The 288358-nt window shown below is 47.4% G+C and overlaps 3 protein-coding genes and 2 pseudogenes across 7 annotated transcripts in view; 3 read left to right on the top strand and 2 right to left on the bottom strand.

Annotated features, from left to right (window-relative positions):
* Positions 1-14228, top strand: part of ZSWIM7 (zinc finger SWIM-type containing 7) — an 18153-nt gene extending 3925 nt beyond the window's left edge. The window contains exons 4-6 of the mRNA XM_045572358.1: positions 11177-11281; positions 12791-12907; positions 13770-14228. Coding sequence (XP_045428314.1) covers positions 11177-11281; positions 12791-12904 — 219 coding nt within the window. The 3' untranslated portion in view covers positions 12905-12907; positions 13770-14228. The remainder of the gene's footprint in view (positions 1-11176; positions 11282-12790; positions 12908-13769) is intronic.
* Positions 14229-14347: 119 nt separating this feature from the next.
* ADORA2B (adenosine A2b receptor) lies at positions 14348-28681 on the bottom strand. The gene is made up of 2 exons (XM_036412599.2): positions 28268-28681; positions 14348-15337 (listed from the first exon to the last, which is right to left on the bottom strand). Exons 1-2 carry the CDS (start codon positions 28600-28602, stop codon positions 14674-14676), a joined length of 999 nt encoding a protein of 332 aa, XP_036268492.1. The 5' UTR covers positions 28603-28681; the 3' UTR covers positions 14348-14673.
* Positions 28682-52081: 23400 nt separating this feature from the next.
* Positions 52082-53043, top strand: LOC118704685 (annotated as a pseudogene).
* Positions 53044-81331: 28288 nt separating this feature from the next.
* Positions 81332-246691, bottom strand: SPECC1 (sperm antigen with calponin homology and coiled-coil domains 1). Of its 5 annotated transcripts, XM_036412564.2 has the most exons (15): positions 246678-246691; positions 233035-233207; positions 228407-228542; positions 168610-170189; positions 156850-157057; positions 149946-150019; positions 149394-149572; positions 132541-132683; positions 131161-131261; positions 125721-125802; positions 122418-122574; positions 115486-115588; positions 89893-90009; positions 86552-86611; positions 81332-84281 (listed from the first exon to the last, which is right to left on the bottom strand). In XM_036412564.2, exons 2-15 carry the CDS (start codon positions 233179-233181, stop codon positions 84192-84194), a joined length of 3177 nt encoding a protein of 1058 aa, XP_036268457.1. In that variant the 5' UTR covers positions 233182-233207; positions 246678-246691; the 3' UTR covers positions 81332-84191. The 5 variants fall into 5 exon arrangements, with proteins under 5 accessions (XP_036268457.1, XP_036268458.1, XP_045428304.1 ...); XM_036412565.2 differs by lacking the exons at positions 228407-228542; positions 233035-233207; positions 246678-246691 and adding an exon at positions 207835-208025; XM_045572348.1 differs by lacking the exons at positions 168610-170189; positions 228407-228542; positions 233035-233207; positions 246678-246691 and adding an exon at positions 207835-208023.
* On the top strand, positions 119744-119862 carry LOC118704709 (annotated as a pseudogene).
* Positions 246692-288358: the final 41667 nt, after the last annotated feature.

Here is a 288358-nt window from a genome sequence, read left to right as displayed (position 1 = left end):
AATGCAGACCATCTGCTTGGACTTTAGTTTTGCCTCTAGACTTTAACAGGTAGATTTCTAAAGTAACAGCCTCTTATCAGGCTCCGAGTTACTTTCACATGGTGATAATTCTCATCAAAAACCCTGTATTTTTTCAGGAAACTAAGATGCAGAAAATAAAACTAATAGTCATGGCTGGCAGCTGGGATTTGTAACTGCTATCCCACACTGCCTGTTTTCACATAAAGAGTGAACCAGACTCCAGCCAACCTCCAGTTTTCCAGGTTAGCTGTATGAGACAATGCTGCTAGTAAGTGCAGCTGGTATTGAAGGAAGGGAATACTGAGTGAAATGAAAATATTGGCAGTGATCTCTAAAATTTTGTGTCTGACTTGGAAGGCAATAAAGAAGCTGTCAGTTCTTATAAATGAACTAGAGGCCCAGTGCATGAAATTTGTGCATGGAGCAGGGGGTGAAGGAGGTACCCTCAGGGGATGTCCAACGTCTGGTTTAGTCCTGGCCTTCTGGCCTGTATCGGCCGTCGGACATACCTCTCACAATCCGGGATGCTGCATCCACCAGTGACCATGCTTTTCATACAGGTGAAAGGCATCTTGCTGCTGTATGGGCAGCTACATTCTTTTGCCCTGATTATAAAAAGTAGTACGTAACATGATCCTTCTGAGGCAGTAGTAACATTTTCCCCATCTTATGGGTGAAAAAACTGAAGCAGAGAGAAGTTAAGTAATTGGCTTTGTCACACAGTTTTAAGTGTCAGAATCAGGGCTGACCACAAAAGGTGCAAGCCAGAGTCCATGCATGTCATCATCAACCTGTTTTTCAGTGTCAGAGCAGCCTCGCCAGGTTTTAATTTTTAAATCTAAGAGACTGTTCCCAATACAGGCAGTCCTCAGCTTACGTCGTTTCGTGGTTACGTCGCCATCTCCCATTCACAGTCTTAAAAAAAAGTTCCATCGTTTCAACATGTGCTATGTTTTTTATTATTTATTTACCACAAGTAAAGGTCAGAAATTATCTTTCTTTTAAATTTTTTTACTGTTTTACTTCATTTCTGCTGTGTATGTGCTCCATGTGAGTGATGTAGGTGCTTATGTGGGTGGGTTCCAACTTATAGCACATCGAACCATAGGAAGGGATCTCCGCTGTAACCCAAGGACTGCCTGAATATAGGGCAGGGTCCCTAGGCCTGGTCAGCAATCAGTGTCTATCTGTGGGGCAACTGGCAGTGGAACTATCAGGGGTGAGGGGCAGGGAGGCCCACTGGCCTGCCTTGGCTGGTGGCCTGGCACCACACCCCCCCCCCCCCCCCCAGACGCCACCATCAGTCACCTCCCTCTCAAGGGGCAGATGCTCAACAAGGAACTGCCTCCCAACTGGGGGCAGCTCCTGCATGCAGCATCTGCCCCCTGGTGGTCAGTATGCATCATAGCAACCAGTTGTTCCCCAGGTCAGTTAATTTGCATATTAGGGTTTTATTATATAGGAGGATTTCAGGCCCTACTGAAGACCAGGAATGGGGGAATATATCAGTGTTTGTATTCTGGTTAATTTGTAATTAACTTCTCAGAGCTGAGACTATGTCAATTAATTCTGAGTGAGTGAATGACCTGCTGGGCCAATAGGTGCCTTTGCTTAGTGAATTACTAACTTGCCGTTCCAAACAGTAATATAACATAGCCGACCTGGCAAAATCTTCATACATTTATTCCTAAGGAAAATGGGGTAATTAGTGTTGAATGTTGTGGTTAAAACTTTTGGATTGTGTTTTCTTAAAAGAGGCTGCCTATTAGAATTTTCTCCTGGTGAATTTATTATTATTTTTTTTAATTTATTTATAAATCTTTATTGTTCATATTATTACAAAAGTTCCTCATTTTTCCCCCTCCACCAGGTTCCCACCCCACCCTCTGCCCTTTCCCCACCCCCCATTGTCCTCATCCATAGGTGCAGTTTATGTTCAGTCTCTTCCTACCTCCCCCTCTCCCCCTTTCCCTAAGAATTGTCAGTCCACTCCCCTTCTATACCTCTGATTCTGTTATATTCACCAGTTAATATTGTTCATAAGATTTTTTAAAAAATTCCCTTGGTTTTTAGATTCACTTGTTGATAGTTACATATTTGTTGTTCATAGTTTTTATCTTTATTTACTTTCTCTTCTGAAAGAAACCCCTTCAGCAATTCATATAATTCTGGTTTGGCGGTGATGAACTCCTTTAGCTTTTTTTTTTATTAGTGAAGCTCTTTATCTGGCCTTCAATTCTGAGTGATAGCTTTGCTGGGTAAATTATTTTTGGCTGTAGGTTCTTGCTATTCATTAACTTGAATATTTCTTGCCATTCTTGTCTGGCCTGCATGGTTTCTGTTGAGAAATCAGCTGACAATCGTATGGGTGCTCCTTTATAGGTAACTACCTGCTTTGCTCTTGCTGCTTTTAATATTCTCTTTGTCTTTTGCTCTTGGAATTTTAATTATGATTTGTCTTGGTGTGGTCCTCTTTGGATTCCTTTTGTTTGGAGTTCTGTGTGCTTCCTGGACTTGTAGGTCTAATTCTTTCACCAGGTGGGGGAAGTTTTCTATCACTATTTCTTTCAGTATGTTTTCGATATCTTGCTCTCTCTCATCTCTGGGACCCCCATAATTCTGATGTTGGTTCGTTTGAAGTTGTCCCAGGGGTTTCTTAAATCATCTTCAACTTTCTGGATTCTCTTTTCTTCTTGCTCCTATGGAGGAGTGTCTTCTGGCTCTTTATATTCCAAATCTTTGACTTGATTCTTTCGATCTTCCATTTTGTTTTTATTAGGTCTAGTAATAATTATTGTCGTTTTCTAATACTTTTTTTAAAATAGAATTTATTTAAACAATACAACAAAATTTAATCAACAATATAGTTGCCGTTGTTTTCTACTACTTGTGCCCAACACTCAGGAAGCATTTTAATCCCTCTGTTGTAAAATTCTTGTGATTTTGATGCAAAAAATTCGGTCAATGCATTTTTGAGGCATTCTTCATTATTAAATTTTTTTCCAAGAAGAAAGTTTTGCAAAGAACGAAACAAATGGTAATCGGAAGGGGCAATATCAGGAGAATATGCAGGTTGAGGGAGAACTTCCCATTCCAACTGGCGCAGTTTTTCAGCAGTGATTCTTGCAGTATGCGGTCATGCATTATCGTGGTGAAGAATTACGCCCTTCCGATTAATCAGCGCGGGTTCTTTTTCCCTTAAAGCTTGGGCTAACCTTTCCAATTGGGCACTATACACTGCACTTGTAATGGTTTGGTTAGATTAGGGGTGTCAAACTCAATCAGAGAAGGTTCCAAAATCTAAAATCCAGCCTAAATTGCGGGCCGAATGGTTTACTGAACAGTCATAAACTGTCATTGTGATGGAAACGCAGCGGAGTGCAGTGATGACAGCGCGGTGTGGACCACATTTCAAGGCCTGGCGGGACGGATTTAGCCCGCGGGCCTTGTGTTTGACACATGTGGGTTAGATGGTAAAAGTTCATAATGATGAATTCCTTTAAAATTCCACCACACAACATCACTTTTTTCGCATGCAAGTCAGGTTTTGGCGTGGGCTGCAAAGCCTTATTTTTGTCCAACCATTGAGGCCGCCTTTTCAAATTAACATACAGCACCCATTCTTCATCTCCGGTAACAATTTGCTCTAAAAACGGCAAACGGTTTTGACGAGAGAGGAGCGAACTGCAAATTGTGACTCTTTGATTACGGTTGTTGTCGGTCAACTCAGGAGGAACCCATTTTCCAAACTTTTGGACTTTTCCAAGTGCACGCAATTGATTGGAAATTGTTTTTTGTGAACAATTTAAAGTTGTAGCAAGCTCTTGTTGGGTAATTTGAGGATTTTGCACCAAAAGAGCTTGAAGAGCTTCTTGATCAAAATTGGACACAAGGCCTCGACCACTCTTATCATCTAACGAAAAATTTCCCTCGCGAAATTTCTCAAACCAACGCTGGCATTTTCTGGCGCTAACTGCATCTTGACCAAGAGCACTACAGATGTTTTTTGCAGCCTCACTTGCTTTTCTTCCTAATTGGAACTCGTAAAGCATGCAGTGCCGAATATGCTCTTCATCTGCCATCTTCTTAGCCCTAGTTTTGCAACAAAAACCAAACCAAACACAAACTTTTTCAAGCAAAACTTGTTAGTTGCACTTCACACGTTCTGTAGATATCACGTGTTTGAAGGTTATGTCAATACAAGAAAATGCCAAGCAAGATTTTAAACGAATGTTTTAAAACGACATTAATTATTACTAGACCCGATAGGACTCTGTATAATTTTTATTTCAGACAATGTATTCTTTATTTCTTGTTGATTCCTTATTAGTTCTTGTTGATCCCTTTTCATCTCCTCATAGGTCTTATCGACCTTTTCAAGGAAATTCTTAAAAAACCTTATAAGTGTGGTTTTGAACTCTATATCCAGTCTCTTCTTTTCCTCCATTTCTTTTGTTTGTGATCTATTTCCTTGTCTCAGCATTTTCACAGCTTCCCTGAGTTGGTAGGGTGGCTTTGTGTGCTAAGGTGTCCTATATGGTTCAGTGAGTCAGCCTCCCAGTTACCTGAGGAGGACAGTCTTGGTGTAGCCCTTTGTGGGCTGTGTGTGCACTCTTGTTGTTAAAGCCTTGCTTGTTGTTGGTATCACTGGGAAGCGTTGATCTCCAAGCCAATTGGCTATGAGGATCAGAAGTGTCTCAGCTAGGAGGGTTTCTGTATTCTGCTTGGATGGGCGCGCGCACCTCTTTGGTATAGGTGCAGACAAGCTTTAGATTCCTGTCTGCCCCTCCCAAGGAGAGTCCTATTGGCAGCGAACGAGGAAGCTAGCTACTGGAAGGGCTTCTGTGCTCTGCATGGATGGGGCGTAGTCTCGGGTGGTGCAGACAAGCTTTATTCAGCCCCTCCCTACGAGGGTCTGGTTTCTGAGTCCCGCAGTAATGGCCGCTGGCTTCACACACCTCCGAGAGATCCCAGCCCACTGCCTGACAGTCTGGCCTCTCCCTGCCTGGGGCCGTCTATCAGAGCAATAGGGTGGTTCTGTTTTCCTCCCGAACAAGAAAGCCAGCCGCTGGCTAATGCTGTCCGCCCTCTCCGCGCTGGGAGTAAGCCTGTAGCAAACTCAGCCCGCCCTCTCCGCAAGCAAGCCTGCAGCGAACTCTGCTGCCGCTTTTTCGCTCGCCCCGTTTTCCGTACCTTCACAGTTCCTGAGGTTCAGCGCGCCTTCTCTCTCCTTCCCAGATGGTAGAGCCTCCCTTCAGCCAGCCGTCCGGCGCTTCAGGGTGATGTTTCCCCTGTTTTTCAGTTCTAAATTCAAACTCGTGGTAGGCTGCATTCGGGTGTCTGCCCTAGGCCGCCATCTTGGGTGTCTATTGGTGAACTTATAGATTAATAATCAAAGCTACTAAATAATGTTTGTAACTGAGAAGATATTTTTTTTATTTTGTTTCTTTTTTGTTGTTGTTGTTGTTGTTGTTGTTGTGATGAAAAGAAGACTAAAATGCTAATGACCTACTGCTAAGTGACCACACTGCTGTGTAAAATAATAAGGACCTTTCCAAGTGATATGATAAATTAACCAAGTACAGGTCCCCCAGCCAGCACTCCTCCGAGCAGAGCTCCAGATGAATAACTGCTAAGATGTGTTCAGTGTAGGGGGCTCTGAAGCGATCGATCGGAGCAAAGAAAGCAAAGTCATTTTGATGATTTCCAAAGTTCTTTGGTAGAAGTTTCTGTTTTGTTCCATTTTAACTAATGTAGTCTAGATCAGTGTTTTTCAACCTTTTTTGGGCAAAGGCACACTTGTTTCATGAAAAAAATCACGAGGCACACCACCATTAGAAAATGTTAAAAAATTTAACTCTGTGCCTATATTGACTATATATAAAGTAATTCTCTTGAATAGGAATCAAATAAACACAAAGAAAATATTTTATAATTACTTTATTATGAAATATTAAGTAAACAAAATAGTGAAAAATTATAAAATTCTTGTCTTGTCTGCACCTACGGCACACCAGGCAACATCTATGCCGCGGAACAGCGGTTGAAAAACGCTGGTCTAGATAGCTACTCAAAATTGATAGATTTTTTATTTAATTTTTGTGACAAAAACTCTCTAGAAAAATAACAACCCCACATCACCTTTGGAAATCTCTATTGATTTCCAATTTAAAAACTGTAAGTATAAAGCTAATTCTAAAATATGACCTATACAAGTTCACCATTTATTTTTGTCTGCTGACTAGATGTGAATCAGTGATTCCTTGGTAAAAGATGTCATAACTACAAACTGTTGTGTCTCAAAAGCCTCACCTTCCACCCAGAGAAGCAGCTAATGGATATTAGTTCTAGAATTTTCTTTATCCATGTATCTCAGATTATCGAGAGTTCCTCAGAATACCAGAAAACAGTACATCACAGTCTTTCTCCAGAGCGAACTTAGCCACGTCAGCAATGTTCAAAACATTGTTTTAATCTGGGCCCTTATCATTCATATCCCAATTGTCCCACTGCCTCTGCCTGTGAAAAAGGAAAACAAAATATACCTTTGTACTAGCTGTGGCTGGATGGCTAATGGAGTGTCATCCCATACACCGCATGGTTCCATTCCCCGTCAGGGCACTGGTTTTGTCTTTTTGTTTTTTGTTTTTTCATATATTTTATTGATATTTTACAGAGAGGAGGAAGGGAGAGAGATAGAGAGCTAGAAATGTCAATGAGAGCGAAACATCGACTAGCTGCCTCTTCCACACCCCCTACTGGGGATGTGCCTGCAACCAATGTACATGCCCTTGACTGGAATCGAACCTGGGACTTTTCAGTCCGCAGACTGACGCTCTACTGAGCCAAGCTGGTTTCGGCTGTTTTTTTTTGTTTTGTTTTGTTTTAATATATATATATATATAGAGAGAGAGAGAGAGAGAGAGAGAGAGAGAGAGCGCGCGCGCACGCGCAAGCGCGCGCGCTCGAGCCAAGGATCTTTTGAGTTTTTCCCATGACTTTTAGTTTCAGATTTTTGTGTGTCAGTTCCAGTATCTGCATACACTTGACTTGCCCAAGTAGACTTCTAAGTGTCTTCTGGTTCTTCAGTCTAGTTATTAGTTAAAATCTTTTTTTTTAATTTTTTATTGGTTTTAGAGAGAAATGAATGGAGAGGGATGGAGTGAAACATTGATAAGAGAGAAACATCAATTAGCTAACACCTGCACTGCCTCCTATGAGGGTCAATCAAACCCACAACCAAGGCATGTACCCTGACCTGGAATCAAACTGGTGATCTCTTGGTTCATGGGTTGACACTCAACCTTTGAGCCACACTGTCCAGTCTAAAATCTTAAAGATTTTGTTTGAAATATTGCAGTTATTGTTGACTTTTTGTTCCTCCTAAAACTACCATGACTTGTTTAATTTTCGTCATTTACATCCTGTATATTACACTAGAGACTGGGAGCACGGATTCGTGCACCGGTGGGGTCCCTCGGCCCAGCCTGTGGGATCGGGCCTAAACTGGCTCTCCGGCATCCCTCGAGGGGTCCTGGGGAACTGCACCCCGGAATTGGGCTCCCTCCTCTTTGGTTCCGGGTGTGCCACCCAAGGACTGCAGCTGCCAAGTCATGGCAGCTCTGCAGCTCTTTTGTTGAGTGTCTGCCCTCTGATGGTCAGTGTGCGTCATAGCTACTGGTCAGACAGACAGTTAGGCTTTTATATATATAGATAGATTGCTTTATTAGTCAGGAAAATGATAACTTCCTAGAATTATGGCTGTCAGCCTGGACTTTGAATCTTATATATACCCTCAAGTTAACCTTACTGGTTTCATTGCATTGTACTATAGTAAGAATTTGGCTTACTGAAATGATAGAAGTTGAATCAGACATTGCCTTGATACCTGCTAGTAATTTTCCCATAGTTCAACCTTCTAATATCTTCCTGTCCTCCAGGTATAATTATAATTATGCTAAAGTGGCCATTAAGTTCTGGTCACTTGAGTTGTTTTTTTTATAAATGTTCTTGGTTCACCTAGGAAGGGGGATGCATGTCAGGAAAGGCTAAGTTATGCTGTGCTAACAATGACCCCAAAATTCCAAGGGCTTACAGTTTTATATGTCATTCATGCTGCAGGTCCTTTAAGAGTCAGTGCAGCTCCGCTCTAACATATTTCCTCAGGTCCCAGGTGGTGGAACAGCCTTCCCTATGTAGCCTGGGTCTCACAGCAGAGGGAGGGAGGGCATGGCACGCATCTGCTTGACTACTCAGTTTACTGGTTGAAGCAGGTCACATAGCCAGGCTGTACTTAATGGGCAGGAATGTATAATCCTCTTTCAGAGAGAGGCCCCAAACCCGGAGAACAATAAACACACAGTTCCCGCTGCCGTGGATCCTAAGAGGCTTGGAGCCTGTGCGTGCCGGCCCCTGAGGGGGGCACCCTCCTTAGAATCTCACTGAAGCCACAGCAGACTTCCTCCAAGGGCCGTCCTGCACGTCCGGCCACACGTCTGAGTGACCTCTTCTGCATGTTTCTCTTTTTAAAGCTATCTCCTTCTCGGGGTCAATTCCAAACTCTGAGTGGGAGGGCTGGGACAGTTCCCATAGAAGTCATGCTTCTATTGAAGGAAAGGAAGTAGATGATCCCTAACATTTCTAACTCAGATTTCTGCCTGAATATTGGGTTCATTAGTTGTTCACTGCTAGATAAGGGAGGAGCAAATTCATAATTTGCTGCCTCTTTATAGTATTTACTGCCTCAGGTGGTTAAACATTTTATTTTAGTCTTAGCCAATCTTTGAAAGGACCAGACAAGTGAAACCAGAATTCCTCCCCCTCTGTAAATCACCAAGCATTTATTTATTCAGCATAGTCCAGAGTATTCTGATAGTGGACCAGTCAAGTCAATGTGGAATTCCAGGGGGTTTTGCTGAACTTTATATCTAGAGAGAAGAGGTAACAGCTGTAACTAAGGCTGAAGAGATCTAATGTTTTAATCATTGGTAATACTTTGCAGACCCAAGAATTATCATATCGCTGCTGGGTGTGGATGGGTTTTCTTTCGGGAAAAGAGTCTACTTTAATGCTTTCCAAGACAGGCCCAGCTGGTGTTGCTCAGTGGATAGAGCATCGACCTGGGGACTGAAGGGTCCTGGGTTCAATTCCAGTCAAGGGCCCAAGTTGTGGGCTCGTTCCCCAGTTGGGGGCATGCATGAGGCAGCCGATCAGTGATTCTTATCATTGATGTTTCTATCTCCCTTTCCCTTCCTCTCAAGTTTTCCAAGATACACTAGGGAAATTCCTCCACTGATACTCAGTGATATAGGTTAAAAACATCTCAGTGCCTCAAGGGAAAGGATGTGATTTTTTTAATACCTAAGTTGTCACTGGAGCTGAAATCTTGAATGGGAGAGTAGGTATCTTCTTATCCAGGCATTGGCCCTTTCTGGCAAGTCTAGCAATCCCTGAGGAATTCTGCTGATTTGCTCAGAAAACTGCAGTGACATGGCCACAGTGAATCACTAGACAGAGCACAGCCCGTGAACACTGCTGTTCTTTGGCAGAGCCTTCCCTGTTGTGTTATTTTTTGTGGGGAGAAGAGGAAAGAATCCTGGGAAGGCTGGCATTCTTTTTCAAAATAAAAGTCCTGGCCTTTTCATTTAGATTGGTATCTTGAGCCTAAAACTCTTTTAAAGCCCTGTGGCAGATTCCTCAGTGGCACTTCATGGTGAAATCACCCTCGGCATGTTTCAGCTTCCCTTGGGTGCTGATCTCACAGTTCCAGTTTGGAAATTCACTGGAGGGGTGAAGCTCTCCACGACTTTGTTCTCGGGGCTGTTTGCGATGGACTTGACTAAGGAGGTGATTTCTCCAGTAAGTTGGTCACAGATGCTTCATAGTTTCCCTGTGCGTCTCCCTGTTGGTCTCCTGACTGCCGGCAAGGCTGCTTGCTTTGGACAGGGCCCCTTAATACCCCTCCCGTCGGTGCTTCCCTTCCAAACTGCTGGGTGGTCTGGGCTTGCCTCTTTCGGAGACTCCATCCTGAGCAGCGAGGCATCCCTTTTGCAAATTCTTTATTTTCTTTGCTCACAGATGCTTTTCAAAAACCTTTACCCACTACTTTTTGAAACCATTTTTGCCTCACTGCTTTTATTCAGTGTAATCCAGAGTATTTTGATAGTGGACCAGTCAAATCAATGTGGAATTCCAATGGTTTATGTTGAACTTTATGTCTAGAGAGAAGAGGTAACAGGTGACAACTAAGGCTGAAGGAATCTAATGTTTTAGTCATTGGTAATAGTACTGTGGAAACCCAATAATATTCATACTCTCCTTTAAAAAAAAATTTTTATTGATTTTTTAATAGAGAGAAAGGAAGAGGGAGAGTGCTAGAAACATTGATCAGCTGCCTCCTGCACACCCCCACTGGGGATGTGCCCGCAACCAAGGAACATGCCCTTGACTGGAATCGAACCCGGAACCTTTCAGTCTGCAGACCCACACTCTATCCACTGAGCTAAACCAGTTCGGGTTCATACTCTCCTTTTTAAAATATATTTTTATTGATTTCAGAGAGGAAGGCGGGGGGGGGGGGGGGGGAGGGAGAGAGAGAAAGAAAGTGAAATCAGGTGAGGGAGAATCATGGATCAGCTGCCTCCTGCACGCCCCCTACTGGGGATTGATTCCAAAACCCTGGCATGTGCCCTTGACTGGAATCGAACCTGGGACCCTTCAGTCTGCAGGCCGATGCTCAATTCACTGAGCCACAACAGCCAGGGCTTATCATACTTTCTTAAGGTTGTGGTAGAAGCTTTAGAAATTCACAAACATGCTGTGAAACACCATCGGGTAAGTAAGAAACACCCCAATAAGAGGTAGATGAAGGAGAGCCCCCCCCTTTGTAGTCGTCCTCTGGAGTTGGCTACATAGAGGAAAAGTGGCTTTGTGTGGACGGTTCAGCTAGCCCGCAAGTCCTCAGTTTCATTGCAAACAGGCCTCCAGGGAAGAGGAGGGAAGAGTGTGCCCACAGGGAAACTGAGATTCCACAAACGTAACTGCAGTTCCTCCAGTGCAATTTGCAGAATAACTAAGTCATCAAATAAAGTCAAGGGAAGGAAGCAGTTTCCAGCACACCGTTCGAAGTTTGATCCATCTGTCCTTCTCTTTCTAGGTACTTGGAAGTTCTGGTAAAACATACACATGTTTGGCTTCATGTCATTACTGTTCATGTCCTGCATTTGCCTTCTCCGTGCTCCGGAAGAGTGACAGCCTACTGGTGAGGACGGTGCAGTCTCCTCCCACTGCCACTGAATTAGGAAAGAAACCGGTGGCCCTTACTTCATGGCTTAAAAGTTGTACAATGTGGGAATTTTTTACTACATGTTGAAACAACTTGTTTATTATCTTTGATTTCAATTAGTCATCTCTCTTGGGTTTAACCTCCCAAAATGCTGTGTCATTTTTAGAAATATGACCAGATTTTTACTGAAAGGGTCATAGACAAAGTGTTGGGGAGGACAAGACAGTCCTGAATACTTGGCACTGAAAACGACTGGGGAATTAGGTAACCCAGTGGATGTATGAATCAGACTGGAGCCAAGTTGGCAACTTTCCATGTCCCAACTCCAGCCACGAGGTGTCTCTTCCCACTGCCCACAAACCAGCCTGGCACTGGCCCCGGATTCCACCTGAGGCGGGAGAGCACATTGGTGCCTCTGCCTGTTTCACAGGAGTCCAGAGCCTCGAGCAAGGAAAAGGCATACAGCTCTTTACTCCAAGGAGAAAGCACCACTCATCTAAGAGTAGGTAGCTATGTTTTAAGTCTTGCCAAAGAAGAAAAGTATAGCATCCATTCCATTCTTACCCTTTGTTATACACTCTTAAAAAAATTTTTTATATAAACGAGAGGAAGGGTAAAGATAGAAACATCGATGAGAAAGAAACATCGATCAGCTGCCTCCTACACATTCTCTACTGGGTATGTGCCCACAAGCAAGGTACATGCCCTTGTCCAGAATCGAATCTGGGATGCTTGAGTCTGCAGGTGATGCTCTATTCACTGAGCCAAACCAGTTAGGGCTGTTTTACACTCTTAACTTCATTAAACATCTTGGGTTTCATTGTACGAGAGGTTACATTCATAGCTGATGTGCCATAGGCTTATTTCACTGTAAAGTGTCATGATTAAATGGGGCCCCTTCAATCTCTAAAGCTGCATTGTGGGTTCAGTGATATATGGTCCAACATAGATCATCTCTCAAGAGGTGGGTATAGGCTGGTATATGTGAGGGTCCTGCCAGCCCATCTTTACCCTCCACCCCCACTTCATCCCCCAGAAATGTAACTGGTTGAAGAAGTAGACTAGATTCTGAGCACATGGTTAAAATGGGGACAAGAACTGTTCTCAGGAAGAGCTGTCAGGTTTAAATGAAACCATCTGAAGCACCCAGTAACACTGCTTCCGGAAGGCTGCTCGTTGCTGTTAACAGCTTCTGAAGGAAAGGTGGGAGAAGCATGACTTAGGGCTCAGATGAGGAGCCTGTTGTGGTGATATACCTGTGCCAGCCTGTTTCCCACAACAGCAGGCTGAGTAAAGCTTCCTTTGTGCTCTCTGACTTCTAGAAAGAATACATCTGTCTCGGCTGTCTCTGCAGTTTTTAAAGCAGTGTGTTAAAGGCGCGTAGTCTGTGTGCCCCACCCCTTTCCTGCTAACGGTAATGATAGTGAGAGGCCTCAGTTAGCCTGGCCATCCCAGTTTCTAACCGGTCTGTGTTTTGTATTCCAGTGCAAGCATCTCTTAGCAGTTTATCTTAGTCAGGTTATGGGGAACTGCCAGCAGCTAAGTGTCTCGGATAAGCAATTGACCGACATGTTATTGATGAAGAAACAGGAAGCATAAAAGGTACAGACTATCGTTATCTTTCAAAATAGGAATCCAAACAATAAGTCCCTTTAACCTATGGTTCATAGGGAAGAGAGCTGGTGCAGATCCCTTTTTCTTTGGGTCTGTAGGAGGCGCTGTGGTTGGAACCCAGGGTGTGTGATGGTTTGGAGCCTGTACAAGTCTCCTCATGAAAAATCTGAGCCAGTTTCTCAGCCCCATGGCACAAAGTTTCCTAGATGGAATCAAGTATTTTAGACTTAAATGAAGCATCATACCATGTCTTTTAAGTAACTGAGGTACAAGTAATTTTTAAGAGGTTGAAATGCTGGACAAAACTGAGTAGGATGAAATGTCGGTGAATAGTGTTCATTCTTTACCTTGGGTTCGGAAAATTATTCTGCAGCAATGAAAGATCAGAACAGAGATGTGGCCAACCAGCAGCAAGTACAAAAAGATTTACTGGGGTTCTGGTTCCGGGAGCTTCAGGTACCTGTGGTGCTGGTGCCAGAACAGCTTCAGTGGCTGTATTGTTAGAATGGTAATATCTAGACCTACAGAAGTACTGGTTTTGTCCTACCTGCATTTCTGAGCTTTATAACCAGCCAGATGAAGGGACTAAATTCATGTTCTGAAGGAAGCTAAGGATACTGCTATGGATTTCTAGCCTGAAAAAGAAAAGGCAAAAGAGAGACCAAGAAAAGTGTTAGGAGAGAGGAAGTGGGACTATCTGGTCCCCAGGAGAGTGCAGATGAATTATGATGGGTGGAAATGAGACAGATTCAGTACTTTACAGGCACAGCTGTCTGTCCACAGCCAAAGTGCGATCCTTGAAGGACGGGAGTTTGCTGTAGGGGTTTGTAAACCTGCATTGTCTTTACAGGATATTGCAGAAGCCATGAAGCGTGAACAAGCAGATGAAAAGATTTTACAGCCCTGGAAACCTCAGCCCAATGCCCCAAAGCGTGAGGTGCTGGTGAGGAGCCGCTTTGTTGCAGTGTTCTGTGGCTGGGCGAGCCTTGGTTACAGTGAGGTGTGGCAGTAAACTGAAGATTTTCGTGCTCCTTGGGAAACTTCAAGTGGATATAAGCTTCTATTTGTATAATTTTACTTAGTAAAAATTTCACACGATGAGATCCAGCAAGTTGGCAAAGCTTGAAGTTGGTAGAGAAGTAAAATTCAGAAAGGGAATCTGATAGAAGGAGGATCCCATTTCTTTAGTTTCTTTCTCTAGGGTTGTTTGCTATCTATGGAAAAGAATGCTTTCAAAATGTTATCTGATGATGTTCTACTTAAGAGTGTCATTTCCCAAAATTAATAAAGTAGTTTCTTGATCAAAGAATTATACTTTTAACTTTCCTGGTCTTCCTAGAAATGAGTATACATTTTTAGTATGTCCAACTTTTATTTTTCTATTGCCTCTAAGTTTAAAAAATATTTGTATTATAATAATTCACAGTGTTTCACAGAAAAAATAGTTTTACTCATTTTCTACCATGAAAAAGGCAGACTTTAAAAAAACAAAACATTATTTTACAATCCATTCAAGCTGTCAGCATCATCCACACAAGGGAGGTCATCCAGACAGAACCATATGTGTTTGTCAACCCTTGGAACCTACTAATATCATGTACATATTAGATATGTGGTAACTCCAGGGAGATGCTCAAAAGAGGCAACTTACATATTTGTGAGGCATACCTATCTTTCACGTGAGGATCATCCAGTCATGTCCAGTCCCTTTGTTTATTGTGGATTTGTGCCTTTTGAAGAGGACAGAGTCCAGGTCATAGGCCCATGTTGAGAGCAGGCTGTGCCCCCGCCTGCCCATTCCCACTCTTAAAGACATCTGTCTGGCAGAGAACATACCTGGAGATGAGTTTGTGAAAAGTATAGCGGAAGTCTTGGTTCCTGTAGGCATAAACAATGGGATTGACAACTGAGTTGGCATGTGACAGGAGAATAGCCATATTCATTGCCCACTTGGGCTTATCCTTAGCATGAGCTGGCTGAAAAAGGGTGACGCAGTTGATGGCATGCACTGGTAGCCAGCACAAAGCAAAAATTCCTACGATCATGGCCAGGGACTTAGCAGCGTGAATCTCTCGCTGGAGGATGGTCCTTGAGTGGTCCATCAGCTCGGTACGCTGCAGCTGCTTGCAGGCCACCATGAAGATCTTGATGTAGATCACCAGCATGATGAGCAGTGGGGGCAGGACACACCCAAAGAAGTTGAAATATACCATGTAGCTCATGGGGACCACATTCTCAAAAAGACACTTCACAAGGCAGCAGCTTTCATTCCTGGCTCCGTCCCTGGGCTCTGTGCAGTTGGTGGCACTGTCTTTACTGTTCCAGCCCAGAAAAGGGGTCAGTCCGATGCCAAAGGCAAGCACCCAGAGGACAGCAATGACTCTTCTCGCTCGGCTCCCAGTGACCAAACTCTTATATCTGTTCAAAAGAACATCATCTGTTACTGTCATTTTATAGTTCTCTGCAACCAAAGTCCGGAATCCCACCTCTGCTATTGTTCCATGGCCTTGACTGCTAATGCTGCTGAGGTTCACCCTCAAAGGGCACCATGGCCTGTACTCTCAGCACTAAAGGCACAAACAAGTTCAAAATGGATGCTTAGGTGACAAGGTGACACCTGAACAAAAGCCTGGAGCAGTGAAGGTTGGCCCTTGGAGTCAGCACTACCTGGTGGCTCTGGTCAAGAATCCTGGTCTCTCAAATACTCAAGAGGTTTGCCTTGAACTAGGGCAGGAATCATCCCGAATACCTCTGCTGGAGAACACGAGTCTGGCAAAGTCCCATCTCTACTAGCAGCAAAGTTTATAGGGAAATATCAAATACTAACTTTTAAGTTTAACCCATTAAATCTTATTTAAAAATCACTAGAAATCAGAATATACATTTTAGATATTTTGCTATAAAGTAGTCCATATGTGGCTTATAGCAAAGCTATACATTTAGCCATTAATAAATGCTCCATAAGTATGCATTCAATGTAATGTATTGAGTAAGTGAAATATATTTCCTTAACTTCTGGGAAGGAAATTTGGAAAGTTAGATACACATTACCTTTAGACTTGGCTGTGGAAAATGCCCCGTTCTCTTTGCTGCGTACTTTTCAGCATAGCCCACAGAGCCCTCCAGGCCTCAGCACATAGCCGGGCCTTTCATTCCTTAGCAGGGGCTCATCTGGCTCAGGCTGCTCTCAATATCAGACAAAACGTGTTCTGATACAAGAACACGTTTTATCTGATTTTTTTTTTTATCACTTCTCAGGTAGTGATGGCCTGTTCCACTCTGGCCTTATACACACACCAGTTACAGAACTTGTTTTATCTGTTACATTTGTCCTCTCAATTAGAATGCCAACCCCTGAGGGACTAGGGCCTTGTACCATTATATTGATACTAGAGGCCTGGTGCATGAAATTGGTGCACTTGGGGGAGGTGGTCCCCTCAGCCCAACCTGCGCCTTCTCCAATCTGGGACCCCTTGGGGGATGACATCCCTGTCACAATCCAGGACTGCTGGCTCCCAACTGCTCACCTGCCTGCCTGATTGCCCCTAACCATTTCTGCCTGCCAGCTTGATCACCCCCTAACCACTCCTCTGCCAGTCTGATTGACAATGAAAACAAGTTCATTTTTTCCTCACTGGCAGATAGTTTCCCATTCTAGCAGCCTTTGAATCACATGACCAAATGCCAAGTTTTAGAGACCACAACTGCAGGCCTTTGCCCAGAGGGTCTACTGCCTGGGCACTAAGCTTCTGGCTCAGACCATGTCTCCTGAGATCAAAACCAACCATGTCTCCTGAGATCAAAACCACGATCCCAGTTTATAGATGTGAAAACAGGCTCAGCGAGGCTAAATTATGGCCTGATGGCCCTACACTGCAGTCAGGACACAAACCCAGTCTAATCTGACTCAGATTTTGCCAAAAGGAGCCATTTACAGCTCTTCTCTCAAATCCCAGCTCTGACCCAGTCGCAGGTCAGCAGCTCCACTTCTGCCTCAGATACACTGGCTCCTGCCCACGCTGCCTGTGGGTCCATGGAGCGGCCGCTGGGAACTGCGCTCACAGGAACAGGCGTCTGCTACTTCAGTGGACAGTCCTTAAATGGCGACAAAGAGCCCTGCCTGCATGGCTCAGTGGGTGGGTGTCAACCTTTGAACCAGAAGGTTATGGTTTGACACGGTTGGGGCACATGCCTGGATTGTGGGCTTGATCCCCCCACTGGGATGTGCAGGAGGAGCTGATCAATGACTCTCATCATTGATGTTTCTCTCCCTCTCCCTCTCTAAATTTAAATAAAAAGTTTTAAAGACAACAAAGAGACTCGCTATTCTGTTGGAGGACACACCTAGATCGGAGGAGAGGTGTGGGCTCCAAAGACAATACTTCAGCATCAGAGCGCCAGCTCCTTGGTGCAGAACAGTGCCCTGAGGCCCTGCCTGGGACAGTGCAAGACGGTCAGCCGTGCTGTGGGAAGCAGCAGGCGTCCCTGCCCTGGGCAGGATGCTGGAAGGGGGCCCTCCATCTCTGGCACAGTGTGCAGGCTCTCATGACCTCCTGCCGTTCCTCTCCCATCCCATTCACGCTGTGCTTCCCCGGAGGCCCCTCTCCCGCCCGGCCCCATGCCTGTGCTCCTGGTGCCCGGCTCTCAGAACATGCGCGCACGTGTGTGTGTGTGTGTGTGTGTGTGTGTCCAAAGCATTCCTGAAAGGTGGGCCCACCTTCCTGCAGCTGCCCCTGCCAGCCAGCACTCTCCCGTGGCGGCACAGCACAGCAGTGCCGGCAGGAAGCAGACATGGTCCCAGGTGTAGGAAGCAAATGAAAGGCCGTGTGCAAGTGAAGGCAGCGTGGGCAGCCTTGTCATTCCTAACAGGCAGGCCGGTTCCGGCCCGCCAAAGGGCGTTCTGTGAAAGCCCACTACAGGGCACAGCGCACGGGGACGCCCGGCTCCAGGGAGGAGCTCATTAGCCAGAGACAGAACAGCACCCATGGGGGGGACTCGCCAAAGGGACAGCGGACACTGAGGCCGCGCAGTCAGAGGGCGCGGGTCCTGCCTAACGATCGCCGACCTACTTCTGGGGCAGGGTCTCCCGGCTCGGCCGCCCACGGGGCCAGCCAGCTCCTCCTGGGGCTCACACACCGCGGGACCACACGGAGCGCTGTGGCCGCCGAGGCCGTGGATCCGGGGCTTCATGTTCTGTCCAGCTCACAGCGGCATTCCTCTCTACCACAACACTTCTGCTATAAAGCATCGTGTGTTCTTAGAAAACCTCATATTCTCTAAAACTGCACATGAATATCAGGACTTGTGTGGAAGTGGGGTTAGGATAGGCCACTCAACGCCTACCGATTCTGTAACCGGAGCGCTAGGAAAGGACCTCGGACTGTCCAGGCGCCAGCGGCGGGGCTGGGGGGGCTGCCTCAGGGAGGGAGTACGTCCCGGAAAGTCTAATGCAAAACTACCGTACGGCCAGCGCAGGCCGACGGTGCCACGCAGGCACTCCGAGGAACTCCGAGCCAAGCGCCCATCACTGGGCACCCGGGCCCGTCCTGAGCAGGGCGGCTGGGACTGGCGTCCTGGGGAGCGAGCCCCAGGGGGACAATGCCTTCGCCCCCTGGGTCCCGAGTGCCCAGCGGCTCCTGCCGCCCCGCCGCCGCCCGGGCCCAGCCGCCTCCTGCGCGTCTGTCCGCTGAAGGTGGCAGAGCCCTCCCATCCCGCTCCCTCTGCCTGCAGAGCCCAGGGGAACCGGGCAGCGTCCCAGCGCACACGCGCTGCGGCCCGTCCTGTCCGGAAACGCCCTGCTGCACGGCCGGTTCCTGCTCACCTTCCTCCAGCCTGCACCTCTGTCCCCGCTCTGCTCCCTCCCGACTGCGCCCCACGAGCGTGTTTAACGTCCACTTGGTGGCTCTGAACAAAACGAGACGTGTGTGTGCGCGCGCGCGCGCCTTGTGCTTCAGCTTCTAGTTCAGACGAGGAGTCTGTATAAGAGCTTGAAGGTTCATCTATTGAGTAGTCGTTTCCCATTTTTCAGGTTTCTTTGGAACCAATCGGGGTTCTTTCTTTTTCTTTTAAAAAAAAATATATTTCATTGGTTTTTTTACAGAGCAGAAGGGAGGGGGGAGATAGTTAGAAATATCAATGAGGAGAAACATCAATCAGCTGCCAAGGCACGTGCCCTTAACCAGAATCCTACATGGGACCCTTGAGTCCACAGGCTGACACTCTATCCACTGAGTCAAACCAGTTAGGGCAAAACAGGGTTTCTTAAAAGTTGTCATGGACAGAAGAAGCAATAGAAAATTTGAACAGCACTGCATCTAGTAAAGAAATAGAATACACAACCAAGAATCTTCCCACACAGAAAAGTTACAGTGTTTCCCCGAAAATAAGACATCCTCCGAAAGGTTTCCTTCTGAGTGAAATATACGGCATCCCCCCAAAATAAGCCCCCCCCCCTAGGCTAAACATGAGAGATTTGGTCCACTGATTCTGAAAGAAATGGAGTCACTAGAAATTCACCAGGAAATTCAGGAATTGGATTGTTATGATGATGTTCCAGAAGATGATGACATGATTGTCATTGAATAAATGAGTGAATTATTGATACTGTAGGATTCTCAGTTTGTCTGGTTTGTGTTGACAACTACCGTACTAGCCCGTACCATATACAGGTAACAAATTTCCTTTGTTTTCGTTTAACAATAAATGTGCACTGTATTCTTCTTCATGGAAAAATAAGACATCTCCTGAAAATAAGACCTAGCGCATCTTTGGGAGCAAAAATTAATATAAGACACTGTCTTATCTTCGGGGAAACAGGGTAAGGCCCACGTGACTTCTCTAATGAATTCTATCAAACATGTAAGGAACAAATAAAACCATTCTTACACAAAGTGAGCAGATACCGTTTGGTTCTACTTATATGAAGTCCGGGTCTGGGAGTGGGGAGGTCTCGCACTTACTATTTGTGGGAACTCCGAGAGGCCACAGCTCGGGGCAGCCTGCGGGAAGGACAGTGCCCACCGGCCCGCCAGACAGCCCGGGTCCCAGGCTGTCACTCCGAGGAGGCGGGCCCGCCTCTCCCCTCCCTCGGGCCCCCCTCCTCCGACACGCCCCTGTGGGAACCGGCTGACCCAGCTGGGCCGGCCTGAGCCCACTGCCCCTGGGAAGGTGGGAAGAGATGCCATTGTCCTCAGTCACCCCAGGGCGATGGGCGAGGGTGCCGGCGCGCCCTCCAGCTCAGCACGCCAACCTGTGGCCCCGTGGCCCGTGAGGTCCGAAGGTCGGAGACCGCGGGCCCACCCAGCGCGCTCTGACAGTGACCCAACCCCGAGGCTGCGGAGGGGCCAGGACGAGGTCTCCCCCAGCTCCCGTGGAGGCTGTTCTTTTGGGGAGTCCCATATTTTGGTCTCATATCGGGAGGGACTCAGGGACAGCCCAAGGCTGCTGGTTCCAGACCCTGACCGCCGTCCCCTGGACAGGGCCTGGAGAGAAAGGGCGCTGCGGGCACCAGGCAGAGCAGGACGGACCGCCGTGCGGGCTGGCGCGCCTGTGCTGGCGAAAGCATCGGCTCTGCTGGCGGAGGACACAGGACGTGCCACGACGGGATGCTAACGATCACGTGGTTATAGTGGCGTCTCAGGTTCTCCCGGAACCACTTTTCCCTTCGTAACGAGTAGATACCGTGTGGGAGATCCGGGAGACTCTGTCAATACCCTGCTTGTCATCAAACTTTCACCACTGGGTTTCAACAGCTGCTGATCGTTCTCGCCCACGCCAGTTAGTAATGACAGGATGTCAAAGGATGCGCTGCTTAACCCTGTCACCCCACCCATTCCTGACGAGAGTCGGCGGGGTAAAGGACATTCCGGGCAGGGAGAACAGGGTGTGCAAAGGCCTGACCTCAGGAAGATCCAGGAACTAAGAGGCGGCCTGAGAAGCCAGAGCAGAGAAGCAAAGGCGAGAGGGAGCAGGATGAGCCGGGAGAAGGGAGGAGCCAGGCAGCTGAGGCCTCCTCCTAAGGCCTGGGAACACGGGGAAGAAAGGGGTACAATCAGGTGCGCGTTGTAGAAAGACTGCTGCTCTGAACCGCGTGGTGCGGACCTGGCGTCCTGGCCGGGAGGCAGAGATGGGCAGAGAAGCGCAACCGAAAGTCTCAGTAAAGCTTTGTCTTCTTTACCTTCTCTCTCTCAAAAGGCGATTTGGCAGCGGTGTCACAATCCGCATGGAAACAGAAGCACGGACTGAAAGCTTGTGGGCGCAAACCAGAGGAGCTCAGTGTGCTCAGCGGCTGCGGAGAGCCGTCAGCAGCCTGAGCAATGGCCGTGCAGGCTTCCCCCAGGCGGAGGGCCGGGGCAGAGTCCTGGGGTCCTGGTGGCTGCGAGGCCCCCCTGCTGCACACACCAGCCTGCCCTGGTGTCGGTGTCCAGAGTCACATCTCAAATATCTCTAGACTCAGCCTCCATCTCCACAGCCTCTGCCTGGCCGTGCTTCCCTCCCTCCCCCGCGAGGAACGGCCAGCCTACACACTCGTGTCCCCTCTGACCCCTCCTGCCACCAGAATGGCTGTCTTGTAATGCAAACCAGACCATATCAAACTCCTGATTAAAATCCTGCATCAGCCTGCCAGGTTCCACCTCGCTGGCACTTCTCAGAACGTTTCACTTAAATGACAGTAGAAAACACAAAAGGAAATAAATTCATAACCACCCTAAAATGGAAATGGAAGGTGACCTCAGCAAAACAGAGAGATGAATGAGTTTCTAGAAACCAGAGGCAGGCACGGTCATGAGGACAACGCCCGGAACCAGAAGCCAGGGTGGCGGGAAGAGAGGCCGCTCTCCCCAGGGCCAGCCTGCAGCCTGCAAGTGAGCCGAGGAGGGAGAGATGGTGTGGGCCACCCCACAGCCCCTCCCCACGGGGCGGGCATCTGTTCCCACCACCTGCCCTCCCAAAGCTGAATCTGGCACCCAGGGATGGCGATGGCACCAGGGATGGGGGATAGCACCCAGGGATGGCAATGGCACCAGGGATGGGGGATGGCACCAGGGATGGGGGATGGCACCAGGGATGGCAATGGCACCAGGGATGGGGGATGGCACCAGGGATGGGGGATGGCACCCAGGGATGGAGGATGGCACCAGGGATGGGGGATGGCACCAGGGATGGGGGATGGCACCAGGGATGGGGGATGACACCAGGGATGGGGGATGGCACCCAGGGATGGAGGATGGCACCAGGGATGGGGGATGGCACCAGGGATGGGGGATGGCACCAGGGATGGGGGATGGCACCAGGGATGGGGGATGGCACCAGGGATGGGGGATGACACCCAGGGATGGGGGATGGGGTGGGGGAGGGCTCTAACTGCCTACTCTCCACTCCCTGAAGCATGTGAGTCCAAAGAAGGTTTTTCAAAATTGTTTAAATTTTAATCTAAACCAAAAAAGTAAAAATGAATGCTAAATTTTAAAAAATAGAAAAATTGGAGGGAAAAGAAACTTTTCCAGAGGAGAATGAAAAGCTCAAGTATTAGAAAGTTATATATTGGAGAACATTTGAAAGACAAACGTGAAAGCAGCCAGGGAAGGGAAATATCCACCTCGCTCTGAAGACTCCCAGGAGGAAACAACAGAGAAAATGGAGACAAGGAAATAATCAAGAAAACATTATTTTTAAAAACCTCAGAGCCGAAGACAGACCTCAGTACTCAGCCTGGAAAAGTCCAGGCAATGCCGCCCCATGGGGGAGGGAGCTGGGGCCGGTGCGAAATCTCAGGACACCGTGGACGATGAGCCGGGCTCAGAACAGAACCACTGCACCCGACTTCCAGAGCAAGGCCCTCCGGCTTGGGGCCAGCTTCTGACCACTGAGCCCACCAGCCAGGCGGCGGCAGATGGGAAACCAGAGGTCAGAGACTGTGACTGCCTTCGCAGTTCGCCTTTTCTCTGGTTTCAATTCTTCAACGTGGGGCAGAGGGCTGCGAGGGGCCTTTGTGCCTTTCTGTGTTTTTGAATATTTACTCTGTGCAGACTGGTGGTTTCTGTCAAAACAAAAACAATGATACACATATCTTTTAAACCTGCCCTGGCCAGCGGCGCCCCATGCACCAAAAGGTCGCAGGTTTGATTCCCGGGTCAGGTCACGTACAGGAGGCGGTTGGTATCTCTGTCCCTCAAGCAATAAAAACAGTCTCCAGTGGGGATTAAAAAAATAAATTCATTCAAACAAACTTCATGGACTGACCAGTGCCCTGAGGACAACACCCAAACTCCTCAGCGAGCGTCTGGCCCCCTCCATCTGCCTGCTCTCAGCCCTCAACGCCCTCCCCCCACCCCCATGCTTCTGTGCACCTGCCCCCCTCAGCTCTAATGCCCCTTCCCCCCCACTCCCCAGTGCATCCCCCACCCCAGCATCAGCCCTCAGTCCCCACCCTGGGGCCTGTGCAGTCTGTTCTCAGCTTTAATTCCATGAAGAAGGCACACTTGCTATTTGCCATTACGTTTCTGCAGCCTGTTCACCTCAGAGACCAAGCGCCGCCTACTGATGCCAAGACGAGAAGCCCTGACCTGCTCCCTGAGACCAACGCCAAGACCAGCCCCCGAGACCAGCTCCTGAGACCAACGCCAAGACCAGGCCCCCAGACCAACACCAAGACCAGCTCCCGAGACCAGGCCCCCGAGACCAGCTCCCGAGACCAGCCCCCCGAGACCAGCCCCCCGAGACCAGCCCCCCTAGACCAGCTCCCGGGACCAGCTCTGTCTGAGGAAAGAGGCAGGAAGAAGGCCACGGGGGGCGGGGGGGAGGGGGGCTGCCAGGTGGTCAGACAGATGCCTCACGCCCACCGGCCAGGGCAGCCTTCTTCCCTCAGCTGGCCACATTCCTCTCGAGCAGCCTTCTCGGTCCTGGTAATGCTTAAAGGGCCCCATCCTAGTTTGCTGCTCACTCCCTTCCACCCACAGGGACCACTCCTCACTGGGCGTTTCCAGCTGACCACAGCGCCTGGAGGGTAGCGACCTGGCTGACCTCACTCCCGTCCGCGCCTGGTCTGCGGAGCCAGAGGGAGCTGCGGGGTGGACCTCACACTCCAGTGTCCAGAGCGGCCCTGGGCATAGCCCTCGTACCCGTGCCGGCAGCTGACAGAGCGAAGCCAGGGCTCCATGGAGTGGGCCCCGCCCTGCCGGCCGTGCGGAGCGCCACCCCCAGTGTTAACGTCTGTCCTCTGCACCTCACTCTCCGGACGGGACAGGTGGTCCCGCGGGGCTGTGGCGGCCGCCTGCCCTTCCGAGCGCGCAGAGCAGCGTGGGCAGCCCCGGGCAGCAGGGCGGGCGGGCCTCCTTCCACAGCCCCGGAGCCCAGGCTCCCCTCCCCTGCCGGCTCCGCCTCAGGGTTCCCCCCAGCACCAGACACGGCTCGGCCACGCCAGGCGGCACCTGCTGCTGGTTTCCGGGCAGTGGCTGGCAGGTGGGGCTGAGAGGCCTGTACGGGCCACGGGGGCAAACAGCACAGAGCACAGCCCTCTCTCCTACCGCCCGGACTTTCCAGCCCTGAGCCGGGACGGCCACGCCAGGCCTGGGAGCTGGGCAGGGCCCGCTGCGGCTCCGCCCACTCTCCTCAGGCCGTGGGGGCTCCCCTCTCCCCTCCCCTGCTGGGCTCAGAGGGCCATCCTCTTCTACAGCCGTTACCTCAGAGATCCCTCCTGTTCCTGGGATCTGCCATCTTGGCCTCCCTCCAGTCTGTCTGCATATTCTCCCCACACGTCCCCGAGGCGTCACACACACACACACACACACACACACACACACACATGCATTCACCCAAAGGTGGGTCCCTAGCTCACGCTTGGATGGTGCCCTCCCTCAGAGCTCACACTCCGCTGAGACCACAGCCTGGGAGGACGTGGGTGAAGGGCAGAGGCAGCGAGGGAAGCCTCGGGTGGGGAGGGAGGGAGGCGGCAGAGCCGGGCTGGCGCAGGGCCTGTGGTGGTGAGTGAGGTGCGGAGGGTGCGCTGGCTACAGAGCCTGAGCCTTCCGGCCTTGAGGCCAGAGTGGAGCCTGGGCCAGCGCACAGCTTAAGCAGGGGAGTGCCTGGCCTGGCAGCTTCCAGCCCCCTCTCCCGCAGCTGAGTAGAGAATGATTTAGGGGAGCGAGAGGCGTTGGGGGGCCCAGGGGAACTGATCGGGAGCTGCTAAAAGGACACACACACACACACACACACACACACACACACACGATGATATCCGAGATGCGGTCATTCAGATCCACCAAAAGGGGGCACTGCAGGGTGACCCCCGATTCCTGCCCTCAGTTGCACCCCCTGAACTAAACCCTCTGCCAGGAACATGTGGCCTTAACTGTTCTCGACGCCCTCGGGCTGAAGGCCAGGCAGACCCTCCTGGTGCAGCCGCAGCTGCCATCTGTGCCAGCACCACCTCGGCTCCTGCCCCTTCTCTGCCATCCTCCCGCTACAATGCTGTGCTCCGAGCGGGGCTCAGGGCCCAGGGACGGTGAGACGGGCACGGCCAAGGGCTGGCTTTGCCCCAGGGGCCTGGACCCGCCGCGCTGTTTTACAGGGAGACAGCTCCTCCCAAACTGCTCTGCGCCGGCCGCGTGCCCGGTCAGGGCTGGGCCCCGGCCCTGTCAACAGAGCGAGGGAGAGCCCCACGTCTTCCTGACTCCAAGAGGGTTCAGACTCGGGCCCGGAAGTCCCCTGTTAGAGGAACGGATCCAGGAGCAACCCCACCCGATTCCACAGGGCCTGGAATCGGCGTGTTAGCCCGCTCACAGGGCCTGGCTCTCGGAGCAGGAAGTGCAGACACTGCGGAGGGACACAGCCTGCCCTCGGCACCAGCCCACAGGGCCCAGGAGCCCTGGAACACGGAGCCCATTCCGACCACAGGTGGGTGGGCGCTGGGGACGGCCAGACGCCAGGCCTCCCGGGACCTCTTCCTCCCTAAACTCCTGCGGAGGCCAGCAGGGCGCAGTGCCTCCCCACTGAGCACTCTGCCCTGCCCAGCGCTGCCTGAGTGCATGCAAAGGAGGGAGGGCCAGTGATTCACGATCTTTCCCCCGAACACACCCATCCCATCTTCCAGGTCTGCGCCCGGACAAGAACCAGCAGATGGAACTTCCTGCTCCACGGGGCACAGGGGAATATCTTCCAGTCACTCCGGGACGGGAGCGGGCCTCTGTGGACCTCTGCCAGGGGCATGCCCAGGGGCTGCGGGCATGGGGGTGCGCCTGCTGGATGCCAACATGCTGACCGAGAGGCAGGAAGGCCCCGAGGGAACAGTGTGCCACCCGGGCGCTGGCGATCCGGGCTGTCACGGACGGGGCACAGGAGGCCTCTCGGCACCAGGTCAGGCTCCCGGCCGTGGAGCGGGCGGTTCCCGTCAGGCAGGGACCCAGGAACCACAGGGCAGGCTCCTCGTGCGGTGTTGGGAAGGCCGGGCAATCCCACAACACGCTTCTCCGCCAGCCACCCACGGTCCCTGCCTTCTGGGGTTCCGCAGCCAGAGGATGTAACCCGCCGCACACAGCTGACCTCACATTAAACCCTTCCCTCCCTTCCTGCTCCCGCGGCAGTTTCTTGTCTCGGCCCCAAACCCAAAGGGATCCCCAGCTCACCCAGCTCAGACCTGCCAACGGGCCCAAAGGCCGAGCAGAAAGAATTCCAAGGAGCCCTGAGCGCCCAGACACGCCCGCTCAGGAGCTCAACTCCCAATTTCCCGCCGGGCGGCGGCTCGTCCCCCCGGCTCGTCCCCCCGGCTCGTCCCCCCCGGCTCCGTCCCCCCGGCTCCGTCCCCCGGCGGCTCGTCCCCCCGGCTCGTCCCCGGCGGCTCCGTCCCCCGGCGGCTCCGTCCCCCGGCGGCTCCGTCCCCCCGGCTCCGTCCCCCCGGCTCCGTCCCCCCCGGCTCCGTCCCCCCGGCCCGTCCCCCGGCGGCTCCGTCCCCCCCGGCTCCGTCCCCCGGCGGCTCCGTCCCCCGGCGGCTCCGTCCCCGGCGGCTCCGTCCCCCCGGCTCGTCCCCCGGCGGCTCCGTCCCCCCGGCTCCGTCCCCCGGCGGCTCCGTCCCCCCGGCTCCGTCCCCCGGCGGCTCCGTCCCCCCGGCTCCGTCCCCCCCGGCTCCGTCCCCCCCGGCTCCGTCCCCCGGCGGCTCCGTCCCCCCGGCTCCGTCCCCCCGGCTCCGTCCCCCGGCGGCTCCGTCCCCCCGGCTCCGTCCCCCCGGCTCCGTCCCCCGGCGGCTCCGTCCCCCCGGCTCCGTCCCCCCGGCTCCGTCCCCCGGCGGCTCCGTCCCCCCGGCTCCGTCCCCCCCGGCTCCGTCCCCCCGGCCCGTCCCCCGGCGGCTCCGTCCCCCCCGGCTCCGTCCCCCGGCGGCTCCGTCCCCCCCGGCTCCGTCCCCCGGCGGCTCCGTCCCCCGGCGGCTCCGTCCCCCGGCGGCTCCGTCCCCCGGCGGCTCCGTCCCCCCGGCTCCGTCCCCCCCGGCTCCGTCCCCCCGGCCCGTCCCCCGGCGGCTCCGTTCCCCCCGGCTCCGTCCCCCCGGCCCGTCCCCCGGCGGCTCCGTCCCCCCCCCGGCTCCGTCCCCCGGCCCGTCCCCCGGCGGCTCCGTCCCCCCCCCCCCGGCTCCGTCCCCCGGCCCGTCCCCCGGCGGCTCCGTCCCCCCCCCCGGCTCCGTCCCCCGGCGGCTCCGTCCCCCCGGCTCCGTCCCCCCGGCCCGTCCCCCGGCGGCTCCGTCCCCCCGGCTCCGTCCCCCCGGCTCCGTCCCCCCGGCTCCGTCCCCCCGGCCCGTCCCCCGGCGGCTCGTCCCCCCCGGCTCCGTCCCCCGGCCCGTCCCCCGGCGGCTCCCACGCGTTCTCAGCAGGAGAAGGAGGCTCCTCTCTAAGAGCCTCGTGCGGGCGGGCGTGTGGCCGGCCCGGGCGGGCGGGGAGGAGGTCACAGGCCCGCACGAGGCTTTTAAAACGCGGGGGGACCCGCTCACCGCAGGGCGGAGGGACAGGCCCTGGCGCCCGCTAAGCCCACCCCGCCCGCGGCCTCGGCGCCCCCGGCGCATTCGGACCTGAAGCTGGTGGTGGGCAGTGTCCGCTCTGCCCGCGGGAGTCCCCGCGCCCCAAGCTGCCTGGACTCCGCCCGGGGTCCGACCCCCGGGACCCCCAGGGCCGCAAAGAGGGGGTGCGACCAGCGAACCCCCGCTGCGGGGCTCCCACCGCCCGCGGAAGTGGCGCCTTTCCCGGCGTTTCCACGACCGGCGGCTCCGGGGCACCCTCCCGGCACCTCCCAGCCGTCCCCACAGAGCTCGGCGCGGCCGGGACCCGGGGTCCGGGCGCCGCTGACCCGGGCGGGCGGGGGCGGGCTCACCGGAGCGGGACGCGGATGGCCAGGTAGCGGTCCACGGCCACGGCCAGCAGGCTGAAGATGGAGCTCTGCGTGAGCACCAGCACGAAGCAGGCGAGGAAGAGGCAGCTGTAGAAGTCGGTGCAGAAGCCCAGGCTGATGGTGACGGCGAAGGGGATGGCGAACAGCCCCACGGCCACGTCGGCCGCCGCCAGCGACGCCAGGAAGTAGTTGGTGGGCGTCTGCAGCGCGCTGGACGTGCCCACCGCGGCGCACACCAGCACGTTGCCCGCCACCGACAGCGCGGCCAGCGCCAGCTCCAGCGCCACGTACAGCGCGTCCTGCGCCTCCAGCGGCATCGCTGCCCGCGCCGCCGAGCGGGGACCGTGCGCCCCGCGGGCAGGGCCCGCCGGGACCCAGGCCGCCGCGCCTCTGGGGCGCCGGCGCCGGGCGCTCCGGACCGACCACAGGGCGGGGCGGGGAGGCGGGGCGCCCATTGGCCGGCGCGCCCGCCCGTCCCGGGCCCGCGGGCCCCGCCCCGCCCCGCCCCGCCGAGGTCCGCGCCCGCCGGAGAGCCACGGCCGGGGCCAGCATCTGACAGCCAAGTTCCCCGATTTCCCCGGTGCCCCTCCCGCCGGTGTGTCCCGCGCTGTCGCTCTGCCTCCGCCCGGGCGCTCGGGGCCGCCGCTCGGGGCGTGGAGAGAGCGGGGACCGCGCCCGCCGCTGCCGGCTGCCCCCAAACACTCCACCGACGGCGGGTGTCCGGGACCTGAAGCCTTTGGAGGCTCCCCATTGGACAGGCAGGGCTCGCCTTGCTGCCCGGATGAGATGCCTCAGGAAGGGCGCGGAGGTGCAGGCAGCGACGGGACCCCCGCTCGGCCCGACGGCGAGCGGACTCTGCGGCTGCAGCTCTGCGCGCACCACCTGCACCGGCGCCCGCCTTCCCCTCTGCCGGGCGCCTCCGGCTCCGCTTCTCCGCTGGCACATGATCCGCCCCCTCTCCCCACCCCCACCCCCACCCTTCCCTAGAGCGCCGGTGCTCCAGGCGCTCTCTGTGCCCTCCACACCCGCCCTGGGGACACTCCCACGCCTCACTCGTGGCCCTGAGCACCTCCTGAGTGAGGGCCAGACCCCAGCATCCCTCTGCCCACACCTTTCACTCCGCCAGGAGAGCCCGAGGCCCCCAAATCCAGTCCGTCCAAAACCAAGCTCGTTTTCAACTCTCCTCAGACCTGTGTGCTCTCGTGGTACACTCGGCTATTGATCTTACTTCCCACCCCGCCCCTGCACCCTTCCCCGCACTCCTAGGGCGGGTGCTGCCAATCGGCTTCCAGAGCGCGCTCCTCTCCGCCCCAAGGCAGGCTCAGGGGGTCCCTCCTCGCAGTCTGCCCCCACCGCCCCTCCCTCTGCTCTCCCTCTGTCTCCACTCTGCTCCATCCATCTGCCCCGTCCTCCCCAGCTCCATCCTTCCAGGGCACACGGGCTGTGCACCCCTCCATCGCTAGCATCACCGGACGAGGTGGCTGAGAAGGCTGTCGCACAGCCCGTAGGGATGCTTGCAAAGTTATGTGAAGCAAAAGGAAAGTGTGGAGGTAACTGTGAAGGACAGAGGGTTCATTTTGGGGGCGACAAGATATTCTAACTGTGATAGCTGCACAGCTCTGTAATCTAAGAAAGGACTTAACTACACACTGTGAACAGTGGGGTGTATGGCCCATGACTCCCATCTCAGGCTGTAACACAGCCTTCAGCCTCCAGCAGGCGGGACCAGGACCGTCTGTCTGTGTAACAAGTGTTTCGTGTGGTTTTTCACTTCTATCATAACAAAACCTGATTTTATGTGAAAATACTGAAAAGCCCACAGACTCCATGCTGTGTTCTGACCTCACCTTCTCCCCCACCCATGTTCCCACAGCACCTGACAGACTGTCACCGCGTGTGTGGTGAACTGGCGCCACTGAGGGACCATGAACACCAAACTCCTCTCTAGTTGGTGGCGGGTGAACAGATACAGGGCTTCCTGGGGAGGAGGCGGATGGGAAAGGCCTGGCAGAGGGGGGTATTGGGTAGGGATCATGCTGGGAAGGTTGTGAAGAGGCTTGGGCAGGCACAGCCACACCCTGGAGGGCAGAGAAGGGAAGAAAGTCTGCAGGGCCGGCTTCAACCACTAGGCGGGAGCGTTGTGTGGCTGCTGGAGGCGCAGGGCAAAGCCAGGGAGGTCACTGAGCAGGTGGTGATGGAGCCGAGCAGCACCTGGCAGTGCGGCTGCAGGTGGCAGAGGGAGAGGCGGCAGCAGGATGGAAGCCTGCAGGCTGCTGTGAGTGCTTCCCGCTTCCCTGCAGCCTCCAGGCCCTGGCTCAGCTCCACCATGTTCTGTGCCTGGAATTCCCGGTTTTCCTTACCAGAGCCCATCCTCCTTGATCATCTGAGTATTAAGGGTCCCCATTACGAACGCCCCCTCGTCCCCCATGCAGCCCACTGAGTCCCCTGTGACTAGTGTCCACCCCTGGACAGCCGTCAGCAGGGCCTCCCCTCCTCCTCCCCCAGCCCAGCCCACACCCAGCACTGGGCTCCTTTACTCACACGCCCACCTCCCCTCTCCATCAAGTTTTTGTGAAGCAAACTGCATTATTCTGACCTCATCTACCCCAAGTCTGGAACTCACACTGGGATTTAAACTGGACTCACGCAGCCACGGAGGTGGCAGTAATGGTAACAGGCAATTATTGTTGAGGAAACAAGAAGAAAAGGTGGAATCTGGAGGGAGTCATGAGCGTTAGGATTAAAAAGCAGCTGGGGTATGGACAGATCCCAGGTCTCAGGAACAGAGGACCCAGATTCCCGCCTCTGAGGTTTACCTGGGACAAGTTAATTAATCGTGCATAAGGCAGAACAACAATGCTAGCTGCACAGGGTCAGTACGAACCGGGACCGAGGAACCGTCTACCATGGAACCTCTGACAGTGATGAGAGCATTTGGATGAGTTAGGTTAGAGGCCTGGAAACCTGAGTGGGACTTCAATTGGTGAAAGTGGAAGGGAATATTTTGTGGCCCCTCTGAGGCCCCTCTGTGGACCTCTTGCCGATGGCTGGCACCACCCTGTCACTCCCACTCCTGCTCCATCTTGCCTCAGCTGCCAGAGCAGAATCCAGGTGGCAATGCAGTACTCAGAGACGTTGTCAAAGACCAAAGCTCTCTCTGTCTTTGGTTCTGTTTATTGTCTCCATGGTTACAGAAAGGTTGCCACAGATGCAATCATTACTTCCTCAAGCAACCACAGAGAACGCAGGAGTGGGTCAGCTCCTACCATCGTTTATCATCATTTGTCCTGGGTCACGTGCTGCTCTACTCTGAATGTGAGCATGGGGATGGAATTGTGCCTGGGTCAGACCAAACACGCCTGCCCAAATACGCTGTCATCTAAATAATCTTGTGGTGCTGCAAACTGAACAGCAAGGGAGGACAATGCACATTATCTTTCACTGTGCTACTGTCAGAGGGAATTTTCCACTTATAATCTGTGTCCCAGGCCCCACTGGCTTGTACATAAAAATTGGTTCTTGGGGTATTAAAAATAAGCTACACTGACACTCTCCCAGGACCAAACTGAAAATACAACTAAAATACAGAAAAAGCAACCTTGTAAGTTCAACTGAAGACTCGCTGGAGAGAACCCTGATAACCAAGACGGGAAGTGGAGGCCACATAGAGACTGGTAGGAGGGAGGAGGTGCGGAGGGCTGGCTGGGTGCCCACAGACAGCAGCTAAAGGTCCAGAGGAATATCTCAGCTGAGGGGTTCCCACTGAGAACTCTGAGGTCTAATCCCCAAGCTGGGCTCTGCAGCCCAGAGCACCAGAACTGAGAAAGGTGCCAGAGAACATCTGGCTGTGAAAAGCAGCAGGATTGCTGTCTGCCAGGAAAAGACAGCTGGAGATGCAGCTACTCTCTTAAAGGGCCAACACACAAAATTTCATATGCAGCCACTCACCTTGGACTCTGGCAAAGGGAGGGCAGAGTGGACCGGAGCTGAGTGAGAAGAGTCCAGGGTTGGGAGCTCTGGGATTGGGGCACCAAGGGCAGCCACCCGATTCCTGTGTTGAGTCATTTCCTCGTTCTGGAGAGAACATCTTTCTCCCATAGACCTCAGCTTTCCAGGTGTTTTCATCTGGGGGAAAGGCAGTCACCACACTCTGTTGGAAGAGCTCTCCCACGCTGTCATCCATAGCTCAGGGCCAACCATGTCTGATCACACTCACACTGCAGGCGGAGGAAGACCTCTGGAGGCTTTGTCTTTGTCTGATCTCCTTCTGGGCCTGGGGCTAGGAAAGGCAGATATCTTGTTCCTTTCCAAAAGTACCCGACCCCAGCAGAGGAAGCCACAAGCTGTGATTACTGATAGCCCCAAACAGGGTACTCAGTGCCAATCAGAAACAGCATCTGACAGTGTCCTGTACTAAAGATTGGGAGTCACAGCAGATCTACCTAATACACAGACACAAATCCAAACAGGCAGTCAAAATGGGAAGACAAAACAAACAAACAAACAAAAACAACCACCAACAAGGGAAAAAAATAAGAGAATTCTCCTGAAGAAAGATAAATTAAATGGAGATAATAAATTTATCTGATATAGAGATCTGAATAATGATGGTAAAGATGCTCAACAGCATGCTAAAAGATATAGTAACTGAAAAAAAAATCAGCTGAAATAAAGAATGATACGGCACTAATAAAGACCACATTGGAAGGAATACACAGAAAATTAGGGGAAGCTGAGGATCAGAACAGTGAATTAGAAGACAGGATAGGAAAATTCACTCAGTCAAAGAATCAGAAAGAAAAAAAAAATTAAAAACAGGATAGCTTAAGGGAACTGTGGGGCAAAATGAAATGTTACAATATTCACATAATAGGTATGCCAGAAGGGGAATAAAGTGAGCAAGGGATAGAGAATGTGTTTGAAGAAATAACTGCAGAAAACTTCCCTAACCTTGTGAAGAAAAACTTCATACAAGTTCAGGAGGCACAGAGAGTCCCAAGCAAGAAGAACTCAAACAGACACATCATAATTAAAATGCCAAAAGTGAAAGACAAAGAGAGAATCTTAAAGACAGCAAGAGAAAAGCAATTTGTTACGTATAAAGAAGCTCTCATAAGGCCTTCAGATGATTTCTCATCAGAAACTCTACAGGCCAGAAGGGAATGGCATGAAGTGTTCAGGTAATAAAACCAAGAATTGGAAACCAAGATTACTACATCCAGCAAGGCTATCATTCAAAATAGATCATTGGATTCAGTCTTGAGTAGCCTAAAGCAGTGGTCGGCAAACTGCAGCTTTCGAGCCACATGTGGCTGTTTGGCCCCTTGAGTGTGGCTCAGCGGTAGAACCACTTCTTCAAAGTAGACTCGGCCAGGCCGAAAACTGACTTCTGTGCCTGGGCCACGAAGTTTCAATCGCACTGTACACACGCATCTGCACGTGGTATTTTTGGAAGAGCCACACTCAAGGGGCCAAAGAGCCGCATGTAGCTTGAGAGCCACGGTTTGCTGACCACTGGCCTAAGGCAATCATCCACACATGGAGCAGGAAGGTTTTCCAACAGGGTGGTACAATTGCTTCTGACTGGAGGATAATTGGTCTTCTCAGTCTCTTAATGGACCTCAGAAACTTCACAGGGTGGGGCAAGGGGTTTTCCAATAGGGTGGCGTAACTGTCACCCTACCAGTCAAAAACTGCCTGGATGTCCTCCACAGTGTGAGGGAGTGACTAAGCATAGGAAACCAGTGTAACTACCCTTCGAATTCTAACCCCAGAGCCCCCAATCCTAGACTCTCTTCACACAGCTTCAGCCATTCTGCTGAAGTCCAAGGTGAATGGCTGCACATGATATTTTGTGTGCTGGCCCTTTAAAAAGGTATCTGCATTTCCAGCCATCTTTCCCTGACAGACAGCAACCCTGATGCTTTTCACAGCCAGATGTTCCGTGGGCACCTTTCTCAGTTCTGGTGCTCTCTGCTTGGCAGCCCAGCTTGGGGTTTAGACTTCAGAGTTCTCACTGGCACCCCCTCAGCTGAGACGTCTCTGGAACTTCAGCTGCTGACTGTGGGCACCCAGCCAGCCCTCCGCACCTCCTCCCTCCTACCAGTCTCTACGGGCCTCCACTTTCCGTCCTTGGTTATCGAGGTTCTCTCCAGCTAGGCTGCAGTTGAATTTTCAGGGTGGGTTTCTGTATTTTAGTTGTACTTGCAGTTGGTCCTGGGAGGGTGTCTGCGTAGCATCCACTTACTCCACCATCACTTTAAATCTCAATATAACTTCTTCCGTCTATAAATTGTTCTAACTTTTTCCTGACTCCCCATGTCATCAGGCAACAGAGAAAACCTCAATTTGCCAATTTTGTATGTTAGTGAAATAGCCAGGACGAAAGGAAGTCCAGACAACTGCCCCACAGCTTCCCTGGATAACCCATTCTAATTAGACAAGAAGACAGAAGAGATGTCTTCATTAGAGAGTGGACAGAGCCTGGTCAGTGTGACTCAGTGGTTGGGCATCGACCTATGAAGCTGGAGGTCACGGTTCGATTCCCAGTTGGGGCAATGCCCGGGTTGCAGGCTTGATCCCCAGTAGGGGATGTGCAGGAGGCATCCGATCAATAATTCTCTCTCATTATTGATATTTCTCTCTCTCTCTCTCTCTCCCTCTTCCTTCCTCTCTGGAATCAATAAAAATATATTTTTTAAAAAGAGTAGAAAGAAGCTATATTAGCTAGGTTTGCTTGAGGTTACTGAGAGAAGCTTTTTTTTACACTTGGAGAACTTAATCATCAGTGATAGGCACTTTAAAACTAAGCAAATAAAAGAGACAATGAGTAAGACTGGGGAAAAAGAGAAGTTAACAGGAAGACAGTGCAGTACGTGTCCCAGTGTCAATGTAGCACAGTCACAGGCTGTGAAGTGGAGGTTCTTAGCTAATGACACTGACTGTGAGCGCAGGCGGGCTTTAGAGACACTTGTGCATCTTTTCGGTTCCCATACTGGCACTTGAATGCCCTTTGAATGAAGAATTGTCCCATCAAAATGCCAATGTTGCCCTTCCAATACTCAAATTCAAGAAATTGAGTATTGATTAAATTAAAAAAGCGTGACTAACTCCTGAGGAAATGGCAGTGGGAGCTGGAGAAAGGTGGGTGCGTGTAAATGGGGTCTATCAGGCCAGTGCTGGAGGGGAAAACCAGCTGAGGCTAACAAGAGGCCGGCCAAACGTAAAAGGAAAAACCAGAAAGGGAGCTGTCCACAGGGACTTGGCGTGCTCTGACATGTTCTTTGGGATATGGAAGTCCACACACATGGGAAGACCTGAGCACGCCGGGCTGCCTCGGAGGCTCTGAGTGAGCAGAGATGGAAGCTAAGGCCGAGCTTTGAGCGTCTTCAGAGCACGGGAAGCCCACCGAGCCTTCTGCCAAGGCTGCAAGACCTGTGGGTTCAAAGCATTTAAGGACATCTCTGTCCAATCACCAGCTGACCACTGAGCTGCCACGCATGATAAAGACTATGGACGCTACAGAGCTAGTCCAGGGAATTCACTAAACACACAGCAACAGCAACTGAGGGAAGGAGGGAGAAGATCTCATATTATACAGCCCTAATGTTCCGTTTTCAACAACAACAAAAGTGAGACATACATTTAAACAGGAAAATAAGGTCTGCACGAAGCTTAAAACAGCCCATAGAAACTGCCCCGCAGGAGTCCCAAATGTAGACAATGCAGTCCTAGACAATGGTTTTAAATCAGCTATCATGAATATGTCAAAAACTGAAGAGAATTAAGGGAAAGTATGAGAATCATGTTTCATCAAATAGAGAATCTCAACAATTAGAAATTGTGAAAAAGAACCAAATAGAAATTCTAGAGTTGAAAAGTACAATAACTGAAATGAAACTTCAGTAGAGGGGCTCAGGAGTGGACTTGAACTGGTAGACGTAAGAACCAGAGAACTGGAAAAAGGTCAGTTGTAAGTAGCCCATGGGAAGAAGAGGCAAATAAGAGACTGAAGAAAACTGAACAGAGTCTCAGGAACCTGTCCACGCCCTCAGTGTACTGACATATGCAAATGAGAGTCCCTGAAGGAGAGACAGTGGGACAGGAAGAAAATTTAAAGAAAAAAATGGTGAAAAACTTCCATAATTTGTTAAAAAAAAAAAAAAAAAGTAATCTGCACATGCAAGAAGCTCAATGAACTGCAAATGGGATAAAAGCAAAGAGATATCAAATATACGATATTCAAAACTGTCAGTCCAAAGACAAAGAACTCCCAGTCGAGGGGACAATTTGCATACTACACTTTTATTAGGTAGGATATAATAAAAGAGTAATATGCAAATTAACAAAACTACAACATACCAAAATATATGGGATACAGTGAAGGCAGTGCGAAGAGGAAAATTTATAGTCGTAAATACCAAAATTTAAAAGGATTAGAGGGATCAAATCAGTCACCAAAACTCTCACCTCAAGAAACAAGAAAAAGAGGAGAAACTCAATCTAATGTAGGCAAAAGGAAGGAAAGAATAAAGACTAAATGGAAAAACAAATGGAATAGGAAATAAAAAAAATAATCAAAACCAAAACTTGTTTCTTGGAAAAGATCGATAAAATCAACAAACTTTTACCTGGACTGATCAAAAGGAGAGGGAGAGAGATGGTGATTTACTAAAATCAGGAATAAAACATTACAACAATAAAAAGGAGTATCCAGAAATACTATGAACAAATAAGATAACCTACATGAAATGGATAAAATCCTAGGAAAAAAAGTAAATTACCAAAACTAACTCAAGAAAAAATAAAAATATGAATTAATTGGTCATAAGTACAAATATTGAGTTAGTAATCAAAACTTTTTCAAAGAACACATCTTACAAAGAATGAGCGCTTCATAGGAGAGGAAAGAGATTCACAAAACTCTATCAGGCCAATATTATCCCAATACCCATACCAGGGAAAGATATAACGAGGAAACTACAGAACAATACTCCTTGTGAATGTAAATGCAAAAATCCTCAGCCCACAACTGAAACCAGTAACATGTCAAAACGATTATACACCATGACCAAGTGGAATTTATCTGAGGAATGCAGATTGGTTTGCTAGTAAAATACAAACATCAATTTATGTAATATACCTTGTTAACAGAATAAAGAACAAAAAGCATGTGATCATACCAATAGACACAAAGCATTTTAATAAAAACCTAATACCCTTTCATGATAATAAATAAATAAATAAATAAATAAACAAACAAACAAAGTAAAAGTGAAAGGAAACTTTTTCAATCTTCAAAAGCCATCTATGAAAAACTAACAGCTAAGCCTAACTGGTTTGGCTCAGTGGGTAGAGCGTTGGTCTGCAGACTCAAGGGTCCCGGGTTCGATTCTGGTTAAGGGCATGTACCCCCCAGTGGGGGCTGTGCAGGAGGCAGCTGATTGATGTTTCTCTCTCATCAGTGTTCCTAACTCTCTATCCCTCTCCCTTCCTCTCTGTAAAAAAAAATCAATAAAATATGTTTTAAAAAAACACCCAAAAACTAACATCTAATAGTATACTTAATGGTGAAAGCCTAAAAGCTTTCCCTCTAAGATCAGAAACAATACAAGGGGGTTAACTTTGGCATTTTCTAGTTAACACTGTTCTAGCGTTTCTAGTCAGGACAATGAAGCAAAGAGAAAAATAAAAAAAAGTTAAGGGGCATCCAGATTGGAAAGGAAAAAGTGAAACAGTCTTTATTTGTAAATGCCATTATCTTGTACATAAAAAAGTCTAAGGGATACACACACAAAACAAAACAACAACAAAAAACAACCAAACAAAAACCTATTAGGACTAATTAATGAGTTCATCAAGGTTTCAGGATATAAGATTGATATCTTATGCAAAATATAATATCAACTGAATTTAAAAAAGAATTTCATTTTAAATTTGTATTTATTGATTTGAGAAGAAGAGAAAGGGAGAGAGAGAAATATCAATCTGTAGTTTTACTTATTTATACAGTTAGTGGTTGGTGCATGTATGTGCCCTGATTCAGGGATTGAACCCACAGCCTTGGCATACCAAGACAATGCCCTAACCAACTGAGCTACCTGGCAAGAGCTTTAAAATAATTTATTTTTAATGGCAGCTGATGTACAATATTATGTTAGCTTCATGTATACACCCCAGGGATTAGACACTTGTATAACTCACAACATGATCACCCTAATAAAATCTAGTACCCATCTAACACCATACAGTTATTGGAATACTAGGGTCCCAGTGTATGAACTCGTGCACCTTGAAAGGAACTGTGGGCCATGAGGCAGGTCTCAGCCCATCCCCCACAACCCCTTCTGCCCCTCCTGATGTGGCCCCCAGGCCCTTGTCTGCCAGCCCCCCGCTCCCACTGCTGCTGCTCCCATGTGCTAATGGCACCGGCGCCACGCGCATCTGCTGATGGCGGGAATGATTGGGGCCGGCGCCAGCAGGAGGGGCTGCTGCTGCCCGATTGCCCCTCCGAGCAGAGGGAGGTGAAGAAGCCCTTGGGGACGCGGCGGGTTGGGCCAGCAGCCGCTGCTCACATCCACTGATGGAGCCAAGTGATCGGACTGGCGCTGGGCACCGGCAGTGGGTGCGAGCGGCGCTCCAGCGCCAGCCGTGAGTGGGAGCGGGGCTGGCAGCAGGTACAAGCACCAGGTAGGACCACGGGAGCAGCAAAGAATTTTCAGTAACCACCAGAGGCTCCCCCCCATGACAGCAACCTATGCCCCGCCTTGGTCTGGCACCTCACTCACCTGCTCCACCATCCCACCATGGCCAAGGCCTGCCATGTTCTACAATGCCCCCTGGTGGTCAGTGCACATCATAGCGACCAATTGCTTGTTTGTTTTGGTCGTTCCCAGTTAGTTGTTCCACCATTTGGTCTATTTGCATATTAGCCTCTAATTATATAGGATTATTGATTATATCCCCTATGTATATTATTTCCCCATGACTATTCAGTAAGTACCCTGTTTCCCCGAAAATAAGACAGTGTCTTATATTAATTTTTGCTCCCAAAGATGCGCTAGGTCTTATTTTCAGGGGAAGTCTTATTTTTCCATGTGCTAAGTCTTATTTTTGGAGGATGTCTTATTTTCGGGGAAACACGGGTACCAATTTGTACTTCTTAATCCCTTTACATTTTCCATCCATACCTCAGGTCCCCCTCCCATCTGGCTACTGTCAAAATGTTCTCCATCTGTGAGTCTGTTTCTATTCTGCTTATTCCTTTATTATTTTTAGATTCTACATATAAGGGAAATCATATGGCATATGTCTTTCTCTGTCCGATTTATTTCACTCAGCACAATAACCTCCAGGTACATCCAAGTTACTACAGATGTCAAGATTTCATTCTTTTTTTAAGGCTGGCTCATTTTCCATTGGATATACACACCACTTGTTTATTCATTTATTCATGGAGACTGAGGTTGCTTCCATATCTTGGCTATCTCTATCTATAAAGGCCTAAGCGACCATTATCACCGGTTGACCAAACAACTGGTTGACTGGTTGCTATGATGCACACTGACCACCAGGGGGCATATGCTCAATGCAGGAGCTGCCCCCTGGTTGTTAGTGTGCTGCCCCAGCCAACCTCCTATGCTCCCTCCCCCCAGCTGGCTGGCCCCAGGACTGGGCAGAGGGCCCTGATTGGCCCTGAGCTCAGGCCAGGCTGAGGGACTCCGCCCCTGCACAAATTTGTGCGCTGGGCCTCTAGTTGTAAATAATGCTGCAACAGACATGGATGCATGTCTTTTTGAGTTAATGTATTGGGCTGCTTTGGATAAATACACAGAAGAGGATTGCTGGCTCCTTCTTTGCCTCATTATAGTTTTGTGTTTTGTTTGTTTGTTAATCCTCACCTGAGGATATTTTTTCCATTGCTTTTCAGAGAGAGTACCATGTTTCCCCAAAAATAAAACATCCTCTGAAAATAAGACCTACTTACAGGTTTCCTTCTGAGTGAAATATAAGGCATCCCCCGGAAAATAATGCCCCCCATAGGATCTGTCTCAGAATGAAAATTAATTTACAGTAAACTGGTTGCTAGGACTGCCCTGACTGGCGTCTAGCAACCAGTGCCTTAAGCGGAGACCTGACGTCACTGCTGTGTGGAGGCGGAGCGGAGGAGGTCGGAGTGAGCAGTGAGGGCGGGCGGGAGAGAGGAGGAGACTTTCGCAGATGCCTGTAGAAGAACAGGAGGATTAGAGCAGACAGGATGCGGAGAAGGTGGAGAGTGCTGGTCTGTCTCTGGTGACACTACCTGATGCTCGCGGCCACCCTCATGATGACTGAAGGTTTTCAGTCAGTGGCAGACCCTGCTTCAGCCCAGATCCAGGCCCCAGGGGGTAAATGTCTGATAAAGGGGTAGGGGGGCTGTCTGGTGAAGGTGTTCAGTGGCACAGGGGTGGGGGGAGGAGATCACTTAAAATGACACAGGAGGATCAGAGGGGGCAATCAAAATGACACAGGAGGATCAAAAGGGGTTACTAAAATGGAATCCCCCCTCTGATTCTCCTGTGCCATTTTGATTCCCCCCTCTGATCCCCCCTGTGTCATTTTAAGTGATCCCCCTCCCCCCACCTTGATACCCCAATTCCTTTTTTTTTTACCCCTAGAAATGAGCGCAAAAAGAAAAAGCTACTCCATGGAGTACAAGAAAGGAATTGTGAAGACTCTTGGGGCCAAAATCTTACTGCTTTCTGCAAAGAGAAGATGTTGAGTATCCGATTGGTCCGAAAATGGCGAGCAGTATGGTAACCTCATTGAACAAGTGGACAAGGGAAATGCTAAAAAGCGCAAGTGTGGATCAAGTCAGCAACCATTATTTTCCGAGCTGGAAGACCTGATCTGTGAATGGGTTGTTGATAGGAGAGCAAAGGCTTTGGTTGTGAATAGGGCTCAGATTCAAGAATTTGCCCTTGCAATGGCACCACAGTTTGACATAGCCCCCGAAGACTTCAAAGCATCACAACGCTGGCTGCATAATTTCCTTCAGCGAAGTGAACTGTCTTTAAGAACATCTATCGGTACAACACTGTTTAGGTGGGAAGATACTCAAGTTATTAAGCGAGCACTTGCATTCAAGTCCTTTATTGATGATGCTGACTTCTCTAAATACAATCTTTCCAACATGATTGTTATGGGTGAAACTGCAGTGTTTATGGGCCAATCATCTCAAACAACAATTGAACAGCTGGTGCCTCCTTTGTGTACATTCCCTCCATTGCTTATGAAAGTGCGTGTGTTTCCTGTATTTGGAAATTCGTCTGGATGCAAGTAAAATCCCACCTTTAATAATTTCTAAGGGCAAGAAGGGAAAGATTGAACATGTTTTGGGCATTTTTATTCTTGAAACTGAAAAAGCCTGGGCCACACAAGCAGTTATAAGGAAATGGGTCGATTTAATGCTGCTGCTTGTTATGCGAGGGAGCCAAAGAGGTCTGCTAGTCTGGGATGCAGCCAGCACTCACTGCGCTAAAGACATGAGACATTTCTTCACGAAAGAAAAATAGATCAGATAATGATTCCCGCAGGAATGATGGCCTATCTCCAGACTCTTGATATTGCAATAAATAAGCCATTCAAAGACAATTTGCACATGGAAATTAATGACTACATTGAAAATAGAATGGAGAGAAACCCATTGGAAACTTTGTGAAACCTAAACTGTAAGAAGTTGTGACTTGGGTGAAGAATTCATGGGACAAAATCACTGACAGTTGCATTGCAAATGCACTGCGAGCAGGCTACCTTGACAAGAAGTACTGATTTAAAGATAGTGCTATTGCTAAACATTAGAGATTTGGTCCACTGATTCTGAAAGAAATGGAGTCACAAGAAATTCACCAGGAAATTCAGGAATTGGATTGTTATGATGATGTTCCAGAAGATGATGACATGATTGTCATTGAATAAATGAGTAAATTTTTGATACTGTAGGATTCACAGTTTGTCTAGTTTGTGTTGACAACTACCGTACTACTGTACTATATACAGGTAATAAATTTCCTTTATTTTCATTTAACAATAAATGTGTACCGTATTCTTCTTCATGGAAAAATAAGACATCCCCTGAAACTAAGACCTAGCGCATCTTTGGGAGCAAAAATTAATATAAGACACTGTCTTATTTGCTGGGAAACAGAGTAATAGCAAGCTCTGAGGCCATGCTGTGGGGAAGGGAAACCCCACTGGGTTGCAGGTTTCTGCTGTCTGCATACTGTGCCTGAGGACCTGGACAGGATATCTTGTGGGCTTCCAGCCCACTGGTCTGGGAGGATTGGCGGACCAGCACGTGGTCCTGGACTCCAGCACTGGCTTCCCACATTCCCCACAGAGAACCTCTCAGCCACAGTGTGCGGAGTGCCCTTCGGACCTGCTGCCTGCGGTGCCTCCCAGGCTGCGCTGGGAACAGAATGTGCCAAGTCCCTGTGGCAGGAGCAAGCTCGTTGTGCTGGGGTGAGGGCCCAGCTTGGGGTTCTCAGTGCCAGAGGGACATAGTTTTATGATGATGTGATGCACCATCCTGGCATGTTGATTTTACTCAAAGATTGTTTTTGGGAAGTCACATTTTTATGTTAAATTACCACTGATATGTTATGAGGAGATTATAGAATTCTAAACATTTTTAAGACTTCAAATAAACATTTTGAGCCTTCAAAATAAAAGAACTCAGACTTCTGGTCAAAATGGCTGCATAGGTAAGCACAGTGCTTGCTTCCTCCCACAAGCACATAAAAAAAAAAAAAATCACAACCGAACTACAGAACAACCATCATTTAGAACTGCTGAAAGGCATTTCTGTAACTAGGGAATTAAAGAAGAGGCCGCCTGGAGACTGACAGGAGGAGCAGAGCTGCGGAGTGGGCTGGCCCCACGCCCACATGTGGCAGATAAAAATTGGGAGAAATACCTTGGCTGTGGAGTGCCCCCCCCCCGGGGGAAAGGGAGTCCCAGCCCCACACCAGGCCCCAAGCACAGGGCTCCTGTCCCAGGAACAGAAATCCCCACAACTTCTGGCTGTTAAAATCAGGGGAGCATGTGGCTGAGGAAAAAAGATGCTGCAGGAGTCCCAGGCAATTCCTTCTTAAGGGCCAATGCATGGACTTACAGACAGAACCCACTCACTCTGAGCTCCATCCCTGAGGCAGCAGCTTGAAAGGCACCAGAGACATAGAGGGGGAACTGAATTCTCCAGCATTAGGGTGAGGAGCAGCTTTCTCCTAGACCCGTGGTCAGCAAACTGTGACTCAGAGCCACATGTGGCTCTTTGGCCCTTTGAGTGTGGCTCTTCCACAAAATACCACAGCCTGGGCGAGTCTATTTTGAAGAAATGACGTTAGAAGAGGTTTAAGTTTAAAAAATTTGGTTCTCAAAAGAAATTTCAATCGTTGTACTGTTGATATTTGGCTCTGTTGACTAATGAGTTTGCCGACCACTGCCCTAGACAGAAGTGCTGGCAAGGGCCATTGTTCCTTTGTTGAGCCCTCCTCCACTGCTCCAGCAGGCAGATGCCATATCTGAGTCTCCATCAACCTGGCTCACAATGCTTGCCTTGCCCTGGTGATTCCCTGTGACCTTGCCCTACCTAACTGTAGGCACACCCAAGCTATTTCCCATAGCTTTTTCATACAAATAGCCTATTTTGGCTCCTGCTTCAGATTTTCCTAAAATCTCTCAAACAAGTAGTATCTGGTCTTAAAAATCCTTATACCTCTCATAAGTGGTCCCATGACTTGGCTCACATCTTGGCCTCACCTAGGCATCTCCAAGACCAGCACAAGTAACTACCATCTGCAGATAACTTTTAGCTCATGCTGGGTAAACCCAGGGATAACACAGGTGGTGGCTGACCTTGGTCTGCACCTCCAGGGATGTCCCAGAGCCAGCACACCCAGGGATAGCTTTAGATCGTGTCAAATTACCACCACCCAACAACCTCCATAAGTGACACACTCAAGGGACAGACTCAGTGGGCACCAGAGCCCCACAGAAATGAAGCGTGCTCTGTTGAGTGGACCCCTGCACAGCTGTTCCTCCAGAGATCACTGGTCCGTGGTTATAGTCAGTTCTTGCAGCTGACAGGCCTGGAGGTAAAGCCCTCCCATTGACATGTCAATAGCAATCAAGGCTCACCTACAAGAGGGGAGTATACACAGCCACCTGGAGGCCCACCTGGAGTGCCCAGCTCAGGTGAGAGGGGAGGCTGTACATGGGACTCTACAGGACATGTATGACACTAGGCCACTCTACTAAGACTAACAGATATCACAGCTCTACCTAACACACAGCAACAAACACAGGAGGCTGCCAAATGAGGAGACAAAGAAATATGTCCCAAATGAAAACATGGAACAAAATGCCAGAAAAAAAATTAAACAAAATTAAACAAAATAGAGACAACCAGATGCAGAATTCAAAACACTGGTTATAAGGATGCTCAATAAACTTAGAACCTCAAAAGCATAAAAAAATAGACCATTTAATGAAAAATATACTAACTGAAATAAAGAATAGTTTTCATGGAATCAACAATAGAGTAGATGGAGCTGAGAATCAAATCAGTGATTTGGAATATAAGCAAAAAACACCCAAAGAAAAAAAGAGTCTAGAAAATGAAGATAGTGTGAGAAGCATTTGGGACAACTTAAAGCCAACATTTACATCATGGGAGTGCCAGAAAAAGAAGTCAGAGAGCAAGGGACTAAAAATCTATTTGAAAAAATAATGATAAAAGACTTCCCTAACCTGGTGAAGGAAATAAACATACAAGTCCAAGAAATGCAGAGTCTCAAACAAGAGGACCTTAAAAGAGGCCCACACCAAGACACATCATAATTAAAATGGAAAAAATTAAAGGCAAAGACAGAATCTTAAAGCAGCAAGGGAAAAGCAGTTACTCACAAAAGTCCATTAGCTAATTTCTCAACAGAAACTTTGCAGGTCAGAAGGGATTGGCACAAAATATTTACAGTGCTGAATCCAGATTACCAGGCAAAGCTTTCATTTAGAATCAAAGGACAGATAAAGATCTCAAAGACAAAAAGCTGAAGGAGTTCATCACGACAAAGCAGTATTACATGAAATGCTAAAGGGTTTTCTGTAAGACGAAGAAAAATATATATGAACAATAAAATGGTAATAAATATATATCTATCAACATTGAATCTAAAAGATAAAATAAGTAAGCAAGTTCAGGCTAATTAAAAATATCCCTGGAGCTGTACTACAGTCTTATTTAGACAAACTCACCCAATGCCTTCATGAAGGAAGGTGTTTACCGAAAGCGGCTGAAGAAAGGGGGTGGTCTTTCCCTTCCATGTATCCAACCACCTGCCAGCCAGTCTCCCCATTCCCCACTGAGCAGGCCACTTACTGACTGCGTGACTATCAGCTCTCCCATGTGCCCGCCAGCGAGTCCCCAGGCCCCCATTTCATGCTGAAAAGGTGGTGCCAGGACACAGGGGCAGACCAAAGAGAGAGGTCCCTGCCCTGGGACAGATTGTAGTCTGGGGGTGGGGAGGGTTGAGGATATACTGGAAAGTTATCCATCTGACAGTGCCCCGGAGGAAAGCGAAGACTGTGCTGGGAGGTTATTTCAGGGGGTGAGGGAGATGCAGGGCTGCTTCTCAAAGGTAGTCTTACTAACGGTGACCCTACAGGTGAGCAAGAGTCAGGCAGGTGGAGGGTGGAGGCAGAACAGACTCAACTGATTGGTGACTCTCTCAGGATTGTGTGTGTGTGTGTGTGTGTGTGTGTGTGTGTGTGTGCACCTTCAATGGCAATGGCTGGACAATTCAGGTTAAAACCCAAACTGGCTCTCAACGTAGCCAGACAGGCCACAGGGCACTTATAAGACATCTCCAGCCGAAACTGGTATCTTCAGTGGATAGAGCATTGGCCTGCGGACTGAGGATCCTGGGTTCGATTCCGGTCAAGGGCATATACCTTGGTTGCGGGCACATCCCTGGTGGAGGGTATGCAGGAGGCAGCTGATCAATGATTCTCTCATCAATGTTTCTAACTCTCTATCCCTCTCCCTTCCTCTCTGTAAAAAATCAATAAAATATATTAAAAAAAAAAAAAAAAAAAGACACTCCAGGCTCTGCTGTGGTTGCGTGCTGGGGTGTCTTCCTCCGAGGATGTGCAAACCACATCAGCTGCCCAGGGCGCCCAGGGAAAGCCGTCTTCCACCGGAGGTGGGAGGGGGCGGGAGGGGTGCAAACAGAGCCAGTGGTGGCCGGCCCGTCTGGTTTGAAACTCAGGTTTCCGAGTCGTTCAGGCCGGGCTCCTCCAGGCAGCACAAGGCCCTCAGCCGCCCGGACCTCAGCCAGCCGGACCCACATCCGGCTCACTGCAGCCGCCGGCCTGCCCGCCCATAGCTCCCTGCAGAAGCAGGGGTAAAGGCGAGCAGCCAGTACGGGTGAATTCCAGGTAAATGACTGATAGTTTGTTGCTGTATGCCCTCAATATTGCAGCAGGTGTACTTATGCTAAAAACCATCCATTGCTTACCTGAAATTCCAATTTTCCTGGACGTTCTGGTGTTTTATCTGGTGACCCCACGTGGTCCCCAGACCAGGCCCCTGCCCTTTGGCAAGGGCCTGGAGGAGAAGCTCTGGAAAGTCTCAGCCTGGTCTCTGGGCAGTGTCAGGAATGAGGCTCCATTCCACGGGCCCGCCTGAGGCAAGTCTTAAGCTGAGACTGTTAGGGACCTGAAGTAGCAGAGAAAGCACAGAGGGGCCTGAGGAGAGTGAGGCAGAGGGCAGGTGGGGCCTCAGGAGGGGAGCTGGAGCAGCGGGGATGCACAGAGGCAGAGCTGGCTGGGGCTGAGGACTGACTGCTGCCTCTGCAGTGGGGTGCCCGAAACAGGGGAAGCAGCAAAGAGGCTGCAGCAGCGACTCCTCCATCGCCCACACTGCTCTCCCTCACCTGCTCCTGGCCTGGGAGTGAGCACTCGCCCCGAGCCTGGGAGAGACAGGCTGGCTGGCCGCCACGGCCCACCCACATCCGCAAGGGCTGCTTCTTTCCAATTCTCTGGAAAAGGGCAAGTAATCACCAAATAAGGGCACGTGCTAGCCCTGGCTTCCGGGAAACGGAGATCCTTGATATGATATGCAGCCCGCGTGGGCCAGACTGGGCAACCACCCCAGACGGCCTCAGCTGGCTCCAGCTCAGGAATCCCCGTGGAAAGAGCCATCTTCCATCAGGGATCTCACCTCCACCGGCTGTGGTGTTTGGTGTGGCTTGGCCGGCAGGCCCAGCAGGAGATGCAGAGTGGGAGCACCCAGGGCTGGAGGTGCAGGCCAGGCATCCATGCTCCAGGCTGGCCAGGTGCAGCCTGGAGGAAGCAGGCTGCTCGGTGAGGGACTTGCCTGTGCAGGTTCAGCCGCACCCGGCTGGAGGCCGTCCCATGGCTGCTGTTCCTGTTGCTTGTACTTACTCCTTTCCAGGGAGTCTGCCCTGTGGAACCCCAGAAGGACACCAGGAATGCCCTCTTTTTTTTTATTATTTTATTTTTAAAATTAAATTTAATTAAATTTAATTTAATTTTTATTAAATTATTATCTGTGTATATATACCAATGCCCCCCCTCCCATGCATGCCCTTTCTCTCCAGAGTTTTGTGCCCATTGGTTGTACTTATATGCATGTAAGTCCTTCGGTTGATCTCTTATCTTCCCCAGATCTCCCCACCCTCCCCGCTGTAATTTGACAGTCTGCTTGTTGCTTTACTGTCTCTATATCTATCTTTTGGTTCATCAGGAATGCCCTCTTTTTGAGGAAAATACCTGCAGTGACTATGGCAGGCACCACGGACCACCTCCACCCTCCAATATTCTAGGCTAACAGAATCCAACTCTGTTCTGGGCCCCGCCCTCATCCCTGGGCCAGTCATGACAGATCCCCCTGTTCCCGTCAGTGACTGGTTGAGTGGGGAGATGTGACACCATGTTGGCCAGTGGGATGGAATCTGAGGGGTTGGGGGTGGGTTCTGAGAAAGGCTTTGGCCTGCCTTTGAGCACAGATATTCTGAACATAGATCTTGTGACCTTGGCTAGTTTGCTGTCAGGAAAAAGAACTTAGAAGTATTTTTGTTGATTTCTCACAGAGAGAGGAAGGGAGAGGGAGAGAGAGAACCATCGATGTGAGAGCAAAACATTGATCGATGCCAGCTGCACGCTTCTACTGGGGATCAAGGCTGCACCTGGTCATGTGCTCTGACCAGGAACCAATCCGTCAACATTTTGGTGCACAGGACGACGCCCAGCTAACTGAGCCACATCAGCCAGGGTTTTGATGCAGGGACTTATTTCTAACCTTCATCAGAAAGAAACATTTATTTTTCAAATAAGAAATCATAGCAAGTGCATTGAATAGTGTTCTTCCATCCAGCATGCTCTTTCTTCCCCATGGAGGGGCTGGATGGTTGAGTATTGAGTGGTGGCTGGAAGTGAAGGCTTTGCTGCCAGACTGCTTGGGTTCCAATTCTTGCCTTGCCTTCTCCAAGCTGAGCTATCTTGATCAAATAATAATAATAATAATAATAATTATAATTATTATTATTTTAATATATTTTATTGATTTTTTACAGAGATGAAGGGAGAGAGATAGAGAGCTTGAAACGTCGATGAGAGAGAAACATCGAACAGTTGCCTCTTGCACACCCCCTACCGGGGATGTGCCCGCAACCAAGGTACATGCCCTTGATCGGAATCGAACCCGGAACCTTTCAGTCCACAGACTGATGCTCTACCACTGAGCCAAACCGGTTTTGGCTTGATCAAATTATTGAACCTCTTGGAGACTTACAGTGGAGATGGTGGCATAGGTAAACACTGTGCTCTCCTCCTTCCACAACCACATCAAAATTACAACTAAACTATAGGACAACTATCATTCAAAACTGCCTTAAGTCTAGCTGAACACAAGTCCTATGACCAAGGATAGACAGAAGAAGCCACATCAAGACTGATAGATGGAGTGGAGACACAGAACCTATGATGATTAAAAATCAGGAGGAATGTCTCACCTTTGGAGGTTTCCTCTGAAGAGTAAGGGGTCCCAAGTCCCACACCAGGCTCCCCAGCCTGGGGTTCCAGGAGCCGATGTCCACATAACTTCTGGCTGTGAAAACCAGTGGGGATGGTGGCTAAGTGAGACAGAGGGCTTCTGGAGTCCCAGGTGTTCCTCTTAAAGGGCCCGTGCACAGACTTAGTAAGACATACTCTCTTTGAGCTCCAGCACTAGGGCAGCAGCTCAAAAGGTGCCACAGACATACAAAGAAGAAGTGAATCGCCTGGCTTCAGAGCAAGGGCTGTAGGGGTGACTTTCTCCCAGGCAGAAGTGCTGGTAGAACTAATGTTCCTTTGTTGAACGCTCCCGTACCCAGTCTGCACTTACGGGCAGATGCCATATCTGAGTCTCCATCAGCCTAGCTAATCACGCTTGCCCAGCCTGGTGAGTCCCTGAAATGCCCACCTCACTGCAGTTCGCATTTTCTCTGTTTTCCGAGTCCCGCACAGAAAAAGACAGGTTCCTGAGTGGAGGAGCTGGGGATTAAGAAATTAGAGAAAGAAAGAGACAAGAGGCAGAAATAGAGTCATAAAGCTGGGTACTAAGTGGGCGCCATCTTTCTAATGGAGAGACAGTCACACCCACCACAGACAACACAGCACATTTATAGGTTTCCAAAGGGGAGTTTAAGGTCAAAAGGAGTTTCAGGTGTGCCCAGATCCTATTCATCAAAATCTGGGTAAGTTCCTCATTTTTTGGTACAAGATTTAGCATATCAAGATGTGGGTAAGTCTAGGTCCTACCGTGTTTCCCCGAAAATAAGACATCCTCCAAAAATAAGATCTAGTGCATGGAAAGATAAAACATCCCCTGAAAATAAGACCTAGCGCAACTTTGGGAGAAAAAAATTAATATAAGACACTGTCTTATTTTAGGGGAAACAGGGTATTTGTTCCTCATTCCAAGCACATGGATAAAGATAAGAAATCAGTACTGATAACAAGACTCTGCCAGGACTCTGCCAGTGCCCTCGGGCTCAGCTGATAAGAATTAAAATAATATCCATGTGCGTTCCCAGATGGCTCTCTACACCTCACCTAACTTTTGGATTCACCCAAGCCACTTCCGGTGGCTTTTCTATATAAACCACCTGTTTTGGCTTGTGCTGTAGGCTTTTCTAAAATCTCTCAAAGGTTCACAAACCCCTAACAAGCATCATCTGCCCTCAACATGCCCTGTACCATTTGCTAAACACCCCCAAGCCCAGTGTTAGTGGCAGTTGCCTTAGTTTGCAGCTTAGCTTCTCCTAGGCACCTCTAAGCCCAGAACAAATGGCAACCATCTGAAGATCACTTTCTAGTCCATACCTAGAGGACCAGTTAGGACAGAGACAGGGACTGACCTTGGCCTGCTCCAGTGCCCTTCCCAAGGCCCCAGAACAAACATACCCAGCGGCCAGCTATAGACCACCCGAGCACCTCCACAAATGACACACCCAAAGGGTAGACTCTACAGACCAGAACCTCAATGAAGTGAGTCCTGATCCATAGTCAGCTCCTGCACAACAGCTTCACTGTAGTCACATCCAGTCCTCATAACCAATCAGTTTGAGCTTCAATCCCTCACATTGATGTGACAACAGAAATACAGGCTCAACTACAACTGGGATACACACACAAGGACACATCTGGAGCACTGGGCTCAAGTGACCAGGGAGACAGAACCACTGGGCCCTACAGGACACCTACTACATAAGTCACTATACTAAGACTGGGAGATATAAAAGCTCTACTCAACACATCGAAACAAACACAGTGAGGCAGCCAAAATGAGGAGAAACAAAAGCACATTCTCAATAAAAGAACAGAACAAAACTCAAGAAAAATAAGTAAACAAAATGGAGATAAGCCATTTACCTGATACAGAGTTCAAAACACAGGTTATAAGGCTGTTCCATGAATTTAGGGGAAAAATAGATGAACTTAATGAGAACTTCAAGAGATAGGAAACATAAAAATGGAGATAGAAAGCATAAAAAATAGTCAGAAATAAAGAATACAATTATTGAAATGAGAAATATATTAGATGAAGTCAACAGTAAATTAGAATAGCAAAAAACACCCAATCAGTACAGAAAATAAATAAATAAAAAGGATGATAGTTTAAGGGGCCCCTGGGACAACTTCAAATGTACCAACATTTGCATCATAGGGATTATCAGAAGGAGGAGACAGAGAACTAAGAATGGAAAATCTATTTGAAGAAATAATGATGGAAAACTTTTCTAATATGGTGAAGGAAAAAGACATACAAGTCTAAGAAGGATAGAGAGTCCAAAACAAGATGAACACAAAGAGGCCCACTCTAAAACACATTAAAATTAAAACGGTAAAGGTTAAAGAAAGACAAGAATAGATTCTTAAAAGCAGCAAGAGAAAAGCAGTTAGTTACCCACAAGGGAGCACCCATAAAACTGTCAGCTGATTTCTCAACAGAAACTTTGCAGGCCAGAAGGGATTGGCAAGAAATATTCAAAGGAATGAAAAGCAAAGACTTACCACCAAAATCACTCTACCCAGCATAGCTATCATTCAGAATTGAAAGACAGGTAAAGAACTCTGCAGGCAAAAAATACTCTCCTCTCTCCCCCACCCCCACCCCCCACACACAAAAACTAAAAGAATTCATCACCACCAACCCATATTGCAAGCAGTGTTCAAGAGATTTCTTTAAGAAGACAATACTGTTGGCCCCGCCTCAGTCATGATGGCCCACGGCTTCCAGAGCAGCCAACAAGACCTCTCCTTTGTGCTCCGGAAGCTGACAATGGCCAAGACCCACACCATGTGGTCAGTGGGCGTGGAGAAGTGAGCTGATGTATTTATTGAATAAGCCTTCTCTCCCAGAAATGATGTTTGGAGACAACATGGTTTAAGAATCCAGCATGGTTCTAGCTCCGAGATTGAGTTTAATGCTCCAGATGTATTCAGGGGAGTAACCACCTGCCAAGAGAAGCCTGTGTGGAGGGGTGGCAGAAAAGCAGGAAAGAGGGGGCCCTGCAGGGACGTTAATAAACCACACGATGGGACCTCTACAACCAATTAGAACTGAACATTATTTGGCAAATCACTTACGTTGAACGTTGTACCAACAACAGATCATATAGGTAGAAATTGAAAGCCAGAGAACAGATTAAGTTTTTAAAGAAGTTCTCCTGTTTGAGGATGAAGTTCATGATCATGGAGCTTTGAGCCTTAGTGTACAAATTAAAGTAATGCCTTCCGCTCCTTCGGCTGCTGCAGGCTTCTTGAGAATCGATGGAGTGATTTACAACACCATGAGGCCAACAAGACCTACACATTATAAGAATAGATATTGCAGGGGAGCTAAAACTGATAATTTAATACGTGTTTCACCTTCCTCTTCACAGAACCTCATGAAATATCACAGTATTTACTGATCACGAAGGCAGTTTGTGAGAAGCTAAAGTTTCCAGAAAGAAATGTTCATAACCCCACAGACTCACAAGAAAATGCAGCTATAGAATAGAGTGTGAATGTACACACACTCACTATGGAATGTGATGGAGACTTTGGCTCTGAGGATGGGGGCATTTTTATTATCATAATTATTGCCTTGTCTATGTGCAGATTTTCTGTAGCCTTAAAGAAAAAAAACTATAAGATTGTCGCAGGCAGGTTACACTCAAAATAAATTAGAAGAAAAAGAAAATATCTCTATATATAAAAGCATAAGCGACCAAACAACCAGTCGACCGGTCACTATGATGTGCACTGACCACTAGGGGACAGACGTGTAATGCACAGGATTGGGCTGTCTGAATCGGGCCTGCAGGGATCGGGCCAAAATCGGCTATCAGATATCCCTCGAGGGGTTCCATATCATGAGAGGGCACAGGCCAGGCCAAGGGACCTCAAATATGCATAATAAATTGGCAATAACTAAAAATCTATCAATATTTTAAATGTAAATGGAGTATATGCTCTAAACAAAAGACACAGGGTTACTGAATGGATAAGAAAATGAGACCCTTACATATGCTGCCTACAGGAGTCTCACCTCAGATTGAAAGACACACGCAGTCTAAAAATAAAGGGATTAAAAAGGCATTTTTTGAAATGGAAACAAACAAAAAACCTGGGGTAGCAATACTTACCAGACAAAATAGACTTCCAAACCAAGGCTATAGACATGGCCGGTTATCTCAGTGGTTAGAACTTCAGCCTGCACATCGAATGGTCTTGTGTTTGATTCCCAGCCAAGGGCACATACCTGGGTTTCAGTTTGCTCCCCACAAATCAGTGGATGTGTCTCTCTCTCATGATATTTTTCTCTTCCTCCTCCTTCTTCTTCTCCTCCTCACTCCCTCCCTCCATCCCTCCCTTCTATCCTGTTTCCTCGAAAATAAGACAGTGTCTTATATTAATTTTTGCTCCCAAAGATGCGCTAGGTCTTATTTTCAGGGGATGTCTTATTTTTCCATGAAGAAGAATACGGTACACATTTATTGTTAAATGAAAATAAAGGAAATTTATTACCTGTATATGGTACGGTAGTACGGTAGTTGTCAATACAAACCAGACAAACTGTGAATCCTACAGTATCAAAAATTTACTCATTTATTCAATGACAATCATGTCATCATCTTCTGGAACATCATCATAGCAATCCAATTCCTGAATTTCCTGGTGAATTTCTTGTGACTCCATTTCTTTCAGAATCAGTGGACCAAATCTCTCATGTTTAGCAATAGCACTGTCTTTAAATGAGTACTTCTTGTCAAGGTAGCCTGCTCGCAGTGCATTTGCAATGCAACTGTCAGTGAGTTTGTCCCATGAATTCTTCACCCAAGTCACAACTTCTTACAGTTTAGGTTTCACAAAGTTTCCAATGGGTTTCTCTCCATTCTATTTTCAATGTAGTCATTAATTTCCATGTGCAAATTGTCTTTGAATGGCTTGTTTATTGCAATATCAAGAGTCTGGAGATAGGCTGTCATTCCTGTGGGAATCATTATCTGATCTATTTTTCTTTCATGAAGAAATGTCTTCATGTCTTTAGCGCAGTGAGTGCTGGCTGCATCCCAGACTAGCAGACCTCTTTGGCTCCCTCGCATAACAAGCGGCAGCACTAAATCAACCCATTTCCTTATAACTGCTTGTGTGGCCCAGGCTTTTTCAGTTTCAAGAATAAAAACACCTAAAACACGTTCAATCTTTTCCTTCTTGCCCTTAGAAATTATTAAAGGTGGGATTTTAGTTGCATCCAGATGAATTGCCAAAATACAGGAAACACATGCACTTTCATAAGCAATGGAGGGAATGCACACTAAGGAGGCACCCCGCTGTTCAATTGTTGTTTGAGATGATTGGCCCATAAACACTGCAGTTACATCCATAGCAATCATGTTGGAAAGATTGTATTTAGAGAAGTCAGCATCATCAATAAAGGACTTGAATGCAAGTGCTCGCTTAATAACTTGAGTATCTTCCAACCTAAACAAGGTTGTAGATCTTCTTAAAGACAGTTCACTTCGCTGAAGGAAATTATGCAGCCAGCGTTGTGATGCTTTGAAGTCTTCGGGGGCTATGTCAAACTGTGGTGCCATTGCAAGGGCAAATTCTTGAATCTGAGCCCTATTCACAACCAAAGCCTTTGCTCTCCTATCAACAACCCATTCACAGATCAGGTCTTCCAGCTTTGAAAATAATGGTTGCTGACTTGATCCACACTTGCGCTTTTTAGCATTTCCCTTGTCCACTTGTTCAATGAGGTTACCATACTGCTCGCCATTTTCGGACCAATTGTATACTCAACATCTTCTCTTTGCAGAAAGCAGTAAGATTTTGGCCCCAAGAGTCTTCACAATTCCTTTCTTGTACTCCATGGAGTAGCTTTTTCTTTTTGCGCTCATTTCTAGGGGTAAAAAAAGGAATTGGGGTATCAAGGTGGGGGGAGGGGGATCACTTAAAATGACACAGGGGAGACCAGAGGGGGGAATCAACATGGCACAGGAGAATCAGAGGGGGGATTCCATTTTAGTAACCCCTTTTGATCCTCCTGTGTCATTTTGATTGCCCCCTCTGATCCTCCTGTGTCATTTTAAGTGACCCCCCCTCCCCCCACCCCTGTGCCACTGAACACCTTCACCAGACATCCCCCCTACCCCTTTATCAGACATTTACCCCCTGGGGCCTGGATCTGGGCTGAAGCAGGGTCTGCCACTGACTGAGAACCTTCAGTCATCATGAGGGAGGCCGCGAGCATCAGGTAGTGTCACCAGAGACAGACCAGCACTCTCCACCTTCTCCGCATCCTGTCTGCTCTAATCCTCCTGCTCTCTCCCGCCCGCCCTCACTGCTCACTCCGACCTCCGCTCCACCTCCACACAGCAGTGACGTCAGGTTTCCGCTTAAGGCACTGGTTGCTAGAAGCCAGTTGGGCATGGCCCTAGCGACCAGTTTACGGTAAATTAATTTTCATTCTGAGACAGATCCTATGGGGGCCATTATTTTCTGGGGGATGCCTTATATTTCACTCAGAAGGAAACCTGTAAGTAGGTCTTATTTTCAGAGGATGTTTTATTTTTGGGGAAACATGGTAGACCTTTGCGTTTTTGTTGACCTGATGGGTGAGAAGTATCTGAATTTAGTTTTACTTCACATTTTCTTATGAACAGGGCTAAATATGCTTTACAATCCGATTTGTGTTCCTTTTCCTGCGGATTGCCACAGCACGGGTCTGCCGCTCCTGGTCTCATTGCAATGCCAGGGGCTGGCTCTTCTGTGCCAGGCGCTGTGCCAGGCGCTGTGCCAGGCGCTGGGACAGAGTGAGAATGGGGACTCAGCCTGGGCCTGGCGGGGCCCACATTCTGGTGGGGGAGGGGCAGCAGAAACAGGAATATACAAAACAACAGGCACTGATGGGGCCAGGAAGAAGAGCGGAGCAGGGAGAGAAGAAGGTGCCAGTGAGGGCCGTCAGAGAAAGACTCTTTTTTTTTTTTTTTTTTTTTTTAATCAATCTTTATTGTTCATATTGTTACAAAGGTTCCTCATTTCTTCTCCCCTCCACCAGGTTCCCACCCCACCCTCCGCCCCCTCCCCATCCCCCATTGTCCTCATCCATAGGTGCAGTTTATGTTCAGTCTCTTCCTCCCTCCCTTTCCCCGATAGTAAATCCCTTTTCAGATAGTAAATCAGTTACTTAGCATTTTCTCATATCAATAATGCCACCACATGCCCAATGATACATTTCACACAAAAGACATTTCCAAATAGGTCAACCAGCCTCATCCAGGCCCCACCCAAGGCACTCACAGATCAACACCCCAGCACTATACTAACTCAACACATCCAGATCTAAGCCTTCATCACTTGATTCAGCAGACCCTCAAGTTCCCACAAAAGTTTCCAGCCATGTCTGAGAGGCAGCCATGGGGCAGGGGCAGGCGAGGAGCAAGCTGTTCCAGGCCTGGCTTCTCCGGGCCTGGCCTCTGTTGCTCTGGTTCGTTCCACAACCAGCTGCTCTGGGTCTGGTCACCGCTACTCCCGACCTAGTTGCTCTGGACCTGGCTGCTGCTGCTCCAGGCCTGGCCACACCTGACCCGGCTGCTCTGGGCCCGGCTGCTTCAGGCCCGGCCACTCCCAGCCTGGCAGCCGCTGCTCCGGGCCTGGCCGCACCAGACCCGCTGCTCTGGGCCCGGCTGCCCCGGGCCTGGCCGCTCCCGGCCTGGATGCTCCGGGCTTGGCTACTGCTGTTCTGGGCCTGGCTGCTCCCAACCCAACTGCTCTGGGCCCAGCCACTCCGGGTCTGGGTGTTTCTGGACTGGCCACCCTGGGCTTGGCCGCCTCCGCCTCAGGCCTGGCTGCCACTGCCCCAGGTCTGGCTGTTCCAGTGCTGTCTGTTGTTGCTCTGGTTCTGGCTGCTGCTGCTCTGGGGCCTGGCCGTTGCTGCTCCAGGCCCGGTTGCCACTGCTTTGTGCCTGGCCACTCTAGGCCTGGCCGCCGCTGTTCCAACATTCTGTCCTTTTTTTTTTTTTTTTTTTAAATGCATTTATGTTGCAATGTTGGCTGGTGAGTTGAGTTCTGACTTAGTCTTTGATTTTTCAAGATCTTCTTTGTATTCTTTCTTAAGTAATTTTACTATCTTTTGCTCTTACTTGATTTCTTCACATTGGGAACTTTGGTTTCTTCCTCCTTGTCCTGGGAGCTCAGCAGGTTGGCCTGTGGCACCCCTTTGTTCTCCGCGGGCTCCTGCGCTGCTTCAGCCTGTTGCCGGGGTTGGCGCCGCCCAGGAAGCAGCCCCCGGCCTTGGCTCCGTTGCCCGCGCTGAGAGGTCGAAGGCTCAGGGGCACCCCCCCCCCTGGGTGCCCCTTCGCCTGGTGCCCGGCTGGCTGGTGACCGGCAGGAGCTCCTGCTCCCTGTCACATTCCTCCAGTCTGAGCTTTTTTTTTTTCTCTCCTTCCCGCTAAGGGAGTCTAGGATCAGAGTCAACAGACTGTCCTCTGCGCGCAGTGCGCGCGACTCTGGGGACTCCGCTTTTTGCCACTCCTCTGGGATTCCGCCTCACAGCCCTGTTTCCCCCTGCCCGAGCCTGGGTCCCCACGGTCTGGTCCAGGACTGGGGTTCAGAGCAGTCCGGACTGAGGCTCAGCGCCGCCGGAGGCTTTGTTTCTTCCGGCTAGGGTAATCCAGCATCAGAGTCAACATTCAGTCCTCTGCACGCAATGTGCGCAACTCCGGGGGCCCCGCCTTTCGCTGCTCCCCTGGGATTCCGCCTCACAGCCCCGTCTCCCCCGCCGGAGCCTGGGTCCCCAGGGTCTGGCCCATAACTGGGGTTCAGCGCTGCCGGTTCGGGGGTTCAGCCCAGGCCGGGGGTTTTATTTCCTTCCTGCTAGGGAACGCCAGGCAGCACCCAGCCCTCTCCTCCTCTCCGGCTGCGTCCTCTCCGCGGGCGCACAGCATGTCTCCGTACCTTAGGCATTTTTCAGCTCCTCTGATTTTCCTTCTGGTTTTCTCTTTCCTTCTTGTTGTAGAATTTTCAGTCAGTCGACTACCTGTAGCTCTGGGTGATGTCCACTCTACATTTTAGTTGTATTCCATTGAAATTGTTGTGGGTTAGGTGTCTACCCAAGCAGCCATCTTGGATCCTCCCAGAGAAAGACTCTTTTGAGCAGGCGACCAAGTCAAACAGCTAACCTGAAAGCTGGGGAGGGAGCCCAGGAAGACGTGGGGAGACCTGGTGGGCTGGGAGCCGGCTGGCGCCCAGTGCGGGCAGGGCAGGTGCGGAGGGTGTTGGGGCAGTGGGAGGCAGTGTGAGCAGCAGGGGCTGCGGAAGGGTGGGTGAGACCCTCTGGGGTGAATTGGAGGGTCCTGCGCAGCGTCCCGTTTACATTCTTATCATTCAGCCTGGAAGTCAGTGGTGGAGGGACAAGGGTGCGCCCACAAATAATGAAAATAACAAGGCAGCGCGGGAAAGGCCCTGCGTCGCTCAGAGGCGCGGCGAGAAGTCAGACGGGCAGGAGAGGGGCAGGTTTGGAGCCGGCGGGGGCATCCCCGGAGGCCGGTCCCCCAGAAGCGGGGCCCCGGGCCCTGGGCTGGAGGGGGCGAGGGCGGAGCTGGGGGAGCGGGAAGCGAGGCGCGGGGACCCACCGCTCGCAGGAGTTGGTGTGAACGTGGACGTGGACGCAGAGGGAGGCCCCGGGACGCTGCGGGCGCGGGGCGCGGGGCGCGGGGCGCGGGGCGCGGGGGCTCCCCAGCCTCACTCTGCCTGCGGGTGGAGGACGCGGCCCAGGCGCCGGAACAGCGGACCTGCGGGTCCGGGCAGAGGGAGGCGGAGGCGGAGGGGGGACCCTGGGGCCGTGGGGGCAGCACCGGTGCCCACGTCTCATTTCCCATAAAATGAGGCGGCGCCCAGGGCCCCGGGAGAGGCATCCGCTGGGCGGGGGCTGGGGGTCCCAGAGGATCAGGCTGGCGGTAGGGACGGGGTGTGGGCGGGCCACTGGGGCGGAGTTCGGGTTAGGGTGAGGGTGAGGGTGAGGTTAGGGTTAGGATTAGGGTTGGGTGAGGTGGAGGTGAGGGTGAGGGTTGGGTTAGGGATAACGTTAGGGTGAGGGTGAGGTTAGGGTTAGGGTGAGGGTGAGGGTGAGGGTTAGGGTGAGGGTGAGGGTGAGGGTGAGGTTAGGGTTAGGGTGAGGGTGTGGGGTGGGTGAGGATGAGGTTAGGGTGAGGGTGAGGGTGAGGTGAGGGTGAGGTGAGGGTGAGGGTGAGGTGAGGGTGAGGGGGAGGGTGAGGTGTGAGGGTTAGGGTGAGGGTGAGGGTTAGGGTGAGGGTGAGGGGTGGGTGAGGGTTTGGGTTGAGGTGAGGTTAGGGTTGGTGTTAGGGTTGGGGGTGAGGGTTGAGGTTGAGGTTAGGTTGAGGGTGAGGGTGAGGGTGGGGGTTGAGTGTGAGGTTGAGGGTGAGGGTTGAGGGTGAGGGTGAGGGTGAGGGTGGTGTGGGGAGGGTGAGGTGAGGGTGAGGGTGAGGGTGAGGGTGAGGTGAGGGTGAGGTTAGGGTGAGGGTGAGGGTGAGGGTGAGGGGTGGGTGAGGGTGAGGTGAGGGTGAGGGTGAGGGTGAGGGTGAGGGTGAGGGTGAGGTTAGGGTGAGGGTGAGGTGAGGGTGAGGTGAGGGTGAGGGTGAGGGTGAGGTGAGGGTGAGGGTGAGGTTAGGGTGAGGGTGAGGGTGAGGGTGAAGGGTGGGTGAGGGTGAGGGTGAGGGTGAGGGTGAGGTTAGGGTTAGGGTTAGGGTTAGGGTGAGGGTGAGGGTAAGGGTGAGAGTGAGGTTAGGGTTAGGGTTAGGGTGAGGGTGAGGGTGAGGTTAGGGTTAGGGTGAGGGTGAGGGTGAGGGTGAGGGTGAGGGTGAGGGTGAGGGTGAGGTTAGGGTTAGGAGTGAGAGGGACCCTGGAACTAAGCTTAGTGAAGAGGCTGAGGGTTCGGGTCACTCTGGGGATCCCTTGAGCTCCCTGGGAGGTTTGCAGCACCCCACCCCTCTCTTACCAGGCGCCCAGCAGAGGGCTGGGGGTCAGGAGAGGTGGGTCAGATGAAGGAATGCTTTGAGCCCAATGGGCATAAGCATGGACTCTGAGGCGGAGGCCAGGAGGCCACCCGGGGCAGCCGGTGCTGGGAGCCCGTGAGCCTGGGCCCGGCCATCGCCATCACCATGGCCACCGTGGGTCACTGGCTGGACGCTGCTCCCGCCGTGCTCACCTCCTTCCGCCCGCCTCAAGCCGCAGGGCGGCCCCACAGCCTGCCGCACAGCCAGGCGGCCTGGCCACCGGCCCCGGGAAGGAAGTCCCTCACCGGCTCCAGCAGGCACCGATGGGGGGCCGCGCGGGAAACAGAGACAAGCACTGCCCGGCCCACGCCTGGGAGACACCGCGACAGCAGACCGCGGGCAGAGGCAGAGGCGGCTGCGTGTGCGCGTGTGTGTGTGTGTGTGTATGTGTGTATGTGTGAGTGTATGCGTGTATGTTTGTGTGTATTTGTGTGCGTGCCTGTGTGTGTGAGGGTGTGTGCGTGTGTATGTGTGTATGTATGTGTGTGAGTGCATATGTGTGTATTCATCTGTGTATGCATGTGTGTATGTGAGTGCATGTGTGTGAGGGTGTGTGTATGTGTGTGTATACGTGTGTGAGTGTGTGTATGTGTGAGTGTGTGTATGTGTGTGTGAGGGTTGTGTGTATGTGCATGTGTGCATGTGTGTGTGTGAGAGGGTGTGTGCATGTGCATGTGTGCGCGTGTATGTGTGTATGCGTGTGTGTATGCGTGCATGTGTGTGTATGCGTGTGTGAGTGTGTGTGTGTGTGTGAATGTGTGTATGTGTGAGTGTGTGTGTGTGTGTGAGAGAGAAAGGGGGAGGGTTTCAGTTTGGGAAGAGATGATGCTCTGGTGGTGATGGCAGCACAATGCAAATGTACGTAATGTCACCGAGCGAACACTTACTGGGGGGAATGGTGAAATGGTTTTTAACACGTCAGGCTGCCCTCGGCCTCGTGGCCACACGCTGGACCAGCACCTTCTCCGCCCGTAGGCCTGGGAGGGTGTCATGGAGGGGAGGACAGGTGTGTGTGCCTCACCCCCGGGCCCCGGCAGAGACGCGCCAGGCTGCGGTTCCCGGTGGAGCCGGTGCCTGTGCTGGCCGCCGTCGCTCAGGCTCTGCAACTGCTGCTCCCACAGGCCTGACGCATGGCTCCCTCCCCACCCCAACCTCAGCGCCAGCGCTCAGACTATCATTAAATGCCCAGGTTTCTTCGTTAAGAGGACCGTGTCTGCCCAACGCATGATGTTTACCTGGGCGTGTGCTCAGGGCTCCTCAGGCCGAGAACATTCTGAACAAGGAGCGTGAGGACGCTCGTGGCCAGATGGCAGGGCACCCCGGAAAGATGCCGAGCTCTCCAAGGCCCAGACAGAGGAGAGAACACAGCCTGGCAGAGAACAGAGCCGGACTGGGGCTGAGCAAGGTGTCCCCACCTCGGGAGGGGCGGGCGCGGGGCGCTGGCGGGGGCGGGAGGGCCAGGCCCTCACTGTCTAAGACAAAGCCCAGAAGCCACAATGGGAGCGACCAACACGCCTGACCACATGACGTGAAAAACTGCTGTTCGACAAGACACACAAGCAGAATCCAGAGATTAAAAACAGACTGGGAAAACATTTATGATACACAGTGGACAACGTGTAATGTTCGCTAAGAATAACTGGTTCACAAAGAGCTTCTAAAAATGGATAAGACAAACAGCCCAGTAAAAAAATGGGTTCCCAGCGATTCTTTGAGGGGAAAATAAAAAAAGTAAAATTGAAGAGAAGCTTGATTTCTCTAGAAAGTAATGTAAATTAAAGCAATGATGGTATACTTCATTTACTTAACAGATTGAAAGGCATAAAAAAGTATTGGTAATGTCTTATTTCGGCAAAATTATGCAGAAGTGGAATGCCCTCATGTACTGTTGGGGATGGATAAGTAAGTCTTAGAGGAGAGGGACCCAAACCCTCCCCCTCCCCCGCCCGCCCCGCCCGCCCAGTTGTTCCTGGGGCTGGAGTGCTTGTGATTTCCGGAGAAAAGGAATTTCCCAAGACTCCCATGGAGGACGGAGGATGCGATGTAGTTGAATGACACCCCTGGGGTTCCCTCCGTCCAGTCACACAAGAAGTGTAGCGGGTTTCAGGAGAGCTGCCATCAGAGCCAGTGCTGGAATTCGATCCATACTCGCAGAGCCCAACAGCGTCAGGCCCTGCAGTCCGTCAGCCGTGGTGCTGGAGCCCGCCTGGGTGCTGCAGGCGAATGCAAGAGACCGAGAGAGTGTGCCCAGGCCCCGGAGCATCAAGAGCCCAAGAGCAAGGAGCAGCACAGAGTGGACTTCTTTGTTTAGGGCAGGGGTCGGCAAACTGCGGCTCGAGAGCCACATGCAGCTCGTGAGCCGCAGTCTGCCGCTCTGTTGACTAATGAGTTTGCTGACCACTGACCTAGACTCTCGATTCCAATAATTACAGGCTGTTGTTGTTCCTTGAGTTTAAGCCGCTATCTCAGTGGTCGACAATCTCATTAGTCAACAGAGCGGCGAAGCACGGCACTCGAGCACCTGTGGCTTGCGAGCTGCAGTTTGCCGACCGCTGCACTTTAGGGGATTGTGTCTCAAACGGTCACTCACTTGCAGAAGCTATTCCTATTCCCGACAGCCACCTCTGTCCCCAGGTGTGACTGACATACATGCACCTCTAGCCACCCTGCTTCCCTGGGCATGTGTCTGTCTGCCCTCTGCTGGTCCTCCTGCCCCAGGAGCGGAAACTGCAGCTCCCTGGTGCAGCTGCTCACATGACATGCCTCTACTGTCCGGCCTCTCCTTTGCTTTGCTTCTGTCCTATTATCAATAACTAGCTCATTACAACCATATCAGAAGTAGTATTCTTCTGGAAGTGATATGATGCTAAAGGTTCACATTAAAATGTTAAACATTAAACCTTTGCTACCCATTCCCACTTCTGGGAATTTACCCCATGGATGTTCAGGAAGAGTGATGGACAAGAGTCACAACAAAAAATAATGGCCACAGCGTCCAGGACTAGAAGAACGGTAAGAAATAACGTGTACTTGGCCGGGGTGGCTCAGGAGTTGAGCAACGACCCATAAACCAGAAGGTCCAAGTTTGATTCCCTGTCAGGACACATGCCTGACTTGTGGCCTCGATCACCGGCAGGAGGCATGCAGGAGGCAGCCGATCCATGATTCTCTCTCATCATGATGTTTCTATCTCTCCCTGTCTCCCTTACTCTCTGAAAAATAAAATATATTTAAAAAATAAGTTGTGTGCATCCAATAGTATGGAACACTAGGCCGGGGAAATGTGTTCTTGGAGAGACGTCCACAGGACAGTGTTAAAAACAGGTCTCCTCACAGCAGGCGGAGTAAGTCTACTTTGCTTTTTAAACGTCTGTATTTGTAGCCGGGTCTCTGTTGGTTGGAATGTCGTCCTGTACACCACAAAGTGGTGGGTTTGATTCCTGCTCAGGGCATGTACCTGAGATGTGGATTCAATTCCCAGTCAAGGTACATGCTGGAGGCAGCAGATTTATGTTTCTCTCTCACATAAATGTCTCTCTTCCCCTCCCCCCAGCTCTCTCTCTCCCTTCATCTCTCTAAAATAAATTTTAAAAACTCTGTCTATGTATAAATCCATATGCTCTACTTCATTAATTCCAGGTTGCATACCTTTATCATGTTTTAATAGGATATGTCATCACTAACATCTTATTTCCTAATATATGGCATTATGTTTGTAGTGGCCTAGTGCACAAAATTCGTGCATGGGGGCGGGGGGTGGTCCCTCAGCCTGGTCTGCACCCTCTTCAATCTGGGACCCTTCGAAGGATGTCCTATTGCTGGTTTACAGGGAATGGGCCTAAACTGGCAGTTGGACAACCTTCTTGCAATCTGGGACTGCTGTCTCCTAAGTGCTCACCTGCCTGCCTGCCTGATTGCCCCTAACCCCTCTGCCTGCCAGCCTGCTCGCCCTCAACTGCCCCTTCCATCGTGATTGCTCCCAACTGGCCCCCCCTGCTAGTCTGCTCACCCCAAACGCCCCCCCCCCCCCCACCAGCCTGATCGCCCACAACTGCCCTCCCCTCGTGGCCTCTAACCGCCTCTACTCGACCCCACCACCACGGCTCTGTGCAGAAGAGTGTGTGGAAGGTCTCCCGTCTCATGAGCATATCGCCCTTTCATTGGTATGGAGGAGCTCAGAACAAATGTCTGGACTATCCAAAACCGGCTGTGGGAGGGGGGGACGGGAAGGCTGGGAGAGCACCTTTACTGTCTTAATCGCTGTGAGTCTGCCTTTGTGCTCTGAGCCCAGGTCACTCCTGCAAAACGTAAAAGCAAAATCCAAACAAAGACGAGGTCACATCATGGAGCGACAGCTCTCCTTTCCTAGTTCTTTTCATGTTTCCCAGAACCCACACTGACACGCCGCTGCCAGGAACAGCAGAGCCAGCTGGGCCCGGCCACCGCCGGCGCTGCGGCAGGTGTGGCCCGGCGGGGGTGTCTCTCCCAGGCTGGCCGCGGTCTGCACTTCTGTTCGCACACCTGCTGCGGGGAGGCTGCAGGGACCCCGCTTCCCACCATGGCGGAGGAGACAGAGGCTCAAAGAGGTGACGCCAAGGTCCCAGCCCCGCCCGGCCTCCCGGCGATGGGTCCCAGCGGTGAGTGGATGAACCAGGAACTAAGATTTCCTCCACCCTAACTCATTAGTCCACTGAGCCAAATATCAACAGAATGACGATTGAAATTTCTTTGGAGAGCCAAATTTTTTAAACTTAAACTTCTTCTAACACTACTTCCTCAAAATAGACTGGCCCAGGCCGTGGTATTTTGTGGAAGAGTCACACTCAAGGGGCCAAAGAGCCGCAGGTGGCTCTTGAGCCGTAGTTTGCCGACCATGGCACTAAGGGATGGGCAAGTGACTACTTCTGGCCCACAGGCTGTAAGGGGGATCATGTGCGAGCTTTGACCCCCTCCTCCCTTCCTGCTCGGACCGCTGCCATGTGAAAACACCGTGACTGACAAACCTGGGGAAGACGACACGCCGAGGGCGACACGCCGAGGGGCGGCAGAGATGGAGGGAAGAGCTGGTGCCCCTGACCCCAAGCCCAGGAACAGCTCAGCCTGCACTTCCTGTTCAGGGACTCTAACTGTCCTGCGGGGTAAACCACTGATGCACATGTCTTCTAGGACTTGCAGCAAAGCATCCTACAGAATCCAGAGCTACACACGTGTTTAGGTCAGTGGTCGGCAAACCACATGTGGCACATGAGCCACGGTTTGCCACTCTGTTGACTAATGAGTTTGCCAACCACTGCCTTAGACCAATCTCTGCCAAAGGGAATGGGTCACCTAATTGGCTTAGACCAGCTGTGATTCTGCCTCGGAGTCTCGGTGCATGCTGCTGCTCACCGAGCCTTCGGAGCACGTGGTCTGAGGGGCTGCCAGCCCCCTCCGGGAGTGCTGCAGTCACAGCTGTGTGCGGAACAAATGGCTCCCATTGTGGTGAAGAGCCGGATGGATCCTGAACTTTCCCAATGACTCCGCTCAGCCTCCTCAGATGAGGTTTTGCAAACCACACTGGCCACTGGCCACCTGAGGTCCCAGAAATGAGCTACAGAAACAGGTCTCATTGCAAACAAAGGGCCAGGCAACCTGGAGACAGCAGGCGACGTGGCGTGCAGGCGTAGGCTTTGCTGGGACAGGACAAGCTTCCCGGAGAAGAGGAGCTGTCCCCTGCAAGGGGGTTCGCTGTGCCTGGGTGCTGATCTGGGTGCTGATCTCAGTCTCTTCCCCCCTCTTCTCTTTCCCTCCCCCTCCCCGCCCCGGCCCCACTGAAGGAAGGGCAGCTGGGCTGCAGGCTTACTCTGGGCCAAACCCCGGGCCGAATGAGCAGAATTCTGCACAATCTTGGGGCCATACAGACAGGGAAGAGGAGGGAAGTCGTGTCCAGTTTGGACTTCCATGTCCCCTCCCCATGTGACTGCCCGGAGCCCAGTCTTCAGCCACCTGCCTGCCCTGGGCGGAGCTTACAGGCACCGGGCCATCTCCACCTGTTCCCAAGTCTTCCCAACGCCCGCATGTGCGACCTGGGCCTGACACCCTCAAAACACGCGGACACGAGAGAACCAGAACCTCAGGAAGGGAACTGGTGCCCTTTCCTTCCCGAGGGCCCGCAGGCAGGCCCGGGCCCGCACCGCCCGGTGGACCCCCAGAGGGCAGCGGCGGGCAAGGCGCGGGGGTGGCCACTTCCCTCTCTCACAGAATCAGGGTCCAGCTGCAACAGGTTCCTGTGTATCTTCTTCGGAGAAACACCCATTCAAATCTGGTGCCCACTAAAAAAGTTGGGTTATTTGTCTTTTTGTCGTTGAGTTATAAAGTTTATTTATATAGTCTGGACCCTACACTTATCAGATTTATGATGGTCTTTTGCAAACCACGAATATTTTCTCCCATTTGTCTTTTGTGGTTGTATTGTTAACATTTATAGAAGCTTTATTAGTATGGCCACACTGGAAACTCATGTTTATCAGCAGGGAATGAGAAACAAGGGTCTGTCTATACCACATGTGTCAAACACAAGGCCCTCGGGCCAAATCCGTCCCGCCAGGCCTTGCAATGTGGCCCGCACCGCGCTGTCATCACTGCACTCCATTGCGTTTCCATCACAATGACAGTTTATGACTGTTCAGTAAACCATTCGGCCCGCGACTTAGGCTGGATTTTAGATTTTGGCCCCTTCTCTGATTGAGTTCGACACCCCTAGTCTATACAATGGGCCACTGTCAGCAGCGGGAAAGGAACGCATTACTGGCGCACACAAACGGACAAACTTCCAAATGATGGCGAGCAAAAGACAGACAAAATGTGTAAATATGGCGGGAGCATTTCAGATTTGCTTCCCAGCAACTGTCACCAGTTTCGGCTCAAATAAACTCAGAAAAAAATCTTTAAGCATAAATATGATTCCATTTTTACATAATTCTAAAAAATTCAAAGTAATCTATAGTGGCAAAGCCAATCAGTGATTGCCTGGGGACAAGAAGAATCCTTAGAGCCGTGGTCGGCAAAGTGCGGCTGCTGCTGGCACCATCCTGTTGAGCTCCAGTCTTGCAGAAGAGGCTGCTGGCCACACCCAACAGGGCCCTTCAGTGCCTTCTTCTTTGGAGAAGCTCCTGGCAGGGACTCAGACAGACACTGAACTGTGCAGCCTTGGAAGGGGGGCCATTCTCCCTTCTTGCACACACAGCCAGCGACTCCCCCCAGCTGGATACTCAGTAGGCCTGTCCTTCCCCCCCACAGGGCCCTGCCTCGCTCAGCTCAGTCCCAGAGGGGGATGGAGTGCTGCTCAGAGCCGGACCTTCAGAGTGCTCCCCCAGGAGGCTCTTGTGGGGGACTCAGATGGGCACTGGGTTGTGCAGCTGTAATGTGGGGATGGCGGCATCCGTGCCCTATATGTGAGCACAGCTGGCACCATTCCCCAACAAGAGACTCACCTGACCTGGCCTCTGACTCCCAGGGCCCCTCCCTGCTGACCTAGCTCCCGTAGAAGGGCCAGATGGTTGCACCCAACCTGAAGCTGCATGAGCTCTTCTGGGGAAGCTAGGGTGGTAGACAGGCAGAAATTAACCCCCTCCCTCATTGAATGCCTGAGCGTGCTTCCCCCACACAGCAGACCCACTAGCCTCAGCCTCCTAAGCCCCAGGTGCGCTGCCCTGCTGAGCTCATGTCTTGTGGAAGACTGCAGGTTGCAGTCAGACTGGGCCCACTCTACAATCTTTCTTTGGAAGACTCTCCAGGAAAACCAGGCAACCTCAGGGGTGGTGGAGCAACTGACAGGTAGAGCCAGACCTTGGGGTGCACTGGGCCTTGATCTGCCCCCCACTCAGAGCTGGAGAAAGTGGACCTTGGCACACAGCTTGGCCCCTCCCATGCACACCCAGGCCCAGTAGAGGCAGCCACAAACAGCACGCCATGTGGTGGTTTCGGACAGGTAGCCCAAGGCAAGTTACAGGCAGCGTCTATCAACCTGCCCAGAAATCCTCCCAAGAGGACCCAGACCAACACAACCAGGCCTGGCCTTCAGATCACCCCAGAACTTGACCCAACTAACCATACAATTGGCACATCCAAAGGGAGATTTTCGCAGGCACCAGACCCTGCTGGGAACAGCTTGCCTCAGGGGGCAGTCCCTGCACAGTGGCCAATACATTGTGATTGAGGTAATCTTTATCATCAGCCAGCCTGAGGCTTAACCCAACCACAAACAGGCCAATAGCATTCAAGACTCAACCACAACAGGAGGTGCAAGTAACCCACAGGAGAGACATTCGGGGAGCACCTAGTTCAGGTGATCTGGAAGATGGTGCCACTGACCCCCATAAGACATCTACAACATAGAACCACCATAACACATTTGGGAGTCATAGCAGATCTACATAACACACAGAGACAAACACAAAAGAGCAGACAAATGGGGAGACAAGAAAAAAGGCCCAAATTAAAGAATAAGAGAAATCCCCAGAAAAAGAACCAAATTAAATGGAAGCAACCAAGATGTCAGATGCAGAGTTCAAAACAATGCTTATAAGGATGGTCAAGGCTCTTTGGGGAAGAATGAATGATCTCCGTGAGTACTTAGAGATAGTAAGCATTAAAAAGAGCATAGGAATAATGAAAAAGAACCACCCAGAAAGGCATACAATATCTGAAATGAAGAATGTATCAATACTTCAGACCTGGCTAATGTGGCTCAGTTGGTTGGAGCATAGTCCTGCGCACTGAAAAGTAGCGGGTTCAATTCCCAGTCAGGTCACACACCCAACCTGTGAGTTCGATCCCTAGTTGGGATACACGAGGGAGACAACTGATCAGTGTTTTTCTCTCACATTGATGTTTCTCTTGCTCACCCTCTAAAAATCAATAAAATTTAAAAAATACACAAGAAAAAATCAAATGCAGATTAGATGAAGCAGAGGATTGAGTCAGCAATTTAGAGAACAAGATAACAGGAAAGCTGAGCAATCAAAAGAAAAAATAGTTTAAAAAAATGAGGAGTCTAAGAGATAACTAGGACATCAAGCATAACATCTGCATCATATGGGTACCAGAAGGAGAAGATGGAAAGCAAAGGATCAAGAACCTGTTTGAAAAAATAATAACTGAAAACTTCCATAATCTGGCAAAGGAAGCCCAGAGAGTTCCAATGAAATGAACCCAAAGACGCCCACACCTAGATACATCAGAATAAAATGAGAAAGGTTAATGATAAGGAAAATCTTTCTTTCTTTTTCCCTTCCTTCCTTCCTTCCTTCCTTCCTTCCTTCCTTCCTTTCTTTTTTTTAATAAAGAAAATCTTAAGGAGAGAAACCAAGATGACGGCACAGGTAAACGCCTAACTGCAGCCTCACACAAGAATTTCAAAAAATACAACTAAAATATAAAGTGGACATTATCCAGAACTACAGGAAAGTTGACTGACTGAAAATTCTACAACTAGAAGGAAAGAGAAAACCAGAAGGAAAACCAGAGGAGCTGTAAAAGCCTAAGGTACGGAGACACGGTGCACACGTGGGGAGAGGACGGAGCCGGAGAGGAGGGGCGGCTGAGTGCCTGGCTGGCGTTCCCTAGCGGGAAGGAGATAAAAGCTCCGGACTGTGCTGACCCCAGTTCCGACAGCACTGAACCCCAGTTCTGGGTGAGACCCTGGGGTCCCAGGCTCATACGGAGGGATTCTAGGCTGTAAGGCGGAAACTCAGGGGAGCTGCGAAAGGCAGAGCCCCGGAGTCGCGCACATTGCACACAGAGGACGGACTGTTGACTGTGCCGCTGGATTGCCCTGGCAGGAAAGAGACAAAAGCTCCGGACTGTGCTGAGCCCCACTTCCAACTGCACTGAACCCCAGTTCCGGGCTCATTGGGGGAGAGACTAGACTGTCTGGTAGTGGGTGAAACTCGAGGGCACCTTTCTCTCAGAGGTGCTTGCAGCAAGTACCAAAGCAGCGAGTACCAAAGGATACTCAGGAACCTCATAGGGTGGGCTGACAGGAAGCCAAGGCCATAGGCTCCACCCTGAAACTCTGCCCCATCCAAGCTGAGCACAGAGGCTTTTGAATAGGCTGTCTCCCGGCATAGACACAGCTGATCCTCACAGCCAATCGAACTGGAGGTCAGTTCCTCCCAGGGATACCAACAACAATCAAGACTTAACAACAAAAGGCTGTACACACAGTCCACAAAGGGGAGCACCAAGAGTGTCCACCTCAGGTAACTGGGGAGGCTGACCCACTGGGCCATATAGGACACCAAGCACACAAAGCCACCCTACCAACTCAGGGAAGCAGCAAAAATACCAAGACAAGGAAACAGATCACAAATAAAAGAAATGGAGGACAAAAAGAGACTGGAGATAGAGTTCAAAACCACGGTTGTAAGGTTTTTCAAGAATTTTCTAGAAAAGGCCGATAAAATAAAAGAGACCTATGAGGATATGAAAAGGGATCAACTACAAATAAATAATACATCGTCTGAAATAAAAATATTATACAGAGTCCTAAAAACAGAATGGAAGATCGCAAGAATCAAGTCAAAGATTTGGAACACAAAGAGCCAGAGGACACTCCTCCACAGAAGCAAGAAGATAAGAGAATCCAGAAAGTTGAAGATAGTGTAAGAAACCTCTGGGACATCTTCAAGCAAACCAACATTAGAATTATGGGGGTCCCAGAAGATCAGAGAGAGCAAGATACCGAAAACATATTGAAAGAAATAGTGACAGAAAACTTCCCCCACCTGGTGGAAGAAATAGACTTACAAGTCCAGGAAGGGCACAGAACCCCAAACAAAAGGAATCCAAAGAGGACCACACCAAGACAAATCATCATTAAAGTTCCAAGAGCAAAAGACAAAGAGAGAATATTAAAAGCAGCAAGAGAGAAACAAGTAGTTACCTACAAGGGAGCACCCATATGATTATCAGCTGATTTCTCAACAGAAACCATACAGGCCAGATGGGAATGGCAAGAAATATTCAAGGTGATGAATAGCAAGAACCTACAGCCAAAAATACTCTACCCAGCAAAGCTATCACTCAGAATCGAAGGCCAGATAAAGAGCTTCAATAATAAAAAAAAAGCTAAAGGAGTTCATCACCACCAAACCAGAATTATATGAATTGCTGAAGGGGGTTCTTTCGGAAGAGAAAGAAAATAAAGATAAAAACTATGAACAACAAATACGTAACTATCAACAGGTGAATCTAAAAACCAAGGGGATTAAAAAACCTGATGAATGATATTAACTGTTGAATATAATAGAATCAGAGGTATGTTAGGGGAATGGATTGATGATTCTCAGGGAAAAGAGGAGTGGGGGGGTGCGGGAAGAGACTGAACATAAACTGTGCACCTGTGGATGAGGACAGTTGGGGGTGGGGAAAGGGCAGAGGGTGGGGTAGGAACCTGGTGGAGGGGAAAAAATATGAGGAACTTTTGTAATAATATGAACAATAAAGATTTATTTAAAAATAAATAAATAAATAAATAAATAAATAAATAAAGTGAGGAAACAAAAAAAAAAAGAAAGAAAAAAGAAAAGAGAGAAAGAGAGAGGAACATAAGCACAAAGAGCAAAATGAAAATAGATAAGTACCTATCAATAATTACTTTAAATGTAAACAGATTAAATATCCCAATCAAAAGATATAGGTTAGCTAAATAGATAAGAAAAAATATATATATATATGCTATCTACAAAAGATCTACATCAGAACAAAAGATACACACAGACTGAAAGTAGAGATGGGGAAATATTTAATGCAACTAGAAATGAAAAAAAAGCCGAGACTGGTTTGGCTCAATGGATAGAGCATTGGCTTGGGGACTGAAGGGTCCCGGGTTCAATTCCGGTCAAGGGCATGTACCTTGGTTGCGGGCATATCCCCAGTAGGGGGTGTGCAAGAGGCAGCTGATCGATGACTCTCTCTCATCGATGTTTCTAACTCTCTATCTCTCTCCCTTCCTCTCTGTACAAAATCAATTATATATATATATATATATATATATATATATATATATTAAAAATGCTTAAAAAATAAGAATATATTTAAAGAAAAGAAAAGAAAAGAAAAGCAATACTTATATCAGACAAATTAGACTTTAAAACAAAGGCCATAACAAGAGAGAAAGAAGGACATTGTAGTACACGAGAGGCCTGGTGCATGAAAATTTGTGCATTCTGGGGTCCCTCAGCTCAGCCTGCACTCTCTCGCAGCCCAGAACCCCTCGGGGGATGTCCACCTGCCAGCCTAGGCCTGCTCCCCTTTGGCTGCCTCTGTGGAAGGCTCGGTGCTGGGACTGGGACCGGCCCCGCACTGCAGCCTCTCCCGCCACCTCTGTGGAAGGGGGGATGATGGAACCATCATGGCTGGCCTGGCCGTGCAGGCTTCCTGGCCCCGCCCCCTGCCCACTGGTCATTCCAGCAGGTCAGTCCAGAAGGTCATTCCGCCATTCGGTCTAATTAGCATATTAGCTCTTTATTATATAGGATAATGTTAAAGGGATCAATCCAACGAGAGGATATAACCCTTATAAACATATATTCACCCAACACAGGAGCACCTAAACCTATAAAGCAAATCTTGATGAACATAAAGGGAGAGCCTAACAGTAATAGAGTCATAGGAGGAGATTTTAATACCCCATAAACATCAATGGATAGATCTTCTAGATAAAAAACAACAACAAAACAACAACAACAACAACAACCAGGAAAAATGGCTTTAAATAACACATTAGATCAGATGGGATTTAATTTTTATCTTCAGAATATTTCGCCCCAAAGCAGAATATACATTCTTTTCAAGTGCATAAGGAACATTTTCCTGTGTAAACCATGTTAGGACACAAAACATGTCTTCATAAATTTGAGAAGATTAGAATCATATCAAGCATGTTCTCGGACCACAATGATATAAAACTAGAAATCAATTACAAAGGAAAAAAACTGGTCCTGATTATTTTGGCTCAGTGAAGAGCATTGGCCTATGGACCAAAGGGTCCTGGGTTTGATTGTTGTCAAGGGTACATACCTCAACTGCAGGTTCCCTGGCCCTGGTTGGGGTGTGTGCAGGAGGCAACCAATTGATGTGTCTGTCTCACATTGATGTCTCTCCCTTTCCCTTCCACTCTCTCTAAAAATCAATGGAAAAATATCCTTGGGTGATATTTTAATTGCACAAAAAGAAAAAAAATTTGAAAAACACAAACTCATGGAGACTAAATAACATGTTACTAAACAATGCATGTATCACCAATGAGCTCAAGAAAGAACTCAAAAGTTACCTTGAAACAAATGAAAATGAACACACAACAACCCCACATTTATGGGGTACAGCAAAAACAATCCTAATAGGGAAATTCATAGCAATACTGAACTACCTCTAAAAGAAAGAAAAATCTTAAGTAATCAGACCTTATGCCCAAAAGAACTAGAAAAAGAACAACAAACAAAACCCAAAGTAAGGAAGGAAATAATAAAGATTAAAGTCATAGAGAGGTCAAAACCGGTTTGGCTCAGTGGATAGAGTGCTGGCCTGTGGACTGAAAGGTCCCAGGTTCGATTCCGGTCAAGGGCATGTACCTTGGTTGCGGGCACATCCCCAGTGGGGGGTGTGCAAGAGGCAGCTGATCAATGATTCTCTCTCATCGATGTTTCTAACTCTCTATCCCTCTCTGTGAAAAATCAATAAAATATATTTTTTAAATAAAAAAAGTCAGAGAGTAAAAAATAAAAAGTACAAGAAAAAAATGAAACCAACAGCTGATTCTTTGGAAAGACAAATCAGATTGAAAACTTTTAACTAGACTAATACAGGGGAAAAAAGAAAAAAGAAAAAAAAGAGGAGACCCAAATAAATAAAATAAATGAAAGAGGAGATGTAACAACTGACACCATAGAAATACAAAGGATTGTAAGAAAATACGCCAACAAATTGGACAATGTGGTTGAAATGAACAAATTCCTAGAAAGATAACATCTAAAATTAAATCTGGAAGAATCAGAAAATATAAATAGACCATATACAAGTACTGAAATAGAAGCAGCAGTCATAAAACTACCAGCAAAAGTCCTGGACTGGATGACTTCATGGGTAAGTTTTATTAAACATTCAAATAAGTTATAACAGGTTTCCTTTTCAAACTACTAAAAAAAAAAAAAAAAAAAAAAAAAAAAAAAAATACAAGAGGAGGGAAGACTCCAGAGCTCATTGTATGAGGCCAGCATGTTCCTAATTCCAAAACCAGATAAAGACACTACAAGAAAGACAATTGTAGGGCAATATCCCTGATGAACATCGATGTTAAAATCAACACAATATTAGCAAACCAGACCCAGGAATGCATTAAAAAAGATTAAGAGGAATTTATTCTGGTGATGCAAGGTTGCTACAATATCCACAAATCAGTAAATGTGATATACTAAAAAAATAAAATGAAACATAAAAAGCATATACATGCAGAAAAAAGCATTTGATAAAATCCAGTGCCCAATTATGACAGAAACTCTCGGGAAACAGAGAGAACATACCTCATTGTAATAAGGCCATACATGACAAACCCACTGCCAACATCATACTCAACGGGAAAAAACTATAAGCATTTCCCTTAAGATTGGGAATAAGACAGTGTGTCTGCCACACTCTCATTCAACATAGTAATGGATGCCTAGCCACAGCAATCAGACAAGAAGAAATAAAAGGCATCATTATTTGCAGATAATATGATATAGAAAACTCCACCAAAAAACCCTGCTAAAATGGATAAATTCAGTAAAATAGGATACAAAATTAATATTCAGAAATTATTGGCATTTTTTATACACTGATTATAAACTATCAGAAAGAGAAACTAAGAAAACCACCCCATGTTCAAGGATAGGAAGAATCATCATACAAATGTCCATTCTACATAAAGCAATCTGTAGATTCCGTGCAATTCCTAAAAGATACCAATGGCATATTTCACAGAACTAGAACTATTCCAAAACTTTATATGGAACTACAAAAGATCATACGAGCTTCAGTAACCTTGAGAAAGAACAAAGTTGCAGGTATCATGCCACCTAATAGCAAACTACACGATAGGCGTCAGCACAGCACTGACATAAAGTCAAACACACAGACCAATGGACAGAATAGCGCCCGGAAATAACCCTGCAGCCTCATGGTCAATTAAAATCTGACAAAGGAGGCAAGAACATACAGTGGGGTAAAGACAAAATGTTATTGAGGAAATTGGACAGATGTATGCAAAAAAATGAAACTAGATGCTCTTTTCACCTCGTATAAACTTAAAATGGATTAAAGATTTAAATGTTAGACTTGAAGCCATAAACATCCTAGAAGATGCCCTGGCAGCATGGCTCAGTGGTAGAATGCTGACCTATGAATCAGGAGGTCACAGTTCAATTCCCTGTCAGGGCACATGCTCAAGCTGTGGGTTCGATCCTCAGTGTGGGACATGCAGAAGGCAGCCAATCAATAATTCTTTCTCATCATTGCTGTTTCTATCCCTCTCTCCCTCTCCCTTCCTCTCTAAAATCAATTTTAAAAAGTAATTTTTAAAAATCCCAAAGAAAATAGGCAGTAAAATCTTGAACATTTCTTTCTTCTTCTTTTTTAATAATAAATCTTTATTGTTCAGATTATTATAGGTGTTCCTCTCCCCCCCCCCCCCATAGCTCCCCTCCACCTGATTCCTCACCACCCCATGTCCTTATCCCGACCACAGTCTTCATCCATAGGTGTAAGATTTTTGTCCAATCTCTTCCCACACCTCTCAGATCCCCTTCCCCCTGAGAATTGTCAGTCCACTCCCTTTCTATCTATTATATTCACCAGTCCATTCTGTTCTTCAGATTTTTTATTCTCTTGATTTTTAGATTCATTTGTTGGTAGGTATGTATTAAATGTCTTTTTGTTGTTCAAAATTTTTACCTTTACCTTTTTTTTTTTTCTTCTTTCTCTTCTTAAAGAATACCCTTCAGCATTTCATGTAATCCTGGTTTGGCGGTGATGAACTCCTTTAGCTTTTACTTGTCTGTGAAGCTCTTTATCTGACTTTCAATTCTGAATATCTTTGATGGGTAGAGTAATCTTGGTTGTAGATTCTTGCTGTTCATCACTTTGAATATTTCTTGCCACTCCCTTCTGGCCTGCATAGTTTCTGTTGAGAAATCAGCTGACAGTTATATGAATACTCTCTTGTAGGTAACTGTTTCCCTCTTGCTGCTTTCAAGATTCTTTGTCTTTTGCCCTTGGCATTTCAATTATGATGTGTCGTGGTGTGGTCTACTTTGGATTCCTCTTGTTTGGAGTTCTGTGCGCTTCCTGAATTTGTAAATCTATTTATTTCACAGGTAGGAAAAGTCTTTTGTCATTATTCCTTCCAATAGGCATTCAATATCCTGCTCTCTCTCTTCTTCTGACATCCAAAAAATCCAGATGTTGGTAAGCTTAAAGCTGTCCCAGAGGCTCCTTACACTTCCTCACACTTTTGGATTCTTCTTTCTGCCTCTCTGGTTGGGTGTTTTTTGCTTCCTCATATTCAAGGTCTTTGGTTTGACTCTTGGGATATGTTTATCTACAGTTGAGTTTCTGAATATTCTTTATTTCGGACAGTGTATGCTTAATTTCTGACTGGTCCTTTTCCATTTTTTTGGCATTCTCATTAAGGTCCTTGAAGGTCTCACTAAGCTCCTTGGAGGTCTCATCAATTATTTCCGAAGTGGTTTTTAGAAGATTCTTGAGTAACCTTATAAATGTGGTTCTGAACTCTGTGTCAACCAGTAGTTTTACTTTCCTCCATCTCTCCCATTTGTGACATGCTTCTGAGTCTCCGCATTTTGGCTTCCTCCCTGTGTTGATGGAGTGGCTTTGTGTGGTAGGTGACCTATAGGGGCCAGTAGCTCAGCTTCCCCAATCACCTGAGGTGGTCGCCCTTGGTACACCCCTTTGTGGGCTGAGTGCAAAGTCTTGGTGTAGTTAAGCCTTGATTGCTGTTGGTGCACTGGGAGGAATTGACCTCCAGGCCAATTGGCTTGTGAGGACCCGCTGTGAGGACCCGCTGTGTCTATCATGGAGAACTGCTGCACTGGAGACACTCTTATGATGCAGGCCTTGTTTCAGTGGGACTTTGGTGCTGAGTCTGCCTCCCAAATGTGTCACTTATGGATGTAGGAGTTGAAATCTGGTGTCTCACACTGACCACTATGTACTCTGGCTTCTGGATATCCAATGGGGTGCAGTTAGTTACTGTCTGAGGCCACCCTGCAGGAGCTACAGCAAGAACCACAGTCCTCTCCTCCCTGCTTGGAGCTTGGAGGCTTTGGATCTTCCTGCACCGGGTTGCAAGTTTGCTAGGTTAAACTGCAATAGAGAAGGCCATTCATATGCAAAAGCCGCTGCTTGGAGCTTGGGTGTGTTTGTAGATTGTGCGGTGAGTGGGTCTCAGGGCGTCAATAGGCTAGGGCATGGCAAATAGTGATGGCTGGCAGAGAGCCATTTCTGCCTCTCTGACTGTGTCCCCGTGTCTCGAGCCCCAGCACAGCAATTATTCTTGCATGCAGCTCTGCAAGCAAGCCATCCTCACTTTCCGACCTGCTGGCAGACAGGCCAGCTTCTCCCCAGAGATTGGATTTCAGAGAGATTAGGAGCTTGTCTCTCTTTGGGTTGAAGAAAGCAACGCCCGCCACCAGCCGGGATCCGCCACCGGCCCGTATTGCATGTGCCCCTGTACCTCAGTTTTTCAGCACTTGTGCCCTGAATGCTCTTTCCTTTTTCCTTCTAGTTGTAGAACTTTCACTCAGCCAGCTTTCCCGTGGTTCTGGGTGATATATGTTTTGTATTTTAGTTGTAGTTTTGAAATTGTTGTGCCCGGCAGCAGTTTAGATGTTTACTTATGCCACCATCTTGGATCTCTTTTGAACATTCTTGAAACAATATATATATATATATTTGACATATCTCCTCAAGCAAGGGCAATAAAAGAGAAAATAAACAAATGGGATTATATCAAATTAAAAAGTTTTGGGATAGCAAAAGAAACCATCAACAAAATGAGAAGATAACCTACTGAATGGGAGAATATATTTGTTAATGATACATCTGATACAGCACTGATATCCAAAATTTATAAAGAACTTAGATAGCCCAACTGAAAACACACACCAAATAATCCAATTAAAAAATGGGTAAAAGATCTGGATAGGCACTTCTCCAAGGAGGACATATAGATGGTCAATAGACGTATGAAATGATGCTTGTCACCACTAATCATCAGAGAGATATAAGTCAAAGCCACAATCCGGTATCTCACATTTGTCAGAATGGCTTTCACCAATAAAAGCCATTGGTGAAACAAAAAGAAGTGCAGGAGAGGCTGTGGATAAAAGGCACTGCTGGTGGGAATGCACATTGGTGCAGCCACTGTGGAAAGCAGCATGGAGTTTTCTCAAAAAATTGAAAATGGAACTGTATTATGACCCAGCAAACCCACTTCTGGGAATTTATGCTAAGAACCCTGGAACATGGATTTAAAAGTAAATATGCACCCGTGTGTCCATAGCAGTGTTATTGACAATAGATAAGGTTTGGAGGCAGCCAGGAAAAGCTGTGGCACATTTACACAAAGGAATACCACTCGCCATAAAAAGAAGGAAATCTTACCTTTTTGGATGGACTTAGAGAGCATTATGCTAAATGACATAGCCAGTCAGAGAAAGATAAGTACTGTGAGTGATTTTACTCATATGTGGACTCTAATGAACAAAATAAACAAAACAGAATCAGACTGACAGTTGTCAGAGGAGAGGGGTTTGGGGGCTGAGTGAAAAAGTGTAGAGATTAAAAAAAAAAGCCCCAACATCTCATAGATACGGACAACAGTGCAGTGATTACAAGAGGAAAAGGGGGAGGGGAGGTAGAAGAGGGTAAAGGGTGAAACCAGGGACAGGAGACTTGACTTTGGGTGGATACACATTACAAATACAGAGAATGTATCATAGACCTGCACATTTGAAACTTATATAACTTTATTAACCAACCAACTAGTGGCCTGGTGCATGAAGTTCGTGAACATTAAAAGGGGATTAATTAGAGGAAATAATATTGCTATTTTCCCTTTATCTATAATATAAGTGTCAGAGATGAAAGAAAGTTAGTAAAATGTATATGAAAACCTTCCTCCTGTCAGTCTGGGGCGCACTACGGGATCCAGAGTCAAGTCCTCGCCCACCCACATGCGCCTCAATATCGTGTGAGACCCAGACCCAGCCAGTCCCTGCCCCCATTGGAATAGATCCAGACCCGGCCAGCCCCACCCTTGTCAAGCCCTGTTGGGCAGGGGGCATAGTCTCAGGTCCCCTGGCCCAGTGCCAGGACAAGGGTGGGGGGGTAATGGGGGTAGGGGAGTGTGGCCTGAGGTCCCCCAGCCCAAACTGGGGCAGGGGGCATGCCTTGAGGTCCCCCATCCAGCCCCACTGTGTGGGGAGCGTGGCCTGAGGTTCCCTGTCAAGCCCACAGGGGGCGGGGGAGGGCATAGCCTCGGGTCCCTGCTGATTGCTCATTAAGGCTCCTATGGGAACTTGGCCTCAGCTGTGGGTGCAGCCATCTTTGTGACAGAGTGATGGCCACTTAGCACATTCCCTCTTTATTAGATAGGATGTCACTCCGATAAATTCAATAAACATTCTTTTTTTTGTTTTTTAAATATATTTTATTGATTTTGTACAGAGAAGAAGGGAGATAGTTAGAAACATCAATGAGAGAGAATCATCTACCAGCTGCCTCCTGCACACCCCTTACTGGGGATGTGCCCGCAACCAAGGTACATGCCCTTGATGGGAATTGAACCTGGGACCTTTCAGTCCCCAAGCCGATGCTCTATCCATTGAGCCAAACCGGTCCCGGCTCAATAAACATTCTTAAAGCAGAGGACAAACGAGGAGGATCTTCAGGCAGTTATTTCAAGTCTCTCCCCGTGGGCCTTCCACATCCGCCCTTCCAGGATGCTCCTCTCGCACTGGGCCGTGCCGGGAAGGCTGCTCTGGGCCGGCTGACGCTGAGCCGGCTGCTCCCCAGAGCTCCGTGGGAACTCCAAGCCGGGATGAGAGTTCACGGTCGCTGGGTGTTCCCAGCCATTAAGCAAGCTGGTGTGCCCACAGTGGTTAGAAGGCTGAGGGACGGCAGTGCGCCCAGAGCTGCAGAGGCAACCTCACCGAGCCGGCGTGGGGCCAGGGCCTGGGCTGCTGGGCCTCCGGGCGCAGAGCGCTCCGCACGGACCGTGGCCCCGCGCCCTGCCCCGGCAGCACGGGGTTTCCTGCCCGATGCCCAACTCAGCACCAGCCAGACAGCGCGTCGGACCCGTGTCCGGGACCTGCTGGGTCCGGGGTCAGGGCCGCCCCGATGGGCCCCAAACAGTGGGCGGTGGGAAGCAGGGGAGTGAAGATTCTAGAAGGGGCAGCTTCCTGTCTCCTCTTGTGTGGGCACGGCCCCGAGTGACACCTGAACAGCACACATCACCTGAGCAGTCGGCAGGCACCCTGGCCGGTGCAGACACCCGTCGCGGACCTTCCTCTGGGCACTGCCTCTCGGACCGCTCCTGTGCTCCAGGACCAGCGCTCCGCCCGGGGCCGCCCACCCCCGCACACTCCGGCCCGGTGCCCTTCCCAGGGAGAGGCTGGAGGGCGGAGGCGGAGGGCCGCGGGGACCGCCATCCTCTCTGCTGCTCCTGGTGGCATCACCGCCCAACAGGAACGAGGACATGGAGACACTCGTTGGGAAACAGTCTCACGTGCACCTGGGAGCTGGAGAAATACTAACAAATGTCACTGAGAAGAATTCAGTCAAACAGAAACAAAATATCTTTATTAGAAATATCACAGCCGTTCATCATACGCTCTCAGCTGATGGTGAACCAGCTCCGCTGGCTCGGCCGCCCTGAGGACCTGGGCCCCCTGCGGCTTGTGCAGCAGCCAGGGACAGGCGTGTCAGCCGCTAACAGCGAGCGTCGGCCCCCAGCAACGCGGACCGGCCAGAGAAGCGGGCTTACAGCAGCGCCGCCCCTGCTTAGTCAGCGGTGACACGCAGAGAACCCGGGCTCCGAGTGGAAACACGCTGAACACGCATGCCCTCACGGCCGCCTCAATGGCTGAGCTCCGGGATGGGAAGGACGGGGCTGGGTTTGGCTCATAGACCCGCCCTCCACCTCCGCACCCGCACCTGGGAATGCCCGCCGTCAGCTCAGTGCCAGGCGGCCGAGCACGGGGAAGTGCACTCGGTGGAACACCCGCCGCCAACAAAAGCTGTGACCACACCACATGGAGAAGGAATCCCCTCGCTGCCACCCTCTCCACAGCAAGGGTTCCAGGGCGGGAAGCGTGCGTGTGCGGTTCCCCAGGACGCTGTCCCGCGGCGAGGCTGGCCAGTGCCGAGAGCAACCACAGGTCAAGGCCACGACACCACCCGGTGCAGAAACCATGCGCTTCTGTCTGTTAAAAGCCCCGCCTGCTCCTATGGTCTTCATATTGCACGTCCTTTTACATAAAAATAGTGCATTGGAAAGAGGGTCTGCAGAATCACCAAGCACTTCTAACCACTGAGCAGTGGCTGGAGGAAGGTGGGAGAAACGTGGCTGTTGGAAACAAAATGACACAGCTTGCTGCCGCCGCCTTGGTTTCTATTTATCGATTTCCCACATTCCCCTGGTGCTCTGAGCTCTCCAAGTAAAAACAGATAAAAAACCCTGTTCTGTGGCCCCCCCCCCCCCCCCCCCCAGGCTGGGACAGCTTCTCCCCAGACCCTGCAGTGTGGCGGCCTGGCTCCCAGCTGCCTGCGGGCCCCTCCCACCCTGCAGGGCCAGACCTGCTCTAACCACTGTGCTGTCCGACAGGGCACAAGCTCCGCTCCACATGTGCCCACCAGCAACAAAGTGGTAGTACAGGAGCTTTGTTTTACTATAAAAATAAGTTGGCACATGGTCTTCCTCTTGTGTGACATTTCCCCTCTTCTTAACCTGAAGGTGAGGGCCCCGCCTGGAGGGGGGAAAGGCCAGTGCCTGAGCCTGTGCTGAATCCCGTGGGAGTCACCACCCCAGGCCTGAGGGTGCTGACGCCGCCCTCCCCGGCCTCAGGCTCTCCTGCACAGAGCCTCCGCCCGCCGGCGCTCTGCCCACAGCGGTGGGGACAGGCAGAGCCGTGCGAGACAAATGTCCGGCAGGAAGCGCCCAGCAAGGCTTTCACTTGCTCATTCCAGGAGGGGCCTCATTCAGACGGCACCTCTGCTTCCCCCAGAAAGCGAGGGCCAGGTGAGCAGGCAGAGCAGCACCAGCCGGAGCCCTCTCCTCCGGCTCGGGGCCTCGGACAACACGCAGGACCACCCCTGATGGGCCGGCCCGGCGCTCCCCGCGCCCAGGAGCCTCCAAAGAGGAACCTGCACAGTGCGGAGGGCGGTGGCCGCCGGTGGCCTGGAGGGAGGGCCGGACTGGCCTCTCCCAGGACGGGCTGGGCCTGAGCCTCCGGCCCGGCTGGGACAGGCCCCCATGAGGACTGACTTAGGCAGGGACGGCGCTGTTGTAACTCAGTGGCTGACAATGACCCCCGTCTAGGGCACCAACACAGCGATGGGCATCTTCGTTAGCAAGTGAAGGGCCTGATGAGCTCCCCCCATTTACCCCGTGTGCCATGCATGTGCCCCCGAGAGCACCAGAGAACCGCCGGGGCTCAGAGTCCTCCCAGGCGAATGGGCTGCCAAGGGGCTCTGCTGCGCTCAGTGACTGGACACAGAGGAGCTGCCTCCCGCCGCTGACCACCCTGCTGCCACGCAAACATGAAGGCCAGCTGATGTATTACACGCTGAACAAGTCTAACGTTGACACGTTTACATTTGCTGTCTGCCCAGTATCCCAAGAAACACACCTGCAGGCGGTTTCACGGCACAATTACCCCAACCCCCCGCAGACTTAGGGGTTTCACACGAGTGTCCTCTGTCTTTCGACTCTGCACGTGGGACGAGTGTGTGAGGCTGAGAATGGGAGCGGAGCAAATGGCAGGACAGATGGATGAGATGAAGTCACTGCAGTTTCCCTTCGGCAAGAGCACAGGCAGCTGTGAGTGAGCGGCTGCCCGGAGAGCCAGGCTCCCACCTGCCCCGCCGCCCGCTGGGAGAGCCAGGCCCACATGGAGGCCCGCAGGGGCAGTGAAGACATGACCTGGGGCTCCTTCCCCTCCTCCCACGTCCTGTTCCACCCTCCCAGCACGCACAGGGCAGCGCTCTCAGACGGCGACCGAGCTCTCGGGGAGCAGCAGCTACCGAGACCACAGCGAACCGCTGCTTGTGTTTTGGTGGGTGTTTTGGAGGGGGTGGGTGGTAGGAAGGGCAAGGCTTTTATAGAGGCCAAAGCCGGGACGCTGGCAGGAAGGGCTGCTGTCCCTGTGGCTGCCAGGGCGGCTCCAGCAGAGGCCACACGGCTGGGCATGCCCCCGGGGGTCTCCTGGGTCTGGAAGGAGGGGGCCCTGGAGAGCAAACTTCCCCGACTCACACCCCAAACGCATCTTGATTCAAGGTGGGTGCACGGTGGAGCCAGCTCTATCTCATTTGTCAGCTGGACCCCGGGCAGAACCTTCCTCTGACACCCAGCGGCCGGGCCGTGGACGTGAGAGCAGGCCTGCGGAGGGACCGGGCTTCCGGGGCCGCGGTGGCGGCCTGCGGGCTTAGGTCTCGAAGTACTTGTAGATCTGGGCGACGTACTGCATGACGCTCTGCCAGTCCGGCCGGTCCGTGTGCAGCATCTCGCTGAGCTCCTAGGGAGGAAGGAAGAGGTCATGGGCGCCACACACTCTCCCCACAAGGCGGCTCGGACCCAGGCCAGGGCCCCGCTGTCAGAACCCCCACCCTGGGAGACGCAGGTGCAGGCAGCACCCAGGCCGTGGGAAGTGTGGTCAGGGGAAATAAAATTCAGAAGACACCTTCCCTTCTAAAAACATGGGCGTGCCCTCCACCTGCGCCCCGGCTAACAGCCTGGCAGTGTTAAAAAGTGTGAAAAGAGGAAGTGACCTCATTCCGTGATCCTGAGGGCCTCCTTCTCTGGGTTCCCTGTGACTGCCACACCTGCTTCCCACTGACTCCCTGCTGCCGAGGGAACTGCTGACCACCTCCCGGGACCCGGCCACCTCCCAGCCCCCGGCCACCTCCCAGCCCAAGGCCACCTCCCAGCCCGGCCACCTCCCAGCCCCCCCCCCCCCCCCCCCCCCCCCCCCCCCCCCCCCCCCCCCCCCCCCCGCCACCCCCCCCCCCGGCCACCTCCCAGCCCGGCCACCTCCCAGCCCCCCCCCCCCCCCCCCCCCCCCCCCCCCCCCCCCCCCCCCCCCCCCCCCCCCCCCCCCCCCCCCCCCCCCCCCCCCCCCCCCGCCACCTCCCAGCCCCCGGCCACCTCCCAGCCCGGCCACCTCCCAGCCCCCCCCCCCCCTCCCAGCCCCCGGCCACCTCCCAGCCCGGCCACCTCCCAGCCCCCAGCCACCTCCCAGGACCCGGCCAGATGGGAGTGGCAAGAAATATTCAAAGTGATTTATAGTAAGAACCTACAACCAAGATTACTCTACCCAGCAAAGTTATCATTTAGAATTGAAAGTCAGATAAAGAGCTTCATAGATAAGAAGCTAAAGGAATTCATCACCACCAAACCAGTATTCTATGAAATGCTGAAAGGTATTCTTTAAGAAGAGGAAGAAGAAAAAAGTAAAAAAAGTTACTGCCAAAACTGGTTTGGCTCAGTGGATAGAGTGCCAGCTGCCTCCTGCACACCCCCCACTGGGGATGTGCCCACAACCAAGGTACATGCCCTGACCGGAATCCAACTGTGACCCTTCAGTGAGCAGGCCAATGCTCCAACCACTGAGCCAAACTGGCCAGACTACTTTCCATTTTTTAAAAAAGTTTCTGTTTTATGTCCTGGGTAATTTACATCTATTTTCCAGTTCTGTAGTTCTCTCTTCTTCCATATCTAATCAGTTTTTCAAGCCAACTGGTATTGCTAATTCCAAATTTTCATTTCTAGAAGTTTTGATTATTTCCCCAAATCTTTTTTTTTATAACATGCTCCTTCCTTATGACTGTATTCCTTTGATCTCTTTAACATGTTTAAACATAGTCTATTGTAGCCTCTTTCTGTCTTATTACCTAAGGTTCTAGTAGATGAACCTCTTGTTTGTTGTATCTGCTGGCAAGCTCAAATAGGTCAATCTCTTGAGTGTTTTTAAAGTTTGTCTTGTTAGCAGATTTCCAGCAGCCACAGTGCTACCAGCCAAGGAGCTTCCCGAAGCAGAGGGAGCCCGGACGAGGGCTTCTTGCAGCACAGGTGCTACGATTTGTGTTCTAACCTCATCCGCTGGTTCCTTTTCTCTCAGGAAGCACCCTCCCCCCCCATTTTTGGCCACAAAAATCTGATGGGAAGATCGCACTTCCTATCGCACCTCCCTGGGGGCAGGTGGAGTTTCACACCCGCTGTCACTAAGAGCGGCACTCGGGGCCTCGGTTCTGTGCAGGGCTCGGTGCTCAAGCTCTGCTCATGGGAGCGCAGCCCTCCCCACCCTGTGTGGGTGTGAAATAACACCCACAGGTACTCACCGTTCCAGGCCCGCTTCCACCGCCCAGCCCCAGCCCCGGCCCCGGCCCCGGCTGTCAGTGTCAGCTGTGCTCATGCCTTTGATTTACTTCATCTCACGCCCTGAGAGGTCGCGGGTTCAATTCCAAGTCAGGGCACAGGCCCAGGTTGCAGGCTCAGTCCCCAGTCAGGCACACACGTATGGGAGGCAACCAATTGATGTTTCCCTTTCTCGCTCCCTTCCTCTTTCTCTAGAAAGCCAATGCAAACATATTTACAAAAGGACTTACTACAAAAACCTAAATCATATGTGGTCTAACCAACTGGATAGCTTTATATTAGAGATCATGAGTAATACATCTTCAACGAATGTATTTCTATGTTCTGTCAGAAACTGTTAGTAGACGACAAAAAGTTCTTTATCTCATAATTAGACTAAAATATAACAAGAATACAAAATAGGATACTTACCAGGCTGGGCTTAATGCCTACACTTTCGGCTGCTTCAAATGCCAACAAGAGATTCCTTTTCTAAGGTGAAAAGACAGAGAGACTGGAATTACCTACTAAAAACATACAGCTTTGGCTAAGACCACCACTGACACTCCCAGATAGAAAACCTAAATGTGACTTAAAAATTTAAGCCAAATATAGAAACAATGGTCTCAGTATAAGAAAAAAAATAAAACTGATTGATTACAAATGCCACAAAAAATGACTTTACTGACTCCTGACTATCAGATACATTTTTATTAATTCTGTTATTCTTTATTTTGTCTAGATATATAGCATATATTTCTGCTGTATGACAGCAGTTGTTTGTTGAATTGTGGTGCTATATAGAAATTATTGAAGCAATGTGTACACACAGTTAAATATAATCAAGTGAGAACACTGTTCTTTCCCCAGTCCTAGAGCTTGGGAGCCATCTCGAATGTCTGTCTCTGGTCCTTTGGTGATACCGCCTTAGCATCCTCCCACACAGTTTCTTGACTTCTAAAATAATACCTTCTCACGCTACCTACCCATTTCCTCCCGGAATAAATGAGGACTCGGTATCACGCACCTCTCTCTTTTCTTCCTTATAGCCTTTTGGCTACTTTTCGTTCTTCTATTATGAATGATGTTCGTGACTTTAAATAATACCCTTATATCTCCATTTCTTATTCCATCAATTATGGACAGCACTTCCTCCACTTTACACAATGAGGATGTTCCTTCATCTTATCCGGTTTTACTTTTTAAATTATTAAAACCGAAAACACTCAGTTCCTTTTTCATAACCACATTTAAGTTTTATCTCCTCTCTTAATAGGATGATTCTGAAAACCAAAAACAATAACCAGCACTGACAAAGCAGTGCACCCCGACTGCACTGACTCCTCTCCAGTTCGTCACGACGCTGTCACCGAGACCTTTCTCACTGAGATCCTCCTCTTTCGGCCATGTCACCATCCCAGGCAGGTCTTCGGTCTGGACTCCTGCAGAGCCTCATGCCCGTTTCGCACAGAGCCGGTGGGGTACACTCGGGTGTCCTTGCAGGGTGTGGGACAGCACCTTTTCCGGAAGCATTCATGTGGGAACGTTTCTGTACCGTCACCCGGGCCAGGAACTAGGTGAAAATGATCTTGCTGGAATTTTAAAGTTACTGCTCCACAGTAATTTCCCCCTAATTTGTTGCTTCTTTGTGAGATCCTTTCTGGTTGTTCTTGATGTTTCTTCATATGGATACATTTAAGAATCACTGGGTCATGCGTCCTCCCTTCCATAATTTATTTGAAAGTCATTGGGATTACATTAAAATTTAATGAAGTTAGTAAATTAAGTGTAATTGGGAGACATGTGTTTCTGTCCATATTCATGTTTAAGTTCCAGTAGAATTTGAAATTTTACCCATTTAGACTTTGTAATGTCCCGAGGCCCCTAATCAAAATCGAACTTCTAAAGCTCTCTCAGCAGACAGCCCTGCCAGGAGGACACCTGGGGTCATCGCTGACTCTCCTCTCACCCTCCCTCAACCACGGTCCTAGGTCCAGTCACTACGACATCTAAGATACATTTAGGGTATCTTCCCACCTCCTGTCTACATTGCTGCACCCAGCTCAGGAGGAAGCCAGACACGGGTGAGACCGGGACTGCAGCAGCCTCCACCTGGCCCCCTGCTCATCCTCATTTCCTGTCGGCAAGCTCCTGGAAACATGAAGAGTGAGTCTCCATTGTTCAGGCTCCTTCCGACTTCCCATGGTGTTTGGAGCAGCTCACAAACTTCTACTCAGCATCCCTGGACACCCTGGGCTCAGCCAGTCTGCGGGCACATTCACAGCCAGGCCCCTCCTCACTGCACTCCAGCTGGGGGCACCCTCACTGCCAGGCCCCTCCTCACTGCACTCCAGCTGGGGGCACCCTCACCGCCAGGCCCCTCCCCACTGCACTCCAGCTGTGGGCACCCTCACAGCCAGGCCCCTCCTCACTGCACTCCAGCTGCGGGCACCCTCACCGCCAGGCCCCTCCTCACTGCACTCCAGCTGGGGGCACCCTCATAGCCAGGCCCCTCCTCACTGCACTCCAGCTGCGGACACCTTCATAGCCAGGCCCCTCCTCACTGCACTCCAGCTGGGGGCACCCTCACCGCCAGGCCCCTCCTCACTGCACTCCAGCTGCGGACACCCTTACAGTCAGGCCCCTCCTCACTGCACTCCAGCTGCGGACACCTTCATAGCCAGGCCCCTCCTCACTGCACTCCAGCTGGGGGCACCCTCACCGCCAGGCCCCTCCTCACTGCACTCCAGCTGTGGACACCTTCATAGCCAGGCCCCTCCTCACTGCACTCCAGCCGCCCCCCCTGCTGCCCAGAGTGCCCCAGGCTTTTTTTGCTCTGCACCCCCTGCCTTGGGATCTCTGCATGGCTGGCTCCTTCAGGTTCCGTCCTCAGCCTAGCACCTCCTCAGACAGACCTGAGCCTCCTTGTCCAGTGTTCCCACAGTCCACACCGCCTGCTTCTCCATCACCCTCCAAGCTCAGTTTCCTGCTTGTTATGTTACTCTCGGCTTCCTCACTTGCTGAGTCTCAGGGGGCCCAGCACACGCGTGCTCTCCCTGTGGTCTTGGTTATTGTGCTTGATGCCCGGCAAGAACCGCGTGCTGAACGGGCACGTGTGGACGCACAGCCTCTTCGGCCGGGCCGCCCGTGGGACGTGCCCCTGTGGGAGGTTTGGTCAGCGTTCGGCAGTTAGAGCCTGCGGGCTGCATCTGGTCTGCTGTCTTTTTTGTAAATAAAGTTTTATTGTAACAGCATGCCCACATGGCCCATGTCCCTCCAGTGGTAGAGTTTAGCTGTGACAGAGACCCTCAGCCCACAACGTCCACCATCTGGCCCTGAACAGGCAAAGTTTGCCAACTCTTGTTACAGGGACAGGACAGGCTCGGCGGCCTCCCTGGCGCTGGCTGACGGAGGCGGCGGGCTCTTTAACGAAGGAGGACGGAGGCTGGGCTGCCTAAGGAGCTCTGTGAGAACCTGAAGTGTGATACAATGGACCGTTTCCCACGCTTGTTTGAGTGAGAAACTCCTCTTGGTGCTGTTTGTTGGTTCTTTGGAAAAGACACACACACCTCACTCTGCCCCCCGCCCCTGCAAAGGTGAGAGTCGTTAGGCAAGGGGGTGACGGGAACTGTCAGCAGCAAGGGAATGGCCTTCACCGCGTTTCCCGGAAGCGCGTCTCGGAGGCCGCATGGGGGGTCCCGCGGCCCACACTCAGCAGCTTGCTGTTTCCCCTCCGCCCGCGTGTGCCCGAGAAGCACGGGCGGCGGCCTCACCTTCTCCTGGCTGCTCAGCTCCTGGTACGGGATGTGGGCCGGCAGGTAGGTGTGCAGGAGCGCGCAGAAGGCCAGGCCATCACTCCAGCTGCTGCTGAAGTTGGTGATGTCGATGTTCTGTGGGGAAAGAGGGACCGTCAAACCGTGTCACAGAACCGGAACCGCCGGGCTTGCTGTGGGCAAGACAAGAAAGGGCGCATCTGCTGGAGGGAGTGCGTCGGCTGTGGTGCCAGGAACAGCAAGCTTCTGCCCAAACCTGCTCCCAGAACAGCCGGGGAAGAGGCTGCGAGCTCCCACACTCGATTTCTGTCTGTCTGGCGGATGGGAGGCCGGCCACCTGGCTAGCTCTGCACGTCCAGTGTTGCCAGGGATGTTGCTGGGATGGCAACCCCGTTAACCATGGCTGGACCAGGACAAGCCCCTCAGGGCCGGCTCGGCCCTCCCCCGCCACACCCTCTCCTGCAGCCAGCGGCTTCCACAGGGCACACGCCAGCCTCAGCCTCCCCGCTGGCACACCCAGCACGATCCTGGGGCTCATGGGCAAGGGGCTCCCTGCGGGACAGGAGAAACCCGAGGCCAGCTCCACATGGCAGTCCTCAGGGGGACCGGTTCTGACAGTCCCCTGGGAGCCGGGGGACTCCACCTCTAAACCCTCACACCTGCCCCCACTGCTTCCTGCTGCCCGACCTGCTGATCCTAACAGGATTTCTCCCCTGCCTCCAAAGCTTGTCCCAACCGAACATCAGGTTCCAAAGCCCACGCCTCTCCCCCTGCAGGCCGAGGGTCTGGCTGCACAAACGCACGGAGGCAGCCTGCGCCAGGCAGGGGCGTCGTCCTGCGCTGAGCACTTCCGCTCCGATCTCATGGGGCTCCTTCCTGCCCGCTCCTGGGGGGGCAGCAGGCTCCTCCTCAGAACTGCAGGAGGCAGGCAGCCACGCAGCCACAGCGAGGAGAGCGGTGACAGCACTTTTCGGAGTGGCCCTGGCTACCTCTCCCCTCAGCTCGAGCCCAGCGCAAACTTGCCGTCCCGAGTCCCCACCGCCCTGGACGGCAACCGGGAATGCTCAGCGTGAGGACGGAATTGTGGGCCAGTGGCTCCGAGGCTGAGTGCTGGCCCACGAACCAGGAGGTCACGGTTCATTCCCAGTCTGGGCACATGTTGGGCTGTGGGCTCAATCCCCAGTGTGGGGCGTGCAGGAGGAGCCGCTCAATGGTTCTCTTTCATCATCGATGCTTCTCTCTCTCCCCCTCTCCCTTCCTTCCTCTCTTTAAAATACACTTTGAGATTTTACAATTTTCAGAGTTTCTGTTACACAAAGCAGAGGAACGGGTGGGGCTACAACCTGCCCCTCCCCTCGGCCTCAGCCCGGAAGCCGGGTGTGGGCTCAGGCCCGAGGGCGCCAAGGACAGGACCTGGGCTGCAGGAAGTGGGTGGCACAGCTCTCCAGGCCGCACCCTTCCTTCCTCCCCGCCACAGTGGTGCGGAGACCATCCCCACACTCGTCCAACTGCGGCGCTGTGGCCGTGGGGGACAGCCCGGCCGTATTCCTGGCGGCACTTGCTTGTGGCTTCTGCTCGTGGCGGAGGCCGAGGTACCTGCATCACCTCCTGAGGAGGGCGGGCGCGGTGTTTCCAACACAGAGGCCGCTCACTTACTTATTCACTTTAAAATGTACATTGCTATTGATTTCAGAGGAAGGGAGAGGGAGAGATAGAAGCATCAATGATGAGAGAGAATCAGTGATTGGCTGCCTCCTGCACACTCCATACTGGCATCAAGTCCACAGCCCGGGATGTGTCCTGACTGGGAAGCAAACCATGACCTCCTGGTTCATAGGCCGACACTCAGCCCCTGGGCCATGCCGGCCGGGTGGAAAGGCCCCATTTTAAACAGAAGTCCCTTAGGCGGTGCTGGTGGAAAGCAGAGACATGGCTGAGTGTCTGTGACATGTCTGTCCCCACCTCTCCTCTGACCTCCAACCTCCGACCTCAGGACCCGCTCACGGAGGGCCCTGCCTGCTGCAGAGGAGGAAGCTGAAGTCTTTGGTGGATGGAGTCAGGATGGAACCCAGTCCTGTCAAACTGCAAAGCACATGTCCTTCATTTTTTCTTTCTCTTCCTCCCGCTTCATCCACACTCCTTTACAATTTACACCAAAAGCCTCTAACGCTCGATAAACATGGAAACACTTTAGACACACACCTCTGGTACCATGCACGCCACAAAACATCTCTCTCCTTTAGTTTTATTGTTGACATTATTCAGATGCCTACCCCTCATTTTCCTTTATCTGCACACCTTTCAGGAGCATTCTGAGAGGCCAAATGGACCCCGAGGAGTACCTAGTACTTTAGTTAACTGCCATTAGAATACAGTTTTGACATGTAAGTGTAATAGTTTGAAATTATTCGCTAGACTATAAAACTGGGTGAGATGAAAGCCAGGGTTGAAAATCAACCAAAATGATGTCCAGCCTCAGGAGCCCACAGCCAGCTCCTGCCCCGGCCCCGCGCCCCCTGCCCCGCGCCCCCGCCCCGCGCCCCCGCCCCGCGCCCCGCAGCAAGGCCGCAGGGCCGTCCACAGGGAGACTGGCTGTCCCTCGAAGAAAGGGACACGGAGAGCCACTCAGCCATGAGCCAGCCCCGGGCCGGGGGAGGCCCCCTACACTCGCCACGTGAGGCCTGCGAACTGCTCTGACGCTGGCAGAGGGAGGGCAGCCATGACTGATGCTACATTCACCCCAGGAACATCATGCCATCAAGAGGAAACTCTCCCCTCCCACCCCTGGGGCAGCGGGAGAAACCTGCATCACTACCAACAATTAAACAAGCAAGCAAACCAACCAACCTCGCTCCCCCTCTCACTCTGAGTGCACACCCCAATTCGAATTTTCTTTCGTAGAGAGACGTGAAAATCTCTAATTCTAGCTGAGCACTAGAGTTTAACGATTCCCAAGTCAACACGGCTGGCTGACAATGCCAATGTGTGAGTCTGCAGCGCCTCAAACACTGGCGGCCCGCAGGGCACGGCGCCCGGTGGGGAGCCTGCAGGGCACCGCGCCCTCCAGGCGCTCGTGGCTGGCGCTGGGGGGACATGCTGTGCTGCTTACCGAGGGCACACGTGGCAACGCCAGGGCTCGCTTTGGTGAATGAGCAGCGAGCTGGCGCAGCAGCGCATTCTGTAAAGCTCAGAGAGAGGAGATGATTCATGCTTCACCAGATCTTTCTCTCACCGCATTGTGGGAAAGCCCCATCATCTGAATCACTCGTCACTGTGGACCCGTCTTGCCATGACCTGAGTGGGATTCTGGACTCCTCAGCACACGTGAGGGGACGCAGCGGGAGCTGACGCAGTGATGCCTCACCGAGCAGGGAGAAGGGCAGCGTGGACGGGTCATGCGGACAGCTGAGGGACGTGGTGGCAGTGCGGGCTGTCCACCAGCTCTGGGTGACGCTTCCCGGCATGGAAACCCGGCCAGGCGGGGTGGGGCCCAGAGGTGCCTAGATCCAGTCCCACCACAGCCGCCGGGCGGAAAGGACACCAGGCAGGAAGGGATGCACAGGTGGAGAGGGGACTGTGAGCCTTGCTGAGCTTGTGGGCAACAGTCCTCAGTGGTTCCAGATGCAGCCTCCGACCCAGGACAAAGGAAGGAGAACACAAACACCCCAAGGGCTTATCGCTGCCCTCCTTTCCCCAGTTACCACGCAGCTGAACCGCAGGGTTCAACAAACGAATAACTTAGAGGAAAATGAAAAACAGCCAACAAAGCCTTCGCCATAGGTATGTCTTCAATTATCTTCTTGAATAAAACCGACTGGATCATGTCCTCCTTGATGAGCAGGGTCTGGGTGCTGACAGTCCTGTGTCTCTAACCCTGACACTGGCGGTGCGGGCACACTCACCTCCTGAAAACCCACTGAGCTGCACACTGCCCCACACGGGCACTGGGGAGGGGCAGGAGGAGGGAGAGGAGGAGAGGGAGGAGGGGGAAAGAGAGGAGAAAGGAATGAAAAGAGAGGGAGGAAAAAAGGGGGGGAAAGAGAGGAAAGAAGGGAGGAGGGAAGCAGAAAAGAAAGGCGGCAGACGGGATCATCTGAAGGGACCCAGCTGGGCTGTGAAAGAGACGCTGCTGCCATGGAGCCTGTGTGCCGTGAGGGTCACTGGGAGGAAAAGCAAAGGGACGAGAAAAAGAAACTTGCTGATTCTTTCCCCAAGGGAGGTGGTAGCTACTGACTGAAAATCCTCTTTAACTTTCTCTAGGCTATAAATACTTCTGAGATATTTCCCAGTGAGAGAAGTTCTGGGGAAAGCAAGTCTCACGTATAAAAAGGGTAACTTTCCAAGCATCTCCAAACAGGCTGCGTCTCCGGAGCGCTGAGAAGGAAGAACCGTTGTGAGACACAGATGCTGCTCTCCTTGCAGCCAAAGCCACTCAGAACCTGACCTGACCTTGACCCTGACCACCCAGAGCCTTCCCTTAGGGAGCCTGAGGCGGGGGGCCAGAGCGCCAGAGGGTGGGAGCAGAGGCAGCGCGGGGACAGAAGCAGCAAAGCAAACCCAGCCGCCCACAAGCTCCTCTGATCTGCCCTTGTTGCCTGGAAACCAACCCTGGGTGGAAGCGGCCCGCCAGAACCGGTGGCCCATGCAAACGAGGTGACATTTAACCTTATTTCTTCATCTTCTTTTTGGGTATATTTTCCAATTGTTCCACAATGACCACATATTACTTTTAATTAGGAGAAATAATACATATTAAAAATATTAATGATATCACTTATTGTCCTGCAATTAATAAGAACCTTGATAATTGTACATGTTGGAACAAATCCTGGGGTTTTCTTTTTTCCAAAAAACATGTCTGAGGAAGAAGAGCAAAGTCTTGACAATAGAGGAGGGAAGGCAGCTGCAATTAAGAATGTGCTGGAAAGGCAGGCTGAGACCTTCTGAGGTCAGAGGTGGCTGGGTTCTCGGAAATCTCCCAGCTCCCCCGGGACCGAGCTGGCCCGAATGATCGCTGGAAGGCAGAGCAACTGGGGACTCTCAGAGGGAGGTAACAGGAATGACCCCCTTGGGGAGCCCGGGCTTCGTGTGTGTGTGTGTGTGTGTGTGTGTGTGTGTGTGTGTGTCCGCCAGCCAAGGGCAGGGCTTTCTGAAGAGAGCCTGGCCAGCGCCCCCCTCCTCCCCCCCCTCCCCGCCGTCCGTCTTTTGAGTCGCGTGAGGCCACACGGGGGGGGGGGGGGGGGGGGGGGGACGGGACACACACACACGCAGAGGGGGAGCCAGGCCTCAGCTGCAGATCTGGGAGCAAAAGAGGCACCGCTGCCCCTCCACTGCCGAGCTTGCGGTCGTTTGTTCACCAGCTACAGTTCACTTCTGGGCGAGGTTACTGCCTTCCCACTTCTCTTAACCTCTTGTCTTCGGCTGCAAATTACTTCTGTTCCTCAAGCCAATTACTTTGGAGTTTCCCTGAAATTCCTTTCCTCTTCTGACCCTACTCATATCATTGCTTTAGTCAGTTATTTCATCAATTTTAGAAACTTCTGCTTATTTATTAAGATTTTAAAAAATGTGGCCCTACTCAATTTCATTAATGAAATAATTGCTCTCCTCTTATGCATGAGCTACAGGCCCCGGGTTCAGGCAAGCGCATCCTGGAACCTGAAGGGGCGGGAGGGGAGGGCAGGCAGGAGGGGGTGGGCGGGAGTGGCCTTCCTCGTGCAGCTCCAGGCCACCTGGGGGTGCTCACCTTCACTGCTGCTCTGCCCCAGAATGGTCTTGCTGTGCTTACTGGTTTGTCTTTCCAGGTGAATTTTTAATTGTTTTTAAGTTCAAGAATAAAGACATCTTGAGGTTTTCATTGGAATTGCATTAAATTTAGAGATTAATTTAGAGTGATTTACTTTTAAAAAACGATTCTTCCTAGCTTTATCCCTGCTGAAGGAATTAGGGTTGAGGCCTGGGAAAGAGTGGGCCCACCCAGGCTGACCGCGGTGAGGACCAGCGGTGAGGACCAGTGAGCCGAGGGGGGCAGAAACAGCCTCTGCAGACTGCGCTTCTTATTGAAGGGCTGTGGCCTCAGGCCCCGGAGGCAGATGCTCACAGCCTCTCCCTGGAGGCAGGGCCTCGAGGGTGTTGACATCAGAGAAGTGGCTGCAGCTGTATCTCTCCGCTTCCTTCTTCTTCATGTAACCAGCTCTAGGCCCCCCACGTTTCCGCCTGGTCTAGTTTCACTGCCACGGCCCTGCTGCCTTCTAATGTCTAGTTAGGTCCACACCCAACCAGCGCGCCCTCGGCGCCCTGCCCAGCGGCCCAGCGGCCCCGCGAGCAGGGCTGGCCCCGCAGCCAGCGCTCCACAGAGGCTGAGTGCTCAGCCTGGGAGCGGGCCCTGCGCTGCGGCCCAGAGCAGCCTCGCCACCCCTCGCCTGGCCCCAGGTCAGACCCAGGCCGCGCCCAGATTTCTGGAGAAACCCTTCTCTGCAGTTTTCTCCGCCTCCTTCCCGCCACGCCTTTCCGTTAATTACCTCATTTTCACTCGTCATCTTGCCTAACTTTTTCTAAAAAAGGTCATGCAGATGTGCTGGTTCCACTCATCCTAGAATTATCCCTTCACCCACTCTCTAGGCTCAGTAATCTGTTAGCACTCCCAAACCCACCCTTCTCCTAGCCGAGGTGATCTATCCCTATGACCAGACCCCCAAGGAAACCTGAAAGAAACGCCCAGGCCAGCTCTCCAGGCTGAAGGGGACCCAACCATGGCTCTTAGTGGGGCTTACATCCCGCAGGCCTCTGCGCGTGTGAGGGGCAGACAGGGGGCAGACAGCCGCCAGGAAGTGGAGCCCTGGCCCGGGGGCACCACGCACAGCAGAGCAGGTGGGACCTGGCCCTGGGGCACCACACACAGTGCAAGACCAGACTGAGTGTGGAATGTGGAGGCCGGAAAACACTTGGAGACAACGTCTGTTTTTGTTGCCTCAGAGCTGATCATCTGATGGAACACAGCCTTGGCAGCTGAGACCAAATCCCTCTGGGGAGGGAGAGACGGAGTTGCCTAGGCCCCCCCCTCCCCCCGGAACCCTCCCTCCGCTGCCCCTGCAGTGGCTGCTGTGACATCAGGCAGGACCCCCTCTGGCTTTGTTTAAGGAAGCGGCTGGCAGAGGAGTGGTTTTGAAAGGAGCAGCGTGGAACCTGTCTTCCACCAACAGAGCCTGCGGAGGAGCTTTCGCTGGAGTTTGAAAACCACAAGATAAAATGATCTTTTGCATTCTTCCATATAAGCCTTATCCCGCATTGTCTGATACAACAGCCACTAGCCACACGTGGTTATTGGAATCAGCTTAAATTAAGTTTTAAAATTCAGTTAGCCACCTTATACGTGCTCAGGAGCCACATGTGGCTAGTGGCCACCACATGGGGCAGCACAGCTCTGCGCGCGCACCCACACCCACCCACACCCACACCCACACCCACTCACACACTCTTACTCTTTTTATGCAAATGGTAGCATGCCTCCTGCTTTCTGCCTCCACTTGTGAAGATCTAATGAGACGGGGCCTTCAGAACACACGGAAAGAGGAGGCTCAGAGCTAAGAGACGGCTTATGAAACCAGACAAGACAGACCCCGGCTCACTCACTCGCTGTCTAACCGTGATCATTTCCATGCCCTCTCCATGCTGTGATTTCCTCACCTCACAGCAGGCGTGGCGTAGGCACCTCACAGGCCGCACTGCATATTATACACACAATGGGAAGCCTCTGGAGAACAGCCAGGAAACACCAGCTCCTTTTCCACCACCAGAGCTATTCGTTCCTCCCCGGTGGCCACGCGCAGCCATCACAGAGCGGGTACAACGGCTGCGCAGGCTGTTTCCAGTCTTTTGTAACTACTCTGCACACACGTGGGACGAATTCCACTGGATTCTACCAAAGTGCCCTCGAAGAGGTCCCCCTCCTTGTACGTTGGACACCCCATCCCACAGCATGATGGCTGCTCACTCCCTACAATTCCCAAGAGGATCCAGAGTTCAGAGAACTGTATGATTTTTTCCATGCTCTGATGCTCCAGCATTCCAACTAGAATGTTTTTAGTAAGGGAAAGTCTGTTTTGAGGGAAACAGCACTTCCATACTAAGAAAATAATACTGGAAGGGGGCAGAAACAGAAGGCTGGGGAACCAGCCAGAATGTGAGAAACAGGCACCATGCTCTGTTGCCCGTGACTGTTTTGTTCTGATAAAGGAGGCACATTCCGCCCCGGCTGGAGCTGCCCCGGAGCTGCCTGCTCTCCGGAAACACGGACAGCTGTGCTGCGGAAACCAGACTCCCAGCCCTGCTGCGTCCCCGCAGGCCTTGCAGACCGCCGGCCTCTCACCTGTGAACTGCCCCCTGGCTCTTCCCTGGAACCCCAGCCCTTGCACATCACTCAGCCCTTTGAAGACCCCTAGTCCTTCTGCCTGTCTGTGCACAGCCCTTTGCTAAATGAGCAGCTGGCTGCAGAGCAGATGTCTGTGGCTGCCCCTGCCCCCCACTGCGGCAGCAGTGGGATAAAGGCTCATGTATGATTCAGCCCTGTCTCTGCTCCACTGACAGGCAGCAGGACCCCTTGTTTGTCCGGTTACAACACATGAAATAATTTGTTCTAAAGAATTTAGCTCCAAGACCAAGTTTAATTTCACTAGACAACCTTCACCTCACTTCCCAGAAAGACAGATTTAGTCTCTGAAGTCATAAGCGTCTGTGGCCAGATAACGTCTCTTCCCGATGAGCATTTCATGAATAAGAGAACAGCAAAAACACCCTGCAGATGTTCCCGGGATAAGAAGGCCTAAACAGCCCTCGCGCCGTCCCGGGGGACTGAGAGCACGGCAGCCAACGTCTGGCGCATGGCCCTGATGATGGCGAGAGTGGCTCGGTGCAGAGGCGCCACACTGCAGCCAGCCACTGGCACGGCCCTCGCCCCGGGGAGAAGACAAAGCTCTTCAATCAGCCTCAGGAGAAACACGCTCACACGGCTCCATGTGGAAACCCTGGTTTTACTTCCTGAAGCTGGCAGGACACCTATCCTCCTATATATAGGGAAAATGTGTGCACCGGCCACATCTGGATGCAGATGTCTTCGTTAAATAGTCCTCTAGAGGCAGAAGACTCTGCTAACTCGTGTCAAGACCTATAAGTGGAGTCTGTCTTTCCAAAAGCCCACCAGGTCCCACCCCCCTGTTCCCCAGCGTTTCCTCAGAATTCGGCAGGGAGTGAATCCCTGCACCCTCAGCGGCTGGGCTGAGCCCTCCTGTGGGATTCTGGTCTCCCCAGATGTGCCTGGAGCTGGGCCTCTGAGCAGCAGCCACTCCCTCAGGGCAGGGGTGGGGTCCCCGCTGTCCTGCTCAACCTGCCCAGCCTCCACCCCAGCCTGCTCCCTGCCTGCCCCCTCTTCCCTCTAGTTCTTCACCCCACTTCATGGCTGAAGGCTCTGCAGCCTGTCCTGGTGAGCAAACACTTCCCCTCCTCAGGGCATGGAGGGTCTGCTCCCCCAGGCCTTCAGTACGGGGTGGTGTGGGGCGGTGCTGGTGGAGGGGTCTGCCTTCCATCCTCGGAGACAGAGAAAACAGAGCAGCTCCTTCCCATGTTAGGGAGGGCCCTCCCACAGACACACGGTCTGAGTCAGTCTCTGGGAGGCTGGGGTTTGCTGTGCGTCCCCGGGGACCCACAGGATGGCCAACGGCACAGGGTGGCCAATGGCACAGGATGGCCAATGCTGAGAGCTGCCGCAGGGCGACCGCAGGGCGCTGTGCTAAGGGAAACGGGCTGGACACAGGAGCCAGATGCTGTGAGACTTCACTTAAGTGAGGCCCCTGGAGTCCGTACATTCACAGAAGCGGAGCAGAAGGGAGGGCTGGGGCGGGGCGGGGTGATGGGGGAATGGAGAGGGGGTGGGTATGCTGAATGGAGGTGGAGTTTCAGCCTGAGGAGATGGAAAGGTTCTGGGATACTAATGCCATGACATTAATTCCACTGGTTTCTTTAGCCCTACATTTTAAAACTTTGATTTTGATGGAAAATGACTATTTACTCCAATTTGTTAAGAACTGACTGTAGCTTTAAACTTCACGTGATCACCTATTTGCCACTCAGATTCTTAGGCAAGGATGTCTGAGCTTCCCCACCTTCAACCACATGCTCACCAGGGAGGTGAGGAAGTCAGGAAAAAGAAAGCCAGTTATAAAAGTATACTAAAACATAAAGTAAGGTAGCTGAAATAAGACAAAATACACACCAATAAGCTACAAGAAATGTGAATGGCTAAATTCTGTTAGAGGATTTTTTAGGTTACACATAAAGCTAAACTATAAAAAATACACCTACAGCAAGCAAGCAGGGAAGACTAAATAGAGTATGTCAGTGTATCATGTAGATAAAAACTGGACAGAAATGGGACAGTGATATTAGTCCAAACATGCACTCTTTTAGTCAAATGGTTTAACTGAAATAAAAGGTAAGAGCCACAAATCCTTAAGTCTGGTTCAAAATATTGAAAGCAAAAACTCTTAGAAATGAAATGTTTTGACAAAAACAATCAGAGGAAGAGACTTCAGTGCACCTCACTCGGATGTCAGTGATCAGCCGGCCACACACTGGAGTCCCCCACGGCCTGGTGGGCCTCACCGATACTGCGGCAGCTCTGTGCCATTCCTGCTGGCCCCGGGACACCAAGTGGGGCCGCGTTCCCTCCGTGTAACTGGGAGGTCCTTGCAAAGACTTATCCATACAAAGGGCACCAGGTTCAAAGAAAAGGTAAGCCTTCACTTCTAGGGAACGGGAAAATCGAAACTTCCATTTTTTAAAAATACGTTTGTGTTGATTTCAGACAGGAAGAGAAAGGGAGAGAGATGGAAACATCGATGATGAGAGAGAATCATTGATTGGCTGCCTCCTGCACGCCCCGCACTGGGGATCAAGCCCACAACACTGACATGTGCCCTGACTGGGAATCGAACTGTGACCTCCTGGTTCATGGGTCGATGCCAACCATTGAACCACACGGGCCGAGCAAAATAGAAACTTCTAAATGAGAGTTTTCCCAACTTCTCCCCAGCAAAATTTCAGAAAAGTCCAGGCTGTCATTTGTCAGAGGCAGCGTCAGAGTTTTGTGTCCCAGAGTGAGACAGGTTCCTCCTGGCAGAGAGCAGATACCCCAGGCGTGCTGAAGAAGGCAGCAAACACGACCGAACTTTTATTTTTAAGACTGAACTTTTTTTTACTATGTACATGTGATAGGGTTGGTTTGTTCTTGTTTGCTAACATTATAACTAAAATAATCAGGTCTTATCAAACACAAAACTTCATTCACCCCTAAACCAAGCAAAAGCCAAATCCCTTCATTACTAGCAGAGATTCCGCCACCCCCTCAGGAATAATATAATAGAGAGCGGATGCCATGACCAAGTTGGAATTCTGCCCCCAGGAATTAAGAATGGTTGCCAATGAGGAAATTAATGTATAATGTAATACATATTTATTTCATAAATGGGTTAAAAGAGAAAACACCTTATGGATTGCCCAATAAATGCCAAAAAGGAATTTGATACAACTGTCCTATTTCTGGATTAAAAAATGTATGTGTATCTATACATATCCTATATAATAAAAGGCTAATATGCCCTAGCTGCTTTGGCTTGCAGTCGATAGAATGCTCTCCTGAGCAATGAAGGGTCCTAGGTTCAATTCTGGTCATGAGCACATGCCTGGGTTGCAGGCTTGATCCCTGATGGGAGACATGCAGGAGGCAGTCAATCAATGATTCTCTCTCATCATTGATGTTTCTCTCTCTCCCTCTCCCTTCCTCTCTGAATCAATAAAAAAATGAAAAAAAAGCTAATATGCAAATAGTCCAACTGATGGAACAACTGAACAACCGGTTGCTATGACATGTGCTGACCACCAGGGGATGTTCATGGAACATGGCGGGCTTTGGCAGCAGAGCACGGAACATAGTGGGCATCGGCAGAGGCAGGGTAGTGGAGGAGGTGAACAGGGGCACCAGACCAAGGCTGGTGGCTGTCATCGGGACAAGCCTCTGGTGGTTACTTAAAATTCTTTGCTCCTGTATGCCATGGTGCAGCCTGGTGTTTGCAGCCTGCTCACAACCACTGCTGGCACTGGCCCCACTTGCACCCACTGCTGGTGCAGAGCCGATCTCAGTAGCTCAGAGCTGTCAATGGGTGTGAGCAGTGGCTACCAGCCCTGATTGCCCCTGAGGGCTTCTTCACTTCCCCCTGCTCCTGAGGGGTGATGAGGGCAGCTGCTGCTGCCTGCACCAGCCCCACTTGTACCCACTGCTTGTGCCAGCCGCAATCGCTCCATACCATTAGGAGGTGTGAGTGGGGCCAGCACCATCAGCATGTGGGAGAGGTGGCAGCGGGAGCAGGGCTGCCAGCAGACATGGGACTGGGGCCATGGTGGGAGGGGCTGGGTGGGGGCGTGGAGGATGGGCTAAGACCTGCCCCATATGCCCACCCCAGCCTTGCGGCCCACAGTTCCTTTAAAGGTAAAGGAGCCGAAACTGATTTGGCTCAGTGGTAGAGCATCAGTCTGCGGACTGAAAGGTCCCAGGTTCGATTCCGGTCAAGGGCATGTACATTGGTTGCGGGCACATCCCCGGTAGGGGGTGTGCAAGAGGCAGCTGGTCGATGTTTCTCTCTCATCGACATTTCTAGCTCTCTATCCCTCTCTCCTCCTCTCTGTAAAAAATCAATAAAATATATATTTAAAAAAAAATAAAATAAAGGTAAAGGAATTTGTCCACTGGGCCCCTAGTGTGTGTGTGTGTGTGTGTGTGTGTGTGTGTGTGTATGTGTATATATGTGTGCGCGCGTGTATGTGTGTGTACGTGTGTGTATGTGTGTATGTGTGTGTGTGCGTGTGTGTGTGTGTGTGTGTGTGTGTGTGTGTGTGTACTAGAGACCTGAAGCACGAAGATTTGTGCAAGAATGGTCCTTCCGAGAGAAACCAAGATGGTGGCAAAGGGTAGACACCGAATGCAGGCTACCAAAACAAATTTGAATTTAAATCTGAAAAACGGGAAATATCACCCTGAAGCACTGGACGGCTGGCTGAGAGAAGGCTCTATCATCTGGGAAGGAGAGAGAAGGCACGCTGAACCTCAGGAACTGTGAAGGTGCGGAGAACTGTGCGCGCAAAAAGGCAGCCGCAAAGTTGGCTGCCGGCTTGCTTGTGGAGCGCGGAGAGGGCGGGCCGAGTTCGCTGCTGGCTTACTCCCTGTGCGCGGAGAGGGCGGACAGCTAATGTGCGGCTGGCTTTCTTGTTCAGGAGGAAAACAGAACCACCCGATTGCTCTGATAGACGGCCCCAGACAGGGAGCGGCCAGACTGTCAGGCAGTGGGCAGAGATCTCTCAGAGGTGTATGAAGCCAGCAGCCATTACTGCGGGACTCAGAAACCAGACCCTCTAGGGAGGGGCTGACCAAAGCTTGTCTGTACCACCCGAGACTCCACCCCATCCAAGCGGAGCACAGAAGCCCTTCCAGTGGCTAGCTTTCTAGTTCGCAGTGAATGAAACTCTCCTAGGGAGGGACTGACAGGAATCTAAAGTTTGTCTGTTCCTATACCAAAGAGGTGTGTGCACCTGTAACCAATTGTGCGAGATTCAACAAAGCTTGTCTGTGCCACCCCGAGACTCTGCCCCATTCAAGCGGAATACAGACACTTCTGATCCTCATAGCCAATTGGCTTGGAGATAAACGCTTCCCAGTGATACCAACAACAAGCAAGGCTTTAACAACAAGAGTGCACACACAGCCCACAAAGAGCTACACCAAGACTGTCCACCTCAGGTAACTGGGAGGCTGACTCACTGAACCATATAGGACACCTTAGCACACAAAGCCACCCTACCAACTCAGGGAAGCTGTGAAAATGCTGAGACAAGGAAATAGATCACAAACAAAAGAAATGGAGGAAAAGAAGTGACTGGATACAGAGTTCAAAACCATGCTTATAAGGTTGTTCAAGAATTTCCTTGAAAAGGTCGATAAGACCTATGAAGATATAAAAAGGGATCAACAAGAACTAATAAGGGATCAACAAGAAATAATAAGGGATCAAAAAGAAATAAAGAATACATTGTCTGAAATAAAAAATATTATACAGAGTCCTAAAAACAGAATGGAAGATCACAAGAATCAAGTAAAAAAATTGGAACATAAAGAGCCAGAAGACATTCCTCTGCAGAAGCAAGAAGACAAGAGAATCCAGAAAGTTGAAGATAGTATAAGAAACCTCTGGAACAACTTCAAGCGAACCAACATCAGAATTATGGGGGTCCCAGAAGAAGAGAGAGAGCAAGATACTGAAAGAATACTGGAAGAAATAGTGACAGAAAAATTCCCCCACCTGGTGAAAGAATTAGACTTACACGTCCAGGAAGCGCACAGAACTCCAAACAAAAGGAATTTAAAGAAGACCATACCAAGACACATCATAATTAAAATTCCAAGAGCAAAAGACAAAGAGAGAATATTAAAATTAGCAAGAGAAAAGCAGGGAGTTACCTATAAAGGAGCATCCATACGATTGTCAGCTGATTTCTCAACAGAAACCATGCAGGCCAGATGGGAATGGCAAGAAATATTCAAGGTGATGAACAGCAAGAACCTACAGCCAAAAATAATCTACCCAGCAAAGCTATCACTCAGAATCGAAGGCCAGATAGAGCTTCACAAATAAAAAAAGCTAAAGGAGTTCATCACCACCAAACCAGAATTATATGAATTGCTGAAGGGGGTTCTTTCGGAAGAGAAAGTAAATAAAGATATAAACATGAACAACAAATACATAACTATCAACAAGTGAATCTAAAAACTAAGGGAATTAAAAAAAAAATCTGATGAACAATATTAACTGTTGAATATAATAGAATCAGAGGTATGGAAGGGGAGTGGACTGACGATTCTTGGGGAAAAGGGGAGAGGGGGAGGGGAGAGGGAGATGTGGGAAGAGACTGAACATAAACTGTGCACCTATGGATGAGGACAATGGGGGGTGGGAACCTGGTGGAGGGGAGCAATGGAGGGGGGGAATGAGGAACATTTGTAATAATATGAACATAAAGATTTATTTTTTAAAAAACGGGCCTTCCTTCCCCTGGCTGCTGGCACCACCTTTCTCCACCCGGAGCTGCCTTTCCACCTTCTCATGGTGCCCAGAGGCCCGGAGCTGCTGGGACAGTGCAGAACACCATGGCAACAACACAAGCATTCTGTTCCACCCCTAGCTGCTTGGCACCTGTGTATGCAAATTAAACTGACATCTTTTAAAAAAAATATATTTTATTGACTTTTTACAGAGAGGAAGGGAGAGAGATAGAGAGCTAGAAACGTCGATGAGAGAGAAACATCGACCAGCTGCTTCTTGCACACCTCCTACCGGGGATGTGCCCGCAACCAACCTACATGCCCGACTGGAATTGAACCTGGGACCTTTCAGTCCGCAGACTGACACTCTACCACTGAGCCAAACCGGTTTCGGCTAAACTGACATCTTTGTTGGGTTAATTTGCATACTCACTCCTGATTGGCTGGTGGGCATTGTCAAGGCAGGTCAATTTGCATCTTTCTCTTTTATTAGTCTAGAATAGTATATGTACATATGCATATGTATCTTAATATATAAAAATGCAGGGTCTGTAACATTAAAAATGACTGAAGGCTCTACCAACTGGAAGTCAGTGGCTGGGTTGCTGTGGTGAGATCAGGCCAGTGGGGGAGGGTATTTGGGGGCAACCAGGTTGGCAGGGGAGGGTAGCTGGGGGCGAGATCAAGCCAGCGGGGGAGGGCAGTTGGGGGTGAGATTAGGCTGGCAAGGTAAGACCATTGGGGGAAAGATCAGGCTGGCAGGGGAGAGTGGTTAGGGGGGCAAGATCAGTCCAGCAGGGGAGGGCCTTTGGGGGCGAGATCAGGCCTGCACAACCGGGCTGGCAGGGGAGGGCAGCTGCGGGAGAGATCAGGCCAACAGGGGAGAGCAGTTGGGAGCAAGATCAGGCCGGCAGGGGAGGGCAGTTAGGGGCAATCCGGTAGGGAGACAAAGAGGTTAGGGGCGATCAGGAAGACAGGCAGAGGGGTTAGAGACCATTAGGCGGGCAGGCAGGTGGGTGGTTAGGAGCCAGTGGTCCCAGATTTCGAGAGGGCCTAAACTGGCGGTGGGACATCCCCCCAGGAGTCCCCGATTAGAGAGGGTGCAGGGATACGTGTTTTTTTTTTTTGTTTTTTTTAATATTTATTGATTTCAGAGAGGAAGAGAAAGGGAGAGAGATAGAAACATCAATGATGAGAGAGAATAATTGATTAGCTGCCTCTTGCAGGTCCCACACTGCGGAGGAACCTAGGCATGTGCCCTTGACTGGGATCAAACCTAGGACCCTTCAGTCCACAGAACAATGCTCTATCCACTGAGCCAAACTGGCTAGGGCAAGGCTATGTTTCTTATTGTTTGTTTAAAGGGAGGGAGGGAGAGCGAGAGCGAGAGACACTGATGTGAGAGAGAAACATTGATTGGTTGCCTCCCATATGTGCCTCAACTGGGGATCAAACCTGCAATGGTATGTGCCCTGACCGGGAACTGAACCTGCCACCTTTAGGTGTGTGGGATGACACTCTACCTGGTCAGGGCTGAGAGTTAATATGTTTAAATCCTGAGACTTCCAGGTAAAGATGGCAGAATGGCTCAGTTGGTTTGAGTATCATCCTGTACACCAAACAGCTTGATTCCTGGTCAGGGCTAAAGGCAGGTTGTGGGTTTGATACTGTTGGGTGCACATGGGAGGCAATCAATTGATGTGTCTCTTTCACATTAATGTTTCTCTCTTACTCCCCCCCCCCCCCACACCCCTTCCTCTTTCTCTCTAAAAATAAAAAACATAGCCTTGGTGAGGATCAAAACAAAAAGATTTCGACATGCTATGACATGGATGAGCCTTGAGAAATAAGCAAGTCATCAAAGGACAAATACTGTGTGATTCCACTTATATGAGGTCCCTGAATAGTCAAATTCATAGGAAGAGAAAGTAGAATGGTGGTTTTCAAGTGAACGGAGCATTGTTGCTTAATGGGTACAGAGTTTCAGTTTTGCAAGATGAGGAAGTTCTAGAGAATGTTGCAAAGCAATGTGACTATACTTAGAACTAGTGCATTGTACACTTAAAAATGGTTAAAATAGTAAATTTTGCTATGCTTATTTTTACCACAATTAAAGATTTAAAAATTGAACTGATACAAGAACACGATGGCAGAAATAAAACATTTAATAGATTTGGGAAGATGAAGTTAAGGAAGTGTCTCAAACAAAACTGCAAAACAGAGAAATGGAAAAAAAAAAAAGTTGAAAAGAGAGATAGAGGACCAGGCTAGGAGGAGTTCTGGAGAAAGAAGAGTAGAAACCGCCAACAAACTCATTTAAAAAAACTATGTAATGAGTTATCTTGTTGAGGAGGTACAGTGAGGGCCAGGCAGGCTCTGGAGTTTTACAATGTGGACCAGCCAGGGTAGCCTGCAAGCCCCTGGGGACAACTCATTACACACGAAGGAATGGGACGATTCTGTTGTCTCTGCCACACCGGGAATTAAAAGGCACTGGGGCAATGGCTACAAAATTATAAAGGAAAGGACTTTATGGCCTAAAGCACTTTATCCAACGAATCCAAACAAAGATGCAAAGTCATAAAATTTTGTCTTCCATGAGCCCTTTCTCAGGAAGATACTAGAGGAACCAAAACAAGAAAGGAAAGAATAGAATATGGTACACAAGATCAAAGAGAGAAAGACACAGGCATACAGGGACATCCTAGCACCGGCCCAAGAGCATCTGAACTGGAGGAGAGACTCCCCCCGGGCAGACTGGTGCTCTGTGTAAACCACGCACGTGTGCCCCCCAGTCAGGCCCAATGTGCCTCTCTCATCTGTGCTGGGTGTGCTGGAAACCCTCCTGAAACCCAAGTTAGCAGATGCCAATCAAGGCTAATGCTGAACAGACTGTGAGGACAGCCATCTCAGGCCTGTCACTCACTCTCCTGCAGAAACAAGCTGCTGACAGCCTTTGAGTCCTGAGTTCTACAGCAAGTATGTCAAGGTCCATGACAAATATTTTTGCAGCCAAGCCAATAATGGTATGTAAGAAACATACTAATTAAAATGTTGTAACCTAATTTTTACGATAGTCCGTTATACATAATCTCTCTATATAAAAGCCTAATAATCAAACTGTCCTCTTGGGAGTTTGACCACACGTTTGATTGCTCACTATAATGTGTGCTGACCAGCAGGGGCAGCATAGAATGAAGGAAGGCCCTGCTGTCAGCTGGAAGGCTGTGATCAGCCCTGATCACCAGCCAATCGTAGGGACCCTACCCATGCACAAATTTCATTGCACCAGGCCTCTAGTTATTAATAATGAACTACAACGTTCGCTAATGACTGATGACTATAATCGTGTTGCATTAATTTTCCTTACGCACCTTATGTGCAGACGCACCATTTCTCTCCACTAATACTAGCAGCCAATATTTTAGCAGCCGATTCCCACATCATTAGTCTTGGACTGACTTGTTTGGTGTGTGCAACAGGAAATATTTCACTTTCAAGAAATATAGGTTTATTTGTGTTACGCTTATTAATTTGTGCAGGTATTCAGTGTCTGGTAAGTTACTGTTCAAGGAAAAAAATATTAATTTCTATTAAAATGTTCTATTATTTAAAAAAATATATTTTATTGATTTTTTTTCAGAGAGGAAGGGAGAGGGATAGAGAGTTAGAAACATTGATGAGAGAGAAACATCAATCAGCTGCCTCCTGCACATCCCTTTCCAGGGATGTGCCCTCAATCAGGTTTTTTTTTTTTTTTTTAAAATAAAACTTTATTGTTTATATTATTACAAATGTTCCTCATTTCTTCCCCCCCCTCCATTGCTCCCCTCCACCAGGTTCCCACCCCACCCTATGCCCTTTCCCCACCCCTCATTGTCCCCATCCATAGGTGCAGTTTTTGTTCAGTCTCATCCTGCACCCCCTCTCCCCTTTTCCCCAAGAATCGTCAGTCCACTCCCCTTCCATACCTCTGATTCTATTATATTCACTAGTTAATATTGTTCATCAGGTTTTTTAATTCCCTTGGCTTTTAGTTTCACTTGTTGACAGTTATGTATTTGTTGATCATAATTTTTATCTATATCTTCTTCCTCTTCCTAAAGAACCCCTTTCAGCAATTCATATAATACTGGTTTGGTGGTGATAAACTCCTTTAGCTTTTTTTATTTTTATTTATTTTTATTTTTATTTTATTAATGAAGCTCTTTATCTGGCCTTCGATTCTGAGTGATAGCTTTGCTGGATAGAGTATTTTTGGCTGTAGGTTCTTGCTATTCATCACCTTGAATATTTCTTGCCATTCCCGTCTAGCCTGCATGGTTTCTGTTGAGAAATCAGCTGACAATCGTATGGGTGCTCCTTTATAGGTAACTCCCTGCTTTTCTCTTGCTACTTTTAATATTCCCTCTTTGTCTTTTGCTCTTGGAATTTTAATTATGATGTGTCTTGGTGTGGTCCTCTTTGGAATCCTTTTGTTTGGGGTTCTGTGCGCTTCCTGGATGTGTAAGTCTAATTCTTTCACCAGGTGGGGGAAGTTTTCTGTCACTATTTCTTCCAGTATTCTTTTGGTATCTTGCTCTTTCTCTTCTCCTGGGACCCCCATAATTCTGATGTTTGTTCGCTTGAAATTGTCCAAGAGGTTTCTTACACTATCTTCAACTTTCTGGATTCTCTTATCTTCTTGCTTCTGTGGAGGAGTGTCCTCTGGCTCTTTGTGTTCCAAATCTTTGACTTTATTCTTGCGATCTTCCATTCTGTTTTTAGGACTCTGTATAATATTTTTTATTTCAGACAATGTATTCTTTATTTCTAGTTGATGCCTTTTCATATTCTCATAGATCTTGTTTATTTTATCAGCCTTTTCTAGGAAATTTTTGAAAAACCTTATAAGCGTGGTTTTGAACTCTATATCCAGTCGCTTCTTGTCCTCCATTTTTTTGTTTGTGATCTGTTTCCTTGTCTCGGTATTTTCGCTGCTTCCCTGAGTTGGTAGGGTGGCTTTGTGTGCTAAGGTGTCCTATATGGTTGAGTGGGTCAGCCTCCCAGTTACCTGAAGTGGACAGTCTTGGTGTAGCCCTTTGTGGGCTGTGTGTGCAGTCTTGTTGTTGGTATCACTGGGAAGCGTTGATCTCCAAGCCAATTGGCCATGAGGATCAGAAGTGTCTCAGCTAGGAGGGTTTCTGAATTCCACTTGGATGGGGCGGAGTCTCGGGATGGCACAGCCAAGCTTTGGTGAATCCTGCGAGATTGGTTCAGGCGCGTGCAACCTCTTTGGTATAGGTGCAGACAAGCTTTAGATTCCTGTCAGTCCCTCCCTAGGAGAGTCCTATTCGCGGCAAACGAGAAAGCTAGCCACTGGAAGGGCTTCTGTGCTCCGCTTGGATGGGGCGGAGTCTCGGGTGGTACAGACAAGCTTTGGTCAGCCCCTCCCTACGAGGGTCTGGTTCCTGAGTCCCGCAGTAATGGCCGCTGGCTTCACACACCTCCGAGAGATCTCTGCCCACTGCCTGACAGTCTGGCCTCTCCCATCTGTCAGAGCAATAGGGTGGTTCTATTTTCCTCCCGAACATAGAAGCTAGCTGCTGCGCATTAGCTGTCCACCCTCTCCACACACAGGGAGTAAGCCAGTAGCAAACTCAGCCTGCCCTCTTCACGCTCCGCAAGCAAGCCAGCAGCGAAGTCTGGCAGCCACCTTTTCGTGCATAGTTCACCGCACCTTCACAGTTCCTGAGGTTCAGCGTGCCTTCTCTCTCCTTCCCAGATGGTAGAGCCTCCCCTCAGCCAGTCGTCCGGCGGTTCAGGGTGATGTTTCCCCTGTTTTCCAGTTCTAAATTCAAATTTGTTTTGGTAGGCTGCATTTGGGTGTCTACCCTATGCCGCCATCTTGGTTTCTCTGCCCTCAACCAGGTTTGACCGGAATCAAACCTGGGACCCTTTAGTCTGTAGGCCGACGCTCTATCCACTAAGCCAAACCAGTCAGGACTAAAATGTTCTATTATTTTATGTTAACGATGATTCCTTTATTTCAGCTCTTTGTATTCAGCATGTCTCTATCAAAATAAACCTACGTTTCTATGGAAACTGAAGCTTTTGTGTTTTTTTTGCAGCCACATAAACTTAAACCTCGTCTATTTGGCCCGTGTTAGCCTTTGAGTTTCACATGCTTGCTCTAGACTCTAGAGTCTAGAGTAATCTTGCTCTCAGTTCTCCTTCCAAACTCTTGGGAAGAGGCAGGCTGGCCAGCTCAGGCAGTGCACGACATGAGGTCTGCTCCTCTGACCACGTACCACAGAGGAAGGTGGGAGAATCCCACCCCATCTGCTGTGCAAACAACCTCCCTGGTATTTCCACACCCTTTAACTCATATTTTTGTTAAAAAACAATTATTATTACTCACAGTTTCATACATGCACAAACAACTAAGAATGGGAAAGGGGCTTGTAAGCATGCGACTCAGGAGACAAAGCCGAGTGGGTTTATGGATTACCGAGAGCTGATTGTATGTCCACCACAGCTTGCGAAATAAAGCCTTTCAACTTCTTTCCAAATAAACTCTACTTGCCTTAGAATATAGAACAATACCTAGTGCCATTTAAAATGTCTACACAACCCGGCTGACATGGCTCGGTGGTTGAGCATTGACCTATGAACCAGGAGGCTATGGTTTGATTTCTGGTCAGGGCACATGCCCGGGGTTGTGGGCTGGATGCCCAGTGTGGGGTGTGCAAGAGGTAGCCAACCAATGATTTTCCCTCTCTTCCCTTCTCCCCTCTCCTTTCCTCTCTAAAGTCAATAAAAATATATTTAAAAAATGAAACGTCTACACAAATCACGATGTGCCATAAGCAGCTGCAGAAGCTGAGACACCGGGTGAAAAAAGGGCCTCAACAGAGTGGAGGCCAATAATGACAGTCATGTCTACTGAGAACCTATCTTTATGATGAGGCCAGAAAAGAACCACTTTAATGACAGTAAATAAAACAAAGCATTTCATATTCTTTGAATTGTGCCTGTGGCTCTCAAGGGTCCTGTCTCAAGAAGGAAAACAGCTGGAGCCCCAAACAGCCTGCACCGCGCAGGCTGCTGGCCCTGGACGCACACGTGCGAGTGCTGCCCGTGGGAATGCGGAGAGGAAAAACAGAACTTGGCCAGCTACAGGGTGCTCTTTCCAGATGCAAAATAAGGCTTGCTTGGAACAAGACAAAGGCTGCTTTTTCTCTAACAGGAAAGAATATGGAGCTCCTAGCTAATTGGCTAGAAGCAGGTTCAATGATACCTTATTTGTGCCTTTGTGAGTGTATCCCCTGCCAGGCGATTTCTTGCTACAGAAACCATAAATGTTTAAATCTTTTGCTATCTGAACACTTGCTTCTTACTACCATGCAAGGATCAAATGGGATGTGAACAGCAGGATACCGTGTACATATTTATCTAAGGGAGGGGCCGGCCAACTTCTGTTACAGGCCCAGGTACAGAAGAGTTTTGGTTTTAAAAGTCATATGTAGTTTTACATTCCTGTGCACTTTCCGTGTAAAAGCAGCTACAGGCAATAAGTGAGTGACCAGGTGACTGTGCTCCAATCAAGCTCATTTAGAAATGTTGAGGACCTAAATCAGAGTACCAGGACCATACCCACATTCCTCATGTCTCTACCTCAAATAGCAGAGCTCTAATGATAGAAACGTTCATTTTTACAGTCTCTAAAAAGGCCAGGCCAAAGTGAAAAAATTCTGAGTTACAGCAGGGAAAAGACATTATTTGGGAAAGTGTCACTTTTTCTAAAAAAGCTTTATCAGTCATTTATGTTTATATTTTAATTAAAAAGATGCTGTTATAAAAATCGGCTTGCCACATGGCTGTGAAGTGGCTGGCAGAGAAGTGGAGGGGCCTACCCTGCAGGCTCCCAAGCCTGTTCTGCACACTGTGATGCCTTAGGTGCCCTGTTCTTTCACTTTCAAAATTTCCTCAGAAAGACCTGGTTTAATTATTCTATACTAGAGGCCCAGTGCACGAAATTCCTGAACTTGGAGGGGAGGGTCCTTCAGCCTGGCCTGCGCTCCCTTGGAGTCCAGGAGCCCTCAGGGGATATCTGACTGATGGCTTAGGGAGGAGGGCCTAAGCTGGCAGTCGGCCATCCATAGACTCAACCAAATGGCAGAACAACCGGTTGCTATGACGTAGGAGCTGCCCCTTGGTGGTCAGTACGCTACCACACAGGAGCGCCACTTGGCCAGAATGTGGGCTCACGGCTGGTGAGCCAGTGGTGGTGGGAGCCTCTCCTGCCTCCACTTCAGGTGGGCAGTAAGGAGCCAGGGGTCCTGGCAGTTAGACATCCCAGAGGGATCCTGGACTGCGAAAGAATGCAGGCTGGGCTGAGGGATCCCCCTCCAGTGCACAAAATTTCATGCACTGGGCCTCCAGTTGATTATAACTGTTATGGCTGTTTCCTTCAAACTTTTGCCTCTAAATTATGTCATTATATAACATTTGATACAAAAAATATATTTGGGCTCTGAATCATAACAATGACACGATTACCTGTGGATCCCACCTACCAAATAAAAACCAACATACCTTGCATCTCTCTCATTTTGTTTTACTTCAATTCTTTTTTATTATACCAAGTAATACACAGGTATGTTTAAAGTTATTTTGATGAGATTTATAATTTAAATAGCAGTTTCTACCGCTCTGCCCTTATCCATCTCAGATCCCCCATATTAGCTTTCTAATTGCCCTTTAAAAATTAATAACAGGTTTACTAAGATATTTCACATATCATAAATTTTACCCTTTTATTTATGTATTTAAAAAATATTTTTTATTGGTTTCAGAGAGGAAAGGAGAGGGAGAGAGATAGAAACAACGATGAGAGAGAATCATTGATTGGCTGACGCCTGCATGCCCCACACTAGGGATTGAGCTCATAACCCAGGCATGTGCCATGACTGGGAATTGAATCGTGACCTCCTGGTTCATAGATCAAAGCTCAACCACTGAGAAATGCCAGCCAGGCGAGTTTACCCTTTAAAAATGTACAATTCAGTAGCTTTTAGTATAGTCACAGGTCATATAACCAACACCACTAATTCCAGCACAAGTGTATCATCACCAAAGAAACCTGTGTCCAGCCACTTCCTGGCCTCCCGCCCTCAGCCTCCAATCTACTTTCTGACTTGTGACTTTGCTCACACTGGACATTTCATACAAAGGAAACCATATAATATGCAGCCTTTTGGATCTGGCTTCTTTCCTTTAAAAAGATGCAATTAAAATATTTCTTTCTGTTAAAAACTTACATGCTCATTGCAGAAAATGAAAAATTCACAGGAAAGCATGAATAAAATTTAAGTACTCATCCAGTGATAACTGCTGTTAATGTTAATATAACATTTATATAAATAATTTTTACAGAACTGGAAGCATACTATATTGCTTTAGAACCTGTCCACCTAATATAGTGGGCACACTTTTTCTAGTTCCTTTAAATATATTTTCACAAAGCAAGATTCTTAAGCTTGATTCCCCTATTGTTAGAAATCTGTATTATTTCTAGTTCTTTAAAAATAACTTTAAATAATAAAACTGTAATCAACTTGTTCAAAATTGTATCCTCATAGTCTTCACAATTACTTTCTGGAAACACAATTCCTGAGCTAAAGGGCACTCATGTTTGAGATTCCTGGCACATATTTCCCTCCCCGGAGGCGGCATTTATGCACACCCCCACCCGTGGGGCAGCAGAAACTTCATTCTGATCATCTGATCATTAAAACACAAAATCTCCCCAAATGGCAGGTACAATATTACAGTTAAAATTTCATTCTATAAAGTTCAAATGCAGACAAAACTAAGTTAGCATGTGGGGTGCACACTTTAGCAGAAAGCTCTGAGGGAGATAACGGCAGCTGTCACCGGCGGGAGGGGCAGGGCTGGATTTCTGCAGTGAGTGCGGCTGTTCCTGAAACTGTCTGATGCACTTATCTCTGTGTGCCACGGTCCTGATGGAAAAGCTTACATCACATCAGGGTTACTTTGTCTAACTTCCACAGAAAACACTGCTCTGGTAAATGGAAATTCCTAAACTAAATGCAAACAACTCTTAAAGGAACAGAGAAATGCTGAAGGCCCAGCTAGGCGGGACCTAGAGGCAATTAGGAAAAGGGGCCCTTTCTGGGAAGATGATTCCGCAAAAGCCGAAGTGGCCTTACGCCTCCTCTGAGCAAAGAGGAGCCCTCCCGCAGGAGACGGTTCTGCACTTCGGGACAGGCGCGGGGCTGGAGTGCAGACTGGCTCCCAGCCCACCAGCCGCTGCTGGATACCTCTGGGCCACGCACAACTGCAACCAGCAGCCCCGAAAGATGGCCGCGCCATGCACCACAGGACACACGGCACACACTGGCTTGGACACCAGAGCCAGAGCGGCTTGGAAGCGGTGGACACCGTACCGCGTAGCCTTCTGTCTTCCTCTGGCACCATCTCAGCAGAGCGTTGCGCTTCGAGCCACCGTACTCCCGGGCCAGCGCGGCCAGAGGGTCTCTTCTTCCCACACTAGTTAGAAAGGGGAGCACACAGCAAAGAGAAGATGTGAGTTTTTAGAGCCCTCAAATATATAATAAATAAATAACTTCATTAGAAAAGCAGAAGTCTAGGTCATTCCAGTAAGACTCCAAAAAAAAAAAAAAAAAATCCACAAAAAAAACAACAACCATCAAATTTGTCAGATGAGCAATACATTTTAATGTCTCAGGATAAGAAAGAAAAATTAGATTGTCTTTCTTGACTATTAAAAGTATATATAATAGGTTTTTTTTAAAAAAATGTTAAGTCCACCTATTACTCTAGCCATCTAGCCTTTTATTTGTTTACTTAAGTACAGTATCATTTTAATTAAAGATACCTATAGAACTCACGTGTTAGGGTCCCACTTATGTCTGCATGTATATAAAAGGTAGGGTAGAAGGCAGTGGTCAGCAAACTACGGCAAATGCGAATCAAAAACACTAGATTGGCTGCTTGTGGGTGAGACGCTGGGAATGGAGGTTGAAGGCAAAAGTATGTAACAATTACTCAAAAGGCGGCTTTCAAACTCCAAAGGTGATACCAATGCTCTTCCATTCTTGGTACAGTAACTCAATTCTAAGCCCCATTTAGCCAAAGGAAGTGATTTTCCAGGAGCAAGGGTTCAAGTGCCCATCCTCAATCCTATCTAATAAAAGAGTAATATGCAAATTGGCCATCACTCCAACACACAAGATGGTTGCCCCCATGTGGACACAAGATGGCCGCCACAAGATGGGCAGCAGGGGAGAGAGTTGGGAAGGACCAGGCCTGCAAGGGAGGGCAGTTGTGGTGATCATGCCAGCAGGAGAGGGCAATTAGGGGTGACCAGGCCAGCAGAGGAAGGAAGTTGGGGGGACCAGACCTGCAGGGGAGAGCAGTTGGGGGGACCAGGCCTCCAGGGGAGGGCAATTAGGGGCAAACAGGCTGACAGGGGAGCAGTTTCAATTAGGCTGGCAGGGGAGTGGTTAGGGGTGATAAGGCTGTCAGGCAGAAGCACTTAGGGGCAATCAGAAAGGCAGGCAGGCAAGCAGTTGGGAGCCAACCATCTTGGATTGTGAGAGGGATGTCTGACTGCCCCTTTAGTCCCGATCCTACTGATCCCCCTAAGGGGGAGTCAGACATCCCTCGAGGGGTCCCAGATTGGAAAGGGTGCAGGCTAGGCTGAGGGACACACACTCCTGTGCACAGATTTCGTGCACCGGGCCTCTAGTTTTTCTGTAAATGTCTATGTTAATGTTATGCTGCCTAAAACTCCCAAATTCTGGAAAGGGACTTAAGATCACACGGTTTCTTCCATGAGGAAGCCAGGGAAGGAGGATTTATAGTCCCATCCCACTGGAATACCCTGTTTCCCCAAAAATAAGACAGTGTCTTATATTAATTTTTGCTCCCAAAGATGCGCTAGGTCTTATTTTCAGGGGATGTCTTATTTTTCCATGAAGAAGAATATGGTACACATTTATTGTTAAATGAAAATAAAGGACATTTATTACCTGTATACGGTACGATAGTACGGTAGTTGTCAACACAAACCAGACAAACTGTGAATCCTACAGTATCAAGAATTTACTCATTTATTCAATGTCAATCATGTCATTATCTTCTGGAACATCATCATAGCAATCCAATTCCTGAATTTCCTGGGGAATTTCTTGTGACTTCATTTCTTTCAGAATCAGTGGACCAAATCTCTCATGTTTAGCATAGGGGGGCCTTATTTTCGGGGGGATGCCTTATATTTCACTCAGAAGGAAACCTGTAAGTGGGTCTTATTTTCAGAGGATGTCTTATTTTCGGGGAAACATGGTAGTCCGCGATTTCCCGGACTGTGTGCAGGAGAGCAGGGAGAGAGCAGAACAGAGGGCAGGACATGTCTGGAGGGTCAACTGTAGTAGTGGCACATCAGAGAAGCAGGATTTACCCCTTGGCATGTACATCACCGTGACACAAGAGTGTTCACAGCAGTGTGGTGGGCAGGAGGACAGGCATGAGGACAGCAAAGACAATGGGCCAGGAACAGGTCACCAGGGCAGAGAGCTCCCAGTGCCTAGCAAAGGCAAAACTGGGAAAACAAGGACCTCAAACCCCACTGAGTTTCCTCCCAGCACACCCCTCGTCATGCAGCTCGGACCCTCCCTGACCTTTCCCCTCTTGGCACGTCATTAGTCATGTGGTAGACCCCCTGGAGGAGGAACAAGAGGCCGAAAAGTGGCTTCAAGTAACTCTGTGTGGGCCCTTGCGTGACAAATCCCTTAAGCCAGTGGTCAGCAAACTGTGGCTTGCAAGCCACATGCGGCTCTTCGGCCCCTTGAGTGTGGCTCTTCCACAAAATACCACGTGTGGGCGCACACGTACAGTGCGACTGAAACTTTGTAGCCCACGCGCAGACATCGGCTTTCGGCCTGGGCGAGTCTATTTTGAAGAAGTGGCGTGAGAACACTCAAGGGGCCAAAGAGCCGCATGTGGCTGGAGAGCCCCAGGTTGCCGACCACAGCCTTAAGCATTAACCCCTAGGATGACATCAGTTGTGTTTCTGCTCCAGGCCCAGAAAAGAGGCAAAACCAGACAAGGGACTGACCTTAAGACCAGCTACAGTGACAAATGACACCTTGCCCTGGTGCCGACCAATCAGTGGGGACCATGACCCTGAAAGGACACCCCTGGAGAGATGACCAGTACTCTACTGAGATCCTCCCCTGGGGCTTCCCCGGAAGCCCTCACGATGGCGGACCAGCAAGGCCCTCTGGGAGCACAGCCTACCTTTCCCCATGGTTTCCTTCCTCTCCCCCTAAGCTCCAAGGGCCCTGCTTTTGCCTCTGCCGCTTGTTTCCTGACCCCTTTCTTCTATAGCTCACTCATTCTACCCTGTGACTGTCTAAATAAACTGCTTCTTGCAGTTTGAGTCTTGGCTCTGAAGCCTTTCTTAGCTAGAACTCAAGTACTGAGGTTTCTAAACCGAAGTCCAATCGCTGGCAATTGCGGCAGCCCTTTTTATAACAGCGAAAACTGGAAACAACCAAATGCACATTATCAGGAAAATGATAAACTGGGGACATTTACATAACAGAATACCATTCAGCAATAAAAACCAATGAATTACAGATGTATGTAATAACCTGAATGAACAGCAGGAACAATTTTGAATTAACTCCCACAATGTGTGTATGTACACAAAGTTGTAAACATGCCCTGGCCAGCTGGCTCAGCCGGATGGAACATCAGACCAGACACCAAAGGGTGTGGGTTTGATTCCTGGTCAGGGTACATATCTAGATTTTGGATTTGATCCCCAGTTGGGGCTAGTATGGGAGGCAAAGCTCTCTCACATTTGTTTCTCACATTCTCTCTCTTTCTCTCTCTCTCTCTTCCTCTCTCTCTCTCTCTCTCTCTCTCTCTCTTCCTCTCTCTCTCCTCTTTTTCTAAAAGTCAGTAGTAATACAAATATCCTCAGGTGAGGATTAAATGAATAAATAAAATTTAAATATGCAACTTAATTAAAATGCTATTTGTATTGTTTGGGTATACAAAATACATGGAGAAGCTGTAAAGAAAAGCAGAAAAAACACACAGAGTTCAGAATGGTGGTGACCTTGGAGGAGGGCAAGGACCAGGGGCAGGAGGTACTGCAAATGGCAGGGGCTGACAGGAAGTTCAAAAGTATTAATTTTCGTTTCCCTTAAACTGGAAGGTGGGTGTCCAGGTTGCCCTTCATTGGGTTGATATTCCTTATACTTTACACATATTTTATTATTATTCTGTATCCATCCAATATTTAATAAACATATTTTAAATGATTTAAAAGGAGTAATGGGATGAGTCTAGACTGTGAGAATCTGCATCAAGGTAGGGAGGCTTTAAGGAAAACTTTATACTTGAATTAAAATGTTCTTGTAAAATGTGATGCCTACCTTTCCTTCTATCTGACACATTTGTAAACTCAAACACACAAGTTTCTTCTAACTATGAAGTTATGGTGACTTTGCTTGTGTTTGCTGTGCCTGCCTGGACCTATTCCATTTCTTAGAGTTGAATGTCTAGGCGTGACAAACTAGGGAAGACTAAATGAACATTAGGAGGGAGTTTCTGTGTAAATGGGTGACTAAAACATTTACCAAACAGCTTTCTTTTAGAAACAGAGCTACCTTTCCCATTTGACTGCCACGTTTTCTCCCAATAGATTCCAGTGGCTATGCTTGTGGGATAGATCAGCACTGCTATGATCTGTGTGTCCTCCTTCTATATGAAAAAACAAACAAACAAAAAAACAACAACAGAGCTACCTAGATATGATTGCAAAAAAAAAAAAAATTAATAATAGGATGAGAACTTCCAACATAATTTCTATCCTGCCATTGGTTTTACTCAGTGACATGAATATAAAAACAAGTAACAAATTAATTTTACTAATTTAAGCTTTCATGATTAAGGGTATAGTATAAATAGCTCTTTTTGAATGCATTTCTGGCACAAAGAAAAGAGAACCTAGAAAAAAATAAAGTGTAACAGAGCCATTTCAGAATAGCACTAATTTTGGCCCTTAAAACCTGTTTTGATTATTTCAATCTCTTGCACATAAACGAGACTGACATGTAATACCTGAAGCTTTTAATTAAACCTCTGAATGATATGATTTCATTTATTTGGGCCCAAATAATAACTACTGAAATATATGGCAAGAGCTGAACTTATTAAGACTTCAAAAAATCCTTTTATAATATTCATAATGGTAGTTGTAATATCTGTTAAAAAGCCATTACTCCTAAGATAGCCAATTCCGTATACTCATCTATTGGAGTACTTACCCATTCTTGTTTCATTTTTATAAATATTTTTTTATTATTGATTACAGAGAGGAAGGGAGAGGGAGAGAGAAATCAAAACATCAATGATGAGAGAGAATCACTGATTGGCTGCCTGCTGGGGATTGAGCCCAAAACCTGGGCATGTGCCCTGACTAGGAATTGAATTGTGACTTCCTGGTTCATAGGTTGACTCTCAACCATTGATCCATGCCAGCCGAGCTATCTACCAATTTTTAATATCTACCTGTTTATTGAGTGAAATGCTATAAGTATACCACAACACAAGAAGTTGAGAATGCCATAAAAATGTAACACAAAGCCAAAACCGGTTTGGCTCAGTGGTAGAGCGTCGGTCTGCGGACTGAAAGGTCCCAGGTTCGATTCCAGTCAAGGGCATGTATGTTGGTTGCGGGCACATCCCTGGTAGGGGGTGTTCAAGAGGCAGCTGGTCGATGTTTCTCTTTCATCGATCTCTATCCCTCTCTCCTCCTCTCTGTAAAAAATCAATAAAATATATTTAAAAAAAAAAAGTAACACAAAGAATTTAATGTCCACTAATTAGTCTTAACAAGGGCGAAGACATGCTGCTCTGCAGAGTGAATTAAACACCCAAAGGAGCGGAGATGCCAAAGGCAGAGAAAGGAGTGCTGATGCCCCAGGGGGTCAGTGAAACCTCCTGCACAGTCTGTCCCATTTCTGCAGCCACTGTTCACTGTCCTACTACCACTACACACATCAGAACCAGACCTGGTGGGTCCCACTGCTTTACCAAAACGAGTGCCAGCATCTGATGTTGGCATTTGCACCATGGCTCCCACCGGCCTTTCCTGGAGTGATGTCCTAAGGACCCACCTCCCAGCCCCTCCTGGCGGGAAGCTACCACACCTGCACCAGACCCTCAACCACTGCAGCCGCAGCCCCGGCTCACGGCTTGGCCTGGATCCCTGCAGGCGCCCCAGAACTGCTGCCTCCTCTCCCGGCTTCTGTCCCACAGCAGCGCCGAGCACCAGCTCGGTCCTTGCCTCACAGCCCTCACGTCACTCTGCCTCTACTGCCCAGATCCTCTCCCTCCTGAAGGCAGGCGCCGGGTCTTGACCATTTCACTCAGGAAGTATGTGTAGAAGTAAAGTGTCCATAAGTGATGAGGAAAGACGTGCTTCTCACCACTCCAACTGCTCTGAAGCTGGAGATGAAGAAACCCGTGCAGACTCCCTTTCCCTTCCGCTAAGAAGCCAACAGGTTTAGAACAGCTAATGGAATCAGTAAGCCCTGAAGCCCCGGATGTTACTCCAGACCAGGTCTCTGGACTGCGACCACAATCCCTTGGGTAATAAAAATGAAAAAACTCACGCTGCTGAACACCCCACTCCCTAGCTCCGAGTCTTCTATTGAATCCCCAAGGCTGGAAATCAGCTTGGAGGTGGGGGGGGGGGTGGTGGTTAGGGTTAGGGTTAGGGTTTAGGGGGAGCAGGGCTGATGAAAAAAATAAGAAATTTTTTGGGGGAGTGAGGGACCTAGCAGCCTAACTCTGTACCTGGTTAATCAATATCCCTAATGCACATCTCTGGCAGCCTATATAGCCTAGTCACTGCTCCTCCCTTAATTATCTGGTCTTGCAAGACCTATTTACTTATAACCCCCATTTTGCAGAGGTCATAAACCATGAACCAAACACAACCCCCGGAGAAGTGTCAGCGCTGGCGCCAGGCCAGGCCTTTAGGTGTGCTCTCACGGCCCCCATCCCAACACACGGGGCTTTTTGCAAAGCCTGGGAAGGTCTGAAGTCTGATCCTTATTTGGGGACAAAGAAACCAAAGGGTATAAGAGAAAGCTCCCTCCATGCTGGCTTGCTCAGCATTTGGAACTAGTGCATCTGGAACTAAATGGGTTTCCTGTATCTCCCGGCACGCCCGTGTATTTTTCAGTTGCCTGGTAAATTCTGTAACATAAGGAATAGACAGACGAAGGAAGAACACAGGGCATCGGCCCGCTGTCTGCTTTCTCAGACGTGGTACCTGAGTTTGCTGGGCGGCCTCAGGCCCCCGGTGGACGTGCTCAGCAGCCGCGTGCTTCCGAAGCCCAGGGCCGGGGGTCTGCTCAGCGACTCCAGGGAGGGGCTCTTGCGGAGATAAGGGTCTGGCTTCAGGGTGTCAGCTCTTCCCTTCAGAAGACCTGTGTGCAGAACAGCATGATCACTACTCCGCACACTTTTTAAAACGTTGTTCCGTGCAGTACCATTGTACAGTACAATTCTCATTGTATTCCAAATACAAACAGATAACAGACACAGTTTCTAGATAAGCAATAGAAATGCAAGTAGGGAAGTAATATTTTCTAGAAAGGACTGCTCAGGCAGGGATGACCATATAATTCAAAGGACTAATGCCAAATTACCCCTTTTTAAAAACCATTCAGGATTTCAAGATGCACCAGAGTGCTGGGCCTGCGCCCTTTTTAAGAGCCTGTGCCCTTGCACAGGCCAGTGCCCACAAGGCCAGTGCTGTCCTCGAGGCCGGAACGCGACTCTCACTGATGGGCATCTGAGAGGGGGCTGGCAGGAAGGCGCCTAAGGGCCCATCAGCTCACAATGGCAGCAGACAGAGCTGGGCACCAAGAATGACAATTATTTTACAGGCGAAAACCCCTGGCTTTCTAAAAATAAGTAAAAGGAATTCTCTTCAGGCTCCTCTCTGCTGTCACATTCGTCTGAGTCAACACAGGTAACAAAGCAGGCTGATTCTAGCTGACAGTTCTCACCGGGCCAGGCATCCGGCGAGAACGTTCTGGGCTAGTTTGTATTGACAAAGGAAAGGGGAGCTCGGAGAATGAAGTGCCTGCTCGGTGCCACAGGCGAGCCCTCAGTCACCCCCTCGGCCCCTTAAATAGTCATGGAAGAAAATACTGTTTGTACACTAACAGCCACCAATTATGGGGAGCTGGAAGGGCAGGGAAAACAGTGCTTACACCACTGAAGAAAACAACAAAAACACACTAATCCCATTTCTACAGTCTCTGATGACTCAGTGTTGTCCAGCCTAAAAGCAAGCGGTTTTCACGGTAATCCCTCTCAGAGAGTAAACAGTCGCCGCAGACAGGTGCCTGGTGGGGAGACAGGTGCCGGTGGGGAGCGGGGCGTGCCAACAACTAGTCACTGGAGGCACCAGCTGCTGTGGTCTCAGCGCCAGCATTTACCTGTCAATTAGAAGGCTTTCTCTACACAAATGGGAATTTCAAAGCTGGAAGAACGGAAAAGACAAATATTGTGACCTAAGGCTCACCTACTACACTTGAAAATGGTTAAGATAATAAATGCTGTGTCATAGGTATTTACCACAATCAAAGCCACATGTGCCTAAGATGCCCAGCACTATGCCTACAGGCAAGCTGCTCCCTGGCACCCTCCATTGGCACAGGAATAACCACCTGCTCTGGGCCTCACTCACCCCTTCACTGTCTTTCTCACTCTGCCAACCTTGGACTACCCACTGGTCCTTGGCCACCATTTCCTTCTTCCTGGCATCAGTACTATGAAGCAAAAGCCTTTGCAAACCTTCATCGTGTCTTTATGAAGCTGTGAATCGGAGCTGTCACCAGCCTCACGACCGAGAGGCCACATTGCGGGGAAATGAGGAGAACGCTCCTGGTCCCGGAGCCGAGTAGCTGCTGTAGGGCTGGGTCTCACTTGTCACCTGCAGCGCACAGGCCCAGGGAACTTAGATTCCCGCTGTCAGTATTTATTCACTCTAAAGTCCTCAAGCCATGAACAAGCAAACGGAACTCAGAGGGGAAAATAAGGTAGTAAGGTAAAAGAATTTACAATCAAAGAGGGAAACTCACCTTACAGAAACAACTATTTTCAGAATTAAATCTGTCCACATCTGACCATGACCCCAAAGAAGTGCAGTGGGAATGTACTTTTTGTTCACACCACGTTACAGAAGTTCTGTCTTAACGTAAAAGCAAAGGACTTCTACCTACGCGGCTGAGGTGTGTACTCCAGACAACCTTCACTGCTGCTCAGGTCTCTGCCTGCAGGTGAGCCGGTGAGCAGACAGGGGGGCCGGACAAGAGCGAGCCTGGTGCAGCACCCGGCCGGGGGCCGAGTCCCCTCCTCCCTGGCAGCGTCTACCAGCAGACAGCGTGTGCTTTGCACTTTGGAGAGGAGAGACCACTGCACTAAGGTGGGATGGCATGGCCACAGCAGGGCTGCAGGTGGCAGTGCCAGTTCAAACGCAGCATCCCTCTCCTGGTCCCCCGTAACCGAGTGCCCCGTTACCGAGTGCCCCGTAACCGAGTGCCCCGTTACCGAGTGCCCCGTAACCGAGTGCCCCGTTACCGAGTGCCCCGTAACCGAGTGCCCCGTTACCGAGTGCCCCGTAACCGAGTGCCCTGTTACCGAGTGCCCCGTTACCGAGTGCCCCGTAACCGAGTGCCCCATAACTGTGTCCCCAGTAACCAAGTGCCCCATAACTATGTGCCCCATAACCGTGTGCCCCATTACTGAGTGCCCTGTAACTGTGTTCCCCGTTACCAATTGTCCCGTTACTGAGTGCCCTGTAACAATGTGCCCCATAGCCATGTGCCCCGTAACTGTGTCCCCAGTAACCCAGGCCCCGTAACCATGTGCCCCGTAACTGAGTGTCCCGTTACTGAGTGCCCCATAACCGAGTGCCCTGTAACCGTGTGCCTCTAACCATGTGCCCCATAACTGTGTGCCCCGTAACCGTGTACCTAGTAATCGAGTGCCTGTAACCATGTGCTCCTAACTGTGTGCCCCGTAACAGTGTGCCCTGTAACCGTGTCCCCAGTAACTGAGTGCCCGTAACCGTGTGCCCTGTAACCATGTGCCCCTAACCGTGTGCCCTGTAACCATGTGCCCTGTAGCCGTGTGCCCTGTAACTCTGTGTGACTGGCTTCCAGTGGGGGAGGCAGAGCAGGAGTGAACATGTGACACTGAGGAATTCAGCTACAACCAGCAATTCCTTGTGAGGATGTGACTTTCAATAATATGTGGATGAGGGTTATTCTCAAAGACAGAAATATCTCAGAAGTTCTATTTTAGAAATTATGGAAGGAATAGACTGTCAGAATCAGATATGATTTTTCTTTCTTAAAATATTTCCCCCCTGAGATTTAGTATAAAACAAACAAGCACAGCTCCCACAGCCAGACGCGGCCCGGCGCCCGGCGCTCTCACCCCCGTCACACACCGAGCCCGGCCTCGTCTGCAATAATCAGCACTACTTTTCTAAGCACGGTTCATGCTAAGGAAAGTGAACCCCACAAAAAGGTAAGTAATCATGCTGAAGACCATTCACCTGAGAGGGGCAGGTCGGGAAGATCCAGGCGCTGGGCCACTCCTTTGCTGGCTGGGTGGATGCCGCTATAGGTGGAATGCCTCTGCAAAACCAAAGGGCACACCAGCAGGTGAACTTGTGACATCAGGACCAGCTCAAGCAAGGTGTGTGCACACATGTATGTACACAGGTTCTCAAGTCCATCAGAATCACCAGAGGGAGCTTTTCAACAACATATTATTGATAGTTCGAAAAGACAATAAATTCACTTGGTGTGATCCTCAAAAGGTCTAGAGAAGACACATAGTTAGAAGGAAGTCTGCCTTTCCTGTTCCTCTCCCTGGGGGAAATCATATTTTAGTTAAATTTTAGAAAAGTTTTCATTGATTTTAGAGAGAGGAAAGGAGATGGAGTGAGAGAAATGATGAGAATCATTGCGCACCTCACACAAGGGATTGAGCCTGCAACCGGGGCACGTGCCCTGACCAGGAATCCACCTGTGACTTCTGGCTCATGAGTCGATGAGCCACACTGACTGGGCAGGTGTAATCATTATTGAACAGCTTTGTGACTGTCTTCCTGAAATATTCTATGCATATTCAAGGGTCTGTGTAAAAACACTGTTTTTTTAATGGCCAACAGATATATGAAAATAATTTCATTGTATTGTTCTTTAATAAGTTTAATCCAAATTAAGCTAAATGTCCATCAATAAAGGTGTGTTTAAATAAATAGTTGCATATAATATAGCCTTAAAAATGAATTATTTTCCTAAATACTGAAATTTAAAGATGTCTTTGATAGAGTCCTTCATTCATTAAACAAATATTTATTGAGCTTCCTCTATATAACTAAGTGCTAGCCAGTGTTATAGGCAAGAGATATACTAGCAATCAAACTAGATAAAAATCTCTGACCTTAAGGATTATATTTCAATAACCAAGTGAAATGAGCCAGTATCTGAATAATGTATAGTGTATAGTGTATTCCAATTTACAAAACTTTTCCTACACACACACACACACACACACACACACACACACACTGTTATGCTAAAAAAAAATCTAGAAGGGTATATTAACTTTTTCTCCCAAAGTTGCGCTAGGTCTTATTTTCGGAGGATGTCTTATTTTCGGGGAAACAGGGTATTACTATTTTAATCCTCACCAGGAAAATTTTTCATTATTATTATTACTATTATTATTATTATTATTATTATTTTAGAGAGAGAGGAAGGGAGGGAGGAGAAACAGAGAGAGAAAGAAACATCGATGCCCTGGCTGTTTGGCTCAGTGGATAGAGCATCGGCCTGCGGACTGAAGGGTCCTAGGTTCAATGCCAGTCAAGGGCACATGCCTGGGTTGCAGGCTCAGTCCCCAGTAGAAGATGTGCAGGAGGCAGCAGATCAATGATTCTCTGTCATCATTGATATTTCCTTTTCTTTCTTTCCTCTCCTCTATGAAATCAATAAAAATATATTTTAAATAAATGAAATATCGACCTCAGAGACACCTCATTTGGTTGCCTCCTAAATGCACCAAAACTGAGGTACGTGCCCTTGACCAGGAATCAAACCAGTGACCCTTCAGACTGCAGCTCAAGGCTCTAACCATGGAACCAAACTGGCCAGTGGAGTCTGGCTGGCATGGCTCAGTGTTTGAGTGTCGACCTATGAACCAGGAGGTCACAGTTTCATTCCCAATCAGGGCACACACCTGGGCTGTGGGCTTGATTCCCCCATAGGGGACATGCAGAAGGCAGCCGATAAGTGATTAAATAGATTTGATGATTATCAAAGTATAAATAATTATTTTATTTGGTTTTATATATAAGATGGTGGAATATACCTTAAAAGGCAAAAAGTAAAACAAACAAATAAACAGAAACACTTTAAAAGATACCAAACAATATGCATAGCTATCAAGGACACCTGTTAATGACAGCATCGACCTTAGTGCAGAAGAAGCAGAGTGCTGAATGTTACTTATCATATCAAAAGCCCTGATCTTAAAGAGGAAGGAACACATCCAAGCTCCTTTAATGAGGCCAGCATTATCCTAATTACAAAACTAGATAAAGACACTACAAAGAAAGAATTACAGGCCAACATCCCTGATGAACACACATGTAAAATCTTCAACAAAATATTAACAAATCAGATCCAGCAATATAGTAAAAAGATCATATACCATGACCAACTGGGATTTTTATTCCAGAGATGCAAGGCTGGTACAATAGTTAATAAACAAATAATGCAAATCAATAAGCACATCACATAAACAAATTGAAAGGAAAAAAAATCTCATGATCATAACAAATATGACAAAATCTAACACTCATTTTTGATAAAAATTCTCAGCAAAATGGGAATAGAGGAAGTATATCTCAACATAATTAATGCCATATATGACACACCTACAGCCAACATCATGCTCAGTGGGCAAAACTAAAACTATTTCCCCTAAGAACAGGAACAAGACAGGGATGTCCACTTTCATCACTCTTATTCAACATAGCACTAAAAGTCCTAGCCACAGCAATCAGGCAAAAAGAAGGAATAAAAAGCATCCAAATTGGAAAGGAGGAAGTAAAACTCTCATTATTCACAGATGACATGATTTTATACATAGAAAACCCTGAAAACTCTACAAAAATCTACTAGAGTTAATAAAGAAGTTCAGCAATGTAGCAAAATATAAAATCAACATCCACAAATGGGTATCTTTTTTATATACCAATAATAAATTCTCAGAAAGAGAAACTTAAAAAAAAAAATACTTAGGAACAAACTTAACCAAAGGGGTAAAAGACTTGTACTTGGAAAACTACTTGACATTGAAAATAACAATAGAAGAAGCTATAAGCCAGTGGAAGAGTATTCCAGGTTCATGGACTGATGATCTAATTAATATCATCAAAATGTCCATGCTACCCAAGGCAATCTACAGATTCAATGCAATCCCTATTAAAATACCAATGGCATATTTCACAGATCTAGAACAAATACTCCAAAAATTTATATGGAATTAAAAAAAAAAAAAAGACCCCCAAATAGCTACAGCAATTTTTAGAAAGAAAAATGAAGATGGAGGAATCACAGTACCAGATTTCAAGTTATACTACAAAGCCACTGTACTCAAAACAGCCTGGTACTGGCACAAGGACAGGCATATAGATAAATGGGACAGAACGGAGACACCAATTAATATTTGACAAAGGAGGCAAGAGCATACAGTGGAGTTAATACAGTCTTTTCAGTAAGTGGTGTTGAGAAAATTGGACAGATGCAAGGCAAAAAAATGAAACTAGACCAGCAACATACACAAGAATAAACTCAAAATGAATAAAAAACTTAAATGTAAGTCAGGAAACTATAAAAATCCCAGAAGAAATCATGGGCAGCAAAATCTTTAAAAAAAATATATATATATATTTTATTGATTTCTTACAGATAGGAAGAGAGAGGGATAGAGAGTTAGAAACATCGATGAGAGAGAATCATCTATCAGCTGCCTCTTGCACACCCCCTACTGAGGATGTGCCCACAACCAAGGTACATGCCCTTGACCGGACTCGAACCCGGGACCCTTCAGTCCATAGGCCGACGCTCTATCCACTGAGCCAAACCGGTTTCGGCAGCAACAAAATCTTAAGACATCTCATAGCAATGTTTACAGATACAGCCCAAGTGCCCATCAGGAATCAAAATTAGATTCCTAGGGCAAAGGAAACTAAGGAGAAATAAACAAATGGGACTACACAAAAATAAGAAGCTTCTGCAAGCAAAAGAAACCATCAAAATGAAAGGGGAGCCCACTGTATGGGAAAATATATTTAGCAATGACACATCTGATAAAGGGTTAATATCCAAAATACATAAGGAACTCAAACAACTTAACAAAAGGAAGACAAACAATCCAACTGAAAAACGGGCAAAGGTCTTAAATAGACACTCCTCCAAAGAGGACATACAGACGGCCAAGAGACATATGAAAAAATGCTCAAAGTCACTGATCATCAGAAAGATGCAAATTAAAATAACAGTGAGGTACCACCTCACACCTGTCAAAATTGCTACCATCAACAAATCATCAAATGACAAGTGTGGTGAGGATGTGGAGAACAGGGAGCCCTCGTGCACTGCTGGTGGGAATGCAGACTGGTGTAGCCACTGTGGAGAGCAGTATGGAGTCTCCCCCGCCAAAAAAAATTAAATAAATATGGAGCTGCCATTTGACCCAGTGACCCCACTTCTAGGAATATATCCTAAGAGACCTGAAAAACCAAGCAGAAGAATGTATGCACCCCTGTGTTCACAGCAGTACAATCTCCAATAGCTAATCTAGAAACAGCCCAAGTGCCCATCAGCAGGCGAGTGGATAAAAGGCTGTTGTACATTTACATCATGGAATACTATGCAGCAGTAAAAAAACAAGAATTTCTTACCCTTTGAGACAGCATGGAGGGACCTGGAGAGCATCATGCTAAGTGAAAAAGTCAGTCAGAGAAAGACAAGTATCACGTGATCTCACTCATATGTGGAATCTAATTAACAAAATAAACTGAGGAACAGAGTGGATCCAGAGACATGGAAGCATGGAGCAGAGTGCGGAATCTCAGAGGGAAGGTGGGGAGGGTGGGTGGAGGGGCTAATCAACCAAAGACCTTGTGTGCACATATGCATGGCCCCTGGACAGAGACAATAGGGTGCTGAAGGCCTGGGGCAGGGGGTGGAGTGGGCTGTAGGGGGGTAGGGTTCGAGTGGGGGGAAATGGAGGACATGTAATACTGTCAACAATAAATAATTATTTTTAAAAAGTGTTTTTAAAAATAAATAAAAATTAGAAAATATATATATAAAAGAAAAAGCCCTGGTCTTAGAAAATGCCAAGAAGATTTGGTCTAAAACCATCAGAAGCAGCACAGATGGCAGGAAGCTTCCAGAGAGCTCTTAAGAATTTATAAACTGTAAACTTTCTCTCTGAGGGCGTTTAAGAAAAAACACTTCCTTGGAAAAAAAATCTAGTTCAATGTTCATTTCTAGTAAAAATTACAATCTTCATTTAACTGAAAACTTCAAAAGTGTCATCTTACAGGGAAAAAAATTACCAAAATTGTATGAGGTTTATTGTGTCTCTCTTGGACCTTTATTAGGCATGAAAAGTGTACATTTTAATTAAAATTAAACTAGTATTATCTGGCTGGCATAGCTCAGTGGTTGAGTTGGGCACATGCCCAGGTTGTGGGCGTGTAGGAGGCAGCCAATAAATGATTGTCTCTCTCTCTCCCTCTTTCTCTGAAATCCAGAAAATTTATATAAAAGAAGAAAGTTAAACTATTATTACTTTAGGTTTATCAAAAATGTTTAACCTGTCTCAAAAAATAAACCAATTGGTTTTTACTCCCTTTTGTCACTCGTGTAGAAGACACAGACCACCCCCACATGCACCCCCTCTAGTACCTGCATTGGAGACACGGCGGCCGCTGGGGCCGTCCTCACTGGTATTCCGCTCAGGGGGCTTCTGGGCGGCTTGTGGGCCGAAACATTCTGTCCGGCTCCACCTGCAAGAGATGGGAGCTTTGATGTGTAGGGAGTTTGAAATCGCAAATAGCTCCTGATTTGTTACTTTTTTGGCAACTAAAAATGTCTGCCATGCTGTTTATAAAGTGGTATGTATATACTCTTTCCTCCTGTTCCCCTGTGGACGAGTGCTGAACTGCAGAGAGGGGAGGAATGAACTAAGTGGTGTTGGTCTTAGATACAGGACAATAAGGAACAGGAAAATTCTTTTTTTTTTTTTTTTTTAAATATATTTTATTGATTTTGTACAGAGAGGAAGGGAGAGAGATAGAGAGTTAGAAACATCGATGAGAGAGAGTCATCGATCAGCTGCCTCTTGCACACCCCCAACTGGGGATATGCCCGCAACCAAGGTACATGCCCTTGACCGGAATCGAACCCAGGACTTTTCAGTCTCCAAGCCGACGCTCTATCCATTGAGCCAAACCAGTCTAGGCTGGAACAGGAAAATTCTTGCATAAACCACTATTGATTCATTTCCCATCTTCATAGACTGAATGTAGTCACTGAGATTTCATCTCTTTCAATATTTGTAGTCTAATCTTAATCTAACTTAGCTACAAAGTATTTTAACAGAAAAAAACAAAACAAAACAGGATCATCCTAAGATCAGCTATTACTCCAGTCTTCCAAAAACAATAAGCATATTTGTTGAGTCAAGTGAAGAAATACATTGTTATTTTGGGCAGATGCACATTTGGTTTTCCTATTTATTATATTTATGTGTATAGAGAAATAGATATACATTTTTTCTTATATGTGGATAACAGTGGCTAAAGGTGACATTTCCAGAAAGAGGCAGGCTGTACTGAGATCAGCAATGACAGATGGCATAGTGGCTGCACGTAAGACAAGACCAGGTGCAGGAAAGCCCACCTGTGTGCTGCAGGATGATGCGGGCCAGGCACAACCAGAGCACCGACCCCAAGGAGCAATGCTCCCTTCCCAGGAGGTGAAGCTCTGGCTGACCTCAGACCACAGACAGCGGATAAAACAGCAGGGACCTGGTTTTTATGGACAGAACGGCAAAGGAAGGTGGCGAGGCAGGAGCAGGCGAGGAGGAGGCAGGGAGGGAGGCTGCCCATGGCCAGCTCACTGCAGCTGCAGCACATCTCTTGTGTGCAGAGGCTTGCTGTGGAATGATCTAGAAGAAACCCTTGTGGATGCACCAATTTGGGTCAGTGTAGAGTAGAGACAGGCTTGATATTTGGGGCCTTGGATGGAACTGAGTTTTGCTTATAAAACAAGACGATTAAATACCTGGGTGTCCCAAGTCAAAGGACTTGATGAGGGACTTCACGGTGGTGGCGGGCTCCAAAGGCGCTGCGGGGGCTCTGCTGACGAAGACGCCGGGCCAGCAGCCGGGGGCGGTGGCCTCGGGCTCCGGCTCCGCACGCACAGGTCTGCACGGCAAAGAGCAAGTCAGTCGCAAAGGTGGCGGGCGTTCGTGGGGAAAGACGCGGGTGGGGACAGAACGGATGTGGAGGAAACACCCGGGTCTGGAAGGAGAGCCCACATTTAAAATCCTGTTCTGCATCAGCTTTGTGTCTTTGGAAATAATGTAGGTGCTGCTCTCAGTTTTTATCAGGGCTGTTTTCTTGAGAATGGCCAGAAATAGCATATTAATATGTAGAAATCAAAATAAATGTGAGTCTATTCTGCAAACTATAAGAAAGAAACACACAAACATTATCCTATATAATAAAAGGCCAGCGACCATAATGCATAACGCCCAGAACAAATGGTCAATCAGTTGCTGAGGTGCATTGACCACCTCGTGGTCCCTCCCCCCGCCTCGGGCTCCGATCGCTGGATGGCCAATAGGGAACCATGGGAACCAGGGTGGTGGCGGCGGGGCGGGACTGGGGGCTGGCGAGCAGGGGAAGATGGCCCTGACCACAGGCTAGGCCTAGGGACCCTAGCCATGCACTGGGCCTCCTGTTCATCATAAATACTTGGTGACAACAGTGAATTGGCTTGTCCATGCGTCCCCAACCCCTTCTGGCCCACAAAGATTGGGGAGATGACACCTCAGGACTCCCTGCAACTAGGATTTCAGATGTGATCTAGGGTCTGCCAGTTGGAAAGATGTGGCCTGGCCTGGAGTGGACGGCGCTGGGGAGGAGGGACAGGGGTCCTCGGGCTGAGACAGGCTGCAGCAGAGGCGAGCTTTGGCCTTCCAGGTAGTCTCCCCACGCTAGGGCTCCCCTTCACGGCGAGGCAGCAGCGCCCTGGTCACTCTGTCCTGCGCTGTGGCTTTGGGGAGTTGTGCCTGGAAGCTCAGCTGGAATCTGTGTCCTCAGACTCCCAACAATCCTGCAAGCCATTCAATACCTTCCTGCCTGAGCAACCAGATGATAATCTATTATGACAGCAGAAACCTAACTCCACACCATTCGCCCTGCAGGAGCCAGACGGAAATGGTATCCTAGAACAAGTAACACTGCGATTCTGCGCTAGGCGAGGCTTCTCCTCCCACCCACGCTTCCTGGCAAGTTCTGAACGTGGTTTCTGAATTCGAGTACAGACTCATCGAAGTCTTTTAAAGGTAGATCATCGGAATCAACCCTCACACCCACGGCTTCCTCGCCCAGCGGATGTTAGCATGCCATTTGACCTCCCTGGGAAGGACCTCCCAGTCTCCTACTTTTATAGACGACGGCTCTTTTCATTGTGTCAAAATGTTTGCGAGATGATGACTAATTTATAAGAATAGCTCAAAAATATTTCTAATATATTTTAATAAGGTCAGTGGAAGTTTAAAGTATTTACTTGCTTATCTTTTTTAATGAATCTAGCTACTTATAAGCTTCTGCAATTGAATCTAGTTGTCCTTAATTCTTAAAGCTTTCCTCTGCTGATATGCAATCAACGTGAACAGAATGAATTTATGTGAAACTGAACTTAAAACACATCACACTGCTCTACACTTTCCTCTCTGCGGCCCCTTCTTTTGGGTGAGCAGTCTGGGCATGTGCCTTGCACTGGAATCAAGCCTGGGACCCTTCAGTCTGCAGGCAGATGCTCTATTCACTGAGCCAAACCAGCCAGGGTTGCAGCATTATTTACAGCAGCCAAGCTATGGAAGCAACCCAAATGCCCATCAATACACGAGTGGATAAAAATGCTGTGGTATATATATACCAAAGCATATTACTCGGCATAAAAAAGAACGAAATCTTACTAGTCATGAGAGCATGGATGGACCTAGAAGGTATATGCTAAGTGAAATAAGCCAGTCACAGAAAGACAAATACCACAGAACTTCACTTATAGTGGAATCTAATGAACAGTATAAAGGAACAAACAAAGCAGAAACATATTCATAGATACTAAAAACAGAGTAATGGTTGCCAGAGGGGAGGAGGGCTGGGAGACTGGGTTAACAAGGCGAAGGGATTGAGAAGTAGATTAGTGGGTATAAAATATGGGGCTGTAAATTACAGCTTAGGAAATATGGTCAACAACATTGTAATAACTATGTACGGTGCCAATTGGGTACTGGAAATATCAGGGGAACACTTTAAAAAGTATATGATTGTCTAACCACTGTACTGTACACCTGAAACTAATACAAAATAATATTGAATGTACACTGCAATTAAAAAAATGTTAAATTAAAAATAAATACTTGCTACCAAAAGGTATTGTAGAAACTTAGGGCAATCCTCCTAAAAGGAAGATCATTTTAAAATTTCATTTTTATCTCATTCCTTGATAATAAGAACAAGATAAAAATACATTTATTCCCTTCAATTATCCAAGTTTCTCTGTGATTCAAAACATCAAATGATAAGTCAGAAAACTTGTTTAGACTCTATTAGAAAATTGCGAGGCTTCAAGAACAGTTCCCAGTCCTGGTGCCTTCAGAGAGCCAAAGACTCAACTAGTCTACAGGCCAACAATTACTTGGGCTCAACCAGTAACACCACCAGTAATAAATGAAGTACATTTGACTCCTGATCATGGGTTTGAATTGCACAGGTCCAGTTAGACATGGATTATTTTCAATAAATAGAGAAAAATATGTCTAAAGATAATATTTTTTCTCCTTATGATTTTCTTAATAATTTTTTTCTGTAGCTTTACTTTATTGTTAGAATACAGTGTATAATACCTTTACATACAAAAGATGTGTTAATCGACTGTTCATGTTATTCGTAAGCCTTCCAGTCAGCAGTAGGCTATGCTAGTAAAGTTTTGAGGGAGTCAAATTATGCAGATTCTCAACTGTGTTGTTAAAAGGTTAACTGTATTACATTTCCACTGTTCCAAAGAAGAATAATGAGAACTCTATATTCTATAAAAGATATTAAGAAGCATTTAAACATAGAGACAGCTGTGTTACAGCAAATACATTAAATGAGAAGTTGCAAGGTACCACTATTTGGGTAAACATTTGTTCAAGGCTAGCTGACTCCTAAGACAGATGTTAGGTTCTAAGGTCAACCCAAACCACTGAATACAAATATACCACCTTTCAGCTAGCCTAATGCATTCGTGCTTTACAGCATTGAGCTTCTTTCTTCAAGTGCATCTTAGATGAAACGGCTGCCTTGCTTAGGGGACATGTTTAAAACAACAATGAGGAGCGTTTCCATCCACCACCAGCAGGTGAAACTGATGATAATGAATAATTTCCACAAGAAAACACATGTATGAGATAACTCCACACTAAGTATCATATGTCTTAAAACATCTAATTGAATTTTCCACAAAACTCTGATATTTTAGAAGAAAAATTTGTCAAAGATAAAGCAGCTTGTCAATGGTGAATCTAGAACACTAATCCGGCCGTGTGGCCATGTCTTCCTCAAATTTCTGATAATGCATGGGAGTCTGAGAGGCATACAAGGGTTCCAAAGAAAATTTGATGGTATTTCTTGTTTAAATCTATGATGCACGAAGATTCGTGCTAGAATGGCCTTCCTTTCCCTGCTGCTGGCACCACCTTTCCTCTCCGGCCCAAAGCCACGTATTTCTGCTCCAGCTCCGCCTTCTCATGCTGCCCAGAGGCCCTGAGAGACCGAGGATGGGGCGGAATGCCTCTCCTCTCCCCCCTCCACCCAGTCGGTCAGCGCCTGTGAATGCATATTAACCACAATCTTTGTTGGGTTGAATTGCATATCAATCCTGATTGGCTGGTGGACGTAGCGGGTGATGGTTAATTTGCATGTTTCTCTTTTATTAGATAAGATAGCCCTGGCCAGGCAGCTCACTTGATTAAAGTGTTGTCCAGATATGTCAAGGTTGTGGGTTTGATCCCTGGTAAGGGCACAAGAACCAAATGAATGCATCAATAAATAGAACAACAAATTGATGTTTTTCTCTTCCTTCCTCTGTCTCACTAAAATCAAGCAATAAATAAAAATTAAAAATAAAGAATATGCACCTTCCTCGCTTAAAAAACATAAATGTAGTTAAGAAAAATACTAGCAATATTTATTCCGTTGCTCTTATTTTTATGCAGTAATATGCTCTTAGGAAGCGGCAATCCATACCTAAGAATGACCGACAGTTGTAGGTGAGGTCATCTGATGCAGGAACACAGGCAGGAGACCATGGACCTTCTCATCTACTCACTGACTGCTGGCCTACCTTACACATCTTCCATTATAATTTAAATATACATATTTAAATTATATCTGTATCTTTCATTTTTTAAAATGTTACCTAATCTCTAATTCATTGCTTTTCTCGTTTGGTTATAGAACAGTCTATAAGGATTGGTTTACTACAGCACTTACTTCCTCATAAAGAACATCACGTTGTGTTATCTATTTTGATCCAAGAACACGAGTTCTTATAAGTAATTATTTTTAAAGTATTCAAAGGTTAACTATGGGAAATGTCATTGCCCCATTGCTACCTTCACCACTGGAGCTGAATGCCTGTAGAGACCAGTCGTCCGATCACAGGTCCACACAGGGGGCTACAGGCTGATATCCCAGGACTCGCTGCCACCCGTCCAGCTTCCCACCAGACGCCTCGCTACCTGATGTTCTGCTCCTGCTATGTCCTGCCTCTGTGCCTTTGCTCACTCCATGCCGTGCCCAAAGTGCCATTTTCTCAAAATGTTTATTGTTATGCACTAAACAAACTAAAGATTTTTGTAGCTTTAGAGTGAAGACAAATTAGTAAGTACTCGGTCTCTCAGGTGTCAAACAATGTCTTGATTTTCACTTTTGAATTTCAATATAAGCATACATATGACAATAAAAACAAACAGGGTAAGATGATAATCTACTAGTAAACATGTGCATCTTAATCTCCAACCCCAACAATTAGAACCAAAGAAATTTATCATAAAAATCCTTCATCGATATTGGACACTATCTACTTCCCCTAGGCTTTGAAGAACTTCTGCTATGTAGAGAATAAGGGGGGAAATATGGAAAGATAATACTGAGGGTTTATCCCCAATTCCCTTTCAAAGAAAATAAATATTATATATGGGAAAACCCTGCTCATGTCCCCTGTGCCAGGGGCCGGGTGCAGCACGGATGCCCTGACAGCACGAGAGGCATTCTCCCTGCAAAGGATCAGTGATGCTAAGACATGACTGTCCTAGGAGGCCAGGGATGGTTTATTCCAGGCACAAAGGGCAAAGCGAAAAGGGCCGACAGGGAGGAAAGCCATAGCACATCCTGAAACAACAGCAGGCCAAGTGAGACCAGGCTGAGCATGCGGCTCCTGCCTTCCTTTGTCACCAAACAGACACTGGCACAACGAATGCCTGCCCGTGCACACCTGCTCCTCTGTGCGTGCCTGAGCTCCTGGGTCTCTGACATGTCACATAAACTCTCCCAGGTTAAGACACACAAAGCTCCTTTAAAGGAGTCAGGCACAATCCACAGGCAAAAATAAGTGAAGAGAATAACTGAACTCAAGAACAGATATTTATAAATTTATGACAGGAAACAGAATTAGATATTTGATAGCATCTGCCTCAAGAACACAATGAAATTCAAGGAAATAATTTAAAATGATATCAGCAATTTAATATAATAATTGCATTATAATATTTTAAAGTGGAACCAACTCAATAGAAAAAGAAATGAGGACATATTGGAAAAATCTCTCTGAATACAGATGACATGACCAATGTAAGGTGGCATTTCAGTCTGTGGGGAGAGGACAATTTCCGCACACCTGGCTGTGGTGTGGAAGAACCCCCCCCGCCCTGGTCCCCCCTGCGTCTGATTCCTCCACCTCACACCACTCAGCAAGGAAAGGAAGATAAAATGTGTGTGTAGAAAATAGATGAAGAAAATGTAATAACCTATCTATACACAATTAGGGTGGGGGGAAATCCTAAACAGATACAAAGTCCAGTAAAGAAAAGCAGCAATGGAAAATACTGACCAACTATTACATAACAATATACACATTTCCATGACAAAGATGATAAAGCCAAAATACCCAAATTGTAAGGGGATAAATACCATCCCTTACCCACCATAAAACACTGGTTTTTAAACTGATAAGAAAAAAACAACCAGCAGAAGTGTTAAACTACCTTGTTTTCCCGAAAATAAAACATCCTCCAAAGATAAGACCTACTTACAGGTTTCCTTCTGAGTGAAATATAAGGCATCCCCCAGAAAATAAGTTTCTGGGCTCTGTCCCAGAATGAAAATTAATTTACCGTAAACTGGTCGCTAGGGCCGCCCAGACTGACGTCTAGCAACCAGTGACTTTACGCGGAGTCCTTACGTCACTGCTGTGTGGAGGCAGAGCAGAGGTCAGAGTAAGCGGTGAGCGCAGGGTGGGAGAGAGGAGGAGACTTTTGCAGATGCGTGTTTAAGAACAAGATTAGAGCGGATGGGATTCGGCAAAGGTGGTGAGTGCTGGTCTGTCTCTGGTGACACTACCTGATGCTCGCGGCCGCCCTCATGATGACTGAAGGTTCTCAGTCAGTGGCAGACCCTGCTTCAGCCCAGATCCAGGCCCCAGGGGGTAAATGTCTGATAAAGGGGTAGGGGGGATGTCTGGTGAAGGTGTTCAGTGGCACAGGGGTGAGGGGAGGGTGGTCACTTAAAATGACACAGGAGGATCAGAGGGGGCAATCAAAATGACACAGGAGGATCAAAAGGGGTTACTAAAATGGAATCCCCCCTCTGATTCTCCTGTGCCATTTTGATTCCCCCCTCTGATCCCCCCTGTGTCATTTTAAGTGATCCCCCTCCCCCCACCTTGATATCCCAATTCCTTTTTTTTACCCCTAGAAATGAGCACAAAAAGAAAAAGCTACTCCATGGAGTACAAGAAAGGAATTGTGGAAGACTCTTGGGGCCAAAATCTTACTGCTTTCTGCAAAGAGAAGATGTTGAGTATCTGATTGGTCTGAAAATGGCGAGCAGAGTATAGTAACCTCATTGAACAAGTGGACAAGGGAAATGCTAAAAAGTGCAAGTGTGGATCGGTCGGCAACCATTACGTATTTTCCAAGCTGGAAGACCTGATCTGTGAATGGGTTGTTGACAGGAGAACAAAGGCTTTGGTTGTGAATAGGGCTCAGATTCAAGAATTTGCCCTTGCAATGGCACCACAGTTTGACATAGCCCCCGAAGACTTCAAAGCATCACAACGCTGGCTGGATAATTTCCTTCAGCGAAGTGAACTGTCTTTAAGAAGATCTACAACCTTGTTTAGGTTGGAAGATACTCAAGTTATTAAGCGAGCACTTGCATTCAAGTCCTTTATTGATGATGCTGACTTCTCTAAATACAATCTTTCCAACATGATTGCTATGGATGAAACTGCAGTGTTTATGGGCCAATCATCTCAAACAACAATTGAACAGCGGGGTGCCTCCTTAGTGTGCATTCCCTCCACTGCTTACGAAAGTACAAGTGTTTCCTGTATTTTGGCAATTCGCCTGGATGAAACTAAAATCCCACCTTTAATCATTTCTAAGGGCAAGAAGGAAAAGATTGAACGTGTTTTGGGAGTTTTTATTCTTGAAACTGAGAAAGCCTGGGCCACACAAGCAGTTATAAGGAAGTGGGTCGATTTAATGCTGCCGCTTGTTATGTGAGGGAGCCAAAGAGGTCTGCTAGTCTGGGATGCAGCCAGCACTCACGCAACTAAAGACATTTTTTCACGAAAGAAAAATAGATCAGGTAATGATTCCCGCAGGAATGACAGCCTATCTCCAGACTCTTGATATTGCAATAAACAAGCCATTCAAAGAAAATTTGCGCATGGAAATTAATGACTACATTGAAAATAGAATGGAATTAATGACTACATGGAAAATAGAATAGAATCAGCATGGAAACTGTGAAACCTAAACTGCAAGAAGTTGTGACTTGGGTGAAGAATTCATGGGAGAAAATCACTGACAGTTGCATTGCAAATGCACTGCGAGCAGGCTACCTTGACAAGAAGTACTCATTTAAAGACAGTGTTGCCGAGACCGGTTTGGCTCAATGGATAGAGCGTCGGCTTGGGGACTGAAGGGTCCCGGGTTCGATTCCGGTCAAGGGCATGTACCTTGGTTGCGGGCATATCCCCAGTAGGGGGTGTGCAAGAGGCAGCTGATTGATGACTCTCTCTCATCGATGTTTCTAACTCTCTATCTCTCTCCCTTCTTCTCTGTACAAAATCAAAAAAAAAAAAAAAAAAAAAAAAAAAAGACAAAGAAAAGACAAAAAAAAAAAAAAAAAAAAAAAGACAGTGCTATTGCTAAACATGAGAGATTTGGTCCCCTGATTCTGAAAGAAAAGGAGTCACAAGAAATTTCCCAGGAAATTCAGGAATTGGATTGTTATGATGATGTTCCAGAAGATGATGACATGATTGTCATTGAATAAATGAGTAAATTCTTGATACTGTAGGATTCACAGTTTGTCTGGTTTGTGTTGACAACTACCGTACTGCCATACTGTATACAGGTAATAAATTTCTTTTATTTTCATTTAACAATAAATGTGTACCGTATTCTTCTTCATGGAAAAATAAGACATCCCCTGAAAATAAGACCTAGCGCATCTTTGAGAGCAAAAATTAATATAAGACACTGTCTTATTTTCGGGGAAACAGGGTAGCAATTCTCAAAAGAGAAAATGCAAATGGCTACCATATGACAACATGCTCAGAGAAAGGTGAACTGAAGGACTAGAGAGCGAGCACCTTTTGCTCACCCTATTGGCAAGAATTCAAGGTGAATGCTCTCTGCCGCCACCAAGGCTGTGCGGAAACAGGATTCACATCAGAAATAACGTGTCCCCAGTCTCAGGTAAGCTATCAGCGCCGTCTATTAAAATGAAAGGTGTGCGTATTCTCTAATGCAGCAGTCACACTTTTAGGAACCCATCCTATCACACAAGTCTAGAAGGTTACATGAATAAGGATGGTTATAGTATGTTTTTGGAAAAAAGAAAAAAAAACCTAGAAAATATAACCTTGATGTTCATCAGTAAGACAGTATTTGAATATTCTAGGGCACGTCCAATGTCTGGGATTCCATGCAGTTATGTCAACCTGGAATGATGCCCACGATACATGCACTAAGTGAAATGTGAATGTGCAGAGTTAATGTACAGATACAATCCCATTTTTGTAAAAAAATTTATCAATTAACCAGATATGGGTATATTCACATGGGTAAAGTAAGAAGTAAAGAGAAATATGTACTGTGACCACTGATTACCATAGAGGGTGGTACTAGAGGGCAAGAAAGTTTAACAGTTTTCTTTATACATCTCCATTTTGGTACCAGCATACCTAAATATCTACAGTAATAAAAGAGTAAGATGCAAATTGATTGTATCTTTGCGACACCCACCAGCCAATCAAGAGAGAGTATGCAAATTAGATAACAAAGGTGGTGGGTTAATTTGCATAAGCAAGTGCCAAGTGGCCAGGGGGCCTATCGGGAGGAAAGTCATAGCGCATCCTGAAACAACAGCAGGCCAGTGAGACCAGGCTGAGCACGCGACTCCTGCCTTCCTTGCAGGCGCTCGCACCACCCCAGCCTCTCCGGGCCTCTGGGCAGTGTGGGAAGGTGGAAAGGCAGCTCTAGCCAGAGCCAAGGCGGTGCTGGCAGCCAGGGTAAGGAAGGCCCATTCTTGCACGAATCTTTGTGCATCGGGCCTCTAGTTACTTCATACAAAGAAATCCAACACATTAAAACACCAAAAGATCTGTTTTTTAAGTTTCAACAAAAACAAACAAATCTAGACTTCAAATTTTATGTGATATATTGTCTAATAGTTTTGCTTTAAAAAATAATTTACCTATGTAAAATTAGTATTTTGCTCCTTGCTCTCTTCTTTTAACCATAAAATCATGGTAATAATGACATTCATATTTAAAATGAGCCTCCTGATTATAACTTGTATTGGAAGTCCAGATGTACTTCAAATTCCAGCTCTTTGACCTGGCTTTGAAGTTCTGTGCTATGTGCACTAGACGGTCCCTGCAGAAATGTGGCCAGTGATTTTTTAAAAAAATCAGGCAACAGACTCTTCTAAATAGTAACATTTATTTAGTATTTCATAAAAAACACTTACATATAAAAATATACAACAGACCCCAGAGTAAAGACAGAGCAACACATGGGATGCAAACACAGATGGGCATTTTAAGTTGAGGCTGAACTTGTCTTGCTGTTTAATGTGAAAACACTCAGCAAACAGGTTTCCTCTCATCCTAAGAATCCTCAATCTGAGGTAAAGATCTCCCAATAGATAAGTTTCCATCCAGCAGGTCTCCAGTGTGACGCCCACCACATCCTCCTGAGTTAGAGTATCCTGTTCCCAGTCTTCCTTGGATCAGAAGCAACTCCCACCTTCTCCTGCAGATAAGGTAGCTGCTAACGCCTCAACACGTCTGGACCGTACATCAGTTCTACACATGAGAATTGCAGGTAGGATTTGCTGAACGGGTAAGGATCTTCACAAACGTATGTACTTCCAAACGTTTAAAATCACACTTTGAACTCTCTGTTTCTGGATTTTAAGTCTTTAAGTTTCCAGGGTAAGTTTTATGAGGCATTGGTTGTAGTTGTTTTCAATTAGATTCCAATTAGCATTGTCACTGCATTACGTTACTGGCTTACCTACACCCTTTATTACCGACCAAATATCTGCTTCTGTTGGGCCCAGCAGGGAATATCGGAAATCAAACCGGAACCGGTGGCTTGTTTCAGACCCCGGCCTGCTCCGCTCGGCGAGCCTAGCCGTAGGAAAGCAGGACTCACTTCTTCGGAGTGAGCCGTCCATAGATGGCTTCCTCGCTTGCCTTAAATAGTGTCAATCCCAAGATTATCGGGCACCATGTTCAAAGGGAAGCAAAAGGTAAACTCGCCGGGGTGCGCATGCCTCACACCTGGCTCCTCGCACGCTCCAGCTCCTGCACTGGCCGGCTCACTGCTCCCTAAACACTGGCTACACATCGAATGCTTTTCACAACAGACTCGTATTTGGTCTTTGTGTGCATGTTTTCAGAATTTCGTCCAAATAAAAGACTGGTGAATCTTCCGAGAAAAAGAGAAAAGGAGAGGGAAGAATCATCTTTGTGTAGTAAGTTGATTCCAAAAATGTAGAAAAAAGGTAAAGAGACTTGACTGCAACGATTGCCTGTCAGAAACTGTGGGTGCTAACGGAGACAGTGGGCTCTATAGAGAGGTAATTCTCCTCTACGTCACTCCCCCTCTCAGAGAGCAGCGGCTGCCGTCTCCCCTTCCTGGCAGGCTGGTCTGTCTTCCATCAACGCTCAGCTAGCTGACTGAGACCATGGAGCTGTGGAAATAGAAATGGAGGGGAGAGGCTGGTAAAGGAGCTGCTTGATGCAACAGACCTCAGTCTACAGATAAGTATCCCAGCTGCCGCTGTCCCAGGGAAAGCTAATATCCAGGGCAGGACTGGCTTGCTTGAGCTCCTAGTTCCATACTCTTGGAATCAGAGGCTTCAGACCGGGAAAATGCTAAAGACTTCAAAATGCCATTATGAGGCTTTCTGCTAGCCCATCACCCACAGACAGCTGTGCTGGGAGGCAGAGGCACCCAGGATAAGGAAGCCAGGCTCTCTCAAAGTCACAGTGATGCCGCTTCCCTCTACTGTCCCACAGTCATGGCCGAAGAAGAAAAAGAGAAAAAGATTCCTATTTTTATTCAGCATAAAAATCCGAAAGGCCTAGGGGAAGCTCCTGTCCATGCGTTCCAAAGGAAATCTGTAAAGACGGGGACCAGGGAGCAGACAGCTGTTTGGAATCACTGGCTCTGCGTCTAATGCCATAAACACAAATTTAAGCTATGAAAAATAAGTATTCTTAGAGGGAAAGAATTAAGCTCGTTGGAGTACCAGATGACCCGTTTCCACACTGACCGAGTAAAATGTGGAGGCTCCTGGCAATCAGAAGTACTGATGTGAGGCCTGCTCAGAAACTGTTCAGGACTCTCCCTGGGAACTGGTCCCCTTTCCCCAGAGCAGGGCTGCTGATCGAAGCATCTGCAGCAAGAGAGCTGGAAAGATAACTAAGTGACAGGAGTCTATAGCTCCCTCTCAGTGGCAACCGCAGAGCCCTGTGCCGCACCCCGCTGTGACAACACAAAGGGCGGCACAGGCACACGCTGACATTGGGCACAGCACAGGTGCGCACACGCAGAGTGAAAAGCCAATCCCAGAAAGCCTGGCGGTGACGTGCAGCCACACCGCTCATGGAGAGGGACAACACGAGAGCAAGTGGAACGAGCTGAGTGGTACACACACAGTTTGGATCGCAGACAAGCTGTTTTAGAAACGGACACAGTTAATCAGGCACAGATGTTTAGTGTGTCTCATTATCTTTGAGACGTCTTGCATGGGTGCTTATTGGTGTCTTACGGTACACAGTGAGAACCGAGGAAGTCACCCGAAAACCAATGGTCTTTGCTGAGGAGACCCCTGGGCCTTGCCCTGCTGCTGTCTGAGAGGCCGTGTCACGTGCTGCCCATCAACAAGGACTTCCTGTAGAAACACTGCGTGTGGCCATCAAGTCCCTAAGGTCTGCCAGCCCCCGGACTCAACGTTCCAGGAAAAAAGTTTGATGTTTTAATTTCAAGGAAAGTTTTCACTTCAGTGTCTTTCTCTTAATGGTTCAAAATTGAAAGCCAGAGTTGAAACATTATTTATTATCTTTCATCCATTAATTTGTACATGTCCAGCAAAGCATATCACTTGCAGATTCATGAAAACTATCCTGGCTTTTCCAATTTCTGGAAGAAAAAGAGGAAGTCCACAGCCCAGCTGGTCTATGGAATGCCATCGTGGCAAGGAGGGTCCCCGGACTGCGCGGGCAGGAAGTGCTGTGGGCATCTGACTCTCAGCTGGCCATTACTCTCAAGAAACAGCAGAGCCTACCGGGCCTTAAAAACGACCTGCTGTCTCCTCACTTAAGAGAGGAAGGAGCTGGGTCTGGGAAGGAAATCTTGCCAGCTGGTGGCAAAGAGGAGACTCGAATCTCATTTTCCCATACACCTTAACATCAGTTATTCTGACTCTAAAAATCACCTCTTAAAACCCAATAGGACTGATGGTCACTAATGAGCTAAGTTTTCAAACTATCTAAAATACAAAATTATTTAATAGTCCACTTTGTCTTCGTTACTGAGTTCTTGGTAATAAATATGAACTTAATTTGCCCTTCCACTAGCCTAACCATCTTCCCTCAAATGCCTGTATATGCAAATGAGGATGTAAACCAGTGAGACCTGTGTTATGATCAAGGTGCTTTCAGATGCTCTTACCTTCTCTTGGTCGTACTTGGAAGACCTCATCAGAGAGTTTTCTGCAAGTTCTTTGGCTGTGTCTGAACCAAAAATGACTTTTGAGTTCTCATTAGATGACTGTCAAAGTCAAATTGCCTTTCAGTCAAGAACCCATCAGTCAAGAAGGGAACACTATGTCACTTCAGGACCTTTGAGGGTCTGAGTTGGTTTCAAGTCTTGATCAACTGGTAGATTCAGGAAGTGGCTGAGCCATCAGAGAGTAGTAACTTTCAAACAGTCAATTCTTTTAAGAAGGGGTAGCTTGCAAGAGAGGCGCAGAATCAGACAAGAAGCCAGCCCTGGCAGGTGCCTGAAGTCCTGCCCAATGCAGTGATCGGCAAGAACACACTGAGGCCTACAGGCTTTCAGTAATATGCCATGATCTGGATTGGTGTTGATTCTAAAGTTTGAAGTTTTGCAATAAGGCATTAAGCTGCTAAATTTTGGAGGTAGGTTTGCAAATCACTGGAAAATCAAGAGAGAAACATATTGTGTTAAAAAAAAAAAAAAGTGACCCTAAGTTTGAAGATGTAGGATGCAGCATATGGAACACTAAATTGTCAAGATGCATGCCAAGATGGCCTGTGATATCAGGGTTCAAGCTGTACAACTGGAAGTGCATCTTAGAGTCTTTGTTAGAAACCCAGCGTCTCCGCTCGATCTCCCTCCAGGAGGATGCCTGCCCTTCCCCTCCCCCTTCTTTCCCCTCAGGCATACATCTCCTAAACTCTAAGGTAGCGGTTGCCAACCTTTCGCACCTCATGGACCATCAGTTGGCAACCGCTGCTCTAAGGGACTCCATGAGTCTTGTAACCAGGGGAGAATCGGGCAGTGGCAGCTCATCCCAGGCTAACTCCTAAACCTTCCTCTTACTCTCCAGTGGGCTGACATAGCCCTGAGTTGGCTCACTTCTTTCCTGCAACATTTCTAGAAAGCCAAATACTTGCTTTCCTCTCGTTTTCTCTATCCTAGGCCCTTCCTTGTTCCCCAGCTTTCATAAATGTCCTCTCAAAATCACCTGAATTTATGTTGTGAAATCTTTTCTGCACGAAGTCAAGAACTCACACACTCCAGGCCAGCGAGGTCAGGTCCTTGCTTGGTAACATTTTCTGATGACCCAGAGGGACCCTGTTTCTGGAGCCCATGCAGCCCAGCTGACTCACTTCTACCACCTCCTTCACTTTCAACATCGTCAGTAACAACTGGTGCCATTTTGGCATCAAGACCACAGGTAACATACGGTGCCGTAACTCAGATCACCTATAATTTACCTGAGCACCTGATGACATCACCAGAGATACTTAAACTGCAAATAAAAAGGATCTGTCAGATTTCACTGCTTGCTTTCATTCCAGCAAAAGAAACTCTGATTTATATAAAAAAATTTTCTTGACTGACAATCTTACAAACTCAGAAACTAGTTTATAATTTATTCTGATCATTAACCTTTGCTTTTATTCTTCTGTTTCTATAAGCATATTTCTTATTAAATACCTGATTGCTTGTTTTTAAAAAAAGGAATGTGGCATCTCATACAACACCACAAACTCAAGACTTGTCTTTTACCATTTATCTTTAAAGTAATGTACAAAGTAATGCAAATTATAATTTTGTCCCTCTTCCAAAAACACACAATATAAACTAAAATAAATGGACACATAAAGGAAACACAAAAGAAAATTAGAGTGATCTCAAAATGTTTCAATAAGGAACTTTATGAAATCTAGTTTTCCTTTTCTTCTCCCTTAACTAAAAATTCACATGCTATGGTGGCCAGAGAGTGAAATCAGCTACACATCTTATCTTAATCCTTCTTTTAGAGCAGTGGTTCTCAACCTTCCTAATGCTGCGACTTTTAATACAGCTCCTCATGTTGTGGTGACCCCCAAACATAAAATTATTTTTGTTGCTACTTCATAACTGTAATTTTGCTACTGTTATGAATCGTAATGTGTTTTATCTGTGTTTCCCGATGGTCTTAGGCGACTCTGCTATCAGTTCTCAACCTATGGGTTGCGACCATCGGAAAACACAGGTATTTACGTTATGATTCATAACAGTAGCAAAATTACAGTTATGAAGTAACAACAAAAATAATTTTATGGTTGGAGGTCACTACAACATGAGGAACTGTATTAAAGGGTTGAGGCATTAGAAAGGTTGAGAACCACTGCCTTAGAGGCTATTTTATAGAAAAGTCACAAACAAAATAATGAGGGATTGATTGAAGCAAGTTTGGCAAGAGAATCAAAACGGAAAGCTGAGAAAATCTGTTTGTTACAATGTCATAAAATTCATAACATATCAGACTAAAAATCTAGCCAATGAACAACCTCCTGATCCTGAAAACACAGGAAAAGGGCAAACTGTGAAATCAGCATTTATACCAACCAACTTTCATTTAAAGTACATTTGAGCCCAGCCAGCATGCCTCAGGGGTTGAACATCCACCTATGAACCAGGAGGTCACGGTTCGATTCCTGTTCAGGGCACATGCCTAGTTTATGGGCTTGATCCCAATTATGGGGAGTGCAGGAGGCAGGTGATCAATGATCCTTTCTCATCATTGATGTTTTTCTCTCTCTCTCTCCCCTTCTCCCTTTTTGGAATCAATAAAATATATTTTTAAAAATACTACATTTGGGAGACATTTGAAAATTCAAAATCTTTTCTTAATATCCAATAATTTCAAAGTTAAGGACATTTATTCCTGATTGGGGAAATATAACACTGCATTAAAGTCTGAAATATTATTTATAATCTTGTTTGTAAATCATTTAAATTTTAAACTATAATTAATGTTAGGAATACCTCCCTCTGAAATTTTGCTCTGAAAGTTTTCTGGGGCCATACTCTGTGCTTTCCCTCCCTCAAGAACAGAAGAGAGTCATAGATTAGCCAAATGTGTGTTTTCCACGCTCATTCTTTTTAACAAAGTGGCTTGTTTCAGAGACTTCCTGAGGCAGCATGCAGATGCTGTCCCTAAAGAAGCATGTCCCAGGGCCAGGAGGGACAAGCCTGCACCTGGCGACACTTCCCGCACCGAGCGCGCCCGTGCTGCTGCAGCCTGCCGGTGAGCGCAGCCCGGCACTGGCGGACACGAAGACCTCAGGAGCACGACTGTCCTGGCCGTCTTTCAGCCCAGGAGACACTGGCTAGAGCTTTCTCAACACCCTACACCGGAGAACGGCAGTGACCAGTCCAGGAGGGAATGTTCCTGGTGTGCATGGCAGGAGAGGTAGAGAGGGTACAACATCAGCACAGACAGAAAGCATCACGGGCGGCCGTGCAAGGTGGTTAGCGAGAAGCCACGCACTGTTCGGGACCCTCAGACTCAGGTGCCCCGCTCATGACCAACCTGCCATGGCCCTGCATGTCCCCCAGCTCCTTTTGCAGCCTCGCGTTCTTCTCCTCCTCCTCCAGCAGCCGCCTCTTCACAGTGCGCAGCTCCTGCTGGGCCTCACACTTGATGTCATTGGCCACCACCACCGCGGTCTGCAGGTCCGCCTGGAAGCGCCTCCACTCCTCGGTTTCCTCCTGAGAATGCCAGAGCACACGCACACGTCAGACGCCCGCTGGGGCTGGCACCCTGGCGGGGGCTCCGGTCCCCCATGCCCAACACTGAGAAAGACCCGCTGGGCCGTCTTAGTGAGGCGCTGGCATCCCACTACAGGGAAAACGCGCAGGTGGGAGTCAGGCCTGGTGCCAGAGCTCTCCATCCTGACACTGAATGGCTGCTTTACCTTTACTTCCTGCCAACACGGACCTGGGCCCATGCCATGGAAATGCGCTACGAAAAAACAGGCTGGAGAGAGTAGTCAGGGTATTTTTTCAAAGGTTTCCAACCTCCGAGGGTGATTCCGGTGAAGTGCTGCAGAAGTTCCCCGTCCCGGCTGTCACCGCATCTCACCTTTAGCTGCTTGGTCAGAGTCTTCAGCTGCCTCTCCAGGTCTGCTTTCTGTTCCTCCAGCTTCATCACACTGCCTAGGAACAAACAGGTCAGACAGGAATTGGCAGAGCTTCGAGACTCTTGGGGAAAGGTAAGGAAGGCAGCAAAGGAGCAGCTCCGGATTCGGCAACAGCGTTAAAACCCCCGCTCTCCTGAGAATCCCATTCTGGCACCTGAACGCCAGGAGCCAGCAGGAGGTTCTTCTCAGAGAGCACGGTGAACTGAGAACCACGTGGGCTTTGGTCAGGCTACACCAGATGACAGGCTGTACACAACACGGCACTGTGGAAGAGCCCGCCACAGCTACTCACACTTGTGACACGCGCTCTTGGCCTCCCTGAGTTTTGTGCACATCGTCCTGAATGCCCTTTTCCGCTGTGGGGCTTCTGGGTGGCAGACAGAAGATGGGACTAGTTATTACCACGGAGCCTTTAGGCCCGTTTCTAGATCTGCAGTTCTTAATCACAGTGAGACCTCAGAGTCACTTGGGAAGCTTTTCAAAAGCACAGATGTCCTAGCCACAGACTGACCACTGAGGTGGGTCCAGGGCAGAGGAAGGCGGTATGTGTGCTTCAAGAGCCTTCGTGACTGACCACCTCTCCCTCACTCAGGCCATCTTTAGCTCCTCACTCTGTCTTCAATTCCCCCACGTTACTGCCAGAGTCATTTCACTCTGAATCTGATCATGTCCTCTACCTGGTTACAATCCTTCAGTGCTTCCTCCTGATCCACTAAAGAGCAGCAGTTGTCTATTAAAAATATGAATCAGTTTTATCAGAGAAGCTTAAAAAGTCCCATAGGCTCAGGTCCTCCCCTGAAAACTCTAATTCAGCATGTGAGGCCCAAGAATTTGTGTTTGGGTCAGTGCTGCAGAATGAGAACATTTTATAGAAATGAGTTCACTTTTCTGTCCATTTCTCTCAAGGATTTTATGAGGAGGATTATCCTTGGCTGGGTTTGTGTGTCCCTGGGCCTCCTAGTGAAAAGATGTTAATAATACCTTAATAACCCTGACGGAATCTAAAAGGACGCATGGTCTGTGTTATTGCCCGGCTTCATCTGTGATGACACAGGTGCAGGAGTCTGCCTGACATGTGTGGACATTGTTAACATGCTTCTTGCGTGGTATGCCTGTGCCAACTTTGAAGAATTTGGAACAACACAACAGAATTCTCAGCAGCAGTGTATCACTAAGTGAAAAACCAAACCAAACTGGACTTCTCTTGACTTTCTACTTCTCAAGTATGATGCTGTTTGAAGTACACACTGACCACTGGTCACTGGCCATGGTGCTGGGCCTTCCGCTGCATGCTCAAGCATGACTACTGAGGTCAGCCTGAAGACACTGAGCCCATATGTCAGGCCCCAAACACTGGACCCCGGCACTCCCCTTATCAAGGAGAATGATACACACTCAATTCTCATCATCTGTTGATTACATGGAGGTGCCACACAAACCCAATGAGAAAATATTAAACTATTGCTTCACAGGAAATACAGGGTTAAGGTCCTGTGAGGCTCTGGTCACATTTTCATGAAATAAAATGCTATTTGTGATTTATTTATTTACTTACTTATATCTGTATTGTTGAAAGTATGATATATGACCCCCTTTTCCCCCAATGAACTCTTATAGCACACCTCCACCCCCCACCCTAGCACACTTCCCATCGCCCACCCCAGGCCTGTGAGTTATGCATGCATGCATATAAGATCTTTAATTGATCTCTTCCCACCCACCCACCTTCCCCTGCCTTCCCTCTCAGATTCCAGTCTGTTTCATCCATCCAGGTCTCTGGATCTATTTTGTTCATCAGTTTATTTTATTCATTACATTCTAAATATAAGTGAGATCATGTGACACTTATCTTTTTCTGACTGGCTTATTTCACTCAGCATGATACTCTCCAGGTCCCTCCATGCTGTCTCAAAGGGTAAGAGATCTTTCTTGTTTAACGGCTGCATAGTGTTCCATGGTATAATGTACAACAGCTTTCTATTCACTGGTCTGCTGAAGGGCACTTGGCTGTTTCTAGATGTCAGCTATTGTAAATTGTGCTGCTATGAACATAGGGTGCATACATTCTTTCTGATTGTTTTTTTTGGGTCTCTTAGGTATATTCCTAGAAGTGGGATCACTGAGTCAAATGGCAATTTCATATTTAATTTTTTTAGGAAACCCTGTATTGTTCTCCACAGTGGCTGCACCAGTCTGCCTTCCCACCAGCAATGTACTAGGGGTTTCCCTTTTCTCCACATCCTCGCCAGCACTAGTCATTTGTTGATTTATTGATGGTAGCCAGTCTGACAGGTGTGAGATGGTACCTCATGGTTGCTTTGATTTAAATCTCTTGGGACGATTGTGACTCAGATCATTTTTTTCATAAATTGGTCATCTGTATGTCCTCTTTGGAGATGTGACTATTTAGTACCTTTGTCCATTTTTCAATTGTATTGTCTTACTTTTGTTAAGTTTTATGAGTTCTTTATATATTTTGGATATTAACTCATCAGATGTATCATTCATTGCCAGATATGTTCTCTCATACAGTGGCTCTCTTTTCATTTTGTTGCTATTTTTATTTTTTATTTTTTTTGCTGTGCAGAAACATTTTATTTTGATGCAGTAGTCCCCTTTTGTTTATTTTCTTCCTATTTTCCTTTGCCTTGGTAGAAGTATCTGTAAACATATTGCTAAGAGAGATGTTTAAGATTTTGCTGCCTATGATTTCTTCTGGGATTTTTATGATTTCACAACTTACGTTTCAGTTTTTTATCCATTTTGGGTTTTCTCTTGTTTGTGGTGTAAGTTGGTGGTCTAGTTAAATTTTTTCCCATGTATCTGTCCAGTTTTCCCAAAAACATCTCTTGACTCCCATATATATTATCTTGCTTCCTTTGTCAAACAATTGAGCATTATAATTTGCTTGGGTCAATTTCTGGGTTCTCTTTTTCTGTTCCATTGTTCTATATGCCTATTCTTGTGCCAGTTCAATTTTCTTGAACTTACAGAGACTTGTTTTAAGTCCTAACATGTAGACTATATTTGTGAATGACCCATGTGCACCTGAGAAGAATGCTGCTTTGTGGTGAAATGTTCTATAAATGTTCAGTTAAATCCATCTGATCCAGTGTGTCCTTTACAGTCACTGTATCCTTGTTAAGTTTTTGTCTGGAAGATCTACCCAGTGAAGTCAGAGGGGTGTTAGAGTTCCCTACTATGACTGTGTTGTTGCCCATCTCTCCATTAAAGTCCTCTAGAAGTTTTATATATCTATATCTGTATCTATATCTATATATCTATATATCTATATATCTATATCTATATCTATATCTATATCTATATCTATCTATCTATCTATATATATATATAAAATTAGGTGCTCCTATATTGGGTGCATATATATTTACCAGGAGTATATCCTCTTGTTGGATTGATCCCTTTAGTATTATGTAGTGACCTTTGTTGTCCTTGTGATGACCTTCATTTTAAAGTCTATTTTGTTGAATATGAGTATTGCTATTCCAGCTTTATTTTCTATTTGCATGGAAATTTTTTTTCATCACTTCACTCTCATCCTGTGTGTGTCTTTTGTTCTGAGGTGGGTCTCTTGTAGACAGCATATAGTTGGGTCATTTGTTTTGTTTTCTAATCCATTCAGCTACCCTATGTCTTTTGATTGAAGCATTTAATCCATTTACATTTAGCATTATTATTGATAGGTATTTATTTATTGTCATTTTAACACTATTGCTGGAAGCAAATTCTAGTTGTTAGCATAATAAGTGAGAGAAGTTTATCAGAAGGCTGATGGATAGCTTCAGCAGCTCTGAAAATCTGCATATATTATTGCCTGCTGCTGGAACAGCCCAAGGCAGTTCCCCAACCTGATAATCTTTTTATTGTTTACCAAACTTTACCTTTGATATGTATATCTGTTTTGCTAGAGGGAAAGATGTGTGAATAAAAAGCCCTGGGTGCTTGGGGAGATTCGAGGAACTTAGTCACTCCAACTAAGCTTCTTCTGGCTCCCCCAATATGCCTTCCAAATTCATATTTCTTCTCTAGCCTCTTCATTCATTTATATGCAGCCCCTTTTCCAGATTCCTGAACGCTTATAGATGCAGGGTAACACCCTGGCACTGTATGCCTAGGTTTCTCTCTCTGTTTCTCCTTCTCATTAGAACAATCCCTTTGGCTCAGTGGTGATGTACCCCTTTAGCCTTTTTTTTTTTTTTGTCTGAAAAGCTCTTTATTTGACTGTCTATTTTGAATGACAGCCATGCTAGATATAGTAATCTTGGTTTTAGATCCTTGCTTTCCATTACCTTGAGTACTCGATGCCATTCCCTTCTGGCCTGTAGGGTTTGAGATGAGAAATCAGCTGACAGCCTATGGGAGCTCCTTGGTAGAATTGCTTTTCTCTTGCTGCCTTTTTAATATTCTCTCTTTGTCTTTAATTTTTGACATTTTAATTATGATGTGTATTGGCATGAGCCTGTTCGGGTTCTTCTTCATTGGGATTTACTGTGCCTCCTAAACTTGTGTGACTTTTTCCTTCACCAGGTTAGGCAAGTTTTCTGCCATTACTTCTTCAAACACATTCTCTCTCCCTTGTTTGCTTTCTTCCCCCCCTGGTATACTTATTTTGTGAATATTGTTATGTTTTGTACTGTCGCACTTATTATGTGAATATTGTTATATTTTATACTGCTCCCTTATGCTGTCCTGCTATTTTTTTCATTGATTTTTCTTTCTGGGTCTCTGATTGATTTTTTTCTATCATGTCTTCTAATTAACTGATCCAATCCTTGGCTTCTCCTAAATTGCTGTGTATTCCTTCCACTGTATTCCTTATTGGTACAATATCATTCTTCATAGTTACTATATTTTTTCTTATGCTATTGAGCCTTTTTGTCATCATTATTCTGAACGATATGTCTGATAAATTTCTTACCTCTGCTTAATTTAGCTCTTCTTCTGGAGAATTCTCTTGTTCTTTCATTTCAAGCTTATTTTTGGGGGGGCTGCCTGTTTGGGTTTGTGTCTGTGTATTAAATAGATCTACTATGGCTTCTAATCTCTAGTGCAGAACAATGTCAGACTCTGTTTGTGACTGACCCTGAGTACCCTGCTTGTAGCTGTTAGGAATCCACAGCCTGTGGCTCCCTCTGCTGGGGCTGGGTGCTTTTGGAAAAGGCCAAGATGTTCACTAAGGTCTGCTTTTTCTAGCCCTGTGCCCAGAAGGGAACTATGTATGTTTTATACAATAAGCTTGTTTGCCAGTGTCTTTGTTTTTTTTTTTTTTTTTTTTTTTTTTTTTTTTTTTAAAAAAGCCCCTTCCATCATTGCTGGAACCTGCTTGCCCACATAACCCTTTTCCTGCATAACAGTCAGCAGGTATGTTTAAAAATTTCCCATAGCTTCCTGATCTGCAGAACCTGCCTCACCTGCAAGTTTTTAACGTTTCTCACTCGCTCTGTTGCCCTTGAGCCATGCAAGCCTGCCACCATCCACTGAGAAGAGTTTAGCCCTTTCCTGATCCTGGAAAATGTGATTTCCAATTTGTCTGCTTTTTGCTTTACAGTAGTAATGCAGTCTTCTACGTTTTTTGTGTGTGGTTTTTAATTGGCTATCACTACATGAAGCTACAAATTTGGCCACTTTTCCACAGCTTCATCAAATAGCACACACTTTTAGCACCTTCTGGAGCAATCTCATGTACAGATTGGTGAACTTCCTCTAAGTTTTGGTTAACACTGAATGATTCAATGAACACTGCTAATTTGCTAAGACTGAATTCATACCCAAGAGCACTAGAATCGGGTTTCAACAAAGCTGGTCTAACAAACCTGTTTTCTCCATAAGGCACATCACAGCTTTTCTGTGCCCTGGGACACTACACAGCATTTGGGGACTATACTTGGGTTCATTTTAAACAGTGAAATCACCAACAAAAACTGCAAAAATCATGGCACTAAGTAAACCATGAAAAAGATTTGTTTACATGGGAGAAATAAAGTGAGAAGGTGTCACCGAGTTCAACCTGAGCTGGGGTGCACTTTGGGAGACTCAAATTTCCACTGCCCTGAGCAGGTCCACAAATGACTGTGGAGGTGTCGAGAACTCTGATTTTGAAGTTACAAGTAACTTTTGGCAAGTGGGTGAACTCACAGATATGGATTCCATGAATGATCAGTTTGACCTAAGCTATTTTTAGCAATGGTTAGTATCACTAAAAGATCTCTGCTTACTTATTTTGCTACAAAAGCAAAACACATTAAAAGATCATTTAATAAGGCTTAATCTGGACAAAGCAGGCAATATTTAACTGATCACTTTTAAACATGTCTTTCCCTATTCAAAGCAAACAATGACTTTGTAAATAAGCCATATTCTGGTGTCTCTTCAGTAACAAAATGGCCACCTTTTAAGTCATCTGATATCCTACCATCAATAGGACACATGTTGACATTGTTTTCCCGCACCAAGGACACACACTGTTCAGATACCCTGACCATCTGTCACCCATCTTTTCAGCCATCAATCCTAAAAGAGGACACACTGTTATGCCTGATGAGTGTGCTCAGCAGTGTCGTTCACACACAGTATACCTCACACCCCACACTGTTGACTCACGTACAACCATCTTTTCTTCTGTATCACCCAGTTTTCAATGTAGTTTCAGAGGTTAATTATTCTGTCTTTTTAACTGCATTCTTCTTAGGAGACTACAGAACATTGACAAAAAAGGCTTTTCATAAACATTCTTGCATACCATCCCCCAGTTACCCACTGCTGCTGGTTTCTTTTATATCCTACCCACTGCTGACTGACCTTTCACCAGGGCTTGATTTCACTTACTTTCTAGCTCACTGATGAGCTGGTTATTATGTAACTTGACAGCTCGATGCTGTTCCACCTGATCTTCCAATTCAAATATAGTTTCCTTCATGTCTTTAATCTCTGCATCACTCTCTGATGCTTTCTCTTGTAGTTTGAGGCTGGTTCTGCTCAGCTGTTCCGCTTGATGATCACATATCTCCTTCAAGTAAGAATAATCCTTCTCCACCTAAAATAAAAGGAAAGTTCCCTGGTCAATGTAACAGGAAACAGTTCTCCACACGTTAGCATCAGACTCCTCAACACAACAGCAGAGGAAGTGCATGCCCTACCTGGCAGCACAGACACAGCGAAGGCTATAAATACTCAGAGAAATGTGATATATACACAAGGACAAATGCGTGGATTCTGTACCCCTTCCTACTAACATAAAGAAGGCTGCACATACTTAAATGTCCTCCTTTCAGGCATCTGGTCTAAAGCAGCCCTTCACACCAGGAGGCGGGGGCGGCTGCCTTACCTCATATCTGCTACAGAGCAGCGCCACCTGCTGGTAAGACAAGAACAACACTCTAAATCCTGACATCCCCAAATTTCTTTCACCATCAAATACTTGTGGCTCCAGTGATTTCTCGAGTTATATAACATTAATGTCACAGAGAACATCAGCTGAAGGCACAGAACATAGAAATGTGCAGGCATCAGACAAAGAAAAGTGGCACAGCACAGAAATTCATTTTACCTTTCCAATTTTTAATCATTAAACATTTAAAATATATAGAAAAGCACCAGAAGTGATGAGATAATCATAAGACTTACCAATGGTAAAATTCTGCCAACATTTATTAAATATTTTTACTTTAATAAGATTTGTTAAGACCTCAACTTTCTCCCACCCTAGTGAGCAATATGCATTATTCTAAAATTGGTATGTGGTCATTCCTTCCATAGTTTTTATACATAAAATTTTCACACAGATGATGTTATATTATACTATGCTTTTGCAGTGTGCTGCATTATATTATACTAGAGGCCCGGTGCATGAAAATTCATTCACTGGAGGGGGTCCCTCAGCCTGGCCTCACAGTCCAGGAGCCCTCAGGGGTGGGAGGCAACCCAGCGATCAGGGGATGGCAATGCCCCATCACACCTCTGCTGCTGCCATTGCCGGCAGCGCAAGCCTCAGCCAGCTCTGGTATCTACACCTCAGGCAGCCCTGAGTGGCTGCGCAGCTGTCATCCAAGGTTTGCCTGCACCTTGGACGGGCCCTGGGAGGCTGGGGGGACTGGGGGACTCTGGAGGCAGGCGCGTGAGGTGGGCCCGGCCTTGCTGCGTGCCTGCCGGCCCAGCGGGGCTGAGGGGACTGGGTCCTGCCCATCTGTGAGGGCATGGCAGTCAATTAGCATATTCTCTCCTTATTGGCTGTGTGTGCCACCATCTTTGCGATGGTGTAAGGGTCAATTAGCATATTCCCTCTTTATTAGATAGAATGGATTGTGTTTTGCCATGTATCATACTATGCTTATTATGCTTTTATAAGTTGTTTTTGAGATATATTCATACTGATATACATTGCTGCACAGCATCCCACAGTATGAATATTCTAATTATTTTATTACTAGTGGCCCAGTGCACAAAATTTGTGCAAGGGTGGGTGTCCCTCAGCCCGTCTGCACACTCTCCAATCTGGGACCCCTCAGGGGATGTCCAACTGCCAGTTTAGGCATGATCCCCGCCCCGCCCACCGCAGCGGGAGAGGTGTGGGCGCGAGAAGCGGTGGTGGCGGGAGGGAAGCCCGCCGGAAGCCTTGCAGGAATCTTCTGCAACAGGCCCCTAGTAGAATAACGAATGTAAATTGTAGTAAAAAAAAAGAGCAAGAGTTTGGGGTCAGACCTAACAACTTCTAAGCTTTGTCAGTTAATTAGTCTAATAACTTATTCTCAGCCTGAATTTTCTGAACTAAAATTAAGATGATAGTATCTATACCATAAAATTATGATGAAATTAAATAATCCAAAGGTTATAAGAGTGTTTAGCATATAAGCACTAAAATATTAGCTGTTATTAGTAAAATGCTAGACGCCCAGCGCACGAAACTCATACACTCGGGAGAAGGGGCGGTTCCCCGCAGCCCAGCCTCTGCTCTCTTACAGTCCGGAAGCCCTTGGGGTTTAGGTCTGCTCCCCCTAAGGAAGCTGGCAATTGGACATCCTTAGTGCTGCCACAGGGGCAGGAGAGACTCCCACCAACACTGCTGCACTCGCCAGCCATGAGCCTGGCTCAGGGCTTCTGGCTAGTAGCGCTCCCCATGTCAGAGTGCACTGACCATGAGAGGGCAGCTCCTCGTTGAGCATCTGACCCCTGGTGGTCAGCATGCATCATAGCAACCAGCCATTCTGCAGTTAGGTCGATTTGCATATTAGCCTTTTATTATATAGGATGATGATAAACATCATTTTAAAAATATATGAATATATTTAAAGCAGCCTCTCTCCTAATTCTGTTGCAAGTTTCTGACATTGACTCACTTACTCATTCAACAAGTATTTATTAAATACCTTATATATGGAAGAAGTCACAATGTTAAAATTATAATATGAAAGTAAATAATCTTGGAATGATTGCTTGAGTAACTTTACTATGAGTAAGAATGTGTGTTATTTTTCTTGTGTTTGTTTTTACATCTAAGTTAACTACTCCAAAACTCCTGCTCAATCCTGGCATTGTTCTGAAGAAATATTGCTGATGGAGAGCCCTGTTTCATTCTGGCATGACCTATTTGTTTTGCAGTGCTGCTACGCCAGTGCAAGGAGGGTCTGCTAGTTTAGTGTACACTTAAAAAAAAAAAGAAAATATATATATATATATATATATTTGATTTTTTACAGAGAGGAAGAGAGAGGGATAGAGAGTTAGAAACATCGATGAGAGAGAAGCATCGACTAGCTGCCTCCTGCACACCTCCCACTGGGGATGTACACACAACCAATGTACATGCCCTTGACCGGAATCGAACCTGGGACCCTTCAGTCCACAGACCGACGCTCTATCCACTGAGACAAACCAGTTTTGGCCTAGTGTACACTTTTGTTATGGAAAAAGAAAAATGGCTATGGACATCTCCAGGAGGGCAGAAGACTGTGCCATACTTTGGGAACTCTCTAGGAGACCCTCAGTACTCACCCAGGAGGGATGAATGCTAGGCTTCAGAGACAAGTCCCACAAGTTAAAGAGAATGGTATTCAGGTCTGACTTCATGAAAGGTATTAACCTGTATACAGAGAAAACTAGGCCCTCAGAAGGAAAGGGGGTCAGCCAGGGAAACCCAAAGAGGAGAGGTGACATTGGGTCCACGTGAGGAAGCAGCTCCTCCCTCTTATGAGCTATATGGAAGCCCAGGGAGCTGGCGCACAGACTGTGATTCTGGTCCTACTGGCAAGCCCATCCCTACTCAAACATCGGATCTCGCACCGTCAAACCCTCAGGCTGAGCTCCCATCCCTCTTCACATGGGTTCAAGAGCAGAGCCCTACCAGAGAGGTGAAACAACAGTCATGCCAACATGTGACTGCCATGTATTCTGGGCCACATGCTGTCACAGCTGACCTAATAAAGGAGTAACGGGCTTTCTGGTTGTATAGTTGATTCTCCTTAAGCTTTAGCTCCTGCTGCAGAGCAGACTTCAGGCTGAGGGCTGGGGCATTTCCTGGGGCAACTGCCCACCTCGAAGGCTTCCCGGTGAGGAGCTGCAGGCCTTCCCTAAGCTGCCTCAACGTGCCTCTCTTGACTTGCGTGGGAGCAGGAAAACAGGCTCTGTTTACATGTTTCTTACATGCTTCCTTTTCAGCATGAAGTCATAGGCTGTCTCACCAGGAGCTGACATATCACTGCCAGCCAAATGTCCTGGAGAATGGGGGAAAATGTCTCACCTGAAGATAATTGAAATGTTCAGATTTTCAGTTTAACCAACTCAATCTTACCCAACTTTTCCAATAGTATCCAGCCCATGATTTACAGGGAAGTGATCCTTAGGTTCCCCTAAACTATACCAAAGAGCTTCACCAACACTCTGGACTCCTCTGAGGGGACGGGGATGGGGCTTCACACGAGTGATTTGAGCTGATGCAGACATGATGGCTGTTCAGGCCAGGAGACAATGACCCCTAAGAGCCGGAGGCCTCTCAAAAGCAGTGACATGACAGCCGAGACCTAAAGCTTAAGATAGGGTCAGGCAAGTGAAGAATGGGGAAGGGGGTCAGGGAAGCAAAAAGAGAAGCAAAAACATTTTTGGCAGAGAGAGCCTCTGCTTCTTTCGTCTGACGCGAGTTAGGACAAGAACTGGCATGGCTGGGCCTAGGCGGGAGGACGGTGGTGGGGCCAAGGCTGGAGGTGTAAGCAGAAGGCACCACAGGGCTTCGCGCAGTGGGAAGAGTGCTCGGCGAAGGGGAACTGCTGCAGGCGTTACACAGGAGATCTCTGTGAGCATTTGGTGGAGAATGAACAAGGGTGGGGAAAGTGAACTTGTGGAGGGAGTTCTGTCAGAGGCTGTGCAAATGGCGCTCTTTCCTACCCAAAAACCATTCTCCCTTTTTCCTACAGAGAATCCCAATTCTGCTCAAGAGTCAGGATGTGATCGTATGATTTCAAGGAGGGTGGATGGAGGAAGGTGAGTGACTGAGTTCTGACCACATATAAAGGGAGTTGCTGAGGGGGCTCCTGAGGGAAAATGTTCTCCTGATGAAACTGAGGTGCCTGAGCACCTGCCAAGCCTCCTGCCTGCCAGGACTGTGAGGACGAGATGGGGGAGATGCTGTGCTCCCTGTTCCCTTGTCAGGAAGGCGGAGAGAACCGCAGAGCTGCCAGCCCAGAGTCCTCCCATCATGCAGCCCCTGACCACAGCTACCAACTCCCTGCCTCCTGGACTTCTGATTCTGGGAGCAGAATGAACGCCCGTTTGCTTAGGCAGCTGACACTAGGAGGTTTTGTGTCTCACAGTCCAAAACCTCTCCCGGGCATCCTCCTCAGAGGCCACCTGTATGTAAGCCAGGCTCTCAGATCTCAGTCCTCTAGGAAGTCCTGTTCTGCAGTCATGCCTAACAGAATCATCTGCTTGCCACACCTTTCTCAAATTTTGGTTTTGTCAGTGGTTACTCCAATTTGGCCCAATGAGAATAGAAATGTGGAACATTTTACCTACTGACACATAAATTAAAATTCTCCCATTATGAAAAGAGAGAGAGTATTTATAAAATATGCAATATGTATTTCCTTTTCCTACTAGAGGCCCCGTACATGAATTTGTGAATGGGTGGGGTCTGATCGGGCCTGGGCAAGCAGAGGGAAGGGGATGCAGGAGGTTGGCCAGCTGGCCCTATCCAATTGGGATGGGGGAGCTGATCGTGGGGAGACTAGCCAGAGGCTGCGGGTGACTGGTTGGCCGGCCTTGCCCCCTGATAAAACTCCTAGTCAAACTCCCAGTAGACAGGACAATCTGCATATTAGCCTTTTATTATATAGGATATCCATTCATTCACCTAATGACTTCCTTTTCCAAATTCTTACCATCTTTTCATCTGTAAAATTACCATTAAACCACATCCCCAAGAATAAGAAAAAACTCTTTCCTTCATGAAGCAACTACCTGCCTGGGAAATCCTCATGATTCTTTAAACATTTTATGCTGAGATTCAGACACAATTAAAGATGCATGTAGTAAACTTAAACTGTTATAACTTACTAGAGGCCCGGTGCACAAAATTTGTGCATGGGGGGTGAGGGGGTGTGTCCCTCAGCCCAGACTGCACCCTCTCCAATCTGGGACCCCTGAGGGATGTCCAACTGGTAGGATTAGGCCTAAACGGGAAGTCAGACATCCCGCTCACTATCCAGGACTGCTGGCTCCCAATTAGGCCTGTCTGCCTGATTGCCCCTAATGGCTTCTAACTGCCAGCCTGATCACCCCCTAACACTTCCCTGTCAGCCTGATTGACATCTATCTGCTCCCCTGCCGATCTGATTGCCCCTAACTGCCCTCCTCTGTTGGTCTGGTCCCTCCCAACTGCCTTCCCCTGCTAGCCTGATTGCCCACAATTGCCCTCCCCTGCTGGCCATCTTATGGCAGCCATCTTGTGTCCACATGGGGGCGACCATCTTTGACCACATGGTGGCTATCTTGTGTGTTGGAGTGATGGTCACTTTGCATATTACCTCTTTATTAGATACGATAGTATGGACCTAGCAGTTGTTGCAATTAGTTAGTGATCATTTCACCTCTAGTGTTCCCTGACCACTCGCAGCGAGTGTGTAACCTCCTTGCTCCTCTGGAAGAGACACGAGTTTCTATAGAAAGAACTGAATTTGTAAGGCTATATCACCGATAAGCTTTCAAACTCAGGGGGCAGAGGGATGAAAATCAGTATTTTCTTTTAAAACTTCTAGGTTTCAAGTCTTATAAAATTTCTCTAACTTGAAATCAAGATCACAAATGACTGAAAACTTGAAAGCTAAAAAATGTAACCCTAACTGCATTAGAGTCTGGAAAAACAATGACCCTAGGCCCCTCCATGCTGCTGGCTGGCGGGGAGGTTCAGACCCCAGGCTTCTGTGGAATTAGCCCTCCTCACAGGTGTACAAAGGCATGTGGGTATCAGAAAAGCGGAAAAGGATGGTGATAATAGCAACGAGAGGGGGGAAAACGTCTACAAAACATCCATACAATTCTCTTAAATATTTTATGAATTTTGTATGAGGATTCATATAAATTTCAGATCCAGCTGGACTGGGGGAGAAAAAAAAAAGAACCCATTTTAAGGCTTTTCAGAGGCTCTCTGAACAATAGCTGAGTCACTGAACTGGAAACATACACAGATTTATTTTATCTATTAGGTTAGGGGCGGCCTGGCATTGCCTCTCCTCCTCTTTGGAAACAGGTTACTTTGTTCCTTCCTCATAGTATTCACCTTCTGTGAAAATCACAGTGGATAAACGCAGAGCTCCAGAGTAATAGCTGCTCATCACCCAGCAGTCTGCTTTGGTGTCTAATAGGACAGTCACTTTGAGTCTAGCTGAAAGTTCTTTGCAAAAAATCAAGTGAAGCTATTGAGAACTGAAGAATCAGAATGGAACCCAGCTGTGCAACGATGCTTGAGCACTAGACTACATTAGAAAAGCTGTTATTATAGCCCTGGCCGTGTGGGTCAGTTGGTTGCAGCATCGTCCCCTACACCAAAAGGTGGAAGGTTCAATTCCTGCTCAGGGCACATACCTAGGTTGTGGGTTCAATCCCTGTTTGGGGGCATGAATGGGAGGCAACTGATTGATGTTTCTCTCTCTCTCTCTCTCTCTCTCTCTCTCTCTCTCTCTCTCTCTCTCTCGTCTTTCCCTTTCTCTTGCTCTAAAAATCAATTAAAAAGCATATCCTCAGGTGAGGATTAAAAAAAGAAAATCTGTTATCATTCACACCTCCTTAACAAATTAAAGAAAAAACATTTTATTACATAAAAACTGTAAGATCATAGCAGATATCCAAGACCTACAGCATAAATCTTACAAATGCATACGATTTACAGTAGATGTAGAAAAATTCAATATCCGTTCTTTTAAAAAAGTAAAACCCTTCTTAGCCAAACACTTGCATAACTCAATAAAAGGTATACTGCAAATGCCCCGACAGACATCCTTAATAACAAAACGTTAAAAGCGCTCCCTTTAAATAAGGAGCAAGGCCAGCATCCTTCCACTGCCACCTGTCATCAACGCTGGACAACAGCAAGAGGCCTGCCCAGGCCTCACACTTCACTGCCAGCCACGATGAAAGGACACAGGCTCCTCCTCCCCGACCAGCACCGGCCGTTTGTGCTACAAGTGCCCCTCTTTGCTGTGGGCATGAGTCCCTCTGCCTTATCATTTGAACTGTGGTTGCTGGTGGACTACATAGGCTGGTGATATGCCCAGGAGGCCTGGGTTTTACTGTCCGATGGTAACAGAAAAGGGCAGCAAGATTAGTACAAGTTATAGCTTCACTGCAACTCCAGAGCAGGTCCCTGTACACAGGACCGCAGAGGAGCACACACACAAAGGAAACTCCATGTGACACCAGATTTCACATCTTTTATCTTATACTCTTCACTCAAAATACTAGCTAGAACCTTTTCCCTCCTTTTCTCTTAAATTTGATCATTTTAATCAGCAACCAATAGATAAAAATATGGAATATATGAGTAATATAATTAACAACTTGATTTAAAACAAGTTGTACCTTGCACAGAGAATGCAAATGCTTTTCCTTTTTCTCCAAATTAGATTTATTTATCCCCAAAATTCTAGATTTTATTGTCTTCCCTAAGCCAAAGCTATAATAAAAGGCAAATTCATACCTCTAAATGCTTTCATTATCAACCAAGCAAGGACAAACTTAAATTAACAAAGATTTTTATTAGGAAGAAACCAAGGAAGTGTACAAAAAGCAGGATGAAAGGACAATAAAGATAAATCAGAAACAAATTAATCAGAAACAGATGAACAGTGGAACTGATAAGTTACTCTGACTGGGTTTTGTATTCATAAAACATCGAGTGACATACTCCCTTCCCTGAATAGGAAGATAAAAATTTTTAAGTATGTCAATACCAGTTTGTATGCATGGCCAAACGTACATAAACTGGGGAAACGTCTCAAGACATATTAGTACAGCAAAATGTTAGCAATATTTTATCAAGCAGTTAGATTAAAGGTAATATTTTCTTTATACTTTTCCATATTTTAAAGCCTTCTGTAATGAATATGCAGTTTATGACCAGAAAAAAATAAGCTATTGTTTTAAGATGCCAAATTAATTTTCATTGACATATTTAATGTAATAACAATATAAATAGCAAAGAAATAGATGAAGGACCGATGGAGAATTTAAAAAAGGTCTCCTAGGAGATTAAACATTTTGTAATGGGATAAGGGAAGGGGACTATTCCACCACAGATGTCACAACTTAGTGGAAAGCTACAATTACCAACCACAGTCTGAATGGGCACTTGGCTAGCGCCTTCAATGAAACTGCTTCCATGCTTCAATAAAATGCTGTGAATTTAGGACATAGACAAGGATAAAGCTCCCAACACTATCCACTACTTAGCTCATTACACAGCCCAATGACGAAATCAGGTTTTTCCTTAAAAATAGTCACAACCCTGAAGTAGGTGAGAAGGTGTTTTCAACTGCATTCACCGAGGAACACCTAAATCACAGACCCAGAGCTCAGAGAAAATGGGACACAGGAAGCTACCTGCCCATAACTGTCCAGCACTCCTCTGTGAGTGGGCAGAATCCTACCTAATAAAAAGTAATATGCAAATTGACTATACCTCCACTACACCCACAAGCCAATCAGGAGCGAATATGCAAATAAACTCAATCAAGATGGATGTGGCCACAGAGAGCAGGAGGGAGGCTTGGGTTTCCCCAGCAATGAAGGAAGCCAAGCTTTCTGCCTGCCCTTGCCGGCCTAGACTTCCACTCAAGGCTACAAAGTTTCAGTGATAGAAGATAAATAAATCCCAACAAAAAAGGCAGCAGCCACAGAGTTGGAGAGAGCAGGAGGCTAGGGTTTCCCTGGGTGGTGGAGGAAGCCAAGCTTCTGTAGCCCTGGCGGGCCTAGGCCTCCACTCCAGGCTACAAAGTTTCAATTGTACAAGATAAAAAAAATCCCAGATACCAGGGCCTCCACTTGGGTTGCTGAGGGGCATGGCGGCCTGCAAACCATCACAGGCTCCTCACCCAGGCCACCCAATGCCCTAAGGAAACCCCCACCCATGTACCAAGCCTCTATCCTATCTAATAAAAGAGTAATGCAGATTGACCATAATTCCAACACACAAGATGGCTGCCCCCATGTGGTCAAAGATCCTGCCCCCCATGTGGACACAAGATGGCCACCGCATGATGGCCAGCAGAGGAGGGCAATTGGGAGGGACCAGGTCAGCAGGGAGAGCTGTTGGGAGGAACTAGGCCTGCAAGGGAGGGCAGCTGGGGGTGATCAAACCTGCAGGGGAGGGCAGTTAGAGGTGACCAGGCTTGTAGAGGAGGGAAGTTGGGGGTGACTGGGCCTGCAGGGAAGGGCAGTTGAGGGGGGGGGGGAGAAGAACCCAGGCCTGCAGGGGATAGCAGTTGGGGGAGACCAGGCCTGCAGGGGAAGGGAGTTAGGGGTGACCAGGCCTACAGGGGAGGGCAGTTAGGGGCAATCAGGCTGGCAGGGGAGCAGTTAGGCATCAATCAGCTTGGCAGGGGAGTGGTTAGGGAGTGATCAGGCTGGCTGGCAGAAGCACTTAGGGACAACAGGAAGACAGGTAGGCGAGCAGTTGGGAGCCAGCAGTCTTGGATTGTGAGAGGGATATCCAACTGCCCATTTAGGCCTTATCTCACCAGGATGGGGCCTAATTGGGCAGTCGGACATCCCTCGAGGGGTCCCAGATTGGAGAGGGCAAAGGCTGGGCTGAGGGACACCCTCCCCCATGCACAAATTTTGTGCACCTGGCCTCTAGTATTTTATAACCACTATCAATCTTTATCATATAACACAGTTCCAAACTAATTAAAGGATTATTTTTTTAATGAAAGAAGTGATGATTCAATTTGTGATCTTGTGTTGAGGAAGATATTTCCAAGCAAAAAAGGTGAGGAAAAGAGGAAATGGAAACCAGATCCAAATGACCCACCAACTTGATGTCAACTGTTGGCAAGGTGCAGGGGGGACAGACTGGGGTCATGTGTCTGCAGGGCAATCTTGCTAAATGCATTGGAAGGTTTTAAAATGGTCATACTCTAAAACAAGAAGTCACTGTCCAGAAATTTTTTCTAAGGAAATAATGAGAGATATAAAATATGCATTTACAGTATCAAAAGACTGGACAAGAACACAAACATTCAACAGGCAACTAGTAAAGTATATGCAAAATATTTACAGAATAGAATACTATCTGGTCTTTAAAATAATGTACCAAAGAATGATAATGACAATATGCTCAGAAAATGTTACATTTTTAAAAATTAACAATGTATACAGGGTGATTCTTCAAAAAAATGTTTAACTTGTGGGAAAAACATAACATATATCAAGAAAATACCAAAATACTGGTTATATTATTACTTGGTGGGGAAATTTGGGGTGACTTTAATTTTCTGTTACTAGCATCCCAACCATGCTGACAGACATGGATAATTCTCGCTAATTTTTTGTTGTTTTTGTTTTTATTGATTTTTAGAGAGAGGAAAAGAGTGGGATAGAGACATGGAAACACTGAGGAGGAGAGAGAATCATTGATCAGCTGCCTCCTGCATATCGCTAACTGGGGATTGAGCCTGCAACACAGGCATGTGCCCTGACTGGGAACTGAACCAGTGGCCTCTTGGTTCATGGGTTAATGCTCAACCACTGAACCACACTGGCCAGACACTCTCACTCATTCAGCTCACTGTCACTTCTTTCAAAAAGTCCTCCTGCACTGCCCTCCTTTACCCTACATATTCTAGGCGCTCCTCCTTGGCACCAGACTCTGGGCTGTCCTTCATCCCTGCATCACACTGGCTGATTAGATTCACTATGTCCCCACCACATTTGGAACTGCCTATAGTCAGAAACTGGGGGTATTTCATTTTTGTATCTCCAATCTGTCTGGAATCTAACAGAATGAACATGACTAAGCAAAAGATTCTCTGTACTCTCTGAATTTAAAGACCAAGGAGGAAGTGTTAACAAGGAGGAGCAAATACTGATAAAGAGGTGTCTCCTTACCTTGGCTAGTAGACTTGAAACATGTTTAAGGTCACCATGTGCCTTTAGTAATTCTTGTTTGAGCTCAGTGCAAGACAGTTCCAGCTGATCTTTCTCAGCTCGAGCTGCTTTCAGCATTTCTTGAATTTCACAGCCCTCTGCCGTCTGCCCCACAGAACTGGCCTCCATAGCTTTTTGCTTCTCATTCTCCAAGTGAGCCTTCAGAGACCCGTTTTCCAGCTTCAGCCCTTCCAGGGTCACTGTGCACTCTTCCAGAGTCTGGGCCATCACGCTGCTGTTCTGCTGTTCCCGTTCCAGAAACCCATTCAGTCTTTCGTTTTCTTCCTTCAGGTGTTTGATCATCTCTAACGCCCCTTGATTTTCCTCCTCAGCCTTCCTCAAGCTGCAGGTCAGCTGCTGCTGAATGTTGAGAAGTTTCTCCCTTTCGAAGCGGCCCTGCTCCAGGATCTCTGTGCACTTCTGCTCTAGCTCCAGGACTTTTCCTTCCTGAGTGCTGGGCTCCTCCTTCTTGACTCGCTCTTGTAAGAGATTTATCAGCTTCTCATTCTCATGACTTAGCTGCTCTGCCCTCTCTCGATGCTGATGAAAGGAAGTTTCCAAAATCGTCTTCTCGTCCACCAGCTTCTCATTTTCCGCTGTCAATTCCTGCACCATTTGTTGCTGGTCTGACAATTCCTGTAGAGTAGCCTGCAGTTCTTCTGCTGTGCTGTGATGATTTTCCTCCATCTTTTGTATCTTCTCCGTGAGGGAGGCCAGGGACAGCTGGCTCGCGTTGTTGGGGGAACTCCCGGTGGTGGAGCACCGGGAGCTCTTAAAGGCGCTGCCCGTGGAAGACAGGGGCCGAGAGGGGGTGTCCGCCGTGATGTGCTCAAAGTCGGAGGCATCCGGCGACAAAGAAGCTTTGGTGACATCGCTACTTGAAGAGCCCGACGTCCGTAACACACTTTGGGGGGCGTGTTTTTTACACTCATCTACCTCACCTGACAGCGGGTTCCCAGGAGGGCTCCCCAAGCTTGACTCCTGGGTGATGGATGTTGGACAGCTGCTGTCACCGGTGTGGCTGGAAGCCCCTTCTGAGCTGGGTGAATGCTCAAAATAGCTCAGTTTCTCCTTCAAGGCCCGGTTTTCCTCCTCTAGATCGGCAAGCTCTTTCTGAAAATTCTTGTTCTTCTCCTCAAGAGCTTGTATCAAAGGCTCAGAGTCACCTGGTGAGACTGATGCTCCGTCCACCTTTGGGTCCAGAGCGTCGCTCCCTCCAGTGTTCGGAGTCCTTTTCTCCCTGCATTTCCTCAGTTCACTCCGAAGCCTGCTGATTTCACCGTCTTTGGCTTTGGCCTCTGCCAAAAGCTCCCGAACGTGGGCCTCGAGCACAGCCTTTTCTCCACCTTCGTTCTCCGGCTTGGGCCTTGCGGACGTGGGCCTCTGGTGCTTGGTAGGGGTGGGTGCACTGGAAGAAGTTGGACTAGACACCGATTTCTTTGGGTTGGAGGGACCACGTGGCACAGTTCTCTCTCTTGAGATAGTTGCTGAAAGTTCTCGAGGAGCTGGAATGCCTGTGCGTTTGGTTGTTGTCACAGACCCTAGAGACAAAAATAGAAATCAATGAAGCGAAGCGAGCCCTTTATAAAAGAAGCCCAAGCAGAAGCTGTCGCCCTTCATCCACTTCCTCCTCCTCTAGATAACCGCCCAGTCTGACTGGGGTTTCCGTAACGCCTCCCAGAGCCCCCTCTTGAGGGGAAGCTGACTCCCAGCCTGGGTGACTCAGAACATCCCATCCCCAGCCATGGTTGGTGGCTCAAGGCTGGGGCACACCCCGCAACTAAGGAAAGGTTTTCTGGGTGAGCTTCTGAAAGATGGCTGGACGTGCGGGAGACATCAGCTAAGCCTGGGACTGGCTGGAACCATCCTGACATCATGAGAGGAGGGTGAGAAGCACAGAGTAGAAAAGACAACAGAACTCGTGGCAGCATTATGGGTGTGGTAACTCAATCAACCCTCAGGCGTGGCCGATGGCTGGCCTTCCGATTACACAACCAACAAATACCTTCATGGAAGTCACCTTGCATGGGGCTTTCTGTAACATGCAACTTAATACATGTGAACTGATAACCTTGGCAAATGAGTAACAGTCTTTTGACAAAATAAACTTTCATATGAATTTTTCAATAAGTACTTAAAAATTAATCACTAATATATTTATACTGAGCAAACTAAGAAATCAAAAGACATAAATAATCCAATGGAAGACTGATCTGATCCGGTGACCTATTGCTTTTAATGTAAATGGTGTGCTCCTTTGTAACAATGGATAACAAGAACACATGGGATAGCGGCATATTATATATCTCTAAGGTATAGCTTAAATGTTAAAGGGATTTATATAATATGGAAATTATATGGAATTTAGAACTTATAATGGTAAATGTATGAAATTATCTTTCATTTTCATTTATACTTCTACACTATAATCATTTTAAAATTTTCATCCATACTACATTTAAGCTTTCATTTATGCTATTATTAAAGACAATGTTGAAAAAAAAATGTACGAGTGACATCACTCTCATATGATCTGGAAATGAAAACCCACCTTAAAGGTTAAAATGTAAATGAACCTGTTTTACAAACTCAAAGACCAACTGATGCTAAGGCTGCTTGCTGTGACTTATGCAGGCGTGCTCCTAGGGCTGGCGGTCGCCAGCCTCTCGGCCTCTACAGTGGAGCAGAGGCTGGGGCAAGGGGATGCCGCTCAGCTCAGCAGAGCCCAGCACAGCAGCTCTAACCACCACCTGCCCTTACTCAGGCGGAGCTACTGGAAATCGAACGTCTTGAAGTCTGTGGTAATGACAGCATTGTTGCTAACTCTCTGACATCTGAGTGCTTTCAAAACGTTGACATAATAGCCGGGACCGGTTTGGCTCAGTGGATAGAGCGTCGGCTTGGGGACTGAAGGTTCGATTCCGGTCAAGGGCATGTACTTTGGTTGTGGGCACATCCCCAGTAGGGGTGTGCAAGAGGCAGCTGATCGATGATTCTCTCTCATCGATGTTTCTAACTCTCTATCTCTCTCCCTTCCTCTCTGTACAGAATCAATAAAAAAAAATATATTTAAAAAAAATAAAATAAAAAAATAAAACGTTGACATAATAAAGGCTAAACTGCAATAATAATATACAGGAAAACTATGGTTTTTATAGTAACTTTTCAAATTAAGTGACTGGAAAGCTAAGAGCACTCTACAACACACATCTAATGCTTTCAGGTGTCCAGATGCCTTACCGGCAACCTGCCAGACAGGCATCAAAAAGGAGATTTAATTATTCTTTTTTAATCCTCACTGAGGATGTTTATTGATTTGAGGGAGAGAGGGAGGGAGAAAAGAAAAAGGGAAGGAAGAAGGGAGGGAGGGAGGCAGGCAGGGAGAGTGCAATGTGAGAGAGAAACATGGATTGGTTACCTCCAGTACAGGTGCTGACCAGGGATAGAATCCTTAACCTTGTTTTGTATGAAATGATGTTCCAAGCCACCGAGCCACTCAGCCAAGGGCTAATTGTTCTTGTTACATAAAGATTAAAATCACTAAGCAATAACATGTTTTAGAATCAACAGTCCCCTAAAGTGAAGTAATCTTGGCCAGGACCATAATGAAAACTATAAGATAATTAAAGTTTCACCACAACTATAATCAGACTAGGCAAAACTGAGAGTACAGACTGATGATCACAGAGGTATTTGCCATGCCTAATAATGCTATGAAAATTAAGGCTCCTTTTCAATTATTGGATTTGACGATGGGAAGAACTAAAATAAGAGAGATGAACTCTGTCATCATTTCCAGCGACAGTTTAACTCCTTCCTTTAGCTGCCAAATCTTAGTTTGTTCTCCACTTAGGTGTTACTTAACTTTTTTAAAATTACTAGGAATAATTTTTTTTTTTATAACAAACCAAAGCACATTTATGAAACATATCCAGTTGTGGATTGTAAAACACATTACCTAGCCAGAGACTGTGCCTGTGGCCTGGGAGAGGGGCAATCCACATGCCTGCAGTCCTGGGCACAAGTGTTGGGGCTGCAGCCCAGGAGAGGGACAAGCTCCTGCCGCGTGGTCCCGGTGCCAGTGCCTGCACCTGCAGCCCGGGAGAGGGACAGGCCGCCTGCCCATAGTCCTGGGTGCCTGTGGCTGCCGCCCAGGCAAAGCCACCCACCCACGGTCCCCTGCAGCTGTAGCTGACCTGGGCAAAGCCAGGTGGGTCCTGGGTGCCTGCAGCCAGCCAAAGGAGGGAATCCTGGGTCCTGGGTGCAAGGCTAGGCAGAGGCTTTTAGGGGCAATCAGGCCGGCAGGGGAACAGTAAGGGGCAATCAGGCTGGTAGGGAGCAGTTAGGGGCGATCAGGCAGGCAGGTAGAGGGGCTAGGAGTGATCAGGCAGGTGAGCGGTTAGGAGCCAGGGGTCCTGGATTGGAAAGGGTGCAGGCCGGGCTGAGGGGACCCCCTCCCATGCACGAATTTTCTGCACTGGGCCTCTAGTAATTTCAGAAACTGTAATTAGCAGAGGTAAAGTTTAGAAGTTGTTAAAATTCATCATCATACCAAACTAAGGTTGGTGTTTGGCTGCTCACTCCCCCATTTTGGGCCTAATTCTGCCCCTAGACACACCTCGTCATGGGCACTGGTGGGTAAGAGTAAAGCAGTGGCAGTGCTACGGCTTATGGTGTAATCAGTCAGCAGGGTTCTACCCTCAGTCTCCTTCCAGTACTGTGGGTTCAGCAGCCTCACTGCTGAGCAACACATCTGGAGCCTTGAAACTGGGCACGCAATACTCCATGGCAGAAGTGACGGCAGAGTGTGGACACACAGGGCCAAAGGGGCCGGACTTCTGTCTTTCCCATCCTCACCCCGACCGGCACTTATTCCTACTCAGGTTGGTTGTCTGACTGCAAGATGTGAAAATAAAAGCGAGCTCCACCCAACAAGATAATTTATTGTTAAGAAATGTTTGATATGTTACATTTTTAAAGGCCAAATTAAAACATATTATAGTGCAGTAGACACACCTAGGAAGGAACGTACAATACTGAGAACAGATGAGTATTAAGTAGGTTGGACTTTGCATTATTTTCCTGCTTCTTTATTTTACAGTTATATTTATGCAATGAATTAAAAAAAAAAAAAAAACCAGGAGGGAAAAATCCTACCATAACAATATACAGAGAGATAAAGGTATAGTAAAAAGAAATCTTTTCAGAGAACATAACAATAGCATGATCATCTATCTGTAATAATAACAGGGTAATTATTCCAGACATCCTTCCTGATGAAGCTGGGGCAAGAGGGAACTGGCCCGGGTCCCAGTGCCTGCGGGTGGCTGGAGGAGGGAAGTAGTCCGGGTCCCAGTGCCTGCGGGCAGCCCGAGGGAAGCCAGCCTGATCCTGGGTGCCTGCGGGTAGCTGGAGGAGGGAAGCAGCCTGGGTGCCAGGTGCCAGCAGCTGGGGAATGAAGGCAGGCCCGGCTGGCAGCCCGAAGGACCCTATCGGCCCTGACCTCCAGCCAAGCCTAGGGACCCTAACCGTGCATACATTTCATGCGCTGGGCCTCTAGTTTAAACCATAAAACAGGTGACACTTTTAAATAGTGATTTTTATGAACTGAAATAAAATATTTTCAGGCCCGTTTTAATGTCCTCATCTTACCCAAAGAACAAGCTACTGGGGTTTTCTCTGGTAGGTCTTCTGTCTAATATGCACTGATGAAGGGTAGCTTTCTGAAATAAATGATCAATCCTTCATTTATTCAACAAGAATTCACAGTGTTTGCTCAGTGGGATACACAAATGAAGTTCACCATCTTCACATACCACTCGACTGCTGACTTGTCTCCTAGACACAAGAGAACTTGCTCACTCTGAGTCTAAACCATTGGGATATTTCTTCATTATCACTCCACATAATTTTTTTTTCTCAAAAAGTTCCAATAATTTCTGTATGGTCAAACCTAATTTCCTCCCTTAGTCACCAGCCTTCTCAACTTTTTCAGTGGCAGTTGACTTTCAGTATCCGTCCCTTCTTCCCTTCATTCTTTTTATTCATGTCTGACAGTGGCACTAATGAATTTTTTAGGTTCCCCCATTCAAGGAACCTTAAAAACATATTTAAACCTTCCTTTAATTTACTAAAATCTACGAACTGTTTTTTAGAAATGATTCAGTATTTTTCCTTTTCTTTCACTATAAATCTAGTCCAGATCCTCTGTCTAAATTTCTAAAACATTCTCCCACCTTATCAAATCCCTTAAAAAATTCACTCATTTTTCTGTTCACGAACTTGTATATATTTCTTCTCATCTGCTGCATAATGTTAAACTTATTTCCTTGGCTTTCAAAGCCACATGTGATCTCTAACCAACATATCCAACCTTTTCAACTTCTATGGTCTTTTCCTTCCCTAGCACACCCATTCACCTCTAGCGAGAGTCCTCCCTGTCCCCAGTATACTTGAGATTTCTTGAAATATCATTCCCTTTCCACTGTATCTTTCTGACTGGCATTTAAACTAGCTTAATTCCCTCCAATTAAACACACACACACTCCCTAGAATCCACATCTTCCTAACTAATACCGGAGTTCTCTCTTCCCCCTCATAGCAGAATCCTCCAAAAACTATGTTCACTGGTTGTCCTCCCATCTTCTGATCTCACTCACTCCCCTGTCCACTCCCATTGCACTGCCTGCTGAGGGCATCAATGACCCCCATGCAGTCCAATACAATGGATATTTTTCATCCTCTCAGCAATTAGAACAATTTCTTCCTTTTGGAAACATGCCTTTGATGTCTTGGTTTTTCTCTTAACTCAGCAGCTACCCTCTGTCTATCTCCTTTGCTTGTTCTTTCTCCTCTCGCTACATATTAGAATTCCTCGGGTCTACATCCTGTGCCATTTTCCTTCTCGTTATAAATATTTTCCCGGTGATTCTACTCAATAATCTTAAATAACACCTCTGTAGTGATGACTCCAAAATTAACTCTTCTGTGGACCTCTCTGAACATCTGAATATCAAACTACTTACTTGATAAACATAAATGAATTATTCCCCAAATACTTCAAACTAAATAAAAGGGAAAGTGGAAGGCTAAGAAAGAGTAAACAGAATGTGCAAAGGCCTGGAGTACAGAGAGCCATGGCAGCGAAGGGATGAGTGGGGGTGGAGGCTAATTTACTAGTGTAGGGGGGTGTTCCCTGATGGAGATTCAGGGTTATATACATCTATTAAAACAAGGCAAGGTCCTATGAAAAAGAATAAAGATAATACAAGAGAAAGATTTCAAACATTTTAAATAAGTTTGCTAAATTAAAAGATTCAATAAAAGGATTGGAATGCAAACTCAAGGAACTCTCCAAATATGTAAACAAAAGAAAACAAGATGTAAATAGAAAAGATAAACACAAAGGTTCAATCAAACAATCAATTAACAGAAGTTCTAGAAATACAAACCAGTCAGACAGAATGGAGGAAATTACCAAAGAACTGAAATAAGAAAATTCCCCAAACTTGAAGAACATGAGTTCAGAATTCATGTTAAGCAAACAAATGAAAAAGACCCTCATGGAGATGAATACATGTTTAATAAAGTTTCAGAACATCAAGAATGCATAAAAGTTTGGGGAAGGGTTGTGGACTGATAATGAGACTGGCCATCGTCATCATTCATTAGTAATAATGCACTCTAGAAGGCAATAAAGTAAAGGCCTTCAAAGTTCTGACGGAAAATCGTTTTCAATCTAGAATTCCATGCCCAACCTAACTATAAATCACTCATAAAGGTGGAAAATACATTTTTAAACATGTAAAAGCACAAAATATTAAACTGCCAACGGCGTTTCTGAGGAAGTTATTTGGGGACGTGCTCCTGTAAAACAAGAAAGTAAACCGTGAGGAAGAGGCTGACCCAGGAAGCAGGGACTCTAAGAGGAACGCAGCAGGAGAAGTCTCCAAATAATACCCATGGAGCAGTCAGAGGAGTACAAGTCCAGGCTGGTCAAACGAACAAAGTGCGTCATTGGGAAGTTTCTTTGGCAGAAGAACACCTTGAATAAATAGTGTGAGAGTGTGTGTGTGTGTGTGTGTGTGTGTGTGTGTGTGTGTATATATATATATATATATATATATGATAAAATAAAAATATGGGGGAAAACAGAAACCTCATAAAAACAAGAAGGTGCATAAGAAAGTTAACAAAATCATAACATATTACTTCACTCTGCAGGGAAAGATACCTATGTAGTGACAATAGCATTACTACTATTTAAATTGACCTATACACAAAGTATGCATGACTATTTTATGGAATATTTGATATTATCCTTGCTAGCAAAAAAAGTTAAAGTATAGATGAGAGAAACTGGGAGACAGGAGACAAGGTGGCGAAGGGCTGGTAGAAAGGGTAGTGGAAATAATATCCATCTTCATCTTACAAATGGAGAGTCAAAGATACTACATACAGTTGACAAAACAAGAAATAAAAATAAAGTACATGATTACAATAAAAGAGTTAACCAAGAAAGGCACTGAAAACAGTGATAAAATTATACTGGGAGGGTGTAAATAGTGGAATTAAGTCCTCATCTATTATAGCAAGAGTCAACAAAATGTCTAAATTTGAAAATAAAAAAAGAGCAATGTCAGGAGAATGAGAAGACAAGTCAAAGACTGGGAGAAAACATCTGCAAAAGACATATATAAAAAAAGACTATTATCTAAAATATACAAATAACTCAACAATAAGAAAAAGAACAACCTGATTAAAACTGGGCACAATGCAGGTGAGTACTAGACTTATGGAGGGGATCACTTTTTTAAGTTATATAAATATCTTTATAAGTAAAAAAGTAGCCACTATTTTGTTCATCTGTAACTAATATAATATTGAGTGTCAAATGTAATTGAAAAGTAAAATAATTTTAACTGGGCAAAATAGCTGAACAGACACCTCACCAAAGAAGACATACAGATGGCAAATAAGCCTCTGAAAAGGTGCTCCAGCCCTAGCCAGTTTGGCTCAGTGGATAGAGCATTGGCCTGTGAACTGAAAGGTCCCAGGTTCGATTCCAGTCAAGGGCACATGCCCGAGTGTGGGCTCGATCCCCAGGAGGGGACTTGCAGGGGCAGCCGACCCATGATTCTCTCTCATCGTGGACCGGCTGCTTCTCCTTCCCTCTTCGTTCCTTCCTCTCTGAAATCAATTATATATACTCTATACTGATAGCAGCTTTATTCATAACTAGCAGCCCTGCACATGAATCCATGCACCAGTAGCTCTCTGCGGGGCCTGGCCACTCTGCACCTGCTGCCCAGAGGCTCTCTGTGGCCCAGAGGCCCATCCACAGCGATGAAGCAAGCATTCCACCAGGCCTCTCATACTGCCCGCTCTCAGCAGCCCCCCCGCACCCCCTCCCCCTCCCGGGACTAGGGGACTCGGGTTGGGCTGAGAGAATTGGATGCCACCATCTTGTGGCTATGGGTGATGCCATCCTCGTGGCGAAGTGACGGTTAATTTGCATAGTGCCCTTCTATTAGATTATTAGATAGGATTATCAAATTTTGGAAACAACCAAGGGGTCGATCTTTCAGTAGGCGAGTGAATAAGCTGTGGTACATCCAGACAACGGAATATTATTTGGCACAAAGAAAAGAGCTATCAAGCCAGGAAAAACATGGAGAGACTCCAATGCCTATTACTAAGTGAAAAAAAGCCAGCCCCAAAAGGTAAAGACTGTGTGATTCCAACTACTATATGACATTCGAGAAAAGGCAAAACTACAGAGAGTAAAAAGATCAGTGGTTGCCAGGGCTTTGAGGGGAGGGAGGAATGAACAGACAAAGCACAGATTTTTAAAAAATATATATTTTTATTGATTCAGAGAGGGAGAGGGAGAGAGAGACAGAAATAGCAATGATGAGAGAGAATCATTGATTGGCTGCATGCCCCCTACTGGGGATCAAGCCCTCAACCCGGCATATGCCCTTGACCGAAATCAAACCCTTGTCCATAGGCCGACACTTGATCCACTAAGCCAAACCAGCTAGGGCCAGAGAACAGATTTTTAGGGTACTTAAAACTATTCTGTATGATAGTTAACAGATGGATACATATCATTACACATTTGTTCAAACACAAGAATACCAAGAGTAAACCTTAATGTAAACTGTGGACTCGGGGTAATCAGGTGTCAGTGCAGGTTCAATGGTACAAATGTACCTCTGGTGAGGAATGCTGACGGTGGGGAGCTGGGGAGAAGTCTGCACTTCCTGCTCAGTTCTGCTGTACACAAATTGCTCTCAAAGTCTTTCTAAAAAGTAAGCATAATGAAGCGGTTACCTTTGGGAAGCGGGACTAGGAATAGGAAGATTGTAAGGCAACAGCAGTCACTTTTCACAAGGACCTTGTCCTGTTTCATCTCTTTAACCTGTGCACATACCACTTGGATAAGAAGAATGAAGAAATGCGAATGCTTGCAAATGCAGCGCAAGACAGGTAATCAGCAAGCTGTTGGTTTTACAGGTAGCAATGATCCTTTGGACTTAGAACAGATGAGATAAAAGAGAGAAAGTTTGAGGCAACACAGCAAGCAGAAGCAGTGCCATAAGGAACTAGGTCTGTTATCAAATCTCAGGGCCCCACCTTGCCTATGAAATGAAGTGACTCCCCCGTAGCGGGGCTGTCCTTGGGGGTTGCACTGAGGTGTTTTCTATATATATCTCATATTAAAGTTACTGGAAATTCTTTGCAAATCAAACAGAGGAAAAAACACAAAAGAATCCTACATATACAAATGAACCAAACTGCTTGCTTATTTGCTTCCTTTGTTAAAAGCAGACACTAGCCCTTACTGGTGTGACTCAGTTGACTGGGCATTGTCCCATGCACCTGAAGGCTGCTGGTTCGATTCCCAGCACATGCCCTGGTTATAGGCTCAATCCCTGGTACAGGAGGCAGCTGATCAATGCTTTGCTCTCACATGGATGTTTCTTTCTCTCTCCCCGCACCTTCCCGCTCTCTCTAAAAATCAGTAAGAAAAAAAATCTTTAAAAAAATTTAAAAAGCAAACAGTAAGGTACATGTTTAAAGATGGTTTTTATAAGAGAATAAATGTTTTCTATCTCATTTTCATCTTACTTCCCCCCCCCCCCCCCCCGAATGCCAAATAAATTTTGTTCTCACTCCACTCTCTCAGCTACTTGGGTTCAAGTTTAAAACACAAGTCTGCATCCTTCTCTTTCCCAAACACTCAGACTGTTCCATGCCGGTATGAACAGCGCTCCTGAATCGAGGGACTTCTGAAGAAAAGACCCTTAGCACACAGAAGGGTTCTGGCCTGAGGAGGACAAGTGACCGTTCTGTGTGGAGTTAAAGATGAGATGTGGCAGGAGACAAAACAGCAGTGTTACAGAGAGATACTGCTGTGGTCTCACTGGCTTCTCAGAGGCGGCCCACACAGCTGCTGCAGTTAGTCAACTTCAGAAGCCAAAATGCAAACAGCACTGGAAGGCAGCTCCCTGCGTGCCATCGGAAAAGTGCAAAGCAGGCAGAGACCCGTATTTCCACTGAAACTGAAGTGGAGAGAGGAACAGTTCGGTTTGGCCCCAGAATTCGCTCTGCACCTGTGTGAGCATCTTCGCCCACCATGTGGGCCAAACGAAGCCCTCACTACCTAACTCGAGAGCGTGGCCCCTCTGCACAGGCATTTCCCAGCACTCCCACAGTCTCTAGGCAGCAAACATTGACAACGAGGAGGAACACGGCATAGTCCAGCCAGTGTGGCTCAGTGGGTGAGCATCGACCTGTAAACCAGGAGGTTACAATTCGATTCCAGTCAGGGCACATGCCAGAGTTGCAGGCTCAATCCGCAGTAGGTGTGCAGGAAGCAGCCAATCGATTATTCTCTCTCATCACTGATTTCTCTCGATCTCTCCCTTCCTCATGAAATCAGTAACAATCTATCTATAACAATAAAAGTGTAATATGCTAATGAGACCAGACAGCCGAATGGCCTTCCGGATGTCCTTCTGGATGAAGCTGGGGCTGCAAGGGCCAAGGTAAGCCAAGTCCCTTGCATGAATTTTGTGCATGGGGCCTCTAGTATATTTTTAAAAAAGAATGAGGAAGAGGCCTGGCCAGTGTGACTTGGTTGGTTGAAGTGTCGCCCTGTGTAGCAAAAGGTCACTGGTTTGATTCCCAGTCAGGACACACCCCCAGGTTGTGGGCTAACTGCCCCCCTTCCAGTTGGCAACGATCAATGTTTCACTCTCACATTTCATATCAATGTTTCTTTCTCTCCCCCTCTCCCTCAAATCAATAAAAAGCATGTCCTCGGGTGACTATTAAAACAAAAAAGGAGGAGGAGGAGGAGGAGGAGGAGGAGGAGGAGGAGCTGAAAGAGGTGGCACTTTAGTGAATTAAAAACTTGCCTCCCTATGTGTAGCATTCCTTTCAGTAGAGATGGGGAAAGACTGATTTCCCGATTTGCGCAACGTAGAATGGCCTATTCGATCACAATTTAGCTCTGACTTCCTAAAATTACACACGTGGCTCGGTTACAGATCTGTCTCACAGTGATAACTAAAAAACTTCCAAGTCCCACCATTAAAAGGCACTAAATTCACCTGCACGTACAATACAAGAGATCGGAAACTTAGTGGGCTGGGCATGCTAAATCCTATTTATTTGGATTAACATCAATTTTTCTTTTAAACCACCATGAAAGAACTTTAAGAAGCTATCCATATTCTTTAAACTAGAGTTCACATGTAGAAATTATAACAGAAGTTCACATTTGTATAGTGCTTTGGTTTCAAAGCATTTTCATATACATTAATTCTAAGCTAACAAAAATCAACTTGAAAAAGTGTTGTCTTTATTTTACAGATAGAGAAACTGAGAGTCTGAGACTTTACAATTGTTCCAAAGGTCACATACTAAATATGTCTTCTGATACCTAAGGAAATATAAAATATTATTTCAAAGCAGAAAGAAACAGAGAAATCGTGTAGCCTAATCTTGCACACAATATAGTATCAACAGCATCCAACTTCTCACATTTACCAAACTCTCACATTTCAGTTGCCACTGAAGAGTTTCAGTGAAAGGTTTCACACCAGACAGTCCCTTCCACTGCTGAGCAGCTCTACTAGCTGGACAATCCTCCTTTATCTCTGGCTGAATTCTATCTTCAGTAACATGGCAGGAGGTGGTTCCAGTTCTGAAACAATCTGGAACCACAAAGAACAAATTTATTGCTCCTTCCACATGACATCTGAATGACTGAAGGCCGCTTTGTTTCCCTTGGTTTTCTATTCTTTAACCAAAGCATTCCTAATCCTTCCCACTAGGCCTCAGAGGACCCAGGGTCGTTCATCAGATGAACTGCCTGGAGATCCTTTGACTTAGCAAGGTCCCTCTGAAATTTACCCAGAATCTCAAAAATGCTGCAGAAGTAGTCCCTACAAACCAGAAATCTTTTCATTGCAGTAGAAAACCCAACTCAAGCTTGCAACAATAAAAAGAAGCTTTGGCTTGCCTAACTGCAAGTCTGGGAGTGGGTCCCACTTCAGGTCCAGCTCACCAGCAATATGTTTGCAGGGTGCGTTTCTCTCCATCCCTGCTCAGCCTTTCTCAAGAGGCCACTTCATCAGTGAACTGCATTCATGCTGCACAAAGCCTCTGGCAGCTCTGGCCTTACCATCAAGTCCAAGGAAGAGAACTAAGTCTCCCCCAGAAGCCCCAACAGATGTCTCCTTGCATTTCATTCTGACTGGCTCTGTACCCTCCTTGGTCTGTACCATTCTTGCTTTACTGAGGTCAAGTTGATATGCTGATCCAACGAAAATGGGAAAATAGTGAATTATCCAATGAGAATGCCTGATAGAAGAGGAAATAGGTGCTGGAAACAATCATCAAACACAAAGTGTTCAGAATGTGATCTGAGCAATGCTGACGTGAGCTCTGATACAGTAGTGCGTTGGTGTAGTAATATGACAACATGTCTTGTACGCCAGCTTAAAACAAACAAAAAGGGCTTCAGACCCCAGCAGGGGATATTAGCCAACAATCAAAAATTAAAATTATATATACTGCTTAGCATGCATGTGTTATACATATGCATAATATTTAATACTTAACATACTGTATAATGTTGATAAAAATGGGATACTTTTAAGACTACTGTGATTGTAACAAGGCAAACAGTGTTCATGAGGCCACTTATCTGTGTGCGATAAGCAGTGGGGGCTCTACAAAGGCTCTTCTACATGACAATGAACATTATCACAGTCAAAACACAACTTACTAAACCCTCACACTCCAGTTGCCATTGTTTCAGGACAAGTTTCCCCATAACTTCATGGGTTAAAACAACCATTTTATTTTGCCAGTTACTTAGCAGATCATAAATGTGGGGAGGGTTTGGCCAGTTCTCACTTAGATGCTCTCAGGTGGTTACAGTCAGAGAACGGCTGGCGCTGCAGTCATGTGAGGACTCGGCTGGGCCAGACAGCCCACCTGGTTCACTCACATGTCAGGTGACTCTGTCAGGCAGGAGCTCAGATGGGCTGTTGGCTGGAGAGAGGTGTGGCCTCTCCTACACGGTCTCAGAACAGAGACCTCCAAAGTCAACCCACACCACTAACATCTGACAAAGGAGGCAAGAGCGTACAATGCAGTCCAGACAATCTCTTCAATAAATGGTGTTGGGAAATTGGATAGTTTCGCAAAAAAGCGAAACTAGACCACCAACTTATACCATGCACCACAATAAGCTAAAAATGGATAAAAGATTTAAATGTAAGTTGTGGAACCATACGAATTCTAGAAGAAAGCAGGCAGTAAAAGCTCAGACATCTCACGTAGCAATATTTTTGCTGCCACATCAACTAGGCCAAGTTTGGAAAACTGTGGCTCGTGAGCCACATGAGGCTCTTTGGCCCCTTGAGTGTGGCTCTTCTACAAAATATCATGACCTGGATGAGTCTATTTTGAAGAAGTGGTGTTAGAAGAAGTTTAAGTTTAAAAAATTAGGCTCTCAAAAGAAATTTCAATCATTGTACTGTTGATATTTGGCTCTGTTGTCTAATGAGTTTGCCGACCTCTGTCCTAGGGCAAGGTGAAAAAAGGAAAAAATAAACAAATGGGACTGCATCAAACTAAAAAGCTTCTGTACAGCAAAAGAAACCATCAACAAAATGAAAAGGAAACCAACCTACTATATGAGAGAACATATTCACCAATGATACATCTGATAAGGGGTTAATTTCCAAAATATATAACTCAACAGCAGGAAGACAATACAATTAAAAAATCGACCAAAAAAACCCAACAACAACTGAAAATGGAACTCCCATTTGACCCAGTAATCCTACTCCTAGGAATATATCCCAAGAAACTAGAAACACCAATCAGAAAGGATATATGCACCCCTATGTTTATAGCAGCACAATTTATAATAGCTAGTATTTGGAAACAGCCTAGGTGCCCATCAGCAGATGATTGGATCAAAAAACTATGGTACATCTACACAATGGAATACTATGCTGCTATAAAAAAGAAGGAATTATCATCATTTGCAGCAACCTGGATGGAATTGGAGAACATTATGCTGAGTGAAATAAGCCAGTCAATGAAAGAGAAACACCACATAACCTCACTCATTTATGGATAATAAAGAACATTATAAACTGATGAACCAAAAGATAGATATAGAGACAGTAAAGCAACAAGCAGACTGTCAAATTACAGTGGGGAGGGGAGGGAGATCTGGAGGAGATAAGAGATCAACCAAAGGACTTGTATACATGCATATAAGTACAACCAATGGGCACAAAACTCTAGGGAGGGAGGGCAAGTGGGGGGGGGGGGCAATGGTATATGTACACATATAATAATTTAATTAAAAAATAAAAAAAAATAAATAAAATAAAATAAAAAATTGACCAAGAACCTGAATAGACACTTCTCCAAAGAAGACATACAGAAGTCCAAGAGACATATGAAAAAATATTCAATATCACTAATCATCAGAGAGATGAAAATTAAAACTATGAGGTTATCACTTCACAGTCATCAACAAATCAACAAACAAGTGCTGGCGAGGATGTGGAGAAAAGGGAGCCCTAATATGCTGCTGGTGGGAAGGCAGACTGGGGCAGCCACTGTGGAGAACAGTATGGAGTTTCCTCAAAAAATAAAAAATGGTTCTGCTATTTGACCCAGAAATTCCACTTCTAGTAATATATCCTAAGAATCCCAAAACACCATTCAGAAAGAATTTATGCACCCCCATGTTCATATTACCACAGCTAAGATCTGGAAACAGCCCAAGTGCCCGTTAGTAGAGGAGTGGATAAAGCTGTGGTACATTTACACCATGAATCCTATGCAGCAGTAAAAAAGAATCTCTTACTCTCTGAGACAGCATGGAGGGACCTGGGGAGTATTATGCAAAGGGAAATAAGTCAGAGAAAGACAAATATCACATGATCTCACTCTTATGTGGAATCTGATGAACAAAATAAACTGATGAACAAAAAAGGTCGAGGCATGGATACATGGAAGAGACTGACAGATGGTAGGGGAGATCACTGGGGAACAGGAAGAAATTAACCTAAGAACATATACTGGACAGGTCAGGGGTGCTGCAGCAGGGGGCGAAGGGAGAGGGCTGGCTAGGTGGCAAGGTGGGCTCTGGCAGCCAGAACGGGGACCCAGTCCTCGCTGCCGTCCCTAGCTGGGAGCAGCCAGGAGGAGACGGCGGCAGCAGTGCGGGGGAGCCTGGAGGCACCTGGCGGCAAAGCAGTGCCCAGTCGCCAGGCACAGGCAGCTCACAGCTGTGACCTGTGTGGCCCAGGCTTCCGCCTGTTCAACCGGCACCTCAAGTGCCACACCCAGGTGAAGAGGCACCTGGGCAGCTTCTGCAGCAAAGGCTTCAAGGGCACCTCTGACCAAAGAGGCGGCCACACGCAGGCAGGACTCGCCCCTACAATGTGACGTCTGCACAGGTGCCGCGCCTGGGCGTCCCACCGAGGACAAGCCACGGCGCAGAGCAGTCTGCCTCCCAGCTCTTCCGGGACGGGCTCTAGGTCTGTGAGGATCGCAGCTACACAGCCCTCCCCCCTCCCAGGACCTGTCCCTTCACGTGAACAGTGCCCACCTGGGCAACATGTTTCTCAAAAAGACATCCAACCAGCTGGCAGCCCTTTTGCAAAACAAGCTGACGTCACACTCCAGGGGAGAAGTGAGGAGGAGGAGGGAGACACCAATGCTGACACGTTTACACGGATTGCTTGGGTGGAGGGTCCCATTGGCTCTTGCTGATTACAGGCTATGAGCTTATCCAGGGGAATCTGTTCCAAGGCTGTCGATTGTGATGGAGGTGTCAGGGCCCTCGCCACCCATGCTGTTGACACAATCATGTTAACGCAAGACGCTGGGTGGCTGTGATCACTGTGCTGGACTTTCTGGGGTTTTTTTGGGGAGTGGGGGGTTGGATTTTTCACACGAGGAGGCAGAGTGTTCTTAGAGAGACCATCATGTATGGTGCCTTGAAATAAAAGTACTTCCACTTGAAATGCTAAAAAAACAAACAAAAAACAAACAAACATAAACTGCATGTATAAATGCATAATGCATGGACATAGATAATTATGTGGTGAAGGGTGGGGTGGGGGAGAGACTGGTTGGAGGTGGGCAAGGGGGGAGATGGGAGACATCTGTAATACTGGCAACAGCTAAACAAAGAACAGAGTTTCGATCTCAATAGCTACTCTGAATTGCTTTCCAAAAAGTGTGCCATCATTCGTGGCACCAGCAATGCATGGGAGCGACTGGTTCTCCACACTCTGCGCAGCAGCAGAAGCCCTCATTCCTTTTAATGTGTGAAAATCAAATGGTTCTTTTGATTTCCATTTCTCTGACGACAGTGATGTTCAATATCTTTGTTTCTTCTTTTCTTTTTTTGTTATTCTTGTCTTTGATCATACTACTGCCAACTGACCTGTACCACCACCTCTTTTGGCATTCAGTTTTTTCTTGTTTTATTGTTTTAGTTTTTACCTATTTGAGTGCCTCACATATTCATGATATTTTGCAGTACTTACCCCCGATTATTACATATGTCTAAACAGAGGTTGGTTATACCCCAGTATTTCTTTTCGTTTTCTTCCTCAGAAACGTGACTTTTTGTTGGACAGTCTCCAGCCTCTATTGCAGCTGGGCGTGTGGGTGACCAGGTTCTGGCCACCTGGATGAAGCATTTTGGGGCGGTGCTCACCCTTTCCATCATCCTGCTGTCTGAAATGCAAATGCCAGGCTTGGAACCATGAGGTCAGGGTCTCACACAGCAGACCCACAAATTACCAGGAGCCTGAGCCCACATGCCACTGAGCCTAGACCATCCATCAACACTCTTACTTGGCTCTTGTTTAAGCCATTATTATTTGGGGGGCGGGGGGTTCACTTGCAACTAAATATAATTCTAATACAGATAATGACCCTGAATATAAAGTGATAACCATTTTCTCAAAGAGCAAAAATAAAAAATAAAACAAAATACAAGCTTCTTGATCAACTTAAGTGAGCTTTTATTCTGGAAACAATCAAATCCTTATCTTAATTTATATAATTCTTATCCTATATTAGAGACCCGGTGCACAACATTTGTGCAGTGGAGGGGCCCCTCAGCTTGGCCTGAGCCCTTTCGCAGTCTGGGAGCCCTCGAGGATATCCAACTGACGGCTTAGGCCCACTCCCCATGCACCTCAGCGCTGCCGCAGAGGGAGGCACTCACCAGCCAGCAGCCCAGCTTATGGCTGAGCGGCATTCCCAGTGCACTGACCACCAGGGGGAAGTTCCTGCGTTGAGCATCTGCCCCCTGGTGCTCAGTGCACATCATAGCAACCGATTGTTTTACTGTTTCGTCAATTTGCATATTACCCTTTTATTATATAAGATAAATAAAAGGCTAATATGCTAAGTGTCCAGTCAATGGGTCGGCTATTCAACCAATCAAAGCGTAATATGCTAATAGTATGCTAAGACCACTCAACTGCTCGCTGTAATATGCAACTGACCAACAGAAGACAGTCAACCAGTCGACCAGTCACTATGACATGCACTGGCCACCAGGAGGCAGGTTAGCTTGCTGCTGGGGTCTAGCTGATCAGGACTGAGCGAGATTGGCCAGACACACCCTAAAGCTCTCATGTTGACCTCTCTGGCTGGTCAACCTTCTGTGTCCCTCCCCAGCCCTGATCCTACACCAGTGGGGGGTCTCAGCCTGGCCTGCGCCCTCTCGCAATCTGGAACCCCTCAGGGGATTTTGGAGAGCTGTTTTCGGCCCAATCCTGCAGACCAGGCTGAGGGATACCACTAATGCATGAATTTGTGCACCGGGCCTCTAATATATAAATATAGTTGACCCTTGAACAACATAAGAGTTGGGGTGCCAACACCCCATATAATAAAAAATCCACAAATAATTTCTGCGTCCCCCTCAGGACCTGTGAGAGATTGGTTCCATCTTGGCCCCCACCATGAATGGATACCAAAATCGAGGATGCTCCAGTCCCTTATATAACACTAGAGACCCAGTACACGAAATTTGTGCATGGGGAGGGTCCCCAGTGATCAGGGTTGATAGGGGCCTTCCTTTGTTTCGCACTGCCTCCTGGTGGTCAGTGCACGTCATAGCGAGTGTTTGAACTCCTGGTCTCCCAAACTCCTTCAGGGAAACGTGGCATATTAGCCTTTAATGTACATAGATGGTCAGAGCAATGCATACAGTCAGCACTCTGCATCTGTGGGTTCCCACAAGTGGATTGAAAATACTTGCTTCTACCTATGATGGTTGAAAGTGTGAATATGAAATCCACCAATACAGAGAGCCCACTCTATATTTATTGAAAAAAAATTGCTGTATAAGTGGACACACACAGTTCAAATCCTTGTTGTTCAAGGGTCAACTGTATATAGTTAGTATAATATGTGTTACCTATTTACATAGAAAATGTGTTCTTAAATATTTATTACATTATATGTTAATGTATATAATGCCTTATTACATTATAAAGTATGTAATACAATAAATTTATATTTAGATGTATTTTAAATAACATATAAAATATATTCATTTAGAAATATTGATCCCATACTCACTTTTCAAGAAAATTTTTATCCAAATTCATCACCTGAGTGTTCTACATCGCTGTCTTCATCATTACTAAAGCTACGTTTAAGCCATCTATTTGAATCTGCAGAACCCACCTGAGCTGTTTTGAGTATAATATGTTTTTTTTAATCAAATTCTTCTTTTATTCTGTTTTTGTTCTATGTATTTTACTGCTGAACTTTAAAGATGGTTATATATTTTTAGTTTATATCAGTATATAATGTCCCTCTCTGTCCTCTTTAATGCTTTGATAGTAATATTGCTGATCTTTGTTTTTTAATATGTGAATTTAGCTTAAGAGTTTATTGTGGGGCTAATTGGCTTGATTTTTGTGCTTCGTTTTGTTTATTATTTATTAACTCTTGCTTAACTTTTTGTCCTCTCCTCACTTTTGCTGATTTGATATTGCTTCTCCTTATTCCTTTCTGACCTGCTTACTCCTCATTATCATCCTCAATTGTTATTTTGGGAATATTATACTTTTCTATTCTGTTTGTGGTTACTGGTCATTCCTAATAGCCTTAACTATACCTTCATCAAAATCAAATAACTATGCCCCCAACTCCCACCAATAAAGGCAAGATTAATTTTAGAGTACTTTTACATCTCTTCAATGCTGGACCCGCACTCCAAATCCTGGGTTTTGCAAATACAGCCTAGAATTTTTAATTCTGCACTATTTCCTACATTTCCCCTGAATGTGAAATCTTGCTTTTCAGTCAGTTTCTGTGTCTGTAAGTAAGACCTCAGGCCAAGGTGCCTGGGTACAGAAGATTTATTTGCTCCTCAGTCAGTAGTCCCTATAGACACTGCTGTAGCTTTTATGCATGAGCACTCCATGCCATTCCAATCCACCTCAATACTGACTGAGCTTCCTGTCAAGAAGTTGGTAGATTTTTGTCTTTATTGCTGCAGTCTAGCAATTAAGTTATGTCTTTTTCCAGAATTCCATGATTCCTTTATCTGGTCTAAAACATTCTTCAGCTTAGGAGTTTTCTCCTTTTATTTGTATTTGAGGCCCAGTGCACAAAATTCATGGAGCTGGGGGGGGGGGGGGGGAGTCCCTCCGTCCAGCCTGCACCCTCTTGCAATCTGGGACCCCTAGGGTGTCCGACCAGCAGTCAGGCATCCCCTTAGGGGCCCCTAACCACTAGCCTGCCTGCCTGATCACGCCTAACCACTCTGCCTGCCTGCCTGCCTGATTGCACCTAACCGCCTCTGCCTTGGCCCCTGCCACTGAGGCTTTATCCAGAAGGACATCCAAAATGACATCCAGAGGTCGTTTGGCTGTCCGGTCTAATTAGCATATTACACTTTTATTATTATAGATCAGTGGTCGGCAAACTCATTAGTCAACAGAGCCAAATATCAACAGTACAACGATTGAAATTTCTTTTGAGAGCCAAATTTTTTAAACTTAAACTTCTTCTAATGCCATTTCTTCAAAATGGACTCACCCAGGCCGTGGAATTTTGTGGAAGAGCCGCACCCAAGGGGCCACAGAGCCGCATGTGGCTTGCGAGCCGTGGTTTACCGACCACTGTTATAGATTATGTCTTCTCCATCTGTTCCTTTTCCCCTTCTAGGAATGCTAGTGTCCCACCTCACCATTTTGATATCTTTGTGTTTTACAAAATACTCTTTCCAGAAACGAATTCAGTTCTCAATAGGGTTTTTATTCTTTGTGTTCAATCCAGGGAAAGTTTTAAGTCAGGAACAATGACTGAGTAATTTTTCTGGTGATTTTCCTCAGTCTTTGATTTGGCCGTATTTGTTCTGAATGCCCAATCTGAGCACTCTGTCTCAAGTGATGAAATCCCCCTTAAAGTGGACCACATTCTTTGCTAAATATGGGTTTGGCACCCAAACATGTCAACACTTCTGGGCTCTGGCAGATAGTCACCCGGAGAATGGCATGGAAGTTTTCATTCTGAAGCCCAGCAGGGAACGTACTGGCACAGGGAGACCTCTTCACTTGGGCCCGGAACATCTCTGTCTGCTTCCGCAGCTTTGAGAACAAGCAGAGGGGAAGCAGTCCTCCCCACTACAGCTCCTCCCCACCCCGGACTGCAGGAACTTGTAGGAACCAGGCCCTGCAAGGACTGCAGCAGAAAGGGAACGCTCTGCCAGACCTGCCACACTGTCACTTTTACTTGCTGAAACCAGTTCTGTCCTCACTGTGGCCAACAGAAGGGACCACGGCTGAGCCACACCATCTACCCCCCAGCTCCTTACCTAAGGTACGTCAGGGATGGGCAGGGCAGGGGCTTACTGCTACTCTCCTTGTTCACCCCTTTTCACATCTGCTTCTAAAGCTCAAATAGCCACTCCATGTGAATGACTCCCAAACATGAATCTCTGTAAGATTTCCAGCCTCTGTCTAACATCTCCATCTCTGTGTCTGGCATGAAGGTAGTTCAGATCACTTGTATTTAATAAACCTTTGCTAACTATCTGACATGTCCCAGGCACAAGGTATGCTGAAAAAGGAGGCACACAGCAGATCCACAGAAGGCGGCTTCAATAGAGTGCAATCAATGAGTGAACTAAGTAAACCGGGGAGGGGAGCACCAAAGGACACTGGGTCCAGCCCGGAGGGTCAGAGGTGGTGGTTGGGAAGGGTCACCACGAAGCTGGGTCCTGAAGGCAGACGAGTCAGTGTGGAGGACGGGTCACTCTGACAGCTAATGGGCTCGTAGACAGGAAGTGGGGCAGACAGATGACGCCCCAAACCCAGTAAGACAAAGCTGTAATAGAATAACAGAGAGTAGGCCAGCTTTGCCCAATCCCATCCTATGATCTGGAAAAGGATCGCCCTGAGGAAGGTGAGTCTACGGGGATAACACTCAGAGAGGCTCCGGGAGGACTGAGGGCAGTGCCACAGAGAGCAGCAACGACAGGACTCGAACCGACACATCCCTGTGACAGACACCTTCTCCGGAGAGAAGCATCCTGCGGGCGCCGACGAAAACATACAGAACATCCCCCCTGATAACCACCACTGTCCGCACTGCACACGGAGCTCAGCAGATGGAGAACTCCTCAGATATGTCTGTGGGCTAAAACTCCAAATCCTAAAAGTGAATTATTTATGTTGCCCCTCACATTCTCCTCCTGACTTTCTCAGTGTTAACACCATTTCCCGATGATCCAATTTCTTCCTTTATAGAAAAAGTTTAAAATTTTACTAGAGAATATAAAAGATAATGAATGAAAATATGTATCATATTTCTAGAAAGGAAAGCTCAATACTGGGGAATGTGTTGATTCTCTCCTAAAGTAATGCAATTTCACCAAAATTCACACTGAAATTTTTTTGGAAACCAGATAAAGTAACTCAAAGAATAAATAATAAAAAATTTTAAAAAATTACACTGAAGAAAACTTAATTAATCAGATACTAAAATATTACATAGCTATCAAAATGAAAATCATGTAATGAATGAAGTAGAATATAGAAAACAGCAAATATATCCAAGAACATGTAAATAGCTAACATAAAATTTAAAAAAAAGCAAATTTAAATCAGTGAGGACATAAGTCTTGCTCAGTAAATGCTGGTGGAATAATTGCTAAATGTTTTAAATCCATTTTCTTACATCATATACCAAAGTACTTTCCAAATAAATTAAAAACATTTAAAAATGGAGTATAAAACCCCAAAACATGTGACATTTGGGTGGGAAAAATCTTTCAAATGGAAAAAATAAATCTATATATAATAGTTTCAGACTTCTGTATTTTAAAAGGACATAATAATCTATATTACCAGAAAAAAAATATAACAGAAAGGAATTTGTACTACTAGTAGTACTACACCAAAAAATAAACAATAACATTAAAACTACAATGGATACTAAGAAAAGACAAATCACAAAGAAAAATGACCAATAAATATATGCAGTTCAGGAGACACACAAATTAAAACAATGGAATACCTTTTGGCTTACTCAATGAGGGACAATTATTTAGGAAGATGACAATGTGTCAGGCTGCGGTGAGACCAAGCTCTCCCATGCAGCTGCCTGTATTTTATAACTCTTCCAGAAAGAACACAGAAATACACTTCAGGGGATTTATAATCTTATATACCGTATTTTTCGGACCATAAGACGCTCCGGACCATAAGATGCACCAGTTTTTAGAGAAGGGAAATGAAGAAAAAAAGATTCTGAAACAAATAGTGTCCTAAAATATTTTATGTGCATTAAAACCCAACATCACAGTCATAAACACATGTAATCAACCCTGTAAAGCACATGTGTCAAACACAAGGCCCGCGGGCCAAATCCGTCCCGCCAGGCCTTGCAATGTGGCCCGCACCGCGCTGTCATCACTGCACTCCGCTGTGTTTCCATCACAATGACAGTTTATGGCTGTTCAGTAAACCATTCGGCCCGCGATTTAGGCTGGATTTTAGATTTTGGCCCCTTCTCTGATTGAGTTCGACACCCCTACTGTAAAGTAAACAGCAGCATTTAGAACCATTTTAGAGCCGGGCAAGCACACAGAGACCACACAGAGCCAGGCAAGTAAAAAAACTTTTTTTTTAAAGTATATGTGTAGGCTATATTTGGACCATAAGACGCAGTGCGTCTTATGGTCCGAAAAATACGGTAATATTTTAGCCCAGTAAGTATCTATCTAGGAATTTATCCAAAGGATATATTCAGAAATTTAAACACAGATATATTTATTAGAATTATCCTACCTAATAAAAGAATGATATGCAAATTAATCATCACTCCACTACACCTACCAGCCACGCCCACCAGCCAATCAGAGCGAGTATGCAAATAAACGCAACCAAGATGGCTACAGCCACAGAGAGTAGGAGGGAGACTTGGGTTTTCCAGGCAACGGAAGAAGCCAAGCTTTCCGCCTGCCCTTGCCAGCCTAAGCCTCCACTCAAGGCTACAAAGTTGCAATTATAGAAGGTAAACAAATCCAAACAGAAATGGCGGCAGCCACGGAGCTGGAAAGAACAGGAGGCTAGGGTTTCCTCCGGCAATGGAAGAAGCAAAGCTTTCCGCACACCCTGGCTAGACCAGGCCTCTGCTTAAGGCTACAAATTTTCAGTCATAGAAGGTGAATAAACCCAACAGAAATGGCTGCCAGCCACGAGCGAGCAGGAGGCTTGACTCCACTCCAGGCTACAAAGTTTCAATTGTAGAAGATAAATAAATTCCAGATACTAGGGCCTCCAGCCTGCAAACCACCATAGGCCCCTCACCCAGGCTGCCCCAGGCCCCAAGGGAACCCCCACCCTGATCCGGGACACCCTTCAGGGCAAACCAGCTGGTCCCCACCCATGCACCAGGCCTCTATCCTATCTAATAAAAGAGTAATATGCAGATTGACCATCACTCCAACACACAAGATGGCTGCTCCCATGTGGTCAAAGATCCTGCTCCCATGTGGACACAAGATGGCCATCACAATATGGCCATCAGGGGAGGGCAGTTGGGAGGGACCAGGCCTGCAAGGGAGAGCATTGTGGGTGATCAACCCTGCAGGGGAGGGCAGTTAGAGGTGACCAGGCCAGCAGAGGAGGGAAGTTGGGGGCAAACAGGCTGGGAGGAGAGCAGTTAGACATCAATCAGGCTGCCATGGGAGTGGTTAGGGGGTGATCAGGCTGGCAGGCAGAAGCGGTTAGGGGCAATCAGGAAGGCAGGCAGGTGAGCAGTTGGGAGCCAGAAGTCCTGGATTGTGAGAGGGATGTCCGACTGCCTATTTAGGCTCAATCCCCTCTGTTCAAGAAAGGTCTTAACACGAGTATTGGCTGAACTTAACAGTGAAATCTGCTGTCCACTTACACCAAGGCAGGACCCGGGACATGCCCTGCACTGTGTCGGCTGTCTGGTTTAATGTGACTTAACAGGATTTTATATAAAAATCTGGTCATCGATCAGGCTACCTCAGAACATGGCTTTGTCGTCACTGCTCCAGAAACCGGCCCTGGTGGCTGTGTATTAAAGGAGCTGGTGGCTTTAGGTAACGCCACTGCAGATCATGGGAAAACTAACTACAGAATGCACTCACATAACGGAGGAGCTTCCCCAACTCCTAAATGCCAGCCTTTTCCTGTGGACCCCAAAGCATGTCTATTCTGGCCACTCCGCGGGAAGCCGTGGAGCTCGGGCTGTGCTTTAAAGAATCCTGGAAAATATTAATACAAATCTGTGCCAGCATTCTCTCCAATGCAACCCAGTGCTCTGTCCTTGGGCAAATGGCCTCTAGTGGACATTAGGGAATGGAGGGGAGCCCATGAAGGCTCTGATGCCGCCCATCTGGGAAGTCTGCCTGGGGCTCCAGGTGCACATACTAACTGACCCCGGAAGCGACGGCCAGCTTCTACCCGAGTCTGCACAGCTGCCCGGACAGAAAGGAACGCCCCTGCTGTTGTGCTCACAAGAGGGTTACAACAACCTGCTTCACTGCAGCCTTCTTTACCGTCACATCAGACGTCATCCAAGTCATCCAAAATACCTGCGCGCTTGAAACACTTCAGATAAGAGAATCCCTTCAGGATTATAAACACTGTAATTAGCAGGATTGTAGGGGAAAAGGTTTCAAAACACTATTTCATAATACCCTGTTTCCCCGAAAATAAGACAGTGTCTTATATTAATTTTTTCTCCCAAAGTTGCGCTAGGTCTTATTTTCAGGGGATGTCTTATCTTTCCATGCGCTAGGTCTTATTTTCAGAGGATGTCTTATTTTCGGGGAAACACGGTATTAAAAATGCTTCATTCTATAGCTGAGTCACCTTCTGAAGAAATACATGAAACCTGAAAAAAAAGAAAGAAAGAAAAAGGAGATGACAGAACCAGTGGCTGCATAGGGAGGCAGAGGGAGAGAAAGTGCTGGTGGCCCTCAGGATTGGACAAGCGTATTCACGCTGAGTCCCCAGAAAGAATGCAGCTCTGCCAACATCTGGACTTTTAACCTTTGAAATCGCACGGTAATAAATATGATTGTTTAAGCCAGTAAGGCTGTGGTAACTTGTTACAGCAATAATAGGAAAACAACACTCCCTACTATACCAAGCAGCTGGGCAGTGGGCAGTGGCCTGTGGGTCACTACTTCACTGAAAATGACTGGAAAGAAGTAGGAACGTGAGAGGCAGGAAGAGAAAGAAAAGGAACGGGAGGTAACCGTTATTGTTAATTTATTTACTAACTTTTTTTTACACGTATTACCTTCTAGGCATTGTTCTGAGAACTCCTTTAAGGAAGCTATTATCCCTGCTTTACAGTGGAGAGGAATAAAGCCAGAGATTAAGAAGCAGCTTGTAAACAGGGAGCCAGGTCTAGAGCGCAGGAATTCTGCTCCTGGGTCCGTGCTGTTAAATGTAAGAAAAACGTATACACGAGGAATGTGGACATTCACATGAGCCCAGGGACTAACATGTTTAAGGCAGGCGGCTCTATTAAGGGAATACATGCTGTATTCGATGTGCCATGTTCTATGCAATCCTGTTCTCTGCGCAGCTTGACCCACATCTGGACTCAGATCCATTGGCATCAGGATGCAGACAGAGTTTAAAGGCTGTGGAATGCTGCCCTGCAGCCTGCCTTCCTGTGCAGCCAGCTCACCTCCCACCCAGCCAGTGGAGGCCCAGAGAGGCCTGCACCAGGACAAGAGAAGCCCAACATCTGTACAAGACCATGGTTCCTTCAGTCAGGAATGCTGGTGAGATGGGGGTTGGGCGGTGGCAAAGGCTGGCAGCAGCACTAAACTCCCAGGAGCACTCAGTCCCCGATTCCCAGGTCCCTCAGCAAGGCAGTTGGGTTAAACAGAGGGGAAGTCCCCACCCACATTTTCAATGAGATTTAAAAGGAAAACATCTATATTAAAAGGGGAAACTTGGTCTCAGCAATGATGGCTTTCACATGCAAAACACTGATGACCAGCAATACCCACTAAGCTGAATAGAAGACCAGCTGAGGACTTTAACTCAGAATTCTGAGAAAAAAGAATAGTGTGATGATACTGTGTTGTTGTTGTTTTAATTAGAAGACATGGAGGAAGAATGGGAGGATCCAATATAAGTTTGATAGAAAGCCAGATGGCAAGAAAACAATGGGGGAAACTTAACCTGAGGTAAAGAAATTACCTCCCCTTACCTTTCCTCCACCCCCCCACCTTCCCCACCGCCCCCCCTCACCCCACCCTGCCCCATTGTGAACAAGTCCCACTGGAAGCTTCGCGGGAAGGAGCGCCTCACTGACCGCTGGCTGGGGCCTCCTGCCAGCACTGAGCTGCAGGGAGGACCAATACCTTCAAGAGGCCTAGAAAAGAAACTTTCTCCACTGTATTCACACCAACTTCTGACTCCAAATGTGTGGATGTCCCCCACAATGACCAATTCCCAGGCTCTCTGGACATCAAATGGGTGTCTTCCAGTCCATTCTGCAGGCGAAGGGATCGATCCCACGGATGCCCCTGAGTCCCAGGCTGTCATCTGTACACCTGACCAACTACAATAGCTATAAACCAGGGTGGGGGCGGGGGTCGCACAACTGCTGCCTCAGTTTGATCATGTGCTGTGAAGGCTCACAGATCCCGGAACAGTTTGCTTACTGGATTACAGGGGAAACAACTCAGGAACAGCCTGATGGAGAAGGGTGCACAGGGCAAGGTGTGGGGTAGAGGGCACGCCCACGCTCTCTCCGCCCGCACCGCCCTCCCTGCCTCTTGATGTGCTGGGCAACCGGAAAGCTCTCCAAATCCCACTGCTCATCGCGTTTATGGGGGTGACATCACATGGGCATGTTTGAGCAAATCACTGACCACAGGTGGTTACACTCAACAGCCAAGTCCCCCCCGCCCTGGCCCCCCGCCAGAGGCCAGAGATGGGGCGGAGGGTGCCAACTCTCTAACCATTTGGTTGGCTCCTCTGGCAACCAGCCCCTCCATTCTCCAAGAGCATAAACTCAAAGTACGGTTGAAAGAGGCTTCCTATGAGGAACAAATACGCTCCTCTTACCCGTCACTCAAATGCCAAGGGGTTTATGAGCACTGTGCCAGGAACTGGGGACCAAATATACACTGAGTGGCCAGATTATTATGATATCTGAATGCATAATAATCTGGCCACTCAGTGTGTGTGTGCGTGTGTGTGTGTGTGTGCATATACACATATATATACATATACACACACATATACACACATATATATACATATATATGTATATACACACACATACACACATGAGGCCCAGTGCATGAATTTGTGCATGGGTAGGGTCTGATCAGCCTGGCCAGGGGGAGGGTACATGGGTGGTTGGCTGGCCTGCCTGCTGGTAGAACTCTTGGTTGAGGGGACAATTTGCAGATTAGCCTTTTATTATATAGGATATACACTGAGTGGCCATCCACTCTGCAGGGCACGCCGTGAGCCTCCCCTCCCACCAGCCCAGGCACAAAGGCCGGGAGGCCCTGGGTAAACAGGCCCTGTGGGTGGCAGCAGGCAGTGGAGGGGAGTGAGTCAGGCCTGCTGCGGACCTGAGTCGACCTGAGTCAGCCAGGCGGGTGCAAGCAGACCTGCGGTCAGCCGTGGAGCCAGCTCCCTGAGAGGGAACCGTGTAAGGAAGGAAATCCTGGGTGAGTGTTTATTTGCTTTGAGGATATCAGAATGCCTTCTTCAGGGCGAAATTCATAAAGGAAATGAAAGCTTGCTGGGAAGAGGAAGAAAAAGATTCTCCTTGAAGCCTCCCGGGGCTGATGGGAGGAGAGGGGAGGTACAAAGGTCTGACCCCTGGCCTCAACTTGGAAAATGGTGGAGGGCCAGCGAGCTCCAGATCCCCTGGGACCACTGCGAGGCAACAGCATCCAATCCCGGCCTCACCGCCTTCACCGGAGAGGCGCTCTCCGGTACCCCTTCACTTTCTGCACCCTAAGCTCGCTATCAGCGCCTCTTGCCTGGAAGCAACTGGGAAGTCTGTTATAACCTCAATACATGTGTATTGCATGTTCACTTAATTATCTCACCTGATCCTAAAGAAATACTTGCTGTAATTTTGTCTTACTTAGTTTTAATAAGTCTTATTTTTTAAAATCAGAGGGCACAACTGAACTGCCTATAGAGAGAGCCAGACAGGTAAGTAAGTGTCCATGAAAGGAAAGGAAAGAACTACAGGGAGTGGTGGGAGATGTGACTTGTGAGAGCTCAGGCCGTCAAACATGCTTACTCAAGACACCAAGACACAGAAGGCAAACTAAGTTTCCCCATTGTGTCCTCTGGGCTGCACTTTATAGAGGTGTGATCGGTATGCACAGTTTTACCTACGCTGTGCTCATTCACCGCTGCGTCAACCCTTCCTCATCCTGGGACAGGACCCCCACCCCCAAGCACAGCTGGGCGGTCTGCGCTGGCATGGATAACATCACCTCAGTGTCACACAAACACCTTAAAGTCTGAAGAGGAACTTCTTTGGGAGTAATGGTCGCTGGCCATTTCACCTAAATATGAAATAAGACAGGAGCGAGGTCAGCGCTCAGGCTGCATTCCTCTCATGCCAGGGCAAAGGCGAGACGCGTTTTCGTTATTGTTTCCCTTTGTTTCTGGAGCAGCTCGTGCATGCTTATTGGGAAGTTTTCCTTTCTGGCCTACAAAGGGGGAAAAGACCCTCTGTGCAAATTCAAAAAGCTTTCTCGCCTCGCCCCTCCAGAGCACATGACAGAATCCTGTACTCTGAAAGACGGGACGACATAGATACACCTTCAAGCCATCATGAAGACCCATCAAGGTCAAAAAAGGAGAAACGAACCTCGGAGGTCTGCCTTTGAACAGTTTTGTCCAATATTCCAACTGTCACGAGGGAAAACAGAATGTGTTTGCTTCATTTATTCTATTACAATTAGGCCTCGCCAGAATCTCTCCATGTACACACGCTCATTCCTAAAGCACTCACATGACTCTTACATGCAGCCTGCGGGGCGGAGATTAAGATTTCTCTGGGGCGATGAACACAGTGACATTCGGAGCCTGCCTCCTGGTCCAAGCCCACTCGATCTCCCCTATTCCCTCCCCTCTCCCATCTCGCCTTCCCCTCACACACCCCGCAGTCTGGCCCCCTCATGCCAAAAGAAACCTGAATTTCTCTACTTCTCCTCCAGCCTGGCTCTGTCCAACCAAGCCCCAGGGTGATTTACTGCCCCAGAAAACAGAGGCTCTTCCCCCGGGGGGGAGGAGCCTGGCGCTGGGGAGAAGGTCTACCTGGGCGGTGACATCTGAGCTGAGGAGGCCTGAAAGGAATAGTGGGATGCAGGTACAGTTTATCTTTCTAAGGGCAGCACTTTTTTTTTTTTTTTAATTTCAGAGAGGAAGAAAGAGGGAGAAAGATAGAAACATCAATGATGAGAATCACTGATCAGCTGCCTCCAGCACACCCCACACTGAGGATTGAGCCCACAACCAGGGCATGTGCCCTCTCCTGGTTCATAGGTCGATGCCCAACCACTGAGCCAGGCCAGCAGGGCAAGGGCAGCACTGTGAAGAGTAAAACTAATAGGTGTAAACTGATCCCCAATCGATGGGACTGGCAGAACGGTCTTATGTTCCAGCTACAGAGGAGGCAGCTGCCAGGTTCTGCGGCGGGAGCATCCCTGCAAAGGGCCCGGAGGAGCATCGTGGTGGTTCACGGACACGGAGGCCAGCTTCTCCGGGAGCGCACAGGCAGGGCCTGCGTCAGGGCACAGGGCGCAGCCACTCAGCCACCTGAGACACTGTCACTAACCAGAAGCAAGAGGTCTCCAGAGGCTCCACTCATAAAAACTCCACACCCTTTTATTACTAGAAGCAGCACTTCTGGCTCACACACAATTCTGGCAGCTTCAGTTACTGCTTTCTAGGCTCGGGGGAACAGATTAGGGCAGCAGGTGACAGAGAAAGAAGTCCAAACTCGGACAAGCTTATGACCCCAGTGTGGACTGACCATAGCCATCAGAAGGCCCAGGCACCCAGAACAAGGCTGGTGGCAGAACTGACAGTGAGTGATGGTTTGAGTAATGAAAAACCAGTAAATAAAATGGCCCTGTTTGTAATACTTTAAGAACTATTTTGTATCTGAAATGGTTATCAGAAGGCTCTGGATACCAGAGTTTTGTCGTTGTTGCTGTTGTTTTTAAATATATTTTCACTTCATATTTATTTTTTTAATATTTTATTGATTTTTTTACAGAAAGGAAGAGAGAGAGACAGAGAGTCAGAAACATTGATAAGAGAGAAACATCACTGCCTCCTGCACACCCCCCACTGGGGATGTGCCCACAACCAAGGTACATGCCCTTGACCAGAATCGAACCTGGGACCCTTGCGTCTGCAGGCCGATGCTCTATCCACTGAGCCAAACCAGTTTCGGCCAGAGTTTTTTTTTATAAAGGTCAAATATACAGTTTAAATTAATATGCAATCACTAATCCAATTACTGTTATTTCTTGATTTTTGTTCTTCTTTCTTAATCACAATTACTGATTGAAAACCCTACCAAGGCTTAATGGACAAAAGCAGAATGTCATAAAGGTTAGTGTCAGGAAGACAGCAACACAAACACACGTGCAAACAAAACACATACCCGCAGGCCCTCCCCTGACCGGCCCCTCTGTTAACCTGCAGAGACGGTTTTGACACATCTTTGGTCCCATTTGCAAGCATATGATTCCATGTAACGTTGGCACAATGCACTGTATTCAGATTGAAGGGAAAGCAGAAGAGACTTAAATAAAACTATACACATTATTTTCATAGTAATTCTATGACCACTATGAATAGGCTCTTTGTTTATCCGTTGATAAATCAGAAGGTTAGACTGCTGATAATTTACCCTTCCAAGATTTTTTTTTTTTAATTTGGCTACTGGTGCTAGAAAGAAAAGCAAGAGCAATTAGAGGAAGGAGATGAATTCTTTGGCAGACAAAACAAAGGGGATTTTCAAGGACTTTGGGGGTTGTTGGCATTACTGCTTTTATTTATGACTACTTTTATTTTTAATAAATATTTTATTCTTTTTTTAAAAAATATATTTTCATTGATTTTCCACAGAGAGGAAGGAAGAGGGATAGAGAGCTAGAAACATCGATGAGAGAGAATCATCGATCAGCTGCCTCCTGCACACCCCCACCGGGGATGTGTCTGCAACCAATGTACATGCCCTTGACCAGAATCGAACCTGGGACCTTTCAGTCCGCAGACCGAAGCTCTATCCACTGAGCCAAACCGGTTTTGGCATGACTATTTTTTATGACAGTTTTATCATAACCCCTAATCTAACACTTATCCATAATTAGGTTCAATTTGGAACATGCACCTGGAAATTAGGGGAAGAATAGAGTGAAGAAGAAAATACCAATTTTTCTGAAGGAACAGAGCAAGGGTTAAAAAATAAGCAGAGGCGAGGGGTGGTGAATATTTACAAGTAAATGCGAGCTGTGGGAGTCAGGGAAACCACGGTGGGCTCCGTTCAGGCCCCTGAGGCTGAAAGGAGACTGAGTGGCCAAGTCCCCTGTGCCAGCCCAGGGGAGTCACTGCCCAGGACATCCGGGTTATATCTGTTGTGAGGTGGAATGGGAAAAAACTCTGAAAGAAGCTTTTCCGAAGTTCTTAACAAATGATTTCTTAAATTTTAAATATTTGGCCAACTACACTGATTTTAAAATTTCGAACCTACTTTCTGCTGAGAATTCAAAAACTTCCTGGAAATACAAGGAACACCATCAACTTATAAAACCCTCCTTTCTACTAGGGCCTCTGCAGAGTGTTAGGAGCTATGGAGATGAGTAAGAGCAATAAAGATTCTCAAGTGTTCTTACTCAGCTGGAAAAGAGCCAACTCTCATTTAATGTGCCAGTAAAGGGGGTGCCGGAGGCCGTGATGGTGGGGGGGGGGAGGGGGCTGGCGGACAAATGAGCATGGCAGAGTAAAGATGCGCTGATTGCTTGGATCTGGCTGCAGGATTAGTCCGTCGAAGTGCTTTGCAGTGTAAAAAGATACGCTGAAACCTTTAAAATGCTCACTGTGTCCTGCTCTTCCTATGGCTCTACATCTACAACATGAGCTGGTCTCATCTGACAGGAGCCACATATAAACATTTTTTAAAAGTAAAACAGATCAAAACCAGTTTGGCTCAGTGGATAGAGCGTCGGCCTGTGGACTGAAGGGTCCCGGATTCGATTCCAGTCAAGGGCATGTATCTGGGTTGCGGGCACATCCCCAGTAGGGGGTGTGCAAGAGGCAGCTGGTCCATGACTCTCATTGATGTTTCTAACTATCTCTCTCTCTCCCTTCCTCTCTGTAAAAAATCAATAAAAATATTAAAAACAAATAAATAAATAAATAAATAATAAAAGTAAAATAGGCCCTAACCAGTTTGGCTCAGTGGATAGAGCGTTGGCCTGCAGACTGAAAGGTCCCAAATTTGATTCCAGTCAAGGGCATGTACTTGGGTTGCGGGCACATCCCCAGTAGGAGGTAGGTGTGCAGGAGGCAGCTGATCCATGATTCTCTCCCATCAATGTTTTTAACTCTCTATTCCTCTCGCTTCCTCTGTAAAAAAATCTATTATATATATATATATATTTTATTTTTTATTTTTTTTAAAGTAAAATAAAATTCAACAGTCCTAAAACATCATACCTACCACACATTTGGCCCACACATTCAACAGGAAAAATCCCAGTCTCCTTCATCCCCAAACACTTCTCTGAATTAGAAAGTTTAAAAGTTTAAAAACAAAGTCACACTCCAAACAGCAATCAGGTCTCAACCATAGCAGGAGGCACACACACCCCTCAGCAGACACGCCTGGAGCACCCACCTCAGGTGGTCATGAGCCCACAGGACAGCCACTGCACAAGGCCACGCTCCCAAGACAGGGAGAGGTCACAGCTCTGCCTAAAGCACGAAACACACAGGGAGGCAGCCCGAACTGGGAGACAGAAACACCCCCACATGGGAAACTTCTCTGCTCAAACACACACGTGCAAACTGCAGGCGAACAGTGAGAGCTGGCAGTGCGCTTTCCCAGTGTCAGGGCCACACAGCACAAGGAGGTCCCCGGGTCTCCGGCAGGCCCTGCGGGTCTCCCGCTGCAGAAGATGGCACAGCCGGACATATGCACACAGGCCCAGCCTCATCCAGGTGAAGGGCGGCCCCTGCCACACAAACTCCTTCTGGGAAGGAGCACTTTACCCGTGTGGACATCTCGGGCCCCGTGGAGCGGGGGCTGTGTGGACTCCAGAGTCCCTCTCCAAAGCCCTGGCGGCTCACCACCAGGAAATGTGGGTGGCACTTCCAAAAGGAGCTCAGAGACGTCCTTATCCAGGTGACCAGACCCTGCTGGCGGCTGACCGTCACTGTGAACACAGAACGCCGGGGGGCCCTGGAGGCTGCGCTCCCTGCCAGACACACTACAGGTGCGCCCATCGGGTTCACCTTATAACGAACAGTGGTGGGGAAAAGAAAAGCAGCAGCTAGCAGTGATGGTGGGGAAAACCCAAGCGCACCTACTGAGCCTCTTTAGCATACCGGGCACCCTGTGTGAATACAAAAAGGCGAATGTGCACAATGGCACCCTCTCCTCTGGATCGCCGCAGCCTCGCCCGGCCCGCTCCCCCCTTTCCCAGACGCCTTTGCACAGTGCACAGCCCGGCAGCACAAACACCCCGCCTGGCCGCATGCTGGAGGACTGTTACTGGGACCTTCTCAGTGAACGATGTGGCCACCACACGTCTGACTCCAGCTGCCCTCGTTCACGCAGGTTTCCTGTCTTTCACTGGACCCGTTTCTCTTGTTCATTCGGCAATTCCGGCGTAGGTCACAATGACCCCGCTCAGAGGACTGCAATGGCCACCAGAGGAATCTGCTGCCACCCAGCCAAGCCCAGGGCGAGGACAGAGACAGCGGCTGGGAAGTGCCTTCGGCCTCGGGGGCGGCCACAGGGCGTGAGGCGCTCCCACCAGGAAGAGATGGGGCAGGTCCAACTCTTGTAAGCCAAGGGGCTGGGGGACATTTAAGATGAAGATCTACCGTATTTTTCGGACCATAAGACGCACTTTTTCCCCCCCAGAAGTGGGGGGAAAAAGTCCCTGCGTCTTATGGTCCAAATATAGCCTACACATAAACTTTAAAAAAAAAAGTTTTTTTACTTGCCCGGCTCTGTGTGGTCTCTGTGTGCTTGCCCGGCTCTAAAATGGTTCTAAATGCTGCTGTTTACTTTACAGGATTGATTACATGTGTTTATGACTGTGATGTTGGGTTTTAATGCACATAAAATATTTTAGGACACTATTTGTTTCAGAATCTTTTTTTCTTCATTTCCCTTCTCTAAAAACTGGTGCGTCTTATGGTCTGGTGTGTCTTATGGTCCGAAAAATACGGCACCTCATTTACTCTTTAAACTACCACCCCTGCCCGGCAACAGAGGTCGTGCGGATGCCGCCATAAGGGGTGCCACTTGGATCTCTAGTCCAGAAAGAACGCGCCTTCGGCTGCAGGAACTGCACGTTGGTGCCACGGGGTCCTGGGCCTTCACTTGCCTTTGACTAAAGGCACATTCTTCTCAGGCAGCCTCCAGCTGACTGACCACAGCCTGAGGACTGGGATGACCATTTCTGCCCAACCCGGGCCTCCTCCAGCAGGCGCTTTGCTCTGAGGGCTGCCTGCCCAAACCTGCTGCCTCCCCTTTCCTTTAAGTGCTGGGTCTGCATCGTGGTCTAAAGCAGCGGTTGCCAACCTCGCAGACTAGCAGTGGTCCAGGGACCACTGGTTGGCGACCGCTGGTCTAAAGCTTTCCTGGCCTAATTCTGCTTCCCACCCCTTTGTCTTTCTCGGGTATTACTCTCTAATAAACCTCTGTCATTCCTAATTCTGTTTAAGGGTTTCTCAAAGAACAAAACTGACACAAAACAGAAACTGTGTAAAAATCAAAACGTGGGTGTGAAGAAGTCCTTGCCTCATCCAGCCTCCCTCCATTTACCTCCACCTGCGCCACCGATCCCTGGCCCCTCGCTCTGATGGCCCATGGAAGCACTTGTTCTGATTCTAGTCCAAAGCATAACTGCCTCATTCCAGCCCCCAGAGTACAGCAGACTGAAGGTACCTTAATCTTCAACAAAACTCATTTCTAAGATCTCATTGGTGTATCCTGTAGCATTTTATACAGCAATGAGAGACCAATTAAAATTACACTCGCACTTTCAGTCAACTAGAGTCCAGCATTTAAAGTCTTTCCTAGCCCTAGCTGGACTGGCTCAGTGGATGAGCACAGGACTGTGGACCCAAGGGCGGTCAAGGGCATGTACCTCAGTTGCAGGCTTCTCCCTGGCCCGGGCCCTCGTTGGGGCTCCTGTTTGTTTCTCTGTCTTTCCCGCTCTCTTCAATTCTCTCTAAAAACCAATAGGAAAGTATCCTCAGGTGAGGATTAAAATAAACAAACAAACAAACAAATAAAGTCTTTCCTCAGATTTTCTAATCTTATTTGCAGCATATCAGCCAAGGTTTCCATTCTGAAAGGATATGCACCCTTTGAAAGATGCAATAAAATAAGTCATTGGCATAAAAGTGTCCTTTCCGTGTCCCATCCACCAGTGCTTTACAAAGCACAGTCACTTAGAAATCAGAACACAAGCACCCGAGGAATCTTAAAGCTCTCACAATTTTGACACAAAGGAGATAATACACCAGCGTTTCCACAATACCTGGGCTGTTGTGTACTAACGAGAGGGTTTTTTACATGTTACATTCCTTTACCTAACAGTTTATCACAGAGCTGTTATGACATATTTTGCAAATACTGATCACTCTACCCAAAGAAATTGGATAAATGCTGCATGTCAGAGTGCCCCTATGTAATCTCTGCAGTAACCCCGTCTGTAAAACTCCTTCGCTGGACTCCCAGGTGGCGAAGTTTCTGATCCCAGTGCTGTACAGCCCAATGTGCCACAGCTGCTGGGATGGCACCACCTCGGCCGCCCGCCCACGGACCAAGGACAGGCCGCGCGGTGAGCCAAGAGCTGAAGCTAAGGCCCAAGGTCACCAGCACAAAACTCTTCCCAATCCAGGAATAAGTCACTCGGGCTAACAGCTCCATCTCTCAGAACCTCATTTCCTCATTTGAACTCAAATGGAATTCCCTTGAAGAACGTTCCCCCTTGAAAAATGTTTGCGACTGCTGGCTCTGTCCCAGGGAGCACATGCCTGTCACCTGAATCCCGGCACCCAGGTCGACCGTCTCTCCCCCCATCAGCCACAACGCAATCTTTTCAGGCTAAACTACATCCCATTTGTTTCATGTGGCAGGACATAAATGTCCCGCTTTGTTTCTCCATGCAGTCCCGTGGTTTTCAGCATTTACATCTGTGCCGGAGGCCAGGGCGCAAAGAGAGCCCAACTGACTCTCCAAACCTCCTCATGCTGAATTTCTGCGGGGAGTTGGTAAGCAGGAGGAGTTTGGGGTGTCCCAGAACACGCACAGGCTGTTCTGAGGAAGAGCCAGTCCCGGTCAGACCGTGATCACCGATCTGCGGACCGTCCCCGCCTGCCACGGGCTCCGGAAAGTGGGCGACACGCAGACGATGCGCTGCGAGATGGACAATGAGCCAGAAGCGACGCCAAGTCCCACTTTCCGCGGAAATGCCTAGAAAGTCTGCAGGAACTGCCGGCACGCGGACAGGGACCTGTCCAGTGGCAGGCAGGGGCCAGGGGCTGCACCACCAGAGCCACCAGCACCACGCCCTACCCGCCCGCCCGCCCGCCCGCCCCGAACCGGGCTCCTTCCCGCCCGGACGGCTCCCAGCTCCAGGTCCGTGTTTACGGGAGCGGCATTTCCTGGTGGCGGGGCAGTGCAGGTAACCCCACAGCCCACCGGGCGATCGGACCCGAGGCCGGCTCCGCCGCCAACTTCGCCGCTCCTCCCGCCCGGGCGCCGCGGGCCGGGGCTGCGCCGCCGGGGGCGGTGGGGGAAGGGCGCCGCTGGGAGGGGGCGCGGCGGACCGCCGCCGACCGCACTGACCTGGTTCGGGGTCCTCGGGCCGCCCCAGGTGGTTGCCCATGCTCAGCCCACTCGGCGGCGGCCGGCTGGCCGGCCTCGGACCCTGTCCACCGCGCGGCGGCTCAAGCCGGCTCCGGCGTCCGGCGGTCCGCTCCAGTCAAAGAAAGGGCCGGGCGCCTTCCAGTTCCCGGCGGCCGCTCGCCGAGCGGCTCCAGGCGCGCAGGCGAGCCCCGCCCCCTCATCTGCATTCTGCCCGCCCACTCCGATCACAGCCTGTGGAGCGCGGCCCACCCGCCTCATCTGCATACTGCCCGCCCACCTCATCTGCATATCTCTGGAGTGTCCGGAGTCCCCTCCAGGCGTGGGCGGGACGCCCAGCGGACCGACTCTGGGCCTAGGGGAGAGTCCCTCCCCCCCTCCCGCGGCGCTGAGACCTGCAGAGGACCAGGCTGGAAAAACCCCACTGCGGGAGGCTGGAGCCAAGTACACCTGAAAGGCAAAATCCTGCGCGTGGTAAGTTAGATCTGTGAGGACAGAAAAACCTAGGGTTGGCACAGAACAGGCGCTTAGTAACTATTTGCGGGGTTCACGAGTGAATGGACGTACAAGCAACTCTTGAGGAGGAGAGGAAGGAAAAAAAACGCTTTAACAAAGACTTGCCCATTATACAAGATGGCTAATAAAAATGCATACCAATCCTAAGTGGTAACTGTTTTTGTTGCAATCAGAAATGACTAACTTATGGAAATTACCCTGAACAGCTTTCTTAGTTAATCTCACAATAAAAACAGAACTAACTAAATCTTGCTGTGAAAAAAACATTTAATAAGATCATGAGTGGAATGGCTGGTTCTACCTCCTGCGTCACTTGAACACTATGGCCCGTTCTCTGTTCTCATCTTCCCCTGGAGGTTCCTAATGGTCAGTCATCTCTATCCAACTTGGTCATCTCTTCTCTAACTTGCCCATCACATCCAACTGTAGCTTTTAAATACCACCTATATACTTCCAATCCTCTCTTCTGAAATCCAGATTCATTTACACAACTACCTTCTTGACACTCCACCTAAATGTCTTACTAGGCATCTCCAATTTAACTGGAACAAAAAGTCTTGATTCTTCTCCCATAGATGTTTCACATAGTCTTCTCCATCTCCATAAATGGAACATGGTGGAATATATATTGTAAATGCCATCATATTGGAATATATATTGGAATGCCATCATGTTGGGATATATATTGTAAATGCATTTCTCACCACTTCCATTGCTACCATCTGGTCCAAGCCATGGTTATCTCCTAACAGGATTTCTGAAACTGCCTCCTAACCAGTCTCTCTTCCTCTGCCCCTGCCTCTTTATAGTCTGTTCTTCAGATAACAGAGTGATGCTTCTCAAACCTGGTCAAATCATATCACACCTCCACTTAACAAAGCTCTCTGCCTCACTGGGAGGAAAATCCAAAGCCCTTACAATGGCTCCAGGGCCCTGAAATAATTGTCCCCCGGGCCCTCATCCCCATCAGTGGACTCACTTTCTCCCTCTCATATTGCTTTTGCTACAGTTGCCTTCTTGTTGTTCCTCAAATCTGTGAAGCATGTTCCCACCCAAAGGCCTGGGCACTAGCTGTTCCTTCTGCCTAGAAGGATCTTCCCCTACATTCCTACATTTCATAGACAATATGTTCCATGCTCTCTCACTTTGGGGATCTCTGGTCAAATGCCATTGTATTCAGAGGGGCTTCTCTTGTTAAATAGTAAACCAGATCCTTAATGCATATATTTCTCTGCTTTGTTGAACTCCAAGACATTTATCACCATTAGCATACTACATATTTACTTGTTTACTGGTTTATTGTCTCTCCTCTAGAGTGCACACTTCATGAGAACTACAGGCCTCCTTTCAAAGATGCCCATCTCTGGCGTGGATTCCTATGGCAACCAAAGCTGCCTCCTCCGGCTTGGTACGTACATCAATCAGTGTCTAAGCTGTATCACTGCTAAGAGAGATGTTTGGAAAGATAATCACCATCAATCGGTTAACACTGGTTGCTTCTGAGAGTTGGTGTTCTGGATCATGCTTTAACTTTCTTTGTACTTCTCCATGCCTTAGAGGGGCTTACATATTTGTTTTGTACATGACACTATCAAATGGAGGGGAAGAAACCTCAACTTTCTTTTTTTAAAAATATTTTTTTTATGGACTTCAGAGAGGAAGGGAGAGGGAGAGAGAGAGAGAGAAACATCAATGATGAGAGAGAATAGTTAACTGGCTGCCTCCTACGCATCCCCCACTGGGGATCAAGCACACAACCCAAACATGTGCCCTTGACCGGAATCAAACCCAGGACTCTTCAGTTCATAAGCTGATGCTCTATTCACTGAGCCAAACCAGCCAAGGCCCTTAACTTTCTTAATTAGCTAAGGGCCAACTTGCTAAACTAAATTCACACAAAGAAAACCAAAAGAAACTTAAATGTGAGAAGAAAGAATAAGAGAGGGTAACAAAGTTGAGTAACCTACTCACATGAGAAGTTCCTCAGGCAGATAGCATGTATATTGCTAAAAACACGCCAATGCTGGGAAAGGGACAGAGAAGTCAGGGGAGGATCTAGAAAGACAGCAGCAGGTTCGTGGTGCAGCCGCTGACGGCGAAATAGGCAGTGGCTGGAAATGGCCAAGGCACCTTGTGGGGTGATGGAAATGTTCTGAAAGTTAGCTGTGGATAGTTATAACTTGTCAAATTTACTAAAAGCATTGGATAGCACATTTTAAATGGGTGAATTTTATAAGTTATAGTTCAATAACTTATCATAAAATTGTTTTTTAAGTCAAAAGAGATATATGGATAAGGCTCCAAGATCATGTATTATTTCTGAACTATAATAAAAGGAGCCCCATCCCAACTCCAAATCAGTTAGTATATTTGAAGTCGAGGGGGTGGAGGGTACGAGGGAGGAAGGGGAGTTTGCTGCTAGGAATCAAGGCCAGGAAGATAAGGACTTTGAAGATGAGATTAAGGGGCAAAGAGAAACATCGGCCACGCTCAGGATGTGCTTGCTTATTGAATGTGCTGCCAGCAGGTTCAACAAGCTGGGTCCCACCCAAAGCAAGAGGACTTCTGGGCAGGAAGCAGCAGCAGTGCACGACGGGACTTGGGAAGCATCAGAAAAGAGCCCCGAAGGCAGCGCTGCAGACGGTGTTTGAAAGGACAAAGTGCATCCTGTTGTGAGGTCCGGAGAGGCGTCTGAAGGAGGTGCTGCCCAGCTGGTCCTCTCACGCTTAACAGCCTCTGTCAGTGTCCCAGCGGCAGAGGGGCAGGGGCAGAGGGAGGGCGGTGCCAGGCACAGACATGCGCATCCTGGACACGCAGGCCCAGCAGCAGGGCTGTGTCTTTGTTCATCAGAGTGAACAAGGGCTTGATTGTGAAGAAGTCCAGAGTGTGTTCAAAGAACAAGCCGCCTCGGCCCAGGGAGGAGCTCAAGGCACGAGCAGGAGAATGAGCCGGCCGCAGGGGGTCTCGCTGGGCAAGGCCGGGGTTTGCTCTTGCTTCTCATGGAGAGGAGGGCCCGGAGGGGCGTGCACAGAGCAGTGGCCTGAGGAAAACTGTGATTTGTAAACATTACTCTGGCAATGCAAACCCTGCGTGCGCTCTTCTACACCCTCTACCTAATATTTTACAGAAAACCAAACCAATCAGCACACCTATTTCACTGAGACACTGATATCGCCCGGGCAAGACACAAATACTGGGGGTAGGCTCCTCTCGGGAACAGCTGTGCGCCTACTCCCACCTTTTGGGTTGTCCGCTCAAGAAGGGTCAAGGGTATTTGTTCCAAGCTTGTTTGCTAATTGTACTAATGATTTTATTTACATAACTTAATTATTATGTAAACCAATAAAATAAGAACACAAAGAAAGACAGTTTCTTCAAAAGCCACGCTGCATACTTTGAAAAGACTCAATGAAGGCAAGTCATTGGAAAATGTGTGAAGCAAAAGAAGCAACTGTAAAGATCAGGGGCCCATTTGTAAGCATGGGAAAGGATTCTGCCCGGTCTTCTTCAGAAGGACACAAGTTCTTGCGCCTGTTGAGAGAAACTGAAATTGAAAATCACTTCAGATGTATTGCAAGTATGAGAAGGCGTGAGGGAACCCCAAGCAGTAGGTCTGCTTTAAGAAAATGCCTGGCCCTAGAACTGAAGATGAGTGAATAAACAGTTGTATGTTTTAGGCGAAAATAACATGTTTAAAGTACCTGATACATGTTTAGGGCTCCCTGACTTAACTGTGCCCGTTAGTTGATGTAAATGGATCTCAATCTCACAGCACAGCAGAGTGTGGGGGAGCATTGCTAGCAGCGCCCCGCCAGCCAGGAAGCCTCGGGCAGTAGGCGGGGGATGTGATGCTGGGTGGGTTAGGGGAACCCAGAGCAGATGAAAAGATGTGGAAAAGATGTGGCTGAAAAGACAATTACACATTAAAGGGAAGGAAACTGACAGTGACAAGAGAATTGTTCTGGGCGCGGAAAGCGGCACTGCAGTCACGCTCTCAGTCTAGATGCTACAGGAAACAGGTAAGCAGCTCTGCCGTAAGGGTGGTGAGTTCCATTTAGACAAACTCAATGAGACAGCAATGTAAACTCCAGAAGAGCAGAAGCTTCCATTGCTTTGTTCACTGCTGCATCCCTAGCGCCTAGAAAATGCTTGGAAAACAGCAGACACTCGAACTTCTTGAAAGGAATGAATGGATGTACACACATGCAGAATATCCATGAAGCATTTCCAGCAAATACTTGGAGTGTTTCCAGAATGCAGGGTGCAAGTTGGGGCAGAGGTGCGGGTTTGGGAGTAATCAGGAACCTTGTCTACCTTGTAATCTCGTGGCTCCCACATGGACGGAGACAAGAGGAGATGCCAAAGAAAAGGTCTTTGACCTTAACAGCAATGCCTTCAGGGTCGGAAAGGACTTTAAGAAGATCATCTAATCCTATCACCCTATCTCTGCACCAGGAGCTGTTCAGCTTAGAATCTCTGACAGTAATGGGAAATTCTTTCCTACAGCAACACATCTCTCTGAACTTCTGTGGCTATTAGCACATTCTTCCATCTATTAGGTCAAAGTCTGGCCCTAATTTTAACACTTGGAACCAAAGGGAAAAGTTTTGTTTTTGTTTTTTTATCCTTACCCAAGAATATTTTTTCATTGACTTTTAGAGAGAGGGGAAGGGCAGGGGAGAGACAGAGTGACACATTGATTGGTTGCCTCTCTTATGCACCCTGACCAGGGCTGGGATTGAGCCTGCAACCGAGGTACGCGCCCTTAATTGGAATCGAACATGGGACCCTTCAGTACATAGGCCGACACTCTATCCACTGAGCCAAACAGGCCAGGGAGGAAAAGTTTACTTTTGACCAGAAAAGGAATGACAATACAACATACCAAGTTGCACTACAGGAAGTCACCAGTATTGACACTGCCCCTGGAATTTGAACTCCCAGCACTGGGTCCTGTCCTGTTTGTAGCATTGATCCTTTCCACTGATCAACAGCATCTGTCTACTAGGGCATTCAGCGCCCAGCATTCACATAGTACACATGCTATTTTATTAGAGCTTGTTTTCCTTTTGTTTCTCCTCCACACTTATAGGTAAGCGTTACATTGGTTTTTCTTTCTTGTTGACTGCCTTTTGCCCAGAAAGCTTTGCATGGATAAATTCTGAGGCCAGCTAACACCAACAACCAGCTCACAGCAAAGCCACAGACAGAAACACAAAGGAAAAGAATCAATGGAGACCCAGAGCTACCAGAAAACAAGAGACCAAATGGCTATAGGAAATCCTCATACATCAACCATTACCCTAAATGTAAATGGTATGAATTCACCAATAAAGAGGCACAGAGCAGCAAAGTGGATCGAAAACAAAACCCAACCACATGCTGCCGACAAAAGACACATCTAAGCTGCAAAGAAAAAGGTAGATGCTAAGTAAAAGGGTGTAAAATGATCCAAGCAATAACATCCACAGAAGAGCACTGTAGCCATACTTATATCTGACAAAGTAGATTTCAAAATAATAAGAGACAAAGATGGACACTTTATAATGAGAAAGGGGACACTACATAAAAAAACAACACTTCTTAATATATGTGCACCCAACCAGGGAACACCGAACTATATAAAACAACTACTCACAGAACGAAAGGGAGAAGCAGATCAAAACACAATCATAGCTGGGGACCTTAATACTCCACTGACAGTTCTAGACAGATCAATCAAACAGAAAATCAATAAAGAACTATCAGCCTTAAATTAAACACTGTACCAAGTGGACATAATTGTCATTTACAGAACCTTTCATCCCAGAACATCAGGTTACACATTCTTCTCCAGTGCACATGGAGCATTCTCAAGGATAGACCATATGCTGGATCACAAACTAGCATCAACAAATTCAAGAAGATTGAAATTATACCAAGTATATTCTCTGACCACAATGCCTTGAAATTAGAAATCAACTGTCAAAAGGAAGTAAAAAAAACAACAACAACCCACAAATACATTGAGATTAAACAACATGATACTAAAATATGTTTTAGTAGAAATAACTTATAAGACTCAATACCAAGCAACAAAGGGTTAATATCCAAAATATAGAAATAACTCATAAGACTCAATACCAAGCAAACAACTCAATCAAAAAGTCAGCAGAAGCCCTAGCTGGTTTGGCTTAGTGGATAGAGCATCAGCCTGCGGATTAAAGGATCCTGGATTCGATTCCCATCAAGGGCACATGCACAGATTGCGGGCTTGATCCCCAGCAGGGGACAAGAAGGATGCAGCTGATCAATGATTCTCTTTCATCATTGATATTTCTATCTCTCTCTTCCTCTCCCTTCCTCTCTGAAATCAATAAAAACACATTTAAAAAAAAAAAAAAAAAAAAAAAAGCTGTGCAAAGAACCTGAAAATACACCTCTCCCAAGAAGACATATGAACAGCCAATAGATATATGAAAAGATGTTCAACCACACTGGCAATTAGGGAAATGTGAATCAAAACTACAATGAGATGCCACCTCACACCTGTTAGAGTGGCACTGTCAACAAGACAAGCAATAACTAGTGTTGGAGAAGTTGTGAAAAATTCACTGCTGGTGGGAATGTAGATTGGAACAACCACTATAGAAAGCAGTCTGGTGATTCTTAAAAAAATTAAAAATAGAGCTACCATACGACCCAGCAGTCCCTCTCCTAGGTATATACCCAAAAACATGGAAATCATGTATTCACAAAGATATATGCACCCCTAAGTTCGTTGCAGCATTATTCATGGTGGCCAAGACATGGGAACAGCCAAAGGGCCCTACGATAGAGGACTGAGTAAAGAAGACATGGCCCACATACACATGGAGTACTACTGAGCCATGAGAAAGGATGAAATACTGCCATTTGCAACAACATGGATGGACCCTGAGAACATTATGCTAAGTGAAAGCAGTCAGAAAAAGCTAAGAATCATATGATTTCACTCATATGTGGGATCTGAAACTCATGAACACTAATTGCAATGTGGTGATTTCCAGAGGAAGAGGGTGGAAAGAGAAGAGGATCCAGCAATCTACCAGATAGATTGAACTCTACAGAGTTCAAAACATGGGTATTAGGATGTTCAATTAACTTAGTAAGAATTTCAACAAAGAGATATTAAGCATTAAAAAAATGACATAGAAACCATAAAAATGAGCCAGGCAAAAATGAAGACTACAATAACTGAAATAAAGGTTACATTTCAGTTAGGTGGAATTCATAGGTGGAATCAGTAGCATATTAGATGAAGCAGAGGATCAAATCAGAAAGTTCGAAGACAAAGTACCAGAAAATAACCAAACAAAACAGGGGGGGGGGGGGGGGAAGAGTAAATAAAAATGAGGATAGTTTAAGGAACTTCTGGAACAACATCAAGTTTACAACATCCACATCATAGAGGTACAAGAAGAGAGAGAGAAAGAGAGCAAGGGGTCAAGAATCTATTTGAAGAAATAATGGCTGAAAGAACACACACACAAGACCAGCAAGCATGGAGAGTCCCAAATAAGATGAACCCAAGAGGCCCACACCAAGGCTCATCACAGTTAAAATGCCAAAGGTTAAAGACAAAGAGAAAATCGTAAAAGCAGCAAGAAAATAAAGCAGTTAGTTACCTACAAGGGGGCTCCCTTAAGACTGTCAGCTGATTCCTCAACAGAAACATTTCAGGCTAGAAGGGTAGGCGCAAAATATTCAAAGTGGTAAAAAGCAAGGATCTACGACCAACATTACTCTAGCAAGGCTATCATTTAAAATTAAAGGAGTATTAACACAGAGCTGGGCAAGGAAATTGGCATAGAACATTCAATTTTTTTAACTTTTAGAAAACAGTGGAATATCAGTTTAAAATAGCGACATGCTTTTTCTTTTTTTACATTTTTTTAATTAAATTATTATCTGTGTACATATTTTAACATTGCCTCCCCCCTCCCATATATACCCTCCCTCCCCAGAGTTTTGTGTCCATTGGTTGTACTTAATATGCATGTATACAAGTCCTTCAGTTGATCTATTATCTCCCCCAGATCTCCCTACCCTACTTGCTGTAATTTGACAGTCTGTTTGTTGCTTTACTGTATCTATCTGTTGGTTCATCAGTTTGTAATGTTCTTTATTATCCATAAATGAGTGAGGTCATGTGGTGTTTCTCTTTCATTGACTGGCTTATTTCACTCAGCATGATGTTCTCCAATTCCATCCAGGTTGCTGCAAATGATGAGAATTTTTTCTTTTTTATGGCAGCATAGTATTCCATTGTGTAGATATACCATAGTTTTTGGATCCAATCATCTGCTGATGGGCACCTAGGCTGTTTCCAAATTCTAGCTATTGTAGATTGTGCTGCTATGAACATAGGGGTGCATATATCTTTTCTGATTGGTGTTTCTAGTTTCTTGGGATATATTCCTAGGAGTGGGATTACTGGGTCAAATGGGAGTTCCATTTTCAGTTTTTTGAGGAAGCTCCATACTGTTCTCTACAGTAGTTGCACCAATCTGCATTCCCACCAGCAGTGCACGAGGGTTCCTTTTTCTCCGCAACCTCGCCAACACTTGTCGTTTGTTGATTTGTAGATGTTGGTCATTCTGACAGGTGTGAGATGGTACTGCATTGTTGTTTTGATTTGCATCTCTCGGACAATTAGTGACTTTGAGCATGTTTTCATATGTCTTTTGGCCTTCCTTCTGTCTTCTTTTGGAAATATTCTATTTAGGTCCATTGCCCATTTTTTAATTGGATCATTCATCTTCCTTTTATTTAGTTGTATAAGCTGTCTGTAGATGTTGGAGATTAAACCTTTATCAGTGGTAACATTTGCAAATATGTTCTCCCACACAGTGGGCTTTCTTGTTGTTTTGTTGATGGTTTCTTTTGCTGTAAAAAAGCCTTTTATTTTGATGTAGTCCCATTTGTTTATTTTCTCTTTAGCTTCCATTGCCCTAGGGGCAGTATCAGTGAAGAAGTTCTTTTGGCATATGTCTGAGATTTTGCTGCCTGTGGATGCTTCTAGTATTTTTATGATTTCCCGTCTGATGCTTAAGTCTTATATTCATTTTGAGTTTATTTTTGTGTATGGTGTAAGTTGGTGATCTAGTTTCATTCTTTTGTATGTATCTGTCCAATTTTCTCAACACCAAAAAATAGCAACATGCTTTTAATATTGAATCATGAGCACTTTTGTTTCCACCTGTGGGGTTACAGGAACCTCCTCTGACCAAGTACTTCTCCAAAGGGATTGGTGCTCAACCCCCATCACCTGGGTACTCACCAGGTCTCATCTCACCAAACCCCACTGCCTGTAACCCATCCATGTGCATCTGGCCATCCACTGTGAGTGGATAGACCAAAAGGACCGAGAGCAGGGACTCAGACAGCACACCATGTTCATAGCTATTCACGGTAGCTAAGAGCTGTTGACAATACAAATGTCCATTGATGGGTGAGTAGATAAACAAAAGTGATACGGCCATACAATGGAATATTACTCAGCCTTCGGAAAGGAAGGAAATTCTAACAGATGAACCTTGAAGACATTATACTATGTAAAATAAGCTGAACATTAAAGGACAATCTTACATAATTCCAATTATATGAAATACCAAGAATAAGCCAGCTCATAGAGATAGAAAGTGAAATGATGGTTAGCAGGGGCTGAGAGAAGGAGGAATGAAGAGTTACTTTTTAATGATTATAGTTTCAGTTTTATCAGATGAAAGGGATTCTGGAGATGGATGTTAATGATGGTTGCACAACAATGTAAGCATGTTAATATCCCTGGGCTGCACACTTAGAAATGCTTAATACAATATATTGTATGTCCTGTTATTTTACCACAATTAAAAAATAAATGCATCAGGCTGGCGAAGATGGAGAAAAAGGAGCCCTCTTGCACTGCTGGTGGGATTGCAGACTGGTGTAGCCACTGTGGAAAACGGTATGGAGTTTCCTCAAAAAGTTAAAAATGGAACTCCCATTTGACCCAGTGATCCTACTTCTAGGAATATATCCCAAGAAACCAGAAATACCAATCAGAAAGGATATATTCTCTTTTATGTTCATAGCAGCAATTTACAATAGCTAAGATTAGGATCCAGCCTAAATGCCCATCAGCAGATGAGTGAATTAAAAAACTGTGGTACATCTACACAGTGGAACACTACACTGCTGTAAAAAGAAGGAACTTTTACCATTTGCAATACCATGAATGGACCTGGAGAGAATTTTGCAAAGTGAAAAGAGCCAGGCAGAGAAAGATAAATATCACATGATCTCACTTACTTGTGGAATATAAGAACAAAAACTGATGAACAAAAATAGATTCAGAGACAGAGAAACACGGAACAGACCGGCAAACCTCAGAGGGAAGGTAGTGGAGAGAGGGGGAGATTTAGAGATCAACCAAAGGACTTGTATGCTTGCATATAAGCATAACCCATGGGCACAGACACTGGGGCAGTGGGGGCTTGTCCTGGAGGGTGAGTGTGGCTAGGGAAGGGTCAATGGGGGGAAAAAGAGACATATTTAATACTTTAAACAATAAATACATAAATACATAAGCAAATTCATCAGGAGAGTTTAGTACTGTTGACTCTACACTTCAAAATAACCCCAGAGGAGGAAACCAAGATGGCGACATACCGTGTTTCCCCAAAAATAAGACATCCTCTGAAAATAAGACCTACTTACAGATTTCCTTCTGAGTGAAATATAAGGCATCTTCCGAAAATAAGGCCCCCCTAGGCTAAACATGAGAGATTTGGTCCACTGATTCTGAAAGAAATGGAGTCACGAGAAATTCACCAGGAAATTCAGGAATTGGATTGTTATGATGATGTTCCAGAAGATGATGACATGATTATCATTGAATAAATGAGTAAATTCTTGATACTGTAGGATTCACAGTTTGTCTGGTTTGTATTGACAACTACCGTACTACCGTACCATATACAGGTAATACATTTACTTTATTTTCATTTAACAATAAATGTGTACTGTATTCTTCTTCATGCAAAAATAAGACATCCCCTAAAAATAAGAACTGGCGCATCTTTGGGAGCAAAAATTAATATAAGACACTGTCTTATTTTCAGAGAAACAGGGTAGGTAAACACCTAACTGCAGCCTCACACAATAATTTCAAAAAATACAACTAAGCCGGACCGGTTTGGCTCACTGGATAGAGTGTTGGCCTGCAACTGAAAGGTCCCGGGTTCGATTCCGGTCAAGGGCATGTACCTTGGTTGCGGGCACATCCCCAGTAGGGGGTGTTGCAAGAGGCAGCTGATCGACGTTTCTCTCTCATCGATGTTTCTAACTCTCTATCCCTCTCCCTTCCTCTCTGTAAAAAAATCAATAAAAAATATTAAACAAACAAACAAAAAAACAACAAAAAAATACAACTGAAATACAAAATGGACATTATCTAGAACTACAGGAAAGTTGACTGACTGGAAATTCTACAACTAGAAGGTAAGAGAAAACCAGAAGGAAAATCAGAGGAGCTGTAAAAGCTTAAGGTATAGAGACACAGTGCGCACATGAGGAGAGAACTGAGCTGGAGAGGAGGGGGCAGCTGAGTGCCTGGCTGGCGTTCCCTAATGGGAAGGAGATAAAAGCTCCAGACTGTGCTGAATCCCAATTCACTGCACTGAACCCCAGTTCTGGTCAAGACCCTGGGGATCCAGGCTCATACAGAGGGAATCTGGGCTGTAAGGCAGAAACTCAGGGGAGCGGTGAAAGGCAGAGTCCCAGAGGCCCACATGTTGCACTCAGAGGACAGACTGTTGACTGTGCCGCTGGGTTGCCCTGGCGGGAAGGAGACAAAAGCTCCGAACTGCGCTGAACCCCACTTCCAACCCCATTTCCAACTGCACTGAACCCCAGTTCCGGGCTCTTTGGGGGAGAGACTAGACTGTCTGGTAGTGGGAGAAACTCAAGGGCACCTTTCTCTCAGAGATACTTGCAGCGAGTACCAAAGAACACTGAGGAACACTGAGACTCAGGAACTTCATAGGGCACGGCTGTAGGCTCCACTCTGAAACTCCGCCCCATGCAAGCTCAGCACAGAGGCTTTTGCAATTTTCCAAGTCTAGTCGAATAAGGCAGTCTCCCGGCATAGACACAGCTGATCCTCACAGCCAATTGAACTGGAGGTCAGTTCCTCCTAGTGATACCAACAACAATCAAGACTTAACTACAACAAGGCTGTACACGCAGTCCACAAAGGGGTGCACCAAGAGTGTCTACCTCAGGTACCTGGGAGGCTGACCCACTGAACCATATAGGACACCTGAGCACACAAAGCCACCCTACCAACTCAGGGAAGCTGTGAAAATGCCGAGACAAAGAAACAGATCACAATGAAAGAAATGGAGGACAAGAAGTGACTGGATATAGAGTTAAAACCACGGTTATAAGATTTTTCAAGAATTTCCTAGAAAAGGCCGATAAAATAAACAAGACCTAGGAGGATATGAAAGGGATCAACTAGAAATAAAAAGGGATCAACTAGAAATAAAGAATACATTGTCTGAAATAAAAAATATTATTCAGAGTCCTAAAAACAGAATAGAAGATCGCAAGAATAAAGTCAAATATTTGGAACATAAAGAACCAGAAGACACTTCTCCGCAGAACCAAGAAGGCAAGAGAATCCACAAAGTTGAAGATAATGTAAGAAACCTCTGGGACATCTTCAAGCGAACCAACATCAGAATTATGGGTGTCCCAGAAGAAGAGAGAGAGCAAGATACCAAAAACATACTGAAAGAAATAGTGACAGAAAACTTCCCCCAACTGGTGAAAGAATTAGACTTACAAGTCCAGAAAGCGAACAGAACCCCAAACAAAAGGAACCCAAAGAAGACCACACCAAGACACATCATAATTAAAATTCCAAGAGCAAAAGACAAAGAGACAATATTAAAAGCAGCAAGAGAAAATCAGGGAGTTATCTATAAAGGAGCACCCATACGACTGTCAGCTGATTTCTCAACAGAAACCATGCAGGCCAAACGGGAATGGCAAGAAATATTCAAGGTGATGAATAGCAAGAACCTACAGCCAAAAATAATCTACCCAGCAAAGTTATCACTCAGAATCAAAGGCCAGATAAAGAGCTTCACAAATAAAATAAAAAAAAAGCTAAAAGAGTTCATCACCGCCAAACAAGAATTATATGAATTGCTGAAGGGGGTTCTTTAGGAAAAGAAAACAAAGATAAAAATTATGAACAACAAATACATAACTATCAACAAGTGAATCTAAAAACCAAGAGAATTAAAAAATCTGATGAACAATATTAACTGGTGAATATAATAGAATCAGAGGTATGGAAGGGGAGTTAACTGACGATTCTTAGGGAAAAGAGGAGTGGGGGGTGCAGGAAGAGACTGAACGTAAACTGTGTGCCTATGGCTGAGAACAATGGAGGGGTGGGGAAAGGGCAGAGGGTGGGGTGGGAAACTGGTGGAGTGGAGCAATAGAGGGGAAAAAAATGAGGAACATTTGTAATAATATGAACAATAAAGATGTATTAAAAAAATAAATAACCCCAGAACCCAACTACTGACCCCCAGTCTCCGGCTGCACCCCGTCCAGGTGCCTCCTTCCTAGTGTCCAGCATAGCTCTGACCTGGCCTCCCCTCTCCAAATGCAGGCAGGCCGCTGTCTTGCTCACTGGTGATCCCTCTTGCCTGGAACAGTGCTGGGCACATAGCAGCCACTCGAAAATATTAGTTGAATTAACAAATGACTAAAAGGAGGATTGGTTCTAATCTGGTAATGAAACCTTTCTTCGGAACCAGGACTCAAAGCGCAAGAGCACAGCAGTGTTTTTGAGGAGGCTGCCATCTAGTGGCTGAATTCCTTCATAGCCTGTGGGGGGCTCAAAATTTCATGTGACCCTGAGATGTGCAGTTAATGAGGTAGCAGGGAGGACCACAGCCTGTGCACAAGGGGCCATCCTATCCTCTAAAACCCATGCCTGTTGGATAAGATGAGATATACCCAAAGGATGCCTTGGAGAGAAAGGGAAGAGGAGCATATCTGGGCTGTAATGCAGATCTCTTAATAATGTTGATGTTTTAAAAATTAGAGGCAATCCATTGAGAAGCCCCGGATGGGTGGGCAGGGTGTCTCTTTGGGGCCATGGATCATAGGGCTTCCACATTGTGAGAGGGCACAAGCCAGGCTGGAGAAACCCCTTCTCCCCCTGAGTGCATGAATTTCATTCTCTGTCCCTGGATCTATTTTTGTTCATTAGTTTAAGTTGTTCATTATATTCCACAAATGAGTGAGATCATGTGATATTTATCTTTCTCCGACTGGCTTATTTCCTTAGCATAATGCTCTACCATTATTTCTCTGGTACTAGGTTTGACGGTTCTCCTTAAGGACAGATCAATTTCCAAGAAAGGGTGCAATACAAGCTTATGGTAGGTTTAACTATGGTGAGATTAAAACCACAATACTGTTTTATAATTTCACTAGAGGCCCGGTGAATGAAATCCATGCACTCAGGGGGAGAAGGGGCTTTTCCAGTGGAGTGTGGAAACATTGGGTGGGCGTGGGAGATAGAAAGCCAAACTCATTTGAACTCTATGAAGCCAGGCTCTCCTTCAGGCTGCCGTCAGAATACAGGGAGGTAACAGGCCAGCAGAGGGGTGACAGGAAGCAGGCAGCAGCTGGTCCGTGGAGACAGTGGCTGTGGCCCTGCCCCATGGCTGATACCAACTGGCAGAGCTCAGGGCACAGTGCAAAGCTGGATGCTGGAACCTAGACAGAGCCTAGAAAAGGCTTCCAGAAAGTTTACACGCCCCCAATCAAGCAGTTTCCATAAACCCTGGGTTAGATAGTGAATTAGCACTACATGCAAGTGTGAGCAACTATATTATTACCAAAAGAGTGGTAATTACTGGCTAAGTGCTTCTCCAAAAGAGATTGCTGTTCAACCCTCATCACCTGGTTATGCTAATATGCATAAGTCCTTTGGTTGATCTCTGACACCCCTCTCCCCCACATTCCCTCTGAAGTTTGACAGTCTGTTCAGTGTTTCTCTGTCCCTGGATCTATTTTTGTTCATCAGTTTAAGTTGTTCATTATATTCCACAAATGAGTGAGATCATGTGATATTTATCTTTCTCCCACTGGCTTATTTCACTTAGCATAATGCTCTACAGGTCCATTGCCATTATTTCTCTGGTACTAGGTTTGACGGTTCTCCTTAAGGACAGATCAATTCCCAAGAAAGGGTGCAATACAAGCTTATGGTAGGTTTAACTATGGTGAGATTAAAACCACAATACTGTTTTATAATTTCACTAGAGGCCCGGTGAATGAAATTCATGCACTCAGGGGGAGAATGGGTTTCTCCAGCCTGGCTTGTGCCCTCTCACAGTGTGGGAGCCCTATGATCCATGGCCCCAAAGAGACACCCTGCCCACCCATCCGGGGCTTCTCAATGGATTGCCCCAAAGAGGTAGGCTGGAGCCGCGGGCCCGCCCTCCATTCTGCACATGCAGTGTCAACCCCTGCCCACCTGCATACAGCCTCCTGGTGATTGCTCATTGTGGTGTGAGGGCGTCATGGCATGAGGGTATGAAGATCATATAGGCTTTTATTAATAGGACTAGAAGCCCAATGCACAAAAATTCACGCCAGAATGGGCCTTTCTTTCCCTGGCTTCTGGCACTGCTTTCACTCTGGCCTGAGCCACCTTTCCACCTTCCTACGCTGCTCAAAGGCCCACAGCAGCTGGGGACAGGGTGGAATGCCTGCATCGTCGCCATGGCAACGATGCAAGCGTCCCAACCTGCCTCCAGCCACTTGGTCGGTGTGTATGCAAATTAACCACCATCTTTGTTAGGTTAATTTGCATACTTGCTCCTGATTGGCTGTGAGTGTCATAAAGGTATGGTCAGTTAGCATGTTTGTCTATTATTAGATAAGATGACAAGATCCCTTTAAAAATTAATACAGTTGAAAGCACAGATAATAGCATCCTTTATAGAAAACTTGTCACAAAGCCAAAAGTTCAACAATAAGACTTGAGGGAAACTCTTAAGCCATAAAGAAAAGTCTGTCCTCAAGGAGTCTATATATAATTTATAATTATATCTTCCTTTTAACAGGAAACCAACTACATAGTGCTAGCATTCTTCTCATTTTCTTTTATTTTCCTTAACAGACGAATCTCTAGAGAATGAATGTACCGTATTTTTCGGACCATAAGACACACTTTTTTCCCCCCAGAAGTGGGGGGAAAAAGTCCCTGCGTCTTATGGTCCAAATATAGCCTACACATATACTTTAAAAAAAAAGTTTTTTTACTTGCCCGGCTCTGTGTGGTCTCTGTGTGCTTGCCCGGCTCTAAAATGGTTCTAAATGCTGCTGTTTACTTTACAGGGTTGATTACATGTGTTTATGACTGTGATGTTGGATTTTAATGCACATAAAATATTTTAGGACACTATTTGTTTCAGAATCTTTTTTTCTTCATTTCCCTTCTCTAAAAACTGGTGCGTCTTATGGTCCGGTGTGTCTTATGGTCCAAAAAATACGGTAAGTCCAGTGAGCATGCAAAGCGGGGTGTCCTTTCTAACACAAAAAAATCATCTCCTTCCTTTCTTTGCTCTTTGTGCATGTAAAACAAAGACAAAATGTGGCCCAGTGACCCCCTAACACTGCTGTACAATTGCAGAGAGGTGGAGCCTTGGTTGCTATTAGACCATCAAAGGGAGAGATTTACCCCCAGTCAGATTACCTGTAAGGACTGGCTGTAACCACTGACCACTATGGAGGATTAAATGTACAGGGGACAACCCCAAAGATCAGGACTTACTTCAATGGGGTGCTGGTGCCTGCTAAGTCTATCCCTTGAGTGTGTCACTTGTGGAAGTGGTTGGGTGGTGCTTTGACATGGTCTGAAGCTATCTACCAGGTATGCTGGCTCTGAGGCCTCCCAGGTGGTACAGGCCAAGTTCAGCTGCCACCTGTGTTCTGTCCAGGGCCACCCGGCATGAGCTGCAAAGTCATCTGCAGATGGTTGCTGCTTGTGTTGGGCTTGGAGGTGCCCAGGTGAGGCCAAGTTGTGAACCAAGACTGGCTGCTGCTAATAACAGGTCTGGGGCCACGTAGCCAGAGTATAGGGCATACTGAGGCCAGATTCTGCTGCTTATTTGAGAGATTGAGCCAAGACAGACCATTTGTATGGAAAAGCCACTTGAAACAGTTTGGATGGGCATGCAAGCAAAATGGGGTTGAGTCTCATGGAATTGCCAGGATGAGGGGTGGCTCTGAAAAGGAAGAATGACCTCCGCCATCACTTTTGTCTGACAGAAAGCTGCCACCCTGAGCTCTTGCCCTAATGTAAGACAATTCAGTTCCTCCCTGTATGTCCCTGGTAGCTTTCTAGCTGCTGTCCCAGCACTGGAGCTCAGAGAGTGTGAGCCCAAGTAAGTCCATGTGCAGGTCCTATAAGAGGAACTGCCTGGAATTCAGCCACAATCCCTGCTGGTTTTTACAGCAAGAAGTTATGGGACTTCTCTTCCTGGCACTGGAACCTTGGCCTGCTGTGGGGCTAGGACCCATGGTTCCTCAGGAGGAACCTCTGCAGCCGAGATATCCTTCCCAATTTTTATAGATCATATGTGGGTGTGGGACCAGCCTGTTCTGCATCTCCATCCCTCCTACTAGTCTCAATGTGGCTTCTTCTTTAAGTCCCTAGTTGCAGGATGTCCATTCAGCCAGGTTGCAGGCAGTTCTGAATGAAGGTTGCTCTGTAGTTATAATTTTGATGTGGTTGTAGGAGGACTCAAGTACCACATTTACCAATGCCACCATCTTGACCAGAACTTTTATTTTTTTCTTTTATTTTTTTTAAGAGTAGCTTCTCTATTTAGTAGCTTGATAAGAAGTCTTTCTTTTGTTCTCCAGTAGGTGACACTGAAGCACAATGTTTAAATTTCTCTGGCATTGCTATGGTTTGTCAGATCTCTGCTGGATGGTGGAAAATGTCTTCCATTCCTGGGGAGGGGAGCTTCTCCGCTGTGGCCAGGTCACCTCAGTTTCAGGGCTCCGCACCCATGGGGCAGCATGGCCAGGGATCGGGTTCCAGGCCTGTGAAATCCCAGTGCTGTGCTCTGCAGAGATGGGTTGGGGTGGGTGAGCTGGGAGAGGCCTATTGGTATGTCTGTAGGAATGGTGACTGCCAGACATCAGCTGCCTCGCCTTTGTCTTCGCTCGTTACTGCGATTAGTTGCCGGGTGCACCTGCTGCTCAGGGGGAACTGTTTCTCTCCCTCCAGTTCTCAGGGCAGCAGATAACATGCTCTGTAGCTCAACACTCACGGCTGCAGCTCCTCATGGGGCTGGCCACTAGTCTGGAAGGGTAAGGGGCGCCAGCCTGGCTCCATGGCTGTTTTTCTGCCTGCCATGGCAGACACCATACAACCATGGTGGCACTCCGAAACACCTCTGCCCAGGTCACTGGGTTCGAGTGCAGCCTATATCAACACTACCTTACGCCTGCTCACCTCACGGCATCTCTTTATTCCTCCGGGGTGCTGGTGGCACCCCAATACCTCCCCTCTCCCGAGGCCGGCAGTGAGCGATGGGCTGCATCTGTGGCACCTGTTTCTGTTCTTCTCCTTTCCCACCCCACCTGCTCCCTCGGATTTGCCTACCTTCAGTGTGAGGATTTCTCAGATGTGTTTGTATGTGAGCAGGGAATCCTTTATTGACTATAGCTGTTCAACTTGTAACTTCAAAGTAAGAGACCACAGTAGCCTTTCTCGTCACCTCTGATGTCACTCCTCTATTCTTTCATGTTTTAAGTTTCCTATGTTCTGGATTCAAATATAATGGTTAAAAAACCTTTTCTGGCCCAGCCAGCATGCTCAGTGGTTGAGCGTTGACCTGTGAACCAGGAGGTCACAGTTCAATTTCCAGTCAGGGCACATGCCTGGATTGTGGGCTCGGTCCCCATGTCGGGACATGCAGGAAGTAGCCAATCGATAATTCCCTCTCATCAATGATGTTTCTATCTCTCTAGCCCTTTCCCTTCCTGTCTGAAATCAATATATATCTTATATCACAAGAGCCTAAGCAACCATTACGGTGGGAGAACCAGAATGACAGGTCACTATGATGCACACTGACCACCAGGGGGCAGATGCTCAACACAGGAGCTGCCCGCTCATGGTCAGTGCGCTCCCACAGGGGAAGCACTGCTCAGCCGGAAGCTGGGCTCACTGCTGGTGAGCACAGAGGCTATGGTGGGAGCCTCTCCCACCTCCACGCAGCATAAGGAGCTGTGAGCTGAGCGGTAAGGAGCAGTGAGCAGGTGGGCAGTAAGGAGCGAGGGGTCCTGGACTGAGAGAGGGCACAGGCCTGGCTGAGGGACGCCCCCCACTCCAGTGTGTGTGTGTGTGTGTGTGTGTGTGTGTGTGTATATATATATGTGTGTGTGTGTGTGCATATATATGTATATATATATATATATATATATATATATATATATATACCTTTTCTGTTTCTCAAAAAGACAATGATGCTGAGAAAGTTTACATTTCCATGGCCACCACCCTCTAAGCAACTCAGAGTGCAGAACATCCAATCTCCATGGGCTATTGAATACCACAGCTGTGAGGGACCTACAGAGCTGGCTCATTCACTCCTCAGTGCCTGGCGCCCCAAGACAAGCCCAGGACATATGCCACCTTGCTGGACTTCCCACAGGCACCATGACAGATGCACAACTGGAGGACAGCGGGACCCACGGCATCCCCGTGACCTCTCTGTTCTTGTCTGTCTCCCCCTAGATGTGACTCCATGGGCTGGACGTTCCTAAACCAGTTCCTGGCCCAGAGTAAGTGCTCCACACATACCTGACGAGGGGAGGTATGCATCCGTCTCTGACGTGCTGTCCTAGGCCAAGAGTGGCGGCCTGCTGGGCCCCCCTGACCTGGGCCCCTCAGGCATGCATTCCTGACCTGCGTCCCTCCTACCTGGGTGGCTCCTCAGGCGGCTCTCAGTGAGCTCGGAGAGGGTTCCGGCTGTTGAAGTCTTTTTCAGGCGAACTACCCCGGAAGCGGCAGTACTCCCCGGCTTGTTGAGCATGTCCTCACTGCTGGCCCTCTTGAGCTGAGAGAGAGGCAGAGGGAAAAGGATCAGGAGGAGTGCTGTCCACCAGGAGGCCTGGGAGCGATCCCGGCCCAGCGGCTACGGCGCAGCAGTGGCCCTTGGCAGAGCAGGCAGTGCGAAGGGGACAATGCAAAGCTCGACACACCGTGAGTGTCTTTTACAGGCTGGCGCAAATCTTTCCTACCATTTCCAAGAATATTATAAGATTAGGGGTGAATAATACCATTGCCCACACTTCAAATAATGAATTCCAAAATACCCCGTTTTCCTGGGAAAATATTTTTTAAAGAATGGAAAAAAGAACTGTGAGATGCACAAAAGTCAGGGCATGCACAAAACCATTCAAGGACAAAATTAACTTAAAAATACACTTCTGGAGGAAGCAGAGGGAGAGACGTACAAGGCCTGGGGTCTCCGTGCTCAGCACCGAGTACTCCGCCCAGGGTCTCCCATAGACAAGGAGTTCCAAGGGAAGAAAGGACGTGTTATTTTGAGGCCAAAATGACAGAAAGAAAAGCAGAACCCTCAATCCTTTCTGCCCTCTTCTCTGTCGTGGAAAGGGAGACCAAACATTGTGGGAAGAAACTGAAGTTTATGCGGAAACCCATGCAGCACCTCTGGCCTGCCTTTCTCCAGGTTTCACAGCCCGTGTGACAATGATGTCACCAGTCCCCAGGGTAGTGGTCACCACATTGAGCCTGCGGTGGAAGCTGTAAATGACCTTCAGCCACAGCCGGTTTGAGATGAAAACCCAGGCAGTGCTGTCTGCCCCGAGGAGACACGGTGGGAGCCTGTGGCCAGCAGGAGCAGCCTCCATGTCAACCACCGTACTGCATCTCATCTGCGGGGCCCACTGCTGTGGAGACTGCGGGTGGTTTTATGCAGCAGGAGGGCTGGGATTCCAGATTTGTATTTGGCAGACGTCTTCCTGTGTTTCCTCTTGTCTCTGCAACTTCACTGAAACCACAGGATAGATGGCAAGACCCAGACACCAGCGCACAGATGTAGCCGAAGACCACACGTGTGGGCTGCTTATTGCTGGTATGATGATATGGGCCCTCAGTTCTCCAAACCTGTCCCTCTGCTGACTACTCTGACTGCAGAGCTACGTCCACTGGAGCCATTCCCAACCAGCTCGCACTTTCTTGGAGAGACCATGGCTGAGTGAATGGAGTGTGGTCTGAGTGAGCTGGTTGAGCAAACACAAGCTTTATGAGAGACAAATTAAAAATTAAAAATATACAAACATAAGCTTTAAGAGAGACATTTCCTGCAAGTCTGGGCCTAATACAAGGAGTGCTTCCCTGCAGTCATGGAGACTCGGAGTTTTTGTCCTAACTCTTCTGAGTCCGGTGTGACTTACATTGGAGCACATCTGGGTTTTGACTGGCCACGTCCCAATGGCTCAGCTGCAGCATGTGGCTTGTGGGTACTGCCCGGGGAATGCGGGGTTAGAACATGCCCCAAGAAAGACTGCACAAGACTGACGGGGTGCCCAAGATGTGTAAGGAACATGCTTAAACGATATGACTCTGCTCACAGGGGTCTGGGCAGGCTCAGCACATGCCTAGCCAAGCAGAATTTCCCTATTTTTTTCCTTAGTTTTCTTTAAAGGAAACCAGAAGTAAGTAAATAAGCAGCCAGGCCTTCCAAGGAATGTGAGAGGCTTGGCCTTGTGGCATCTCTGCTCGCACCACGCTCTGAAGACCAGACGCCAGAGGTGACACAGACGCAGAGGCAAGTGGAAGGGAGTAACAGAGTCTTGGATGTTCCAGTGCCGGGTCCCAGCCTCTCTGAGCTCCAGTCTGTCCCTCTGTCCTGTCCACAGTGACATGGGAGCCTTAGGGTCTGTTCAGTCTATTTCTTTCCAGCCTGAGCTGGCTCACGTCAATGTTCTGTCATTTGAGAGGCCAGACTGAGGTGGCCTGCTCGCCTCAGCACTCCCCCACGCTTCCTCTCCAGGCACTGGGCTTGACTGGCAGGAGCAAGCCAGCGAGCGAGGCCTCCCCATCCCTGGGCCATGCTCCCCCTACTTCTCTCACTCCCTTAGGGGGCAGCACTGGAAGTAGGAGATTTCCCTCCATTTTGGTGGACTTGTTTCTGTTTCCTGGTTTTGACCAAAGACATACCTATCCACCCCTGCGTACCTGCTTACTAAGAGTAGCTAGAGGGAGATGGGTGCACCCTTCACTTCCTGGCAGGTCTCACAGTCAACCCCAGGGACCGGGACGCAGTCTCCGAGCTTTCCTGTCACCATGACCTTTCCCTGCGTGGGCAGGGCAGCGCCCTCTTCTCCGCTCCTTCCCTTGGCCCTGTCGCTCTCCTCCTCAGACCCAGGCCTACAGGTAGCAGATGCTTTTCTAAGCCTGAGAGACAGAGTTGCATGCAGCCATAAAGACAGCCACGCAGAGTAGGGCTGTGTGGGACATGCAGAGTAGGGGGTGTGGGACACTGGAGCTGGGGGGTGTGGGATACGCAGAACAGGGGGTGTGGGACACTGGAGCAGTGAGTGTGGGACATGTGGAGCAGGGGTTGAGGCAGTAGGAGCCGCGGCAGTGAGGAGGGCACTGTACAGTGTGAAGGGATGATGTCTGATAGGGGGACCTTTGAGCACAGACTTAAAGGAGGAGGAGGGGGAGGCTGCTCAGAGGGAGGAAATGGGCAGAAAGCAGCGAACCCACTGCAGCAGGAGTGAGCCCGGCTCATCAGAGGGACCGCCACTGAGCCCAGAGAGCCTGAGGCCACGGCAGGGAGCCAGAGCAGGGGGAGGGCGATGGCTTCCAGCGGGAACGGGGCAGGTCTCCAGTGCTGAGCACTCTGAATGAATGCAGAGAGCCCTCGAGGGTTCCACACGGAGAAGTGGCGTGATTCACTGATTCACAAGTTAAAAGGACCACTGGCTCTGCTGAGGATGAATAATGGCGCAAAGACAAGCAGAGAGGTCATGGGGAGGTCATGGGGAAGCCCGTGCAGGGAAGGCAGTGGCATGTCCAACAGAGGTAAGGGGAGGTGACGGAGTTGGCATCTATTTTTAAGGGAGAATTTTTGGCATCTTGGCAGGCGTCCTCAAACTTTTTAAAGTGGGGGCCAGATCACGGTCCCTCAGAGAGCTGGAGGGCCGGACTATATGAACTACTAATTCCTACTGTAACACCTCGGCTGCGCTCACTGCCCAAAAAACCTGGCGGGCCGGATCAGACTCCTCTGCGGGCCGCATGTGGCCCGCGGGCCGTAGTTTGAAGACGCCTGATTACTATGGGATATGAGGAGTGTTCAAAAATGATGCCATGGGCTCTGGCCTGGGCAGCCGAAAGAATGGGGCTGCCATGAACTCCACTGGGGAGATTCAGAAGCAGGCTAGGGGAGGGGTGAGCCCTGGAGGGGGAGGCCTCAAGATGCAGTTTGGGACTTGTTACATTGGGAGAACCTTTCAGGCATCCAACAGGCAAAGTCACAAAGGCAGTGGGAGGGGACCTGGTTGGAAACCCAAATATGGACGTCAAGAACACATGGGACGCACAGACACCACACCTGCCCCAGGCCGCATCGCAGGTCAGTGGCCAGGGAGCGTCCCAGTCCTTCCGCACAGTCAGGCTGCAGCACATGCGGATGGCACTGCAGGTCATTTCTTTCTCTCTTTTAAAAAAAAAATATATTTTATTGATTTTTTTACAGAGAGGAAGAGAGAGGGATAGAGAGTTAGAAACATCAGTGAGAGAGAAACATCGACCAGCTGCCTCTTGCACACCCCCTACTGGGAATGTGCCCGCAACCAAGGTACATGCCCTTGACCAGAATCGAAACTGGGACCTTTCAGTCCGCAGACTGACGCTCTATCCACTGAACCAAACTGGTTTCGGCACTGCGGATCATTTCATTATAAACTAGCTTCCTCTTATAGCTAGAATATTACACTAAATTTTCAAAAATGTATGTGCAAGTAGGTTATACTACCTGACTTCATCGCAGGGTAGTAACGGAGGTGTTGGGTGTGACACAGTAACTAGAAAAGAGCTAAGGCCCAAGGACTGTGCCCTGGGCCACCCAATATTTGAAACCAGGGCAGGGGGAGTCAGCAGGGAGACCCCTGCGCCCGAGGAAGGAGGCAACTGAGAGAAGACATTCCCAGACGTGGGGCCGAATCAAGTGTTGTCTCTGCTACTTGTCAAGTAAGACAGGATGGAGACTGCCCCGGATCACCAGATCCTTAGTGATCCTGACCCCACCTGGTGGGTGCTGCGGCGGAGCTCTGCCTGGACAGTCTGTTAATCTAGGGCAGGGGCCTGCCTTCAGGGAAGCATCTGGCAGATCTTTGTCTCCATCCCAAGCGGCCCTGTTACAAGGCCTTTGCTCTGCTCCGTTAGCTTCCCCCGGGCCCTCCCTGGAGGCCTTGCTCCAGCCCTGGAGGCCACTAACTTTACTCCCGGCCCCTCCCATCCCCCCGAGCAGACACTGGACGCCCGGCCCTGACTCTGTGCATCCTGAGCTATACCTTGCTGAGCTGGGACTCGCACGCCAGCGAGGTTGAAGACTTAGAACTCTTCATGCCAGAGGCGGCTGTGGCAAGGGGCCGTGCGCGGTCACTCCCATGGCTCCCCACTTTGGCGACTGCGTTCCAGGGCTTGGCTGCACTCCTCATGCTTGTCCAGTGGGTGTGTCTCTCTGTAGAAGAGCAGAAGAGAACAACGTGTGTCCGCTGAGTGACACCACCGAGCTTTACCCCTACACCACACCCACCCTGACATCACAGAGAGCCAGCGCCTATGACCCGCTGCAGATGGTTCTACTCCTAAGAAGATGCCCTGGCACTAGGATGATTTTTGCAACTTCACAACAGCTGTTACCAAACATAAAGATGTGCAGTATTATTGATGTTCCGACATTATTCCTCAGCATATGATGGCTTCTTCTCAGGCAGGGCCACCTAATACAATATTACTACACATACCCATACACTATCTGTGTGCATCTATTTCCCCAGCTTGAGTCCAGACACACTGTGTCCATAAGCCTTGAAGCTTTAGAGCTAACAATGGCACAACCTACCTCATTTTTAAATAGGCATATGTGAATTACCATATTTTCCCGTGTAGAAGATGCCCCCCCCCCACACACACACACACTTTTCCAACCCAAAATTAAGAAATCAATATTTTAAACATTTTGCTGTTTTTCCTCTTAAGTCCTTCTTCTTTTTTGGCATCTTCAGGAGTTCTTCTTCCTGTTTTCTCCACTGTCTGATCATAAACTCAGTGGGAGGAGGTCCAAATAGTATCTCTGAAGCTCTGTTTCCATGCTCTTTTGCATAGCTGGATACATTCATTTTGCAGAGTAAGACAATTGCTTACCAGTATTTATCTTTTTATTTTTTGACATCTTTATAGGCTCAGAATGCTCCAGTCCTTGTTGCATCTGCGCACTCTCCACCTCCACCACCAATACAGCATCAGCTGATGTTGGTACAATAAGGCTTGTGATTGGAGGAAGCCTGTTTGACAAGGTATGGGCAGCTAGCTATGCACCTGCACTGATTTCCGTGTATAAGAAGCCCCTCAATTTTTAGTCTACCGATTTTAGAAAAAGTAATGTCTTATACACAGAAAAATGCGGCATTTGAAAATTAGACTTCACAGAAGCACAGCTTTTTTCTTCTTTTGGACAGAAATAGGTACCATTTAAAAATTAATAGAGCATATTTTAACTGGTCAGACCTGACATTATAGGACAGAGTTACTGCTCTAACTAAAATATTTTATGAAAGTAAAATTGGTCTAAGTAGCAACATGCAGTTAGACCTCCAAGGGAAGCCCACATACAAAGACAAGGAAGCAGTGTGTGTGGTCATTCCAGAACAAGGTGTGGCCACCCTCTCACCCTCCCTGAGTTTGTTCCTTCCACCAGGGCACAATAAGATGGAGTCAATGCCCTGCAGGTCTCATCCAGCTCCAGCCTAACTCTTCCTGTCCCCAGAGACTCCAATGGCCAGGAGTGGGAGACAAAACACCAAAACCAGATAAAGCTCTATCCTTTCAGAGGAACAAACTGATAATGCACTTTAAAATACACCAATAGCCCGGCTGGCATAGCTCAGTTGTTGAGCATCAACACAGGAACCAGGAGGTCAAGGTTCGATTCCCGGTCAAGATACATACCCAGGTTGCTGGCTCGATCAATAGAGTGTGTGCAGGAGGAAGATGATCAATGATTCTCTCTCGTTAATGTTTCTCTCTCTCCCATTCTCCCTTCCTTTCTGAAATCAACACAAATATATATTTTTAAAAATACAGCAATATTGCCATGGCTGGTGTTTCTCAATGGTCAGAGTTTCAATTCCTGGACAAGGGCATGCACCTGGGTTGGAGGTTCAATCCCCATGGATCAGGATGTACATGGAAGGCAACCAATCTATGTGTTTCTCTCACATTGATGTTTCTCTCTGTCTCACTCTGTCTCTCCCTCTTCCTCCCTCCTTTCTACTCTCTCTAAAAATCAATGGATACCCTTGGGTGAGGGTTAACTAACTAAAATCTATATATATAAGAGCCTAAATGACTGGCTGGTAGCTATGACATGCACTGACCACCAGGGGCAGACAGACACTCAATGTAGGAGTGGAAACCATAGGCATGGAAACATAGAGCATGAATCTCGGAGGGAAGCAGGTGGGAAGGGAGGGAAGAGATTAACCAAAGATCTTATATGTATACTAGAGGCTCAGTGCATGGACTTATGCACCAGCCTGTACCCTCTTGTAATCCAGGACCCCTTGGGGATTTTGGGGTCTTCCTGCTGCTCCTGCCTGTTACTCCCACTTATACCATCTCTGCTGCGCCTGCTGTGGGCTCACACCCAGTCAGTCCCAATAGGGAGAGGCTCGTACTGCCTCAGTGGTGCTTGCTATCTGTGAGCCCTGCATCTGGTGCCTGTTGGTCAGCTGAGCACTGACCAGCAGGGAGCAGCTCCTGCATTGAGGATCTGCCCCTGGTGGTTAGTGCACATCATAACGACAGGTTGGCCAGTCGTTCGGTGTAGAGAGCACCTGGGAAGCACATGGGCCTTTCTTTAAATTGTCAGCTGAATCCAGAGTGGTCCACAAACCCTCACCTTGGAAACACATTCTGACAAAAGGCAGAAGTGTTATCAGCTTGCCCTTCATTTCAGCCCAGGTGCCAAGGGGTGGGTGGGTTTTATTAGGTAAATCCAGCCAAGCACCAGGAACAAATAGGAAAGCTTCCTATTGTATTTGGGGTATAAAATAAACATGCTGCATTGGCTCTGGGTCACTGTCTCTCCATCAGAAGAGGGCAGTGGTCCCAGCTTTTTCCTTCTATCTGTGTCTGTTTCTTTCTTTCCATTTTCTCAATCCCCAGCTGTCCCTACTCAGGAACTGAACCTGCTCTCTAGCTGCGCTGGACATGGAAAAGAGAAATATTTACAGTTCAGTTGCTTAGGCTTTTATATATATAAATTCTAGAGCCAGTTTTCTATTTCAAGATATAAAAACATTAGTGTTTGATTTCACAGGTGTCTATTTTTTAACTAAAATATTGCTAATTTTAGAAACAATTTTTGAAATAGTGAACAGAGTATAGGACAAGCATATGTTGTATAATAGATAGTTTTTTTCTTTTATTCTTATTAAATATTTTCTTTTATTATTGACAGCATTACAAATGTTTCCCATTTCCCTCCCCCTTTACCTCCTTCCATCCAGCTTCTTCCTACCCCACCCCCTAAGGTCCTCACCACCCTATTATTCATGCCCATGGGCTATGCATATAAATATATAAGTTTTCTTAATAAAAAAAAAAAGTAACAGAGTTTGAATCCAAATGATTTTGAAGTTTTCCTTTGGGTTCCATTGGGTCATAAAAGGTATCTTTGTGCTTCCAGATCCAAGTCCATATTATGTTCTCTCCCCTCCATTTATTTTCCTTCTAGCCATGTCTTTTCTCTTCCTGTGATTACAATTCTTATTTGAGTTTCCATCATGTCATTACATACTGGAGGGTTTGTCTCTGTTCCTTCATATATTGAAACCATTCATTACACTTTTGCAAAAATATTTTTCCTTGGACACTATTTCTATCAAATTATCCCTTCAGTCAAGAACTTCAATCTTGTTGGGACCCATATTTTAGTGGTTCATTCACTTGTCTGTTCATTCAACAAATTTTACTTAATGTTTACCTCGTGCTAGGCACTGTTCTATGTACGGAGGATACAATAGTGAATAAAACAGACAAAGAAAATCCTTGCTCTTATGAAGCTTATATTTACTGACTAGAATCCAGTGGACCCTTCATTCTCTACCAACTATCCTATATAATAAAAGGCTAATAGGCAAATCAACCAAACAGTGGGACAACCGGTCGGTATGATGCACGCTGACCACGAGGAGGCAGAAGCTCAATGCAGAAGCTGTCCCCTGGTGTTCAGTGCGCTCCCACAGAGGGAGCACCCCTCAGCCAGAATGGGCTCATGGCTGGCGAGTGCAGTGGTGGTAGCGGAAGCCTCTCCTGCCTCCACCTCAGTGTAAGGACCCCTCGGGGGATGTCTGCCGCCATGGGCAGTGTCCAAGGGGTCCCACACTGCCAGAGGATGCAGGCCGGACTGAGGGATCCCCTCCCCACCCCCCTAAAACATGAATGTCATGCATGGGGCCTCTAGCGTCTAATAAGACTCTGCCAACCTCCCCTTTTCTGTTCATTCCATGTCTCCCAGTTCCTTCCTCACCGAGCAGCAGTTGAGTTACCCTCCAACACAGGTTCTTGGAGCCCAGCAGACTCTGTTTCTTACTCCATTCCTGCTCTGCACCATGTTCTCATCCTCCCACAGGGTGTGTGCCTTCGCTGGTCCTCACACATGGGATACCCTCTCTCCTCTCATTCTCCACATTTTGGCTCCAATAGCACAATGAGTATTTTCATCTCTAACAGCTCCTCTGAGGTCTTCCCTGTACTGTTCTCATTTACACTTGATGGCGAACCCCTTTAAGTAGTCACAAGCTGTTTCACAGGGCTTCGCTTGCTGCCTCCAGATGAACAGATAAATACGAATACTCCAAACTCCGATCGGGTCAGCGAGGCAGAGCAAAGCGAGTGCTGGGCCAGCAGCAGGTAATCTGGTTCTCTGTGGCTGTGACCTCCAGCATGTCACCGTGAGCACCTGGAGCACCTCACAGCGAGACAGACTCCGCTACCTCCCTCCCCGAAAGGAGGCGGTCTGACCAGGAACATGGGTGGTCTATCCAACCTCCCTTTCCATTCTTCAATTCTATTACTTTGGATTCTGCAATAATGATTTTTTAATACGTAACAGCATTCTTTTTTAAATTAGATTTGTTGGGGTGGCATTTATTGTTGATAAAATTATATAGGTCTCAGGTATACAATTCTGTAATATACCATTTGTATATTGTATTGTGTGTTCACCACCTCAAGTCTCCTTCCATCACCATTTATCCCTACTGCATTCTCTTTTACCTCCCCCACCCATTTCCCTCTGATAATCACCGTACTGTTGTCTGTGACTGAGTGGTTTTTCTGCTTCACACTCTGATACAGTTTAAACTCTGTGCCAGTGCTGGGTCCAAGGCCACTCAGCAAATGTCCAAGGGTGCCCCTAATCTGCCTGCCACCTGCTTGGTGCTCACACACCTTCCTGGGGTAAGGAGCTGTTAAGGGGAGGCCAGCAGAGTGTATCAGACTCAAACAGACCGAGACCTGACCATGTGATGGGAGGGCGCTGCTCTGCTCGCTGTGTGGGGGAAGATGGCCCCCATCCCAGAGCCACACTATTCAGTCTCCCAGATTCTGCCAGGAGCCCCATCTCAGCAGGGCAGAGTCCCCAGGAGTTGAGAGGACAAGGCTAATGGATCTCCATTAGAGAGACGTGCAGGTCAGGTTTAGGGGAAGCTGGAGGGAGTGGCCCCCACTCCAGAGCCATACATCTGAGGTCAGACTTCAGCAGGGCAGAGCCACCAGGAGCCCAGCTAGGTCACCAGGAGCCCAGCTAGAGAATTACTGAAGGGGGAGGGGGCAGGAAAATGGGTGGAATGGATCCCGCCCCAAAGCCACACAACTTAGTCACTGACATCCCCCGAGTCTGCCCAGACCTCCACACCTGGGCCGGGCAGCTGAGTCCTCAGCAGGGCGCAAGCTCCACCGAGAGGGAGGGGTGCAGGGGTTCAGAGTGTGGGGCTATTGCTTCCTCCACGGCTGATGCTGTAAGGAGGGGCGTGCTTACCAAGAAGGGTGGCATCTGCAGTATGGGGAAGTGACTCAGCACAGGGATCCTGGTGGCTGCCCCTTTAGGTCTCTCCCCAGAGCCCAAACCCCAGTCTCTCTTCACAGGACTCTGGTCTGCTCTGCCCTCACTCCTTCCAAGAGAGCCCAGGTGAATGGTGCAGAATATTTTGTGTGTTGGCCCTCTAAGAAGGCACCTGCATCTCCAGCAGACTCCCATCTCTCCAGAATCCTCACTGGCTTTCACAGCCAGAAGTCTTGTGGGCACCTCTTCTCAGCTCTGGGGCTCTGGGCTGGGGAGCCCTGTTTGGGTTGACACCCACACACTTAGGGGGAACCCCAGCAACTGAGATATCTCCAGAACCTCAGGCACTGCACCTGGGAACCAGGCTTGCTACCAGCCTCTATGTGGCTGCTTCTTCAAATCCTTGTTATAAACTTCTCTTCCGCTGGTTTTCCATCAGTTTTCCAGGTTGCTTGCTCTTTATTTTAGTTGTAATTCCAGTTTGGTCCTGGGAGGAGGTGAGTGTAACCCCTCTCCTCTGCTGTCCTAGGACCCCTCCTCTCCCTGGTTAAGTGACTGGCTGTGGCCTGTGTCCAGGGCCACCTGGACCTCCTGTGCAGCCCGCTGTCCATGCAGTGTGCATGTGGCTGCAGGGAAATCATTTTTAAAGATGTTGAAGCTTGTTTTCTATAATGTTTCTGAGGAAATTACTCACGGCTTCAGTTATATGACTACTTCAGATCTTATTGGTCTCAGCTTAGTTCCAAGTATCATGACTTTTTAAAATTCTGTATTAAATACCTAACTTCTTGTATTTTCCCACATTTAGCACCAATTATTTTTCATTCTTGACCCACAATTTTTAATGCTGTTTTCCACGGCAACAGTGAAACAAGTGCCAGGCTGAGTAACTTTATTAGGACTCCCAATATAAAATAAACTAACACATCCTGAGTGGTTCTTGAAGAGAATTACTGAAGAAGCTAACCAGTTACCACAGAACCAACTACTGACATGTCAATCTGATACAAGGAGATGACTTCATACAATGTCTGTTTAATCAGGCACCCTTTCATGTAGATTACCACTACTGAGAAATAAGTAAGAAAGGGCTTACTTTATAAAAGCATAAGGTGGTTCTGTCTGTAATGCACCAACATTTTCCAAAATCTGCCCGGCTTATCCTGGAACTGAAATGCCTCTCACTTATTGCCCCAAAGAAAGAAGAATATGAAGGTGGAAAGCGGCAGGAAGCATTTGGAAACTTTCCTTGCCGTCTTTGCCCCAATTTTTCAGGTTAACAAAGAAAAGTCACTGGCTGGTGCTGCTTGAGAGCTAGAGTGTTGGCCTGCACACCAGAGGGTCACAGGTTCGATTCCTGGTCAAGGGCATGTAGCAGAGTTTCAGATTTATTCCCGCCCCCAGATGGGGCACGTGCAGGAGGCAACCAATCAATGTGTCTCTCTTACATCCATGTTTCTCTCTCTTGCCCTCCCCCTTTGTTTCACTCTAAAAAATAAAAATAAAAAATCAATGGACCAAATATCCTCACTCCTTGGGTAAGGATTAAAAAAGAAGAAAAGCTATCTCAGTTCACCCCTAAACTCCTCCCTTACTCTGGCAACAAGTCGGACAGACTCTGGACACACACCTGAGAACTGTCCAAGCACTTAACCATTTTTAAAAGACTGATGAGTTGTGTGTTCTGAGACAAAATTCTCAGGGCTACTTCATTTGTATCATTACACGTTTTTACTCTCCTAAACCTTCCAAAGCCAATCAAGTTATCTCCAAATGAATGTACCCAGAGCACTTAACCTCTGGACCCCGTCTTGTTTACCATGCTATCTTTCCTGTCACTCTTCTTTCCCATAATCTTCCCCAACTGAGCCTTCTGTGTTGTACCCATCCACCAGCCAGATTCTCCCCTCCAAATTCCACCTTCTTTCAGAATTCAAACGACACAGAGAAGAATACCGCTCTCTCGTGGACCAGGAAGAGAGCCCCACGGCAGTGGGGGAAGTGCCTGGATGGAGCCGCGGAGGCAGGGGGGGGGGGGGGGGGGGGCGCGGATTAGCGGGATCAGTGAGCTCTCCAGGGCCCAGGAGAGCTTGCCGAGTGCTGAGCGCTCGGGGCAGGCTGAGTGCTTGCCTGCGCCCTGCCCCTCCTCTCTAGGTCTTAGGACATCACTAAACATCACCCCCCCCCCCCGGGCCAGACGAGTGTCCTCCTGGTATTCTCCAAAGCTGGAGGTCTCCCTCTCCCACGAGAGCCCTCTGAGGTCACTGTCACACACTTACAGAAAGGAAAACTTCATTGGGCTCAGGGAGGTTAAGATCAAATCACAGAGTTTACAATAAAGCCAGGACTAACACCACATTTCAACTGTCCTTACACCCCAGGGATGGGACAGCCTCCTGAACAGCCGGCCCCTGTGGGAAAGCACAAAGGCTCTGGACCCAGTGCTTCTGGTCCAAATCCAGCTCCGTGCCTGTGTGACCTCGGCGTGTCCGCAGCTCAGGGTCTCAGCCTCCTCACCCAGCACAGCTGTGAAGGAGCACAGGGACCAAGGACCGGCCGCTGCCTCCCAACAGACACTGCCAGCTTTGTCCGGTGGAGGGCGCTCCACTCTCTGAACAACAACACTGGTGATGGAGCGATTGAATCCAGGTTCAGTGGCAGAAGCCAGGCAGATACACCAGGCACACGGGAAGAACTCCTCTCGTACACAGAGCAGCCAGCTTTCGCTGGGAAATGTGAGAGAGGACAATAAGCACGAGAACAGACACTCCCAGTCATTAGAGTGGGCCCAGCCTTACCCTCAGCCTGCTGCAGGGAACCCAGAGGGGGTGCCGGCGAACTGTACGGTTCTGATGGGCGTGCAGAGTAACAGAAAGATGGGATCTGACCAACTCCACGACAATGGAAAAAAGGTTGTCCTGACTAATTCCCTGTTTCTGAAAACCCTCCTAACCACCTGAAATGATCACCGTGATGACGGAATTAGAGTGAAATCTGGGAAACCGCTCCCACAGGACGCGGATCGGGTCTTCCCGGGCGTGTTTTCTTTCAATTTTTCAAATAGTTTCTTTTCTCCCCAGCATAGTGCAAGACTTACATGTAAACTGTAACTCCTAGACTGTATGCACCAGTAGGAAAGGAAGGAGAGGGTGGGGGTGGGAGGTGGGGAGCGGAGGGGAGGGAACCGCCCGCAATGCAGAGGTGCTGGGCCCTGGAGGGTCAGAGCCCATGAACCCCTGCAGTCCTGGCTGCTTCACGCCGCCTTCGGGCTGTGCGGGATGGCCGCTTTGGGGCCTCCTTTGGGGCCTCTGAGGGACATATTACCATTTTAAGGCAAGAAAGCAGAGAGGCACTGGGGAAGCCTCTGGAGCATCACAGAACACTGCGTCCCAGGGAGTGGGAGAGGCACTGGGGTCTGACTGCATATGCAGCACAATCCGCGCCAGGAAGTGGAGAGCAGAGGCATTCAAGGCGAAGGAACACGGGAATGTTCACACAGCTCAACTGGTCCCCCGGGACCGGCGGAAAGGGAGCGGCAGGCGGAAAGCATCTGGCTCGCGCCTTTGGCCCAGTTTGCTGGGCCTCGGGGCACTGGTTCTAGCCGGGCGGGCGGCTGCAGGCCTCTTCGTGAGGAGGTGTCTTGATTGTCACACCTGCAGGGCTGCTCCTGGGCGGGGCCGGAGGGACTGCCAGACATCCTGTGACCAAAGGGCAGCCCCGAGGACGAGGACGGAGCCACCGCCCAGATGCCAGCAGCCGAGGGGAGGAGCTCAGTTCAGCAGGAGTCTGGGCTCCTGACTCTTAGCTGGTTCTGGTCCCCTCACCCAACAGTGAAGATCCGCTGGGCGAGGCCACAGCAAACATTCCAAAGCTATGGTTTCCTCTGGTCTCTAGACGCAGACCATCCCATTAGCCTGGACTCCTTCTTGGTAAATAAGCAAAGGGCAGGTTTCCACACAGCATCAGAAGAAAAGTGGCAAACTCATATTTATTTATGCCACAGCGGGAGTCGTTCAAAGAAAATAAGAACCAAGAAGTAATAAAACAAAACCCAAATGAAAAAGAACATTTGCCATGGCTAACCACACCATCTCAAACCTGTACGCAAAGTTTAAAACTGGAATAACTTGCAGAAACTAGGACACTGCACGAAGTGCAACCTGCAGCAGGAAACAGTGGCGGGCCCTAAGCAGGAGTGCAGGCCCGGGAGAGGCTCCGACCTGGGGCCACCCTGGGACCAGCGCTGAGAAGCACTGCCCGAGAAGCAATGCTGCCGCCAAGGCTCGGCGCAAGCAGGCCTCCCACCAGCAGGCCTCCGGGAGGGACTGAGGGACAGAGGGACGGAGGGACTGAGGGATGGCCACTCAGCAGCACTAGGCCTTCACTGTGGCTTCAATCAGGGGCTGAATGAGCCAGGGCGGCAGAAACGGAGATGGAAAGAAAACACTTGAAGAATTTTCTCTACAGAAACAGTTTTACAGTAAAAGATCTAAAGAGTAGGAAGGAAGCTTTAGTGGAGAGCCAGACGACGCAGTGGGGAAGGACAGTCTTTGCAACAAATGGTGCGAAGCAAAATGGATATTCACATGCAAAAGAATAGCATTGGGCTTTACCTTACACCATGGATAAAGATTAACTCACCACAGATCACAGACCTAGATGTAGGAGCTAACACTGTGTAAGTCTTAGAGGAAAACAGGAGAAAGCTGCATGACATTGAATATGGCAATGAATTCTTAGATATGACACCAGAAACACAGGAAACAAAAAAATGGACTACACCAAAATTGAAAGCTTTAGTGCATCACAGGATGTAATCATCAGTTTGAAAAAGTTCTTTAAAAATATCAAAAATCAAGTTCCATGTCACCCAACAATCCTACTGCCGGCCGCATTCCCAGGTCATCGACAGCGGGTCTCACAGAGGCTCATTCTTCACGCGGCCATGGAGCGGAGGTCACAGCGGGTACGTCGCAGGGTGACGAATAAACAGAAGGCGCTGAGTCATCCATGGCATATTACTCAGCCTCACAAAGGAAGGACATCTGACCCACCGCCACCTGGCTGGACCTCATGAACACTACGTTGAGTAAAATTACCGCGACCCAGAAGGAAAAGTATTGAATGTGAGGTGCCAAATGTGCCAAGTTATGGAGACAGAAACAGGATGCTGGCTGCCAGGGGCTGCGGGAGCACACTGGGGAGTCACTGTTCAGTGGGCATAGGATTTCGGTTCTGTAAGATGAAAAGAGTTCTGTGGAGATGGATGAGGTGACAGCTGCATAATGTGAATGAACTTAATGACACGGAAGTGTACACTTAAAACGTTTAAGATGGCAAATTTATACTAGTGTATTTTGCCATAATTTAAAAAACGTGACAAGGAAAACAAAGCCAACACCATAGTGCAGGAGGAAACTGCAGACTTTCTATCTATTTGGGCAGCGGCATCTCCAGCCTCATGCTCCATCCCAGTTCTGGCCGTCTCTGTCTGGGCCATCAGCCAGGAGACCGAGCTCAGAAAGGAAGCGTGTATCAGGTGTGCTCGGGGCTGGGGGACCAGATATGGAAGGTGCAGAGCCCCAGGGTTGGGGCCACCCTCACCCCTAGGCCTTCGGGGGGCAGCATGTGAAACCAGACACAGCTGCACCCATACAGAAGCTGTGGCCTCTGTTGAGAGATGCTCACAGGCGCCCTGAGCCCGTGAAAAGAGGGGCTGCCCTTCCTGCCCATGGCCTGGCTCACACATCACACACACACACACACACACACACACACACACACACACACACACCCGGGGAGCGCAAGAGTTAGGGGACACCTGCACTGCTCTCGACAATGACATTTTTTTTAAAAAGAGAAAGGATATTAGCACTAAAGTACAGGGATACAAATATAAATAAAGAGCCAAAATGGAAAGAGAGAGAGAGGGAGAGAGAGGGAGAGTATCCCATCTAGAGACGTCCCCAGGCCAGGAGGAGGCGCCCAGACGTGTCTGTTACATGCCGGCTAGGAAGCTGCCTGTGAGCCTTCCCAGGGGCAGCCCCGGGCATTTGACTGTGTGCACTGCATGACCGTGTGCCCAGCGCAGACCCTAAAGGACTACCTCCGCCCTGACTTCCGTGGCTCTCGGCACAGCCTCCCTGTTCTAGCAGCTCAAACCTCAGAGGCACGTGGGCCACCTTGAGGCTCCGGCCTTTCAGCTCAGTGCTACCCCCCACCCTCCCAAGCTCAGACTCGGCAGGTGTCCTGGAGCCAGCCTCCTTCTCCAGAAAGTCCGGGGACTGCTGTGCCTTCTCCTGGGGAAGTGCCTCCGGGAGCTCACGCCTTGCCCAGTGCCTGACAGACCTCCAAGTTCAGCTGGATTGGTCACGCCCTGCACAAAACCCCTCATTTTAACTTATTTTAAGCTACAGGCCTGGCCCGCTGCTCAGCGATTTCCATGGTTTTCCGTGTCCCAGTCTGCCCCTTGGAAGTGAAGCACCATCACCACGCCAGCTCCTGGCAGAGCCATTCCAGCCCCCCCATACCCTCCCCACAGTTAACCTTAGGTCGACCTCCACCCCTGCCTGCCTTGCCCCTGGAGTTAATGCTCACACAGCAGCCAGCAGAGTCTTTTAATAATACAGCCATAAAAATGGTGAATACAGTAAACTTCATGTTGGATTTTTTTTACCACAATTTAAAATTTTTTAACAATTACTAATATTTTAAAACATAAATCAGATCATGTCAGCCCAGCATGGGCCCTGCAAAAACTGGGTGCTGCCTCGTGGGCGAGTGCAGAGGCAGCGACAGAGCAAGGACAGTCCTCCCTGTGAGGCTGCCAATGCCACACAGCTCTGCACACTGTCCCACCTGCTCCCGGGAGACCCGCTGCGGTGGCACAGAGCTCCCGGCAATGTTACCTTCGACCATGTTCAGGCTGATGTGGGGACAGCAGCATTAATAGAATTAATCTCGCTTACTTATAAAATGCTTGAGAATTTCCTAAAATTCTTCAACACCAAATACCTAAAATCATCTGTTTTGTCCCATTTCTGGAACTTATTCCTGAAGGATGGCTTTTAAGATAGTTGATATAAATCCTAGTTTTACAGAAGTAGTAAATAATACTTTGTGTTTCCATAGTTTAAGAGTTTAGACATCTTAACTGAAACATACTAATAATTAAACTTATGTTAGATGCTTTGAGAAGTGGTAGCCCATAGTAACCATAGGTTTAAGGGCCCAGTAACTTAAACACCTAATCTCAACACCTCATCTTTCATCCGGCCTTCTCTTCTTTGTTCCCGCTTGGAACCTCGGCGGGACGAGGGCAAAGCCCGTGGTGTCAGCGGCTCAGCGGCCAGTGTAGGGGCCAGTCTGACTCACTCTGACCCGCTTCCTCTAGGAACAATGCAGGAACGCCAGGCCCGCTGCCCCACCCGCCCAGCAGACCCTGCCCGCCCCCATGTTTCCGTGCTCTGGCACCACTGACGCCAGGAGGGAGGGTCAGGCCGCTCCCGGCACCACTGAGCACCGGTGCAGAAAGGGACCCTGTGACAAAGTGCTCCTGTCCCCAGGGGCGGCTGCAGGTCCCCTCACTCCACCCACCGTCCCAATACTTCAGACACATTGGCTTCTGGCCAAAGGGAAATACAAGCAAGACCGAGGCAGCACCAGCTGCGCTACGATGCCTGCGCCACGGCACTGCCATGGGGTCTCTCACAAGGCCCCAGGTTGTGGGGGAAGGACCCCACCCCCATCCCACTCCAGTTCAGAGGCCAGAGCACTGGTGGACCTCCACACCCTCACAGCTCTCCCCCGCCCCCAGCCCCAGCATCCAGCTCTCCAGCCAGTGCTACGGGTGGATCATGGGATGGGGGCTCCTCAGGTGGCTCGTTTCCCCTCCAGAAAAATAATCACGCTGCTTCATTTCTCTTCCCCGGAAGACATGTGCCCATCCTACCGGTCCCCACCACTCTGCATCTCGTCAGAGACAGGGCCCTCAGGGTGCTGGGTGAGGGGGAGAGGGGCACCTACCGATGCCAGGCTGCCTGGCTGGTTTCTGACTCTGTGTGTGTGTGTGTGTGTGTGTGTGTGTGTGTGTGTGTAAGGCTGAGTGTAGGGGGAACGGCCCATTTATTAGCAGTAAGTAGGGGAAATGCCGAGCTTGACGAAATACAGAACTTCTTTATGGGAAAATCAAGCCTGGGCTGTGACTCTTGCCTTGCTCTTGCCCACGCTGGCTGCCTCTTCCCTGGGGCTTCGGACACTCACAGGGCACCAGGCCATCTGAAAGGGCAGCGGGGCATGCGAGCTGGCAGCTCGGAGCAGCGGCCTCAGCTGGAGCCCAGCACACTGAGGGCTGCAGCCCAGGTGCTTGGGCAGCAGCTGGGAGGCCCTGCAGTCTGTCTGTCTGTGGAAGTGAAGCCTCCTGGGAGAGCTCTCGTTGCAGGGACGGGAAGTAGCTGAAAAAGTTCTTTCCTCACGGAATTCTAGGCCTCCCACTGCACCCAGTGCGTCCTTGGGGCCGTTGGAGACCTGGCTTTCAGACCTGTCACACTCAGCGACCCTGGCGGGCCCAGGGCGGCGGGGAGGCAGCATGTGCGGGACGAGGCTCCCTCTGCGCCCGGATCAGTGCAGAGGGGCTGCGGCTGTGGGCGGTGAGGGCTGGGTGCAGTGCACAGCCACCCTGGGAAGTGCTGGGGTTGGGGGCGGCAGACAGAGGCCACGTAGCCGTGGAGCCTGCTAGCAGTCTGTGCTCGCTCCTGGGATCACCAGAAAGAAGAGGGAAGACAGAACTTTCCTGAAGCTTCTACAGGCACAGAGGCTACAGAGCCCTAAGCTCACGCTGTGTCATCCCCGGTGCCCCAGGGTGTGGTGCCCGCGCGCTGAGTTAGGGCAGGGCCCGCCTGGGTGCAGTGGGCGGCCAGTCAGCCCGCGCTCTGGGCTTCCTACTGACCTGATGAAGCTAAGTCACTGAATACAGCTGACTCCTTCATTTCTGCATTCCTGAAACATTCTTCTCTAACCTGCAGGCTTTGGCTATCTGGTGCCAACGAGCTAATGCCAGCAGCTGCTGTGCTTCATGGGGCCAATCCACGCAGGGCCTGGAACATGTGCTCTCCTTCCTACCATAACCTCTTCTAGTGCTGTGCTCCAAATATGTACAACGCCCCTCCCCCCCATACACACACACACCACAGATCTGGGAGTCGTGCTCAGGCTGCTTCTGGGATGACCTTGGCATTGCATGTTGGCTGCTTGGTCCTGGGAGCAAACCCACAGGACCAGCAGCACCAGCCCGGCCTGCCCTCCACAGTGGGGAGAGGGCCAGCCCGGCCTGCCCTCCGCAGCGGGGAGAGGGCGAGCAGAAGGGACAGTACCGGGCTGCCTGGGACGGCTCCCCTGGTGCAGTCCCCGTCCTCAGAGAACAGCTCGAGCCACGTGGCAGCCACCGCCTGCTCTGTCTCCGGGTAAAGCGCAGCACATGCTCCGCCTGCTCCTGCGGGTACCTTGCACGCCAATTCACAGCACAGCACACGCCTGCAGCTGCTCTACCTCCAGGTCTCCCCAGGGCCACTCCATGACCAAACAAAGGGCTTCCCACTCGATCCTTACTTTCACCCTAACTCTACTTCCCCATAAGTCTCAGTTCCAGGCCTCTTTGTCCAGGAGCAGTCCGGCTTTTCCACCGTGACAGGTCTCCACAGCACCCCACACCCACCTAACGTCCTGCTGACTCCCTTCCACCCCGCTCCCCAGCCCAGATGAGCCTGAGCAACGCGTGCATTTCATTCCTCTGCAGCCCACAGCGCTGGGCCCAGTGTCCCGCGCATAATAAATGTCACTGAAAGGTGAGCCGTAACCTACACGTGAAATCTAAATAAAACCAGACAATGCTAACAGAAGATAGGAGACAAGTCTTGGCAACCTTAAGTTTCTTAGATACAACACCGAAAGCATGATCCACAGCATACATTTCTAAAAATTGATAAAGTGGATGTCAACAAAATGGAAAACTAGTGCTTTTCAAAAGACCGTGTCCAGAAAATGAAAAGACAAGCCACAGACTAGACGGGAAGTAGCTGCAGAGCACAGGCTGATGGTGGACTGACTCCTGGATTTATAAAGAACTCTCACAGCCCTGGGATGGCCTGGGTGGCAGGAGTGTCTTTGGTCCTTCAGAAGGACCCCCTTTGGAGCACACACCTCAGCCAGCCAATGAGGTGACTGAGGGCAGGGCCCCAGACAGCCTCTGGGTGGGACTGGTCCCCAGTGAGAACGAGTGATTAGAGGGTTGGAACTGTCAGCCCCACAGACTGGTCCCTGGAGGGAAGGGGAAGGGTTAAGCTCCATAAAAAGTCCTGAACAACAAGATCCCATGAAGCTGGGCGCAGCAGGCCCATGCGGGCAGAGCTCCCGCACCAGGACCCTCCGGACCTTGCTCTAGTGCCTCTCCGCCTGCCTCCTTTTAGAAGCCCCTTATAAGTGGTACCTATAGGTAAACGCTGTTCTGATATCAGAATAGAGTAGCAGATTAATCGGACCCCAGGAGGCGGCGGTGGGATAAAACCTATAGCCAGTTGGTCTTACCACTGGTGTCGGAAGTGAGGACACTTTTGAGAGACTAAGACCTTAACCTGGGGGGTCCCACACTCTCCAGGCAGATGGTGCCAGAACTGATTCCTCGGGGGTGCTGGGAAATGCACCCGAGGGGCTGACTCTGAGGGAACCCAGAGAGGTGGCAGAGATGTCGTAAACCCTGACCTTGGAGGTGGCTGCACTTTTCCCACTCAGGCCATCTCCTCTTCCCTTCTGCCCTCTGTGCACCCATGGCCCAGCAGCAAAAGGACTTTCCCCCTCCTGCCTGTCGCTTGCCTTCCCAGGTGGCCTCTGCCTGCTCTGCCTTTCCCACACTTGCTCCCCATGCACACCAATCTCACCCACCCTTCAGGTCCCAGATCAAATGTTACCTCTTCCCTCACTACCCCCTCCCCCTAAAAAGCTGGCAACTGGTGTTTCTCTAAATTCTGAGCATCTTATCCGTGTCTCTGACGTTTATTGCCTTTTCTTGTATGACTGTACGCATCCATATCCTATCCCTCCAACTAACTGTAAGCAGCAAATCGATTTGCTTTGCATTTAAGCACAGCATCTCCATCGGTGCCTCACATGTGGCCGGTGCTCGGGACTTTTCTGTTCGGGAAGGAGTGAAGAGGTGTGTGGCTGGAGGTAAAGGTGTGTGGTCGGCCTCGGAAAGGAGGGTATCAGCCAGGAGTTTGGATAGATGGCCTCTTAGTGATAAGCAAGCAGGACAGTAAACCGCTGTGTTCTGTGTAGAGAAGTGGTTCCCCAGCCAGCTGAGCACAATTACCTGCCAGGCTGGTTAGACACACAGCCTGGGCTCTCCCCCAAATCCGATCAGTCCATGAAGGGTAAGTCCTGCTTTCAAATTTTTAATAATCTCACAGGGTGGCTCTGAACAGCCAGTCTTGGGGCTTACTTTCCTAAATGATCAAGAGATGGAAGATTCGTCTGCAGATACCTTCGAGCACACACAAAAGTGTAAATAGATAATCAAATTGTAATATATCCACACCTGGCAAACTATATGAAATCATATATTGATATGAAATTCTAGAAGAGGCAAAAATAACTCAGTATGGCAGAAGGTGATCAGTGCTTGCTTGGGGCCAGGGGTGAGGGTGGTGGCAGATGGGAACGGACTTCCTGGGGTGATGAAAATGTTCAATACCTTGACTGCAGTGGTGGTTGCATGGGTGTTTACATTTAGCAAAGCCATTGAATCACACATTCAAACAGGGCACTCACTGAGACTCAGATTCCGGGGAGCTGATGAGGATCCTGCCTGTCCTTCCCCCCCTGTGTCTGCATCTAGCTAGTCACCGGGTCCTGTCACTCTGACTCCAAAACCGCTCCGGATCTTCCTCTGCTCTTTGTTCCCAGGGCTTCGCATCACAGTGGGGTAAGAATTGCTGCTGGTTCCCTACTTGGTCAGGCCCATAGCTGCCGGCCAGCATTCTACTAGGGAGCTTTCTAGAAAGAATGCCCACGCCTGCTCAATAACCCGCAGACCAAACCCCACGCACCAGGCTCCTCACGGCCTTGCACCACCAGCAGCCCCGCCCCCACGCCTCTGCCTAACAGCACCACGGCCCTGCGCTCCAGGCCTCCACAGGCCACCTCCCCAGCAGCCTGTCTTCCCTCCCTCCTGGTGCTGAGTCGCTGACTCTCTGACTGGTGGCCACCATCCCAACCCAGGAGCTTTCTGCTCGCTCCGATCCGGAGCTGGATTGGTGGCCCGTGACGCTGTGTTGCAGTTGCTGTGACTGGTCTGTCTCTCACCTGAGCATCGGATTGGGCACCGTATTTTTCCTCTGCATGTTGGGCATCGAGTGGATCCCTGACCCACAGAAGGTGCTCAGTAAGTGTCTCTGGGTACTTCAGACAAATGCATGAGTTAATATCAAAGGACAGAGTTAGTCCCCTGAAGTGCTCCGATGCATGTGAGCAGGGCGATGCTGGAGGATAACGGGGCATTGGAGCTGGCGTCTCGTTAGGGCTGCACTGGGCCCTCCCAGGCCATATGTCAAAGACCCAACCCCAGCTCCTCAGAATGTGGCTGTATTTGGGCCTTTAAGGAGGTAAGATAAAATGAGGTCATTGGTGTGGGCCTAATCCAATGACTGGTGTCATGAGAAGAGGAGAGGGGTCACAGACACAGACAGAAGAGACCACATGAGAAGAAGAGAGGGGCCGCAGAAGGAGCCAGCCCTGCCGACACCGGGGTGTTGGACTTTCATTCTCCGGACGGAGAAAATGAGTTTCCATTGTCTAAGCCACTCGGTCTGTGGTTCTCTGTCATGGCAGCCCCGGCAGCCCCATACAGCCCCAGGAGGAGGAGTGACAGGCGGGCACTGGCAGAAGGGCTGAAGGCAGCTGACTCCAGGGGGTGCGCGGAGTGTGGCAGCCGTGGGAGAGGCGAGGCAAGCAGGACAAGCAGCACTGGAACAGGCTGGCAGCAGGCGGAGGGCCGGAAGCCCGGCAGCAGTTTATTCTTTCCCCTGCAGGCCAGAGTGCCTCCTCCTCGGGTGACTGGGAACAGCTCGGTGTTTTCTGTGACGGAGGAAGCAGAGGCCGCGGGACCAGGCGTCCTTGGGCAGGTCCCACGGGAGGGCTGGCGGTCATGGGCTCGGGAGCAGTGCGCCTTTGTTAACCTTAAAGTTCTGTGGTGTTTTAATGTGAGAAACTCAGGACCATGCATGGTGGCTCTTCTGTGAAACGTGAGAGCACTGATCAGAGCAACAAATCATGGGTCCTGGCCACCAGAAGGGCCATGTGTCTGGCTCTATGTTCAGGCGACACTGCTAACCCACCAGGACCTGCTTCCACCTCTGGCTCACCCCGACCGCAGTGCTCCTTTCAAAACAGCCCGATCCTGTCATGCCCTTGCTCAAATCTTCCAGCGGCTGTGTATCCAATAAACACAGGCCCTGTGTGGTTCATACGTACAACCTGCCTGCTCATCCCGCAGCTCAGACTCTCCTGCCCCCTTCCCTCCACGCTGCTCACTGCACTGGGCATAGGACACTCAGACTAGAGGAATGGAGGGGATTCGCTGTTCATACAAGGACACGGCCGAGGACACTTCACACATGTGTTCACCGTGGAGCCCATGCTGTGTATGGTCACTCATACAGGAATGAGAAAGCAAGACCCCTGCTCACTGGGGTTGATCATAACACAGTCCTGAAAAGATGAGATTTCAAGGGGAAAGACTCCTGAGGAGGGTCACGTGGTGCCATTGGAGCTGCCCTAAGGGAGGAAAGTCTGAGCAGGTTCCATGAAGAAGAGACAGTCCAGGATTGAGGCACCAGCCAAGCGGAAAGGAAGAGAACTAGACCAGTGGAGAGAACAGCAAGGCAAAGGGAAGAGGTGCTGGCAGGAGGCAGGAAAGCTGGTGTGAGGGGTACAAAGGCCCTGTGGCTGCGGGGACGAAGGTACAGGAGCCTGCTGACACCAGGCGGAGCAGACCAACCCGCCCTGCCCTGAGCCTGTCAGGAGGTGCCCACATTGCCAGAACTCATGCCAATTCACAAAAACTGCTGGAGCACTTCTCAGTGCTAGAGCCGCTCCCCTGCAGCACCGCCCCAGGACTCTGGAAACCCTTCCTCTCTGACGCTCAGACTCATCAATGAGGGCAGTCAGGTCCTGGCCAACAGTGGGAGCCAGAGAAGTTCTCAGTAAAGACTTCTATTCGCCGCCCAGATCTCACCCTTCACCTCCTCCATCTGCGGCCTCAGTCCTTCCCCAGCTCCTCTGCTGACGCCCAGGGCCATTCCTCAGGCTCCTCCCTCAGGCCCATCCCTGCAGCCCAGGTGCCTCTGCGCTGGCTCAGAGGGGCCCTGCTCCTGGCTGCCACACACCTGGGCCTCCCCTCACTCCTGTGAGTGTACAAAATGCAAATTAGCAAGAAATAAAAACAGGCATTAAGATCCTTACAGGCAAATGAGCAAAAGAGAATGCACAACTTGTAAACAAATGTGTGCAAAAATGTCCAGTGTAACTATATTAAAAGAAATGCAAAATTTAAAAAAGGGCTTCTGTTTTGCCTGTGTGTGTGTGTTTTTGTTGTTGTTGTTGTTGTTGTTGTTTTTATGATACTGTCATTGTTGGAATGAGTAAAATCACGCCGGTACTCTCACACAGTGTTGATAGAAGGCAATTTAGCGACATATACCAAGGACAATTCAAATATCCATGCCCCCTGTACCCAATACGCCCATATCTGAGAATCTCTTCCACACATATAATCCAAACACATGAAAAAATTATATGAATAAGATAGCTACTGAAGTATTATTCATAATAGCAAAACCAAGCAAACAAAAAAAGAAAAGCTACCCAAGATACAAGAAGAGGGAATAGTTAAGTAACTGACGGAACCACACTTACTAGGCCATTACACACTCTTAAAAGTAATGTGAAATCAGCAGCACATAAAAACTTACGCTATAATATCTAGCTGTACAGGCAGAAATAGATATAGAAATTTTAAGCTGTTTTAAGGCATGGGATTGAATCACTGTTTTTCCTAATTTCTAAACTTACTCTGGATTTAAAAAGATCCAGGTTCCAATCCCAGCTGCACCACTCCCCCCACCAATCAGGTGACCTTGGCTGTACACCACCTTCCACACGCAGTCTGCTCACCTGTGAAGACCAAGCTGTCACCACCTCACAGGGCCACTGTGTCCCACCACACAGTAAGCACTCAAAAACGAGGCTTTCCCCTTTAAAATCGAATGTGTTTTTGAAATAAGGGAAAATACTTCAAATGAAGTGTTTTTGTTTCAACTGCAAGTTCAGTATTGTTACTTTTGACTTCCTCACTTTTGTGGGTTCTTCCTGCTGAGAGCAGACCACACTCACACGGCAGCTCGCTTGGCAAAGGAGGGGACAGAGGAAGTGAAACGGGACGTGAGCGGGAGCCACGTGGAAACAGGCAGAGGAGGGATGGGAGCCACAGCCTCAGCCTCTGTTCTAGGAGGGGGGTCGCGATCTCCAGTAAACTTCCTGTATGGCTGAGCTAAATATGTCATTCTAGAAAGAAATCAGCTGTGTGGGAAGGAAATAAAATCCAAAACTTCATTTCTAGAAAACAGTGGTGAAGAGGCTCTGTGAGGAAAGAGTCTGAGCCCCTCTCGGGGAGAGGGGGGTGGGACACAATACTGACCGGCCACCCAGGCCATCAACACGGCGCTGGAGAACAGCCTCTGTGGACACATCCTTGACATTCTGCTGGCTCCGCCTCATAACAGGGCGCCTGGCCCAGATACCGAGCAGAGGGCTATCGGCCCTCTGCAAGTGGTGGGCCCACTCCCAAGTGCTAATCTTCAGGGGAGAAGGTTCCAGAACCTCTGGGATTTAAGAGCCAGGAGGGCAGGCAGCTCTCTGCAGGGTTTCAGGCTGCAATGTGATGAAGAGAATGCGTGACGGAGAGAATGCGTGACGGAGAGAATGCGTGACGGAGAGAATGCGTGGCTGAGAGAATGCGTGGCTGAGAGAATGCGTGGCTGAGAGAATGCGTGGCTGAGAGAATGCGTGACGGAGAGAACGCGTGGCTGAGAGAATGCGTGGCTGAGAGAATGCGTGGCTGAGAGAATGCGTGGCTGAGAGAATGCGTGGCGGAGAGAATGCGTGACTGAGAGAATGCGTGGCGGAGAGAATGCGTGGCTGAGAGAATGCGTGGCTGAGAGAATGCGTGGCTGAGAGAATGCGTGGCTGAGAGAATGCGTGGCGGAGAGAATGCGTGACGGAGAGAATGCGTGACGGAGAGAATGCGTGGCGGAGAGAATGCGTGGCGGAGAGAATGCGTGGCGGAGAGAATGCGTGACGGAGAGAATGCGTGACGGAGAGAATGCGTGACTGAGAGAATGCGTGGCTGAGAGAATGCGTGGCTGAGAGAATGCGTGACGGAGAGAATGCATGACGGAGAGAAAGTGCACAGACCTGCGCACGTGCTGGGCTCAGTGTGGCAGAGGGGACGCCGCCGGGGGCCATGGACATCTACCCGGAGGCTGGCAGGCACTGGCCTTGTTTTCTTTGCAGGATGAACAGACAGGCAGTGAGACAAGATGACTTTCATGATGTAGAAGATGGGTTTCAAATTCATTTGTAGCCCCCCAAAGTATGCATGTGGTAGTAGCTTATCGGGTCCACCAACCACAACAGATGTTTTAATAATGCCTTACGTTCAAGGTTATACCTAAAACAGAAGAATGTCTTTCCCCAGACATTCTAAGAGTTCCCATCCCCGTCTTAAATAATAGCCACCATGTACTCACTGCACAACCTTTGGCTCCTGTGCTCCCGGGAGTGCTGACCTCAGCCAGCGTTGCTGCACTATTCTGGGGCTTGGTGCCCGCGGGAGGAAAACCAAAACCACACTGAGGGGCCCGGGCAGCGAGCATCTGAGCGAAGCTTCCTCAGGAAGCAGCGGGCCCTGCTCCCCAGACCTCTGCCGGCCTCCTCCCTCCACCCCCACCCTCCCCAGTCACCGCACATTTCTATCCTACGATTCCTGGAAGCTCAATGTGAGTCCCTCTAAAATGTAAGGATTTCAGATGCACGTTGAGATAGTTTCTTGCTGATAACTCTCAGAGAATCACACAGGCAGAAGGGGAAAAGCCAGTGTGAACGCCCACGGCCTGGAGCCTTGGGGCCCCTCGCCTGCCATGGCTGTGGGTGGTAGAATGTTCTAGGTGGCCTGGGGAACTTGGGCAACAATCAGGAAGCATTTCGAAGCAGATGGTTCTGATAAGCTGGCTCAAGAGATCTCAAGGGCAAGGCATCTTGGTCTCTAAGACTCTAGTAATTTGTTGCAGTTTCCTTTTTTATCTATTGCAATAAGTAGTTATTTTTATACCTAAGTTTGAATTCAGAGAGCCCTGGAATTATATGAGCACTCTTATAGAACCTGGGGTCCAAGTCCCGCCACTGGGGTGTCCTACAAGCCCAACGGCAATGAGAGCTGCAGCAGGAGGAAAGGAAGGCACTGGGTGCAGGTAACCGTCCCACCTCGGTGCGGCTACACTAGTCGCTGCCGTAAGCTGCATCTTCCTGGATGACAGTGTGAAAGCAGCCAAGCAGCTCTTTCCTGGCAGAGCCCTTAGCAGACAGGAGTGCGCAGAGGCCAGTGACCTGCGCCCAGCGCACTGCCATGCTGACCACAGACCACGGCAAGCGGCTGTCCTGGCGCACTGAGTGCTGGCCTTTGCCGGCCAGGGATGTTATCACAACAGTGTACCCACCCCCATGGCAAACGCTGCTGCCATTGGTGGCTCTCCTGTTTGCCTTGAAGCATGAAAGAGGCCTGATGCACATCCCCTGGGGAATACCCATCCCCTGGGGAGCTGGAGACACAGACCGAGCTCACTTGGGTGTTCCTCCAGGGAACGGCTCCTTGGCACGGACACGAGGTGTAGTGGTGGGTTCTGCAAGCAACAGAGCTCCCCCCAACCTCGCCTGACTAACTGGAAAGTCTAGGGGTGAATTCAAGCTGGCTATAAGCCAGCTAGATCTAGAGGTTCATATACCACTGGGAGTCTTTTTCATAACCTCTCAGCTCTGCTTCCCTAAGTCCACTTCATTCAAGCACACGTGTTCTTGGGATGGGAAAGCCTTTCCCATGAGTGTTCCAGGATTAGAGGTCTTTAGGACTGAAGATCTTGGAAGAAGGATGACACTTCTCAGAAAAGAACCCCAAAGTGATACACTGTCCAGCCCAGTGCCCAGGGAGTGGTACCTGGGTGATTGGCACCCCGCTAGATATGAGGAGAGCAATTCACAAAAGCAAAAATAAATAAATAAATAAATAAATAAATAAATAAATAAATAAAAATGCAAGACAAAAAAAGTAATATGCTAGTCGCTCACTACTGCGTTGGATTATTAAGCCTTTTACATGATCTTATCTGACTTCTACAGTTGCACTGTAAATTCATTAATAGAAGGATATACAGAAACTAGAGGCCCGGTGCACAAAATTTGTGCATGGTAGGGTCACTAGGCCTGGCCAGCAATCAGGACCAATCAGGGCCTTCCTTCATTCCATGCCACCCCTGGTGGACAGCACACGTCATAGCGAGTGGTCAAATCCAGTCAGTCAAACACTTTGTATATTAGCCTTTTATATATATATATATAGATGTTAACGGTGCTTATGTCTGGGATTGTGGGGCATTTATTTTTTAAATTCACATTGTAGGTTCCAAATTTTCTAAAACAAGTAGATATTAAATTGTATAATAAAATAATACAATAAAATAAGTTATTTCATGCTAAATAAATCCCACATACAAAGCAATATATATATATATATATATATATATATATATATATATATATAATGCATGAATAAACCTGGTAAGAAAATTGCAGTCACCCTCAAAAAAAAAATCTGTTATATTTTACTGAATAACAACAAAAGAGGATTGAATGAAAAAACATACCATATTCTTCCAATTATATATTTATTCTCCACAAAAGAATTTTATAAATTTCTTGTAATTATAATACAATAGAAATTCTAATAGGATTAGAATTATGAAGAAATTCTTTATAAAATTATCCTAAAATTCATCTGGCAGAATAGCTAAATCTTCTTTATAGAATAAAATTCTTGAGTGGAAAAAATAATGAAAAGAGATTTGTACTGCCAAAAATTAAAATAGACCAGAAAAGTAAAATAATTACAATAGTATGTATGGTTCAAGAACAGAAACATCATCAGTGGATCATAACATAGCCCCCAAATAGGAATTAAGTTTATGATAAGGTGGAGTAGCAGCTCTAGCCAGCTTGGTTCAGTAAACTGAGCATGGGCCTGCAGACTGAAAGGTCCAGGTTGGATTCCAATTAAGGGCACATGCTCAGGTTGCAGAATCGATCCCCAGTAGGGGGTGTACAGGAAGGGTCTGATCAATGATTCTCTGTCATCATTGATGTTTCTATCTATCACTCCCTCTCCCTTCTTCTCCAAAATCAATAAAATATATATATATTTAAATATAAGACCTAAAAGTAAAAAAATCTTAGAAGAAACATAAGTGAAAACCATCTTAACCTTGAGTTAGGCAATATTTTTTTATATATTAGGAGCCCAGCATGCATTTCGAAATCATGTGGTGCCACCCACCCTTGAGTCGCCGGTTGGGCCCTGCCTTCCTCTCCAAATCTTTCTATATATATATATATATATATGTGTGTGTGTGTGTGTGTGTGTGTGTGTGTGTGTGTGTGTATATATATGTATATATATATATATATATATATATATATATAAAATTGATTTTTTACAGAGAGGAAAAGAGAGGGACAGAGAGCTAGATACATCGATGAGGGAGAAACATCGACCAGCTGCCTCCTACACACCCCCTACTGGGGATGTGCCCGCAACCAAGGTACATGCCCTTGACTGGAATTGAACCTGGGACCCTTCAGTCCGCAGGCCGATGCTCTATCCTCTGAGCCAAACCGGTTTCGGCTCTCTCCAACTCTTGAAGCAGCCACGGCCTCTGCTGATCAGGCCCTCCCCCAGCGCACATCCCACCCCCTACGCTGTGCACACAACCTCCTCCTGTCCAGTTGACCCATTACAGCATCCCAATTAATTAGCATATTTCTCTATTATATATATCACATCAAAGACACAAGCAACCAAAGAAAAACTAGATAAACTGTACCTTATAAAAATTAAATACTTTTGCCAAAACTGGTTTGGCTCAGTGGATAGAGCGTCGGCCTATGGACTGAAAGGTCCCGGGTTCGATTCTGGTCAGAGGCAGCTGATTGATGATTCTCTCTCATCAATGTTTCTAGCTCTCTATCCCTCTCTCTTCCTCTTTGTAAAAAATCAATAAAATATATTAAAAAAAGTTAAATACTTTTGTGCATCAAAGGACACTGTCAAGAACATAAAAAGCCCACAAAATGGAAGAAAATATTTGTAAATCATATCTCTGACAAGGATCTATTATCCAGAATATATAAAGAACACTTATACTCAATATTAAAAGAACTAAGAATCCAACTAAAAAATGTGCAAAGGATCCAGAGACATTTCTTCAAAGAAAATATAAAATATATAAATGGCCAAATATACACATGAAAAGATGTTCTTGCCGAAACCGGTTTGGCTCAGAGGATAGAGCGTCGGCCTGCAGACTGAAAGGTCCCAGGTTCGATTCCGGTCAAGGGCATGTACCTTGGTTGCGGGCACATTCCCTGTAGGGGGTGTGCAGGAGGCAGTTGATTGATGACTCTCTCTCATCGATGTTTCTAATTCTCTATCCCTCTTTCTTCCTCTCTGTAAAAAATCAATAAAATACATTTATTATATATTTTTTAAAAAAAGAAAAAAGAAAAGATGTTCTCCATCATTAAACATTGAGACTATGCAAATCAAAGCAACAAGGAGATATCACTTCACACCTACGAGAGTGGCTACAGACAAAAGACAAAGAATAGCAAGTGCTGACAAGGGTGTGATGAAACTGGAACCCTCCTAAATTGTGAGAATGTAAAGTGGTGTGGCTACTGTGAAAAACAGCTTGGCAACTGCTCAAACAGTTAAACACAGAGTTACTATTATGACCCAGCAATTCCACTCCTTGGTATATACCCCAAAGAACTGAAAACGGGAGTTCAAACAAAAACCTGCACCTGAAAATTCATAGCAGCACCATTCATAATAGCCAAACAATGGGAGCGGGGAGGGGGGGGGGGGAATGTCGATCAACTGATACAAATAAACATAATGTGTATATCCATACAATGGAATGCTAATCAACACTAAAAATAAATAAAGTAAAAAGAGTTACTGACATATGCTACCACACAGCTGAACCTTGAAAACATACTGAGTAAAGAAGCCACACATAAAAAGCCACATATTGTATGGTTACATTCATAATAAATTTCCAGAATAGGCAAATCCATAAACACAAAAATAGAATAGTGGTTGCCATGGGATAAAGGGAGGGACACCAATAGGAAGTGGCTGCTAACAACTTTAGGATTTCCTTTTAGGGTGACAAAAATGTTCTGGAATTTGATAGTAGTGACTATTGAACAACTTTGTGAATATAGAAAAAAAACAATGAACTATATGCTTTAAAACTGTGAATTTTATGATATGTGAATTACATCTCAATTTCAAAGTGATATTATAAAATATCTGATGATATGAAATAATGATGGCAACATAATTAGTGGAAAATAGACTGTAAATAGTATATACAGTAGAAGGCTATATTTACCTTAGGCAAAGAGATAAGACTTAGAGATAATCAATATATTAAAAATGATTATTCTTGGCACCATTGTTGAAGATTAGTTGGCTATACTATATGTGTGAATTTATTTCTAGGGCCTTTATTGGTTTATACATCTGATTGTATGACTGTACCATACTATTTTAATTACTGTAGCTTTATAATAATGTGCTTAAATCAGGAAGTACAGTGCCTCTAGCTTTGTTCTTTTTTCTCAAGATTGATTTAGCTATGAGTTATTTTTTTTGTGGTACCAAATGTATTTTAGAATTTTTTTCTGCTTCTGTAAAAAATGCCATTTGAATTTTGATAGGATTTGCATTGATTCTGTAATAGGGTAAGGATAGTTTCTTCAACTAATAGGATTGGGAAAACTGAATATCCACATGCCAAAGAATGAAGTTGGACCCTTATACCATACATAAAATCAACTCAGAATGGATTAAAATCTTAACATAAGACCTGAAATTGTAAAACTCCTAGAGCAAAAACATAGGCAGAAATGATGACACTGGTCTTGGTAATGATTTAGGGATATGACACCAAAACCACTGGCAACAAAATAAAACAAGCAGTACATCAAACTAAAAAAGGCTTCTGCATAGAAAAGGCAACAACAAAGTGAAACAGTAGCAAACATAATGGGAGAACATATCTGTAAGATATTTATCTGATAAGGGCTTAATCTCCAAAATATATGAAGAACTCCTACAATTCAATCGTAAAATATAACTGATTAAAAGGTAGACTATGGAGAACCAAGACTGTGGCATAGGTAACGCCTGTACTTGCTGCCTCCCACAACCACATCAAAATTCCAACTAAAATACAGAACAACTCTCATCCAGAACTGCAGGAAAGCTGGCTGAGTGGAAGTCCTATGACTAGAGAGGTAAAGAAGAAAGCACACGGAGACTGGTAGGAGGTGTGGAGGCGCAGAACAGGCTGATCTGGCACCCGATGTGCCGCTTTTTTTGTGTGTACCGCTTTTTTAATCAGGAGGGAGATTGCCTCTGCGGAAGCCACTGGGAGGAGCAAGGAGTCCCAGCCCACACCAGACCCCAGTCCACGTTCTCAGAACTGGGGAAAGAAGTCCCTACAGGCTGTAAGAACTATAGGCTGTAAAAACCAGTGCAGATTGGGGCTGAGTGACACACAGGCTGCTGGAGGCCCAGCTGCTTCTCTTAAAAGGCTGGCACTCTGAACTGAATTTACAAGCTCCCACTTCCTCTAACCTCCAGTGTCGGGTGAGGCTCTGGGGGACCCAGACACATACAGGGAGAAACTGGACTGTCTGGTATCGGGGCAGGAACATGGGGCTGGCTTTCTTTCAGACGGAGGTGCTGGCAGTGGTCATTGTCCCTGTGCTGGGACCTCCCATCTCTGTTTGCTCTGCTCTGGTGGTTCCCTGAGACCCCGCCCCACCCAATTTACAACCCCATCCAAGCTGTGCATAGCAGCTTTTGCTTGTGAATGGTCTGGCCTTTCTCAGGCTAAAACTGTTAAACAAACTACAGCTGGGTCAGGGAGCCCCAAACCTATCAATAAAAGGCCCAAAAAACAGTACCAGCACCAGCCTGTCTTGTTTCACAGCTGGGCCTCGCCTGGGCACTTCTAAACCCAATACCAAGAGGAGGAATCTGCAGATATCTCTGTAGCTTTTGCTGGATGGCTACAGGCAGTGGCTGACTTTGCACCTCCCTGGAGACCCAAAAGCCAGTGTACCAGTGGTCAGTATGAGACCATACCAGATTACAACTCTTCACTTCCATAAGCAACACACTCATGAGGGAGACTCAGTGAGCACCAAACCCCCACTGAACAAGTCCTGCTTCTAGGGGTGTCTCCTGCACAGGAGCTCTCCTACTATAGTAGCAGCTGGTCCCCACATTGATACAAACAGATATCAAGGCTCAACTACAACAAAACGGTGCACACAGCCCACAAAGAGGTGCACCAAAAGTATCTACCTGAGATGATTGGGAAGGCTGAGCCATTGGGCCCTATAGGACACCTACTACATAAGGCCACTCTATCAACTGAAGAAGGAGACTTAGCAGCTACCCAATACATAGAAACAAACTCAAGGAAGCAGCCAAAATGCGGAGACAAAGAAACATGTCACAAATGAAAGAAATGAAAGAAAGCAAACTACTATAGATATAGAGTTCATAACCATGGTAATTAGTTTACTCAAGAATCTTCTAGAAACCTCCAAGGAACTTAGTGAGACTTTCAAGGATCTTAGTGAGAATGCATAAAAAAAAAAAAAAAAAAAAAAAAAAAAAAAAAAAGGAAAAGACCATTCAGAAATTAAGCATACACTGATTGAAATAAAGAATAATATACAGGGATTCAACAGCAGATAAGAAGATCCCCAGAATCACATCAATGAGTTGAAATACAAGAAAGCAAAAAAACACCCATCTGGAAGAGCAAAAAGAAAAAAGAATCCAAAAATATGAAGATAGTGTAAGGAGCATCTAGGACAACTTCAAGCATACCAACATCCGAATTATGGGGGCATCAGAAGAGAGAGAGCAAGATACTAAAAACTTATTTGAATAAATAATGACAAAAAACTTCCCCTAACTGATAAAAGAAATACACTTACAAATCCAGGAAGTACAAAGAATTCCAAACAAGAGGAATCCAAAGAGGACCACACAAAGAGACACATCATAATCAAAATGCCAAGGGCAAAAGGCAAAGAGAGAATCTTAAAAACAGCCAGAGAAAAACAGTTAGTAACCTATAAGGGAGTGCCCATATGACTGTCAGCTGATTTCTCAATAGAAACTATGCAGGCCAGAGGGAGTGGCAAGAAATATTCAAAGTGATGAATAGCAAGAACCTACAATCAAGAATACTCTATCCAGCAAAGCTATCATTTAGAATTGAAGGTCAGATAAAGAGCTTCACAGAAAAGAAAAAGCTAAAGGAGTTTATCACCACCAAACCAGTATTATATGAAATGCTAAAGGGTATTCTTTAAGAGGAAGAAGAAAAAGGTAAAGATAAAAAATATGAACAACAGCCAAAACCAGTTTGGCTCAATGGATAGAGGGTCAGCCTGCGGACTGAAAGGTCCCAGGTTCGATTCTGGTCAAGGGCATGTACTGTGGTTGCGGGCACATTCCCAGTAGGGGTGTGCAAGAGGCAGCTGATCGATGATGCTCTCTCATCGATGTTTCTAACTCTCTATCCCTCTCTCTTCCTTTCTGTAAAAAAATATATTTAAAAGATATATTTTTTAAAAATATGATCAAAGTGACAACAAATACATATCTATCAACAAGTGAATCTAAAAATCAAATGAATAAAAAATCTGAGGAACAGAATAAACTGGTGAATACAACAGAATCAGGGGCATGGAAATGGAATTGCCAAAAAAATTTGTGTGGGGGGCTGGGTGGGAGGGTGGGAAGAGATTAGACAAGATCTTATATGCATGAGTGCATTACCTATGGACAGACAATAGGGTGGTGAGGGCCTGGGTTGGGGTGGGAACCAGGTGGAGGGGAGCTATAGAAGGAAAAAAGAGGGACATCTGTAATAATCTCAACAATAAAGATAAAAAAATAATAAAAAAGATTTCACATACCCAGAAGAAGAAAAAAGACTACGTATGTGCCCTAGCCGTTTTATCTCAGTGGTTAAAGCACATGTGTCAAACACAAGGCCCGCGGGCCAAATCCGTCCCGCCAGGCCTTGCAATGTGGCCCGCACCGCGCTGTCATCCCTGCACTCCGCTGCGTTTCCATCACAATGACAGTTTATGACTGTTCAGTAAACCATTCGGCCCGCGATTTAGGCTGGATTTTAGATTTTGGCCCCTTCTCTGATTGAGTTCGACACCCCTAGGTTAGAGCATCAGCCCAATGACTAAAGCGTAGTGCATTCGATTTGGTCAAGGGCACGTAACTCAGTTGCAGGCTCGACCCGTGAACCTGGTCAGGGAGCATGCGGGAGGCAACAATCAATGTGTGTGTGTCTCTTTCTCCCTCCCCCTCTCCCATTCCTCCTTCCCCCACTCTCTCTAAAATAATAATACTGGAAAAAATATCCTTGAGTAAGGATTAAAAAGAAAAGTCAAATGTTGGTGAGGATGTGCAGAAATTGGAACCCTTGCATATTACTGGTGAGAATGAAAAAAATGGTACAGTATGGAAAACAATATAGAGGTTCCTCAAAAAGTTAAAAACAGAATTATCGTTTGATCTAGCAATCCCACTTATGGGTATTTGTCCAAAGAACTGAAATCAGGATCACTAAGAGATATTAGCACTGCTATGTTCATTGCAGCACTATTCACAGTAGCCAAAAAGTTGGGGGAGGGGGAGACCCCCACCACAGATGTCCATCAACTGATAAACAGATAATGTGTACTTCTATACAATCACATACTACTACTCAGTCTTTATAAAAAAAAAAAAAAAAAAGAAGAAGAAGAAGAAGGAAAGTTGACAATATGTGACAACATGAATGCTAAGTGATGGCAGTCACAGAAAGACAAACGCTGCATGATTTCACTTTTGATGTATCTAAAATAGTCAAACTCATAGAACCAAAGAGCGGGATGATGGTTGCCAGGAGCTGGTGGAGGGGAAATGAAGTGCTACTAATCAATGGGCATCAAGTTCCAGTCCAGTGAGATGATTAACCTAAATCTGCAGTTCAATCATCAACAATAATGTAGTGCACACTTCAACACCTATTAAGAGGACAGATCTCTGTTACGTGTTCTTAGTACAATAAATACAAATTATCAAACAAAAGGATAGTTATCTCTGGGTAGTGGGGTGATGGGAAATTTAATTTTTTCTATGCTCTTAAGATTTTCCTACATTAGTTATAATGAACATGAGACCATTTTCTAATTTAAAATATACTGTTTAAACATAACAATCAGGTATCCTGAGAGCATCAGGCTCTTTCTGTGACTTTGGAAAGGAAGTTCAACTCAAGAAAGTCTTTTTTAATTGCAGAAATAATTAGACCCTGGAAGACTGCCTTTGCAGAGACTATGAAATCTGTACTTTGGGTTCCCTAAGAACAGATTGTGGTGATGGGCCACAGAGGCCTGTGGAGGTGTTCACTTTCTTGGGGCTGGCAGTGTAAAGGGGTCCGACTCCAGGAGCGGGGTCCTGAGTCCAGACCAACACTGATGGAACCCTCCGTGCAGCTAAGCTCCCAAGTGCCATAGGAGGAACCCGCCAGCTCTTCACACAACAGAATTTTCTAAACCTTAGCCAAACATCAAAGCCTAAGTATGTCCTCTTTTGCTCTTGGAAAATAAATTTATCAAACCTAAAAATAACTAGGACAAAGCCAAAAGATGAAAATGACTCTAAATGGGATTCAAACAGATGTTTGAGTAATTTTTGCAAAGCCTGTCAGAATAAGAGTCCTCTGGGTCCTACATTGCAGCAGAGAGATGCCCAAGAGATTCTGCCATAAAACAGTGTAAAAGGCCTACTCCCACGGCCTAGAAAGGGTGAAAACTGCCTGGGTTCTAAGTTTCATCTAGTCAGCCACAGATCCTATTGATATATTACCAAAAAAAAAAATGAGTATAAATAGAAATTATCTGATGAGTTAGCAGGTCAAAATGGATATAAAGCTAATATGCTAAGTGTCCCTCTGACCATCTGACCAGTCGCTATGACGCACACTGACCACCAGGGGGCAGACACTCAATGCAGGAGCTGCCATGACGCACACTAGCCATTTACAAAGAAATGGCACTGTGGACCTGGCGCCGACAAAGCAACACTCAACTTCCCCCAAGTGGGACACAGGCCCTGACACTATCCCAGAGAGATTGCCCACCAAATCACAGCCAACGCTGCCAAAACCCCATGGCACAAAATGCCCACAGCTCAGCCCAGCCCAGAAACAGTCACTGTGAGTGTGGGGTAATAATGTCACATAGCAACACCCGACTTCCTCTTCCTAGGGACTAGCCTCCTTCAAGTTTCTTCAGCCCAGAAACACAATTTGCTTTATACCCAGGTTCAAATGAAATTTGATGGTATTTGTATTTTTCTGTCTGACTTATTTCACAGCAGGTCAGACATCCCTCGCGCAATCCGGGACCACTGGCTCCTAACCGCTCACCTGCCTGTCTGTTTGATCGCCCTAACCATTCTGCCTGATGCCCCTACTGCTCCCCTGCTGGCCTGATCCCCCTAACTGCTCTCCCCTGCCAACCTGATTGCCCCTAACTGCCTCTGCCTTGGCTCTGCCAGAAGCACATCCAGTCTAAGTAGCATATTACTCTTTTATTAGTATAGATACTTGATGCTTTTGTCAAATTTAGTATTTTATTTAGTATTAGTGTCCCAGTGCACAGATTCAGGCACATTAAAAGGAAATTAAAAGAAATATTTTAATATCGCTATTCACTCTTCTCTATAATAGAGTGTCAACCAAATTCACAATAGACAATGACAGATGGAAACACACACGAGCAATTAGTGCCAGCAAGAGCTTTGTATGAATTGCGTAGATGTGAGTCAACTTATCTGAGTCATAATCCCTTGTATATACATACAAATTCTTACTTAGCCAATCTTCTATTGATGGGCACTTGGTTTGCCTCCATATCTTGACGATTGTAAATAACACTGAAATGAACACAGGGGTGCAGGCAATCTTTTGAATGAGAGCTTTGGGTTTCTTCAGCTATATACTCAGAGTGAAAGCACTACGTCTAAAGCAGTTCCATTTTTAATTTTTTAGGAACCTCCATAAAATTTTCCATAGTGGCTACACCAACCTGCATCCCTACCAACAGTGCATAATCCTCTCAAACAGCTATTATTTGTTGATTTATTGAGGCCAGTCATTCTAACAGTTGAGGTGATATCTCACTGTGGTTTTAATTTGCATTTCTCTGATAATTAGTTACACTGAGCATCTTTTCTTTTTTTCTTTTTTAATTGATTTTTAGAGAGAGAAGAAGGGAGAGAGAGAAACATCGATCGATGAGAAACATCACTGATTGGCTGCTTCCTACATACCCCAACTTGTGATGGAGCCTGCAACCCAGGCATCTGCCCTGACCGGGATTTGAACTGGCCACTTCTTTGGTTCCTGGGTCGATGCTCAACCACTGAGCCACACCAGCTGGGCATGTTGAGCATCTTTTCTTTTTTTAAAATATATTTTATTGATTTTTTTACAGAGAGGAAGGGAGAGGGATAGAAACATCGATGAGAGAGAAACATCCATCAGCTGCCTCCTGCACGCCCCCCACTGGGGGGCAATCAAGGTACATGTGCCTGCAATCAAGGTACATGCCCTTGACTGGAATGGAACCTGGGACCTTTCAGTCCACAGACCAACGCTCTATCCAATGAGCCACACCAGTTTCGGCCATCTTTTCATGTCTATGGTGCATCTGTATGTCTTCTTTGGAGAAATGTCTATTCAGGTCTTCTGCCCATTTTTTAACTGGACTGTTTCTTTGGTGTTGAGTTCTACGAGTTTTTATAAATTTGGGATTTAATCCCTTACCATATGTATCATCGGCAAATACATTATCCCATTCAGTGGGTTGTCTTTTTGTATTGTTGATGGTTTGATTTCTTGTGCAAAAACTTTTTACTTTGAGTTTAAATAGTAATTTTCCTCTTAGGACTGGTTTTGCTGAGTCCCACAGATCTGAAGCTCTCCCTTTGCATGTGAGCCTTGTGAAGCTAACTGGGTTCTGCTCTGACTGGTTTGCCACCCAGTATATTGGTGCTGGGGCTTCTTGGGAGGGATCTGGTGCAGGTCAATGTCAGGAGCTACCTGTGATGGGCCTGGGTGCATGTGGTAGGAGCCAAGCTGCTACCAAGTCCAGCTACCACCAGTACCAAGCCTGAGGCAGGTCAGCAAACAGCCCAAGGCACCCCAAGATCCACCTCTGTCTGCTGGCTGCCTGTTAGATTCAGTCACTCATGGGTCTCTGGTGGTAGGTGAGTAGCGTGTGGTAGATTCCAAATGGGTCACTAGGCGTGTTCACCAGATTGATAATGATTTAAACTTGGTGCCAGTGCTAGGTCTGAGGCCACTCAGCCAAAGTTTCAGGTACATGTGGTCAGCCGTCACCTGCATGGTGCCTGCACACCTTTGAAGCAGAGCGGCGTCCATTAGAGTGAGGCCAGTATTGCTCATCAGGCTAAAACAAACTATGATTTGGCTGTGTGGAGGAATGGCTCTGCACAGGAATGATGATATGGTGGCACTATTTGGGGCATATGGGTGAGGGGAGGAGAACGGACCTTTTTAAGCCTCTTCCAAAAAGGTTTGCACAGCTGGCCTAGGTTGATCGCAGCTAGCAGACACCTCTGCAGGGTATGAGCTTGGCCAGACAGGGCGCAGGGAGTTGTGAGGGTGGGTCAGGTGCATCCTTCTAGGCTGACTTGGCATGGAGTGGAGTGTCCAACCCAGGAAAGATGGTGTCTGTGGGCAGTGTGGGAGAGGGATTCAGCACAGGGACAATGACAGTTGTCCCTCCAGCTCTCTCTTCAAAACCACACAACCCAATATCTTCCTGTATGACTCCAGTCCACTCTGAGCCTCCATCCCTCCCCAGGAGCCCATGTAGTGCCAACAAACAAGATTTGTGTGTCATTTCAAGAGGCTCCTGGGTTTCTCTGAGACTCCAATCTCTCTCTGGTGGATGAAGATCCCACTGATTTTCACAGCCAGGCGTTACGTAGCTCCTCTTTCCATCGCTGGTGCTCAGGCTGGGGAGCCCGTGAGGCTGAGCCCCTCTGCTCCTCAGGGGGCCCTCCAATCCTCGACCATGGCAGGCGGCTGCAGGGCCAGTTCTCTGTGTCTCCACCCTTTCTACCAGTTTTGATGTGGCTTCTTCTGTAAATCCTTGGTTATAAGACTTCTTCCTGTTCAGCTAGTCTTCAGTTGGTAATTCAGGATGATTGTTCTACATATAATTTAGTTGTAATTCTAGTTTTGTTCTGGAAGGAGATGAGTAACTTCCACCGACTTCTCCACCATCTTGGATTCTGTCCAAAAGAGCATTTATTCTAAGAATTTCTCAGTCAGCTGTAACTCAAAAAACGGAGGTCAAGCATTTTCACTATTAACAAAGCCGGTATCATCCCAGACGGCGAGGCTCAGTGGTTAAACATCGACCTATGAACCAGGAGGTTGTGGTTCAATTCGCAGTCAGGCATATGCCCAGTAGGGGCGTACAGGAGGCAGCCAATCAATGATTCTCTCTCATCATTGATATTTCTATCTCTCTCTCCCTTCCTCTCTAAAGTCAATAAAAATATATATATTTAAAAATAAACAAAGCTGATACCCAATTTCCATCAGTCTGATTCCTAACTCTTGTTTCTTTACTGGTTATGAACTGTCTGTATTTGTGCTGGTGGGTGAGGAGAGAATAATGTCGAAAATTATTTTCCTAACCTCCAACAACCACCTTTGAACCTTTGCTCCCACCTTCCTCTGAGTGCAGGGAGGGACTTCCCTCAATCCACAGAAAGCAGAATGAAGAACTAAATAAATATAAAGGCAGCAATTAAAGAAATGTAAAATATTTTTAGAATGGTCTTAAATATTAATAAAATTAAAAGCCAATGTCTTAAAAGGACTAAAAAGATAGAACCTCTGGTCAACCTAAAAAAAAAAAAAAAAGGTAACCAACCCAAAAACAAAAAAGAGGACATAATTACATATGTGGATTTGTAAACTAGGCAAAACAGATAATTTTCTAGGAAAATATAGATTACCAAAATTAACAAGAAACAAACAGTCCCACGGGGGGGGGGGGGGGTGCGAAGGAGAGAAAAGGCCAATTCACAAAAGGAAAATACTAAGCAAATGAAAAGATTCTTATTCTACTTAATATCCAACAAACATGAACTAAAGCAATAAGTTATTTTATAGTAATCTAAATCCATCATAAGGACTAATATATTTTTATACATTTTTAAATTTATTTCAGAGAGACGAAAGGAGAGGGAGAGAGAGAGAAAAAAAATCAATGATGAGAGAGAATCATCAATTGGCTGCCTCCTACATACCTTCTACTGGGGATCAAGCCTGCATCCCACATATGTGCCTTGTCTAGGAATCAAACCGTGACCTCTTGGTTCATGGGTTGACTCTCAACCAATGAGCCACACTGGCCAGGCTAGACTGGTGCCAGCAAAAATATAGGAAACAGGCACTTTCATATACTTGTGTTTATGGCTCTTAAAAGCAGGTGCAGTAGAGATTATAAAGCTAGAGTTCTCACACTTTAATCTCTATATTTGAATTTTTATAAGAATGTGATTTTGTATTGTACCTAAAATTTAAAAAACTGAATTTCTAAGTCCATATTAACAAGGACTAATACCATAATTGTTATTATATGTTTAAAATTGGAGAACAAAGTAATCTGAAATGACGAAATAGACTTAAAATAGTTTACTGATCTGAAACATAAAAGGTAAGAAAAAGGAGAAATAGGCAAACAAGCAGTACTTTGCTTCCCCCCCCCCCCCCCCCCCCCCCGTGTAATACAGAAGAAAACCACACATGTGAAAACATTAGCTACTTGAGGGGCAAAACCCTGTGCTTTCACTGCATACCTCTCTGGCCTCGCAGAGCATCAGCACAGAGCACCTACTAAACGTTTGTTGAATAAATGAAAGAAAAATTGCACGAAAGTCTATCAAAGGTATTCTGGAAATCTAAATTCAAAATAAACAAACAAAACAATTTGTTCACAAATATGAACCATAAAATTATTTTCACTGAAATCCTGCTACACTCTTAATATAACCATTACATTTGGAATTTAGACTTGCACTGAGCATTGTTCTGCAGCTAACCTTCAGTCAAAAGGATGTACTTTGTCTGCTTAGTCTGTCACTATTTGTGCACTGATGTTTATATTTATTAAAATGTATAGCTTTCATCTTTTTCTATTTTCTCACATTATATCAGTTCACAGAATTGATACAGCAAAGTGGTTCAATGAAGCATAAAAGTTGGGTTGAGAGTAATATGAATATACCTCCTCACAGCCATAAAAGATCACTCTTGACTAGGATTAAAATGCAAGATGGAGAGATGCATGCCACAGAGGCAGTTAAAGAAGAGAAGGCTGATAGGCAATACAATGGCAAATAATCAATGACTGGAATTTATCAGACCATTGACCCATTTGCTACTAAGGCTAGAGTGTTTTATGGATTTTATGAAGCTTCTGACCTAATGGCACAAAACCATTTGCCCCTTCATGTATAGTGGCCTCTTTGGTAAACCAACTACATTCTGCCTCAAGGGAAAAATAATGTTTCCGAGAGCAAAACTGATGCATTTCATCACCAAACAACAAGATCGAAACAAGCTCTGGCCAGGTGGCTAACCTGGTTGGAGTTTTGTCCTGTACACCAAAAGGGTTACGGGTTTGATTCCCCATCAGGGCACACAACAAGGAGGCAACAAATCAATGTTTCTCTCACATTGATGGCTCGCGCTCTTTCTCTCTCTCTCCTTCCCTCCCTCCCTCCCTCCCTCTCTCTTTCCTCTCCTCTCCTCTCCTCTCCTCTCCTCTCCTCTCCTTTCCTTCTCCTCCTCTTCCTCCTCCCTCTCTCTCTCTAAAATCAATAAAAACATATCCTCAGGTGAGGATTTAAAAATAAAAAAGACCAAAACAACAAAAAAGAAAAGGTAAAGTAAATAAGCTTTTCTAGGTAATCTTGGTTGTAGGTTGTTTGTTCTGGCCTGCATAGTTTTTGTTGAGAAATCAGCTGACAGTCCTATGGGTACTCTCTTGTAGGTAACTAACATTTTCTCTTGCTACTTTCAAGATTCTCTCTTTGTCTTTTGCTCTTGGCATTTTAATTATGATGTGTCTTGGTGTGTTCCTCTTTGGATTACTCTTGTTTGGTGTCCTGTGCTTTTCCTGAACTTATAGGTCTATTTCTTTTTTTTTTTTTTTAATAAGTTTTTATTGTTCATATTATTACAAATGTTCCTTTCCCCCCACCCACCATTGCTCTCCTCCACCAGGTTCCCATCCCGCCCTCTGCCCTTTCCCCTCTCCCCATTGTCCTCATCCATAGGTGCACAGTTTATGTTCAGTCTCTTCCCACGCCCCCCTCTCCCCTTTACCCCAAGAATCGTCAGTTCACTCCCCTTCCATACCTCTGATTCTATTATATTCAACAGTTAATATTGTTCATCAGATTTTTTTAATTTCCTTGGTTTTTAGATTCACTTGTTGATAGTTGTTCATAATTTTTATCTTTGTTTACTTTCTCTTCTGAAAGAACCCCCTTCAGCAATTCATATAATTCTGGTTTGGTGGTGAACTCCTTTAGCTTTTTTTTATTAGTGAAGCTCTTTATCTGGCCTTCGATTCTGAGTGATAGCTTTGCTGGGTAGATTATTTTTGGCTGTAGGTTCTTGCTATTCATCACCTTGAATATTTCTTGCCATTCCCTTCTGGCCTGCATGGTTTCTGTTGAGAAGTCAGCTGACAATCGTATAGGTGCTCCTTTGTAGGTTACTACCTTCTTTGCTCTTGCTTCTTTTAATATTCTCTCTTTGTCTTTTGCTCTTGGAATTTTAATAATGATGTGTCTTGGTGTGGTCCTCTTTGGATTCCTTTTGTTTGGAGTTCTGTGCGCTTCCTGGACTTGTAAGTCTAATTCTTTCACCAGGTAGAAGAAGTTTTCTGTCACTATTTCTTTCAGTATGTTTTTGATATCTTGCTCTCTCTCATCTTCTGGGACCCCCATAATTCTGATGTTGGTTCGCTTGAAGTTGTCCCAGAGGTTTCTTACATTATCTTCAATTTTCTGGATTCTCTTGCCTTCTAGCTTCTGTGGAGGAGTGTCTTCTGGCTCTTTATGTTCCAAATCTTCGACTTGATTCTTGCGATCTTCCCTTCTGTTTTTAGGACTCAGTAAAATATTTTTTATTTCAGACAATGTATTCTTTATTTCTTGTTGATCCCTTATCATTTCTTGATGACTCCTTATTAATTCTAGTTGATCTCTTTTCATATCCTCATAGGCCTTATCCATCTTTTCTAGGAAATTCTTGAAAAACGTTATAAGCGTAGATTTGAACTCTATATCCAGACGCTTTTTGTCCTCCATTTCTTTCGTTTGTGATCTATTTTGTAGTCGCATTTCGCAGTTACAGATGGGACGGGGTTTCAGGGTGGAGCCTGCAGCTTTGGCTTCTGTCAGCCCCGCCCTATACGGGTCCTTCAGTGCTCGCTGCTGCCGGCGCCTCTGAGAGAAAGGTGCCCTCGATTTTCGCCTGCTGCCAAACAGTCTATGCTCTCCCCTAATGAGCCCGGTATTGGGGTTCAGTTCAGTTGGAAGTGGAGTTGGAGGTGGCGTTCAGAGCAGTCTGGAGCCCAGGTCTCCTTCCCGTCAGGGCAATCCAGCGGCACAGCCGACCGTCCCTTCTCTGTGCGCAGTGTGCGCACCGCCGGGACCTCCTTTCGCCACTTCCCCCGGGTTCCGCCTTACAGCCCGGCTCCCTATGGCTGAGCCTGAGTCCCCGGGGTCTGGCCCAGAACCGGGGTTCAGAGCAGTTGGGGGCCCAGCACAGTCAGAGCTTTTCTCTCCTTTCTGCTCGGGAACGCCCGCCAGGCACTCCGCCTCCCCCTCCTCTCCGGCTCCGTCCTCTCCGCGCGCCGGGTCTCCGTACCTTGGGCTTTTCCAGCTCCTCCGCGCCTCCTTCTGGTTTTCTCCTTGCTTCTCGCTGTAGAATTTCCAGTCAGTCAACCTTCCTGTAGTTCTGGGCAATGTCCGTTTTATATTTTAGTTGTATTTTATTGAAATTGTTGTGTGCGGCTGCGGCTAGGTGTTCACCTGGGCGCAGCCATCTTGGATCCTCTAGGTCTATTTCTTTCACCAGGTATGGAAAGTTTTTTGTCATTATTTCTTGCATTAAGCCTTCAATATTCTGCTCTCTCTCTTCTTCTGGCACCCCAAAAATCCGAATGTTGGTATACTTTAAGCTGTCCCAGAGGCTCTTTACACTATCCTCACACTTTTGGATTCTTCTTTCTTTTTGCCTCTCTGGTTGGGTGATTTTTGCTTTCTTATATTCCAGTTCTTTGGTTTGATTCTTGGGGCATGTTGATAGTTGAGTTTCTGTATATTCTTTATTTCAGACTTTGTATGCTTAATTTCTGACTGGTCCTTTTACATTTTTTTTGGTATTAAGATCCTTGAAGGTCTCACCAAGCTTCTTGGAGGTCTCATCAAGTTTCTCAAAGGTTTTTAGAAGATTCTTGAGTAATCTTATAAATGTGATTCTGAACTGTTGTGTCGTCCAGTAGTTTATTCTCCTCCAACTCTCCCATTCGTGTCATGCTTCTGTGTTTCCTCATTTTGGCTGCCTCCCTGTGTTGATGGAGTGGCTTTGTGTGGTCGGTGACCTATAGGGGTCAGTAGCTCAGCTTCCCCAATCACCTGAGGTGGTCACTTTTGCTATATCCCTTTGTGAGCTTAGTGCAAAGTCTTGGTGTAATTAGACCTTGATTGCTGTTGGTACACTGGAAGGAATTGACCTTCAGGCCAATTGTCTGTGAAGATCCACTGTGTCTATAAAGGAAAAACTGCTGCTCTGGAGACACACCTTGTTTCAGTGGGGCTTTGGTGCTCACTAAAACCGTCTCCCGAATGTGTCACTCATGGGTTCGAAAGGTTGAAACTGAGCATTAGAACTCTGATTTCTGGGTCTCAATGAGATGCAGTTCAGCTACTGTCTGAAGCCAGTACTGTCACAAAAGCTACAATGTGAACCACAGTCCTGTCCTTCTTGGATCTGTTTGCCCCAGGTTGCAATTTTGCTAAACTGCAACAGAGAGGGCCATTCATATGCAAAGTCCGCTGCTTAGAGCTTGGATGTGTTGTGAGGGGCGGGGGCTCAGGGCTGAGTCTTGGGGCCTCACTAGGCTGGGGTGTGGCCATCAGCAATGGCTGCCGTCCACCGCCTCTCCCCGCGTCTTGCACCTCAGCACAGCAAACAATTTCAGCTCTGCAAGCAAGCCAGCCTCACTTTCTGACCCGATGGCAGACAGTCTAGCCTCTCCCCGGAAACTGGATTTCAGAGAGACGGGGCACTTGCTTCTCTTCAGGCTGAAGAAAGCACCGCCCTCTGCCCGCCGGGATCCTCCGCCAGCCAGTATCGCATCAGCGCCCCCTACCTCAGTTTTTCAGCGCTTGTGACCTGGACTCTCCTCTTTCTCTTTCAATCTAGACGTAGGGCTTCCTCTCAGCCAGCTTTCGTTTGTCTTTTTGGGAGATAGACGTTTGTTCTATAGGGTTTGGGTTTTTTTTGGACGTGTTGTGCCTGGCAGCCGTTTAGGAGTGTTTACCTATGCCGCAATCTTTGTTCATCTCCTCTGTTTTCTTCTACTGATTCCTTCAGGTTCTTCTTTGAAGTATTTGGTACTGCTGGAGTCATTTTTGGTATAAGGATTAGAGCAGGGTGCTCACCTATACAATTTCCCTCATCTGGAGTCCTCTGCCCACTCCCTCTCTCTGACTTTTCTCATCTCAAAAGTCCTAGTGCTAGGGTACAAGACTCTTCAGCCACTTAACTTTGTATCCTTAAATTATAATTAAGATAAATATAAAAGTTTGTACCCAATGTATTCAGCGTCCAGAGGAAGGTCACAAAATTGACAGTTCATTAGACTACAAATCTGTTTTTAATCTGCATATTTCAGCAATTTGGCAGAATAAAGATCCCAAAACATGTAAGCTATAAAAACATCTTTTAAATATTCAAGAACAAATGTAAAAATAACTTTTAAAAAATGGATTAGAGAAATCTAGTGAAGCCAAAGTTCAAGAATGCAGCCAAAAGAACCAGTGAAAAATGAAGAATATAATAACTGAAATAAAAAATACACTAAAAGGAATCAATCAGCAATTTGGAAGACAAGGTAGCAGAAAACCCCCAATCGACACTGCAAATAGGAAAACAATTTTTTTTAAAAAGAAATGAGAATAGTTTAAGGGACCTCTGGGACAACATCAAGCATAACAGCATTAGCATCAAAGGGGTACTGAACTAGAGAGAGAGCAAGGGATTGAGAATTTATTTGAAGAAATGATAATTGAAAACTAACCTAGAAGACTCAAGATGGCAGCGTAGGTAAACATTTAACTGCTGCCATGCACAAAAATTTCAAAACTACAACTAAGAGACAAAATGTTTATCACCCAGAACCACGGGAAAGGTGGCTGAGTGGAAGCTCTACAACTAGACTGAAAGAGAAAAGAGCTTTCAGGGCACAAGCACTGAAAAACTGAGGTACGGGGACACACACACACACACACACACACACACACACACACACACGATACGGCTTGGCAGCGGATCCTGGCTGGCGGCAGGTGTTGCTTTCTTCAACCTGAAGAGAGACAACCTCCCAATCTCTCTGAAATCCAGTTTCTGGGGAGAAGCTGTACTGTCTGCCATCTGGTCGGAAAGTGAGGGTGGCTTGCTTGCAGAGCTGCATGCAAGAATAATTGTTTACTGTGATGAGGCACAAGAAGCAGGGATGTGGTCAGAGAGGCAGAGATGGCTGACTGGCAGCCAATGCTGTTTGCCACGCCCTAGCCTAGTGACGCCCTGAGACTCCGCCCTGCACAATCTACAAACACACCCAAGCTCCAAGCAGTGGCTTTTGCATATGAATGGCCTTCTCTATTGCAGTTTAACCTAGCAAATTTGCAACCCGGTGCAGGCAGCTTCAAAGCTTCCAAGCTCCAAGCAGGGAGGAGAGGACTGTGGTTCTTGCTGTAGCTCCTGCAGGGTGGCCTCAGACTGTAGCTGAACTTCACCCCATTGGAGATCCAGAAGCCAGTGTGCCTAGTGGTCAATGTGAGATTTCAACTCATCATATTCATAAGTGACACATTCAGGAGGCAGACTCAGTGAGCACCAAAGCCCCACTGAAACAAGACCTGCACCATAAGCGTGTCTCCAGCGCAGCAGTTCTCCATTACAGACACAGCAGGTCCTCACAGCCAATTGGCCTGAAGGTCAATTCCTCCCAGTGCACCAACAGCAATCAAGGCTTAACTATACCAAAACTTTGCACTCAGCCCACAAAGGGGTGTACCAAGAGCAACCACCTCAGGTGATTGGGGAAGCTGAGCTACTGACCCCTATAGGTCACCTACCACACAAAGCCACTCCATCAACACAGGGAGGCAGCCAAAATACAGAGACACAGAAGCATGTCACGAATGGGAGAGATAAAGGAAAGTAAACTACTGGATGACACAGAGTTCAGAATCACATTTATAAGATTACTCAAGAGTCTTCTAAAAACCACTGAGAAACTTGAAGAGACCTTCAAAGACCTTAATGAGAATGCCAAAAAAATGGGAAAAGACAAGTTAGAAATAAAGCATATACTGCCTGAAATAAAGAATATACAGAAACTCAACTGTAGATCAACATACCCCAAGAGTCAAACCAAAGATCTGGAATATATGAGGGGGGAAAACACCCAACCAGAGAGGCAGAAAGAAGAATCCAAAAGTGTGAGGAAGTGTAAGGAGCCTCTGGGACGGCTTTCAGCATACCAACATCCGGATTTTGGGGGTGCCAGAAGAAGAGAGAGAGCAGGATATTGATGGCCTATTGAAAGAAACAATGACAAAAAACTTTCCCTACCTGGTGAAAGAAATAGACTTACAAGTTAAGGAAGTGCACAGAACCCCAAACAAGAGGAATCCAAAGAGGACCACAGCAAGATATATCATAATTAAAATGCCAAGGGCAAAAGACAAAGAGAGAATCTTGAAAGCAGCAAGAGAAAAAGTTAGTTACCTACTAGAGAGTACCCATACGACTGTAGGCTGATTTCTCAACAAAAACTATGCAGGCCAGAAGGGAGTGGCAAAAAATATTCAAAATGATGAACAACAAGAACCTACAACCAAGATTACTCTACTTAAAAAAGCTATCATTTAGAATTGAAGTTCAGATAAAGAGCTTCACAGACAAGAAAAAGTTAAAGGAATTCATCAACACCAAACCAGGATTACATGAAATTCTGAAGGGTATTCTTTAAGAAGAGGAAGAAGAAGAAAAAGGCAAAGGTAAAAATTATGAATAACAAAAAGACATCAGATACATACCTACCAACAAGTGAATCTAAAAATCAAGTGACTATAAAATCTGAAGAACAGAATGGATGGTGAATATAATAGAATCAGGGACATAGAAAGGGAGTGGACTGACAATTCTCAGGTGGAAGGGGGTCTGAGGGGTGCGGGAAGAGATTGGACAAAAATCTTACACCTATGGATGAAGACAGTGGCGGGGGGCGGGGAGGTAAAGGCATAGGATGGGGAGGGAATTAGGTAGAGGGGAACTATGGGGGGGGGGGGAGAGGAACACCTGTAATAATCTGAACAATAAAGATTTATTATATTATAATAATAATAATAAAAAGAAAAAAAGAAAACTGCCATAAACTGGCAAAGGAAATAGATATACAAGCCCAGAAAGTACAGAGACACAAGATGAACCCAAAGAGATCCATACCAAGACTCATAATTACAATGGCAAAGGTTAAAAATAGAGATTCTTAAAAGCAGCAAGGGAAAGGCTGTTACTTGCCTACATAGGGAGCTCCCATAAGACTATGAGCACATTTCTCAATAGAAACTTATTAGGCCATGCTGAGAACCAATTCCAGCATGTAATAATTACAAGAGTTTTGTCAAAAGGTTGATGGGACTTGGGCGGCTCAACAAGGGTGAGCCACATATGTAGTTTACCTATTGGAAATGACTAAACGGCACTCAAACCTGAATAGGATTATAGTTTTCGGCCAGACAGCTCAGGGCATTTTATTGCCTCCTGTAGGCTATTCTCCAAACTGATAATGCTTCTGTACCCTTTGATACCGTACCCTTTATAAAGTGCATATTTCCACCTTGCCTTGAGACAAATTGTGTTTATAAAAGCACGGATCCTTGGTTGAGGAAGAGTCTTCAGTTCCTCCGACTCCCAATGCCTTTCAAAACTATCTTTCCTCCTTGGACTCCTTCTTAATCATCTATGCGCAGCCCCTTTCTCCAGAATGCTGAACCCTTTGTACGGCTGGGACAAATACCCAGGCAAGGCCACAAGAAATTGGCATGAAATATTCAAAGTGGTGAAAAGCAAGGACTTACAACCAAGACTACTACTCTATCCAGCTAGTCTACCATTTAAAATAAAATAAAAAAGAGATTCCCAGAAAGAAAAAGCTGAAGAAAGTTCATCACCACCAAACCAGTACTAAAGGAAATGCTAAAAGGACTTCTTTAAGAACAAGAAAAAAACAAAACATAAATGAGAATAATAAAATGGCAATAACTAGATAGTAATCACTAATCATTTTAAATGTAAATGGATTAGATGCTCCAATCAAAAGCCACAGGGTAGCTGAGTGAGTAAGAAAATAAGACCCATACATATGTTGCCTACAAGAGACCCACTTTAGATCAAAACACACACAGAGACTGAAAGTAAAGTGATGAAAAAAGATGTTTAATGCAAATGAAAACAAACAGAAGAAAAGGCTAGGATAGCAACAATTATACCAGATAAAGTAGACTTTAAAACAAAGACTATAATATGAGGCAAAGAAGCATACTTCATAATGATAAAGTATCAATCCAACAAGAGGATATAACCCTTGAAAGCACAGGAGCACCTAAATATATAAAGCAAATATTGACAGATAAGAAGGGAGAGCTACAGTAATACAGTCTTAGTAGGGGACATAACACCTCGTTGTTATCAATGGATAGAGCTTTCAGACTGAAAATCAACAAGGAAATAGAAATCTTAAATGACACATTAGATCAGATGGATTTAATTGATATTTTTAAAGAATTTCATCTCAAAGCAGCAGAATGTACATTCTTTTCAAGTGTACATAAGACATTTTCCAGGATAAACCACAAGTTAGGCCACAAAACAAATTTCAATAAATTTAAAAAGACTAAAATCATATCAAGCATCTTCTCTGACCACAATGGTATTAAACCAGAAAACAATTATAAAAGGAAAAATATAACCTGAAACACACACATACAGAAGTTAAATAACATGCAACTAAACAATGATTGGGTTAACAATGAGGTCAAGAAGGAAATAAAAAGATACCTTGTGAGAAATGAAAATGAAAACACAATGACCCCAAATTTATGGAACACAGGGAGAGCAGAGCTAAGAGGGAAATTCACAGCAGTATAGGCCTATATCAAGAAACAAAGAAATTCTAACAATCTAACCCTATATCTAAAGGAAATAGAAAAGAACAACAAAATAAGTAGAAGGAAGAAAATAATAAAAATTAGAGAAAAATAAACAAAATAGAGTCTAAGAAAAACAACACACAATACAAAAGATCAACAATACAAAGAACTGGTCCCTTGAAGGAAAAAAGAAGAAAAGATAAACCTTCAACTAGATTCATCAAGAAAAAAAGAGAGAGGACTCAAATAAATATAATCATGAAAGAAGAGAATTGACAACTGACATCACAGAAATACAAAGGATTGTTAAGAAAACATTATTTAAAAAAAAAAAAACTATACACTAACAAATTAGACAATCTGGAGGAAATGAATATTTTCCTAGAAACATACAGTCTTCCAAGACTGAATCAAGAAGAAACAGAAAATCTGAAGGGTTCTGGGATAAATTTTGTTCAAGGTTGCAGGCTCAATACCCAGTGTGGAGGCAACCAATCAATGTGTCTCTCTCACATCACATTGATGTTTCTCTCTCTCTCTCTCTCTCTCTCTCTCTCTCCCTCCCTCTCTCTCTCTCTCCCTCTCTCTCCCTCCCACTATCTCTCTCTAAAAAAAAAAGTGAAGAAAATAAACAGGTAATTAAAGCTAATAATTACTGACCTAGAAAATAGTAATAATAACAGCAATAATGTTTAATTTGAAGAGTTAAGCCAAATGGGAGGTGACTGGATAACAAAACCCTAAATAAAATGTTAGCGATTTGAACAACCCAATTGAGCGTTTTAAATTACCCTAGGATTTTAGAAACAGAATATCTAGCTGTATAATCACCTAAGTTAATAATTTTAAGAAAAAAACTACATGGTCATATCAACACATATTATGTAAAAGCATTTTGGGGAGGGGGAGGAAATCAACACGTAATCCTGACTTTTAAAATCCTTAGTAATTAGACATAAATGGAAACTTACTTAATATGACAAAGAATATACTAGTGAAGGTACAGTGAGAGCATCCCCCTAAAATCAAGCCTAAAACAAAAACATCCTATTTAACTTTAATAGGCAACACTGTAGAGAGGGTGGTCGTTGGAAGATAAGAAATAAGAAGCACAAATGTTAGGAAGAGATAACCACTGTTTCTTTTTTCTTTTCCTTTTTTTTTTTTTTTAGGTTTTTATATGGGACTTTATTTGGATTAAACTTGTCTCTGGACACTGGAAATCAGCAGCCGTTTGGGTGTTAACCATGAACATTTCTTTTGGTTTCTACCACCCAAGGCACAGTGTTTTCACAAACATGGCTTGTCTTCATCCCATATCTGGTTTACCTGTAATTTAGCAACTAGTTTGGCTCCAAGAAGTATCCATCACTATATAATTCCCACTGCTTCCAAAAGGAGATTTTTTTTTACAATTAATTTTATTTTTTATTTTTTTAAGCAAATAATTCATATTTTATTTTTTATTTTTATATATTTTTATTGTTATTATTTTTGTACCATTGTTTCCTAATAGACGACAGGATTGTCTACCTAGAACAGTCAAACAAATCACCCGGCACAGGCACACCGCTAAACCCGGCATCTGCCGGGAGCTCGTCCGGCCCCTGGTGCTGGCTGCCCGGCCGCAGGTGCTGGCTTTGAGCGTGGACCCTGAGCACGACCCTAGGATTGACAAGCTCTTGTTCTCACCCCCAAACCCCCATCTTAATGTTGGGATGACGTCGTATTTTAAACCGTCGTATTTTTATAACAAAAATCTCCTGAAACCGAAATTTGTTCCAGGGTTGACTGAGGTTCTGCTGGAAAACACTTTACCTCCCGCCTCCAGCCGGCCAGCGGCGGCGGGGGCCGCGGCCAGCACAGCGCTGGGCGGCGGGGCACCTCCGCGGCCGCTCCACCGCTCCGCTCCGCACGTAAGCCGCCGGCGAGGAAGCGCCACAGGGGCCAAACTTCCCTCAAAAAAGCACATAAACTCATGGGCTTTCAAGGTGTTTGGGGAGGAGGTTGTTCCTACACCCCCACAGCCTGGCGGCACCTCACCCCGCGGTGCCCGAGCTCGCGGGGCTCCCGCCGCGCACCGGGACGCAGCCGGCGCCCCCGGCGCCCGGGGCGGGGGCCGAGGGCTTGGGCCGCCGACCGCACACCGCGCCGGACGCCCCGCACCGGCCCCTCCACCGCGCGGCGGGCGCCGCTCAGGCCGCGGGCGCCGGGAGCGCCGGGTCCTCGGTCCCGGGCTCTGCGCCAAACCGCGGGCGGCGGGAGCGGACGCCCACCTGCCGCCGCCGCCGGCGGCCCCGCCTCGCGCCCCCGGCGGGGGGAGCAGGACGCGGCGGGACGCCGGCCCCGGGCCACGGGCAGAGCCGCCGGGCGGCGGGAGGCGGGAAGAGGGCGTCGGGGAAGGTTGGGGAGCCGGGGCCGCCGCGGTGCCCTCCGCCGCCCGCCCTCCCTCCCTCTCCACCGGCGGCCCCGCGCCCCCGCGCCCGGACCCCGGCCCCGCGCTTGCCCGCCGCCCGGGAAACACGACGAGACTGCGGCGCAGAGCCGCGCGCTCCCACTCACCGGCCTCCTCGGCTCCCGCGCTCAGGGATGCTCCGCGGAGAGTGACAGGGATGCTCCCGGCGCCGCTGGTGCCGCCTGCAGGCGGCGGGCGCGAGCCGGCGCGGGGCAGTCTGGGAGATGTAGTCCTGGGAGATGTAGTCTGGGAGATGCATCCTCACCTGCCGCAGCTCTCCATCAGCAGGCTGGGGCGGTCCTTTGTTTTTCCATTCTTTCTGTCTCCCTCAAGGTCTCACCTCTGTCCGTGGCTTAATAAATGTTGGAGGGCCCCAGTCGAGCTCTGGCCCTCCTCTCCTTACGCTAGATCAGTGGTTCTCAAAGTGTGGTACTCGGGCCAATAGATTCAGTATCATCTGGTAACTGGGTAGAAATGCAAATTCTCCTGGCCAGGCAAGCTATTCCGTGTTTACTGAACTAAAAATCCTGGGGAAGAGTCTCAGAAATCAGCATTTTTTCAAGCTCTTCATCGTAATTCTGAAGTGCCCTAAAGTTCGAAAACAACCCTCTAGACGCCAGCACCCCAACTTTTTAAGGGACTGCATCACACCTGTGAAAAAAAAGAGCCACATGGTGACCTGATAAGCTCAGGAAAGGCCTGCGTGGCAGTCTTGCAAACCCAGAAACCTAAAATAACCACAAAAGATGGTTTGAAAATTAAATATTTTAAGTACAAACAGATTATAGTGGGTAGTCATTTCCTAGGCCAATATTTTCCTAACAAAGATCAACTTGAATCTTTACTGAGCCCATTTGCCTTTTTGCCTCTAAGATAACATATCTATGAGATGTCTGGGTAACTTGTAACTTCCCTTTTTCTGGAGCCCCTGGGACACAACCAAATGTGGTGGTTGCCAGGTCAGATGCCTCAAATTCCTTCTTTATCATGTTAATTGTTCTGGCACTCACCCAAGTACGAGTCCATCATTTTACTTTTTATCCAATCCCAGGGGTTTCCCACAGTCTTGCTTTCTCCCACCTCCTTACTCCATCACCAATGAATTTCATGTAACCCTCCTATGTCCCTCCTTTGATTTCAGTGTATAAATAGAGAAATGAAACCCGCCATTCTTCGGAGCATTATCTCAATCCGTTGAGGTTCTGTTTCCCGGCATATGTTGACAATTTGGCTCAAATAAACTCACAAAAGTTCTTTACAGGTTTCAATGGTTTTTTTGTTAACACACCTATAGCATTGTTACACACATACATGCACACATAACGTGTGCCCCAGGTATGCTGCCAAAGGCCCAGGCATTTGTGCCCAGGTCTAGACCTATCATGTCACCCCAGCCCTCATGGCCCCAATATCCACTTACCATCTATTCTAGGATGCCTCTGAATCCCCTGAAACCCAACAGGCTCAAAACCAAGCTCAGCATCTTTACTGCCCTCTATGTGGTTTTCCTTTGGTGTGCCGTATGTCGAGCTAAAAAGTGTCCACTGCATATATTAACATGGACTTCACTTAAAAGAAAACTACAGGATAAAATGACAAGACCCTGGGTCATATTTCAGGGAGTAAGAATCAGATGAGGAAGGAGGTATGGAGGCAGGGAGAATAGCTAACTCTTGCAAGATGTGGTGGGGAGAAGAGAGGTGCTGGTGTCTGAGGGTAGAAGTGTTGTTGAGGGAAGGTATTTGTAAAATGGCAGAAACTTCAATATGTTTAAATATTTGTGAAAAGAATCCAGTTCAGACGGGGCAGCTGACTATGCAAGGGAGAAAAAGGCATTTTATACCAAATGATTCCTGAGAGTATTGTTCATATGTGAGCGGGAGGTAGCGTGATGGCACACCAGGCACAGGTGGAGTGATGAACCTAGATTTGTGGTTCTCAACCAGGGACACTTTGCACCCCACCCCCACCAAAAGCATCTTTGGCAATGTCTGGAGACATTTTTAGTGTCACAACTGGGCTTGCTGCCGGCATCCCTCGTTGCGGAGGCCAGGAATACTGCTAGACATCCTGTAATACATAGAACAGCCCCACAATAGAGTGATCTGGCCCCAAATATGCTGAGAAACCCTGGTCTACATAGCAGTAAGCTCACTGTTGTAAAAGGGGGGAAGAAAGAAGAGGGACAAAGATTTGGTTCAGTAGAGAAAAGTCTAAAGGGTTTTCTCTGGAAAGGAAGAGAGAAAGTTGTCTGTGAGGAAAGGCAGGTGTGTGTGTGTGTGTGTGTGTGTGTGTGTGTGTGTGTGAGATGCTGAATCATGGGGTCTGAGATGATTAGGAAGAGAGGTAAAGGAAAGAGAGAGCTGCAAGGTGAAAGAATAGTAGGTCCAATAGACAGGGGATTTTGTGGGGGTCAGAGACTTACTTCTCTTACTGCAGTAGTCAGAAAACCTAGGTGGAGAGGAGTTTCTGATAAGAGAGCAGGGATGGTGGATAATGACCAGGTCAGGATGTGAGGATGGATGGTTAGCACGGAGTAGAATCATCAAATACAGCTGTGTGGATTGGGCAGCCCTGGGTGGAGCAGTGGAGTGAACAGAGGTCAAAGTCATGCATGTGGATGTGGAAGCCATTTATACACATGGCAGGACACTTTTTGCATCACTGGGAGTGATGGCTTCAGTGAATAAGAAATTAGATGTATACACAGGTATGTGGAAGTGGGTAAAGTCAAATGTTTGAAACCTTAAGGAAGCAAGAATTTGGACAAGAGTGAAGAGGAGGCATGGTCTGACCTTTAGAAACCAGTGGGCTCAGGTGTCCTCAGATATTCTCAGGGAGGTCTGTGTTCAATCAGGGCAGAGGCAAAGAAATACAACCACTCAGAGAGTGGGAAGAGAGAGGGGAATCAAAGGTTATGGGGAAGAAGTTTTAGAGCGTTCGAGGTCAGGATGGGAACTGCTGGGGTGGTGGGTTCACAGAGGTGTGCAGGAGGAGTTAGGGGCATAGGTTGGGGAGCTATGGAGAGCTAAATTGGGGGGAAAAAACACCAGGAGCATGAGGAAACAGGAGGGTGCAGTAATATCGTATATTTGGGGAGCTGACTGGTGAAAACAGGGATGAAAAGTGAAGGCTGAGCCTCAAGGCCAGAGACTCTGCCTTATTCTGTAGGGTGGAGGCTGAGGAGTCATCTCCTGACCACTGCAGCTTCAGCAAGCCTCTTGAAACTGAAAAAATGACTCTTAGTTATAATAAAAGCTCAATAAAAATCTAACTTATGCCTGGAATAAGCTTACATGTCATGTTAAAAAAATATATGTATACTAAAAAGAGAGAGAGAGAGAGAGAGAGAGAGAGAGAGAAATATGCAAATTGATCATCACTTCATGATGCCCACCAGCCAATCAGGAGTAAGTATGCAAATTAACCTGACAAAGCTAGTTGCGGTCCTGCACCCCAGGCACTCCAGGCCTCTGGGCAGTACGCATGCAGGTGTGGAGTGGCAGGGCAGGACACCTTCTATGAGGGGAAGAGGAGGGAGGGGTGGAGGGAGCTATAGGAACAGTGCTCCAGCCAGAGCAAAGACTGAAGGCTCTGGCTGGAGTGAAGAATGAAGGCAGCGGCCAGAGCAAAGGCCTGGGTCCCAGGTGCTGAAGGAAAACTTGTGCTGGTAGCCAGGGGAAGGAAGGCCTATTACACAAATCTTCATACAATGGACCTTTAGTATATAAATAATAATAATAACAATAATAATAATAATAAAGAGGAAGATCCAAGATGGCAGCTATCAGTGGAAGCTACTCTCATGTTCTCCCAGGACCAAACTAGAGTTACAACTAAAATGTGGAACAATCAACCTGAATAACCAACTGAAGACTAGCTGAACAGAAAGTCTTATAACCAAGGAGTAATAGAAGAAGTCATAAGAAGACTGGTTGGAAACATGGAGATGCAAAAAGGAGGCTGCTCCCACCAGCTGCTGCTGGGACTCTGGAGGGATATTTCAGCAGCAAAGTTTCCCCCTGAGGAGTGAGGGGTCTCAAGCCCATGTCAGTCTCCCCAGCCCAGAACACCAGAGCCAGAAGAGGCATTCATATAGTATCTGGTTATAAAAATCATTAGGAATTTCTCTTCACTAGGGAGAGATGATAAAGACACTGGTGCCCTCTAAAGGACCAAGTACACAATATTTTGTTTGCAGCCACTCACTCTGAGCTCCAGCGGAGGGAGGGCAGAGCAGACTAGTGTGAAGAGAGACTGGAGATCCTGTCTCCAGGGAGTGAGCTGAAGGGATAGCCACCAGGATCCCTGTGCTGAGTCCCTCTCCCACACCAAAGATGCCATCTATCTGGGGTGGAGAATGCCCCTCCTCAGGGCATCAGCCTTGAGGAATGCAATAGACCCACCCTCCAAACTCCTTGTTGCCCCACCCTGCAGAGCTCATGCCCTGTGAGGCAGTCAGCTGACTAGGCCTGTGGTGTAGAGGTCCAGGCAAAGGGTGTCAGTGACTGAGTTGTGGGGCTGTATGGTGGGGCCCTTTCTCCCCACTTTCCCATTAGCACACTGGCACCTCCCCATCACAGGAGACCCACTAGCCCCAACACCCAGCTCCCACCAGCCCACCTTCCTGATTCCCGGTGGCCCCACCCTGCCAAGCTTGGATGCTCCATGAGGTGCAGACAGACAGACTGAGTTGTGTGGCTCTGGGACATGGCCATTTTCCCTCACCCGCCTGATGGGTGCAGAGCCTTCCCTTCCCATGGCCAAATCATGGTCTGTTTGGGCCTGATAACCTCCGCTGGCCTCATCCTGATAACGGCCTGAGACCTCGCCCTCCCCTCCCCTCCCCTCCCCCACAAGGTCTGCGGGCACCCAAATGGAGGCAATAGATTTGGTGCAACCTGGGACTTCCGCTGAGTGGCCTCAGGCCCAGCACTGTAAGGAGTTTGAACCTGCATCAGTCTGGCAAACACCACTCGCCAT

Source organism: Pipistrellus kuhlii, unplaced genomic scaffold (assembly GCF_014108245.1).
Source record: "Pipistrellus kuhlii isolate mPipKuh1 unplaced genomic scaffold, mPipKuh1.p scaffold_m20_p_45, whole genome shotgun sequence".
Classification (NCBI taxonomy): domain Eukaryota; kingdom Metazoa; phylum Chordata; class Mammalia; order Chiroptera; family Vespertilionidae; genus Pipistrellus; species Pipistrellus kuhlii.
This window is presented reverse-complemented; position numbering and strand designations above follow the sequence as displayed.

What these genes read in the sequence shown, in the direction of transcription:
- SPECC1 (XM_036412564.2), bottom strand. Translation starts at nt 233,181, where the DNA reads ATGAGGAGTGCAGCCAAGCCCTGGAACGCAGTCGCCAAAGTGGGGAGC. An exon ending in TTTCAAGTCTACTAGCCAAG is followed by an intron (nt 157,058 to 168,609) that starts GTAAGGAGACAC and finishes CTTTTATTTTAG; the next exon opens with GTGGAGAAGGATTATTCTTA. An exon ending in CTCTGACCAAGCAGCTAAAG is followed by an intron (nt 149,573 to 149,945) that starts GTGAGATGCGGT and finishes TGGCATTCTCAG; the next exon opens with GAGGAAACCGAGGAGTGGAG.
- ADORA2B (XM_036412599.2), bottom strand. Translation starts at nt 28,602, where the DNA reads ATGCCGCTGGAGGCGCAGGACGCGCTGTACGTGGCGCTGGAGCTGGCG. An exon ending in GCCATCCGCGTCCCGCTCCG is followed by an intron (nt 15,338 to 28,267) that starts GTGAGCCCGCCC and finishes TCTTTTGAACAG; the next exon opens with ATATAAGAGTTTGGTCACTG.